Source organism: Myxocyprinus asiaticus, chromosome 23 (genome assembly GCF_019703515.2).
Source record: "Myxocyprinus asiaticus isolate MX2 ecotype Aquarium Trade chromosome 23, UBuf_Myxa_2, whole genome shotgun sequence".
In the NCBI taxonomy this organism is placed as follows: domain Eukaryota; kingdom Metazoa; phylum Chordata; class Actinopteri; order Cypriniformes; family Catostomidae; genus Myxocyprinus; species Myxocyprinus asiaticus.
Window position 1 is genome coordinate 23,067,717 of NC_059366.1, and position 254,860 is coordinate 23,322,576.

The following is a 254,860-nucleotide window of genomic DNA, read 5'->3' on the forward strand; positions in this document are numbered from 1 at the left end:
CACGTTGATATCCTATATGTAGTGTTGGAAGGATGCTCAACAAAGTGAAGAGTTCTATGGCTAGCTCAATATTCACTCACCTGCCGTCAAGCTGTGCTCAAGCTCTACTCTTCACCACAATGGTGACCTAAAAAAATCCACCATTACAATGAACGTGTAGACCTCAGCATGACAAAACATTAAACACTAACAAGTCTCCCTTTCATCTTGCACAAAAACCCATAAAATTACACTTAAAGGAATAGTTAAGCCATCATTATTTATTCACCATGCTGTCTCAAACTCGTTTGACTTTCTTTCTTCTCTGGAACACAAAAGAAGATATTTTCACAAATGTATGATGTGTTTATATACATACAATGCAAGTCAATGGGGTCCAAAAATTTCAAGTTCCAAAAAGGACATAATGGCAGCATAAAAGTTAATCCATTTGACTCCAATGGTTTGGGTGTGAACAGACCACAATGTTACTCCCTGTAAGTACCGTCGCTCCCTGTACGCATATTACACTGTCTGCTTAATGCACCAACTCCATAGGGGGCCACCATCTCTCCCCAGGGGGCACCAGAAACTCCACCTGCTGCCCTTCCTCGAACATTATATGTTATTCAAGGACCCAGCAGCAGTCAAGGACGATCGCCTAGCAGCTCACACCATGTCATATTATCGGCTCATCTCACAGGGTCCCCAAACAAGTGGATTAAGTAAACTTCTGTTTTACAAATTTTATTAGAATTCACACAATGAAATTAAGTTTTGCGTTCAAGAATTGTGTTACTTTTACATTAGGCTACTCATTAAAACGAGTAGGCATATAAAAAGTTATTTAACATAATGACAACCAATATGCATATTTTTCAGTGTACGTCACTAAAGTTCAGGTGTTTAAGAGTGGTCAGGTCTCTGGGCATCAGTACCAAAATCACAATGGGTACATTCCCACAGCAGATGAACAGTTGTCAGTTATGTTTTTTAATGCTAAATACTGTTACATTTACACAGTTCTGCTAAAAACAAGACTGACAACTGCATTCTATAACCAAATTGACTGATTTCAGGACTCAAAATCCTGAAAAAACTTAAAATTGCCAGTTTGAATGCATGATGTCCATGATGTGCATGACATTACCTTCAACTTTTCAGTCAAGTTGTTATGCTGATAAAATAATTTGTAAGGGGGGATGCACCTTTACACATTTGCACTTCCCTCTACTTACAGTAGCTATAGGGTCAGGTCACCATGGTGCCCTAATTTCATAACAACTGTCTGTCTGACTGTGTGGAAACATGAAGGTGTGGATGAGTGATCTGAGTAGGTAATAATACTTCAGCTGAGCTCTTCAGCGCAATTGACGCTCGACACTGACACAATTTTTCGCACTCTTTCAGCGCTCGCTTAGAGTGAACACGAGTGAATAGAATCTGACATCTGTACTTGATCAGATCGGGTTTGAAGGCTTTTGCTGTGCCAGCTGTCTGTCAGTGCCGCTAGCGGTGATGAGCGGCGCCGTGCGCTCTGTGAGGAAGGGCATCTCGTGCCCGACCCAAGACCCGAACTGCACGCGCATTGTGGAAAACCTCTCCTCGTGGAACAATTCCGTGATGAGCGCGTATCGGCTGGTGGACTTACCCCCCATGACTACATCCGTAAGTGAAACATTAGTTTTCTTTTGAACAGAATTATTCTCGACAGTATTCACGATACCTATAGAAATTGTCCGCTGCTGACTGTCACATTTAGGTGTGAATGAAAATATGTGGCAAAATCCCGAACATTTTTACATTTTACTAAATTGCAATGTTTAGCATGCTTTGCTCTTAAAAAATAAGCTATTCTAAATATCTATATGTGCATGTTGACATGTCTGAAATATACAAAACAACATATTGGAAATGTTTATGTTGTGGTTTTTAATGTAGCAAAAAAAAAAAAAAAAAAAAAAAGATCTCAATAGATTGCAATGTAAAATGCAACTCTAATAGTGTTTGTCTTACATTATGTGGGTACATCTTTGCAAACTGGATAAATTGTAGGCTAATTAAAATGTAAATAACATTTGATTTGATTTGATTGATTGATTTATTTATTTTTACTGAAACCCTACATTTTTCTTTAGCATATTTACTCCTCTCCAGAGTTATGGTATTCTAATAAGATAAAAAAAAAAAAAAAAAAAAAAAAACACCTGTATGACACCTGTAGCCATATTGTTTTAATTAGTTCAATATTCACTCTGTCTAGAGTCAATTCTGAATCAAAGGACTGGAGTGGGCCATTGCATTTGACATTGCTCATTCTTAAACACAGATGTCTGAAACTGTCCCTTGCTGTTAATCACACACTTTATATATGGCTTGAGTCTGTGGCTTGTGCCTGAAGATGTAAGTCCTTGGGGTTTTAACTGTTGAGATAATTATTAAACACTGAGCCATAAGAGGACTTATGAAAACATATTTGTGCCATAGAGATGTACCACTGAGTTACATTTATTTATGCTAATCAGGCTGTTTATGTATTCTTTAACATGCATCACTGTTCCTCTTTCTTTCCCTTAATTTTGTCTTACACTCAGTGCTTTCTCTTTGTTGCTAAATCAAATCAAGAGATACCTCTAAATTACAGATTTTATTTCAAGTTAGTCTACATAGACTCTTTTGCTTGAGTGATGATGGGTGTCACAGGCATTAGTTTAACCAACAAGTACTAAAATATAGCATTTTAATTTGAATCATAAAAAAAAAAAAAAAAAAAAAAAAAAAATACTAATAGATTGTTCCTGTCTGTAATGTACAGTAAGATGGACTTTTTTTTTTAATCATCAATAGATGAATTTAAAATTAGATTAGCTGTGAAAAGTCAACTCTCGTTTATTCAAATGAATGCACCAACACATGACTTCATAATGACCTTTAAACAGCCTGGACTGGGATCTGAATGATTTTATTTTACATAACTCCTCTACAAAATTAACAGGGCTCTGTTAATGACCTAATCTCTGTTCCCACACTGTTCTAACACAAAATGAACAGAGGAGGGTGCAGTATTTATATCCTGACATTGGTGAAAGGTGTAAACCTAAAAATGGGCCACAAAAGCTTTTGATGTAACAGTTCACTTCTTGACCTCTTTGAAATTGTTTTATGCAACTCTGAGCCTTGACCATCTTGTTTAGAAGGGTACATATTGGGTCACATTCATCAGGAAATGAACACAATTTGCATAAATCATACAAATATACTTGTGCTTGTGACCCATCTGTAATCAAATGTTACCCAGAAACCCAGTGATACCCAGAACTAATAGCAAAAAATGCTCTTATTCAGGCCATGGTGACACCATTTTAAGTCTGTCAATAACAGTAATGTCTGTCTGGTATTTAGCATAACCTCACATGTAAACCATCCTCACTGACCATGAAGGATTAGGTTAAAACATTTAATCATAATCCTATGATTGTGATATAATCATATCCAGGTTTTAGTTCATCTATTGACCTGTTCAATATGTTCAATATGTTCTCTTCCTCCTGATGATATAAGATACAGTGTTTAAGCAGAGAAGGATCATTGCTTGTTAAGCTGGTGTATTGTAGATGAATAAAATAAAAAAAAAAAAACTGAATGTGAGAGAGTAATATAAATAATTTCACAAATAATTTAAATTCGACCCCCCTTTTCTTTAAAAAACAAAAACAAAAAGCAAGGTTACTGTGAGGCACTTACAATGGAAATTAATGGGGCCAATTTTTGGAGGGTTTAAATGCAGAAATGTGAATCTTATAATTTAATAAAAGCACTTACATTCATTCTTACGTTAAAACGTATGTAATAGTTCAGCTGTGGAGATGTTTAAATCTGTATTTTTATGGTTAGTTTTGGGTTTTAGGGTTTACAACAGTGTTACAATGTCAGTTGTAAAACTGGATATAACCAGGGGTTAAATTGGGCCGGAACAGTCCGGAACGGTGTTCTGGCACCTTCGATTCCAAAAAGAAAGAAAACATTTTTGTTTGTCAATCCATTCCATTTCTTGTATTCTCCAGTGCGGTTTTGATCCATTAGACAAATTCCCTCTGTATTTAGCGAGTGTATTTGTTCAAAAAATATTTCAAGCTCACTATCATGCTTTGCTCTAGTCAGTTGCTGACGCTGGGAGAGGCAACATACTCGAGAGCGGCATGAGACGGGCGTCCCCGCATCTAGACGCGCATTCCGCTTCTGTATCGTGCCGTGGTCCGATCTCTGTTTCATGGATATCGCGTGATATGGAATCAACTGCTCACTCTTTTATTAGATCCACTAATATGCAGTGGCGATTTTGCTTATTTTTGCTGTATAATGTGTTTGTTTCACCAACAATGTGCATTTATTTTTAAATTGTAACATAATTAGATTTAAGTTTACCATGTTCTTTAAGATGACCCCCTAATCTAGGGCAAGAAGAAGGTAAACTTGTCCCATATAAAATGTATAAAATACATTTGATATCATTCTTAATCAAGTTTGCAACATCTCCCAATTTTAGGGTTCCCCCACCCCAAAAATGCCAATTTTAACCCCTGTATATAAAGCTACACAGAAAAGTAAGTGATTTTTTTTTATCACACTTAAATCATGTTAACACACATATTGTTTACATATTCTATACTTTTGAAACAGTATTTCAACATTTGCGAATTGACCCCATTCACTTTCATTGCAAGTGCCTCACTGTAACCCAGATTTGTGCTTTTTTGCTTTCTTTAAGAAAAGGAGGGGCTAGTCGAATTTCAGTTATGCCACAAATGCTGCTGGTTGAACCCAGAATATTCTAAAGAAAACTAAATTGGCTGATGATAAAACCTAATATCAGATGCATCAATCAAAACAGGCTTATTTGCTTGCTTTGAAAAAAGTTGCTATGTCTTTTACAATGTTTTTTTCACAGACATGCAGCATTCATTCTTATTTTAAAATAAATACAAATATGTCCCCAAGAGGACAACAGCACACACTAAAAATAAGAGCTTAAGGTAGTGTAGGGGAAAACTGTTTCAGATTATTAAATGGGAGGTACTGGCATGTGTTTGGCTGAGCTCAGGCAGCTTTACTGTCTAACTGAGCTAAGTAATCATGGTAATGCAATCAAACAAGGACCGTAGCATCTGGAGTGCAAGAGAACTTACATAGATATGCAGGACAGCTGGGAACATCCTTTGCAAATTAAAGTAAATTCATATCTCAGTTATTTGGGCCATGGAAGTAAAAAATAGACAATAAAACGCATCAAAGATGGTCATGTTCATTTTATGATTTAGAGTGATTTCAATCTCAAGGATGAAGTACAAGTATAAAAACTGACATATTGATTTTCTCATTCTAGATTAATGTGTATCTGAAGGCTCATCCTGTTAATTTAATGACATCTAAAATATCATGAAAGAAGAAGACCCAGTTGTGGTCCTCTCACTCTTTGATTTGGCTGTTTCTTCTATTTTCTAGAAATTAGAATGTTCCTTTTCAAAATATTAACACAATGTAAACCACTGTTTAGTATATGAGGAGGTTTTTTTGTGTGTGTGTAAATTATTTAATAATTTGTAATTACTGGATGTGATTTGAATAAACAGGTTAATGGGGGACAAGAAAGAAATGCTTGTGAGCTTATTGTGTTTAAGTGAGATATCAAGCTTCTCCTTGGCTGGCAAATGTTCTGACAGCAATATTACACAGTACATTATCATAACATAGAGTTTAAAGTGTAGATCATCAGCTTAGACAGCTTTAATTGTTGTTTCTAAAAGTTACATAGTGATATATATATATATATATATATATATATATATATATATATATATATATATATATATATATATATATATATATATATATATTAATATGCTTGAATATTCTATATCACATCATTTACTAAACAGTTCACTAAATATGAAACATCACTTTCGATATTTGATGCAACAACATTTGTCATTATATCCAATTTGTTAATTACTGTTAATCATAGATATGAAGCATGCTAATTCTGTTTTGATTCTAAGTCCACAATACGATTTATAGAGAGAAAAGAGCAAAGAACTCCACTGCATCATAATGAAAACCTTGTTTAGGTAACATAAGCATGCCCAGATGTGTGGTTGGTATATTCTTTTCACAGAATTTCAACTCAGTCAATGATAATCATTTCCAGTGGCATTGTGTGTGCTATTTGTTCTTGAGTCTCAAATGGTTGAGGTTCATTATGTAAAATGTTATCTTAGGGTTGTCATGTCAATAATTCTGCTAGGTGTTGTCTTTGTGGCTTTAAGGCGATATTGTTTCCAGAGTGCAAATGCTTTCATGATAAGTTATCTCCCCAATGCTAGTGATGGTCCGTAGCATGGTCCATGCATTCTTCTGTTAACCTCACTTGGAGACAAATCTACATAATTAGTGCACAGCAACGTTTCTTATTTTTACAATTATTTTGCTTTTGAAACAAGACATTTTATTGAAGAGGCTTGTTCACTTTGATACATCTTTGAAATCAATCCCACCAAAAAAGCCTTAACACAGTTACTGTAATATAACCCTGAGTGAAAAACAGATGTGGGACTCATCTGTTTCATTAGAATCTTCATTCCAGGGAAAAAAGAAAGCTTATCTCAGCCCTCAAAGTTTTTCATAGCTTAGATCTTCATTTGACCCCAAACTCAGAAATAATGAATGAAAACACATGGTAATGACTACTGATATATTTTGGAATAACTTCAGAACACATAAATGCACCAGTGCAGTTCAAGATGTGAAGTGGTTTAATAAATATTTTGATGATGGAAAATGCGCCATGTTGATTAGAATCATGGTTTGCTTGGATGTGTGGTTTGTCAATTCTAGTTTAAGATTTTGTATAAACAAACCCTGTTTCTACAACCTAAGGTTGCATTACATTGCTAGAGAGCCATGCTAATTCTTCTTTAACTATAGCTCTGATTTTGACCAGCTCCAAAGATCATTTGCCATCCCTGCCAATAAAACATTTAACAGTGTCTCAAATGCATGATTCTGTTATTGCTGACTCCGTATTATACGTAACATGACACAATACTTAAAATGGAGCTAAAAATAATAACCTGACAGCTTGTTGGTAAAAAAATGGCTCCACATCATCACTTGACATATACTAAGGCAATGACAGGATCTGCTTTGTCATATTTCTTTTGTCATGGACACATGGATGGTTACACTCATTTGCCTTGATATGACTTTTCCTGGAGTGCTTTTCTTGCATTCAACAATCTCATGGGCCCGGAGCTCTGCCAGTTAAAACTCCTTTCATTAAACCTTTTCCTTTGGAAAATACAGTAAACAAATTTCTGCCAAGTGGAATGTGTGCATGCGTAGAATTGTTAATCATAATTGCTCTGTTAATATTTGCACTTTGTGTGTTCCTCCCAACATTCCATCATGCCAAGTAAAATAAATAAAATACCATGTCTAAGAATAAGAATCTTTTCAATAGATAAAAATGGTATGACTGAATATATGTGCAGTACACACACACACACACACACACACACACACACAATATATATATATATATATATATATATATATATACATATATATATATACACTGTATATATAAATATATGAATATATATTTATTTATGTACTGATTATATATTCAGTGATACCATTTTCCATATTTATAGCATATTCAGACTTTTTATTTTCTAAGTCTTATTATTGTAACATGCCATCTGGTGCTGGAGTAAATCATGAAATAAAATGGCAGGAGCTGAGAGAGGAACTAAACAAACTGATTATTGCCATAAAAAAGGTCTCTTTTTCCAAATGTCCCTTCAAATTAATTTCAAACATTTTTACTGCTCAAAGTGACAAAAGGATTTTATTACTGGCCATTCATCAGATCTTGCTGCTCTAATTAGTCTGTCAAGAGTCAATCAACAGTCACCTGCATAAGGAGTAAATCAGACAAAAGCAAAAGGATATGAACTTATAATAGAAAGTGGATTGAAGACTTTTTTGTGTGAATAGGCCTACACAATCTGTTTTCTTCTTCTTCTTCTTCTTCTTCTTCTTCTTTTCTTCTTGTGAACAGTGGGCCTCTAACATTTAGGTTGTGTTTGCCATTTAGTTTTGCTACCAATTTATTATATTTTTACACTAAAGTCATTTTTGAACCAGAACAGTACTGTTGTTTTCAGTTTTTACTCTAGTTTTTACTTTATACCATAATTTTGATTAATTTCTTACATGCAAACATACTGTATATGTACTCTTTATTTCCAATATATTGAACAGCTTGTGCACTTGTAATTTCAGTGAACTGTAATTACTTGCTGTTGATGCACATTTCTCTTGGACATTTCTATCTGTGCAGGATTAAAATAGGACCGAATGACAGTTAGCTGACATTTTTTTAATGCTTTTCATTGCAGGTATCTGGGGTAAATTAGGAAATTTAATCGGTTCATATAAAAAACTGTCAGTTTCTTGTTTATCTGTGGTGTGTGTGTGTGTGTGTGTGTGTAAGGGACAGACTGATAGAGTGAAAGAAAAGGGTGAATTTGAAATGCTTTTCCGGTTAGCTGAAAACTTTTGTATTACATGGTGTCATAAATTCTTGAAACAAAAGAAGAAAAACAATCTGATCAAACAGTGTAACTTAAAGGGTTAGCTAACCCAAAAATGAATAAAAAAAAAAAAAAAAAATCCTGTCATAATTTACTCACCTTTATGTCATTTAAAATCTGTTTGACTTTCTTTAATTCATGGAACACAAGAGGTGAGATTTTTGGACAATGTGAAAAACTGTTTTTTTCATACAATGAAAGTGAATGGTGACATGCTCTCAGCCCCTAACATTCTGCCTTTTAAGAAAAAAAAAAAATGCAATTTAATCACTTCAGAATACAGCGTAAATTTACATTTAGAAGAAACACCTTGAAACAGTTGGATATACAGTATGTTTCTGAAGAAACTGTGGCATCTCGACAAGCTTAATCTGTGATATAAATCTGCTCAGCATAGGTTCAAATGTACAATAACATCTACTATGTCTATATTGTGCGCATATTTATGCTGTTTTGACCTTTAATGAATGAAAACCTGTTTTTCTAGTAATGTCAACTGGGTTCAGGCTCAATGGTGTTTCTTAAACATGTTGCACATTCTTTGATGCAAAGGTCATTGTGAAACAGAAACTGCTGATTTTAATTAGAGCTATTAATTAGTGTGTGCTGCTGTGTCTTCAAGGTTGCCATGATGGGAGAGTCGGTCTTCCCTTTCCCCACGGTGGATGTGCCTGATCATGCCCATTACACTATTGGCGCTGTCATCCTTGCCGTTGGCATCACTGGCATGGTGGGCAACTTCCTGGTCATCTATGCCTTCAGCAGGTGAGAATGGCTTGTTACGGAGAAGTTGAGAATTTGTCATTGTTCATATCAAAACATGAAATATCGAAATATGAGGCTACATTTTGTTAGTAACTTTTGAAATGGATACAGTTTTGCTTTTTCAGCATATTCAGAGATTATTGTGATTAATTAATGGACTTCTAAAACGTTTGGGTGGAGCATGTTCATCTAATACTGTAAATCATAACCCAAATGTATATAAACAGCTACTTACCTCAGATTTGTGACAATTCTTCTGGCCTCCCACCACCATTCCATCTTTACCTCTATTTCTATTAAATTCTATTACATAGTAACCCTGCTTAAAAAAACAAACAAAAACAGCTGACACCAGCCTTAAGTTTGAGTTTTAAATGGTTCAGCCCTTTCGTTTGTGAGTCACACTTATGTTATTCATGGGTCAAAATTGACCCAAACATACAAGTGTATTTTAAAATGTTTTTTTTTTTTTTTTTAAAGCTATGTTATAACTGTAATTTCACTTAAGTAAAACACAAAAGTTGTGCATTTTTTTGTGGGGGCTGGGGGTGGTGGGTGGGTGTTTTATGGTTTTAAGACCTTGTTTACCTCTAAATTATTAAATTACGCCATTCATTTTCATATAAAATAAGCACATTTTCTGTTATCTTCACTTCAATAAAAACCTTCATTTCAGTAAACTCTTTGTCAAAACATCAAAACATGTGATTCATCAGGTGTCTCTGGTGACATCTGTTGGAATAAAAATAACAATAACATGAAATTACAACTATGGCCAGTAGATGGCTTCAGTGCCGCATGCATTGTCTGATCTCTATAAGCCAATTTTGTAACAAACTTAATTTCTAGATAGTATCACAAGTTATGCATTAGATATATATTTAGAAATAATTAAAAATTATTTGTCAAATTGTATGATTTTTTTTAAACCACTTGTATTGAAGTGACAACTTTTGCAGTGATGCTCCAATATGCTGTCAAACCTGACCAAGCTGCCACAGTCAAATCTGATTGTACTACAAAAAAAGATTATTTTGTTACCTGTAATTTATTTATCATTAAAATTCTATCATTAAATTTGTCACACAGGTACAAGACTCAGACTTCGACCTGTTTGGTTTGTTTGGTATGTGTGGACAGGTTTGTCTACACTTGTGAGGGCCAAATATCCTCATTAGTAAACAGAAAAAAGACGCCTAAATGGGTCAGATGATGTTGATCTTCAGATCTAGTGATGTGCACATGTTTGTGTGACAGTTAGGTTTAGGGGTAGAGTTAGGAAATAGAAAATTAGCCTGATATGAAATCAATGGAAGTCTATGAGATGTCCTCACTAATATTGTCAAAAAAAACCTGTATGTGTGTGTGTGTATGTGTGTGTGTGTGTGTGTGTGTGTGTGTGTGTGTGTGTGTGTGTGGGCGGGTTTGGGTGGTTTACGAGGACTTATGTCCCCATAATTAAAATTGCTTAAAAAACATAATAAACAATGTTTTTTTGAAAATGTAATAATGCTGAATGTTTTTGTAAGGGTTTGGTTTATGGGTTAAGGTTAGGGTATATAATCTATAGTTCGTACAGTATAAAAATAATTATGTCTATGGAGAGTCCTTCTAAGATTAGCCACACCAACATGTGTGTGTGTGTGTGTGTGTGTGTGTGTGTGTGAGCATTTGTATGTGTGTGTGTGTGTGTATACAGGTTTCACTATATTTGTGTGCCACATTTTTTGAATATGTCTTCACTAATATAGTGAAACTTGTAGAAAACCCACTAGTGAGGACATTTTAGGTGGTTCTCACTTGTAAAAAAAAAAAAAAAAAAAAAAAGGCTCATAAATAAGCCAAAACATGTTTAACTTTAAATCTATGTGCACAGGTTTCTGTGAGGTTTAGGTTTAGAGGATAAAAAATATCATTATCCTGCTGTGAAATCAGTGGAAGTCTATGAGATGTCCTGACTTATATAGTGAAAAAAACCTGTGTGTGTGTGTGTGTGTGTGCATGCGTTTTTTTGCATTGTGGACATTTTATAGTAATTTATGTGTGATTGTGTTCTGCTATATGTCTGTTATTTTTTTTTTTTTTTTGACAAATAAAAAAATTGCTCTGTGTTGTATAGTCTCTACTATTTATTTCCTATGGTATTGTCGCATTTAAAAAAAAAAAAAATTTGCGAGCACTTACAGAGAGCAAGTATGGGAAAAGTCACCAAGTCTTGAACCATTCAGATGAAGGATACCATTTTTTATTAAAGAAACAAAATTAAAATGGGTCAAAAATTACCCGAACAGTACATGAGGGTTAAGCTGGTCTAGCTGGTTTCCAAGGCTTTACCATGGGTAAGTGGTGTTCTTGGCATGACACAGAGTTAAACTCATTAATATTAATAATCGGAATGAACAATTCCTCCGCCAAGTAAGATACTTCATTATCCTGACTGTTGCCTGTTTGCGTTGCCAAGCAGCATAATAACTTGACACATTAATATAAAAGTTGTGTCACAGCTGTGTGTTTAAAGTCATTTTACAAGGGCTTTGAATGCGACTCATTCAATCAAAATTTAAAGTCAGAGCTATCCATTGTATAATTATCTTTATTTTACTCAAGAATTATTAGAAAATGTGAACTTGTGAATTGAGTATTGGGTCGTATTTTAGATGTGGCCATTAACTGAGTGGTAATGCTTTTGCCATTTACTTTGTGAGGTGCTCATTAGTTTCTAAGCTGTTACTGTTATGTCTGACCAAGTGACCATTTGCGTCATGAGAAAACTTGAATGGAATGAACTCATTCAGAGTTCTTCTGAAAACTGTCAGCACTGGGATGCTGGTATTCTCATTGACATCATATAACTGTCTCACCTAGCTGAATGAAGAAGTGTATGCAGAAAGACTGTAAAGGAGTTATGGAAACATTTGCAGTGCAATTTATATACACTCCAAACAATTGTTTTGTATGTGACTGTAGGAGCCGGACACTGAGGACACCTGCCAACTTGTTTATAATAAATCTGGCCATCACAGACTTCCTCATGTGTGCCACCCAGGCGCCTATCTTTTTTACCACCAGCATGCACAAGAGATGGATCTTCGGAGAGAAAGGTACACAAACACAAACACATTTACTTAGCTATCTAAATGAGTACATGCAGAGACTTCAGTGTGACTATTATATACAATGTGACTGTAACTAAAGGATTGCTAAGTAAACAAATGCATAGCATACAGGTATCCATACATGTCATTGCACATATATTCCACATATCACTAAAAGTTACTACAAAGACAATGTCTGAAATAAAACATGCAGATCCATAATTTATTTTAACTTACTGTTCTTTATGAATCATAACGAACACATTTAAGATAATGGAAGATAAATGCAGATGAAAGTGGAGAGAGCTGATAAAAAGAATGAATCACTTCTTAAGTTAAATTAGGTTTAAATGAATGAAATGTTGTCCTTGGAGACAGCTTTGGTTTCTCTGTACTTACTGTGAGAATTAAAGCCAATCTTTTCCCTTGCTGTTGGTGCTAAGAATGATGAATGAATTTCTAACAGATTTAGGTAACCTTTTCTTGAAAAGCAACATACAAAAGTGTTTCTTTTTTTCAGTCATCAGTTCATCTTAAAATTCCTCTCAAAGCTGTGCATTGTGTGGTTTTGTTGTTGATTCAGTTCCAGACAGCACTAGCTAGTTATTTTGCTCAGTGGTAAACTGCTGCTCCTGGCATCAGGGAATGGAAAGCTTTTTTCCTTAAGGTGCTTTAAATGTCAGTTGTTATCAGGATTACATCTAAATTGCCTTCATCAGCTGGGTTTTGTTGACGGCTTCCGCTTGCTGACATTTGCTATGAGAATAAGCGTTCTGTGATTATGATGAGTGTGAAGTGATTGATGCTGATCTTTTGTGTTCAGGCAGCAGTAGCGGACTGGCCATTGGGAGAACCGGGACTTTTCCCGGTGGGCCGGCCGCGAAATGGGGCCACATCGGCCACATGCAAAACACGCCACAAAACGGCACCGCAATACACGGAAGGGGGCACTTTCCGCCCCCCCCCCCCCCCCCCACTCCCCACTCGACAACTTTTGGGCCAGTTTCTATGTAAAATCCCAGACCAAATTTTCTTGCCCCTGTCAGGCAGTCAGACTGGGTCTGTATCAATTGAAATGTTTGCGATCAGTCAGTCACCCACCATTGTTGGAGACCATAGAAATGAATAGTGCAGTAAAGGAATCCTGTTTCAAAATGTTCTTGGCTTCTCTTATAAATAACACATTTTTATAGCAGACTCCAAATAAAGCTCACCCCAAAATTAATATGACATGTCAAGCATCAATTTATGTGACAAACTGTATCCACACAAAAGCACTATATATTTAGCACATTGAGGCATCTCCTCAATTAACTTTCATTTAAACAGAACAGCCTCTAGTCTCCCTGATCGGATCCTGCCGTGTTACGCATTTTTGAACACAGTTTGAAGGCTCCCTCCTTGGGGAGGGGCACTGACGCAGTTTCATATGGATTTTTCAAAAAGGGTTAAAAGGTTGAGCTCTGATGTGACTATGATGTCACAATTATGACCACCGTTAATTTGATTGTTTAATTCATACACTTGATTCCACTGAAAGCTTTCACAATCAGTCAGATACAATTCACAAAAATGCTCTTTTCCACAATGGATTAACCTGAAAGCATCTGACAAGGTGTGAGAGAAGACATCCTGCTGAGTTGGAGGATTATCTTTTATAACAGAAGCTTTTCTTTTGTAATTAAAATACTAAAGCGCATCTAGTAAATGTGTACTGACAATAACAAGCAAAATTATCACGAATCAGGTTTATATTTAAAATCTTTGTGACATTACTCATAGACATTCTGAAAAAAACATTGATTGACCAGTAATTTGAATATTGGGGGAATGTGTTTTCATGCTTATGGTGGTTACAGGCCTGCTTGATGGAACAGATAACAGGTGGTTGTGGTTGTTGAGGATGTTTTTTAGCCAAACAATGAATGCCTTTCTTCCAGATGGGTTATCAGACTAATGCTGCCTTCACATGCTATCAGAATTATCCTTCTTCATACTTCTGAAGTTGTAATTACGAGTGTCACGTTCAGGTGCTTTGTTGATGGTGAGAATAGAAAACATGGACAACACCAGGTAAATTCTTGTATCCAGGGTTGGGAGGGTTACTTTTAAAATGTATTCCACTTCAGATTACAGAATACATGCTGTAAAATGTAATTTGTAATGTATTCCGTTAGATTACTCAAGGTCAGTAACGTATTCTAAATACTTTGGATTACTTCTTCAGCACTGGTAGATTTTTCACTTGTTTTGACTGTAAAATCTCTGCCAGTACAGTAAGACAAAATACATGTTAAAAATACATTCTCTGAAATACCTAAATATCTTATGCAGTGTTGTTTCTAAAACAAGATAAATCAAACTGATCTTGTTTTAAGGATTTTTAGATATTTCACAGGAAAACAATACAAAAATTATTATCAAGAATATGATTTTTGCCCTAATATCAAAGGTCTTCCTAGAAAAAAAGAAATTATGATCCAACGTGAATTTTCTTGATAATAAAATATGATCGTGCTGGTAACATGTGCATGTAAAATGGCTAGAAATAGCATTTTAGCTTAGCGTAAAGCTGACAATTTACACAAGGTTTATTTCTATTTCTTCTGCTCCAAACTTACTTCAAACTTACTTCTCTGTCTGCTCGTATGAATGTAACACATCATATGAAAGTGTTTCACCGCTGTTCAAATGCACTTTGGATCGCATCATTTATATGTATAAATGTTTTCCATCTGAAAAGAACTAAATATTAAATGAAACAAATGACAATAAAATGCAAAGTAATCTCTTCAGTAATCAAAATACTTTTTGAATGTAACTGTATTCTAATTATCAATGATTTAAATTGTAACTGTAGTGGAATACAGTTACTTATATTTTGTATTTTAAATACGTAATCCCGTTACATGTATTCCGTTACTCCCCAACTCTGCTTGTATCTTTCTTGGAGAACTCTTACTTTGACACATTAATACACGTTTGTCAGCTTGCTGGTGATAATGGAATTTGGTAAAATAGATGCTATTTTCTCGTTGTAAAAATGTGCAGTGTGCATAAAATGGTTACTGATATACTGTACGTGAATGTACATAATCGAAACGGCAAGTAACAAGGTAGCTGCATATAGAAAAATGAATAAAACGAACCATTTACTGCAGAAACTGTACTCTCCTCCGCCATGTTGAAAGATGGTCTCCTCCCAACTCGGACACTTGGGTCTCAAAATTATCTCTGAGTTTCCCAGTCGTAATTACATCTTGAGGGGGCCATTTATGTGCCACTCCTGAGTATTATTATTTACTTATTATTATTATTATTATTATTATTATTATTATTATTATTATTAGACACTTATTCAGAATAAATCAGAACTACTGTATGTATTTATGGTCATTGTGATAGCATGTGAAGGCATCATGAGAGTGTGTCATTCATTATGGCCAAAAGTGTACATGGCCACCCCCATCTAATTAGTAGGTTTGGCTGGGACCCTTAATTTTAATTAAGTTAGAAATCTTAACAATAAATCATACAATGATATAAAATTGTGTGCTTCCAACTTTATGTGAGCAGTTTTGGAAGGGCCCTTGTCTGCTTTATCATGACCATCTCCCTATTAATATCAATGCTTTTCAGACTAATGCTGCCTTCAAATGAAATACAGTGTGCTGTTAAGGTGTCCACATATTTTTGGCCATATGGAATAAGAGTATTCCATTCATGAAATTGTACATCATGAGGGCTAAAATGCAAAAATTGTGAATGTGTCTTGTACTTTGTTATAATACTGTACACAATTCAGTGCCACATCATTTCCTGTCTCCTCCTTGGTTATAAATTAAACTGAAATATAAACTGTATATTGAAGGTTTTTATGGCTTTCACCTAACTGATTTGTCTCCCTCTCCAGGTTGTGAGTTGTATGCATTCTGTGGGGCTTTATTCGGCATCTGCTCCATGATCACACTCATGGTCATCGCAGTGGATCGATACTTTGTGATCACGCGGCCGCTAGCCTCCATCGGAGTGTTGTCTCAGAAGAGAGCTTTTCTGATTCTTTTGGTAGCCTGGGCTTATTCACTTGGTTGGAGCCTGCCACCCTTCTTTGGTTGGAGTAAGTGATGAGCTCAGAGCCTCTACTGGACAGCAGCATTTCATAAAAAAAACAGTGTATTCATATGCCATATTAGAACATACAGTATATAAAATATACAGTCAGCCTTGTATATTTATATAATATATGATATACATATGACATACTGAACCCTTACCAAAAAAGTATTAAAACTTAAACCACACTTAAAAATGTATGAATATCATTGAGTTATCACTAAACAGAATATCAAACTAAGTGGCATTTATTTTAAAGACAGCTCATGCTCACTTTTTGAACTTAACATTCCACAAAAAGAGGATTGTTTGGCTTTAAATTATGAAACAGTTAATATACTGTTAATTAATATTAAGATAAAAAGTAGTTGGACCCTTTCTGGTTGTCAGTGTGATGAACCTCACCTGTGTGAACTTCAAACATTGAGTACCTATAAATACCTTGGTGCTAGTTGGGTAAACGTATTAGCAAAAAGTGAATTACAGTAGTTTTGAAAAAAAAAACTAGTATTATTCGTTTGCAGATTCCGTTTTGTTTTGTTTTGTAATGTAAGAAATTCATGCATTTTTAAATGTGGCTTAAATGCTCAAATACTTTTTGGCCACTGTATGTGATCCAACTAGGACTTTCGATTTAACACGTTTATTGAGTTTGATTAATAATGTAAAAAATAATGTGCAATTAATCATGCTCCCTGACCATAATAAGGAATAGAGGTCTACAACCTGACCCAGGCCCAAAGAGACTCAAAACACCATCAGGTTTCGGTCCGGGTTCGTGTTAGTTTTTCAAGTATGACTTCGTTTTCGGGTTTGTAACTAATGAAAAAATAAATAGCTCTAACGAAATTGTTTCGCGCATGTGCCGTCAAGCACGTGAAAGGACGAGTTAGGGTCTGTTCACACCAAACGTGTTCTTGCGCGCATCTGCGCTAATTTTCAATTGTTTTCCTATGGAAGCACATGCTGGTCTTTGACCGTTGCACTATGTCTCTCTCTGTTTCTTTGGCATCTCGCGCAGGACAGCTGCATTTTTTAGACACCGCATCAAATTGAAAAGAACTTCCAATTTAAAAGTGCCCCTTGAGACACCTGTGTTCTGATTTTGTTGCTTTGTCTAGATTGTTTTTAGTGCAGGTGTCAAAAAGATTTAATGTTCTGAACAAGATCAGGCTGCAAACAAGAATTCAAGTGACTGTTATACTTTTACACATGATTCCAGATTGTTCTTTACCAAGCAAAGTTTTAGTGCTTAATAAGCCAATTTTCTTCCCCTTCTGCTATAATGTGCTTAGGGGCCGATGTGCCTTGTTAAAACTATGTATGTTTACTTTACTCTTTCGAATGTTGCCTTCGATGCTTACATAAAATTACCAAGAGAGTGAGCGATTTCAAGTCCGGCTTAAAATCTGACAGTATCGGTGGGTCAGGTCACAGGGTCTTGGGTATGGGTCGGGTTCGGGCTTCATTTTAAGGAGTGCAGTCCTCTAATAAGGAATAAGCTTGAAGTATCACCTTCATGAATCTGAAGTCAGTAGGGGGAATTAAGCACAACTCCATCTGTACAGGCAACTTACAGCTGTACAGGCAACAAACCAAACTTACTGACCGCAGACAGTACAAGGTGAGGACGCATTTTTGCGTTCAAACACAGCTGGACAGAGCACAACTCTCGGCGGGTCTTGAGAGGTGTTTTCTAAGTTTCAAACTACCTTTAACTTAACAAAGCATCCTAAAAGCTGTGTTTATGACATGATGCAACCAAAGTGAGACACTTAAAGAGCACCTATTATGGTTTTTCAAATATTACCTTTCATGTAGTGTGTTATATAGCTGTTTGTGAATGTAAAAAAGTCTGCAAATTTTCAAAAATCAAAGTGCACGACAAATGGATTTATTGAGTCCCAAAAGAAAGAACCAATACTGAACACCTGAAACGAGTCGTTAGTAATTCCAGACTTACTTCCTGTACTAACCTATGTAATTTGGTAACAAAACACCCGCCTCTGGTCTTCATTGGCTGTTCGCGAACAGCTTTGACCCACCCTCAAACACTACACTAAGCGGCAGACCAATCACAACAGACTGGGACATCTGACCAATCAGAGCAGAGTAGGCTTACTGAAAGGAGAAGTTTAGAATGAATCCTTTAGAACGGATCATTGAACGGTCGTTTTTGACACTGGGAAAAAAAATGTAATGCTGCAATTTAAATTATGAGCAACTTAAAGTGTTTTTTGACCTTGTGCATGTAAATCTATTGTATGAGACATTTAAAACAAAATTAGGCACGTTTAAAAACCATAATAGGTGCTCTTTAAAAAAAAGCATCCATTTGACGCATGTGTACACAGAAGCATCCTTTAAAAAGTCCTTATAATTAGTCTACCTCGGACGGATTGACAAATTCAATAGCAAAAGGGATTGCTATTGATTGTAGGCCAATGGCTCATGTTCAGTGATACAGCAACAAACAATAAATTGCCTTCTAAAGCCACTTTATGTATTGTCTAGTCAGTGCTTTACTAGTCTGCCACAATAATGTAATGTGTAATTCTTAGAATTATACATACGTATATACATATATATAATTATTTAATCATTATATATTTAATTATTTTTATTTGGAATGTTGATATACTGTATGTGATTCAAGCGCACGTTAGAGCACCCTCAACTGAATGTGCAAGCCTAATAATACTGTACATTGGCAAAGTAGATTTCCTTGAATCCCAGCGAATACATACACAAAATCCCTGCATCAAATCTAATAAACATGTATTATTTTGCAAATAAGTGTCCTAATTGCAGCACAGTATTCTGCTCTCAATGTACACATAAGCATTTAATTGTTTGCAACCTCCGTTTGCTCTTACAGAATTCATAGCGGAATTATCTCACTCAATCCACCACCTGTTGCATCCGATTTCTGCTCCAGGATAAAGCGGCCCATAACTGCTGGTCTTGGATCAGTTTCCCAAAGCCAAATCCAAACATTATCTAAGTGAAACGTGAAAACTGACTCCAGATCAGTGGTTCGGATAACATCTTTCTTCCGACATCACTTGCTGCATTCATGCACAGAGAAAACTTTGTTATTAATGATTGTACATTAAAAAATAATAATAATAATTTTAAATGACATAAAAATAAAAACAATTCTTAAAAAAAGCAGTGTATTTTGTGTTTTAGACGCATTAAACAAAACAAGTTGTTTTGGTAGCATTAAACATGATTTAATCTAATAATAATAATAATGCATTACATCTCCACTTTATACAGACTGAGCACCCCCACTATTTTCAGAAGCACCTTCAGCGATTTTGATCTGGGACCGGGCCTGCTGACATCCCTAGTTGCAACAAATGAGGGCTTTTCCTAAAAACAAATGTCAATGTGCCATTTGATGTCTGTGCATTTGTTTGTGTTTAAGGGCAAGTGTTAATGGAGTTAAGTATTCCTTTGATGCTCACTTAAAAATCCATTTAATTGATGCAGCAGACCTTTATAAAAGCACATCCATTGGAACAGGTAAGCTAAGCATGCTAAATCATCTATGTTTGAGCACATGAGGATGTAAGTTGTTAGCCAATGGCTGGATTTGCAGTAATTGCAGTGTTGGACTGTGATCTTTGCCAAGTAATGTGGTCTCTGAGGACTGAGGCTTTTGCCTTGATGGTGATAGACTGAAAAAGCCTGGTGCTTTCTCCTCTCCAGCACTCTCTATCTCTGGTTTTCAGGCTACTTGCGTTTCACACACGAAGGGTGGCTGTCGCCTTGAATGTTTCTGACAGCTTAGATCTTCCTTGCTGATCCCCACATGAAACTCAGACCTCAGAGAGAAGATAAATAATTGCATCCCACACACATGAAAGCCAGACTGTGATTGGCGGTGATAATAAATAATATGGCTTTAGCATACCGGTACTTAAAAAATATCCTCAGCTATGTGTGCATTGGATAGTATTTCACTGCATTTGCCCAGAAGCCAGCCAGCTTTCTGAAATCCATTTTTCTTTCATAATTTGTTCTAGTCTTTACATTATTTCATTGGCCGTAAAAAGCGTAGTTGCTGGCTATCCCTCTCTTCCCCACACAAATTCTGTTATTATTTAGGTGCACTTGGTCATTCTTTCCACTGAAAAAAAAAACAACTAAAGTTTAATCCCTAAACCCCTTGAAATAAACAGTACTTTTGAAAAATATGTTTAAATGTCTCGCACATGTGGGTGAATATTCAGTCATAGAAGTGCTCTAGAAAAAAGCTTATTTGTCCAACTTGGGGTGAGTCCTCCCTCATGGTGGCCACCATCTTGAGAACACATGACATGAAAATCGGATGTGGGATATTCCTAATTGATATCACAGATCTTCGCAGTTCATTGACTGTCACCAGAGACATATTCTAACAACCAATTGCAGAGGATAAGCAATGCAAAATAATGCTAGCAATTGTTCTACAGGTGTATGATTATCAAAAGAGAGTATAATTTACTGTGTTTAACACAAGTGACTCTGCAAACGTTTGCTAAACAAGTTTTATTATCATGTAATGTAGGAACTTTGACTGATTAATGCCTTTTATTTGCTTAAAAGAAAATGTTTATCATTACCTCCCTGTGTGCCGACATGTTTGTATGAATTGCACCTATCTCTGCGAGTTGTGGATTTCCACACGAGTTTGGCATTCCAATGCACTTTTCGAAAGTAGGAAATCGGAAATTCTGCTTTTCCAAGTTGAATTGAATGCAGTATAAATTTCAATAACACTCGTTATTGGACACTTTTGGTTACAGAATTAATTAATTACACACCCACAAATACTCTTGCGAAAAGGGGTTTTCTACAATGGCATCTGTAACTGAAAACGTTTTCTGCATCCACGTCAATATGAGTAATGTCCAAGACCACTGTTGTACCACTGAAAATGGAGAGCTCCTTTAATATATATATATATATATATATATATATATATATATATATATATATATATATATATATATATATATTTTTTTTTTTATTTATTTTTTTTTATCTGTCTCTGTTCTGCAGGTGCTTATGTTCCTGAAGGGCTGTTGACGTCTTGCACCTGGGATTACATGACCTTCACACCCTCCGTGCGAGCTTACACCATGCTTCTTTTCACCTTCGTCTTCTTCATTCCACTTATTGTCATCATCTTCTGTTATTTTTTTATCTTCCGTTCCATTCGTAGCACTAATAAGTAAGTCCTTTGATACAGATCTAGCACTACAATATGAAATTATGTATAACCTCAGCCCTGTTCTAAAGCTGTTAAAATGGTTATTGAATTGTAAAGCAATATCACACAAGCAAAAGTGCTGTTGTACTGAATTCGTCCACAGGGGATCACAGCTGTGCTGATATTCAGTACAACAGTGCGATTGCAAGTGGGAAGTTAATAGCTAATAACTTGCATTTCAGGCTAAATTTGGTCAGTATATTTTCCTCTGCCAACGAAAATAGTTCCGAATAAGGCCAGAACATCAGGTTTTCTGTGTCGCCAAGAAATGCATAGACTAATGCTGTGAATACAAACTAAGCAGAGTAATACAGAGAGTGAAATGTCCCGGCGTTGATAAACAGCTCTCTTAGATGCTGTAAATAATATTTGCATGTTGTATTATCTACTGTAAATTGAAGTAGTAGTAGTTTTAGTAAAACCCTGCTGAATCATTTGTTGAATGAAACACTGAAGTTCTCCAACACTGTTACTGTATATTTTAATTAACCTTGAAGTATGACCTAGCTAAAATAGATAAGATGGAAATACAGATTTTGATAGCATTAACCTTTGATAGTGAATTAGTGTTGTCTAATTGTTGCTTTCTATTTGTCTTTGAAAGAGCTGTGGGCAAAATTAATGGAGATAACAAGAGAGACTCAATTAAAAGATTCCAAAGACTGAAAAATGAATGGAAGATGGCGAAAATCGCTCTTATTGTTATTCTCATGTATGTCATCTCTTGGTCTCCATACTCGACTGTGGCACTAACAGCCTTTGCTGGGTGAATATATCTTCCTCACACACATACTAATACTCAGCACATGTATATTCTATACTTTTTAGACCATGGTTTCAAAAACATTTTTGGTCAGTTGAATCCCTGTGACCTAAATGACTTATCTGGAGTGCCTCAGGACAGTTGTGTAATGTTTTAACATTTCAATAAATGTAATAATAGATTACATTTGTATGTAAGATCAGAGAAAGTATTATACTGTATTGTTATTGTTTTAATACACATTTTTAGTAAAGAAAATGTGTATTAACAGATCTTGAGCCCTTAGGAGTTTGCAAACCCCTCAGCTGGGACACCCTGAGCTATTAGATTTTGATTTGAATGACTGTGATAATGTGATAATTAATGTATTTACTAATTTTCCATGTATTTCTCAGGTATGCTGATATGCTCACACCGTATATGAATTCAGTACCTGCAGTGATAGCCAAAGCTTCAGCCATTCACAATCCCATCATCTACGCCATCACACACCCGAAATACAGGTACTGGAAGGAGTCACACCTGATTTTCTCTTTAACATTGTTATCAGTCCAAACTATACAGTATACTGTATGATCCACATTGACTGTGGCACTGGCATCATTGACCCAAAGTGGTAATTAAAGACTGAGATTCTAATGAAGAAACTCACAGTCGATGAATACAGAACATGTGCGATTAAATTACCTGCCCTGTCCCCATTAAGGCTAAACACCGGAGGCAAATTTTGTTGTTTCAATTTTACACTAGCTCACTGAGCTATTCAATCACAATAATTGATCACTCACTTTAGAAACAGCCATTGCTCCTAGGTTTAATATGTACATTTCCATTTTGACTGATTTACTTAACCTGAAAATCTGTTCTTGCATATGGAGTAAGTAATCCTGCACATAGCATCCTGCCAGTGCGAAAGGCCCAGAGGGGTAAAAAGACATTCTGATTTTATTTTCTCCCACATTAAATAACAAAAAAACACCATCACAGGACTGATCCATGAGGTAATTGATTGCAATGACATAAGGTTGATTTTGAGAAGTTGATCTTGTTGCAGACTTATGTACCTACTGAGAATCACTAAAATTGCCACATTTTAGCTATCCAGTCATATCACTTTAGCCCCCCTAGGGGCATTTATATTCACATACTTAATCAAAACAAACTTTTCTAATATTTTTTTCCACACATTTTTTGTTGCTTCATCCATATTTAATAATACAATTATAAACTTTGAGACCAAACAAAGACATCTTTCATTAGCGGGCCCGGTTGTACCCAATATACCACTCATGCTCAATCACATAAGCGTTTTAACCCACAGTTCTGAAGAATAGATGGTTTTCTTAGTGCTGAATTGAAAATATTTTGTATATATTTTTACCAGGCTGCACACTATACTATGCAGACTGTGGTGCATATACAGTATTTCAGATTCCAATCAATATATATCAGTAATTACTCATTAGTATTTTTCATAGTGTCTCATTGATGGTTGCTAAATATGATTATTATTTGACAGGACTGTAAGGCTTTGGGAACTGTATGCTCTTAATATATCTGTATCCAATGATTGAATCCTTGCATGCTCTTTGTGAATGTGTATCTAGAGTGGCAAAGTTGTCATAGGCCTGTATCTGATCTGTCTCTTGTCAGGCTGGCCATAGCAAAATATATTCCATGTCTTCGCGTGCTGTTGTGCGTTCCCAAGCGTGATCTCCACTCATTCCACAGTAGCTTAATATCCACACGCCGTTCCACTGTCACAAGCCAGTCCTCTGATCTGTCCGGACATTTTTGCAGAACCAGCACCGGCAAGTCAAGGCTCTCCTCCGCCTCCGACAGTGAATCTGTGAGTGTGTCAGACTGATGGATCTGAAGATTTAATGATTAGTCATCTAATGTGCAGATGTGTTTGTAATTGGCTATACATGTACACTGTTAGACCAAAAACATACTTTATGTAAGTACACATACGAAGATACAAGCACTTCACCAACGCATTGCAAATGCGCAGCCCGGTTGAACATGCTTAATGTGCGTTCTTGCGTTACTGTGGCGGTAACTGACCTCAGTACTCAAGGGGGCGTTAGAATTACCAGTACTTTCAAAATTATGTGCCTTAAACTGAATGTGTTTGTATTCAGGTAAGTTGCTATAAATATATTGACTTTACCTTACTAGCCTAGCATTATTCTCTTCAGACTGTTACCCCACCATGACAGTAGTTGACTTGAAAGAGAATATTCAATAGAAGCGGGCAGTTCATATTAGGGCTGTCACAGTTATGAAATTAATTGAGTTAATTGTCAAACAAATAATTGCAAGTATGATGATTAATTGTCTGTTTTAGAGCTGTGATGATTAATTGCCTTGTTACGGGCTTTCACGATTAATTGTCATATAAATTGTCATATTTTTTAAGGTGTGCTTTTTTTCTGCATGTGTGCTTCATACACCTTAAGAAGTCATTTTTACATATTTAACTTCAAATATATAAATCAAATAATAAAATTGGGATAAACTATGATTTCCTTTTAAGGCTTTAAAAACATATGAATGACATGAAAATAATGGTTTAAATATCAAACTATTTCTAAATACTTAAAATATGTTTCTCTTTTTGGTCAACTTTAGTTTTGATCAGTTTGAAATACACTTGTTTTTTGAACTCATATATTTTTATTTATTATATTTATATAAGCCTACATTTTAATTTTATCATGCAACAGTACAATATTTCTTTCCTAATTTCTTCACTTTCACACGTTATTTTAATGCTCTGATTAAATCCGCGACTCACGAGCTCTTATTTTTCATGAAGCAAAATCTTTGATATTTCGTTTCATCATTCAATCACTCCACAGAAACAGAGTAAGCCTGCGTCTCCTCCTCTTTTCCACTGCGTGTCATTAACACAGCTTGTATGAACCAGGAACATTTACATGATCGTTTAAAGTGAAACCGGAGCGCTTTGCGTTCAGTCACAGTTTATACTTGTTCGTTTATATTTTCGCGGGAGTTTGGCGCGAGCCTCTGCTCATAGTGCGCGTATCAGAGCACTTCACGCGCTCTTCCGGACTGGAGCTGACTGTTGTCCGCGATGCGGCTCAGTGACGCCTGGACTCGGAGTTCAAATGAATGACACAAATGCGCCGTTCATGGTATTTATATAGTGTATTCGCTTAAAATTCCCTTATTTGGGAATTAAAATGTGATTGGAATTAGAATGCCCCAAAATAACCGCGGTTAGCTCAAATAACCGCGATCAGACGGTTATTTAATAATCGCGACAGGCCAAGTTCACACTTATGTCCACTATAGCGCCCCTAGAAGCAACACTGAGAATGCAACACATACTTGCGTTATGAATTACCGTACGACACATTTAGGAACACAACAAACGCACAAAATCTAGCTTGTAGAACTTGAATGCTTCTGCGTTTGCGTACTTGCATAGAGTATATTTCAGTCTTTAGCGTACAATTTTTACATTTATGTTTGTGGATTTTGTCTTTGTGGCACACTTATCCTGTGGAATGTGGGTGATTCTTCAATTAGGCACTTCTGACTACTTGAAATCTTGAAAAATGAATAATTTCCAACCTATATTCCATCAATGCTAAAATATTTATCCCATTTCCTGCAATAAAGATCTGACGTAGCCTTGATGTAGATTCAGTACCACCGCTCACTACACGCATATTACGCAGTCTGCGTAGGGTACCAACGCACGTACATTATTCAAGGATCCGGTAGCAGTCGTGGAACACAGACGATCGCCTCACGCTCCCACTTTCACCTCGTGCTCACACTGCGCCTCACAACTTTCATACCGTATATACCCCTGGCCACCCCCTAGCTCCGCCACTGATTTTATGTGTACAGTCATTTCATTAATCATCAATCATATTAAAAGGTACAAATAAAAAATTTTAAGATACCAACTGAATGATAAAATATTAACGTGACAATCATAAACATAAACTTATGTCTTGGGGTCACCTGGTGCTGCAAAGAAACTATTTTATGGCTCAACCGCTTGCAGCCACAGTGCTCTTTGGGCTTATATTTCTGTCAGTTGGCGGGCATTAAAAAATCAGTTTTGTGTGTTTTTTTTTTTTTTTTTTTTTGCATTGTTTGAAGTTCAAAAAACTACACAACAGCTTTTCGTAATGTTTTTCTTTGTTAAAATAGCCAAATCTATCGGATATTTCCCCCGATTTCCTCATAGGAATGTGTGAGTAACTATGGTCACAGCGCTTTGCTTTCCCCCACAAGTGTGCAGGACTGTATCTATAGAGGGGAAGTTAAAGTCTAGGTAGTGGACAAGCACAAAAAGTGAAATTGTGAAATTCGGGCAAATATTTCAAAACTTTTTTAAAAAAATAATAGAAAAAAGTAATTAAAGAGACATAAATAAAAAGTTTAATTTTTCTTTATACATCATACAAGTCGACAGAAAAGTTGCCCTAATTGAAGAATCACCAATATATGTGTGTCTGTGTTGATGCTTTAATACAGTGTGACCTGCATGTATTTTATTACCTTCAGGGCTGGACAGACACTGAGGCTGATCTCTCAAGCATGGGCTCCAGGCCAGCGAGCCGCCAGGTGTCGTGTGACATTAGCAAGGACACCGCTGAGCTCCCAGACTTCAAACCATTTAACTCATCCAGCTTCAAGTCAAAGCTCAAAAGCCATGACTCTGGCATCTTTGAAAAGGTGACCTCTCAGGCCATATGTATTTCATATGTGGCAAGTATGGAAAGAATGTAATTTGTGTTACAAATTATTTTTTTAGTGATAGTTGACCTAAAAATTAGAATCCTGTCATCATCTGTTTACATTCATGTCAACGGAAACATTGATTTTTATTTATTTATTTATTTATTTATTTTTTGCTGTGGAACATTTACAATAAAAGAGATATCAAGCAGAATGGACAACAGAATACAAATCATATTATTAAAGTGATTTCTAAACTTCTAAAGTGATACAATAGCTTTTTCACTGAACATCTTGTCTTTTGCCCTAGCTCTCAAATCTTGTTCATGCTGCAGCACAGTCAAACCTGCCACACTTATGATATGGGAGAGTGGGGTAAAATGTTTCAGTAGGCAAGCCATGTCTTCCACATAGTGTAGGGAACTGTGCACAATTTTTATCATGTCTGCAACACATACAGCTGCCTGTGATTGAGAAATGGAAAAAAAAAAACAATTATAATAATAAAATAAAAATAAACTAAAAAACATAAAGTGAAAACTGATTGCCTTATGCTTCAGGGTAAACTGTGCCAGTGGCTCATTAAAAACGGATAGTACCCTTTGCATCAAAATGCAGGAAATACTATTACATATTATTACTACTGGCATAAACCATTTGTCAAATAAAGGATCCGTCAACTTGTTCCATTTAGACTTAAGAATTTATTATGTTTGTAAATACAGAAAAATTCAAAATGTTGAAGATTGTATCACTAAAATAAATATTCTGAATAAACAATTTTCTGGAAGGGTTATGGGTATCTTTATGAAAATGTGAATAGTGTACAGGAAATAAAACTTTTGAATGGAACAATGCATTATTAAATGCACTGTATAAACTATAAATCTGTTTTTTTGTACAGTATATACAACTCATTCATGATCATATTTTTAAGCTTACTTTTAAGTAATATTTCTATGCCTCTATGAGATTTATGCTTTCTTCTAAATTTCAGTCGATAGCAGACATCCAGAAAAATATTTAGGCATATTAGTTTTAGCATTGTATCCTTACTCCTTGCTAGAGGGCATCTTATGGAAGAAGTGCCACTGGTTAAATACATCCCACTCTCCACTACACATGTGAACCACCAATGGTATATGTGTGCAGAAAGATGACTTAAAATTGTGTGAAAAATAACTATATTGGTCTTTTTTTTTTGTTTGTTTTTTTTTTTGTTGACCTGTTAGGAGCTTGACCACCCTGGTTACTGTCCAATTTCGTTGTTTGAAAAAAGCATAGATTGTACATTTTGTAAGATAGCTGCATTGTGTTCCAAGTGGCATTAGGGTGAGAATTATAGAATTCATTATTTTTGGGTGAACTATCTCTTTAACATATCCTTAGCTCCTTGGAATTAATTGCAAGTCAGATCAAGACTGTAGTTGCTATGCAACTTTCATTTTCAATTCATTTATGGCCCGACAGTGAACCTAAATCTAGCGCAGCACCACTGAATCCCAATGAAATAGTTTTGCATGTTACTAGAATTGCATGTTACTCATACTAGTTGCAGCATTAACAGATTGCATTTTTTTTGTTCTTACATTAGCTGTATTGTTATCTTGGAAAGTGTATAGAAGCTCCACTGTATGTGCAAGAGCACTCAGCAGTGACCTCACTCTCTCTCTTCTGACCTAGTGCTCCTCTGATGTGGATGATGTGTCTGTGGTTGGACTCAGTCAACCTGACCGTGCGTTCCCTCTAGCTGTAAGTCCAACAGTGAATCTGATTAAATTAAATATAAACCAATATCTCAGCTGACATGCTCACCATTAAGCTTTCACAGAACCCTCTAGGAGGTATAACGTGTAAAATTAGCTGACCCTGTGAACTTTTTGTTCAGGCAGTATTTGAGGAGGAATTTATGAGGTGAATTCATGCCCCGGTAATTTCTGTGAAGAAAAATCTGCAAGCCTCTTCCAGTCTCTTGAGTGCAATTTGATGAATGCACACAGTGCACTTTTGAGAGAAAAATGTTTATTAGAGAATGAATTTTCAATGGAGACAGAAAGCATATACTAAAATTACTGTTCCATGTTGTCAATACTCTCTAAAGAAAAAATATGTGCCCTTGAAAGAATGATTCTAATAATCAGCTTTCAGAGGCCTGTCATACAGTTTATGAATGCTTATCAAGTCATGAGTCATGTGACTTTAGATTTATGCAGGAATGATTTAGTTACAGAGATCATGTGAACGTAATTGTTTAAGTGATAGCATCAGTGATATCTACTGTAAAAATCTCTACTCTTTAAATTACAGTGGCTTGACAAAGACAACATGCTGCTTTTCTACAAACTTAGTTTAGGGGTTTTTTCAAAATCAAAAATTCCTACGAATGTTCAAACAGGCTAATTAAATGCTTGTTAATTCAATTTCCTTCTGTCAAAAAAATCAAATGTAAACAAACCCACAAAAGGCATTTAATCTGCGTTAACTTGGTCTCTCTCTCTCTCTCTCTCTCTCTCTCTCTCTATCAATCTATCTAGCTATCTATCTGACAGTTTATCTGAATATCTATGTCAGTGTCTGATTATACAGCTAGCTGGCGGTGTGTCTTACTGTAATGTCTCCATATAACCATCAAACTTTCAAAACTACAGTTTAACATTTCTGACAAAGCTGAGTCAAGCCAATATCAAATTTGTCTTGAGAAACATTACACATCTAGTCAAGATTTTTTGTGCAAAATAATGTCCCTCAGTTTAGATGTAATAGGCAATCTCCCATAACTGACCAGTTGAAAAGGAACGACATCACAGCAGTAGACATCTATACAAAATTTGCTTCTGTGTTGTTTGCAGGCTGGAGACATTACAGACGTGTCTGTTTCAAGAAGTACAAGTGGTCGGATCCCCAGTATTGTCATCACGTCTGAGTCTAGCTCTTTACTGCCCTTAGTAAGGCCCAGCTATAGAAGTAGCCGCTCAAGTACGTCCAGTGGCAGTGTTGGGGCAAATCCCCTCAGAAGATACTCTCGGGGAGGGGTCCAGCAGGGGGTAGAACATCTCTCCACTGCTCCTGAAACACCAGAACTTCCTCTGTTAGAAAACCCTTGCCCGCAGTAACTCTTCTTAGTGCTTATACCACTTCACCAGCTGTCCAAATCTTATGTTCAAGCTTTGTGTCAGGGTTATGTTTTTTTCTTCTTCTGTGAGTTATCCTGTTTTGTGATGTTGAAGTTAAATGATGCAAACATAAAGTCAAGACAAAATCAGAGAGGGAGTAAACTGCTCTGTATTACAAAATGTCAGATGGATCGTTGTCTTCCTTTTACATGTAGTACCTTACATCAACTGTCACAGGATGTCCAATCTTTGTTTCAAGGGAAAGTTGAAGGGACTGTGCTTTGAATCAGGCAAAGCCACTTAAAGGGATAGTTCACCCAAAAATGAAAATTCTCTTATCATTTACCCTCATGCCATCACAGATGTGTATGACTCCAGTGGTTAAATCCATATCTTTAAAAGTGATATGATAAGTGTGGGTGATAAACAGATACATATTTAAGTCACTTTTTACTATAAATCTCTACTTTCACTTTCACATTCTTCTTTTATTTATGGCGATTTGCATTCTTTGTGCATATTGCCACCTACTGGGCAGGGAGGAGAATTTATAGCAAAAAAGGACTTAAATATTGATCTGTTTCTCACCCACACGTATCATATTACTTCTGAAGATATAGATTTAACCACTGGAGTCTTATGGATTACTTTTATGCTGCCTTTATGTTTATTTTGGAGCTTCAAAATTTGGTACCAATTCACTTGCATTGAGAGGACCTACAGAGCTGAAATTTTCTTCAAAAATCTTAATTTGTGTTCAACAGAAGAAAGAAAATCATACACATCTAGGATGGCATGAGAGTGAGTAGATGATGAGAGAATTTTTATTTTTTGGGTGAACTATTCCTCTAAGCTTATCCATGGAGTGTTGTTGGATGTTTCTCGGCTGGGAAAGGACATCTGAAAGTACTTTTAACACATGAAATGCACTCAGTTCCACTACAAAACTGCATATGCAATCAGACCTCCAATACGTTTTTTGAAATAGAGTATTTTCCCTGTTTGTCTCATCCAGTTGATTTGGAAAAGCATTTTAGATGTCTGATTTTGCACAATTGTTTTATGTGTAATTGTGTATTTGCTTGTAGTAATTTAGTATATACTTTGAATTGTAAAGGTCTTGTAACATTATTAATGGCCTCTGATAGTAACAATGTGGTGCAGTAGAACCCTGAAAACATCAGCATAAGAATGTGGAATTTCAAATTTTTATTTTTTATTTGTCATCATAGTTTGTAAATAGAGTAAAAGGAGCTTATTCTTCGGTTGTAGTCACACAATGCTATAGCTACGCAATGCTAATAGGAAGAAACACAGCGACACATTTCACCATAACGCATATTAATTACTTTAATGTTTTTTTATTTATTTATTTTGTCATAGTAACAAATGTAATATAATGTTTGAAGAGAAAAAAAAAAGTTTTATGTTGCTTTGAGTAATCTCAAAATGCACAAACCACAAATGCCTGGAGCAGGGACACATCATTATATAATATAAGTAAAACACAAAATAGTGCAGACATGAGAGAAAGCATTCAACTGATGTCATGCATGCTGTGTTTGTCACCATGAATCCATCATCAAGATAGCAACCTAATGAATATTGATCTCTGTAGGGCATGCACAACTAAATACCAGTACGACATAATGTCTTTTTTTTTTTTTTCATTTATTTAAAATAAATGTTTATTGTTGTTTGTGTTCCTAATTTTAACTGTTCACATGAACGTACACAATCAAATTATAGTCAGCTATAAATGATTCAACAATTATATTGAATTTTTACTGGATACCTCAAATATTATGGTGGCTGCTCTTCTAGATAGTTTTGAAAGAACATTTTAGCAAATAATCATGTCAAAGAATTGAAACTTTGTGGCATTCTGGGGTCTATTGTTAGTTCTTCAGTGATCTGTTTGTTATTCAGTTCTTTTTTCTTCTAGTAAAGGTAGGACAATGGCCAAAATTTAAGGAATTATTTATTTGTCCAAATAATTATTGTGAAGTGGTATATCAGATGGTATCAGAATGTATATTAATTAATGTATATCCATTAATATTAAAGACCATATCTATGTGGATGCATCAAACATGATGGGGAACATTATTGTTTATTTGTAATGTTATTATGTGCTCCTATTTATTTTTTTAAATAAATCTGCAGTATTACATATTGTTTCATTTCTGGTCATTCACCTATTCCACACAAGGCAAATAATAATAATAAAAATAAAAAAAGTTGCTGAGGAGAAAGTTCTTTCACAATAAAATTTCCAAGTACTGTTCAAATCTGTTCCTTCATAAACTGACATTTAGGTCAGTCTGAGTCTTTAATTATTTTTTTCAAGTGATTTGGTCACTGAACTTTTATAACTGGTTTATTTATAGAGAAGCTTCTCTAGCCCTCAGACATCACTGTCCTCAACAATCCAAGCTGTCAGTAGAGATTTGGACATTGATTTCCCCTCTTAGTTGTCTTAATTATAACTCTGTGTTATAACTATACTTCATTATAACTATGCCATCTCAGATGTGTATGACTCTCTTTCTTCAGCAGAACACAAACGAAGATTTTTAGAAAAATATCAATATAAAAATATAAGATAAAGTGAAGATTTAGAGTAAAAAAGGACTTGAATATTGTTCTGTTTCTTGCCCACACCTATAACTGTATACTGTTTCTGAAGATATGGATTTAAACGCTGGAGTCGTATGGATTACTTTTATAAAAGGTCTGATCACCATTCACTTGCATTGTATGGAACAACAGAGCTGTGATATTCTTCGAAAAATCTTCAATTGTGTTCTGCTGATGAAAGAAAGTCATACACATCTGGGATGGCATGAAGGTGAGTAAATTATGAGAGAATTTTTGGGTGAACTATCCCTTTAATAATATAATTCTCTCTCTGGTTCTGAAAAAAATGCCCCCTTATGGCCAGACGCTGATTTGCATAGGCTCATTTTTCTAGTTCATTCTTTCTTTCTTTTGCATTTCATGAAACTGAGATAGTTATGCCTTTCACATTGGATTAGAAAGCAATGATATGTAAGGTCACTGAATACACATAACGAACTTTTTTGCAAAGAAAATATTTCCTCTTGTTCCTCATGAATTCAGTATGCCATGTAATGCAGAGCAATGTAATACGTGACCCAGAGGAACAATAAGATGAGGACTAAGCAGTAAGATGGTGTGCTCTTTATATGGCATCATAAACTCTAACTGAAGATAATATCAAACAGAATTTTCTTAGGTAAAGCACATGAGACATGTGACAAAAATTCTATCCAAAGTCTGTAGTACAGTTAGGATTATTAAATACATCCCACTTAGTATCCATTTTGTATTGTTTTGTATGTGTATTTGTGTGTGTGTGTGTGTGTGTGTGTATGTATATATATATATATATATATATATATATATATATATATATATATATATATATATATATATATATATATATATATACACACACACATATATATATATATATATATATATATATATATATATACACACACACAAATAAGCAGCAAAAATGCACCATCAATGTACAAATCAAACCTATGTACATATCTTTAAGTTATGCAATAACTAAAATAATAATAATAATAAAAAGTTGCTTTGTATTATATTTAACAAATGCTTCTGAGAACATAAAAAATAAAAACCTTCAGCTTGTGAATCTCTGAAATCTAAAACATGCAGATCCTTAAAATGATCCCTAAGCTACTATACATCTGTTAAACATAAGCTTGTACCCATGCATAGAATCACAAACACTCTGTAGTTTATATCTGAGGGTTGAGTTTCAGAAGTACGATTAATCATTATTCTGCATAAGTAAGTTATCAAAATGGTGTTAACAGGACAAACAGGCATTAACAAACATACATTCTAGAATTCACATGGTTTAGTAAAAGGCTCTGAGATACTGCACAAGAAATTTGCCTGTGTGTGTGGGTGTACAAGGTGCGGATTCCTTGGACATATTTCAATCATGTCTTCTCTCAAAGGAACCATGAAACATTATTTACAGAGCATGCAATCATGTGTGCGAGCACTCTTATATGAGTACAAATACTCTTAACTGAGTCCTCATATTCCTTTAATTTCAAGCAATGCTATCTGCTCTTTCAGACAATGCCTTTCCATGGGCAATGCACTATTTTCCAATTTAGTGGAGACTCTTGAAAAAGCATGCATGACATTAAGCATTACAGCAAGAAATGTTTGCATTCCTCTACTCAGAATTGCTTTACATTATGTAAATGAGTTGGAAAAGTAATAGAAGTCTTTCTAAGCTGGAATCAGCACCAGGTTTTTGGGGGAGAAAAAACATCCTCAAGTTTAAAATATGGCTGAAGTTAAAAGGAATCCATTAAATGTGATGCTGCTGTAGCAGAATGTAAAGTAAAAGTATTTTGAGCATTATTTTTATTAATTTGGGATACATTAAGATATAAGAAGATGAATCAAAATTTACACCAATGTGTCAACGTGAGACTGTAACTGAGTAATAATAATAATAATAATAATAAAAGAAAACATGACAACAAAAACCTATCAAATGTTTCATATCTAATCCTACTGGCTTGTCTGCTCTATGGAGCCAGTTGCTGCATCAGCACTGAAAAACCCCTCAAGTGTGTCACTCAAAGCAGCCATTCATTCAGTCACAGTGACTGACACATCCTCTGGGGCCCGCTGTTCTCCTCAAATATCTGAGCCATGCCACCTGTACATCAGAGGCTGCTATAAACAACATGTATTCATTACATTTAGCTCTCAGTTATATTCCACTTCCACTTGTTACGACTTCAGATAAAATAAATTACATTAGGGATAATCACCTGGTCATTTTCTCAAACTAATCCCCTAATAAACTAGCAGAATGATGGTAAAAAATAAGCAGGCATATACAGGGCAAACACTACCAATTGTGCTAATCTACCAACCAGATGAAAAAGGCATGTAGAAAAATAATGTACTATACTAGTTAAACTGTCATCATAAAATCATGATGGTACACTAAACATACACTAATTTTAATTAACTTTAATTAACTTCACCCAAATATTAGGAAACTTGCCCAGCTACCTAGAAACAACTTAGTTACCTTGGCGTTGCCAAATTGACAATTGTGAGTCACCATGTTCTAAAGCCATTCCACCAGCACGGTTAAGCTGTTTGTAATCATACTGTGCCAAACCATGCTCAAGTGGAAATGCTACAGGAAACGTTCCTCACCGTGCTCAGATCTGTTTGGCCCAATGATGGAAAAGCACTTTTTCTTTCGCATGCTGAACACAAAAGGAGATGTTTTAATGAAAATTCCAGCTGTCTTTTCAATACAATGGCAGTGGATAGTACCTCACTTTAAAGCTTAAAAAAGGACCCCAACGTATCGTAAAATTCCATGTGACTCGAAATAGTCTATATTCCAAGTCCTCTGAAGCCATACAGATTTTGGTGAGAAACAACCCATAATGTAAATAATTTTTCAGTGCAAATCTTTACATCCATTAAAACATCTCCTTTTGAGTTCAGAGAAAAAGAAAGTCATACGGGTTTGAAATGACATGAGGGTGTGTAAATTATGATGGAATTTTTATTTTTGGATGAAATATTCATTTAAACTCAGTTAAATCACCTGCATTTAATTGAAACGACTCAAAAAGGTTAATACGAATAACCCAAAGGTTTATAATTAAGTTTAGTTAATTAAACAAAGAGCCCTGAAACCTTAAGGATGTCTGAGCCGTTGACAGACTGAAAAGCGTAATATATGACAGATATGGCATGCTGCACTGATTCATTTTTAAAACTCTTGGCAAGGGCCCTATAGGGATGTCTGTGACTTTAATAATTCCTCTCTAATGAAAATCCCTCACTCTCCGCCCCCTGTCCCGTGTGCGAAATTACGAATCCTACTATGCCGAACGCTCATGATTATTAATTAGGTCACGCAGGCGTTGCTTAGTAACCGCAAGACAATGTTCGTTCACAAAAAAACTAATTGCTATTCATGAGCAAAACATTCACCAAGGAACGATTCGTTAATTCGCCAGCTCATTTCCGCCCACTTCCCAACGTCTGCCTATCAGCAAATCAGCTTGCAATACTGGGTGAACTCTTCCTTCATTAACTAATATTAATGAGGTGAACCATCACCATAGTAGGACTAATAAATCCGCGTCCCTCGTGTTTACGTACACTAGGGGTTCCAGGGATCTGGCGTGCCGCGTGAGTGACTGCGCTCGCCTCCGGGGGAAACGGAACGGCTCGCAACGGCAGGTATCGCGGCTGTGTGTGTGTAAACCAACTTTTACTATGCAGTGTAGGTTGAACCAAAACTTTCAGAATTGGTTTGCCTCTGATGATTTGTTGTAAAGAAATAGGCGCAACAGGTTTATAGGCAGGACTTACACCGTGCTCTGCAGCCAAAACAGTTATGAATGTTTCTGCTTTTAGTTATCACTGCATGTCTGCTCGTCCTCCTTACCTACTGAATAATTAATTTAATTATAGCTTACTGTGAGTTTAAAATGGACTATTCTCTGGTCTATTGCTTGTCTGCTATTGTTTTGGTTATGTACCTCTTTTTGGCTTTGTCGCAGACGTTTGGCTAAATTCAATGATGCTCATGTTGTTTGACAGTGTCATGATTAATGTTGTGTGTAGTTTTTGCATAAGACATCTGTTTGCATATGTTTATAGCATGTTTGTGTCTGATCAAAGAGTCCAAATAAATTCTCAATATTTTATTTTTATATTTAACATTTTATAGCAGCTGCATGTGTGTGTAGGTAACATTGTGCAAGGTGCACGTTTAAAAAAAAAAAAAGCACTCTGACTGAGGTTGGATACAAGACATCAGGTGGAAGGAGGGCTGTTAGACATTGATACTGTAATTTATTTAATTGACTTTTATTAATGACAAGTGTGTGTGTGTGTGTGTGTGTGTGTGTGTGGGCAGGTTTGTGTGGTTTACTAGGACATTTTTTTTAGGTTACAAACTGGTAATTACAAGGGTATTATGCTATAAATGTGGTTTATGAGGACATTTCTAGTGTCCTCATAATTCAAATTGCTCAAAAAACATACTGAACGATGTTTTATGGAAAATGAAAAATGCAGAACGTTTTTTGTGAGGGTTAGGTTTAGGGGTAGGGTTAGGGTTAGGGTATTGAATCTATAGTTCGTACAGTATAAGAATCATTATGTCTATGGAGAGTCCTCATATGGATAGCCGCACCAACGTGTGTATGTGTGTGTGTGTGTGTGTGTGTGTGTGTGTGTGTGTGTGTGTGTAGCTTCATGTTGGTAGTGCAGAAACTCAACAGCCAGTTTGTGTTCTTTGATCTGCTGTGAGGTCATCTGCAGGGCCATTGCTAAAATTCACAGGGCCTGAGACAAAATTGTTATGGGTGGGTCCCCTTTCCCCTGGGCCAAATGAGTAGACTATACCATAGAGTGGGTCCCCCTCATCATCACAGGGCCCAGGACAACATTCCAAGTTACCCCCGCTTTGGCCATGGCCTTTGTCATCTGTATTTCCCTTACAAATGGAAGCCAGTGGATAATTAGGTATATGTAAAAATTGGTATACCTAATATATAACTCCCAACTTTTAACAATTCAACAAGTTATTAGCCGACTATTGACTGTTTGAAAACGGTCAATAAGAGCACAGCATATTCCCATACATCAACTGTACCTGCTTGCATGCTTTGTACAACTAACCTGAAATCAAAGGAGCAGTCGACAATGGTTCAGTTAGGTTTATTGTATTTGGAACCCCCTCTCTGAACAATTTTTGTTTTGAACAGTCAGTATCTACTATAGGCATTTCTGTAAACAGCCAGAACCTATGACATTGACAACATTATTCAAAAGAGAACCAACTACAGTGACCACTGTCAGTTGAGGAGGTTGACATTAATCTTGATATAACAGCAGTTGTACCAAAACTAAAAGTTATAACCGTACTAAACGGATTGGCCAGTAATAAACTGAAGGCTGTGGAGTCTTGTAATATTAATCAATCAATCAATCATTTATTTATAGAGCACAAATAAAAACAACACTGGTTGACCACTGTGCTGTACAACATCAGCAAAAAGAACAAAACATAAAAATTACTTAAAACAATTATTTAAGACCATCAATATAAAACACCCAAAGAAATGAGAAAGACATCCCATCACATGATACGTCGACCAAGGATAACTTTGAGATTACTTGTAAGCCAGCTCAAAAGGGTAGGTTTTTAATTTAGAAGTTTAGTAGTTTTGGACCTATAACTGCAAAAGTGCGATCACCCCTTGACTTTAGTCTTGATTTATGGTTACCATCAAGAATTTCTTGTGTGATGATCTCAGGCATCTAGGCTGTAAACTAATGTTCAGGAGATCGGAAAGATAAATTGGTGCCAATCCGTTTAAGGCTTTAAAAACGAATAACACAATTTTAAAATCAATTCTGTAACTGACTGGCTACCAGTGCAAAGAAAGTAGAACAGGGGTGATATATTAATATTTCCAAGTGCTAAGTCTAGCAGCGGGATTTTGAACCATTTGTAGTCGATTAATGTAAGATGTGTTTATTCCTGTGTAGAGTGAATTGCTGTAGTCAAGACGAGAGGAAAAGAAAGCATGTATTACTCTCTCAAACTCTTTAAATGATAAAAAAACTCTTGACTTTAGCCAAGAGCCTTAATTGAAAGAAACTTGATTTGACCACTGCATTTATCTGTTTGTCGAATTTCAGAGCTGACACCCAATATGACACACAAGTTTTTCACTGACGGTTTCACGTATGCTAACTCATCTGGAGCATGGTTTATGCTGTCTGTGCTGCCAGGGGGTCCAAACACAATAGCCTCAGTTTTGCTCTCATTTAGATTTAGAAAGTTTTTTGACATCCATGTTTTAATGTCTAACAAACAGGCGGTTAAGGACATAACACTATTTTTGTCATTTTTTTCAGGGGCAAATATATTTGAGTGTCGTCTGCGTAACAGTGAAATGACACTCTGTGCTTGTTAAAAATCGATCCCAAAGTAAGCATATATATTGAGAACAATATGGGGGCAAGAATGGAGCCTTCAGGTACCCCATAGGTCAAAGGGGATCTAGATGAAAAGAAACCATCAATACATACTGAAAATGTTCTATCATCTAGATAAGATTTGAACCAATTTAATGCTTGACCTTTAATGCCCGCACATTGTTCAACATGGGAAATAAGGATATATCAAGCATTTTATGTAAAAATGAAATAATGAAGTACACATGTCGAGTCTTAAGCTGCAACCAAGTAGTGCTAAGAAATAATAGCTTGTAATAACAAGCACAATATTGGAGCAATGCCACACACTGTCCAGAATTGGCATGGCTTGTTCTCTGAAATGCCCTCTCTGAAGGCTTGATTGTTGAACATTTATGTAGAGTATTACTTCAAATTCTTCCGTTGACAAAGAGGGCTAAACTTAGCTACTAACTAGAGTTCTCCCAAATTAGGCAGGGTCAACAGGCAAGTCCTCAGTGGTTATCTTCACTCCGATGTCTCAGTGCAGACTGTGTGATGGCAGGAGAGAGTGCTAGTGCACGAGAGGTCCTCTTATCTCTATTCTCTGAGAGCAATGAGAGCATATCAGGCCTTTCTCACTGGCACTCGCTCTTTATCTAAAGCTGGGATGTGAGGTTCTGTTCCTGAAGCTCACCAACAAAACCCCTATAGTGGACGATGCATTTGAATGTTCAGGAGACCATTATCTTGTTGTAGATACCATTCAACATTTGAGTATGCAGTTAAGAAAATGAGAACATTGCCTCTTTATTCATGGTTATTGTATTCATGGAGCTATATTAAAATTCTAATGTGTTTAGACTGGAGATAATTGATAGCCACTTAATTCAAACAGGTGGCACAGTTCCATTAGGCTATCCCAGGAAGCATTGTGTATGTATGAGATAAGCTTATTTGTGTCCATAGGGCCTGCCATTTAACTCCAACCTTTCATTAAGCAGGGTGGTAATCGCAAGGATTGCTTTGAACGATTCTGGTTCCTTGTAAGTTTCAATAAGGATTCTTTTAATACTTTTGAGGAAGACATATTTGGAAATAATAAATGCAATTAATTTGAATTTACTGCCCTTAGCAGTCTGTTACAAAATGATGAGATCTTTTTATATTTTAACAGAACAGAATCTCGCAAAAGGTGTTTACATAGACTAATTAAGATATTTTTATTCTTTCTTTATTTTGTATTTTTATAAAACACCACTAATTACAACAAAACTCATAATGTGTATCTTTAATAAATAACACCTAGTCATATCAACAACCATTTAGTAGGCCTAATTACTCTGATTTAAGTCTCACAAGCCTTAGTAAACATAACAATTCTTGGTTAATTTAGAGTCAGACAAGATTTAAAATGCATAAGCATAAGATATTCAATAAAAAGAACTGGCTGATAGGAGTCATTAGTTTGGGAGGTAGTGCTGTATGTTATGTTGTGTATATACAAAAAGAACTGACTCTTAAGTGATTCATTTGGGAATCAGGCTACACTGGTCACTTATGCTGGGTGGTAACGGATTACATGTAATCTGGATTAAATCAGATTAAAAACAGGTAGTTGTAATTAGATTACATTTTAAAATACTTGTAATCAAATAAGAGTTACTTTTTATGGATAACATGATTAGCCTAGAAAATAATCAGGCAACAGCAATACATCGTTTATAATTTATTGATCCCACTAAAGGCTAGTTTATACTTCGGTGTCGAACCTATGGCATATGCTCTTCTTAGTGGCTAACGGGCGTTGGTGTGTCTGTGTTATTCTGTGAGTACACAGCCAAATGCTAACTATATGCTTCATAAATAAACAAAAGCAATGCAAGCAATGCAGTTTCTGGATTCAAAACTATTTATTAAATTATTGTTGCATAAAAAATGAGTTCAAAGTATGTGAACATGTTGAAATGTAGGTAGGCTACATATTATTTATTGTACATGTTACCTGCTTAGATTTAATATAAGACTTTTTTTAGACTTAAATAATAATTCATAAATATTCTGGCATACTTTTGATGTTCTGTGCTGAAAAAGAAATCATCAAATTACTCACCTGAATAGCAAAAAAAAAAAAAAGTTGTTTTAAAGACTTTACAATGCATGTAGGAAATATAACCAGTTCTTACCAGGTGCTTCTTAATTTGCTGGCGAATTAGAAATGTTCAGTTTCCATAACTTATGAAATATGATTTATTTACTGTACACATACTGTCAAACATACGGTCCAATCATCGTGTTGATCGTTAAGTTCGTGAGTAGAATACAAAACATATTATTTCACTCACATATCAAATAAATATCAAGTACAGGCCCAGAGAAAAAAGCTTTTAGTGTTTTTAAGCTGTAAACAGATATCGTGGTTCACTTGTAACTTTATGAAACTCAAACAGAATAAAAAAACAGCAGATGCTCCCGATTGTGAAAATTGCTTTAATGGTCCTGAGTTCAAATACAATGTAATATAACGCATAGGGGCCTATATATTAAAATAAACTTGGAGAAAATGCGACGCTACCTCAGACACCCTTGTTATCATCCTGGGAGGCGGTCCCTGGTTAAACTGGACCAATCGTAGCTGTTGTTGTCTGCTTTGACACAACGCGCTGTTACATTTTTGAAGAGGTGCACATCAGGCTACACCACAGGCTACGCCTTAACTGCCGTAGCCATGTGTAGCCTACACTGTTCTACGCAGAAGTATAAATCGGCCTTAATTTATTTTTAAACATTATCTTAATTTTTTTTTTTATATTAAATCAGCCTAATGCTGATATATGTTTGGAAAGTCTTCCAATCTTTTTTGTTGGTAATAAAGGATGAAATACTGTATATTTTCTTCCTCTGTGTAATTTTATATCAAAATGGTGCAAGACTGTCCTACTCGAAGGCATGTGGCATCAAATAAACAAAAAGTTAGGTCAGAAGTAGAGCCCGACCGTTATGGGATTTTTGAGACTGATACCGTTTTCAGAGAGGGAAAATTCACAGATTACCGATATGGTGGCCGATATATTTAATTTTAGAGCTGGAATGAAAACAGACCATTTCTATGTGGATTTTTCACCGATTTTGCACCGATATGACTATGCAAAGGTACTCAGAATGCTGCTTTCTTAGACTATGTTCAGACTGCAGGCAAATCAGATTTTTTCTTAAATCAGATCTTTTCAGGCAGACTGTCTGCACTATTAATTGCAAGTGATCAAATCAGATTTGCGCATTCAGACATAACCAACCTATCTGCATGGGTTGCTTTGGTAACGATGTAGGCGTACCCACGTGACGATGCTTTCAAAACAGATGCGGTGAAAATGGAGGTGCATCATCTCACTCTCCAAATAAGCGCCCTGTCCAGTCGCGGTGCAGAACTCTGGAGACTGGTAAATATTGTGATGTTCCGTGCTGCAGTCACCGATTTTTAATGTCATCGCTGTGTGTTGCGTTAAGAGTGACGCAAAAGACCGCTTGAAATCTGATTTGAGCAGCCAGAGCATCCGGACTGAGACGCATCTGAATAAATCAGATTTCATTTGCATTTGAAACCACCTCCCGATGTGGTTTGAATCAGATTCTGAAAAATCTGATTTCATGTGGTTTTTTTGCTGTCCAGACTATCAAAACACATCTGGATACAATCTGGATATGCAAAAAATCAGATTTTTAGTGGCAGTCTGAACAAGGCCTTAAACAAATATTTTTATCAAAGAATATTTGACATTATTATTATACATTTTCAGAAAATTCTAGAAATGAACACTGAAATGAACACTTTACTGAAAATAAAGAATAAATAAAAATACAATACATAGCTTAATAAACATCAATACTGTATGTTTAGTATGTCAATTGCTGACCATTTAAATAAAGAATAAATAAAAATACAGTACATAGCTTAATAAACATCAGTAATGTATGTTTAGTATCAGTCAAATGCTGACCATTAAAATAAAGAATAAATAAAATAAAATAAATAGCTAAATAAAAATCAGTACTGTATGTTTAGTATCCGTCAAATGCTGACCATTAAAATAAAGAATAAATAAAAATAAAATAAATAGCTAAATAAACATCAGTATTACTGTTTAGTATCAGTCAAATGCTGACTATTTAAATAAAGAATAAATAAAAATAAAATAAATAGCTAAATAAACATCAGTACTGTTTAGTATCAGTCAAATGCTGACCATTGATGAAACTTTCAACGGTAGAAAACCAGACTTTTAAATATTACATTTTGTAAATGCTACGACTGGAATTGTTTGGTTGAAAGGGGTACCAAACTGTGAATCCTGAACAAAAGAGTTTGGTGAATACATGTTTACACATTAGCTTCCACTCAGCTGACAACAATGAAAGTAACTACGTGATTAGCTAGTTAGCTATAAGCTCGTTGTCACGGAGAGTAAAAGACGGACATTGTTTATTTTACTTTTCAGCATTGTGTCTCACTCAACAGACACAATCCACCACCACACCGTTGGACAAACTATGACACCAATTCTAAAGCATTGTTTTCTGCATTATATGTTCTGAAAAAAAGTTTTCATATCGGCGCATATCGGTAAACATATACTCCGATACCGATATATCGGTGAAAGGCTAATATCGGCCGATCAATATATCGGTCGGGCACTAGTCAGAAGTTATCCGAAAGTGATCAGATTATATTACCAAAAACATGTAATACAACATATTAAGTTACCGATTACAATTTTGGTCATGTACAGTAATTTGTAATCAGTACCAGATAACATTTCAGAAGTAATCTTTGACTGTGGCGTTGCGTCTCGCTGTTGTTTTCCAGCGTCTCGCGCAGGAGCGCCACGTTTTTGAATGCTATGTCAAGTAAAAAGAATATATGTTTTTAAAAATGCATCTCAAGACACCCGTGTTCTGTTATATTTGTTGCTCTATGTCTAGCTTTTTTAACACAAGAAAATGTTCTGTCTGAACGGCCCCTAAGGTTGCACTTGCAGGGAATTGGACTCACATACAATTGGACTCACATACATTTGGACGCTTGGAATACTGTATTACCAAAATGTATGTGATTATTAATTCAGTTATAATATGATCAGTATCCCTAGGTTGGCCTCAAAATGGTCCTTAGTGTGTAGATAAATAAGGCACCCTAGAAGAAAGGAGTCTAGAAAAAACTTGTAGTCTGAGAGGAGGCTATATTAGCCCTGTGAATCATGGGAGGCCTGGCATTCTGGGTGTCCCCTTACATGCCATATAAGCACCCCATTCTCCCCCTCCCCACAATGCCAAAGTGCTATCGCTCTCTGCAGAGGGGCAGCTATTCTTAGGCTGTCTTTCCAGCTCATCTGAGCAGGCAAGAATCCCTTTACTTTGGCTTCTATCTCTTCTCTGTTGCTCAAGTTATTTTGTGTTAGTTGCAGTTTGGGCCTTGGCCTTGTAGTGCACCTGCTTTTTTGGGGGAGTGAGTGTTGGCGTTGTTTTACACCTTTTTTCTTCTTCTTTCAGAGGCTTTTTGGCACGTGCCCTGCCCCCAAATCAATTTTCCCTGTCTGTTTGGAGAAATTCAGTTGATTAAAAAATATATAGGCTTTTGTGAACAATGAGTACTTACAACGTGGCACTCACTGGACCTTCGCCCTGGGGCTTCCGGCTGCAAGGAGGCAAGGACTTCAACATGCCCCTCACCGTCTCTAGGGTAAGACCCCAAAATCTGGGCCAAACACTCAGTGATTCATTAGATCAGCACACTTTATTCAAAATCTGACTCCCTACAGACTAGGTCTAATAGGTTTTATTGAAACTTTCATGAGTGATGATGCCTGTTCTCTTGCTGAATAAGAGGGACTCCGCTTAGGTATTACACTCCAATATTCAAAGTCTACAAAAATCAGACTTTCCAAGCAAATTCACTCTCTTTTGAGACCTATCATAAGATTCCTGACAATAATACTATCATGTGACTCGTATGTATGATGTTATGATTGATGTTGTTGCTTTGTTCATACCTTGTTGCCTTTGCCTCAGTATGATCCTGTGGATTAACATGCTGATGTATTACTGACAGTTGTTTTTATGTATGCTGTTCTTATTCCTCTTGATTTGGAAATTTGTTTTGGGCATGTGTGCTTTGTTCATTGTATAAAGGAGTGGTAGCCTTTGTGTATCTATGGATCTCCATCTGAGGGTGATTAATATTCTTTTTTAGGGGTGCCTTTCTGCACTGTTAGATTTTGTGAACCAACTTTCTTGCCTGATTTAATAAAGTCTTTCTGCAATGCTGCTTTATTGAGAAACTTCATGAGACCACAGACCATAAAACCCTGTAAATCCATATTTACAATTAAGATGTACAGAATTGATCATAATGTGTGCTTTTTAGTTCATTACACACAAGTCTGATTCATCCTTGTTCTGCATTTATTATTGAGTATGTGACATGAAGTCTGATGACTAACACTTGACCAGCTAATTCTGTGAAATTGTAGTTTGATATATACAAGAATTTCAACATGCACAAGTGCAAAAGGACACTGAGCCATTTTTGTTCCCTCTATTTTGCCAGTGTTGTGAGATTGGAAGTTCAAATATCACAGAAGGGCGAGTTCTCATTGTACTGTAAAAATTATAGCCCTGCAAACACACCTAGCAAACATTCTAGTTCCTGGACACTTAGTGGAAACAGACAAGATAATTTATTTTGACCATAAAGGTGTTTGGCCTTTAATCAGTTTGTGTGTGTTTGTGTGCGTGTGTGTGTGTGTGTGTCTATCTGTCTTCAGAGAAGAACACGGTCCATGTGCACCGTCCTATTCTCAGATGTCTAGAGAGGACAGATTGACTGCTCAAGTATGTTGCTGACATTAGAGAGCCTTGAAAAAATAGATCCTCTTGTATAAATTGTTATTCAAGCACAGATGATGATGACCACACAAAGATGATGCACTGTCATTTTGCCACCTCTGTCAACATACCATATGGTCAGGAACAATGTCTGTCCTGTCACTATCCTAGGTAGCCCACAATGTTAGTCAGACTGTGATGGAAACACCCTTGACAGAAGGGTCAGAAATTAAGAAATGATGGGTGCAAATTTGCCACAGATTGATAGAAATGCCCCTGAAATTCAAGATAAAAGTGCCCGTTATGAATATATCTGTTTCGTATGTGTAACATCTTTTGGAATTTTTTATATTCTTCTCCTGACTTATTATACTTAAATTGAGTTGATGTTGATTTAATTTTATAGGTAAGAGGTAATACATTCTCAGTGTAGTTATTAGTATGTGAAAATGAATGAATTAAATTGACATATTGAAAGGATGACACAATATATTTTTATGTGGTTAGAAATACAGTATGCCCTAAGAAAAAGAAAAATGCATCTGAAAATCAAGCCCAGGGGGGCAAATATTGTCCTTACTTGAAATTTCGGACACTGCTTGATAGTAGCGTAAGGCACAATGGAATCTTCTGACGTAGTTTTAGACCTTTTATTTGTAGCATTGACAGCCTTTTGGCCCCACTATAGCAGGTACTAAGAATATCTAAATCAAGAGGTGTGTGGCAGGTCTGTAGTGTATCTCCCTACACACCAGTGGAAAAGACCAGTAGCACAGGACCTAGTCAGTCACTGGAGTGACAGGTGGCTCCCAAAGCTCACTTTTGTTCTGGCTGCCAGGGTGGCCCAACAGGAGGCTTTTCTATAAAAATACCTCACAGATGTGAGCCCGCTGTAAATGAAGAGACAGGAAAAGCTAATTTATTCTATATTTGAATCAAAACATAGATTTACATCTGCTGTGAGTATTATATTAGGTCTGAGGAGGATATCTGTAACTTTTTAGAATATGAATATTATTCGCCAGCCACTGGAGACAGTCAGCCTGGGTGCTACTGATCAGCCTGTGAGAATTCCAGTTCAGTGCTGGAGTCTTCACTGTAAATTTTAGGTCAACATATCTGATACTGTACTGGACATGTTGCGGCTTCTGTTAAAATCGAGGAATAATGTGTGCTATACAAGTACATATATATATTAATATATATATTATGCTTAGGCATAATGTAATGTCAGTGTATGGACTGAATGCTAATTGGCAGGCACAATCTGCAGACATTTTAACTATTTGCTACACTGATTTTTGGGGGAGAAATCTGCCGAATTCTGCTTATTGGATTTCAACATGATAAAAGTTTTTAATGCAGCTGAAAGTGCACTGTTATTGATTGCTGAAAGCATATTCAAATTAGCCAAATATTTATGTATTTACTAACATGTCTGTTAAGATAAAATAAGATTTGTATTAAAAAATAATAGTTCCCAGATCCAGAAGCCAGGCATTTGTGGTAGGGCTGGGCGATATATCGAATATTAATGATATAATCACAATAATTTTGCTGACGATGCAAAATTGACAAATGTTGTGAATATCGTGATGATTTTAATTCATTCGTTTTATTTGGCCATTAAGTTTCATAAAGAGCGCATCAGTAAACTAATTTCACAATCCTTCAGGGATGCACAATGAATCAAAATAACATCAAAATGGCGAGTTTGTCAGATGTGATTATTAATCCACAAAAGGCTGCGAGGCTGCGATTTAAAGACAGATAAACATGATCTGTGTGCAATTCAGAGCAAACCGGTGACATGCTGACCTGTGTGCACGTGCATGGCTGCACTCTCAGATCAGTTCACGTGCATTGTGAAATCCAAGGAGCTCTAAAATACCGGTGAAATCAAAGTAATGCAGGTTCAAGCATTCACGCAATTCCAAACATTAGTAACCGCTACAAGATATTATACAAATTTACAAATGCGGCACAGAATAACAGAAAAGGAGGAGATTACAGTGTTTAAGGAAGTGCGGAACATTGTAAACTGTCAAATACTTTTCCGTGTCAAAATAAAAGCCCCAGATGAAGGTGAAGTATACAAGACAGAAACATATTACTTTTGTATATCGCAAATCTAATCAAAGAAATTGAATCACTGCGCTCTACTAGTTCAGGGTGCATAGATCCTTCCAATCAACCTGACGTGCCCCACAGTAATAATTTATTATTATGTAATGTTCAACTGGGTTTCAAAAATAAGTCATGAAGTAGCTTTGCACACCTTGTTCATTCACAAAAATGTATTAGTATGTGAAATATAAAAAGTGCCTATCAATTAAAATGACTATCTTTTGTTTATTTAGTGAAAAACTAATAATTTTTAAATAGATTTTCATTTAGCCTAATGTCTTTAAAATATTGAATCTACTTGGCTATAATGGCTTTTAGGACTGTCACGATTATGAAATTTGGCTGACCATTAATTGTCAAACAAATAATTGCAATTATGACGATTAATTGTCTGTTGTAGGGCTGTGATGATTAATTGTCTCATTAAGGTCTGTTACGTTCTTGTGTGTATCTATATGAGATGTGTGTGTGTGTGTCGTTCAGCGCTGTCTCTGGCTTTCCGTATTCTGTTACCTTCTAGACATCTCCCATTGGTTGTTTCCATTGGAGTTCCCTCTGACGTCATCATCTCCGCCACCAATTGCCTCCGGCTGTGTTACTGTACTCTATCCGTTCGTTGTTGCGAAGAAATCAACCCATTCGTTTTTGTTTGATATTGTACATTCCCTGTCCTGTTTCTTATCTCTTTTCGTTATTCTTTGTTATTTGGATATATAGTGTCGTCATTTTCGTTATTTTTGTTACATTGGGGAAAGTGGACAGGTAAGAAGGTCACATGACGTACACTGTGCACACATGCAGGTTTATGTAACTGTTTAGACACATTAGGTTAGGAGTGAGTGCCACCCACTGTAAGTTTTTTTTTTTAGAGTGTTTGGCTAGAAAGAGTAGTTTAGGCAGGGCGTCTCATACGCTGAAGGTCTTCTCTTTTACTTTTTGTTTTCTAATCAGTTTAGAGGGTTTATCAGTTTGTTTGGCACTGCTCATGCCCCCCCCCCCTTTTCACCTTGCACACATCACCTTGTATAATAAACCACTTGAGTATTGCACTGTATTATCCTTTGTCTGTTGTCACTCAACCAAACTGTCCCAGCTCTCCATGCCCACCCCAATCTGTCAATGGATCACCAGCTTTCTGACAGATATGCAGCTGCTAGTGAGACTGGGGAAACTCACATCCGGTACCCTCACTATTTGCACTGGTGTTCCTCAGGTATACGTTCTCTCTCCACTGCTCTACTCCCTGTACACGAATGACTGCACTGCAAAATACCCCACTGTCAAGCTCCTGAAGTTTGCAGACACCATGGTCATCTGCCTCATCTGTGATGGTGATGAGTCTACATACAGATGGGAGGTTGATCAGCTGGCTGTCTGGTGCGGTCACAACAACCTTGAGCTGAACACGCTCAAAACAGTGGAGATGAAAGTGGACTTCAGGAGAAATCCCCTCGCACCCCCCCCCTACCATCCTGAACAGCACTGTGGCAGCAGTGGAGTTATTCACGTTCCTGGGCTCTACCATTTCTCAGGACCTGAAGTGGGACATCCACATAGACTCCATTGTGCAGAAGGCTCAGCAGAAGTTGTACTTCCTTCGCCAGCTGAGGACCTGCCACAGGAGCTGCTGACACAGTTCTACTCGGCCATCATTGAGTCTGTCCTGTGTACATCTATAACTATCTAGTTTGGTTCAGCCACCAAATCAGACAGAAGGAAACTACAACGGACAGTAAGGACTGCTAAGTGGATTATTGGTGCTCACCTGCCCACCCTCCAAGACCTGTATGTCTCCAGAGTGAGGAAACGTGCAGGTAGAATCACTCTGGACCCCACACACCCTGCCCAGTCCCTCTTTGAACTGTTGCCCTCTGGCTGGTGCTACAGAGCACTGAGCACCAGGACATCCAGGCACAAGAACAGTTTTTACCCTCAGGCTATTTTCCTCATGAACAATTAAACTGCCTCAGGACTCCCCCATTGTGCAATAATGTAAATACATATCTCATGTACATATGTAAATTCACTCATATTTAATTCAGTAACTGTCCATACCACTACCTTGCACATACACTACCACTTGCACATGTTCATACGCCATTCTGTTTTATGTCCTATTATTTGTATGTCTCTTTATACTCTTACCTTGTTTTATATTCTGTGTCTCACTGTAATGTTCTGTGCACTGTTTCTCCTATCACCAAAAAATAAATAAATAAATAAATACAATTCCTGTGTCTGGCACATAAATTGTTTTTTTAATGTTTCTTCACTTTCAGAAGTTATTTTAATGCTATGATTACACCCACGAGCCCTTATTTGTCATGAAGCAAAACCTTTGAAATTTCGTTTCATCATTTCATCACTCTACAGAAGTATGCATGCGTTTCCTCCTCTGTGGCACTTCGTCTATAAACCAGGAACATTTGCCATTACATGATCGTTTAAAGTGAAACTGGAGCACTTTGCGTTCACTGTCACAGTTTATACTTGTTCATTTATATTTTTGCGGGAGTTTGGTGTGAGCCTCTGCTCACAGCGCACGTATCAGAGCCAGTGTTACCAACTTAGCGACTTTGTCACTAGATTTAGCAACTTTTCAGACCTCTTTAGCGACTTTTATTCAAAAAAGTGCCTAGCGACAAGTCTAGCGACTTTTTGGACAACCCTTAGCTACCTTCCGTAGAAGTCGCCAGTACTGCCCCGCGAGTGCGTGGTCTTGCTTTCCTGCCCGGACTCGGAGGCACACCTCTCTCTGCGTCTACTCTGTTCAGTGAGACTGACAGAGAGAGAGGTGAGCAGGCGAGAAGGTGGAGCAGCACAATCAGTTGACCGCATGGCAGCTGACATAGACGCGAATGAGCTGCGCGTGTGCAAACAGTGTTGTCAAGGATCAGTGACGAATCTGTATTGTTTGCTCCCTTTTGTTTTAAATTTAAAGAGTTTAATTTGACCATTTATTTTTATTCTTTTCATGCACTTAATCACAAGAGATTTTTAGACAGTTGTTCATTCCTGTTTCTGAACTCTCTGAATTCAGACACTTACTTGGACAACCAAATAATGCATTTTTGTAAATATGCACATAGTGGTTTGTTATGGCTGAGCGCTGTGTGAGAGAAAAGATAAGAACGTTTTTGTCGCTTCTAACTTTCTCTCTGAGTGATTGATAGATATAGGGAATTAATAGGGTATAACAGTATGTACTGTAATTACGAATATGTTAATTAGCGTATGACGTCATCTAGCAACATTTAGCAACTTTTCGAGCAGGCTTTAGCTACTTTCCATTGAAACTAGTTGGCAACACTGATCAGAGCACTTCACCCGCTCTTCCAGACTGGAACTGGTTGACGTCTGCGGTGCGGCTCAGTGACGCCTGGACTCGGAGTTCAACTGAATGACACAAATGCGCCGGTCATGGCATTTATATAGTATATTCACTTAAAATTCCCTTATTTTGGCATTAAAATGTGATTGGAATTAGAATGCTCAATCGTGGTTGTATCAAATGACCACGATCAGACGGTTATTTAATAATCGCGACAGGCCTAATGGCTTTTTGGATGAAATGATGGTTCCTCTGAAAAAAAAAAAAAAGAAAAGAAAAAACAAAACACGAGCCATTTCAGAGCAAATGCATAATTATTGAGATATACGCTACCGGTCAAAAGTTTTGAAACACTTGACTGAAATGTTTCTCATGATCTTAAAAATCTTTTGATCTGAAGGCGTATGCTTAAATGTTTGTAATTAGTTTTGTAGACAAAAATATAATTGTGCCACCATATTAATTTATTTCATTATAAAACTCAAATTTAATTTTAAAAAAAAGTTTTTGAAATTGATTACTTAATTATAATTTATAATTATACTTTATATACTTGGACCAAATAATAAAGAAAAGCTGCCAATAAGTGCCCAACATAGATGGGAACTCCTTCAATACTGTTTAAAAAGCATCCCAGGGTGATACCTCAAGAAGTTGGTTGAGAAAATGTCAAGAGTACATGTCTGCAAATTCTAGGCAAAGTTTGACTACTTTGAAGATGCTAAAATATAACACAGTTTTGATTTATTTTGGATTTTGTTTAGTCACAACATAATTCCCATAGTTCCATTTATGTTATTCCATAGTTTTGATGACTTTACTATAATTATAAAATGTGAAAAAAAAAAAATTATAATAAAGAATGTTCAATAAATGAATGTTGAATGTGTTTCAAAAGTTTTGACCGGTAGTGTATATCGAAAATCATTAATAGGCTGAAAAATATCAAGATATAATTTAAGACATATCGCCCAGCCCTAATTTGTGGTACCATTTGAAAGCTTACAATGGCAGAACTTCGTCACTTTTGCATTTATGTTACATCCCGAAAGACTCGCAAATATAGAAATGTAAGTTTGAATATACAACATGTCTATGTATGTGCTATATGACACTTGTCATATAGCACATACATAGACATGTCATATGTCAAATTAAAGCTTCCATTCTAAAGAATGTGACTATGTAGTTTATTTTATTGTCGTAACACCACAGTATGAATGTTTAGCAAAAGAATCACGAAGTGAAATATGATCTCTGAAAGACAATAAAGACAAACATCTCATGTCTGCCTTATCACTGCTCCTGTAATCCCCAAATAGCCACAAACTCTATATCAACTCCTACCTTAGGCTGTTTTCTGTAAAATGAGCCATTGTTTACTTGTCTGTGAGCTTGCTTGGGTAAATAATCCAATGTGATGTCTCAGAATTTCAGAAAATATATAGGCCTACAGTCCAGAAGAAAAAGCATGATAAACAAATCATCTGTAAAATACAGTATGTTCTCAGCTATTGATGATGAAATGGTATACATCATTGCAAAGCTGAGGAGATTGAGCTTCTAGTCCATTGAGAAGCCAAAATATTTGACAAAACAGTGAGGAAGGTCTATGTGCTCTAAAAATAGACTTGATGTCTATGGACGAGCGCATATGTGAGTGCATTTTCAGATTTTTTTTTTTGTTTGTTTGTTTGTTTTACAATTCAGAGGAAATATATCATTTTCTGGTCTGATTATTCAGTCTGTTTGTTTTCTGTTTGCTGTTTTCTCAATTTTTACAGTATTTTGTTGTGCATGAACTGTCCAAATGCTTTTGAAGAATTTTATGACATGAGTCTTTCTCAGAATCAGAATCAAAATTAGCTTTATTGCCAAGTATGCTTACACATACAAGGAATTTGTCTTGGTGACAGGAGCTTCCAGTACACAATACAAAACAGCAACAAGACTTTTAAAAAATTATTAAAAATTGAATAAGAAATAAGTAAACTGAAAAGAAAAAAGTATATATAGAATACACAATAGACAATACATACATATACATATATATACATACACATACATACACATACATATACACACATACACATATATACACTATATATATATAATATATATATACACATATATATACATACACACATATATATATATATATATATATATATATATATATATATATATATATATATATATATATATACATACACACACACATTATATGTACTGAACATACATACAAACACACATACATACATACACAGACACACACATACATACACACATACACATAGGTAGTGCAACTCTAAATACAAATCGGTTATATACAGTGCAAGGGAATGTAATGGCAGAAGAGGTTGGATATGTTGGATAATATAAAAAGACTAAGCTGTGTATTGCACATTAATTATTGCTCAATGGGGCAGTTTTAACTGTTCATGAGATGGATAGCCTGGGGGAAAAAATTGTTCCTGTGCCTGACGGTTCTGGTGCTCAGAGCTCTGAAGCGTTGGCCAGAAGGCAACAGTTCAAAAAGGTAGTGGGCAGGGTGAGTGGGGTCCAGAGTGATTTTTCCAGCCCTTTTCCTCACTCTGGAAGTGTATAGTTCTCGAAGGGAGGGCAGGGGGCAACCAATAATCCTCTCAGCAGTCCGAACTGTCCTTTGTAGTCTTCTGATATCCGATTTCATAGCTGAACCAAACCAGACATTTATAGAAGTGCAGAGGACAGACTCAGTGACTGCTGAGTTGAACTGTATCAGCAGCGCCTGTGGCAGGTTGAACTTCCTCAACTGGCGAAGGAAGTACAACCTCTGCTGGGCCTTTTTCGCAATGTGGGTCTCCCACTTCAGGTCCTGTGAGATGATAGTGCCCAGGAACCTGAATGACTTCACTGCTGCCACAGTGCTGTTTAGAATGGTGAGGGGGGACAGTGTTGGGGTGTTCCTCCTAAAGTCCACAATCATCTCCACCGTTTTGAACATGTTCAGCTCAAGGTTGTTTTGACTGCACCAGACAGCCAGCTGTTTAACCTCCCTTCTGTATGCAGACTCATCATCATCATCTCGGATGAGACCAATGACAGCGGTGTTGTTTGCAAACTTCAGGAGCTTGACAGAGGGGTCCTTGGCGATGCAGTCTTTGGTGTAGAGGGAGAAGAGTAGTGGGGAGAGCACACATCACTGGGGGGCACCAGTGCTGATTGTACAGGTGCTGGAAGTGAATTTCCCCTGTCTCACAAGCTGCTGCCTGTCTGTCAGAAAGCTGGTAATCCACTGACAGATAGACGTGGGAACAGAGAGTTGGTGTAAGTTAGTCTGGAGAATAGCTGGGATGATGGTGTTGAAAGCTGAACTGAAGTCCACAAAAAGGATCCTTGCATATGTCCCTGGTCTGTCCAGATGTTGCAGGATATGATGCAATCCCATGTTGACTGCATCATCCACAGATCTGTTTGCTCGATAAGCAAATTGAAAGGGATCTAGAAAGGGTCCAGTGATGTCCTTCAGGTGGGCCAACACCAGTCTCTCAAATGACTTCATGATCACAGACATTAGGGCAACAGGTCTGTAATCATTAAGTCCTGTGATTTTTGGTTTCTTTGGGACAGGAATGATGATTGAGCGTTTTAAGCAGCAGGGAACTTCACACTGCTCCAGTGATCTATTGAAGATATGTGTGAAGATGGGGGGTAGCTGGTTAGCACAGGATCTAAGACATACAAGTGAAACGCCATCTGGGCCCGTTGGTTTCCTTATCTTTTGTTTTCGAAAGACATGGCACACATCATCTTCACAGATCTTAAGTGCAGGTTGAGTAGCAGGAGGGGGGAGGAGGGGGTTTGCAGGAGGTGTTGGTGTTTGTGTGAAGTGAAGGTCAGAGCGGGTATGGGGTGTGAGATTGGGCCTTTCAAATCTACAGTAGAACACATGCAGTTCATCAGCCAGTTGTTGGTCCACCATAGGGTTGGGGGTAGGAGTCCTGTAATTCGTAAGTTGTTTCATGCCACTCCACACTGATGCAGGGTGGTTAGCTGAAAACTTGTTTTTCAGCTTCTCAGAGTATCTTCTTTTAGCCACTCTGATATCCTTATTCAGTGTGTTCCTGGCCTGATTGTACAAGACTTTATCCCCACCTCTGTAATCATCCTCTTTGACCTGACGAAGCTGCCTGAGTTCTGCTGTAAACCATGGTTTGTCGTTGTTAAACATTAAATAAGTCCTAGTAGGGATGCACATATCCTCACAGAAACTGATATATGATGTAACAGTATCTGTGAGCTCGTCCAGATTGGTGTCTGCAGCCTCAAAAACACTCCAATCAGTGCAGTCAAAGCAGGCTTGTAGTTCCAGCTCTGCTTCTTCCTTACTACAGGCTGAGCAGATTTTAGTTTCTGTCTGTAGTTTGGAAGAAGATGAACCAGACAGTGATCAGAGAGTCCCAAAGCTGCTCTAGCGACAGAGCGAAATGCATCCTTTATTGTTGTGTAGCAGTGATCCAGTATATTTCTGTCTCTGGTTGGGCATGTAATGTGCTGTCTGTATTTGGGCAGTTCACATGTGAGGTTTGCTTTGTTAAAATCCCCAAGAATAATAATAACTGAGTCCGGGTATTGTTGTTCCGTGTCTGTGATTTGATCAGCCAACTGTTGCAGCACGGCATTCAAACATGCGTTTGGCGCGATGTAAACACTCACCATAATAAACGAGGAAAACTCCCGTGACAAGTAGAAAGGCTTACAGTTAATAAAGAGGCTTCCAAATTAGGACAGCACATCTTCTTTAACGTTGTTACATCTGTACACCAACTTTCATTGATGTAAAAGCATGTTCCACCACCTCTCGTTTTCCCCGTTAACTCCACGATGCGATCCGCACTGAACAGCTGAAAGCCCGGCAGATGTAACGTGCTGCCCGGAATGGCTTAACTCAGCCAGGTTTCTGTGAAGCACAAGGCAGCAGAGGTTGAAAAGTCTATAGCTTAATTTAGCTAATATACAGGGCTTTCTGAATTGGATGAAATTTTGTTAGCAAATGCTACTGTGTATCACTGTGTGTACCCTGATTTAGTGCTAGGTGCTGAAATGAGGGTTTCTCTTGGCTAATAGCAGTTCAGACTGTAACAGATGGCACACAGAAAGCATGAAGTTGCAATTCAGTTAAAATTGAAAGCAGCAGATGAGGGATATAAATACCTCTGTGTGGTTTGGATGAAAATGAACTGCTAAGGGGGAAAAAAATAGTTGTATTTGGAGAATGCATTAAAATATTAAGAGTAACTAAAATATAGTAGCAAATGCCAAACATTGTTGTGGAAGTTTTAAAAGTATAGTTGTGTAAAAGTTTTCCAAATAAGTTGTAAAAGTGTTTTTTTAAAAGTCACAATCTCAATGTAAAATTTTTCAGATATCCAGGTTCATATATTTAGAAAATGTTTAGCCTGTTATTATGGAGACTACAAAATGGACAATCAACCATTTGCATTTCTCATTACTGTACAGGAGGTGTTGTTTCAGCATGATTAAATTAAAACATACAGTAGCTGTCACACTAGCATGCATAGCATAGATTATAAAAACCATCTGTGCTCTTGTACTGAGTGGGGACGGGGATTTGAAGTGGAGACCCCCTATGTAAAAGAGGAAAGTTATGGGGTTACCCACAGCAATTTATTTCCCCATACTTTGTGCTGAAGCTCTGTGACATTTGAGTGTCATTAGAAACACGTTCGGTTCTGAAAAGATGTTACAGCTAAATGTCAATGGGGATCCACTGTTTATGATCTGCCAAAATACTTTGAGAATGCCTTATCCAAGGGACATTTACAGTTGGTGCATACAAATGTCAGCACAATGTTATTATGAGTTCTCTTGTCTTACCTTAGAGTAACAACTGGTAGAATAGTATTTCACCTCTGTGAGCCTGTATTCGGGTGCTCAAATGAAAGTTTCAAATTAAGGGCCACTCCAGTTCACATGGCATTTACTGAGCAGTTAAAGCTTGTGAAAATTGAGTTTTATGGATGTACTGAATTTGATCTGCATTAATAATATGAGTATGTTGGAATAATGACACAAATGTGGTTGTCTCTTCACTTGGACAGCATTCAGTGTTGTCGTGTTTTTAGGACTAGAAATAGCACACCACCCCTGATGAGACTGTTTCCATCAGTGTTGATTTTCTTTGTGGCTTTCCAGTTCTGGACCACTTATGACATCTCTCCACATGCCTATTCTTTAATGAGTGTAGGGAAATTGTTAATTTCAGTGAATCTTCAGGATGGCTGTAAGATTGAAACTGGCAGATGAACACAAACCTACTCGATATTTAAATCTGGTTATTGCATTTTCTTTTCCAAAGTGCAAGTTGATTAAAAAAAGGGGCTACAGTGGCCTTTTCTTTCTTTCACTGTTGGGATATCCAGCAACATAAGATTTTTTTTTTTTTTTATATATATATATAATCATTATATTTTGCAATATCTGTAAATAAGTGTGCACAATAACACCACACTAGCATACATTTAGGCAAGGGTCAGCTATATAATGAAAATAGATTTGAACTGAAAAGTTGAACGATGTTCTCAGGACAAGGGTATTTTTCGGATGAAGTTGTCACATTTTAAGTTGATTTTAATAGAACCGTCTGTCCAGTCCGGTCAGTTCCTGTCTTAGATGACTTCCTTATGTAATGTTTATGCTCCATGACTAAAACATTAATAGATTAATATAACGAGGTATATGAAGTCAGAATTTAAACAAAATGCTCCCTCAGGAAGTCTCCCAGAGTGTGGGACCCTCAATTAGGTCTTTAACCATTATACTAATGTCAGTCTCTTTCAAACAATCCTCTGCTTACCAGTAGCCAGCAAGTCCCCTGTCTTGGTCTAAGCCATGAGAGCCTGTGGATGGTGCTGCTGACGGGCAGAGCTGTTTTTAGATGGCTGCTGAAGGTCAAGTCAACTATGCTGGTGTAGACTGTAAGGGCTATGGATACTAACAGCTCCTAGATCCACCAAAACTGGTTTCATTCCAACAGTACAAAATGTGGGATGTTCTCAGACAACTCATCTGTTTAACTTTGATCTGGTGTGTTGTACGCTTCTGCTCTGTTTACATGTGTTTTATTAATTCGGTGTTAGTCAGGTTTACTCAGCTCAGGTCACATTTCATTCATAAAGTGTCAGATTCTTTTTGGTCATGTTAGCATTAATGAACCCATCTGGTTAAGTACTTAGGCTTCAAACATGAGTGAGTAATGCTACTTCTGTATTATGTAACTGATCATATACGCCTTTTCATATACTGTATTTAGACACCATGACTAATATTTGAAATCATGGTTGGTGCACACTCTATTGTGCTTGCTTAAAGGGATACTCTATGTAGGAGCCAGATTTGAATTTAAAATCTTGTTTTCTTTGGGACTTTTATTTATGGTTTGGATTTATTGAACTTTGGCTTGAGACTTTTATTTTGACATTTGCCCAGGTCACCTGGGGAGTTAATATGGTGTCTTCCATATGCTTAGGTAGATTCTCTTAGTTAGACAATGGAAGATGCTGGTGACCAAACAGTTTTGTACCGCTTCTATTCTATTGCTGCTATTGCTCTTTAATTTGTTATTGGAAGGCTTACTACAGTGGAATCTTTTTTTTTTTTTTTTTTGTGGAAATTTTATCTTTTGAGCAACTTGAGCAATTTGATTTGATTCTGCTGTGTATCGCCTGCCTGATTGCCTGTTTGCCTGCCAGCCTGCCTATCACTCTGCCTGTCTGCCTGTCTGCCTGCCTGCCTGTCTGCCTGTCTGTCTGCCTGCCTGTCTGCCTGCCTGCCTGTTTGCCTGCCTGCCTGCCTGCCTGCCTGCCTGCCTGCCTGTTTGCCTGCCTGCCTGCCTGCTTGCTCCTTTCACCATTATTGAACACAGTATTTATAACAAAGAAGTGCGTTACAACTAGACAGCATCTCAACAGTGGATTTAACACTTTGACCACTACATAAGTACAAAACTGGTCTTTTGGAGTGTGCTGAAACTGGGTTCTGGAAATGCAACCTGCCTTTAACCACATTGGTGTGTTTGGATGTGTTGAATATCTGCTGAATTGTGAGCAAATGCTTTATTTTGAATTTACTATTGGAGTGTATTTTATGTTTTGGTGTGGTTTGGCTGCACTGGTTTCAAAGTAAACTGAAGTTTGTGACAAACATTTCAAACAATGGAAAGTGCTGATTCTCCCACTGAGGCTGCCGATACAGCCGCCATGATGGAGAAAAATTAAGTCGAGTTATTGCAACCTGTAGAGGGAAATTAAGTGTTTGCACACGAAGACTAAACAAGTTAAAAGAACTAATGGACAAAGGTAATGCTGTTGATGTGAACAAAGGTGTTAAAACTTTCATTTGTGAATTGAATGAAGTTGATGAATCTCAAGTGTTTGTGCAACAAATGTTAAGTGATGATGAAAGAGAACACGATCATTTTAACTGGTATGTGCCAAAAAGGAATACTTATTCATAATTTCTTAAGGAAGTGGAAATATGGAAAGCCAATCAACCTGATCCTCAAGAAATGATTACATCCTTTGACAATGTTTCAAATGTATCTAGGAAATTAAATCAAAAGGTTCTTCTAAATCTGGTGCATCTTCTGTATCCTCAGCATGCATAAAAGCTGAAGCTGAGAAAGCAGCTCTTTTGGAAAGTGATGTTGGGCTGAAAAAGAAGCATGCTTTGGAAGTGCAAAGAGTGGAACTGCAAAACAGAACAAAGTGAGCTGGAAACTGACATAGCAGCAGAAAATGCCAAGGTTCAGGTTCTTGAGAGTTATGAGAAACAACTAGCAAGCTGTGTCCCATTCAAACATAAGTAACACAGCAAATCTCTCACCAAGCAGCAGCTGCTTATACCCCAACAGCACAACCAAATCTCACAAATGCAACTAACAACTTGAGTTACATTGCAGATCTCATTGTTCAACAGCAAAGGCTGTCTGTACTTCCCAACAGGGAAATCCCTGTTTTTGATGGGGATCCTCTGAAGTTTAGACCTTTCATTCATGCATGGGATTGAAGGCAAGACCAGTAATAGCCAGGACCGATTGTATTACTTGGAGCAATACACGTCTGGCCAATCAAAAGGACTGGTCAGAAGCTGTCAACACATGGAGGCACATAAGGGATATACTGAGGCAAAAAGGCTGTTGGAGTATCATTTTGGCAATGAAATAAAGTTCATCAGTGCATATATGGAGAAGGCCTTAAACTGGAGTGACATTAAAGCTGAAGATGGAAAAGCATTATCCAGTTACGCACTCTTTCTTCGAGGATGCTGCAATCTGTCACGGAATCTGCAATACATGGAAGAGCTCAACCTACCCTCTAACCTAAGGCTTTTTGTTTCAAAGCTCCCTCACAAGTTAAGAGAGAGGTGGAGGTCTGCAGCAGTTGATATACTGGCAGCTGCATCTGATGGACCTGTTGAGCTTTCTGAAATGGAGCACGTAAAAAGGAAAGTCCTGGATGACAAGCCAATTGTTTCCAAATTCTGTCCCATTTGCAATGGGGCACATGTCATAGATTCATGTGAAGAGTTGCTATCCAAGTCTCATGAGCGTGTGGAGTTACTGAGGAAGAATGGAATTTGCTTTGGATGCATATGAGTAAAGATTGTAAAATGCGTTCATAAAGACTCCCAAGCATTCTGCACATTCAGAAGACTAACAGTGAACTTCAGAAGAAGGAACAGAAAGAAAAAGGCTGGGAGTAGTGGACTTGTATCGCTGGAAAACAAAGACCTTGGATCCAGTGACGATCATTGTACACTGGCAATCGTACCGGTACAAATTAAGTTAAGTAACTGAAACCACACTGTCCAAACGTACACATTCCTTGATCTGGGTCGTTCCGCCACATTTTGCACGGAACGGCTCAGAAGGCAGTTGAATGCAAAGGGGATACATCACAAGATTCTTCTGCACACTATTGGCCAGGAGAAACCCATCAACAGCCTGTTCGTCAGAGGTTTGGAAGTGAGCAGTCTGGAAGGAAAGAGTTATTTGGGTTGCCAGATGTTTACACTCAGAAAGAAATCCTAGTTAGCAAAGATCATATACCAAAACAGAAAGATGTGGAGAAATGACCGTGTATGAAAGATGTATGCTTACCAAGCATTGACACTGGTAATGGCGACATGCAGCAGTAGTGTGTACTGTGCAGTTTTCAACCTGTTTTAATTTGTTTTATCATTATTACTAACTTTGTTTTATCGTCATTACTAACTTATTGTTCAGCTGAGCTGCATGTGATAGAAGCAACAATGATTCACCTTAATTTGACGGGCTTCTTCCTCCTTTTGACTTTCTTATGCCACATTTGGTGTGGACTTTGTGGGCACCGGGAGCCTCTATAGTATAGCCGTGAATTCCTCCTGTTACTGTGCAGCTCCAGTGTGGGCATAATGGACCCCTTGGCAGCTCTCCCCGCGGAGATAATCCAGTTGGATCCTTCAGAGGGGAGTTGGAGCGGGGCATCCAAGCCGACTGGTGTGAGGAAAAGGTGGAGACGTGGCGGTGTGCACCAGAGGCTCAAGAGACAAGGCCATCGTTGGATACCCCTTCTCACAGTTATCCTGGCTAATGTTCAGTCACTCCATAACAAAGTTGATGAGCTTTGAACAAATGTTAAGTTCCTGACGGAGTACAACAGCGCTTGTCTTCTTGCGCTAACGGAAACATGGCTCAAAGATCAAGACTCTCAATCCGATCTGAAAAATTGGGATACCCTTAAAAATTGGCTTTGGGATACCCTTTCGCCTGGACAGAGACTCCACAGTGACCGGTAAATCACTTGTTGGAGGACTGTGTCTCTATGTCAACAAAAACTGGTGTAACACGGTGGTTGTTAGGGAGACATTATGTACACCTGACATTGAGCTCTTGTCTATATCTCTACAACCCTTTTATTTACCAAGGGAGTTTCCACAGTTATTTGTTACACTTGTGTATAGTCACCTGAAGGCTTATGTTGACATGGCAACTCGGGCTATTGTAAAAACTGTGCACCATCTTCAAGGGATTGCGCCGGATGCGCCGACATTTATTATGGGTGATTTTAATCATTGTAAGTTGGGAAAATCCTTGTGTCATTTTTACCAGTATGTGACTTGTCCCACACGACTCACAAAATACCTGGACCTTTGTTATGGATCCGTCAAAGGTGCATATAAATCCCTGAGTAGAGCTCCACTTGGCATGTCTGACCACAAAGTTGTGTATTTGGTTCCGTCCTATAAATCAGTCCTGAAGAGAAATAAGCTGGAACGACGATTAGTTCTGGTGTGGTCAGAGGAGTCTATTAAATGTCTCCAGGACTGTTGTAGTTGCACAGACTGGGACTTGTTTAAAAATGCCTGTGTCGATCTGGATGAACTTACAGAGACTGTGTCAGCATATATCACCTTTTTGCAAAGATATGATTATCCCCAGGAAATCAATTTCTATTTATCCAAATAATAAACCATGGGATTCCAAATCTGTCAAAAACACAATCATCCAGAGAAATATTAGTTTGAATCAAGGGGGTGTAATGCAGTTCAGGGAATTACAGAAACAAGTTAAAAAAGAACTTAAGATTGCTAAGTGTAACTATGAGGATAAAGTTGAGTACATGCTCAGTACTAGTAATTCACGACCAGCATGGGAGGGGGTGATGACAGTGATGGGAATGCATTCTATGAAATGTCAAATTTCCCTTGATGGCAAGCAGGATCTTGAGTCTCGCTAATGAACTGAACACTTTTTACAATTGTTTTAATGTTTATAATGTTAGTGAGGAACTGTCGGTCTTCAAAAATGCTGTTACTGGACACAACAGTGTACATGTTGATAAGGGCAAGGTCTTGAAACTTTTCCGGGGTGTAAAGGAAAGGAAAAGTCCCAGCCCAGATAAGATTGGAGGTCTCCTTCTTAAAAACTGTGCCGAACAGTTAACAGATATTCTGTTTTATCTTTGAATTGTCACTCCACCTCCATAGGGTTCCTTGTTTCTGGAAGGATTCCATCATTGTACTTGTGCCAAAAAATAATGTTTTTAAGTCACTAAATGATTACAGGCCTGTAGCGCTTACCTCTCTGGTTATGAAATCATTTGAGAAAATTGTGAAGGACACGCTTCTGAAGACAGTGCAGGCAAATCTGGACCCGTTCCAATTTGCCTACAGGTAAGGCAGGGGTGTGGATGATGTGACATGCACCCTATTAAACATGATTTTGATGCACCTTGAGGGTGCAAAGACCTTTGTTCGATTAGTTTTTATTGATTTTTTTCCTCAGCTTTTAATTGTATCCTGCCTCACATTTTAGCAGAAAGGCTAAAGAGCATACACAATGTTGATCCTGGCCTGATATGCTGGCTGGTGGATTTCTTAACCGGAAGGTCACAACGTGTGAAGGTTAACGGTGTCCTATCAGATGTTCTTTTTTCCTCCACCGGATTGTCCCAGGGGTGCATCCTTTCACCTCTTTTATTTGTGTTGTATACTAACGAGTGCCAGAGCCAATATGAGAGGCATCACATCATATAGTGTTTGCCGACGATTCAGTGATCGTGTCTCTCCTCAGCAGTGATCATCCTGAAAATGGTCTTGTAATGTCAGAATTCACTGACTGGTGTAAGTCATCCTTTTTGGACATTAATGTGTCTAAAACTAAAGAGATGACAATAGATTAGAAAGAATACTATAGTCATCTCTCCTGTAGTGATTAATGATCAGGCCGTTGAGGTTGTGCGGCAGTATAAATATCTTGGCATTGAAATTGATGACAAGCTGATCTTGAGTCTCATGTAGATGCTGTGTGCAGAAAAGCCCATCAGCGAATGTATTTTTATTGTAAGCTTCGAAGTTTTAATGTTGACAACACCTTCATGAAAAAAAAATTATTCTTGTTTTATTGAATCAGTTCTTACGTTTTCTTTTAACAGCTGGTATGGGTCACTCAATCTCAAAAATAAAAATAGATTGAAGGGCTTCGTTAAAGTTTACAGCAAAATTGCAGGCACAACCTTGCATGATTTAACTTATTTGTACAAAGTCAGGTCGGTGAAGAAGGTCCAGTCAATTCTGGCTGATTCCAGCCACCCCCTGTTTAAGGAGTTTAAGTTGGTTCCATCTGGCTGCAGATATAATCTGCCAACATGTAGGACAAATAGACATAAAAACTCTCTTGTCCCAGCTGCTATTGCTTTCTTAAATAATTCAACTTGATTCTTATGTTGTAATGAATGTTTATTGGTCTTGTAATTATTATTATTTTATTTTATTATTTTCTTTCCCTATTGTATTTATTGTCTATTTATTATTGTTCGTCTGATGGTTGTGTGTAGTTACTGCTGTCTGTACAACAAATTGCCCCTTGGGGATAATAAAGATAACCTTGAACCCGATTTCTATTGAAAATGTAAATGAGCTTCTGGTCCGGCAATTCAATCACATTTTCCCTGAGAACATCTATGATAAGACTGAGATGTCCCAGGAAAATCTTAGATTCATGCAGATAATGGACAGCTCTGCTGAGATGAAGGATGGACATTACCAGTTGCCATTGCATTCAAGAGGAATGATCCTCAGATGCCAAACAACCGTCAGGTGGCTGAACAAAGAGCAATGCCACTGAAAAGAAAGTTTAGCAAAAACAAGACTTTCCAAGAAGAATACAGAGAATTCATGGACAGCATTGTAAAGTGTGGGCATGCTGAGCTTGTACCTGAAGAGCAACTGGAATTGAAGAATAGAAAGGGGAGATACATACCTCACCACAGGGTTTATCATCCCAAGAAGGGAAGTTTGCAGGTGGTGTTTGATTGTTCTGCATCATATCAAGGAACATCTCTCAACAGTGGACTTATACAAGGTCCAAACCTTACAAATTCTTTGATTTGAGTCCTGGTATGCCTTCGCCTTGAGAACGTGGTTGTCATGGCTGATGTCAAGAAGATCTTTCATCGGAGAGTCACGTAACGCCATGCGAGGAGCGGAAGTGTGAACGGCAAGCTCTGCGCACTTTGCTAGTTTTAAATTATTTTTATGTAATAAACCGGTGAGATTTGACACATCCTGCTACATATGTTCTTTGAAGTCAACATGGCAAAGAAGTCAAATTCCTCGGGCTCTGGAGATTTTAAAAGACACTTACGTGCTCAAGCGGATACCCCAGACAGACCTGCAGACCAGGGACTCGGTTTGGATGGTGCGGTGGGAGAAATCCAGCGTCAACTGTCCAACATGTCTGTAATGCTGACGAAAGTTATTGCCGACATAGAGGATCTTGCTGTAATACGTCGATCGATTACTGCGATGGAAACGAAATTCAATACAAGAGTTGAATACAAGATTGTCGGACGTCAAGAGACAGATCGATTATCTGGAGTCATCGGAGAGGGAATTAGCTGCTAATCTGCTAGCGACAAAGATAGATTTGGAACAAGTTTTGGAAAAACTGGAGGATTTGGAGAACCGTAGTAGGCGAAATTAATGTCAGAATTGTTGGAATTCCTGAGCATGAGGAAGGCAGAGATATGGTAAAATTCTTAGAAGAGCTCTTCTGGAGTCTGCTCGACATAACAGGCCATAAGCTGGAAAGCGAGCAGCTCACAGGGTCCCGGCTCGGAGATCCGCTGAGGGAGACAGGCCCCGATCAATTCTGGCCAAATTTCTGAGATCATCCTATAAAGATCATGTGTTACGCGAGGCGAGGAGCAAAGGAAAGCTTTCTTGGAAGAATCACAACATTTTCTTGTTCCCAGACTTTGCAAATTCGACAAGAGAAACGTGATCTATTCAAGGAATGCAAGAAACTCTTACATCAACGGAAGATCTCTTTCATTCTATTTCCAGCCAAACTGAGAATAGATACTAAGGATGGCCGCAAAGTATTTACATGCCCACAGCAAGCACTGTCTTTCATAAAAAACATTGGAGTGAGTAAGCCTTTTGGTGATTTTAGTTTTGCTACCTAGTGGACCTGTCTCATTAAACATAAACTTGACTGTCCGAGCTGGGCGCCTTTTTCGTTTCTCTTTTTGCTAGTTCCGCTTAGCGGCTGGAGTTTGTGTAATATCATTTCTTCAGGACAGCTTGTGGATGAACTGCTCATTTTGGGTGCTTATGCCTCCCTCTTGGCTGGATTTGGTTTTGTGAAATATTTCTTGCAGGGCATTGGAGTGAGTTTGACTGCCTGAAGAACTGAATGGCCTGTTTTTTTTTTTATAAAAGTCTGGAGCTTGTTTTGTGGGGGAACACACCTTCGACAGTTAAGTGGATGAATCTACATGTTTTTTTGTGTGTGTTTATTCCACTTATGGGCTGGAGTTTGTTTTATAGACTATTTTTTTTACTGTGCAATTCTGTCTCACAAAATTTGTACAGAAGCTCCAGACTTGAGCAATCTGACGGCAAAGTTGTCGCGGGGGGCTCTCGTAGGTGTACGTGGACTATTTGAGTTTAGAGGGATGGACACCGCTTGGTGCTTTCGTGCGCGGGATTAATGCGCATGTTTTTCTTTTTTCTGTTTGTTTGGTTTGGGGGGAAGTTCGGTGTTTGATTGTTGCACTAATGAGGAATGTGGTTTTTATAATTTGTATTGTTTGACACACAATCTATTTTTTCTCATATGTCAAAATGTAAAATGTTAATATGAGTGGATTGTCTCTCTCCACGTGGAATATGAATAGGTTGGGGCACCCCATAAAAAGGAGGAAGGTTATTTCTTTCCTTAAACGTAAGAAATATGATATAGTGTTTCTTCAAGAAACGCACCTTTCCCTGCAGGAAGAGCAGGGGAATCATTACACTGATAAGTAAACATCTACAATTCAAATGTCTCAAACAGATTAAAGATAAATTAGGAAGAGTCATTATTGTTTTAGCAGAAATTCAGGGGCAAAGGTTGATTTTGGCTAATATTTACACACCTAACGCTGATGATCAGGGCTTTTTTTATAGATCTTGAAGGGATGTTGTAAACCGCTGGCACCCCTCATTATATAATATTGGGAGGAGACTTTAATCTTTTGATGGACTCGGTCCTTGATCATAGTGAAGCAAAAGTGTGTAAGCCCCCTAGAGCAACATTGACGCTTCACAGGATGTGTAAAAATCTTGGTCTTACAGATATTTGGTGACTTTTGAACCCATTTGTTAGGGACTATACATTTTTTCATCAGTCCATAAGATCTATTCTAGAATAGATTTCATCTGTTGTTGATTGCTCAATTGGAAACATCTTAGTCTCAGATCATGCCCTGGTGAGTTTAGAGATGTTGCCACATACGGAGAAAAATAAATCATATAGTTGTATACAGCGCGCACCCGTGGCCGCGAGAGACAGTCACAAAGAAAGACATAAGTTATTGACGCAAATGCATGCAGCCAAATGACACAAGCGCAATGCACCCACGTCAATAACAGACAGACAAGTAGTATGGATGTCCGGGTCCCGACACAGACCGGAAACAAACTAGACAGGAAGTCAGGACCCAGATACCACACTCCAGACATGAAACTTAACAGACAGAAGAGCACGCGGCAAGGAATAAAACAGAGACCGTGCACTCGCACAAAGACAGACATGGGCAGATAATACCACAGTCCCATCAGACCAAAACCCAGACTGACAAAGTGACGGGAACCGTGACATATGGGGTATTCTAGAATGGCTCCATTAAAGTTGATGACTATCCAACGTCTTGAGCTTACTGCTGCAGTTTTGGCAGTTCGTGTTGACCGGGTGCTGTTCGCGAAATTGCTGTTACAATTGGAACAGTCTATATTTTGGACAGACAGTACAACTGTTCTGAAGTACATTATAAATGTAACCAGACGGTATCACACCTTTGTTGCAAACCGTGTCAACATTATCAAGGGCACATCTGAAGTCTCGCAGTGGAAACATATTCCTGGCTAGGTGAACCCAGCTGATTATGCCTCCCGTGGACTGCATGTTGAGGAGTTCCTGACAAACAGAACCTGGATCAGTGGACCGAACTTCTTAAGTGACTTACCACAACTTTGGCCTGATCGTCCTTCCGAACTTGCAATCAGTCCAGATGACCCTGAGTTGAGAAGAAAAGCAATTACAGTCAACATCACTATTACAAGCAACTGTGATGCCACCAGCACGCTCCTGAATTATTTTTCAAGCTGGAATAAACTCAGGAATGCTGTAGCAAGGATGCTCAAGTTCAAGAACTTGCTTCTACAACTCGTCCAGAAAGGAAAAATGCCATGAAAATGCTGAGCTGTAAGGAAAGGAATAATTTGGAAAACTCAACTGCACCAGCAATACTAAAGTTTCAGAAGAAACATAATTTTATGTCACTATCAATCCAGGACATTAATGATGCAGAATTAGTCATTATAAAGTTTGGCTGACAACAAGGATTCCCATGGGAAATAGCAAGCTTACACAGTGGAAAGAATGTCAGTTGGAAGAGCTCCATTTTCAGGCTGGATCCAGTGCTCGACCATGATATCTTAAGAGTTGGTGGTCATCTCAGCAAGATGGCATTGCCAGAGGAGCAGAAACATCCTGCTATTTTGCCTAAAGAACACCATGTTTCCAAGCTTGTGCTTCGGCATATCCACCAGCAAGTTGGGCATAGTGGAAGAAACCACATGTTATCAACCCTACGGAAGTAGTACTGGATCCCTTGCGCAAATTCCCTGGCAAGGACAATTATCAATGAGTGTGTTCCATGTAGGTGGCATATGCAGGTGAACAAAAGATGGCTGACCTGCCGATTGACCGTTTGACCCCTGACCTTCCTCCCTTTACACATGTCGGAGTTTATTATTTTGGACCGATAGACGTTAAACGAGGGCAAGGCATGGTAAAGCGATATGGTGTGATTTTCACCTGTTTCACTTGTAGGGCAGTTCATATGGAAGTGGCACATTCTCTGCATACAGACTCCTGTATAAATGCATTCAGGTGTTTCATTTCTAGAAGAGGCCAAGTGAGAGAGATAATGTCAGACAATGGAACTAATTTTTACCTCTGCTGAAAAGGAGATGAGGGAAGCTTTAAAGTCTTTAAATGTGGAACAGATAGAAAGCAGTCTCCTTCAATAGGGTGTGCAATGGACATTCAATCCCCTTGCTGGTGCCCATCACGGAGGTGTTTGGGAACGGTTGATCCGAATGGTCAAAAGGTTTTTCTTGTCTGTTACAAACCAGCAACCTTTGGATGATGATGGTTTTGCCACATTGATGTGTGAGGTTGAATCCATATGAACAGCCGTCCCTTAACAGGTTCAGATGATCCCAATGACTTTGAGCCATTAACCCTCAATCACCTACTCCAACTCAAGGTCCAACCCATATTACCACCAGGATTATGTGAAAAACAGGACTTGTATGCCAGAAGATGATGGCAACAAATACAATACATCGCTGACATTTTTTGGACATGCTGGATACGAGAGTTTTTTTTTTCCCTCTCATGCAGGAATGACAAAGATGGTCTCGTGTCAAGCATAACTTCTGTCCAGGAGATATTGTTGTGGTAGCTGATGCTACAGCACCATGAGGATCATGGATAATGGCAAGAGTCATTGAAGCCATACGTGATGGCAAAGGTCTGGTCCTTAGTGTTCGACTTCAGACAAAGACAAACCAGCTATGAAGGCCCATTAACAAGATATGCCTCTTGGTAGAGGGCCAGTAACCAAAGGCCAAATAAGGCATATTTGTTTTTTTTTTTTTTTTTTTTTGGAGTGTAGTTATTTGCTCTTTCGTTGCAGATACTTTTGTTATATCATGGCTTATGTGGTTGCTATAAGGGCCCGGAGATGTAGGAGCCAGATTTGAATTTAAAACCTTGTTTTCTTTAGGACTTTTATTTATGGTTTGGATTTATTGGCCTTTGGCTTGAGACTTTTATTTTGACATTTGCCCAGGTCACCTGAGGAATTAATATGGTGTCTTCCATATGCTCTGGTAGGCTCTCTTAGTTAGACAATGGAAGATGCTGGTGACCAAACAGTTTTGTACCACTTCTATTCTATTGCTTCTGTTGCTCTTTAATTTGTTATTGGAAGGTTACTACAGTGGAACCTTTTTTCATCTCAACAGTGGATTTAACGCTTTGACCACTACACTGTAGTTCACCCAAAAATGAAAATTGTCTAATCTATTACTCACCCTCATGCCATCCCAGATGTGTATGACTTTCTTCTGCAGAACACAAACGAAGATTTTAGAAGAATAACTCAGATCTGTTGGTCCTCACAATGCAAGTGAATGGTGACCAAAACTTTGATGCTCCAAAAAACACAAAGGCAGCAAATATGTAATTCATATGACTCCAGTGGTAAAAATCCATATCTTCTGAAGCGATATGATAGGTGTGGTTGAGAAACAGATCAATATGCAAGTATTTTTTTTCCTATAAATCTCCACCTTTTACCAGCCTCGACCAGTAAGTTGCAATTTAATGTGAATCGCCAACAAAAGAAGAATGTGAAAGTGGACATTTATAGTAAAAAAGACTATATAAAAAAAACGTTTTCTCTCCCACAACTTTTATATCACTTCTAAAGACATGGATTAAACCACTGGAGTCTTATGGATTACTTTTATGATTACTTTTTTGGAGATTCAAAGTTCTGGTCACCATTCACTTGTGCTGTATGGACTGACAGAGTTGAGATATTCTGCTAAAAAAATATTTTTGTTTTTCAGAAGAAAAAGTCATACAAATCTGGGATGGCAGGAAGGTGAGTAAATGAAGAGAATTTTAATTTTTGGGTGAAATGTCCCTTTAAGGATTTGTTATGATTAAAGGAATGGTTCACCCAAAAATAAAAATTCTCTAATTGAATCACCCTTATGCCATCCCAGATGTTTATGATTATCTTTCACCTGCTGAACTCATAAGGATATTTAGAAGAATTTATCAGCTCTTTTGGTCCATACAATGCAAGTGAATGGATGCCAAAATTGTGAAGTTCCAAAAAGCACATAAATCAGCATAAAAGTATTCCATAAGACTCCAGTGGTTAAATCAATGTTCAATCAAAAGTGATATGATGGGTGAGAAACAGATCAATATTTAAGTCATTTTTTGCTATAAATTCTCCTCCATGCTCAGTCAATCTTCACTGTCACTTTCACATTCTTGTGTTTTTGGTGATTCACTTTATTCATATCGCCCCCTACTGGGCAGGGAGAAACATTTATAGCAAAAAAGGACTTAAATATTGATCTGTTTCTTACCCACACCTATCATATCACTTCTGAAGATATGGATTAAAACACTGGAGTCATGGCATAGGGGTGAGTAAACGATGAGAGAATTTTCATTTTTATGAGAACTATGCAGTATCTGTATCACCAGAGCACTAGGAACATAATTCACAACCCATTTTACTTCTGTGATATTACATACCTTTATCTCAGAGTAAAACAGGTCAGAATATAAAAAATAAAATAATAATAATATACTGTATATATATATATATATATATATATATATATATATATATATATATATATATATATATAATAAATGTAGGGCAGGACTTTTTTCCACCAGGGAATTTATTGGATCATGAAAAGTTATGACAGGTGGTTTGAAATAAATAAAGAGGTCTTGGTGATGTCAGCTGAAAAGGGAAGTAAGAGGCTGAGCAAGTTTAATGAGATATATAAAAAAAAATGTGTTCTTTGTAATGAAGTGCACCAGTAGTGTACATTAATACCAGGAATTTGTATTTAATTTAATTTTAGTTTACATTGATTATATTGTGCTTGATAAGACAATCTTTAATCAGAGTATTTGACTGAATTTGATGCACTTTAATGTCTGTCTACATCACAGATCATCCATCCATCCAGTTGTCCTGCCACCAAATCTCGCTCTCTTTCTCTCAACAGTATATCTTCCTCTCTAGTTTTCTCCCCCCCCCCCCCCGTGATCTACTTGACCCACAGAACAGCTCCTTTGTGCTGTTTTGAGTGAGCAGGAGATTTGAGCTGGCATATCAGCCACCCATTCACCCAGGCATCAATTGGAATGAGCTGAGAGTGGAGAGTTAATGCATGTTTTGTGTGCCAGGCCTGGTAATCCCACCCCACTCTCTCAAAGCCTTTGTTTTCCCATGTTCCCTTCCTTTTCCTCTTCCCATTAGTTCAGCTAAACCCGGCAAAATGCAACACTATCAGAGTGCATTGAGTAAGAACATCTAAATCTGATTTGTCTGGTCATGAGAATGTTTTTTAAACTTTGTTTTATAGATGTTTTATAAAGCAACTCTAACAAGTTGCTGGCTTAACCCTGTGTCTACACTGGACACATGCAAAGCATCTCGACAAAATTTTATCACTCCCACTACAAACAACAGAACTGTCTGCTGGAAGCACCCAGTGTGGATTTAGTTGACGGATGCTCCATTTTTATTTGTGCACAGCTGATTCAGCCTTTTATTGTCCCTGTCTGACTTGAATAATAGGGTTGTTTTTTTAATAATTTTTTATTGTTGACCTCAATTTGACCTCTGGCTCTTGATGCTGATGCTCTTGAGTACAAAGTGAAACATTGTTGAGGTGTTTATTAGAAACTCTAGACGAAACACATGACATTTCTGGGATCTGTGCCTCAGAAGAAAAAACATTTGCTCACCTTTTAACGATAAGAAAAATAATTGAGTTAAAGCAATCTCGTTTGTGATTTTGTCTTTCTTATGGGCATATCCATGATGCCAGCATTTACAGTGCATTCAGAAAGTATTCAGACCCCTTCATTTTTTCACATTTTGTTATGTTGCAGTCTTATGCTAAAATGCTTTAAATTATTATTTTTTTCACATCAATCTACACCCATAATGACAAAGCGCAAAAAAAAAAAAAAAAAATAATAATAATAATAATAACTTTGCATAACTTTTTTGATAACTTTGCAAAGAAAAAACTGATATCACATTGACATAAGTATTCAGACCCTTTGCTATGACACTTGAAATTTAGCTCAGGTGCATCCCATTTCTCTGGATCATCTTTGAGATGTTTCTACACGTTGATTGGAGTCAACCTGTGGCAAAGTCAATTAAATGGACATGATTTGGAAAGGCACACACCTGTCTATATAAGATCTCACTGCTGAAAATGCATATCAGAGCAAAAACCAAGCCATGAGGTCAAAGAAACTGCCTGCAGAGCTCAGAGACAGGATTGTGTTGAGGGACAGATCTGGGGAAGGTTACAAAAAAATTTGGCTGCATTGAAGGTTCCCAAGAGCACAGTGGCCACCAAGTTTGGGACAACCAGGACTCTTCCTAGAGCTGGCCGCCTGGCCAAACTGAGCAATCGGGGGGAAGGGCCTTGGTAAGAGAGGTGACTAAGAACCCGATAGTCACCCTGGTTGAGCTCCAGAGACAATGTTTGGAGATGGGAGAAATTTGCAGAAGGACAACCATCACTGCAACACTCCACTGATCTTGGCTTTTTGGCAGAGTGGCCAGACGGAAGACTCTCCCCAGTGCAAGACACACAAAAAAAAAAAACACCTAAACGACTCTCAGACTGTGAGAAACAAAATTCTCTGGTCTGATGAAATGAAGATTAAACTGTTTGGCCTCAATTTCAAGCTTCATGTCTGGAGGAAACCAGGCAGCACTCATCACCTGCACAATACCATCCCGACAATGAAGCATGGTGGTGGTAGCATCATGCTGAGGGGGTGTTTTTCAGCGGTAGGGACTGGGGGAAGGAAAGGGAAAGCTTTGAAGGAAAGCTGAATGCAGCAAAATACAGAGATATCCTTAATGAAAACCTGGTCCAGAACGCTCAGGACCTCAGACTGGGCCGAAGGTTCACCTTCCAACAGAACAATAACCCTAAGCACACAGCCAAGACAATGCAAGAGTGGCTTAGGGACAACTCTGTGAATGTCCTTCAGTGGCCCAGCCGGAACCCGGACCTGAACCCAATCGAACATCTCTGGAGAGACCTAAAAATGGCTGTCCGCTGACAGTCCCATCCAACCTGACAGAGCTTGAGAGGATCTGCAGAGATGGCAGAAAATCCCCAAATCCAGGTGTGCAATACTTGTCACATCATACCCAAAAAGACTTGAGGCTGTAATCACTGCCAAAGGTGCTTCAACTATGTACTGGGTCTGAATACTTGTGATATTTCATTTTTTCCCTTTTTAGTAAATTTACAAAGTTATAAAAAAAAATCAGTTTTTTTCTTTGTCATTATGAGGTATGGAGTGAAGATTGATGTGAAAAAATAATCATTTAAAGCATTTTAGCATAAGGCTGCAACGTAACAAAATGTGAAAAAAATTAAGGGGTCTGAATACTTCCTGAATGCACTGTATTTTTTTTTTTTTTTTGCTAAACCTAGCATGATTTATTCTTACAAGCCTGCACCACAATAAGCATATGAGACAGATCTCTGTTATTTATGAATTTGTGCCAGAGGACAGGAGATCTCCGGTTGGGGATGAAGTTATAGTAGGTTCATAAACAGGGGCACAGAAACTGAGCAGGGTGATTAACAGTGCCAAATCATTATCAAAATCTGTGCCATTGCATTCAAAAGAAGGGCATCCACATATGATTGGCCTTTTTGCCTATTAGTATGATTGGAATGGTGCAAAGTGCCATGATATATAGACCATCCTGGTGTCGGATTGCATAAGCTCATCCACAGTGTGTACGTGACCACAGTAGTGGAAACACAGCTGCTACATACAGATACAGTTTTAAAGATTTTGCACACAGTAGTCATTCGTTACAAGGTATTTCTTTAACAGTGGGGATGATAATTAGCAAGCTCACACTGAAACTGTTGACCTTTTCACATTTTCTGCACTGATTTTGTGGAATGGATTTAAACATGCATGAGTTTAACACATTTATTGGTTGCTAAAAGTATAATCAAATTACCGGTAACCAACAAATGTATTAAACAAACATGTGAGAGGTGGTGTGTGTGTAGAAATTTGTGAGTGATAGATGTTCCAATTCTGCGGAATTCGGTGAAGCTTTCTGTGGAGTTCTGTGGGCGCAGATTCCGTTTGGGCCTAATAATTATCAGTTCTACACTAGTAACCAAACAGACTTGATCTTGTTTAATGTTTTTTTTTTTTTTTTTTTTTAGATTATTAGCTGTAGCTCCATAATGTATTTAATTTGTTTCTTTTATCACTCATATGCAGAAGTATAATAGACATATTGAATTCTGTATACAGAATTTCTGCATATGAAACAGGAACAGATTAGTGTACAGAAAAATACTTGAGCAAACGAGACTCAGTCTAGTCTCGTATTTTAGTAAGACATGGCATTATTTCTGTGCATTTCTGCACAAGCTGAAAGTGTGAATTGGTGTGAAATAATACACTGTAACTGAGAGCTCTTCAGCGCTTCCCAAAGGAAGTTTTAGTAATTGACCCTTAGGAAGCCAAATAGAACAGAGTGTCAAAACATCCTCATCCAACAGAGATAAGAGAGAGAAAGTTGATGCACACAACTGAAATCAGCTTTATTCATTTGCATTTACGTCAGTATTCAACAAATGAGACTGTAATTAGGCTGGTACATGGTCGGCTCTGCTCTTGAGTTAAACACAATGGATGGTTGGCTGAGGAGGCGACTTCTTACCCAAAATACACAGCTGAAAAGCTCACATAACCACATTTAGAAGAAATGACAACATGGACTCCCACATGCTACATTCTGTTACATCACTGATATGTAGAAGTGCATATTTCTATGTTTGAAACAGGAATAGATTAATGTACAAGAATAATATATGAAAAAAATTACGCTAGCAAGTGAGATTCAGTCTAGTCTCGTATTTTTGTAAGACATGGCGTTATTTCTGCGCATTTCTGCACAAGCTGAAAGTGTGCATTGTTGTGAAACTACCAGCATAAAGCTGTTATTACAGCATTAGAAGTGGCTAACTGATGGTGTCATTCTCCTGACCAAGGATTAAAAAGGAAATGTTTTTCATTTCGGTTTGTTCTGAGCAGAAACTGTATTTTTTCTGCACCTTTCCAAGTGATAACCACTTCGAATGAAATAATAGAAAGGTTGAAAATTTTCTTTATAAAATTACAGTTCTCTGTGCTGAGGGTGGGTGATACACCAGTTGCAGTGTTGCCAGGTCTCGTAAGAGAAACAAGCAACCTGGACTAGAAAAACAAGCCCAAAATAAGTGACTTGCCACACTAAAATGAGCAGAAAAAAAGTGATCCAATTTTTTTCAAGTGCAGGGGATGATCAGTATAGAAATTATAACAAGCATAGTATACTGTACATTAGCCTTTATAAATAAAGATTTTTGTGTGATGTAGTGGTTTCCCTCAGAATAAATACATACTTATGTTCAACTAAAAAGAGAGAAGCCTTATTTTTTTTATCGCAACAGGAAGAGGTATAATTCTGAAAATGTACTCTGATAAACTTCTTTGGTTAAATGAAAAAATAAGTGGAATGAAATTATGTTTTTAACCAGTTACCAGCATTTAAAAATAACGTTCTTACTCCGGAACAATTGAAAGGGACTTGCTGTTTTTGTAACCCATTTGTAGTTATATTCTGAAAAAAAGTTTGTATTCTGTACATGAACCGTTTCTGTCCCTGCTCCTTATATCATGATTTATATGTGCATGTACTTGAAGTGGTTGTTTTTTTTCACAACAGTATATAAATCTGTGCATTTTTGCATTACATCAGACATTATATACTATATACTGAGGCTGCATTGTGCATAATGATGTTGTTTCACCTGCTCTGCTTCTGTCAGTGTGGTATTCCTGCTGGACCTTTTTGCTGGTTTGTCAAAGGCTCAGTCTAGGTAGCCACAGGCTTTCCAAGCATCTCTGAGATGTTTGGCCTGGTGCTATAGAGATATGATGATCCCCAACTGATCCCAAAGGCAATAATTATAGCAGACAATGAGCAACCATCCCAGACTGAAGTATGACATTAGGAGGACTGGTTCCTGATTCATGAACATTTAAGAGCTAAGGATCTTGGCAGAAATATTGCAGCTTTTAGACCAAGCAAGAATGACCCAGGAATTGGGAAATTGGTATGGTTGCACTATTAGGTGTTAGTTATTGTATACAGCTATTAGTTTTCATACTGCAAATGTGAATTGCAACAAGTCTGAGATTAAATTGGATATCTGGGATTTTTTTTAGCCTACAAGAGGAAACAAACCATTAAAACACACAATATGCTCTTATATCATAATGCAAAATAGAAGCAAATAGTAATCTCAGACTTTTGGACCACACTCTATTTCACATGCTCTTGTTATGCTTGTTAACTAGTTCTCAGGCTCTTGAAATAGGCTTTGCAAAATTGGCACCTCTGAGTCTAAAGCCTTGGCTCTGATGTGCATGCATTAATTTAAAATCAAAACAGATGGAAACACTAATAATACACTGTAACAGAGAGCTCTTCAGTACTCCAAAGGGAGTTTTAGTAATAGTCCCTTAGGAAGTCCAATATAACAGAGTGTCAAAATATCCTCAAGAGAGAAAAGAGAGAGAAAAGAGCAAGAAAGTTCATGCACACAACTGAAATCAGCTTTATTCATTTGCATTTACATAAGTATTTCAACAAATGAGACAGTTCTGAGGCTGGTAGATGGTCTGCTCTACCCTTGATTTAAACACAATTGATGGTTGGCTGGGTAGGTGACTTCTTACCCAAACCACACAGTTCACCACATTTAGAAGAAATGTCAACACAGACTTCCACATGCCACATCCTGATACAGTGGTCCCAGAAAGTTTTTGGACACTGAAGTCAATCTTAAAATGAATGAATTTCATTAGATAACAAAATTATTAAACCGGCAAAAATGCAACTTCATTGTATGGAGCTGATGCAAATATTCATTCAGTGTCTATAGACAAAGGGTCATAACTATATTCTTATCTCAGTCTTATTTTTAGCAGATAGGAGGAACACATTATCTGTTCTTGCACTAAGCATGCCACATGCCAAATGTGTGCTTGAGATCTCTTTGTGTACCCAGCTGTCATGGATTAAGAATCACAGTGTGTTTTTTATCCTCTACTAATTTTATTGAGAGGGTATCAAGGAGGCATCTGCAGATGACAAGAGTTTTCACTTTCATCCAACCTACTGTACATTATCAGTCCCATGAGGAGGCAGACCATAACAGGACCAAATTATTATTACCTTTATTTGCTGTTGAACTATTGTGTTTGGTACTGCTCTGACCTGTCAATATTTCATTCAAAAGCTTATTTTTTGTTTGTCAGATTACACCAGGAAGCAAGGCAGCCTCAAGCAACCTGAATCAGGGTGACATCATTGTGGCCATTGATGGGGTCAGCACAGAGGGGATGACACATCTGGAGGCCCAAAACAAGATCAAATCTGCCAACTTCAATCTGGCACTCACCATGCAAAGGTATGCTGCTACATTTTTGCAGTGGTGTGGTTGTGCTAAGGATGTGTGGATTTACGTGACCATAGTTCACGGTTCGCGGTTCTCTGATTGGTGAAGCTTTCTCTGCTGGACCATGGGTAATGTTGACTATTTTTAAACAATGAAGTTGAAATAATGCAGACGGATGGCTTCAATGGAATCATATATCATGGTTGAACAACCTCTACTCTAACTTACTGCAGATGGAACATTGACATCTTCTGAGCTCTCTTACTGATTATCCTTGAAGTGCAGGAATAGCACTCCCTATAAATGGTCTGAAACCTTGAAACTTAGGGCCCTTGTCCAAAGGACACATTCTGTCTGAATGATGGCCTAAAAAGAAAGACATGGCAGTAATGGAAAATTCAATATTGTGCAAGACACAAGTCACATTCAGATATTTGAGAAAGTCCTTTTTGATAGAATCCTCCATCCTGATTAAAATGACACCATAAGGTTGAGGTCAGGAATAACATCCCAGAATTACTCTTCTAGGCTTCTATTCTGGAGAAGGTAATAAAATGGTCTGCAATGTTTACTCTGTGATCCGCTCTGATATTACATCTCTCTTGGTCAGCATAAGCTCAATCTGGATCTTCACTGACAGCTCTGAGACAGCCTAGTTTTTTGCAACTCCTCTTGTGTGATCTGTCTATTTTGTAGGTACAAACAAATTATTATACTGAACACAGAAGTTAGCGGGCCTCCTGGGCGACTGTGTTTAGTGAAGGTGCTATACTCCTTCACGGCAATGTAATATAAAAGCAAGTCTGTACTATTCCCAATAGGACAATTTGGCAGTCAATCATGGTATAAACTTTAATTAACCGTAAACATGCAGAAGGTTCAATATACTGTATCACTAACAGATGTGACTGAGATTGTGTATGAGTTCAGAGGGAGATAAGGGGTGAATGCTTGTATGTGTTCAGTCAGGGAAAGGTCATGTTTATTGCCATCATATTTTCCCAGTTAGTCTAAAATGACAGAGATGATATAAAGAGTGATATGACCCATTCTTACAACACACTGGCCTTATCAGCACAGATTGGCTGCTGATTTGTTATGTATAGATCTGAAGTTTACCCTTCTTTTACTCACATGGGGGAATTTACCAAGAATGAATTGCACCGTCTGATAACGTAGTTTATTTGTGAATGCTGTCTGCATTGTTTTAACACCTAATTCGCTTAAAGGAATTATGCAAATTTGGTGCAAACACGGCCAAAAATTCAGTGCTGAACGCAATTTGCACAGTGCAACTCCTGATCTTGTGTTTCGATGTTGAGTGCTCTGTTGTGGAGGATTCAGCAGATTTCCGTGATCTGGCATACTTTGCTGGAAATTTCGCTCCACCACCTGAAGTGTTATTTTATGTATTTGAGTAAGATAAGAATAGGAGGAGATTTGTTCATGTTTAATGTTGTGTTATATTGGCATTTAAAAAATGTTTAAAGTTTTTGGAGTTACCATTTTGAAGATTGGCGATTGTTATTTGGTTGAGGATGGACTAACACTTTCAGTGATTTTGATTTGAGTGCTGCTTTGCTCTGTAAGCAGTTGCTGTTAAACTAACAGTCATTACACTTGCTCACCTGGCATATACTTATGGTTAATGAAATTAATTTAGTTGGACCAACTTAAGACAGTAAATTAGGTTTTATCTAGTTGGTCTGACAATATGAATTTAAGTTTGTACAACTAGAACTAGAACAAGTCAGTTCAAACCAATAATTTTTTGTTTGAAAATTTTAATTTAATTGCGTGGAAAAGTTTTCCTCAATTTAGTTTCCTCAAGTTTTTTTTTTTTTTTTTTAGTGTAGAGCTGACTTTTATGAAAAACAAGCAACCTATAATAAGCAGAATTTACAATTTATGCATCTAGTGCCTGGTGAAACTGGATTGTGTGTGGTTCATGAATAGGGTGTGTTTTTGTGCTGAAATGCTGCACACAAAAGAGGTGCAACTGTTTAGCGGATTCACCCCACAGACTTTCACCTTTTGCCTCTCTTTCTCTTGATCTGATGTGTCTTTTTATTTTTTTTCCTCCCCTTTTCTCCCCAATTTGGAATGCCCAATTCCCAATGCGCTCTAGGTCCTCGTAGTGGCATAGTGACTCGCCTCAATCCGGGTGGTGGTGGACGAATCTCAGTTGCCTCCGTGTCTGAGACCATCAATCCACGCATCTTATCACATGGCTTGTTGAGCGCGTTACTGCGGTGTGTGTGGAGGCTTCACACTATTCTGCGACATCCACGCATAACTCGCCACACGCCCCACCGAGAGCGAGAACCACATTATAGCGACCACGAGGAGGTTACCCCATGTGACTCTACCCTCCCTAGCAACCGGACCAATTTGGTTGCTTAGGAGACCTGGCTGGAGTCACTCAGCACACTCTCAATTCAAACTCGTGACTGGTAGTCAATACTCGCTGAACTACCCAGGCCCCCTGATGTGTGTCTTTTAAAACAAATTGCTGTTTAATGAAAAGCCCTAAAAAAAGGACAATGCATATCATACTACACTTTCAGCAGCTCTTTTCTAACTCCAGCTTCCAGAAGATTTCTTTATGGCCTCTGCCAAGTGTCCATTAATCTATCTGCAACCTCACACTCCAGTTAACCTGATAAGCTATTTTCCAGCACTGTGCTCAGACTCAAGGCTGCCCAGCATCTACATACATGTAGACATTCATATAGAAATGCACAAAAACGCACAGCTCTGAGAAGCAGCCAGAAAGACCCAGCTAAAGGAATTAATGCAGACTGTCCTTCCATAATTAGGTGTTAGGTGTTATGTGGGTCTGTTTAGTAGCATTGCTTGTTTAGATTTTGTGTCACCTTTATTCATGCTTAGCCTTCAAGTTCCAGTGGGAGAAATTTAGAGGACTACTATTTGTTTTAGGTATAGGATACAGTTTGTATTAAAGGATGAGGATTAAGTTTCTGTTGTGATTTAAATATGACTTAAATCCAACTATCAACAGAGAGAGCCAACTATATGTGAAAGAGACTCAGTTATCAGCCATTTATTCTCAGCAAATTGCAAAAATATTTATGTACTACAGATCAACAGATCTACGCCCTAGAGTCTAGAGCCTAGACCAATGTCAGATGTCTGGTTTACTTTCAGAATGGAACTTTATGTGTTGTGTATACAGTATATATGACACATACTGAGCGAGTGCCACACCAGGGTTAGCATATCTCCCACATGGACTAACCCTGCACCAGTCATCCATGTGATCTGTGAAGATGCAGTTCTGATATATCTTGAGAACATTTAAGTCAGGTTTACTAGTAGTTCACTTTATCATGAGCAGGAAAAGAAAACCCCAAAAAAGGCATGCTCACCGTCATTCCCCCTCTCTGTGCATACCTGCAGGGATTACACTTGGTCATCCTTCCTTTTAGCCCCTTTTACTTGAGCTGTCCTAATAGATCCCAGACTTCTGGAAGAATTTTTTATACAAGGTGGCCACATAGGGGGAGATGGAATGAGGGACTGAACAGGATGCATTCTTGTGTTCAAAAACTGCTATATGCAGTGCAATGTAATGGAACAAAATGAAGTCGTCTCAAGACTTCTTTTAACTTGACACGCCATCTTAAAAACTCTGAAAACCCTGAAAAAGTTGTGAGATGCATCACAACAGTCAAAGACATCAGTTTAGTGCATGTTTACGTAGACCAACAATTTAAAAATAGCATAGACTGATGCAAGATGCGTCCCTTGTGAACAGTTTTCCCTATGTGTCTTGTCTAAGCTGATACAGACATTGTTTTTTGTCTGTTATTTTGTCACCTTCATTGTGATATTTCAAGGACTTCGTGCACTTTTACAAGAGAAAACAAATTGTCTTTTTGCACAAATCATCAAACCATATGTACTGTATTGTCTTTTTTTTTTTTTTTTTTGTCTTTTGTGTGCCTTAAGGCCAGCAGTGTTTTTACTTTTATCTGCTCAAAAAGATTCAATTTGGCACAAAGTCTGTTTGAAAAAAAGCTTTCAGTTCTAATTGCTACAGCAAAAATGGCTCCCACTGTGGATGGGATTCATTGTGCTCTTATTGTGACAGTGGGGTTCATCTCAGTAAAACCAAAGGAAAAGTTGTGAGACCTGAAAAACTGTAAATATTTGGCTCAGTTGTCTGTATTGGCTGCTTCAGAATGCCCCCAACAAACACCAACATTTCAAAAATTCAAACATTCCAATTGGCTGTTGGATTTAGAATGTTCATAATTTTCATGTTTGGTGTTTTGGGGCAGTGAACTAGCCTTGTGCTTGAATTATATATCCAGTACTATGCATGTTTATAATAGAATACTGGGCATTGTCATTTTTTCATAAATTATTTAATCAATTTCTGGCTATAGTCTAAGGTGCGAACTTGGCAGTCTTTGAGTTCACAGAACTTATATATATATAAAAATTCTTATTTACTCTGTTTTATTACAGATCAAAGCGGCCCACCCCAGTTCCCATGACAACACCATGGATCGACTCCCCTATGCCTTTGATCCCCCATCAGAAGGTCTGTTTTGCATTACATCTCCCATTCTGCAAACATCTGCATACAGTATATTCATGCATTCAGATATTTTAAACAACATAGACTTCCATTCCAAATTTTCTAATTCTGATCTTTCACAGACTTATGAAGACTACAGTCCTTAGAGTAGAAAGCCCTATAAAGAGGCATGTAAAGGGGATTATTTGGCAGGCATATGTTGGGGGCCATTTTAGAGGCTACAATAATAGATTCTGGGTTTTGGCTTCCTTTCAACTCGGGAGGACTTCCATATAAGTTTTCTGCTACCTGTATAAAGTGGCATTATGCCCCTAGTGGCATTCACTCCACATATGCAAAAAGTTAACTTGGTACATTTTGAAATTGTGTTGAGTATATCACTCACACACATGATAATTATAAGATGACAGATTATTTTATTTTAAGTTTTAAATAAGTAAGTACTGATCAGCAGTATTCCAATTCATTTGTAAAGTTGTTCAATCAATATTGGACCTCCTCTGACCAGCTCCCTCTGTTCTTTCCTTTCCAACACTGTCTACATACACATATGCCTCCCTTTAAGGATCAGCCTGTGCAAATTAATGGGGGTCTCTCAACTTCTACTGAAACAAACTCCAGCTACTCAAGCAAGCACACCAACCAGACTTATAGCATGGTGGTGAGCAGTAGTGGAGAGGCTTCTTTGCCTTCTCAAAGGCAGTTATGTGCTCCCAGGGAAAAATCCACCTCCATGCAAAAAAGCCAGCAGTATAACTGCCCCATTGGTCTGTACTCTGCCGAGACAATGAGAGAGATGAGCATGCTACTGGAGAGGACTAAGAGCTTGGGGTCAGGCATTACTAGTGGGTATGTAATCATGCAAAGGACTAGATTTGATGCTAGCCAGGTGTGGTAAACCTTAACTAGACCTATTCAAAAAGATTGAGTAAAGACCTCACACCAATAAAATAATAAAGATAAAAAATAAGTATTTTTGTCTTGTTTTCCAGTAAAAATAAGTACACGAGAAGCAAAATTGTGATATACAGTAATAAGACTTTTTTTCATAGAATATATCTTGAATTCATCTTACCCCATTTGCAAATGTTTAAGTATAAACCTCAAGAAAAAAAAAAATTGTCAATAGGGTAAAAAATAAAATAATCTCTGAAAACAAGTCTTAATATTTTTAAGTTAGTGTGCTTCTCAAGTAAATTCATGCAACAAACAAATATATTTTTATAATATATTTTTATTTAAGAAGTGGAAAACAAGTCAAAAATACTTGAAGAAAATTATTTACACAGTGCATTTATGAAAAAGCTGAACAAATAACTTTCCAAATATTTACACAAGAAATTTGTTTTGCTTGTGTTTCATTAATTAGGCCTAAAGTGCTTTTAAACCCTAAAGGCTTAAGTTTTCATTAGATTATGACTGTTTGAGAACTAGTGGAATGTGCATTTTCAATCAGACATTCTCATGAATTTCAAAAAGATGTTTTAGCTTTCAGACTAAATTCGGCTAGGGAAAACCGAATGTATATAGGAGACATGGTTCAGCCGCATCTGGTTGCTAACTTCCCTCTTTGACGGAGGAATGACAGCAGCTATGAATCATTCAGAAAAGAGAGGTTACATCTGTTAACACTGACCCCATTCCACATTGGCATTAGTAGAGCAGAGGCAGATCTGGTTAAGGCTTCTGAAGGAATGTGCAAGACGGCAAATTTGATCTGAGGTTTCAGTTGTTCCCATGGCGGCCCTCCTTCAGGTACTGTGATCAGGTTATAATGATGCATTCACCAGAGGGTTCAATTTGTCTTGCCAGACAAAATACATGCCTGTAATATTACTTAGGTACAACAACAACAACAAAAAATAGATGGAAAAATTATGCATAAAATATTGTTCAGATAACAATTGAGACCCCTGCTAAAAAAAATAAAATAAAAATAAAAATTCTTAAACCACCCCTAGCTGGTTTGCTGCTCTTAGCTGGTCTTTAGCCTGGCCAAGCTAGTATTCAGCTGGTGTAACTGGTCGGCCGGCTGGTCTCCCAGCCTGACCAGCTCACAAAAGCCAAAAAACGTTATAAAATCAGCAAACTAGACCTGATTATACTAGTAAGGCAGACCCTTAGGCTGGTTTCATATTCTATGTTTGCCGGGACATTAAAAGCACTATATTGCTTTCTTTCTGTTTGTCAACAGTTTCTGCTGCGTTCTGCCATATCATCTCAAAGCAATGTCCTTTGGCAGTACTGTGGTGGATTAGGAAATGGATGACAGTGTACCCTCTCAATTTCACCTTTTCTACCATGTTCTTACCATGTGCTACAGCATAGGGAAAATCTCAGGCCATCGACTGATACATTTACACAGTCACCATAGAGTCGGGGTGAGAGAACACCTGTTGCAGTTCTCTCTATAAAAGGTCATGGAATGTCAGGGTTCAGTTTCCTAACTACGCTGCTACACTGATGCATCCCCCTCACTCCCTCCTATTACATCTTTACAAGTAGGCACTGAAATGAAGGGATATTTCTCTTCCTTCGTATGTGGCCAATGAAGCAGTTCCATTTAATATGGCCACTTATGTGCAGTTATTTATTCATTTGCCTCTTTGACAGGTGACCCACTGCTGTGTGTTCACAAACACGTTATATTTCATTCACCTCAACCACACACACACATGCACACTCACAAACACTCAAACACACTAACATTTTTCCTTTTCCTTAAAGGTGAAGTTTGTAATTTCCACTTGTGGCTCCAAATGGAATGGCAATCTGTTTGTTGAGTGCCACGACAAAGATAGACATAACAACATTGGCTAAACCAATGATGGAAAATTTGGGGGTAAGGCTACCAGGCTGTCAGGATAGAGAAAAACCATGTAAAAAATGGCAGACCTGTTTGGGAGTGTTTGGGAACTTATGTTATCTTGCACTTATGTTTGGTTCCACTTGTGGTGCAGAAATGACATATTTCACCTTTAAAATCAGGGAAGTTCCACATATAGAACTTTCATTGGCACAGCCCCTCCATGTAAAATGTTAAATAAGTTTCTAACCAATGCCCTTCTTTCTTTTTCCTTCTGTCATTGTAGGTTATTACCAACACTCCTGCCAAGTTAGTAACAGCCTCCTGGCATAACGTTTTAGTGCTCTGTTTGGTATACATGCATGGAAATGTTTGGAACGACTGTTTTGGTGTGTTATCAACAATAAAGTGTGGTTAGTGAGATTTGTCTTTCCGTGCAATCATAGCTTGCTTTAATGGTGTACTTAATGCTTAATGTAAACCAATACAACACAGAAAAATTTATTAGAATTAAGCTGACTTACTCTTTGAGTGCTGGATTGAAATATACGCTTTTTCCACCATTGGGCTATATGGTGCTGAGCACTTTGAGTAATGGATCCAGGTAGCATTTCCACTTGAGCACAGTTTGGTATGGTATGATTACACACTGTTCCAGGCCGGGAACTCACAGCAAGGTTAGCTCACCATACTCAACAGTGCTGGTGGAAAGCCTTTAGTACGTGGCGAGCTGGCAACTCATGATTAGTTACTTGCCCAGTCAGTCCATTCTATTCCTTTGCACCATGATGGAAAAGGAAACTGGAAATGTGCCAATGAGCCCGGAACGGTATGGAACGGCACGGTTCCGTAACGAGAATCATTCTGACTGATGGTGGAAAAGCGGTTATATATCCATAAGCAGGCCCACACGGAATCTGCACTAATAGATCTCCACAGAAGGCAAAGCACATTTCCACAGAATTGGAATGTTTCACAAAGCTCTACGTAACACTGGCCCCTGCCGTATTTGTGTATTAAATATTTTGGTGAATTTCATTATGCTCTCAGCTCCATTTAGCACATTTGACCATGTTGGGATCTGTTCAGCAGAATTCCACAGATTAACCCCCACATTCCATTTTGGCCTGTCCATAAGTAATCCCAGCTATTACAGTGGTGTAGTGTGTTTAGGGTGGCGATAGGTTTGCTTTGGCTCAAAGAACTCATGATTTAGCTATAATTATGTAGATACAGAAATTATTTGGGCAATTCTCTGTTAGTATAAACACAGTGGGCCTTATTCATGAAACACGAGCATAACCAATTTATGTGTAAAACATTAGTTAAAGGATTCAAACATAAATTGTCCCATTCAATTCAATGGGACGATTTCCATAAGAATACATTTACACACAAATTTGTTTGCTTATGTTTCATGAATAAGGCCCAATGTGATAAGTTCCACAGCATGCTGTAGTTATGTGTCATGTTTTGTGTGTAAGTAATCTTTTGCTGTGTAAAACATGTGGTTGATGTGTTTCATAAGAGTTGTGTTGATTGCCTTTAAAATACATTTAGCCTTTTATTTAGCCTGTTTTTGTCTACTTGGTTATTATTATACTATAATTAACTTAGTTTGTCTAACCTACAACACATGTCTTACCTTTTACTCCCAAATAACCTTTCACACTCCCTTTATCTCTTTTTCTTCCACTCTTTTCCTCTCTCTCTTTTCCCATTGATCTCTCTATCCCTCTCTTAATCTCTCTTTAATTCTCTGTTGTCCCAATACTTATACCTTACCACCACTCCCTCACTGGCACAGCAATGAGTACCTGTCCAGCTTCAACCCCATAGCTCTGAAAGACACTGCTCTCTCCACCAACAAGCCCATTGAGGTGAAGGGGCCTGGAGGCAAGGCCACCATCATTCATGCCCAGTACAATACTCCTATCAGCATGTACTCCCAGGATGCTATCATGGATGCCATTGCTGGTCAGTCCCAGGCCAGGGGTAGCGAGCTGTCGGGGTAAGACCTCCTGCACCTAACCGTGTCTTCTCCCTGCTCACATGGCCTGCATGAAACGTCTTTGCATAATGCCAAATAGCCATGCTTGACTAGGCCAGCGCTACCTGCTAAATGCTGCAGAGGCTGAAGACTTCCCAAGGATGTCTGATCATACTCTGGATATTGTCTCTCACATTACTGTTTCAGTGATCCAGTATTGACGTAAAATGGTCTATGATGTGTACGTGTTCTTTGAATGCGCACAGAGGACAAAGAAAGGCAGTTAGTAAACTTTTCAAAGCCCTCAAAATTAGTAAATGTTGCATTTAGTTTCTGCAGAGCCAGCTAGTCTTTTTTGGGTGCTTTTGAAATGGTTAGAATGATGGGAATTCTCAGTTAGTGGTCATGGTTTATTGGCATGCTGTCTGTTTTAATAGCAGATCTTAATAATCTTTACCAGTGTGGGATGTGTGCACTCTATTTATGCAAATTTTTGTTCACTGAGATTGAATTTTAGCTGTGATCTTTTGATGTGTGTTGTTATGAACAGTGATTCTCATAGTCTCTGGTCTTTGGATGGTTTATATTGAAAATGAAAGGGGCCACTATGCTCTATGCTTATTTCAGTGTCATGTCAGATGCCACTCTATAGTGCATAACATGGAAGCTTTATCTATTTATTGCTCTCTCACTCCATTCCATTCATCCATCTATCCATCACTTCATCTGTCCATCATACTGTACATCACATACCCTGTCCCGTCCATGCCTTGCCCAATCCCAATGACCTTGCCTGGCAGCAGTGAAGTGCTTTCTGGCTCTCCCCTATCGTAAGTAGCCTGATCCATGTGTTTGATATGAGGTTTTTTTTTTTTATCTCTGTCGCTTTTGTTCTGTATTTTCCTCTGTCACACTCCGCAACCCTTTCTGCAGAAAGAGTTCTGCAATACAACTGACATTTGTTGTGCATGAGTAGAGACTGTTCTACACTTCAGCAATATTTGAAGTACAGTGGCCCCAAAAAGCAGGGCTGTCGCTAATATTCGTGAGGCCATAGAGGATCTTTGTGAGCCCATCAGGGCCTGCAGCAATGTTCCCAGTTGTCCTCCCTGATGATGGCCCTGCCAAAAAGTATTTGGAAGCATAAATCACACTTGAAAATGAATGAATGTGTTGGATGATAAAATATTAAACCAAGTGGCATTAATTTTTCATGTCATACAGCAAAAACACACTTTTCAAGCAAAACAAGAAGAATGATATATTGTTTAAAAGAAAGACACAAAGTATTTGGACATATTCTTGTTGTTAATAGTTAATGTGATGAACTGCACCTGTGGTTGCTCTGCTAGGACACCTATAAGGGGAACTGACTTCATACATCCACTAAAAATGAACTTGACATCAGCTTGTTAAAAGTATTTGAAACAAAATGGCTAAAAAAAAGTCAAGCTAGTTCTGAGGAAAGGTCTAGCATCATTTGTTTGCAGGTGCCACTGTTGATATTTTGTACCTAATGCAATGCAATACAGTAACTGTATATTTAAGATTGGGGCATGGAATATAGTAGTTTACATTGTAAAACCCATATCAGTAGACCACTAATCTGTATATTCGGGGGGACATGTCCTTCTCAATGTCTATGGTAGTTATGGCCCTGAAGCTGTAAAAGTGTGGCTTAAGTGTCCTAAAGTGTCCAAATACTTTTTGTGGCCACTGTAGCTGGATATTGCTTTTTTTTATTTAGCCAGATGCAATGATGACATCAAATTCTACTCCAAAATATCAAAGTTACACACTGTACCACTCCTTTTGCCTTGTTCCCATCCCTTCATATGCCCCTCCAACATGACAGCGACTTCATACTTGATCGTGCTGCTAGGTAAATTTGACAGTCTTTCACATAAATTGTATAGTTTGGTGGAAAAATGTTTAAAATGGTGAGGTTTACAGAAGGAGGGTCTGATAATGTGGAAACTGAAAACCCATGATTATCAGTGATTCAGTTGTAAATGTCAACAAACAGATCTTTGAATACTATATACTATGTCGTCATTCTTCTGGGTAAGACATATAGACTATGTGTCCAAAATATGCTTTGTTCTAGATACTGCATTTTGAAGTGATAAGCACGCTTCTGTCCTTAAAAATGCCAATGCTTCTTTGTTGCCGTTTATAAGCATATGTATGAAGTATACTGCATATCCTTATATATTTGCCTAATTAAATCAGTGTTAACAGATGTGTTATGCTATACATGATGACGTATGTAGCATAGTAGTAATGGCAGTAAATTAGTCAGAATGGGGCAAATTGCATCACCGATCATAACCTATACAGTATTAATCTAAAAATTATTAACCAAAATAATGAAATACATTATGGCGTTACACATCAACAAAAGTTCCTGGTCATGCTGATAAGGAACTATGTGTTTCACAAGTATGGCTCTTTCTTTGGTTGCAGTAATCTGCCAGTTAAAGATCATGTTATAGACAGTGCTTCCCCAGTGTATCAGGCTGTCAACTCCAGTGAGACCAATGAAATGGAGCCCTCTGATTGGGCCCACAGAGCCGCCCAGCTGCAGTCCAAGTCCTTTCACATCCTCGCCCATATTACTGGAACTGAATACAGTGAGTGTGCCTGCTACAGTTAAAGTCAGAAGTTTACATACACTTAGGTTTAAGTAATTAATACTCATTTTTTAACCACTCCACAGATTTCATATTAGTAAACTATAGTTTTGACAAATTGTTTAGGATATCTACTTTGTTTTATCCAACAATTGTTTATAGACCGATTGTTTCACTTTTAACTGACAATATCACAATTCCAGTGGGTCAGACATTTACATACACTAAGTTAACTGTACCTTTAAGCAGCTTTAAAAATTCCAGAAAATGATGTCAAGCCTTTAGGCAGTTAGCCAATTAGCTTCTGATAGGCTAATTTACTAATTGGAGGTGTACCTGTGGATGTATTTTATTGCCTACCTTCAAACTCAGTGCCTCTTTGCTTGACATCGTGGGAAAATCAAAAGAAATCAGCCAAGACCTCCTTCATCCTTGGGAGCAATTTCCAAACGCCTGAAGGTACCACGTTCATCTGTACAAACAATGGTACACAAGTATAAACATCATGGGACCACGCAGCCATTATACCACTCAGGATGGAGATGCATTCTGTCTTTTAGAGATGAACGTAAAGGCCGAAGAACACCATCCCAACCGTGAAGCATGGGGTGGCAGCATCATGTTGTGGGGGTGCTTTGCTGCAGGAGGTACTGGTGCACTTCACAAAATAGATGGCATCATGAGGAAGGAAAATTATGTGGATATATTGAAGCAACATTTCAAGACATCAGCCAGGAAGTTAAAGCTCGGTCGCAAATGGGTCTTCCAAATGGACAATGACCCAAAGCATACCTCCAAAGTTGTGGCAAAATGGCTAAAGGACAACAAACTCAAGGTATTGGAGTGGCCATCACAAAGCCTTGACTTCAGTCCAATAGAAAATTTGTGGGCAGAACTGAAAAAGCGTGTGCGAGCAAGGAGGCCTACAAACCTGACTCAGTTACACCAGTTCTGTCTGGAGAAATGGCCCACAGTTCCAGCAACTTATTGTGAGAAGCTTGTGGAAGGCTACCCAAAGTGTTTGACCCAAGTTAAACAATTTAAAGGCAATGCTACTAAATACTAACAAAGTGTATGTAAACTTCTGACCCACTGGGAATGTGATGAAAGTAATAAAAGCTGAAATAAGTCATACTCTTTACTATTATTCTGACATTTTACATTCTTAAAATAGTGATTCTAATTGACCTAAGACAGGGAATGTTTTCTACCATTAAATGTCAGGAATTGTGAAATCTGAGTTTAAATGTATTTGGCTAAGGTGTATGTAAACTTCTGACTTCAACTGTATATACACTACACAGATTAAGGTTCATCATAAACACTGTGCATTATTTATTATCTTAACAAGATGCATGGATACATCTGGTTTGCTTTTGTCAATTTCCTTTGTTTTAATAGAGATCAAGTTGATTCTGTAAAAAAGCTATATCTATCCTCTGACATTTTCTCTTCTCTCTTTTCTTCTCCTCTGCAGTGCAAGACCCTGATGAGGAAGCTCTAAGAAGATCAAGGTAGGCATCTAGCAGCAGCATCTGGTGGCCACATTTCTGATCTGTGCTGAAAACCAGCCCAAAAGGCTGATCAATAAACCAGACATTTGATCAAACCCCATTGTTTCACACTACTCTCTGTGCTGAACTTGACCGACACACAAGCTATTACCAAGTTTAGACATTTATTTACAGTACTGCAGCACTCCATTCACAATAGTTTGGAGCATGGGTGTAAAAAGTACAGAGAAATTGTGCTTAATTTAAGGTTTGGGTACAAAACAGGTTTAGGTCAGAGTTTCCACGATTAATTGTATTTAAAAGTAAAAAGTAAACATTCTGTAGCTTAAGTAATACATAATGACATCAAGAGATGGGTGATTTTCTCACTAAAGTAACTTTGATGCACAAACTTTGTCAGCCAACCTATTTGATAACAATTTTGCATAATAATGATGAAGTACAATTACTTACTTTACACCCCTGGTCTGTTGTACTTGCATCAAGTTTCTTTTTTCCTTTCTAGCTCTCATTTAATTTCACACTCTGACACACTGCAATGTAAAGTGTGATCTCAAAATGCAAAGTATGACTATACTTGGATTATTATACTTTCATTATTTGATTACTTTGTGATTAAACTAGCATTTAGTGCTGTGCAGATTACTTGTTAATTGTAATCGGGTACTGATTACAAATTACATGACAAAAAAATGCAATCAGTAACGTAATCTCGTAGTTTACATTTTTGAGGTAATCTAATTAAATTACTTTTGGATTACTTTCAACCTAATTGTATTTTATTTTGTCACATACATTTGAGTAGGATAATCATTTTAGCATAAAAATACAAATAGGAAGAAAATGTGTTCCATTCTTTATTATTAACAAAAAGAGCCTCACAAAAAGAGCTCCTCATGACATTGTTAAAAAGTTAATTAAACATTACATGAATAAAATAACGTTAAATCTAAGAGCAATGCCAGTGCATGGCCAAAGTTTATAATTCAGAACACTGAGGCATCAAGTTCATTTAAGTGCATAAAACTATAGCAACATTATGAACATTAATGACCATAAAATCAACAGCAACGTTGCTAGGTCAAAGCTTTCATCTAAAAACACTGAAACACTTTTGACCTTTACTGATAGTCCATCACCTATCCCAAAGCTGAGGTGTAAGATATTATCTTTTGAACAGCAAGAATATTATTTAAAAAAAAAAGGCAGAATATTTTAAGACGGCAGAGTTCCACCGAGTCACACAAGGAACAATTGTGTCAAGTTTTATGTCAAGTTTCATGCAGTGGACTCCACTGCATCAGCAGCAACAGTAGAGCTATGGGCTTTGTTCCTTATTGCTGCACATTTTGCAGTTGAACTATTGTGTACCCTGCGAGCAGGACCCTTAGAGATGGCATCCACTAGATCCTTTGAAGCAATTAAATTCAGTGTGTGAGCTGCATACCATTGGTGTAATTTCATTCTTAAAAATGAAATTATCTCTATAGATCTAGTGATTAAATGCTGAGGTAGACCGCTCCATCTTCACCTGGCTGGCTAGTAACTTGTATCAGTTCTGAGTGCAACAACACTCAAAGACTTACCAAACATTTATCAGTGGTGTGCTTATTTAGAATGAAAAATGTAAAAGATTGAAAAAAAGACAATGATTAAGATGATCAATAAATTAACAATTTACTGCCATTCCCTTGTTAATATGTAATCATGTAATCTATAAAAAAGGAACTGTAGTACAATTACAAGTATTTTAAAATATAATTTTATCCAATTACAAATACTTGATTTTTGTAATCTGATTACATAATCCAGATTACATGTAATCTGTTACTACCCAGCACTGCTAGCATTGGATTTAATCAGAAGCTACATGTAAATTTTGGCACACAGTCAAAAAGCCAACAACAGGAATACACTTACACATCTTGGGCAGGGGAGTGAAGGCCATATTCCCTAATCCATTTCTCCACCCTCTCTTTTCTCTCTCATTGCTTGCTTCCTTTTTCCTGTATAACTCTCTTGATGTCGCAGGGAAAAGTTTGAATCTGAAGCCAAAAGCCCTCGTTTTGCTAGACTGAAAAACTGGCACCATGGCCTGTCGGCGCAAATTCTTAATGTGCTGCAATAAGCAGCTCAAGACAGAGAATTAGACAGGTAGCATTGACAGGCTATACAAATAGTACCGGAGTTTCAAGAAAGTCAAAGCATGTAAGAGAGAAAGGCAGAAAGGGTGTAGATGAATGTCAGTTAGAGTTGAGTGGCTTTTTCTGTGTCACCACTATAAAAGATTTACAGTTTCATGCTACTGTAGTTGCTCACTTTATGGTATAGTTTTATGTTCGAGGTAATGTCGCCACCATTTAAGTTGTCTCTCTTGTATCGCATCGTTGGCTTACATATTGATGCTTGTTAGGAACATCATAGCATCTGTGCGCAAGTCTTTCAAATCCATTAAATAAAAGAAATGCCTGTGTGAAATTCGTTTTTGTGTGAAAGTATACCTGGATTTGAGAGATTAGGAAAATTAATTTAAAACAGTGGTTCTCAAATGGTTTTGTTTCAGGACCCAGATTTTACTGTACATTTGACATCAAGTGGTGACCCAACACAGTACCAGAATTGTGTATCATACAAAATGTTCTCAATTAAACATTGGAATTTATTAATATTACAATGAACTACATAGTCCCAACAATATGCAACATTAACATCACATTGGCTGAATAGGAAAATTAACATTAGTTAATGCACGATGAATTAACATTGAACAATTTTATTTTTATTAACTAACATTAAGATTAATAAATGCTGTAAAAAAATATTTTGTTAATAGATTGTCATTGATACCTAATGCATTAACTAATGTTAACAAATGGAACCTTATTGTAAAGTGTTACCATTGCATTTTATAATTTGCATTTAGTATTGTTTTTTCACTGCTGCCCATGACCCAAACAGAACAGACCTGCAATCCATTTTGAGTACTGACCCACCAGTTGAGAACCACTGCTTTGAATTTTACATTAACTTAAAATAATTATAACAGGATTTATCTGCTCAATCAGCCACCTCTGAGACACTAAGATTAAGTGATTTTTTTTTCCACTTCTGTTAGCACATCAAGGCTAGAAGCATCTGTACACTATCAAAACCATCTAAAAAAAGGGAAAGTGTAAACATTCCCTTTTTCATTCTTGGCCACAAGGTCACAAGTGTTTAGCTGCTCTGCAATGTAGATGAGATCATTTGTCATGTGCCCTTCTTCTCTAAAGCTTTGATACTGTGATAGCTTTTCAATGATTAACTAAGGCCAAGCAAATGTTGAAATTGTTTGCACATGCAGTCTGCGATTGTAGGTATTTGTATTCGAGGAGACATGAGTCATTGCTTATCTGCTTAAAAGACAGTTCTACATAAAATAAAAGCTTTAGCTTTAAACATCAACTTTGAATTAAAAAACTATTATTTATTTATTATTTCCATTGATGTTATGAAACTGATGTTTCGTATATAAAGAAATCATTGAAGTAAAAATGGGAGTTTATGGCTTTTAGTCTATTAGCTTTGAAGCCATTTATATGCTAGTGTACTTCTAAACTTGACTAAATTAACATTTAGCAGATAGGTATTCAATATGTACACTTTTCCTACAGTCTTGATGACTCATACTTCTACACTGATTTTTGTACAATCAATCAGTGATCAGGGATTTGATTATTTGTCTAACTATAATAACTATAACTATTATTTGTATAACTATAAGGCTAAGGCTAGATTTGTATTTGTTCACTGGATGGCTCTGATCTAAGACAGAATAGAGGAGAGGTTATGCCTTTGAGACTGGAAAAACCTCATAACTTTTTTCTCGGACAAATTCAAATCCAATGGTTTCACTTTATCAGGACATTAGACTTTTAGTAAGATATGAACATATGTGAGTTCATTTGGTTAGGATTAGTAATAACCTTTAGGTGGTTGAGTCATGACTGAAGGGTCAAATTCTGTGTCTGGAGGATGGGCGAAGGCACACAGAGTCATCAGAACTCCAAGTTGTTGTCCTCCTGTCTGTCCTCCTCCAGAAGAGAAATAAGAGAGGCAAGATGAAAGTCAATGTCTCTGAGTAGAGAGTCGGTAAACCAGGTAATTCTGGTTGTCACATAGGGAAATGGTGTTTGCTCTGCTGTGGGCCTGCATGCACTAGATTGTTACTGGAATAAATGTATGAATTTGCTAACCATGTCCTCATACCATCTCATTTCATCTCACCCTTTGTTTCTTCTGAGCCTTCCACTTACATGCAGTGCATGCTGGGCAAGCGTGTGACTGAACTGGAGTGCTTGTTACTAGCTTGCTTACAATATTTTCTGCTATGCTGAAATTTCATCTGTCTGTTGTGTTTCTGTAATAGTGTGTTGTGTGTAAATGTATGTATGTTGTGTGATGTAATGAACATTATTTCATTAGTATTTAACCATCTTGTTAGAAAGTCTCTTCTTGTACCCATCTAGGGCTAACTTTTAAGAATTTGTTTGTTGTTTTAACCTAAACCCTTTTAAAACAGTTGTTTCCTATCAAGTCTAATTGTGGTAAGCATGTCTTTGGTTGAATGCAGTCAAACGGGCATTCATTCAAAGCTTTCAAAACCCCCAATTAGTTTTTCAATATTGTGAAACTCACAACACAGTTATATGTCTTCCTGTATTTTATGTTCATTAACTGGACTCAAGATGGCGCCGAGTATGGCTGCTGCGTTTCGAGCTCTGACACAACATTGTAGTTTTTTGTTTGTTTTGTTTACAGTTCTTATGTTTTTTGTCTTGGATGTTGTCTGCCTTATTGTCTATGACAGACAAACACTTTTGGACATTGGTTCTGCAATTACACACCGTAAACCGGACTTCAAATTCCTCGATGCCGACCCGCTGTTTACAAACACGCCGGAGCCCTTTGTCTGGGCAGCCTGGCTGCGGAAACGCAAAAGGAAAAGGGGAAACAGAGCCGGCGTTCTCATCAGAGTAAGACGTCGTGCAATCGACCCCCGCTACCCAGTATTCTACTGGCAAATGTTCAGTCTCTGGACAACAAGCTCTGCGAGCTGAGAGCACGGATCTCTTTCCAACGAGAGACGAGGGACTGCTGCATTATCTGCCTAACATAAACTTGGATGTCTGCGGAGATTCCAGACTCAGTCATTGAACCCACGGGGTTCTCCGTGCACCGAGCGGACAGAGCGAAAGACCTCTCAGGTAAAAGCAGAGGTGGTGGTGTATGTTTTATGATCAACAAATCATGGTGTGATCAGAGGAATGTACATTCTATCAAGTCTTTCTGCTCTCCTGATCTGGAATTTCTCATGCTTCTGTGTCCGTGGGGACCGGGTTTTGGACCATTGCTACTCTCCCTTCCGGGATGGCTACAAATCCCTCCCCCGCCCACCATTTGGCAAATCGGACCACTCTTCCATTCTGCTTCTGCCCACTTACAGGCAGAAACTGAAACAGGAAGCACCCACCCTCAGAACGATCCAGTGCTGGTCGGACCAATCAGACTCTACGCTACAAGACTGTTTTGATCACGCAGACTGGTAGATGTTTCCGGTCCGCCTCTGATGACGACATCGAGCTTTGCGCTTATAGCGTAACATGTTTCATCAGAAAGTGTGTAGAGGACGTTGTTCCGACCAAAACAATACAGATCTACCCGAACCAGAAACCTTGGATTAATAGCGATGTTCGCGTGGCACTTGATGTGCGGACCTCCGCTTTTAATTCCGGGAATGCGGAGGAGCATAAACAAGCCAGTTATGCCCTCCGAAAAACCAGAAGAGCAAAACGTCAGTACAGGAACAAGACTGAAGGACAGTTCAACACCATCAACTCTAGAAGCATGTGGCAGGGAATTAACATCATCATGAACTTTAAAGGGAATAAAAACTCCGCCGTGAACACCGCAGCCTCTCTCCCGGATGAGCTAAACACTTTTTATGCACATTTCGAGGGAAATAACACTGCCCTCGCGGAGAGAGCTCTCACGGCCGAAGCTACAGAGGTTAGTTCACTCTCCGTCTCTGTAGCGGATGTAACCCGATCCTTCCGACAGGTGAATATCCGCAAAGCCGCGGGTCCAGACGGCATTCCGGGCTGCGTCATCAGAGCATGTGCGAACCAACTGGCTGGTGTTTTTATGGACATTTTCAACCTTTCCCTCTCCTTGTCTGTGGTCCCCACATGCTTTAAAACGTCCACCATTGTGCCTGTTCCAAAGCAATCCAAAATCACTTGCTTAAATGACTGGCGTCCTGTTGCTCTGACCCCCATCATCAGCAAATGCTTTGAGAGACTAATCAGAGATTACATCTGCTCTGTGCTGCCTCCATCACTGGACCCATTGCAGTTTGCTTACCGCAACAACCGCTCCACTGAAGATGCCATTGCATCTACAATACACACTGCTCTCTCCCACCTGGAAAAAATGAACACTTATGTGAGAATGCTGTTTGTAGACTACAGCTCAGCATTCAACACCATAGTGCCCTCCAAGCTTTATGTGAAACTCCGGGCTCTGGGCTTAAACAGCTCACTATGCAGCTGGATCCTGGACTTCCTGTCAAGCAGATGCCAGGTGGTTAGAATGGGCAGCAACATCTCCTCATCACTGACCCTCAACACTGGAGCCCCGCAGGGCTGTGTTCTCAGCCCACTCCTGTATTCTCTGTACACACATGACTGTGTGGCAACACATAGCTCCAATGCCATCATTAAGTTTGCTGATGATACGACGGTGGTAGGTCTGAACCCTGACAATGATGAAACAGCCTACAGAGAGGAGATGCACACTCTGACACACTGGTGTCAGGAGCACAACCTCTCCCTCAACGTCAGTAAGACAAAGGAGCTTGTGGTGGACTTCAGGAGAAGAGAAAGAGAACACAGCCCCATCACCATCAATGGAGCACCAGTGGAGAGAGTCAGCAGCTTCAAGTTCTTGGGTGTCCACATCACTGAGGAACTCACATGGTCGGTCCACACTGAGGCCGTTGTGAAGAAGGCTCATCAGCACCTCTTCTTCATGAGACAGCTGAGGAAGTTTGGAATGAACCACCATATCCTCACACGGTTCTACACCTGCACTGTAGAGAGCATCCTGACTGGCTGCATCTCCGCCTGGTACGGCAATAGCACTGCCCACAACCGCAAAGCCCTGCAAAGGGTGGTGCGAACTGCCAGACACATCATCGGAGGTGAGCTTCCCTCCCTCCAGGACATATATACCAGGCGGTGTGTGAAAAAACCTCGGAGGATCATCAGAGACTTCAGCCACCCGAACCATGGGCTGTTCTCACTGCTACCATCAGGCAGGCGGTATCACAGCATCAGGACCCACACCAGCCGACTACATGCAAGCTTCTTCCCCCAAGCAATCAGACTTTTGAACTCTTGATCTCTCACGATCAAATACATCAGCACTGCACTTTATTACTCTTATTATCTCACACCGACTGTCATAAATTATATTCTCTCTTAACAACACACTGGCAACTTAATCAACTGACAGCCTGAATGTCAATACAGTACAATACAACCTACTGTATATTTTATATATACTATATATACTATTTTTATTGTATAATGTGTATTCTATATTGTGTGTATTGTATACTGTACATTGTATGTTATTATTTGTATATTGTGTTGTGTGTAATTATGTGTATATTAGATTTTAAATTGTGTTGTGTAAATCTGATGTTTATTGTAAATTGGTATATGTCTCATCACTATCACGACTACTATGTTGCTCGGAACTGCACCCAAGAATTTCACACACTATTGCACTTGTGTATATGGTTGTGTGACAATAAAAGTGATTTGATTTGATTTTGATTTTGAACATGTTGTCAGTTACAGCATTATCAAAGTTAATTTTTTTTGCAAGTGTTATTTTGGAGTAAATTGATTACCCGTTTTATTGCATTTAGTCTGTGAAAGGCTGAAAAAGGAAGGTATTTTCCTCAAATCACTTAAGCATGAATGGAAACAACTGTTTAGTACTTAAAATGTAAGTGTGGGTTTAAAAACAGAACCTGTCATTTAAGTCTAATTTCTTCATTCAAAGCTTTAAAGTACCTCCCATGTCTCCTGTGTGTGATTACTGTTATCGCATGAATATTGTCCTGGTTACTTTCGTAACCTCTGTTCCCTGATGGAGGGAACGAGACATTGTGTCGATGTAGTGACACTAGGGGTCACTCTTGGGAGCCTCAAACACCTCTGCTTTTTTGAAAAAAGGCCAATGAGAATTGGCAAGTGGAATTTGCATGCCACTCCCCTGGACATACGGGTATAAAAGGAGCTGGTATGCAACCACTCATTCAGGTTTTGTGCTGAGGAGCCGAGACCAGGTCCCGGCCATTTCAGCGGGTGGTTCAGCATTGTGGCAAGAGGGACACAAAGTCTCATTCCCGCCATCAGGGAACAGAGGTTACGAAAGTAACCAGGACATTCCCTATCTGTCACTCACTCGACATTGTGTCAATGTGGTGACACTAGGGGTCCCTATACAAAACGCCACAACTAGCTGAACTGTGTTGGGTGAACTGGCAGTGTGTGACGGCAGACTGCTGTGTGCCTCATAGCCAGTGCACCAGGCCGTCACATAACTTCCCCCAACGCTCTTATGAGCTCCGAATGGTCCATCAGGAACAAGTTGACTGCCCAACTATAGGGACAGGCTAGACCAGCCGAGGCCTCTTTTCCCTCTCTTTTCTCCCCAAAAAGAGTGGAATTTGTTAACTGACTGGGAGCCATAAGTGTCTGCGTCGGGGGGTGTAAAGGGTGGGGGGGGGGGGGTATTTTGAGTGGAATACGTCACATGGTCTTACCGAGTCTTGTCGGAAGTATGTCATGTGGAGAGGTCCCATGGTAGGTCCTACCCGAAGGGGGAGGAGTTTCTACAGAGCATGGCGACCGGGGGCAGAGGGGCCTCTGCCCAAGAAAGACGCAGTTTGCTGTCAGGGAAACAATTTTGCGGAAGATATCACATGGGGTCGCCTTCAGGGAACCAGCACATGTGGAGCACCTACCGCAGTACAAGGGCTCACTAGCGCATGTACTAGGCCGGTCAGTGAGTTTATCCGCAAACTCAGCTGCCAGAGGGCTAAGGAGGAAAGTCATCCAGGGATCACAGTCTGTGAACACGACTGGGGGTCAAGAGCATACGTCTTCACCTCAAGGGAAGGGAAAGGCGCTATGCGCAAGCAGTACACCCGGCCAGTTGTCCCGGAACTTACCTGCTCGTGCCTGCCAATACATGGGGCAAGACCGGCTCAACCCGGAGATTGTAGAACCTTGCAAAGGTGTTGGGTGTTGCCCAGCCCGCTGCTCTCCAGATGTCTGCCAAAGAGGCTGACATCTGGCCAGGGCCCAGGAGGCTGCAAAACTCCTGGTGGAATGGTCTCGTAACCTTGCAGGGGGTGGCACATCCTGAGCCTGATATGCCATCGTGATGGCGTCGATGACCTAGTGGGCGATCCTCTGTTTGGAGACAGCTGTCCACCAAAGCAAACAAAGAGCTGCTCGGAGCTTCTAAGGCTCTTCTTGCGATCCAAATAGATGAGTAAAGCTTGCAACGGACACAGCAATGCCAAGGCTGGGTCTGTCTCCTCCTGGGGCAGTGCTTACAGGTTCACCACCTGATCCCTAAAAGGAGTCGTGGGAACCTTGGGCACATAACCCGGTCGGGGTCTCAGGATCACGTGAGAGTAACCTGGACCAAACTCCAGGCACGATTTGTTGACAGAGAATGCCTGCAGGTCCCCTACTCTTTTGATGGAAGTGAGCGCAGTCAGGAGGACAGTCTTCAAAGAGAGTGCCTTAAGCTCAGCTGACTCCAAGGGCTCAAAGGGAGCTCCCTGTAGACCCTGAAGGACTACGGAGAGGTCCCATGAGGGGACGAGGCGAGGTCTGAAGGGATTCAACCTCCTAGCGCCTCTCAGGAACCTGATGATCAAGTCGTGCTTCCCCAAATACTTACCATCTACTGTATCATGATGCGCCGATATAGCGGCTACAGACACCTTCAGGGTGGAGGGGGACAGCCGCCCCTCCAGCCTCTCCTGCAGGAAGGAAAACACTGATCCGACTGTGCATCTTTGGGGGTCTTCGCGTTGGGAAGAACACCACTTAGCGAACAGACGCCACTTCAAGGCATACAGGCACCTCGTAGAGGGAGCCCTAGCCTGAGTGATCATGACTACCACCACGGGTGGTAGACCACTTAGGTCTTCCACGTCCCGTCCAGGGGCCAGACGTGGAGATTCCAGAGGTCTGGTCGCGGGTGCCAGATGGTGCCCTGTCCCTGAGAAAGAAGGTCCTTCCTCAAGGGAATTCACCGGGGGGCTGTCGTGAGGAGCGTGAGATCTGAGAACCATGTCTGGGTGGGCCAGTAGAGTGCTACTAGGGTGATCTGTTGGGGGAAACGCGTATTTGCATAGTCCAGGGGGCAAGCTGTGTGCCAGTGCATCTATACCGAAGGGTGCCTCGGTCAGGGCGTACCAAAGCGGGCAGTGGGAGGATTCCCGGGAAGCAAACAGGTCTACCTGTGCTCGACCAAATCGACTCCAAATCAGCTGGACCACCTGAGGGTGGAGTCTCCACTCTCCCCTGAGGGTAACCTGACATGACAGTGCATCCGCTGTGGTGTTGAGGTCGCACGGGATGTGAGTGGCTTATAGCGACTTCAGGTGCTGCTGACTCCAGAGGAGGAGATGGTGGGCTAGTAGTGACATGCAATGGGAGCGTAGACCACCTTGGTGGTTGATGTACGCTACCGATGCTGTGTTGTCCGTCCGGACCAACACGTACTTGCCCTGGATCAATGGCCGAAACCTCCGCAGGGCGAGCAGTACTGCCAACAACTCTAGGCAGTTGATATGCCAACGCAGCCACGGGCCAGTCCAGGAGCCAGCAGCTGTGTGCCCGTTGCATACGGTGCCCCAGCCCATCTTGGAGGCATCTGTTGTAACCACGACGCATCTGGAGACCTGCTCTAGGGGAATTCCTGCCCATAGAAATGCAAGGTCGGTCCAAAGGCTGAAGAGGCGGCGACAGATCGGCGTGATGGCCACGCAATGCGTCCCGCGGCACCATGCCCATCTCGGGACTTGAGTCTGAAGCCAGTGCTGAAGCGGTCTCATATGCATCAACCCGAGCGGTGTGTCCGCCACTGAGGATGCCATATGCCGCAGAAGCCTCTGAAAAAGTTTCAGTGGAACCGCTGTTCTCCGTCTGAATGCCTTCAGACAGTTCAGCACCGACTGTGCGTGCTCGTTTGTGAGGCGCTGTCATCGAGTCCATGTCTGAGTCCAACTCCAGACCAAGAAAAGAGATGCTCTGAACCGGGGAGAGCTTGCTTTCTTTCCAGTTGACCCGAAGCCCCAGTCGGCTGAGGTGCCGGAGCACGAGGTCCCTGTGTGCGCACAGCAACCCTCGAGAGTGAGCTAGGATTAGCCAGTCGTTGAAATAGTTAAGGATGTGGACGCCCACTTCCCTTAGCGGGGTAAGGGCAGCCTCTGCGACCTTTGTGAAGATGCAAGGGGACAGGGACAGGCCGAAGGGGAGGACCTTGTACTGGTACGCCTGGCCTTCGAAGGCAAACCATAAGAAGGGTCTGTGTCGAGGTAAGACTGAGATGTGAAAGTACGCATCCTTCAGGTCTACCGCCGCGAACCAATCTTGATGTCGGACGCTCGCTAGAATGCATTTTTGCAAAAGCCCGGTTCAGTACTCGCAGGTCCAGGATTGGTCACAACCAACCGCCTTTCTTCGGTACAATGAAGTAAGGACTTTAGAACCCTTTCTTCATCTTGGCTGGAGGGACAGGCTCTATCGCGCCCTTGTGCAGAAGGGTAGCGATCTCCGCACGCAAGGTAGCGGCATTCTCGCCCTTCACCGAGGTGAAGCGGATGCCAGTGAACCTGGCCGGGCGCCTGGCGAACTGAATCGCATAGCCGATTCGGACGGTCCGGACCAGCCATCGCGACCATCGATGCCATCGAGGGTAGCGAGAGCGGGGAAGCTGAAAGGGGGTGGGGCGGGGGTGGGGCGTGGCCGTGGGCGGCGCTCCTAGCCCAGGAACAAATCGTCGAGCCACAAGGGTTCAGGGGAGAGCGGAGGGTTCCACTGTAGCCTGACGCTCGCGGCCGCCCGGGAAATCATGTCCGTCATTTCCGTGTCGGCCTGGGACTGGGCGACCACTCCCGAAGGAGGAAGCCCAGTCGAAGCCTCTGCGTCTGATTGGATGAGCCCACTCTCCGATGCTGCGCTCAATAACTCATCTTCTTCCCGGGCTCCGAACAAGATGTCGAACTCGCTCTGAGACGAGCCGGCGATCTCGTCCAAGCGCCCGACCTGAGCAAGCGAGCGTGCTGGGGAATGGGAGGTCCGTGGGGGGATACCCGGCGGAGGTGGTCCCATTGAGGTCCCCAAATTGCCCCCAGTGCTAACCGGCACAGCCTCATACACGTAGGTAGAAGGACCGAGGCGGGGAGCCGCTGGGGTGGCTTGCTTTCTTACGAATGCAAGCCGCGACCGCAACGTTGCCATGGTCATGTTCTCGCAGTGAGGACAAGACCCATCCACGAACAGTGTCTCCACGTGGGCAGCTCCCAGACACGTAAGACAGTGAGTGTGGCCGTCAGAAGTGGAGAGATATCGACCACAACTAGTAATAACACACAGACGGAAAGGCATCTTTAAAAAGACGTTCCATGTGTGCTGCTCTTTTAGAAAGAAAATATACTCTTTTTTTTTTTTTTAGAATATGCTCTTAGTTGTTTCTGCCGAAGCGCCCAGGGGCGTTCTCTGCACTCCATGGGTGCAGAGGGGGAGAAGTCGTTGGGGACAGGGACCTTAGCACCTTAGAATCCAGCAGATGAGGTGAATGAACTTTGCGGATGAATTCAGCTTCAATTAATAGAACCGCTCGGCTCCGAAGAGAAAATCTGAATGAGTGGTTGCATACCAGCTCCTTTTATATCCGTATGTCCGGGGGAGTGGCATGCAAATTCCACTCGCCAATTCTCATTGGCCTTTTTTCAAAAAAGCAGAGGTGTTTGGGGCTCCCAAGAGTGGCCCCTAGTGTCACTACATCGACACAATGTTGAGTGAGTGACAGATAGGGAACTATATCTACCTTATACTATGTAAACTTTGTTTCCTAATTTGCATGCCTGGATGTACATTAAAGATAGGAACAGTGAGTCTAAATGTTAGGCAGCTTTTCATGTGAAGGTGTTGCACTAACCCCTTTGCTTTAGAACAAGAACACACTTTCCCTATGTCCAAACCATGTGTCAAGCTTAAAATTCCAGCAGGTGGCACTGCAGTATCTTGTCTGAAATGACCCCTCTGACTGTCTTGACTCTCTTAGCTCTCTGCTCCTTGTCCACGAATTACTCAGTTTGCGAGTAGTTTAGTACACTTTTCAATAACAACCCCTCTTTCTGAAGGTATTGTGCACTTTTGTGATCTGTATTTTAAACTATTTTTGCCTATTGTTGTAACCTTAGAGATTCAAGATTTTGCTCATTTAATTACAAAGTGCCACAATTTAAAAGAATAGTCAGCTTAACAATACAATGTTAGGACAAAATGACTCACCACTGTTTGTGTTGGTGTGTGCAAGACTAAAGAGAGACAGCAGTGGTGAGCTGTTCTTGTATACCTGTTGCAATGTAATGGATTTTAGTACTTGACTGGCTTGTGATGACATTTTGATGACATTTTTAAGTTATACTATTTCTTTGCTTATGGATAGTTCAAATCTTTTTAGAGTTTTCCAGTCTTTTTTCTAATTTCAGTCTCTCACAGCTTGCTATAAATGCTAATATGTGTCTGCTTTCTACCACCATGCACCTTCCCCAAAGCCCCTGCAACAATACACACATGTACATGCTCTGCTCACATGTTACACACTACATACAATGGTGAGGGATTCAGAATACACACAAGTTCACCACAGAAAGTGATTAAAGCTTCTTGATGGCTTCATAAATGTCTGCAACCAACAGTTCCAGATGCTCTCTCTCTCTCTGTTCTATCACAACACTCTTACCTCACCTCTCCCTTGTGGGCTGTTTCAACATAAAAATGAGACTGAAATGTAGAGAGATGGTCAGGAACGATGGTTGCGGAGAGTGAGAAGGGGGTCAGCCATCGGTCCACCACCAGGCCTGCTGCTGCTAGATGCCTGCCTTTTATCTTCTCTCTTCTGCCTGGGCGGCTCCAACATCAATATGTTTTTATCATTTATTTGAATGTGTTTGATTATGTAAAAGGGAAACCGAATTACCAAAAAAAGTAGACCCATCAGCAGTGATAATCTGTTTTTGTGACAATGCACATTTTTGGCTTGGATCACAGGGGGGTAATATTTAACATTAATCTACTGCTACCCTTAACCATTGAATAAAATATATTGTGTTTTATGGACATACTAAGAGGGTTTACATGACCTATACCCTGTGTCTTTCTATTGTGGTGAGGTCATTCCAACAGCAGTTCATTGTCCCTGATCGAGCACATGACTGTAGTAGCCCTCGTGTCTGGATTCATTTAATTAGTCCTAGAATAGTACTTAAACTAGTTTTAGCTGTTAAGACAAGACCTCGTTCAGAGTAAAATACAGCCGTCCTCATTCACAGGCATTACAGCTCAAACAGTGACTCATGCTGAATCAATAGTTTATAGTCTTTTACGTTACAGTTTTTGCAGTCCTCACATTGCAAAATTAGGAAACGTGATAGTTAACCCAAAAGTGACAATTTTGTTACTACTGTATTTGCTCACCCACAACTCATATTCAGCCTCGGTCGCGCACTTTCATCGTATCTTTTTTCCATGCAAAGAAAGTGAATAGTGACTGAGGTTGTCAGTTGCTAACATTCTGCCAAGCATCTTTTGTGCTCCACGGAAAAAGACAGTCATATGGGCTGTTTCGGTGAGATCTAGGGCTGATGTATTCAGAAGAATCCAACAGGTTGGGTCTTTTAACATTTCCTGCCCCCTTGATGGACATCCTTGCATTGGGCTCAGAAACTTTGAGGCTTTCTGCATGCATGAGAATGAGGCAGCTGCCTTGAGTGCCTATAACAAAATGTGACTTGCAATTTAAGGCATATATACATACACAGCACAAAACACGGCTGCCGTCTGTATCTAGTAATCTAGTAATCCTGCCAAGCATGCTCCAGTTTCCACCAGCCTTGCACCTATTTGTCCGCCTGCTATCGCTGCTTCGCCCAATGAGCTCCTGTCGGATCCACAGATAGCCAATCAGGCAACTGAGCAAACTCCGGTAGACAGGTAAAGTCGCATGCTTGTGAATTGTATTTTTCATGTTTTTGTTTTTGTTTTTGTTTTCACTTTGTTTAGTTATTGTATTCTCCCTTGGCATGAAGATGTGCATCCATTTGTATTCTATTACTTTGAATTGATATTTAAGGTTTGCTCTGTTTTCATTGTTATTGCTGTTGGTATATTGGGGGTTATTCATCTATGTTATTCATCTGGTTTAGAAGTAGATACAGGTTATTGGTTTGGCTGTGTGTATCACATAATATTAGACAAGTTATTTAAATGTTAATAAACCTCTGTTAGTGGAGGCATGTTAAAAATTTAACTATTATGGTGCAATTAGATTCTAACATTTTGAGAGATTGTAGGGCATTTCAAATTAATGTGTTAGAACGGAGAGCTTCCATTGATCACTGAAGTCTAACCTAATCTATTCATCAAGTCCTAATAATGTTATAACCAATAGTATGATATAACATGATAATATTACTTAAATCCTCTAATTGGTCAGCTTGGACTTGTCTGCTACTCACTACTACAAATGCTCTTTCCCAAAAAAGATGTAACCTATATCATGATGGTCAGATTAACTATTTGTTTTGAAGTTCTGCTTTTTAATAAGGAGTTTCTTTCAGTCACCCCTTTTAGCATCAGAACTTTATTCAATTGACTTCCATGGACTTATTTTGTTTGCCAAATGAATTCTTAAGAATCACAGTAAGATAGGTATTTATGAAAACAGAGATAGTTACTTTTATAAATCAACTTAAAATGTTACCTTTTGGGTTGAGCAATATTTTGCCCGGCTTGGTTTTCTCTTTTGAAGAGGTTTTGATTTCAGATTTTATTTCTTATGAATTGCTTTAAATTCATACACACATATTTTGTACATATTTATCAAGTACACATGAAATTCACAGTCACAAGTTAAAAGAAAGCAATGATACATGCATACATTGATGAATTAGCCGTATTAACAAATGGCCCACTATTGAGACTATGGAGAGTCTGTTGCCATACAGCTTGATTCACTGTGATGTTAATTTTCACTGAGAGCAATCCATGCTAACCAATGCTCATGTCTGATTAATTTAAGCAAACTTGTTCTCAGACATGGCAGAAACTGCACTCTCTTTGGATGTACTGTAACTATGACATTATCTCATCCATTGCATATGCTGACCCTGCAGTCTATTAAGAATTTTGCATACAGACTGGAGTCAACTTCATGTTTTCAAGATATCTATACATTGACTTATAATTACATAAGTGTCCAATAATGTAGTTTCAGAATTAGAGGCCATAGCCATATATATATATATATATATATTATATTTAATTCAGATTAGGATGACAAACTATTATTTGTCTTCTACTACAGGAGATAATTCAGTCTTACAACTGGCATAAAAACTATAAATGTTCAGGTCCCCCTAATGGATCTGTCAGCCCGAGTCCAGAAATATATGGATCCTGTGTTAAACTGGGCCTCATATTACTACAGGCCTCTGGGAAAACTGTAATTGTTGGTACAGGTCTTTGCCTTGAACTCATGTTTCTTTACGTACTGTTTTATGTGTGTCCGCATGTCTTTATTTTGGTAATATATAACAACATTTGATTTATGCATTTATTGGTGCTTGGTCTATTTTTTTTATTATTATACATTTTTTTTTGTTCATTCATACTGTACATCTGTGGACTGATCTACAGCCAACTTCAGTCTCCACCAACTTCAGGCAAAACAAGAACAGAGGACACATCTTACTCGTTCTATAAAGGGTTACTGCATATTCACACTGATTTCAAAAGTCCAAGTATCTGATTATGTATTTATTTTCTTATAGACAGATGAGAAATTAAAAATAATTAAAAAACAACCCAAACATTGTGAATTAACAGTAAAACCCCAGACAGATTTTTATTTGTTTTTAATGTAAATAGATGACGTTGAGTTGTTTGGGTGGCCTTGTTCATTATAACTGTGAATCACAATATTTAGATATGACTGCAGTCTGGCAGTGATACAGATATGAGAGTGCCAGGCTTCTCTGCTGCTCAATCTAGGTATGATAAGTTTGACTGTCAACATTTTGTGTCTTTGTTATAGCTTCAACTTGCAGACTTCAATTGGTTACACTTCCCAGTATAAAACCTCCATCTCCAGGTACTGCTGTTGCAGATCTGTATTCAGTCAGCAAGTGTGCTTTCTACCTTACAGTGTCAGTATGCCATACAGTTTTTGAAATAACATATTTTCTTCATTTCTGTCCTTTTTAGCCAACTGACCCCAAAGGATAATACTTATGCTTTGGTGATTTATTTTTAACCTTTTATAACCATATTTGAAAATGTATCTATGCGTGTAACCTGGTAATTTCATTTAAATCTGTTGCAATGGTGGCTCTCTCTTCTAACACTGTTTTTGGTGCTAGATTATTTCTCTCTCACTCTTTTTGTGGGTTTCTGCTCTGTTAAAACAACACTAACTTTTGCATTAAAATTGTGATGAAAGGAACAAATATAGGTAAGACACTGTCAAACTGGACCATGCATACTGTATGTAATGGAGTATGTGATCAGACAACCTTGGGGAATATTAGCAGTAAAGTCTCAGATAACTGCATTCAAACTAATTTAGTTAGTACAATAGTCAGTAAATCTTGTAAAATCTCCAGTAGCCCCAATAATACATATTTTATATTGGTAACTAAAAACGGTAAGGAGGAATAGTTTCTATGCTCTGTTAGTCATGCATTTGAACTGAAATGTTACACAGTTTTTGTCTGTCCTTCTGCAGTCCTTACGCCCAGCCTCCACCTATGCAGCAGCCACCACCCATGCAGCGGCCTCCACCTATGCAACAGCCACCCATGCAACACAGCTCCATCCAGATCCCTATAGGTCCACCTCCTCCTAAAGTGGTCAGCACTGCCACCATTGTGCCTACAGCCTACCCGGCTGCCCCAGGTAGCCGTTGCAAAAATGACTGTTTGTGCACTATTTTTACAATTTAATATGTGTCCATTTCTGGTTGCAACCATATGAATGTACATGCTATTAATTGATGTGCATCTTTCAGCACCAGATCCAACAATGTTTCATGCACCTGCTCCTGCCCCAGCTCCAGCTCCTTCCTCCAGCAGGCCTCCTTGGGTTACTGATGATAATTTTGCCCAGAAATTTGACAAAAGCAAATCTACCACCACAAGTATCAAAGTACAGGCTCTGCCCCAGGCTGCCCCACCACCACCAGCCTACATCCCCAACCCCATTCTTGCTCCAGCACCTGCTCCTGCTGCCCCAAGTCCTGCTTTCAACCCTGCCTCTTCTCCATTTAGCCCTGCGCCATTCCCACCCGTGGCTCGTGGTGTTGCTCAAAGGGCTGAGCGGTTTGCAGCCAGCAGCAGGACACCTCTGTGTGCATCCTGCAACAACATCATCAGGTATGATTACACTTGTACATCTGTGCAATATTCATCCTTCTAATTGTAAACTCTTGTGATATATTTGTGATTTCACAGAGTAACAAATCATTGTTTCCCACTGCCTTCGCTCTTTGAGAGAAGTGTGCAATTTCTGCCCAACTAGCGGCACCAAAGAATTGCAAGAATGGGCAAATTCACTAAACAGTTGCACCACTTTAGCATGTGGTATTTCGGTCCCAAAATCACCCGCAATCTTATTGACTAATCACCCGCAATCTAGTTTAAACAGGTGCAAACGACACTGAAATTGCACTGCATCTTTAGTATTCAAATTCAGTCATTGTCATTCCTTTCCATGGAAACTCGACACCTTTCTATGTAAATTAGACTTATTGTAGATTGCACCTCATTCACAAAACTCTTTTTTTTTTCTAAAAGAAATGTTTGTGCTGGTTTAGTGCCTGATTTACTAAAAGAACTAGGCTGCTCTGGTAACGGTGCAAACGCACCCACAAAATCTGTGCTGAACGCAATTTGCACGGTCATGCAGACTGGTTCTGAGTGCTACAGTACGTGATTTCACTGGGCGCAATTTATTCTTAGTGAATTCCCCCCTGACTGTTTCAAGCAGCCCCTCCCGTCTTGTATTCTTTAGCCAAACGGCTAGTCCTGTTGCAAACTCACACGATTAGTTGAACCAATGTCGTTATCCCGTGCCACTAAAGGCCACTAAACAAACCGATTGCAGTTCCGCTGGTGTTGCAGAAATACACATTTTCCAAAAACATGATTTTTAAATTAGTCTTTTCATATTCATAAAAATGTTTTTGTGCCACATTGTATTCTGACCCTCCAGGGGACCATTCCTGGTGGCATTGGGTCGTTCCTGGCATCCCGAGGAGTTCAACTGCCATTACTGCCACACGTCTCTGGCTGATGTCAGCTTTGTGGAGGAGCAGAATAATGTTTACTGTGAGAACTGCTATGGAGAATTCTTTGCACCTACCTGTGCCCGATGCAGCACCAAGATCATGGGAGTACGTTGAAAAACCTACTAACATCTACTAACATGTTGATTTGTACACAGACACAAAATTGTAGACACATTTCACCAGTACTGACAGTTATTCCTCTCTACAGGAAGTGATGCATGCACTGCGGCAGACCTGGCATACTACTTGCTTTGTGTGTGCAGCTTGTGGAAAGCCATTTGGAAACAGCCTCTTCCATATGGAGGATGGGGAGCCCTATTGTGAGAAAGGTAAAGGAACCACCAGCTATGTTCAGTTCATTTTTAAATCTCGCTGAATGCATTTTATAGGTCTACCGTATTTTCATTGACTGTTTCTCTGTCACCAGATTACATTGCTCTCTTCAGCACAAAATGCCATGGCTGTGACTTCCCAGTTGAGGCAGGAGACAAATTTATCGAAGCTCTAGGCCATACATGGCATGATACTTGCTTTGTTTGTGCGGTAGGTACAAAATCAATGTTTTTAATTGCACTTTCCCAAAGATGGTTTTGAAATGATTTAGTTACAAGGAATTATTAATCTTCTGTCTTGACATACAGGTGTGCCATGTGAACTTGGAAGGACAACCTTTCTACTCCAAGAAGGACAAGCCCTTATGCAAGAAGCATGCACATGCCATCAATGTGTAGATCCCTTAACAGTACAACAGAAGCTGTCGGTGAAACAACTAAATGCAGTTTATAAAACATTTGCATTAGAGGTTCTATAGCAAGGCATCAGTGCCAATCCAAATGAATAGAAAATCTTACATAAAATGACACATAAAAATAATAATAATAATAATAATAAAAATAATAATAATATATATATAATTTTTAAATTAAACATATAGGTGTTTTAACAAATGCACATTTTTAAATCCAAATTAAAACCCAGTGTGCACATAGAGGATGAGTTATTTAGTTAGTTATCTTTATTATAATAAATGTATTTTTTATTACAATAAATGTGCACTTGTTTGCCTGATATACATTAATTTAAATGAGATAACATCACTTTCACTTTTGGTGAATTTATACAACATGACATTTTTATGATGTTAGTGACTGAAACATTGATTTGAACTTCTTTGTTAGAATTTGGTTAGATTTTTAACCAAGTAACTAATTATTTAGTTAGAATTGAATAGGTTACACTGTACATGGATGATGTTGTGTGTTTGCTGAATATTGTCTAGAGATGTATTTACTCATGGCCAGGCATAGTCTTGAGTTGATGTCACGTCTCAGATCATTTAAAAATCAAAAACAGAGCCTGAACAAAAATCTATGCATTTTATTACGCCTTAACCCCGAAAGGAATCTTAATCGTATTTCTTTTAATTGCATTACAAGTTGTTTTCACAAAATATAACGAGGCCTATTGCTCTTTTACTTCACACTGAAACAGGATACCGGTGTAGTCTTTTTAATGCTGAATGAATCATTTATATGTGATACAAATCTTGTTCATGTGTGAAAGGAAGCAATTAATGCATTTGTGATGTTAACATTTTTCCATTTGTCGATTTAAAAACAATTTAAGCAGGGCACCTGGTAACATTGAATTTGAATAGTGAATCAGTTCTTGCCCTCACAATGTACAGTTTGCAAGACATAACTAGCTGTTTAATTTCCAGCCTGCAAAGCTGAACAGAGTACCTTAAACTGTTTCTCTTGGTCATCGATGTTAGCTGTTTTTTGTTCTGTTATTTATTGTGTCCAAAAACGTAATATTTAGGCTTTCTTTGCAAATTGCACAGTGTTATAATTTGCACAGATAATTTACTTGTTTACTTTTCCAAGAATGAGGGACTGACATTTTAATTTAATTAATAATTGAATCAACAAAATAAGGTCAATTTAACCACATACACAGAAAAGAGAAATTGGATTCTTAATGTTATCCTAAAAATTATAACAAATGTGGTAACCTAGACTTTGTTCTTTGTATTCTCAGTTGGTAGATGCTACCTAGCTGTGAGATGCAACTTTAAGCTTACAGTTAAAGTTTTCCACAGACGTTTAACACCAGTTTTTTCAAAGTTTTTCAAAATTTTAGCACAATTATACACACTTGTGTTTCCTTCAGGCTGTTTAACATAAAGTATTTTTGTTCTTGTTCTTTTGAACAAAATTACTCCTGTTTGATTGAGACATGTTTTATGAATGTGTCACTGACGTGTCAACGTTAGTCATTATATATTCATTGCCATATTTTGAATTGTATCTAACCTTGAACCTACCAGTTGAGAAGTGTTTTTAGGATTAAAGTTTTCAGGTTGATACAATAGGTTTATTAGTTAAAAATATGATTGAAATAAACAACAGTTTGGCATGTGAAATGCCTCTCTTACTGTAAATTGAATAAATAATATTTATGGTACATGAGTAAGTTACAGTATGTGAGCATTTATAGCAGCTTTGGGTTCAGGTGTATGGAATTACAGTATCATTTTAATATACTGGTGTATGTATTTAATATACATCTATAACTATGTATTTTCATTGTGTGATTGTGAAATGTAACGCTATTGAATGTCAAGCAGTCACTTTTCACAAAATGTAAAATCATCCACCATTTTCACTTGTGAATTTAAAGTGAAAGCATTCAAGCATCCAGTTACAGAGGCATAAACTTTTTCTTGAATTTGCAGATTATTTGTGTTGAAGTAAGAAAAAACACCATTAAAGGAATATTTCACCCAAAAATGAAAATTATCTTATCATTTACTCACCCTCATGCCATCCCAGGTATGTATTATTTTCTTCTGCTAAACACAATTTTTTTTAGAAGACTATTTCAGCTCTGTAGGTCCTCATAATGCAAGTGAATGGTGACCATTAAGCATAAAAGTAATCCATAAGACTCCAGTGGTTAAATCTATATCTTCAGAAGCGATATGATAGCTGTGGGTGAGAAACAGATCAATAATAAAGTCCGTTTTACTATCAATTTCCACTTTCAAATTTCTTCTTTTGTTTTTGGTGATTCACATTCTTTGTGCATATCGCCACCTACTGGGCAGGGAGGAGATTTTATAGTTAAAAAAAAAGCACTAAGAAAAAAGTAATATTGATCTGTTTCTCACCCACACCTATCATATCGCTTCTGAAGATATCGATTTAACCACTGGAGTTTTTTGGATTACTTTTATTCTGCCTTTTCACTTGCGTTTTGGAGGACCTATAAAGCTGAGATATCCTTCTAAAAATCTTTGTCTGTGTTCAGCAGAAGACAAAGTCATACACATCTGGGATGGCATGAGGGTAAGTAAATGATGAGAGAATTTTGCTTTTTGGGTGAACTATCCCTTTAAGAATCATGTGAACACATGGGTGCAGAGTTATCACATAGCACACATTTATAAAGTTTTTGTTGTTGTTGTTTTTACTTAAAGTGTCTTTAATGCAATTTTCTTCTGTTGAATACTGCAGATTCTTTCTTTTGGTATTTTATGAAGGGGAGTAAAAAATGGTTAAAACTGAGATGTGGTGTGGATACTTCAATGTCCAAATAATAACTTGTATTTGTATTTGAACATGACAAGTATAAAATATGAAGTTGCTTTATACAAACTGTTAAAACAATTGCTCATAACTTAAATATTTTGTGATTAAATGTTATATCACTTTACACTGGACAGCGCCATTACTAATTCACGCTTATAATATTTTAATCACATTATTTAAATCTAAATCATGTTTAACTTAATAATACATCAAACTGTTTGAAAGGAATTTATGCAATGTACAGATTCGGCAAATGCCATACAACATGAGCACACGAAGAATGCAACTGAGTGTATTTCTAATTTATATCATTAACTTATGAATTAAAAATGAAATAAAAGACTAATATGTAAAGAGTTGTATATCATTTTCTCTCAAATATTGCATTCCAGTCGTTAAATGCACTCAGTACAAATGAGCAGCCAAAGGAAGTTCGGTAATACACAGACGTCTGATTCGCACTTCAGTCGCCAGGGGGAGCTGTACCGTCAGGTAAACCGGCGCGATCGCTGTTTGTCGTGTACGTACTAGTGTATCGTCAGAGAGCGCATCGCTGTATGGTGCTGGTCAGTGCTAGACCCTTTGCGGACATCGGTAAGAGTCGACCACAAACACAACCCCTCTGGATTGTCACAGTGTCGATAGCTTATTTAACTGACGGATTAAAAGGATATACGCTTTATTGAAGAGTCTTTTCGGTAAGTGAAGTGGGATGTGTTAGCTCGGCTAAGCTAACGCTGTCTGACGAAAGTTTGTTGCGCTGAATTTTGCGTTTTTCCTCGTATTGTTTTGACCGACTTGCTAAGCTGTATTATCGACTGCCGTGGCCTGTTTCTTTTTTACTTCGCGGTAAACACATTTACAAGGCTTAAAAGATCTAATGTAAGGCGTTTTCGAGTTTATTTGGTGATTTTCTCTCATTTGTTTGTCAGGTTTCCTCAAAGTGAGTTGCTGTCTGAAGTGAGTTGAATGATAGCTAGTGTGCTATCGCTACTAGCTAGGCGAAATAAACTGAAGTTTACTTAACAATAACGACTATATTTCTTCTTTATAAAACTTTATAACTATTATACTACATGTCAAATGTTTTAAATGCCGCTATTATTGCCCGAAGAAAAATGGTCACTGTCTGTAAAAGTCCGACTGAAAGTTTGTAGTTTTTAACGCGGCAGACACATAACGCTAACAACAACTTTCCTTAAAATCTGACAGTACTCTCTTACTTTCAACGCTTTTATTTATTCGTTTTGGGAAAATGTAATGAGTTTAGTGTATATTCCTTTACACCGTACAATATTGTATTTTGCTGAATTTTGGCGTAATTGTTTTTTTCTTGGACTGTTTTTGCTCAATGTATTTAATGAGCTGTTTATAGAAAACGCACTACATTTAAATGTATGCTCATTTTCACTGTACATCGTGTTCCCTTTTATGTTGGGTTATATGTGTGTATTGCGATCCTAAATTTTGTCTTTTTTTTGTCCATGCCTCTCCCCCTCAAAATTCAAAAGCTGTTTTTAATTTATTGGTTCTTTGGGGGGGAAGGGGATCTATTCAGCTCCTTTCGTTACCTTCTCAAGGCTCGGAGGTCTGGTACTCATGGAGGTCAAAAACCAGATGGTAACACTGCCTGTGTCTACTTCCAGAGGCCTGGAGGAGAAAGGTTGAGCCTGGGAAAAGTGGATTTGTTTTAGACAATGAAAGCGAAAGGCTTGCAGTGTATACATGCCAGACAGCTGTACATTCCACAGCTTGCTTCACCCTCTCCATTGCAAAAACTAAATACAAATAACAATATCAGGGATCACTGTGCTGGTGAGAACGGAAGTATGGTGTATTAATAAATGCAAAAGACTGTGTGCTGGTCGTACACTGTGACTTACATAGACTGTGACCATGTATCTGTATACAGGAGCTACTAGAGTTGATATGTGTCTTGCTTTGGACATTCATTAAAGAGCTATTGTTATGCAAATGCAAGGCTCATGTGCTTAAAAGTCCAAAATGAGGTGACAAAGACTAAAGTAATGCAGCCTATATGTTTTCATTGGCACAAATCTTTCCGGCATATAAATAACATCCAAAATGTATAGCTTAAAATGCTGCGGTATTGAACAACAATAAACACAGATGTTTTTTCCACTGCCTGTGTGTGTGTGTGTGTGTGTGTGTGTGTGTATCTATGTATGTGTATATATATACATACACACACACACACATATATACATATATACAGTACTGTGCAAAAGTCTTAGACACATAAGATGTTTCACAAACGCATTTGTCTTAAGATGGTTATTTATTTCTTCAGCTTTAGTGTGTCTGTAGGAAGTAGAAATGTTAGACTCCCAAACATTACTTTTGCAAATAGTAAAGATTAGAATAGAAGAACAGGGAGCCCTGCAACAGATGTCTTGGCCCCCACAAACCCCCACTGAACATCGTGTCAGTCTGAGATTACATAATGAGACAGAAGCTATTGAGACAGCCTAAATAGATTGAAGAACTGTGGCAAATTCTCCAAGAAGCTTGGAACATCCTATCTGCCAACAACCAAGAAAAACTGTGTCCAGGTGTACCTAGGAGAATTGGTGCTGTTTTAAATGCAAAGGTGGTCACACCGAATATTGATTTAGCTTTCTTTTTTTTTTATGTTTACTGGACTTAGTATGACATTAAGTGATAAATGAAAACGATTTGTCATTATTTTAAACGACATCCTCACTATGCAACATTTTTCACAAGTGCCTAAACTTTTGCACAGTACTGTATATACACATATATACATACACACACACTGGCAGCCAAAAGTTTGGAATAATGTACAGATTTTGCTGTTTCGGAAGGAAATTGGTACTTTAATTCACTAAAGTGCCATTCAGCTGATCACAAAGTATAGTCAGGACATTACTGATGTAAAAAACAGCACCATCACTATTTGAAAAAAGTCATTTTTGATCAAATCTAGACAGGCCCCTTTTCCAGCAGCCATCACCTTTTCCTTGAGTAATCATGCTAATTTGGTACTAGAAAATCACTTGCCATTATATCAAACACAGTTGAAAGCTATTTGGTTCATTAAATAAAGTCTAACATTGTCTTTGTGTTTGTTTTTGAGTTGCCACAGTATGCAATAGACTGGCATGTCTTACGGTCAATATTAGGTCAAAAATGGCAAAAAAGAAACAGCTTTCTCTAGAAACTCGTCAGTCAATCATTGTTTTGATGAAGGATATGCAATGCTTGAAATTGCCAAAAAACTGAAGATTTCATACAAAGGTGTATACTACAGTCTCATACAAAGGACAACTGGCTCTAACAAGGACAGAAAGAGATGTGGAAGGCCAGATGTACAACTAAACAAGAAGATAAGTACTTCAGAATCTCTAGTTTGAGAGATAGACACCTCACATGTCCTCAGCTGACAGCTTCATTGATTTCAACCCGCTCAACACCAGGTTCATGTACAACAGTAAAGAGAAGACTTATGGGAGGAATTGCAGGCCTTATGGGAAGAATTGCAAAGAAAAAGCCACTTTTGAAACAGAAAAACTAAAAGAAAAGGTTAGAGTGGGCAAAGAAACAGACATTGGACAACAGATAATTGGAAAAGAGTGTTGTGGATCTTAACCCCATTTTTGATGAGAACTGTTTTTTTTTTTTTTTTTCAAATTGTAATAGTAATTTGTCACATTGTTAATGTACTGACAATACATTGTGATCAGTTGAATGCCACTTTGGTGAATAAAAAGACCAGTTTCTTTCCATAAGAGCAAAATATGTACATTATTTCGAACTTTTGGCTGCTAGTATATCTGCCAGTCCCAGGTTGTGTTGCCCAGGACGCTTCTAGTAGTGTGTTTCAATCGCAGCCACTGTGAAAGGGATCGGATTGCAGTGGGAGTCTGTGGCAAGGTGACAGCAGGGAGGTTGTAGGGAGGGGGGTTAAGAGGCAATATAGATCAGGTTTCATATCCATGCCTGCGTTCCTCTGGCTGCTGCGCCATCTAGTCAGCTCCCCACCCCTCCTCTCTGACTAGCTTTGGAGACATAATGGCTAAGCAAGAGAGAAAATCATACACACACTACCTCAGACCTGGCCCTGAATGTTTCTACCATCTCATCACAAAGGTGCTGATGCATCAGTACCAACCCACCCCCAATGCAAACGCAAGCCATTTAGTCATATCTTTCTGATCTAAAAGTTGGAAAACTAATCCTAGATGAGCACAGCCATTTGATACTCACTACCCAAGAGCCCGTATTGAACATTTCTACTGTAGACTGTGTAGGCATCTGCATTTGTATATCCCATTGCTCACTGGAAGATGGTAGGAAAGTGAATGAGAGCAACTGATTTCTTTTAACTCTTTCTACACCACTGTTGGTTAGCATGATGGCAGATCAGATAAAGATAGATGGGATAAACCAATGCAGTGGGAGGTTGATGTAGTACTGAGCCCTTGCCATGAAGAGAGTGTTCTCTGTTTATTCAGTATGCCCCAGCTGTCCTTTAATGGTATTGATTTGCTTTAAATACACTTGGCTATTGGAGTAAATTATTTAGAGTGGCACCGGATAGGGTGAGTTCAAAGATGGGTTGGGAAAAAGCAAAGGCAACCAAAAAGATTTCTTGTAATTGTGTTGTTTTTGTTTGTTTTTTAAAGAAATGCCAGGTTAGGGAAAGGCTGTTTTGCAACAGCTGAATGACAATTTTCTAATAGACCTTGTTTATATACCAAGACTTTTGTCTTTGTAAAGCCTCTAGGATAATTCCACTCAGTGGCAGACTTTTGATATTTAGTTAACTTAAGTAATTGCCTATGAAAACCTAAATGGAGTTATTCATCTTTTCTATGAAGCTATATAGCCAGTTACTAACCTGTAATTTGTCCTAACCTGGAGCAGCATGACACATTTTCAGCAACAAGTAATTTTTCTGTTCACTATGAAAGTGAAATGCAGCACAAAGTGAAAGACAGAGTATATTAGATGTGTAATTTAGCAGTGGAGATAAATTTTTTGAACCAGTTCGATTTTATTGTGGATGGGACTACCAGTACTATGTGTCAGAAATAAAAACTAAGCTACCAACAAAATGTCTTGTCACTTGTCTTTACACTTGTTTGTTGCTCTGAAGTTTAAGTTTGCTTCAAAGCAGCTATAGGTAGCACAGCAACACATCTTCTGTTGCTATATTTTAGACTCGCTGGATAATAAAAATAGAGTTGGTGGTTTGGTGCCAATTATTAGCTGTACCCTCAAGTAGGCCTGCAACGATACAATAAATTAACGGTTCGGTAGGTACCTCGGATTTGGGTAGGGCTGCCCCTGACCAAAGATTTTCTTAGTCGACTAGTTGTCGCACATTTGATATTAATTTAATTACATAATTAAATATATTTTGGGGGGCATCAGAAAATGGTTTGAGTTCCAGTCTGATAAAGAATGTTATAACATTACTAACACTGTTCTACACTACAGAGAAATACTAAACCATAATAATGAGCCTTTGAAATATATTTTTTACAAGCACACACGAAGTGAGCCACAGCGACAACAGCAAAAGCAGTAATGTTTGTGTCAGAAAAACCAGCAAGGAGACTGTCTGAACATTTTGTTAATTTATAGAGAGAATTGCACATTAGGGTTGTGCCGACAGACGACGATCTCGGGGATCGACGATGGTCAGAGTGATCGCCAATAGCTGATGCCTTTGATGTCAAGACGATATTTGGCTTGTTTTCCCATTAATGTATTAAATTATTATTAGGCTATTATTATTATCAAATTAATATTACAAATACATTTCCCATAGAGACACAGACAAGCACTTGAAGAAACACTTTATTATATTATTAAGAACAGATGACAGAAAAGCTGCTATGCACATGTATGATGCACTGTTTGTACGGAGGTGTGCAGTCTCGTGGAACATGCATATGTAAAGGGTTCTCACTCTTTCTTTGTTTCTGTCTAATGAATTTTTTTGTTGTTGTTGTTGTTGTTGTTGCAAGAACAGTATCATCTATGAGTGCTGCAAATGACCTCAGACATCTCAGCTCAGGAGCTGCTCTGAGTTCAGTTTGCTTTATTTCCACAGAGCAGTTTATTTTGTCCACAACTCTGCAGCCTATATATCTGTGATTAAAACATAAAATAATACAAAAACACATTCACCTCGAACCATGATTTATATTTCAGTGATTATTATCGTCATCATAATTATTATTTGTACATTTATATATTTTTTTTATGTCTTCATTTGTGTAAGTAATTTTCCGCCTGCATGTTTAGACGGATACTTGCTTGACAGTAAATGGAAAGGTGGTTACTTGTATATAGGCTACATATTATTGATCACTTCATTATTTTAATTGCTTCTTCATTTGGAGTGCAATTTGAATTTAGAAACGTAGTCTATTTGATTTAAAAGCACTTATGTTTTTTTAAACGTGCCTAATTTTGTTTTAAAGGTCACATACAATAGATTTACATGCATCCAAGGTCAAAAACACTTGAATTTGCTCATAATTTAAATTGCAGCATTACCTTTTTTTCCCAGTGTCAAAAACGACTCGTTCAATGATCCGTTCTAAAGGATTCATTCTAAACTCCTTTCAGTAAGCCTACTCTGCTCTGATTGGTCAGATGTCCCAGTCTGTTGTGATTGGTCTACCGCTTAGTGTTTGAGGGTGGGTCAAAGCTGTTCGCGAGCAGCCAATGAAGACCAGAGGCGGGTTTTGTTACCAAATTATGTAGGTTAGTACAGCAAGTAAGTCTGGAATTACTAACGACTTGTTTCAGGTGTTCAGAATATGTTATTTCATTTGGGAGACAATAACTCTATTTGTCGTGCACTTTGATTTTTGAAACTTTGCAGACTTTTTTACATTCACAAACAGCTATATAACACACTACATGAAAGGTAATATTTGAAAAACTATAATAGGTGCTCTTTTAGTTTTTCGTTTTTTAAATAATTTAATTTAAAAATGCAAAATCACCAAAGCGAGAATATTCACCGATCCCTCAGCCTGGGGGTTGCCGATGTAATTGGATTTTGTAATATATATAAATAATTTATTCACACATTATGTATTTTCCCGGACAACGAAATATCAGTTGAGAATGTACAGATGAAGTAGGTTCTTTGCCAGAGAGATGATGTCCTTCACAACTGTTGTAAAGCCATCTTTCAAAACGTTGAACACCATGTATTTTAATTGCACTTATTTTTTTCCCAGTTTCATTTGAATTTTTAGTTAAAAAATAAAGTTCAAAGTTTGAAATCAAGGTGGCTTGCTTTATTCTGGAGGTTTAACCCTAACCCTGCTTAATGAAAATTATCCCATAGTACCACCTAGCATCCAACCAGCAGTCATACCGGTGTTCGTCAGTTTCCTGTGGAGGTTTCTTCTTTTTTTTACCAACTGACCAATCAAAACTTGGTTGACCAAGACTCTTCTCATTGACCAACGTTTTGTCAACTATTAGGGGGCAGCCCTAGTTTTGGGGCCAGGGTTCGGTACGGTTTTGGTACAGCAGGGAAAACAAAGAATCTTTATTTATTTTGAAAACAGTGGCTGATGGGCAACAGTTCTCATTGTGAAGGCCCATTTATACATGACTGCACTATTTCTTCAACTAATTTACAATACAAAACTTAAGAGCCTCTTATATGCACATTGTATAAAAACATAAATAATAAAAGTAAAAAAATGCAATTGTAACAAAATTAAGACATTAGCAGTGCAGATTTCTGTCTTTTGCCTTTCAGTTCACCACTTGTACTTATCACTTAATTACAAGTACTCCTTGGCTTGAGGGGGGTGGGTTGGGGGTGGGCTGCTGTGTTTGTGGGGGGGGGGGGCACAGAAAGGCTGTTCCATATTGTATATCACATCTAAGCGCATTCAGCAGGAGACTCGGCTATAAACGCGGAGACCGCAAGCAAAAGTGAAAGCCATTCATTTTAGTTCTGTGCAGTTTGTGCTGTTCGTTATGTTGTTTTAATATTGGTTTTATGCATGCTAAGATACAGTTGAAGTCAGAAGTTTCATACACTTAGGTTGAAGTCATTAAAACTAATTTTTTAACTACACAGATTTAATATTAGCAAACTACAGTTTTTGCAAGTCGTTTAGGACATCTACTTTGTGCATGACACGAGTAATTTTTCCAAATATTATTTACAGACAGATTGTTTCACATTTAATTGACTATCTCAATTCTATTGTAGAAGTTTATATACACTAAGTTAACTGTGGCTTTAAGCAGCTTGGAGAATTCCAGAAAATGATGTCAAGCCTTTAGGCAATTAGCTTCTGATAGGCTAATTGACTAATTGGAATCAATTGGAGGTGTACCTGTGGATGTATTTTAAGGCCTGCCATCAAACTCAGTGCTTCTTTGCTTGACATCATGGGAAAATAAAAAAAAAATCAGCCAAGACCTCAGAAAAAAAATTGTGAACCTCCACAAGTCTGGTTCATCCTTGGGAGCACTTTCCAAATGCCTTAAGGTACCACGTTAATCTACACAAACAATAGTATGCAAGTATAAACACCATGGGACCACGCAGCCATCATACCGCTCAGGAAGGAGATGCATTCTGTCTCCTAGAGATGAACGTAGTTTGGTGTGAAATGTGCAAATCAATCCCAGAACAACAGCAAAGGACCTTGTGAAGATGCTGGAGGAAACAGGAAGACAAATATTTATATCCACAGTAAAACGAGTCCTATATCGACATAACCTGAAAAGCTGATCAGCAAGGAAGAAGCCACTGCTCCAAAACCGCCATAAAGCCAGACTACAGTTTGCAAGTGCACATGGGGACAAAGATCTTACTTTTTGGAGAAATGTCCTCTGGTCTAATGGAATAAAAATTTAACTGTTTGGCCATAATGGCCATCATTATGTTTCGAGGAAAAAGGGTGAGGTTTGCAAGTCAAAGAACACCATCCCAACTGTGAAGCATGGGGGTGGCAGCATCATGTTGTGGGGGTGCTTTGCTGCAGGAGGGACTGGTGCACTTCACAAAATAGATGGCATCATGAGGAAGTAAAATTATGTGTATATATTGAAGCAACATCTCAAGACATCAGCCAGGAAGTTAAAGCTAATTCGCAAATGGATCTTCCAAATGGACAGTGACCCCAAGCATACATCCAAAGTTGTGGAAAAATGGCAAGGTATTGGAGTGGCCATCACAAAGCCCTGACCTCAATCTGATAGAAAATTTGTGGGCTGAACTGAAATAGTGTGTGTGAGCAAGGAGGCCTACAAACCTGACTCAGTTACACCAGTTCTGTCTGGAGGAATGGGCCAAAATTCCAGCAACTGTTTTGTGAGAAGCTTGTGGAAGGCTACCCAAAAGGTTTCACCCAAGTTAAACAATTTAAAGGCAATGCTACCAAATACTAACAAAGTTTATGTAAACCTCTGACCCACTGGGAATGTGATGAAAGAAGTAAAAGCTGAAATGAATCATTCTCTTTACAATTATTCTGACATTTCACATTCTTATAGTAGTGATCCTAACTGACCTAAGACGGAATGTTTTCTATGATTAAATGTCAGGAATTGTGAAAAACGGAGTTTAAATGTATTTGGCTAAGGTGTATGTAAACTTCTGACTTCATCTATGTAATCATTCGTGTGACTGCTTGTACTGTATCGGTTCGGGACGGATACATGTAACGTTGCAGCCCTACCCTTAAGTTACCTTGGTTTGAAGAATCAGCCTGGAAACATAATTTATAGACAAATAATTTATTATTCAGAAATATCCTTGCATTTCTTGCAGAAGTTCAAGCTTGATAGCAAATTTGCAATATGGTCAGTTGTACTGTATTGTGTTACATGTGCTATGTTTAGTAATTAAAGGGTTTTGTCTCCCTTGTGTTACAGGCTTTTGTGGTACTATGTCAGAACCCAAATGCAATTTGGACGTTCAACCACCTGGATCCGAATGACACCTGCAACCAGCCTCCATGCTTACAAAACGCTATGCCAACATGCTTCACAGAAATGGATCTTTTTGTATGGTAGGAAAACCTCTGCAAAAGGTTGACACCATAGATGATTCTGTTCTTGACATTTCTTTTAGGCTGAAATCTGTTGCAGTACAAGTAAGAAGTTTCTTTTTAAAAGCATTAAATGTGGTGATCATGACCTTAGTTAAGAGATAGGAATGCTCCCTCCATCAGAGATGGACAGACCGAAACAGATGGTTTCCACATGTTTGGATCTGGGAATTCATTTTAGAAAAATAACATTTACAGGTCTGAATTTCATCTAGGCTATGTGTGTGTGGTTTCTACGGTAACAGCCCCACCCAGGTTTGCTCACACCTGTGGTGCAGACTTATAGTTAGCAGATGTAATGCTGTGACAAATCAGGAAAAGGGGAATTTCCCTTTAGAAACATCATGTGAACAATGGTCATGCAGAGCTGTAAATGGTTCAAATTGTTAATCGTAGAGACAATAGTAGTCATTAGGTCCAGATGCATGAAACAATGTGCTTCCTGAAGTAAAGGGAATCCCAATGCAGCATCATTTGAAGTCCAGAGATTGTTTGAAATTAACTTTAGATAACAGGGTATTGTATGTCTATTAAACCTTGCTCTCATGAAATCCTGCACCTCCTCTCACTCAGGCCCTTTAGTGGAATGTTAGCGGCAGGTAATGGAAAATAAACTCGTGAAAAAATAAAAACTACTGCTCCAATAATTCCAGGAGATTTGTGGAGGAATTTTCCATCTCCTGATGTGTTCCTATGTAAATTCATAGAGATGAAAAACAAAATGATTTGTATTGGGTGAAAAGCAGAGAAGTATAATACAATTTAGGCTGAACTTTGGGAGAAACGCTCCAAGCAGCAAATAAGTACCTCACCTGTCATACACAGCACCACTTAAGGCTTTAATAAGAGGTGTAAATAATTAGTAAAACAAGCAAATAAGAGCTTTGTTCTATAACAATAGCCAAACATAAATAACAGGTATAGGGTGAGTAACTAAAAACCATTAATTGTAAAAGTAATTGGAAATCAAGCACCTTGCGATTTGAAATCATTTTGTGATAAATGGTTAGTTTATTAACCATTTCAATGACTGTTTATCGTTTTAAGGAAGTGACGTATTTGTTCCTGAACATTTCCTGCTAGTTGACAAACTCATGCATGAGTGTTGTTTTCGTGCAGTCTCAACGCACAGAGAAAAGCAACGGTCAGTCAACAGTTTCACTAAATGCTACATTAGATTTTGATTTGTTTCTCACCAAACCTTATCGCATGCTTTCAGAACAAGCATGAGTCTCGTGTAATAATTTATTAGACTTCTGAATTATAATTTTGCATCCTTTTAAAGCTTGAGGAGGTGGTCACCATAAACTGCCCTTGAATGAGGCACAACATTTTTTCACAAAGAAAGTCATTTGCGGTTGTAACAACAAAGAGGTTAGTAAACATTGACTGAATTTTCATTTTTGGGTGAACTATCCCCTTTAATGTTTAAATTTATTTCAAAACAAAAAAAAATATTTGCAAAAGTTTATCTATAGCTACACTTTGTCATATGAACATTGAACAACACCAATTTAGTTCATTTAGGGGCCGTTTACACAACGTTTTCAATTAAAAACGGAAAACTTTTTGTGCGTTTTGGCTGTTCGTTTACACGACAACAGGGTTTTGGGGCCTGAAAACGGGTTTCAAAGTTAAAGTTTTTGAAAACTATGCCATTATCGTCTTCGTGTAAACATACAAAAACACGAATTTGTGAAAACGATGACGTCATGCGCACGCGTATTAAGTGTTATATAAAGAATGATGGATTGATAGGCATCAATTTGAGATGTATAATTATCAATATGAATACTGGTGTCTGTGCAAATAACAATAATCAACAATTTATTAATTTGGAGTGTTTTGTATGGAGTGTGAACATTGTGCAGTAGGCAGAACCTGCCATTTGAAAATCTTGAAATGTATGGATTCAGATGGGTAAATGTTATTTATTTACTTAATTTTATTTGATGTACCTTTACCCTGCAATTCATTCACCCACCGCTTATGTATATAGCCTGTAAATACAGATGTGATGCCATGTACAGTATTCAATGATATGCTTAGAATAATAAAACATGAGGCACTGAAAATGCATGTTAGATCCAGTGTACACAAGACCTCTCTCTCCGTCAGAAGATATCCATATATCAGAGTTCTGTCTGATATCCAAAACCAGTCAACATCAACAGCTTATGTTAACTTACTCGCCTACCAGCCCAGCAGGGTAATACAGAAGAAAGCAGGAGACGAAGTGATTGTAAAAATGAGCAGAGTTTATTAAATAATCTTGAGAGTTCAGTCTATAGGCATGCACGCGAGACTCAAAACTACAATGGCGGAATACAGGACTGTGTTTGTGCTGCTCAAGATTTTGAGTTTATTGACGCTTCTCCAGCAAAGTGTAGATTTACTGCATCACTACTACGAACAGCGATCTCCATCTTCATTGTTTGTATTCACCGCTCTGTGGAAGAATGCTTATGTGCGCAGGCGTGTAGTGTTTCTTTACAAAGTGACATCGGCAACTACTGGCCTGGCATGCATAATACAGTGTTTTTAGTCCTTTTCGTGTATCCGTGTGTACTGGGATCGTTTTGACAGCGTTGTCGTCTGTACGTAAAACTTTTCAAAAACGCAAAGGAAAAACGTTTCCGTTTTTAGTACATTGTTGTCGTGTAAACGTACCCTTAGTCAAGGATTCATTTGACTGTGCACTGAATAATATATTATTGTAATATAATACTGAATAATAATATTATTAATAATAATCATAATACTGAATAATAATCACAATGGTTATTATTACTACATTAAGAATTGACAAATATTACATTTGTATATTAAATAATAACTATATTAATATTATTATACAAGTAATATTTCTTTAGTAATTTCTTAACTTACGTGGCATTGAAATGATATATGGTTAAAAATAGCAGGAACTTTCTGTTTGAAGTCACAGAGTGATCCGCAACGCAGACATCCAAAGTATACTTTGGCATTTATTCTGTGCACAAGATGAAATTCATAGAGCACAGAACCCGCCACACGTGTGCTCAGAAGTTACAGAACTGCGCACAAGCAGTGCGTGGCACATGCAAACTGTTTGATTAAATCACAGCCCTTTGCGGATTAATATTCACATGAGGTCATGTCTTGATTTCGATTTTATGTCGATAGATTGTTCAGTCCTACAAAATGCAATAGAAAGATGTGTTGTTTGCGTGTTATTTCACGACACATGCTCTTTATCTCATCTTATTCAATTCAGACTGCAAGCTCACAACTTGGGTATCATTCTTTTGCCGTGGCGCTGGAGATTCAGTAGTGGCGGTGCGCTGCTGAGATGCGGTGCAGGAAACACTGGTAAATAGTCATTTTTGTGGTGCAAATTATGTGATGTACAAAAGAAGAACTGGTCAGAGGACAGTAGTTAAGTGTCAGTGCAAAACTGATTTTTTTTTATTTATTTTTTTTGTATATACAAAAACAGTCACTTCACACAGAGATCCCTGGATGAATCCCGGAAAAGTCATTTTGGCAACTGTTCTGACACTGTGAGATTTTATTTATTCACACTGCCTGAGATCTCCCGTATTTCTCGCATTCATACACATCCTGCAAAAAAATCCAGGAAAGACAAAAGTGCAAACTGAAACTAATGTACAGTGTCTTGAATTTACTGATAACTGTGTCTTTTCTCTCAAAGCCCGCTCCATCCTATTGTAAACAAATACAGTTGAAGTCAGAAGTTTACATTTAGGTTGAAGTCATTAAAACTCATTTTTTTAACCACTCCACAGATTTAATATTAGCAAACTATTGTTTTGGCAAGTCATTTAGACTTAATTTAGACTCTAAATTACAATTGTTTACAGACAGATTGTTTAACTTTTAATTGACTATCACAATTCCAGTGGGTCAGAAGTTTACGTACACTAACTGTGCCTTTAAGCAGCTTGGAAAATTCCATAGAATGATGTCAAACCTTTGCCAGTTAGCTTCTGATAGGAGGTGTAATGAATAGGAGGTGTACCTGTGAATGTATTTTAAGGCCTACCTTCAAACTCAGTGCCTCTTTGCTTGATATCATGGGAAAATCAAAAGAAGTCAGCTAAGACCTCAGAAAAAAAAATGTGGACCTCCACAAGTCTCCTTGGGAGCAATTTTCAAATGCCTGAAGGTACCACATTCATCTGTACAAACAATAATACGCAAGTATAAACACCATGGGACCACACAGCCATCATACCGTTCAGGAAGGAGATGCTTTTTTTTTCTCCTAGAAATGAACGTAGTTTGGTGTGAAAAGTGCAAATCAATCCCAGAACAACAGCAAAGGACCTTGTGAAGATGCTGGAAGAAACAGGTAGACAAGTATCTATATCCACAGTAAAATGAGTCCTATATCGACATAACCTGATAACCATAAAAAGCCAGACTACAGTTTGCAAGTGCACATGGGGCAAAGATCTTACTTTTTGGAGAAATGTCCTCTGGTCTAATGAAACAAAAATTTAACTGTTTGGGCATAATGACCATTGTTATGTTTGGAGGATAAAGGGTGAGGCTTGCAAGCTGAAGATCACCATCCCAGCTGTGAAGCATGGGGTGGCAGCATCATGTTGGGGGTGTGCTTTGCTGCAGGAGGGACTGGTGCACTTCACAAAATAGATGGCATCATAAGGAAGGAAAATTGTGTGTATATATTGATGCAACATCTCAAGACATCAGCCAGGAAGTTAAAGTTTGGTCGCAAATGGGTCTTCCAAATGGACAGTGACCCCAAGCATACCTCAAGTTGTGGCAAAATGGCTTAAGGTCAACGAAGTCAAGGTATTGGAGTGGCCATCACAAAGCCCTGACCAAAATCTGATAGAAAATGTGTGGGCAGAACTGAAAAGGCGTGTGCGAGTATGGAGGCCTACAAACCTGACTCTACAAACAAGACCAGTTTTGCCTGGAGGAATGGGCCCAACTTATTGTGAGAAGCTTGTGGAAGGCTACCCAAAATGTTTGACCCAAGTTAAACAATTTAAAGGCAATGCTACCAAATACTAACAGTGTATGTAAACTTCTGTCCCACTGGGAATGTGATGAAAGAAATAAAAGCTGAAATAAATCATTCTCTCTGCTATTATTCTGACATTTCACATTCTTTTTTTCTTTTTTTTTCTCCCCAATTTGGAATGCCCAATTCCCAATGCGCTCTAGGTCATCGTGGTGGCGTAGTGACTCTGGGTGGCGGAGGATGAATCTCAGTTGCCTCCGCATCTGAGACCATCAATCCACGCATCCTATCACATGGATTTTTGAGCGCGTTACCGCGGAGACATAGCACGTGTGGAGTCTTCGCTATTCTCCGCTGCGTCCATGTACAACTCGCCATGTGCCCCACCAAGAGCGAGAACCACATTATGGTGACCACGAGGAGGTTACCCCAACGTGACTCTACCCACCCTAGCAACCGGGCCAAAATATATTTGCTATATTGAAAGCACTACAACTACATATTATATGATGTTTTACCCTGTGAATTTCATTTTTTATTTTATTTGTTTTTTATTTATGTACATGTAACAATTCAAAGATGACAAAGGAGGAAGCTGGGACTGGCTTGACAGACACACAGACATTTAATAAACACTTTTCAGTGTGTAACATAACAAAAACATGCACTGCTTTTCAGCCAGCTATGTATGAACATAAAGAGACGTACACACACAGACAGGCTTCGTGCATCTCCCTCTCATCTGCCGCTGTCTCCTCTCCTTAAATGCTCCCGCCGCCCCTCACTGGAACGTGAGACCGGTGTGGCACACAGGTGGAAGTCATTCACCACTTATCTTCCCGGCTTCGCTCTGCCCAGATGCCGCTCGGCCCTGCCCTGCTCACCACAGTACAGTAATTTAATAAGATGGTTGCAACACGCTCAAAAAAAAAAAAAGTTGTGACGGTTGAGTGTTTACCACTGTGAAACATCATTTCTTCTAATAACACTTAAGCATTTGGGCACTGATGACACAAGTTTAAGTTTAGAAAGTGGAGTTTTCCCCCATTCATCCATTATGTAGGTCTTTAGCTGCACAATTGTATAAGGTCTTTGTTGCCATCTAATGTGCTTAATGCACCAGACATTCTCAAGTGGAGACAGGTCAGGACTGCAGGCAGGCCAATCTAGCACCCACACTCTTTGCTTACACAGCCATGCACTTGAAATCCAGGCAGTATATGGTTTGAAGTTGTCCTGCTGGAAAATGCATGTATGTCCCTGGAAAAGACTGTACTGGATGGCAGTATATGTTGCTCCAAAATGTTTACATATCTGTCTACATTCATGGTGTTCTCACAGATGTGTGCGTTACCCATGCCATGGGCACTGACACACCCCTGGCCCATACAGACACTGGCTTTTGGACCTGAAGCTAATAACAGCTTGGATGGTCCTTTCCCTCTTTGTCCCGGATTACACGACAGCTGTGTTTTCAAAAACCTTTTGAAATGTGGACCCTTCGGACCAAAAAACACGGTTCCACTGTTCTACTTTCCATCTAAGATTAGACCGAGACCAGAGAAGTCGGCAGCGCTTCTGGTCAGTGTTGATGTTGGGCTTCTGCTTTGCATAGTAAAGTCTTAACTTGCATCTGTGGATACAGTGACGAGTGGTGTTGACTAACAAAGGTTTACTAAAATATCCCAAGCCCATGTTCATGATATCCATTACAGATGAATGATGTTTTTTTAAGACGGTGACATCTTTGGGATCAGAGATCACGGGCATTCAGAAGTGGTTTTCATCTTGCCCTTTACGCAGTGAGATTTGATCAGATTCCTCGAACCTTTGAACTATATTGTGCACTGTAGAGGGTGAAGTGCCCAAAATCCTTCCAATTTGTCTTTGGAGAACATTGTTCTCAAAGTGCTGGATTATTTGCTGAAGCATCTGTTGGCAAATTGACAAGTCTTGAACGATCCTTGCTCTTGAAGGACTAGGCTGTTTTTGGAGGCTCCTTATAAAGTATACAGTACTATGACAGTTGTCTCACCTGTTTAACATCTCCTGTTTCACATTGCCTTATTTAAACTCGTCAAATTGTTATTAATCTTAAATTGCCCCTGTCTCGACTTTTTTGGAGTGTGTTGCAATCATCTGATTTGAAATTATTGTACATTTAAAAAAAAAAAAAAAAAGAATCTTAGTGTCAAACTAAAGACAAACTGATAACCCATAGGAGCAATTAAACTTAATGTGACTATTTTGGTTATTGATTCATTGTCATTATTTCATTTAATTATTATACTTATTTCTATTTTATTTTTGCATTTTATTTAATACATTAGGCTATTATGGTATCTTAATATTGAATAAAGAATTATATTTATAAATTCCTTCCCTGCCTTTTCATTTAGTTGGATGATTGTATTAATAGTTCATTTTTCACTTGTTGCTGCTTGAACTGTAATGAGGGGAATGCGCTCTCTCATGAGTGCAAAAGATAAAAGGAAAGTGGAGTGCATGTTTCTGGACACTACAGGTGCTACTAATGTTAATGCCATTTAATTGGGAGATATTTAATAAAGATGTTTGAATTACACCACATCTTGTAACTCGCGTTATTCCTGAGATGCCTATGCCCGGTGGAGTCTGAGACTGCCTCCATGAATGACAGTAAGGGCCGTTTCACAGCTCACGCTGTTTTCCCTTTGCCTTGTTGCGTGTGAAACGCCACATTAACAGTACAGTACACAAACATTTCATATTCACCATACCTCTCCCTCTGCATCATTCTTAACTGCTGAATCAAATTTTTTGTCTTACAACACTATGCCAGTATTCCCCACACTCCGTAATGCCATGACAGTGCTGCTGAAGTCTTAAAGGAGCTGCGTGTCCTTTGCAACATGAGCGATCAGTTTATGCGATCAACCAAATTACCGATCAAGTCATAGGACGTGAATATCGGCCAAATTACAGATCACCGATCGAGTCATTGGACGTGAATTTCGGCCAATACTGATCGGTGGCCGATCGATCGGAGCATCCCTATATAATATCACATTTATTGACTGAATACATGGATTTGTTCTTTTTTTTTTTATGCTAAAATGTGACCAAAATGATGAAAAACTAATCAAATATAATTAGTGAATTAATATTTTAGTTATGTACCTAGTTAGAAGGTCCCCTGTGTAATTAACAGCATTAGCTGGGAGAGAATTTCTTTATGTCAGCAAAAGGGACATTTTAACTGAAATGTGCCCATATGAATCGATATTGAATCAAAATTGGAATTGAATTAAGAGCTTGTGAATCATAGTCGAATCAGGAAATCTGTATCTGTAATCCTAGGGCTGGGCGTTATGATTACAAAAATTATAACTCAGTATTTTTCAGCCTATTGATGATATTCGATATCTCTATGTATTTGCTTTGGAATGGCTTTAAAGTTTTTTATTTATTAGTGGAACCATCATTTTATCCAAACACCCATTGATTTAATGCAAGAAGAATCTAGTTACATATAAGAAAGGCATAGTTTTCCAGTTTTTTATAAATGAAAACAAGGAAAAATAAAATTTAATCCTTTTTATTTATATGCACTCATACTCAATGATACAAAGCAGTCTAATACAAAAACATTATTTTCCTACAAATATTTCTAAAAAAAACATTTGACTGGACAGGGTGTGCAAAATCTACAACTTTGCTCCTAGTTGAGTATTATATAATACTGAATAATGTTTGTGGGACCCAGTCAAGTTGATTTTTATAAAATGATTAGGATATAAATAAGATTTTATTTGTTTTATACAAAATATATTGACACTGAATGTGACCGTTTACAGTGTTCCTCACTACAAATCTGGTGAAATGCTTTTCTGTGATCCTGTGTTGTGTTTTCAGATTTGTGTAATAACTTGTAGCAGTTACAAATGTTTGGAATCCCTTGAATATATGAACCTACAGTTCTTGTTTTGACAATGCATGTGTACCGCTCAGAGAATGCTAAAACGCTGTCAGGAGCCCTGCACATGCACACAGAACAGCATGTCATCTGTTTACTCTGCAGCGCAGAAAGACCATGTATTTAATTAAATCGCAGCTTTTTGCAGTTTAATCATCACATATAGCCATATCGCAATTCTGATGTTTTTTGATTAACTGTGCAGCCCTAATGGATGGTGAAATTAGTCTTATAATGTGCTCTTTGGGAAACATATTGACCAAATAAAAGTGCATTAAATGCAGTGCAATATTTACGATATTGCTTAATTTTATATTGCCTGCCAAATCATCACGATTATATCATGAAATTTCGATATATTGCCCAGCCCTACTACCAAACAATTCAGACTTTAAAAGTAATGGCAAATCAAGTACCCAGCATTTTGAAATCATTCTGTGGTAAATAGTTAATTTATACGCACAAAGATCAAATCAGATTGTTTACTTTAGAGATTCACAGATAGGCTTTTCCAATCGAAATCTGTTGAGCTGAGTTTCTTGAGATCCAGCCAAAATGTAATCAAGTTTTGGAGTCTTTGTTCTTAAAATGGTGTCTCATCCCATTACCCTTCCAGAGAAATCTGGCTGAAGGAGCTCATATTGCACCCAAGTGCTCCACAGATTAACTTTTGTTCTTTGACTGCGGTCCACTGCTGTGTCAGGAAAGAATCTGGATACTTGTGCTACATGGAAAGTCTGCTTGACTAACTGTCCACAAGGCAGCTGCTTGACAGTGATTTGATGCTGTCTCAGGGTGAGATGCTGGACTTGGCGTAGGAGAAGGAATAGGAAGAAGAGAAGATGACTGGAAAGAGAGTTGGTACGGGGGACACATCTCAATGTGCCTAAGTGTTCTTATGCTAATCCTTTCCTAGGATGTGGCGCAAATCAACCAAGCAAACAATGGCAGTGGAGCCAGAAAGTCTGCCCTTCAGTCTAGCAAGCCTTGAAAGGCATGTCGGGCATAGCGCCGACACTGAGGAAAGGCAGCCTCCAGTACTGGGAGCCCTGCTGTAAGGAGGGGCCCCAGGAGGAACCAGAGATCCGGGCCAAAGCAGGCAGAGAGAGCGAGGGTGGGGGGGGGGGTCATCATTACATGCTGTAGAGAACTGATATTATAGGCAACGTGAGCTATATTTCACAGATAGTTGTCTGCAGTGGAATGTATTACTCAGTCTTACCTCCAATTATGTAGCTGATTTTTTTTTTTTTTCTCTGCACCATTGTGTAGATTGTATCACACATTGGAAATAGGGCTGCAACTAACGATTATTTTGATAATCGCTTAATGTAATGATTATTCGACTATTCGGCGATTATTGCAACAATTAATCATTAGCTCTTAACCAATTATTCAGCATATGCCCCGACTTAAAGGGGTTGTGTTAAACGTGCTTACAATAAAGAGGACAAAATCATCTTTTAAAAATACATCTAAATGACATTCGATGAATGAATGAAAGGGAAAAAATACTTAAGTTTAATTCAGTAAAGAAATTCACTGCAAAAAAATCCTGTTGTTATCAACCAACAATCATCCCATGGTCCTGATTTTATGCACTGCACTGCTGCCACATGATTGGCTGATTAGATAATCGCATGGATGATTGTTTGTGCCAGACAGGCTGGTATGAGTATTTCTGTAACTGCTGATCTCCTGGGATTTTCACACACAACAGTCTCTAGAATTTACTCAGAATGGTGCCAAAAACCAAAAACATCCAGTGAGTGGCAGTTCTTTGGATGGAAATGCCTTGTTGATGAGAGAGATCAACAGAGAATGGCCAGACTGGTTCGAACTGACAAAGTCTACGGTAACTCTGATAACTGCTCTGTACAGTTGTGGTGAGAAGTATAACATCTCCGAATGCTATTCTGAGAAGCGGGTTGGCGCTGTTTTGGCAGCACGAGGGGGACCTACACAATATTAGGCAGGTTGTTTTAATGTTGTGGCTGATCGGTGTATGTGTGTGTGTGTGTGTATATATATATATATATATATATATATATATATATACACACTACCATTAAAAAGTTTAGTGTCACTTACTCGTTTATTGTTTTCACATTTTAGAATAATAGTAAAGTCATCACAACTATGGAATAATATAAATGGAAATATGGGAATTATGTTGTGACTAAAAAAATCCAAAATAAATCAAAACTATGTTATATTTTAGCATCTTCAAAGTGGCCACACTTTGCCTAGATTTTGAAGAAATGTACTCTTGGCATTTTCTCAACCAACTTCTTGAGGTATCACCCTGGGATGCTTTTTAAACAGTATTGAAGGAGTTCCCATCTATATGCTGGGCACTTAGTGGCTGCTTTTCTTAATTATTCAGTCCAAGTCATCCATTTCAAAAACCAATTAGCTTCTGATAGGCTAATTGACTAATTGGAGTCAATTGGAGGTGTACCTATGGATGTATTTTTAGGCCTACCTTCAAACTCAGTGCCGCTTTGCTTGACAACTTGGGAAAATCAAAAGAAATCAGGCAATTTTCAAACACCTGAAGGTGTTTCAAACACCATGTTCATCTGTACAAACAATAGTACGCAAGTATAAACACCGTGGGACCACGCAGCCATCATACCGCTCAGGAAGGAGGTGCATTCTGTCTCCTAGAGATGAACTTTTCGTTTTGTGCCATCAATCCCAGAACAACAGCAAAGAATCTTGAGAAGATGCTGGAGGAAACAGGTAGACAAGTATCTATATCCACAGTAAAACGAGTCCTATATTGACATAACCTGAAAGGCTGCTCAGCAAGGAAGAAGACACTGCTCCAAAACCGCCATAAAAAAGCCAGACTACAGTTTGCAAGTACACATGGGGACAAAGATCTTACTTTTTGGAGAAATGTCCTCTGGTCTGATGAAACAAAAATTGAACTGTTTAGCCATAATGACCATCTTTATGTTTGGAGGAAAAAGGGTGAGGCTTGCAAGCCGAAGAACACCATCCCAACCATCAAGCATGGGGGTGGCAGCATCATGTTTGGGGGGGGGGGGGGGGGTGCTTTGCTGCAGAAGGGACTGGTGCACTTCACAAAATAGATGGCATCATGGGGAAGGAAAACTATGTGAATATATTGAAGCAACATCTCAAGACATCAGCCAGGAAGTTTGGTTGCAAGTGGGTCTTCCAAATGGACAATGACCCCAAGCATACCTCAGGTTGTGGAAAAATGGCTTAAGGACAACAAAGTCAAGGTATTAGAGAGGCTATCACAAAGCCCTGACCTCAATCCGATAGAAAATGTTTGGGCAGAACTGAAATAGTGTGTGCGAGCAAGGAGGCCTAGAAACCTGACTCCAGTTACAACAGTTCTGCCTGAAGGAATGGTCCAAAATTCCAGCAACTTTTTGTGAGAAGCTTGTGGAAGGCTACCCAAAACATTTGACCCAAGTTAAACAATTTAAAGGCAATGCTACCAAATACTAACAAAGTGTATGTAAACTTCTGACTCTCTGGGAATGTGATGAAATAATTAAAAGCGGAAATAAATAATTCTCTCTACTATTATTCTGACATTTCACATTCTTAAAATATAGTGATCCTAACTGACCTAAGACAGGGAATGTTTTTTACGATTAAGTGTCAGGAATTGTGAAAAATGGAGTTTAAATGTATTTGACTAAGGTGTATGTAAACTTCTGATTTCAACTGTATGTATATTCCATAAACATCATATCTGATTTAACAGCAAGGTCCCCTCTTTCAGGATTCCACCTGTTAATTTTCAGTGCATTTTGTCACCTTTAATCAGGTGAGCATTGACTTACAAAATAAAATTCTGTCAGAACTTACCTAATGTTTTGCAAACCTGTATGGCTTTCTTTCATCAATTAATATTAAAGAACTTTATTTTGATGATAAATTATAATGAGCATTTTGCTCAATTAACAATAAACAATTTTCTGTAATATTTTGTCATTTAAGTGTTATTTTATCGAATTGAGATTATATCGAATTGTGAACCTCATATTGTATATCAAACCGAATCATGAGCTAACCATATTGTCCCATCCCTAGTATTTGCCAATAACTATAATATAAATGTATAGGCCCTATTATACTTCCAGAGAAGTTCTTCATTGTTCTTCATTCAGGGGTAAAAAGAAGTTAGAAACAGCCGAGCAGCGGTATACTGTTTTCTAACATTCAGACACCTTCAGACACTGCCCACACCCCTGGGGGCGGTGTTTTGGAGGGGCACATAAATATGTGACGTGCGTTATCTTGACAACATCAACAACACACAACAATAAGCAAGGTCTCCTTTACATGCAATCACATTGCTTTCTGTTTACACATACATATGTTGAAAACATGAGGGAAGCTAGCTCTAACTTGTTCCAGCTGACTAGCTAGCCAAAGTTATATCACAGATTGGATAACGTTAGTTTACCTTTTCAAAAAATTGCATGTTGGACACAGTTTGTCAATGCCAAACAAAAGGTTTGAACCAGTACATCACCAAGAACAGCCTGGGTACATTGATGCATAATTCCGGGTCATCAACATCAAGCTTCATTGCAATTTCTTTCCAGGAGTTACAGGCCATCTTTGAAACTTTTAAATCTCTGCTCGAATGATCGTAAAGATATGGGTATGTTTGCACAAGCTCAGCAACTCGACACTCCAAAGTGTTCATGTTGATGTTGTAACCTATTACCTGTTACCTGTGTATGACTTTGATAGACTGGAGTGATGAAATTAACCGGAAAAATGTTTGCATCAAAGTAGGTGGTGTCCCCGGTCACACCCATCTATCACATCATCGTCTTGGACCAATGGCAGTGAGAAGGTGTTTAGCCGCCGGTTCAAAGTTTTCCTCAAAGTTCGCCCAAGCGAGCTGTTACTAACCACCGAAACAAACTCAAAAAACCTTTGTTTTGGCCAGATTTGTTTCGAAATGGCGTCACACCTGTTCATTCTTCGATTTTGTATGAAGTATATTAAGGACTTAAGTCGACATGATTGAATTATGTCTAGCTGGGGAAATGAGTATCTGGATGAGAATATTGCTTCTGAAGTAATTATATTTACACCACAAATGTCTTTTTTCTCTACGGGCAAATAACATTTTTTTGCTTGGACAAGTGAATGGCCAATTTACTTTTCTGAAGGACAAGCACATGACAGTGCTTAATGTCGAGCTCTGTGGCTGTTTATAAAACAGTCAAATGTCCGATAATGATGTTTGGCCAATTAATTGGTGCATATCTACTCTAAACATCCTCCTGTAGTCTTGCATTGACTTTTTACCCATGCTTTCAATCTTGGAGCTTGGGTGTTACGGTTTTCGCTCCATAATTCCTGATCAACAGAAAAACTGTTCTATTACACAACTTTAAAATGTGACTTTATATACTTGACCAGTACAGTATCTGCACTAAATCTGCATGCACATGGTTGTTTACACATCTTTATCCCCTTGTTTACTAAAGAGGTTTTGGTTGTGAGGGCTTCCTGGTAAGCTGTAGGGCATCTTATCTTTCTCCTCTACAGCAGCCCTCAAGTTTCCTTGGATGTACTTCATCCTGCTGCTTGTGTACCTTTTAACCTAGTAGACACACTCAGCCATTGCCTCTAGTCTCTGTGTAGGTGCCTGCACAGCTATCTTATCCCACTGCCTTACGGAGGCTAGCTTTGTTCCCTTGTTATCCAGTCAGGGATGTGTTAAAGTGGGGCACAGGTCGGGGCTCTTTGTCCCCCTTGGGCAAATCAGAAGTGACAGACACCGGCCAACTCTGCCACTAATTTGCCCCCCCTTTTGCTCAGGTCCACTAATTGCAGAGAGATGCACAGACCCACAAGTGAACAGACACATCGCGTTATTAACGCTGGAAAAGTCCAACGTAATTGCTGGAACATCCTTCATCAATTTATTTGGGCATGTTTCAGCATTGAACAGTAGTGCCGGCCTGATGGGTTGAGGGGTCAAGCCCAGAAAAAACTTGGGGGCGGTGATGTTTGGTGCTGCAAAAAAAGATTTACAGTATTGATGAGTCAATTACAGAGTCTGTGCATTTTTCTGTATTAGGAGATCTTTCCTATAGATCTACCGTATTTTCCGGAATATAAGAATTTATGCATAACTGATCTCGTCCAGTCAAACACGCTGCACAATAAAACACATAAGCTTACACACAAACAGATGAAAACATCGATAATAGAGATGGTTGTATAGCATGTTAAAGTTCCCTATTCAGAGTATTTTGCCTTTACAAATATTTTATGCAGCCAGTTGAAATATTCTGTCCCATCATGACATTATTGTTCTAACAAAGCCCGCACTGTCAAGAGCAACTCCTCACATGCCCACAAAATGATGTTTCTTCACACTCGTAGTAAAAACATCAAGTCAGTGAGCAGGATAATTAATGCGTAGCAAACAGGTTTTCAGATATTTGAAATGTTCACAGATAGACAGTCGCTAAAGTTAATAAATGAATACAATACAACAGGCATATTGTTTTACTCACAGACTAAAAGCTGTTTATTTTTGCATAGTATAATTACAACAGATTTGTCTTATTTGTCGCATTTTTTTCTTCTTCATGAAACAAACATTATATGAAAAAACTGTTATAGATGATTACTTAAAGCAGATTCTCTTGATTTAAAAACCCTGAAACCACTGTGATATACAGCGTAAATCCTGAGGGAATCTCCATGGAATGTGTCTGACATGCTGCTGAATTGAGGTCGGGTGGCTGCTCCCGGGTCTTAGTGCCAACCATTTGCAACCTCTGTTAGTGCGACTTATATACAGATGTGACTTATCTGTGTTTGTTTCTCTCAACAACGTGGTTTTGACCAGGTGCGACTTGTGTTCAGGTGCGACTTTATTTCCGGAAAATACTTTATTCTCTTGTGCTGAATCTTTGTTGTAAAAGACAACCTCTGCTTTTTTCCTTTCCCCTTAAATCATATTAGTTCAATGTGGCATATTATATATTATCAGTTATCTCTCATAAACAAATGCAAGAATTCAATAAGAATGAATTGCTGCCGGCAAAAGCCCTGTTTATTTGCATGAGCATATGTCTGCACTGTTTATGTCTGTACTGGTTTAGCATCAGTTCATTAAAAAACATCTACGGATCAGGCAATGGTGCAAACACTTTCACAAAATATGTGCTAAACGTAATTTGCCTGATGCAGTTGCGGCATGTGGAAATTCCGCTTGAATACAATATGTCTGGATATACTCCGTTCAGCCACAACGTTAAAACCACCTGCCTAATATCATGCAGGTCCCCCTCGTGCCGCCAAAACAGCTCTGACCTGTTGAGGCATGGACTCCAAGACCTCTGAAGGTGTCCTGTGGTATCAGGCAGCAAGCCGTTAGCAGCAGATCCTTTAAGTTCTGTAAGTTGCGAGGTGGGGCCTCCATGAATCAGACATGTTGGTCCAGCACATCCCATAGATGCTTAATCGGATTGAGATCTGGGGAATTTGGAGGCCAAGTCAACACCTTGAACTCTGTCATGTTCCTCAAACCGTTCCTGAACAATTTTTGCAGTGTGGCAGGGCACATGGCAGAAAATGTGATTCATCAGACCAGGCCACCTTCTTCCAATGCTCCATGGTCCAGTTTTGACGTTCACGTGCCCATTGTAGGCGCTTTCGGCGGTGGACAGGGGTCAGCATGGGCACTCTGACCGGTCTGCGGCTGCGCAGCCCCATACGCAGCAAGCTGCGGTGCACTGTGTTTTCTGACACCTTTCTGTCATGGCTAGCATTACGTTTTTCAGCAATTTGTGCTACAGTAGCTCTTCTGTGGGATCAGACCAAAAGGGCTAGCCTTCACTCCCCATGCGCATTAGTTAGATTTGGGCACCCATGACCCTGTCGCTGGTTGTCCTTCCTTGGACCACTTTTGGTAGATACTAACCACTGCATACCGGAAACACCCCTCAAGACCTGCCGTTTTGGAGATGCTCTGATCCAGTCATCTAGCCATCACAATTTGGTCCTTGTCAAGGTCACTCAGATCCTTACGCTTTCCCATTTTTCCTGCTTCCAACACATGAAATTCAAGAACTGACTGTTCACTTGCTGCCTAATATATCTCACCCCATGACAGGTGCCATTGTAACGATATAATCAATGTTATTCACTTCACCTGTCAGTCGTTTTAATGTTGTGGCTGATTGGTGTATGCCAGGTTATAACGCTCTTCTCTATAATTTGAGTATCTGATGAATTACTGCTGCCATCAGGTTTGTAGTAATTGTGACATATTTTTACATTTGCCTTCAGGTTCTCTTGTATGTGCAGTTCTATCATCCACCATTTTTATACTCATAACAAAAGGTCATGGAAATAGATCATATGAATTCACTTAATACACAAATAGGCTACATTATTGTGAGACCAAGATGAATCTATTTTGAAGTTGTCAACATTCAAGTGAACTTCTATTGTAACTTTAAGCAAAGCAAGTTGAGTAATTGTTGGTCTGGATATTTCTTAAACTTATCTTAAAAGATGCATTGAGACATGGTATGGTCTGCTTATCACATGGTGGTTTCTTTTCTTTTATTGTAGTGCCATGGACCCCGTGAAAAGGACTCTCTGAGTTTGTAGTACCATCATCCTCCTACCTCACCCTCTCCATTCCCCTAATTCTGGTCATCTCTGCAGCCCCTTGAGCCATCATTTTGATTGCTGCTCCTGTGCGTTAGTGGTCACCGGAATTTTAGGAGCAGAAACAGCCTTATCTTCACCCCCAAAGGTTGACTGACAATGGCAAGGCTTTTGTCTTTCTCTGCGGTTTTGGCTGGAGTCTGCATTCTTCTAAGGCTGTGTGTTGGAGGTAAGGGTGTTTTCTGGATCTTTTATTTTCTTGATCCAGTAGCTCCAGAAGCAGAGCAGAGTAACTGTAGGATGTGAGGTCACCTCAGGCTAGGGCTGCTCAAAGATGGCTAAAAATCGTATCCAAGATTATTTTGGTCAATATTGAGATCACGATTATTTAACACGATTACTCATTGACTTTGGAAACATCATGCATTTATTGAACTTATTAAAAAAAAAAAACGTGTCTCTTTATCAGTGGATTTCCTTGAACCTCAAATGTAAACTGCACTGGGTAGGGGAGGAGGCTATTGTCATTTGATAATTATTTTGTTATGTATGGTAGTCAAATAAAGGAGCCTCCCTCACCATCATTTACAGCAGGGGTGCTCATAGTTCTATGGAAAGAGGTATACTTTTTCATCATGTTATTGCAGCAAGATCTATCAGGTACAGTAAAAGCATTATCTCAATACCAAAATTTAAGTAGTCTGTAGTGAAATTTGACTATTCTCAATACCAGCTTCAATACCACAACAAATAATAATACTAACTAAAATGTTTATTATGGAAGAATGGTGTTAAGTTCTTAATTATTCAAGACTAGTAAACAGTCAGTAATAAAATAACAATAAAAAACAGTAAAGAATAGAAATAGGTTAAAAATAATAGAACAAAAAATACAAATTAAGAAACTTCTGTGCTTTTTTAAAAAAGCTTTTAACAGCAGATTCAAGGATACATTCAGAATGAAATGCAACATAAAACTACTACTGGTCTTCACTGGATGATTATAAAACATGAATACTTTTTAAGGCTACTAAAGTTACTCAGTCAAGAGCAGTGAGTGTTTTTTCATTTTCTTGTTATGGTTGTTTGATTATTTTAATAATGACACACTAGATGGCAACAGGTCTTTTAGCTTACATTTACACTTACAAGTCTGACATTTTTATACAAATCCGCTTTTTTCTTCACTGTTTACGTTCACTTTAGACATCACTCTCTGTGTTTACATGAATACCTCACCAAGACGTGCATTTTGGTGGAATTTGAAATGTATTTTACCGTTCAGGTGCGCATTAGCGCATGCATATTCGGAACACGTTCATGTTCAACACACACACATACACCGCCTGTCAATCAAACAGGGCGCAGCTGTCAATCAAACAGGGCGCAACTAGATTGCTAGCAAATTATAAAATTACGTGCTCTGGATTACTTTCAACTGCAGAATATGAACTTGACACAGGCCTAGGCCATCACAAATATAGCCGGTAATTTTTTCGTTATTGACGTTTTAATCCCTCTGCTTGTCTGGTCGGGCAAGTAAAATTCTCTTTCCCTTGCCCCTTCAAAAATCCACTTGTTGCGAACAAGCATTGATGTCGAGCCCTGATTAAATATTATATTCAACATTCTCCGTTAACAAATGTTCTACTGCAGTATAGCTCCTAAAGTAAATGTTCGTTGTTTTAAATTTTATCTTGATTATCTTGTTTTCATAATTGTTGGAAACAAATCGTAATTGAAAATAACATTTGATTAATCGCCCAGCCCTGCCCAGGCAGGCAAATAGCAAAGGCTTTAGTTGTTCTAGCCAGCACTTGGCTTCATAATTTTCTTGAATGTAACAAGGTTACGGCTAAAGCTAAGGTATGCTTTTTGTTTTGAGCCCTGCATTCTTTTTTATACCCTAAATGCGGCTTTCTTTGATGTGATAGGAATCATGCTTAATGTGATGTTTACTGATGTCAAAGCAAATTTGTACCTTTTCTTTAAAAAAAAAAAAAAGGCTTCCAGAATGGTTGCTTGTGACAGAAAAACCTGCTTTGTGAGGGCGAAGCTGACCTACAGTTTCATATTTTAGCGCACGTTTATGTTGGCATACTTTAATTCCGAGCTTTTGTCTTTGTTGACACCACTTTGTGCTGATGGTTTCACTAGATACTGTATCTCTGTGTGTTTACTCATGCCAGGGAGTTCAAAAGACATCTTTCCCATAGTCACTCAGTCTCGAACCATGAGCTTCTCTTGGGCCCCCTACTACAGGAAGCTGTTGAAGTGATTGTTGCCGCTCTCTCTTCCTTTTTAGCACATTAACCATTTCCTATTTGGCATTGCCACAGTTGCTAGAGAGTATGAGATATTCCAAACACTGTGTTGTTCAGAAATACTAGGACTCTTTTGTGCTGTTGATTTTCAGATTTAAATCCCTAATCAAGTGTGGACAGATTGCTGTCCCACACTGACCAAAGTGTTTGTGCAGTTTTTAGTATAATATAATATAATATATATATAAATTATTATTATTTTTTTTTTTTTATTCATCTACCTTATTTGGACTAACAGATGAAAAAGAAAACTTATGCATGTTTATTTGCCTGTTTTTTTTTTTTTTTCTTTGAGAACAAAAAAGGTTAAGCAAATAATGAGGATGGGTAAATCTTTGGGTAAACTAGGCCTATCCCTTACAAGATTCAACTCATACCACTTTGGGTTAACACTAACTGTATTAAAGGCTTTTTCAGTACTGTATTTTACTTGATTCTGAAAAAATATATCACTCATGCTTCTTCAAACGTGCGTCTTTGTGTCAAATTTCTTGTCATATATCACTCCGAGACATCTTACAGGTCACCCTCCACAGTGGCTTGTACATCAGCAAAATTACCCGCCACTGTGCGTGAAAAATCAGCATTTGGCAGGTGATAATTTCACACCTTGTTCACCAGGAGTAGGCTGTACAACAAATTCAGGAGAAAGGAAATCAAAACAGTGTCATTGACTTCAAGCTTTGCAATCACACCCACACTTTCTGCAGGAAAAAGTTTCTAGGAAGTTTTTCAACGATCTTGTGTTGGTGAATGGTGAGACACCTGGCGAGCCACTTAATTTTTTAACAAAGAGCCACCTTTGGCTCACGAGCCATAGGTTTCTGACCCCTGGTTTAGAGAAAGAGAGGAAGTCTTGTTGCATGTCCAGTAGTCAGATTTTTGAACTGCTCCGTTTTCCTTTAGAGTTCATATTATATCAAACATCAGTCTAACGTCCTTGTCGATGTCTTTTTGTACAGTTGCAGCAGAAAAGTAGGAGATGGTTGAAACCAGAGATGTGGCATGAAAGAGAGGGCTTTTGACTTCTCAATGCACTGTTGTTTTTCCCAGTGTTACAGTTGTGTAACAGCTAGTTAAATAGCTCTATAGTACATCTTTTTTACCTTGCTCATCAGATGCAGCCATGAGATGTAATTTCAGGCAGGTGTCTGCACCGCTGAAATTAAATCTTAAAGAACGAAAGAGGTGACATTGGCAACTGAAAGCCTGCAGTTGCCTCCACACTGCAAAGTGCTTGTTTTTTGCAATTGTAGACGTCTACCTGATTTAATAGTGAATGGGGTAAGCACTCCTCCTAGGGGAGAAGAAAGTGCGTGTCCTTTCCCACACTTTCTCTGAGGTACATGAATGTATGTAAAAGCATGAAAATTTACATTAAAAATGGCACAATCATCTTTATTTTTTTCCAATATCATGACTTTATTCTGTTTTACCTGATGTTAGTCCTCATTGCTTCCAAGGGAGGAAAGTTATTACCGACTACCATTTAAAGTGACATGTATGGTGATTGAGCGTTACAAGTGCTTAAAAGGTTACTTCACCCAAAAATTAACATTCTGTCGTCATTTGCTAAGAATAATGTCATATAAAAACCTGTATGACTTTCTTCTGTGGAACACATGAGGGAAATTTTGAAGAATATTTACGCAGTTTTTTTACATCAGTGAAGGTGCATGGGGAGTAGTGAGGCTGTCAGTCCCTAACATTCTGCCTAACATTATACAGATTTTCATTTTTTAGGTAAATTTAGGGCTCTATTTTCGTGAACGCACTACGCGCAACGACCGTGCGCAACATCTTATCAGATTTTCGTGAGAGTGCTAATTCTAATTGCAATTTTTGTGCCAGTGCAAATTGCAAGTGGGTGTAGGTAGAAGTTTGTGCTATTGTGGGCGTATCATATGTAAATAAAGTGGCGCAAAATGCTATTTTCCTGAGAAATAGGTTGTTGTGCTAAGACATTTGAAAACCACTCAACTCGGCACAAAGATTAAACTCAGTTCCTGAATTTGCAGTTTGGAGATTCCACCAGCAGGTTGTAATAAAGTTCACGTCCAAACACTGAAAATATAGTGGAATATTAAATTATGTCCTTGACTTTGAGAGTTGTAGCCATCTTATATAAAACAAAATTTTATGAGATTTGTGTTATCTATAGGTCAAATTTTATTTTTCAATTTTCAATTGAATGTATGATCTAATTTGTAGGCCTAATGGTATTTTCCACCTGTCGTCGTAGAGTGATTTTTAAGTCACTACAAAATGGGCAGATGGAAGAAGTTGGAGATAGTAAAATGTTTTGAATTGGTATGATTTTTTTTTTACCACTTTATTCCGATTAGTTATTTTGATTCTATTTTTGTTTTGTTTGAAGTGTAATTTCATTTTAGAAATATGTTTGGTTGAATTTTTTTCGTGTTTCAGTAAATGTATTTAATTTTTCAAAATCGACTGGTAGAAGTGAAGTGCATGCCGATACAATCACTGTTAATACTAGCCGTGATTTGTGTGTCAGTAGATGAAACTGATTAATAATACTTACATTCTCTGTAATTTAATGGAGCCTACATCCAAATTCTGACACACATTTTCCTTCCGTATAAAAGGAGCGTGTCACTGTCATGGAAATATGCCCGACAATAATCAAGTTTATTTTAAATTTAATTAACTTTTGTGCATTAAATTTAATGCACAAAAGAATGTAATTTTACATTCGAATTCATTGCATACAGTCCATTTACCAATTTCTTATGAATGTGCTGTCTTGGTTTATATTGCTGGTGCTTGAGGAATTGGACTATATATAAAGATGCAGGTGGAATAATAACTGGAGAAAACCTCAGAATTAAATTGCATTTAATCCAGCCCATTTGTGCATTGCGCATACGATTTCGTCAAACCTACTTGCACCTAGACTTAGCGCATGCTTGCACGAAAATACCAAAATTTCATGGCCATGCCCATTGACTTTGCGCTTATGACCTATGGCATACCACTGTGTTTAATGCTAGCACTTTTAAAATAGGGCCCTTAGTCTTTTCAATAAAACAATAAATTGCTGTAAAGGAAAATATTTCCTTTCACTTTCTGTCTCTCTATTTCTGTTAAGCAGAATCTCATTGCATATTGCAGTGTATTTCTTTAAGAGAACAACAGTGTGTATGTGTGTGTGCGTATTAGAGAGATTCATTATGGGGGGATGCTCTGCCAGACCTCAGACTCCACTGTAACTGGCGGCAGAGTTAGTAAGCACATGTGATTATTGAGGCTCTAATGGGCTTCTGTGACACATCATTCATCACCCACAGTCAGTCACAGGCAAAGATATCCTTTAGATGGTCGATACAACTGCTTTTTATTTTGAAGAGCATCAGAGTTTCAAGATGCCAACATGGTAAAAATGCAGTGTGTACTTTCTGTAACTCCCATGGATGGAACAATTTTTCTGCAGTTGCAGTGAAATTGGGGTCTTTCAAATAAATCCAAAGATAATTTTCCTCCAATCTTACAGCCATCACTGAAGCACTGGCCCTGTATGGAGAGAATAAAACAAGCCTGGGTTCCTATTTGAGGCTTTGCCATTTGGTCCTGGTCCAGCCTCCTTATGTGAAATTGCCTCGCTGGCCCTGTGCAGCAGAGTCTGTCGTCATCAAAGGGGACTGTCTCCCTTAGCCAGGGCACAAGGCCACACAACCTTTTACATTTGCTATGCGAGTAGCTCAATTACTGAAATTACTTCATTGAAATCCCCTGCGAGCAGTTGAATGAGATTAAGTCTAGACAGTATAATTCTTTTAAAGAGTTGTCTTTTATATTTTAGTAAAAGTAATATGAGACTGTGTTTGATCCACTTAGTAAGTAAGATATGGAGTCTGTCCTCACCCCGAATGAGAGCACTTGAGAAGCTAAGTGCGTCATTTAGTTTGCGGTCTAGAATTGTTCTAATAGATGGAGCGTATCAACGGCAGGGTCTTGCAGCTTCACAAGCTAACTGAGTTTTATCTGGCCTTTAACTGCCTCACCTCCATCAGCTCTAATTTTCTTAGGGTGTTTCCCCAGTACCCTTGCTTGTGTGCTGATCAACAGTTTTACTAATGTATCCTGTCACGCATTCTGCCTCTGGCTCTTGACTTCCACAATAAAAATTGATCTGTTAGAGACCACCACAGTGTCTATCTCTTCCATCCATTCAAATGCTGCAAGATTAAGCCTTCCTGGACAGAAATTACATGAGATAAACTAGGAAAGTTGTTTTCTTAAACTAAAAATGGTTGTCATTTGCCTTTTAGTTTAGGTTACTTAAACGGCTAAACAGTTCATCCTACATCCCCCCCATACGTAACTACATGCTAAACAAAACCATGCTATTTTGTAACAAATTTGGATGTTTCAATGTTTATTGATTAAAACTCTCTGAATGTGTAAATTTAACTTTGCCTACTGTTATTATATGAACCTGTCAGTAATTTTACCGGTGTAAGTCTTGCAAACCTTATTTCATAACATTGTTCATACATGGTTAAGTACAAATACCACAGTAATGGTTATATGATCAAGACATGAATGAAAGTTATGATGACTACCAGTTCAGTAAGTGAGAATTTAAGTTGGCAACTGCTCTGATCGATTCTGTAAATTAATTTGTTTGCATGATTCAAAAGCGATTTGTAAGTCTTTTTGATCGGTTCATTAAAAGCCCCGGCTCAAGAGTAATTTGTTCATGAATCAGTGAATTTGTTCCTTTTGTGTTTTTTTTTATGTTGCAGCCATTATGGTTACAGTAGTTTTATTTTGTGCAAAAAAATCATATATTGATATATTGGGATACTTTTTTCTCACAATATTGTATCAATACTTTCAGATCCCTTTATCAGTATTTTTATTAATCTATTTGTGTATTCATATCATGTCCAACAGTTCAATAATAAAGAAGCAGTTTGTCTTAAAGCAAACTCTGAGAACAGCATTTATCATAACGTTTACCTGACACTCATGAGAGGCGTGAGAGAGATTGAAACTGTAAGCAGCATAATTAAACCTTTCTCTTGCAGATATGGTGGGTCTCTGTCATGCATTAGGCATAGTTTCAGTCACGGTCCGATTATATATTAATGAATTGCAATTATATTGAATCGTAATATATAGTTCAGTGCATACGTTTACACACCCCTTTCGGAATTTATACAAATATAAGATATAAAAGATTATTTTTGTACTGCTACTTTTTAGTATTGCCCTTTAGAAGCTACATAACAGATATTTACCACAAGACAAAATAATACCAAATCATTACAAAGGACACAGTCATTGATCATCGAGGAAGCAACACATCATATTAACAACCAAGAGGATGTAAACTTTTGAACAGGATAATTTGTCAGTTCAGTTATTATTTTGTCCTTTGGTAATATGTAAACATCTGTCTCATCAGGGCAGTACTAAAGACAATGCTATTTTTATGATCTGTCTCTCTTTTATTAAATGATAAACATCTTGCAGATTCTGCAAAGGGGATGCAAACTAATGCATTCAATTGTATGCATTGTAATGCATAGGCTATCCCCAACAGTTCTGCATTGAACTCATTACATTCAGTTTAAACTGCAAGCTCAGTACTCCGGTAAAATATGATGACTTTTGCTGTGGTGCTGAAGATTCATATCACTAGTGTGATGTGCTTAAACCTGCTGGGAACTGCTGTGTTCAGCATGACCTATTTCTATATATTTTGCCTTCAGGCCACCTATTTTTGTTAGAACTTTAGTGTACTTATTGAGTTGAATGTACCTATTTTATACATTATTAGTGTGTGTGTATATAGTCGCCCATCTGTTGAATTATGAAGTGAATTGAAGAGCTACAAAAAGCTCCTCTATCTTGCCCATTTTTCTGTTTAATCAAGGAATCCTAATAGAATTAGTCCAGGAGGAGAGTCCAGTCTAATTGTGAGATCGGCAGCACAATAAGAGGCTGAGTAAGACAGACTGGTAATGGGATCTGAGGATGGAATGTAGTAATGTAGCTGATAAAGAGAGTGCAGTGTTGCCCTGCCACCCAATCTCTCAAACTGCTGCTTTGTGAGCTGTTTTACCAACAAGTCTGGACTGGAAAGTCTGCAGTGGAGTCATGCTCAAGCATCTCCAGCAATACACACAGAGTGTGGCCTGGAGTGAAGACACTGAGATCAGTGATGACAACTCAAGAGGGGCCATTATTTAAACTGAAATGCAAATAAAGGGGGAAACAATGTCTACTGGGTGTGAAACAAAAAGGGGCATGGTGCACATGTTGTGCAGGGGTAGTTGGGTCAGACTTGTTTGGATGACAATGATTGGGGGGCTGGGGCAATTATGTGAATGGGGGCGGGTTTTCTGTCACAAACACACAGGACACACCATGACATGCAGGGTAGAAAAGGAAGGAAAACCATTTAAACAGTTTAGGAAATGGATGGATTTAGGACCTTATTGTCTTATTTTCTTAAGTGCTTTTTATACATCATGGATGTATGAGTTTCTAACCACAGACTTGGTTTAACACATGCTGGTCATTTTATGTTTCAGTGCAATGTATCTTAACAAAGAAAGCACATAGCATGTTATTGATTGTTGGTGTCTTGTCATTTATAGCAGGTCAGAATCCTGACCACGTGCTGCAGGGCACTGGAGTGAGGCCTGGCTCAGACTTCAGAAGGCCTGGGGATGACTCTACTGTGGCACCAGAAGATGCTGCTCGCTTTCTCAGCTGCCACTGTTCAGGACACTGCCCTGACGACGCCAAGAATAACACCTGCGAGTAAGTGTCAGAGACCAAGCCTTTTGTTGTAAATATATTTTATGTATTCAAGGACTTTGAAATTGATGGCTTGTCTTTGCACCACAACAGGACAAATGGGCAGTGCTTTGCTATCACTGAAGAAGATGAAAACGGAGATGTGATCCTAAGCTCAGGCTGTATGAAATATGAGGGCTCTCACTTTCAGTGCAAGGTATAAAAACTGTTTGTTTTATAAATTACTATTTCAATTTCACTACTAATATCACAAAAAATTAGATTTTGTAAGTTTTACTCACTTGCTAAGACGAACTGATGTTTTACAGGATTCACAGTTTGCACAGACACGTCGAACCATTGAATGCTGCCAGTTTGATTTTTGTAATCGAGACCTAAAGCCAGAGTTACCACCTCGAGACTTGGGTGAGCTTCAGCATTTTCTGCCTGGGAGTTGTAAAGCATGACATTTAGTAGTTTTGGAGAAGGACAGGCATGCTGCAAGTGTAACATACAGATTATTTTATTTGTTTTTTTTTATTTGTTTTTCTCTTCTTGTGTCAAAACAGAACCACCAGACTCTCATTGGCTGGCCTTCCTCATTTCAGTAACTGTGTGCTGCTGCACCCTCATCTGTGTCACTGTCATCTGTTATTACAGGTGAGATCATCACCGCACTGAAGCGCTTTAATAGCTGCTTTTGTCACTCACGACTTTATCGCATTTTTCCAACTGTAACTGTACCACTGTTTTTGCACACCACCTTTGAGAATGCATGCCACCCACATTATTGCCCGATTTTGTTGTCAAAAGAGAAACACTTGTCTCTGTTAATGCAAGTAGAGGCAAGACTTCATGCAGATATTAAGCATCAATACACACCTGTGGAAAAGTGAATTTTCTTTTAAAGGTGCAGTCAGTAACCACCATTGTATATATACACCTAAACCCCTAGAAACTGCTCTTGAAAAATGTTTAAAATGTGCTCTCACATGAGATTAAATCTCCATTCAAATCGCTGGCCTGTACAAAGCTGTTTTCTCCCCCTTCACAACTGTCATTAGGGTATTTCTACAATGGTTTCAGTTACTAAAAACTTTTCATGATGCTCCATCCATCCGGATATGTGTCTGTATAAAGTCCAAGACCACTGTCATATCTGTGAGGGCACCATAAATGTAGCATCTCGTTTGAAAAAAAGGGTTCCAGGCTAAAGCATTTGAGGTCAGGCATAGCTGGAAAGATTTTGTTCTTTTTTTCTTGACTGTGTCCCGTTCTCAGGTATAAGTGGCAGACAGAGAGGCAGCGCTACCATAGAGACCTGAAGCAGGACGAGGCCTTTATCCCAGTAGGAGAATCTCTAAAAGATCTCATCAACCAATCTCAAACATCAGGCAGTGGCTCCGGGCTCCCTCTGCTGGTGAGAAATGAGAATTGCAGGCAATTGGATCTTGAAGCATCAACCCCCCTCCACTGCTTATGAACTGTGTTCACATTCAAATCTTACAGGTCCAGCGCACCATTGCAAAGCAGATCCAGACAGTGCGTCTTATTGGTAAAGGGCGATATGGAGAGGTGTGGCTGGGTCGGTGGAGGGGGGAGAAGGTAGCAGTGAAAGTGTTCTTTACTCGAGAGGAGGCCAGCTGGTTTCGAGAGACAGAGATCTACCAAACCGTGCTCATGAGACATGAGAATATACTAGGTATGCTTTACTTAATGTATGATACTGTTGTTAGATCAGTAAAATCTTAGGGTATATACGTTTCTGAAAGTAAAGCTAATGTTACGCTATGTGGCAAATTATGTGGACCAGCTCCCTATTAGTACTGTGGTGTATTCAATGAATAGATCTCAAAAGTTTACAATAGATCAACTCTCTTTTGTTTCATGTTTTCATGGCTGCTTTTTTCTCTCTCTCCACAATTTCTTCTTTTGAAGGCTTCATTGCTGCTGACATAAATGGCAGTGGAGCCTCTACGCAACTCTACCTGATCACTGACTACCATGAGAATGGCTCTCTTTATGACTATTTGAAGTTCACCATTCTGGATACACATGCCCTGCTTAGACTGGCCTACTCTGCTGCCTGTGGCCTGTGTCACCTGCACACAGAGATCTACGGCACACAAGGAAAACCTGCTATAGCTCATAGAGACCTGAAGAGCAAGAACATCCTCGTTAAGAAAAATGCCACCTGTTGCATCGCTGACCTGGGCTTTGCTGTCAAATTTAATAGGTGCTTTATCATTTTACATTAGTTTTTAAAGCTCATTTTAAAATTGCTTTGATATCAGTCCTACTAGTGTGTCTGGATCGCTTCTGTTTGTTTGATCATTTTAAGGAATATTTTGTTTGTCTCAGTGACACAAATGAAGTGGACATCCCACTGAGTACACGTATGGGGACCAGACGTTATATGGCTCCAGAAGTCCTGGACGAGACTCTGAATAAGAACCACTTCCAAGCTTACATCATGGCCGACATCTACAGCTATGGACTGGTTATTTGGGAAATGGCCAGACGCTGTGTTACTGGAGGTATTCATGAGAGACATCCCAGTCACAATTTTGAAATATCAAAGTATATTTTTAAAAATGTTGCTATATACATCAGTTAAAAGTCTGGCTTGAATTTTTCACAAGATTTCCTTTTATGTATGTTAAAGGTGCACTCAGTGATTTTTCCACATAAGGAAGTGAATAGTACTTTTCAAAAAATTTTGAAATGATGTACACTCACATGAGATGAAAACTGGGCTGAATTATGGTGGCCGCCATAGTGAGATCACATGATCAGCTGAATACCACTCATTTTGTCTTGGTAACCCCCCTGTTATCAGACCCTTTCACCCATGTAGTACATTTATCTTGACTGGCTGCAAATAGTGCATTTCTACAGTGGCATTGGTAGCTGAAAGCTTTTGTTTTTGTGTGATGCTACACCCATACCACTAGGTGTCAGTATAAGTCCCCATGTCTGCCAGTGCAAAAAAATTACTGGGTGCACCGTTAACCGAACTTACTGTGCTGTGAAAATCAATCTCCTGATTTCCTCTATTTTTGTGTATTTTTCATACTAAATTATTTTAGATCTTCAAATGAGATATAAAATGAAACAAAGGCAACCTGAGTAAACAAAATACAGTTTTCAAATATATATATCTTTGTCTTGAAGCAAAAAATTTATCCAACACCTATATCACCCATGTGAAAAACTATCTGTGCCCTTAAAATTAATAGCTGGTTTTGCCAACTTTAGCAGCAACAACTGCAACCAAATGCTTCCAATAACTGGAGATCAGTCTTTCACAATGCTGTGGTGGAATTTTGGCTCACTCTTTGCAGAACTGCTTTAGTTCAGCCACATTGGAGGGTTTTCGAACATGAACTGCCCGTTTTAGGTCCTGCCACAGCATCTCAATCGTGTTCAGGTCAGGACTTTGACTAGGCCACTCCAAAACTTTAATTTAGTTTCTTTTGAGCCATTCAGAGGTGGACTTTTATGCTTTGCATCATTGTCTTGCTGCATAATCCAGTTACGCTTTAGCTTCAACCTGCGGACAGATGACCGGATGTTCTCATTTTGGATTTTCTGGTAGAGAGCAGAATTCATGTTTCCCTCAATTATTGCAAGTCGCCCTGGCCCTGAAGCAGCAAAGCATCCCCACACCATCACACTACCACCACCATGCTTGACTGTAGGTATGATGTTCTTTTTGCTTAAATCTGTGTTTGATTTACTCCAGATGTAACAGGACCCCTGTCTTCCAAACAGTTCCAGTTTCGCCTCAGTCCACAGAACATTCTTCTTAAAGTTTTGAGGGTCATCAAGGTGTGTTTTGGCAAAATTCAGATGAACCTTAATGTTGTTCTGGGTTAGCAGTGGTTTTTGCCTTGCCACTCTTCCACGGATGGCATTTTTGGCCAGTGTCTTTCTGATAGTGGAGTCATGAACAGTGACCTTTATTGATGCGAGAGATGCCTGCAGTTCCTTGGATGTTGTTCTTGGTTTTTTTGTGACTTCTGGATGAGTTTTCGCTGTGCTCTTGGAGGAATTTTGGAACGTCGGCCACTTCTGGGAAGATTCACTACTGTGCCAAGCTTTTTTTCCATTTGGAGATAATGGCCCTCACTGTGGTTCTTTGGAGTCCCAGATCATTTGAAATAGCTTTGTAACCCTTCCCAGACTGATGTATTTCAATCATCTTTTTCCTCATAATTTCTGGAATTTCTTTTGACCTTGGCATAGTGTGCTACTGGGTGAGACCTTTTAGCTTTAACTTCATGTTGCTGAAAAAGTTATTTTTAGGTCTTGATTCAATTGAACAGGGCTGGCAGTAATCAGGCCTGGGTGTGTCTAGTCCAGCTGAACCCCATTATGAATGCAGTTTCATAGATTTGGGGATTTAGGAACTAAGGGAACAAATACTTTTTGACACAGGCCCAGTTGGTATTCGATAACTTTTTTGTTTCAGTAAATAAAATTATCGTTTAAAAACTGTATTTTGTGTTTACTTAGATTGCCTTTGTTTTATGTTAGATTTTGTTTGAATTTTTGAAACAATTTAGTATGAGATACACACAAAAACAGAAGAAAGATACTTTCACAGCACTGTAAAAAGCTAAGCAATTATTCAGGTATTCACATTTTTCAGGTATCGTGGAGGAATATCAGCTACCATATTATGAGATGGTTCCATCAGACCCATCTTATGAGGATATGCTAGAGGTAGTGTGTGTCAAAGGACTGCGGCCAACTGTATCTAACAGATGGAACAGTGATGAGGTGAGTGACAACATGCAAAATCTCCATCTGGCACTATAAAGTTCTTTTTTTTTCTTTTTTTTTTTAGCTTTGCATACAATCTTCAGTTCATAAAGATATATTTGTTGAATTGCATAGAGATCTGATAAACTTTGTCTCCCTAGTGCCTGAGGGCCATGTTGAAGCTGATGTCAGAATGCTGGGCCCACAATCCTGCGTCACGCCTGACCATCCTACGAATCAAGAAGACTTTAGCGAAAATGGTGGAATCTCAAGACATTAAAATCTGATTCATCTTTTTACCTCAGCACATTTGCAAGAACATACAACAGAGTGGTTTTATTTCATCTTTGACATCACTGTCCCCTTTACTGAAGAGAATTATGAGAGTCGGTAATGGTGACATCTAACAGCTGTAAAACCTTTTCCTCTCCTGCACAAGCTGTTGTGGATCAGACATTGTGCCTTTGCTGCTTTCTGTGAAAGCTATGTCATTGCAAACTTGGATCATTACTGCAATAGACAAATATGATAGAGTGGGATTTTTTTTTAGGTTTTGGGAAAATCTGCCTTCGACAGAAATACACACCCACCAGTTATTTTGGCCAGTTGTGCATTTAAGTTTCTTTAGATTCTGGGATAAACCTCCTGCCATATGTATAAAATACTGTTATCTTTTCATGGAATCTGTATAGTATGACTTGTAAATGTATTATAGTAAAGATGAAGAACAGCAAAATAATATTCTATCAATATAATCTCGTCCATTTAACAACAGCTTTGTACAAGTTGTAGACTCTTCAGAGGATTATTGAATGTGCCTGTAGCTCCCTGATGTGTGTGGCATTTAAAGATCTTATAACCATACTACCATAAATAGCCAACCATAAATAGCTTTTCCCTCGCCATGAACTCTTGAGAAAAATATATAATTTTGGAATTCCAAATCCACCCCCTACCTTTACCTTTTAAAAAAGGTAAAGAAACATGCATGCTTTTGTTAGGTGCAGTGTTGTTTTTTCCACACAAGTGATTTTGATAATGATTTTGTTGCATGAACCATAAATTGTTTGAGATGCTTGCTTCAAAGCATGCAATTTTTGTCTCAGAATAGACAAACATTTCCAGTTTTTTTTACATTAGCCTCATACCATACATTTTCAAAACATTAACCAACTGTTAAGGGGTGTACACACTCCCAGTGATATCCAATGACAAATATATATATATATTTTTCAAAGACCAAGATTAATTTTCAATGACAGTTTGAGGCAAAATAAGTGACAAAACCATTCGTGATGAAACAAAGTAATGAGTTCAACTTTACACAAATGAACAATGTGGCGACTTTCAATGGGAATGCAAAAATAGCACAGCTCGCATGGTCCACCACCTGATCCATTTGGGTACAGCAGTCGAGTAGGAAGGTCTGCTTGCAACCATCTGTACAGTGATTTGGCGACCTACATCGATTGAATCGCTCTCAGTGTGAACACCCCTTTAAAGTTGCCAGACTTAATTTTGTGTTTGTGGGAGAGCTTGTGGTTTTTCATAGGTGTAATCAGATTGGTGTGATCTAGTTGAAATGCTGATCATATGTCTTTGCAGTATTATTAATCATGTATTTGAATTGTGTACGTGTTTGTGAGGTGCCTGAAGGCAAAAGGTACAGCTGTAATTAAATGACATCTGTTAGGCATCAGTGCTTAATATTTCAGTTGGGGCTGCCAAAATAGTTTCCTGGTAACTGGTACAATCCAAAATACACATTTTTGTTAGAAAATGTTACATAACTTGTTTACAGAACTCCCATGTGGATTTCTTTTTATTCACAAAATGCAAGGTTGTGTCCTAGCATACTTATTTTTTATTATTCTCAGTGCCATTGAAAAGACCAATGTGATTTTGAACTGTAAAAACAAACAAAAAAACAATAGTTCTTCATACCACTGAACCCTAACAGGAAGTGTGACTGAAAAATGCTATGATAATATCAATGCCAGACTAAGGTTCTTTGTCAAATACTGCTAGCACAGTATGCTTAGAAATGCCAAAAGCGCATCTTGATTAACAAAGAATGCAAAGGTTACTGTCATGCTTACAAAACAACCTAAATATTTAAGTTCTGAGTAAAGATCATAAGAAAATAAATAATAGTCAATCTCACCTCAACATGGTGAAGGAAGTTAACTTCAGTGAACAGCACAATAGGGGTAGAGCAAAACCAAAATATACTTTCTATATACAGTAGTGGCCAAAAATATTGGCACCCTTGGTAAATATGTGCAAAGAAGGCTGTGAAAAACAATCTGAATTGTTTAGCCTTTTGATCTTTCATTCAAAAAATTAACAAAAATCGAACCTTTAATTGAAGTAAAACAATTGAAACGGGAAATATCTCATTATTAAATAAATATTTTTCTCCAAAACACATTGGCCATAATTATTGGCACCCTTTTATTCAATACTTTTTGCAACCTCCCTTTGTCAAGATGACAGTTCTGAATCTTCTCTTATAATGCTTAATGAGGTTGGAGAACACTCTGGCAAGGGATCTGAGACCATTCGTCCATACAGAATCTCTACAGATCCTTCAAATTCAGAGGTCCATGTTGGTGGACTCTCCTCTTCAGTTCACCCCACAAACTTTCTATGGGGTTCAGGTTTATCAGTTGGTATTTGATAGAGTCCATAATGCCATTTATCCGAACAAGATGTGCAGGACCTCTGGCAGAAAAACAGTCCCACAACATTCAAGATGCTGCACCACATTTAACCGTGGGCATTGGGTACTTCATCTCTGTGTACGCCAAACCCATCTCTGGTGTTTGCATCCAAAAAGCTATATTTTTGTTTCATCTGACCATAGAACCCGGTCACATTTGAAGTTCCAGTAGTGTCTGGCAAACTGAAGATGCTTGAGTTTGTTGTTGGATGAGAGCAGAGGCTTTTTTTCTTGAAACCCTAACCAAACAACTTGTGCTGATGTAGGTGATGTCTGATTTTGACTTTCTGACCCCAAGACACAACTAATTTCTGCAATTCTCCAGCTGTGTTCCTTGGAGATTCTTTGGTCACTTGAACTATCCTCCTCACTGTGTGTGGAGACAATATAGACACACGTCTTTTTCCAGGCCGATTCTTAAGACCTCCAGTTGATTGTAACTTGTAAATTTTGCCCTGATGGTGGAAATGGGTATTTTCAATGCTTTGGCTATTTTCTTTCAGCCACTTACCATTTTGTGAAGCTCAACAACCTTTTGCCGCACATCAGATCTATATTCTTTAATCTAACCCACTGTGATTTATGTTTAAGGGAATTTGGCCTGTGTTAACTCATATTTATACCTCTGTGAAACAGCAAGTCATGGCTGAACAATTTCATGTTCCTAGTCACCCAGGTGCACTAAAAAGTGTGAAATATGAATGGGAACATACTTCAGATATATTTTACTCATAAGAATTTCTAGGGGTGCCAATAATTATGGCCAACGTGTTTTGGAGAAAAATATATATTTAATAATGAGATATTTCCCGTTTCAATTGTTTTACTTCAATTAAAGGTTAGATTTTTGTGATTATTTATTTTTTTAATGAAAGATCAAAAGGCTAAACAATGCAGATTTTTTCTCATATTTACGAAGGGTGCCGATATTTTTGGCCACTACTGTAAATACACTGGTAAATTCTACCATATAAGCCATCTAAAATTTCAATCCATGAAGCAGATTGTTTACAGCAATGCTTTTCTGTCTGAAAAGGGAACTTCAAGTTAGCATTTGATTGTATCAACAAAAAAAAAAAGAGGAATCATCTCTCTTTTTAACTATTGCAATGTTTTTGAAGACAGTTTTCCTGTTGAACATCCTCTTGGCCAGTGCAGCAATTTTGTCAAAAATTGCCTAAATACCTAATCTATAGATTTGCATCTAACCTTTGACTTTTTTCTTCTTTGTAATTCTCAAGAAAACTGAGAATGCACCCTCTAATAATTAGTTATAAAGTTTATTTGTTGGGAAAGTCTTTTGTGTGTGTGTGTGTGTGTGTGTGTGTGTGTTGATGGGGCATGCATTTTACCATACTGTAGATATTTAAATGTGCTTTACCATAGAGCACACAGCCCTCTGTGTATTATATTAAACATAACCCCTAGTATGTAATTGGTAAACCTCATGTTGAAAGGGTGCCTTGTGACTAAGCCTCATACTCTGTATAATATGTGTCCATGTAACCGTTTTTTAAAAATATACTTTTAGTACACAAAGCTGTTTTGTGTGTTAAGTCTTTCTTTTTCTTGGTGCAAACTTGAGGATACTGGTAGTACAAATATTTTCTTTCCTTGAAAGCTTGGTTTATAGGCACAGTGTATGTAAGCCATAGGAATATAATATAGTTGTGTATTATTGATGCCAAATGTAAGACTTCTATTCCAGACTCCTCTTTTCATGCTGGCATTCCACCAAACAGAGCCACATGAGCTAAATTTAGTTCTTTGTAAACAGTGCAGTCTCATAATTACTACCAGCATGCTGTTTTAGTCTCTGCGATCCTGAAAGAGAAATTTAAGTGGTGTGCAGTGCAAAAAAAGGAGGATTTTTTACTCTCTTCCACACAGTCATTTTGCATCCTTGGAGTGTATCTCGCCCTCAGGTGGTCTGAAGCATTAGCAGACCAGCAAACGTGTTATCTTGTGGGTTGCGCTCTAGCGTTCCCTGCATCAATTCTAGTTGGAGTTCCTCTCCTGGATCCAGCTGCAGGATGCAGACACGTGTAGCAGGTGCACTCAACTTTCTCTGGGTCTGCCGCAAGGTGGCAGCTACATCTCCACCTTTCTTTAATTGGACCAGAGATGGGCCCGGTCCGAAGTCCAGTGTCACCACAAAGAGGTACACACCAGAAGTTGGAGCACGAAATGTGCCTGTTTTGGGCAAGTATGTTTGTCCATGATTCAGAATCACACTATCGAAAATGACAGCACCAGATACATTAGCACCATCTGTACTGCTGGCCAAGAACATGACTGGACTATCTGGGAGTTGACGAAGCACTGTTTGGAATCAAATGACAATGGTTGACAAAAGTCAAATGACAAAGCCTAATCAAAACAAAAATGCTGACAGAAAGGAAAAAATGGGCCATGAGAGTGCAGTTACAGATGCTGTTCACTGGGGTGCTCTTGCCATAAAAATAAAACCTTTAATATGTAAGCTTTGTGAACATTTCTTATTTACTCAGTACCGATATAGTAATGTTTAATTTGTTGATTAAGCAAATTATTATTTCTTAAAATATTTTTAAAAACCAAACATAATTTGTATTATTATTTTGAAATTATGATTTTTATATTCTTTTTTTAATAGATTAAATTAAATAATTCAAAATTAGAGACTAATTGTTTTCTCTTTGGGATATTTTTTGGGTAACTGTGTGAACATAAACACAAAACAGGAACTTAATGCTTATGCAAACAGTACAAAAAAACAAAACAAAAAAAAGCAATTATTTAAAATTAAATTATTTTAAATTATTTTAAAATTCAATGTTAAAATACATTTTAATTGATTTTAAATTAAAAAAAAAATTACAGAACAAAATACAGGGTTTGTAATTCAGTAAAATCTGAGAATCAATTTAGGGTGTGAATACTTTCGCAAAATACGAATGTTGTAAATAGTTACTACAATTTAATTCTTACCTGCTGACTCAAGTGATGCATCCCTCTTCCTGCGGAAATGATCTTGTTCAACTGGCGGAATTCCTCTTTTGTTTGGTCTCTTTTTTTGTTGCTTTTTTTGTTGCTTTACTTCCTTTTTCTTTATTAAAGCTGACAATTTATCCAAGTCTACGGAAGCCTCGGTGCCAGCAAGTTCTTCTATGTTACTGAAAATATTGTTAAAAACAACTAGATGGGCCTCAAGGTTTTTACGCAAAGTAGCAACCTCAGTCTCCAATTTGACTGCTATACCACCAGCTGTAGCAGTTTTAGAGGAGTTGCTGCAAGAACGACAACGATGTTCCTCAAGCCGTCGGATGTGAGTTCCAAGCTCTTCTACTTTTTTCTCTAAAGTCCAGAAGTCATTGTCCGAGTATTCCAGCAGTTCCTCAGACGGGTAAAATCTGTGATCCCCACGTCTCCTTTTGATGCCCACCGAGTCCCAGTCTGCAAGCACCGAGGGCTCATCTGCTGCAATCACCTGAGGGGCAGCCGAGTTCAACATTGAGATCAAGCTGAGGCTGTGTCCACTGACCTTCTCTTGCACATCCCTGATGCTTTCCCTCAATGCTGGTATAGAGTAATGTCTCTGGTCTTCCTGAGACCACTCCATGAATTCCAGAACCTCTTCTTCAAGCAAAATCTCCAGTACCTCTGAGTGACGAATGGCATCCTGCAGCAAAGTGTTGAAAATGCTACCTAGGTGCTGGATCTTTTCAACCTTGGCCCTGTCCTGTTCCTGGAGGGTTTCAATGTCCTGCTGGCTGCTCAAGAGAGAGGCCTGGAGCTGGGTCAAATTGTGCTGCAACATTCTGCTCTTTTCCTGTTCAAAGGCCAGGGACATCTTCACATTGAGTAGCCCTTGTTTCAGATCTTCCACAGATGAAATCCAAGCACCATTGTCCCGATTGCCTAACATCTCCTCTGCCTCACCCTCTTGGGATAATCTGTTTTCATTCACTATCACATTAGATACAGTTTGTTCCAACAGTGCCACAGATGTTCTGAGAGCCACACAGTCACAGTCCCCACCTGTTGAACTTATATTCTTGTAATACTGTGTAAAAAGATAGTCAACATCTGTCTCCATTTCCTGCAGATCCTCCTTGAGCTCACTGATGTTGCTGCTCAGCTCATTAATACGGTCAAGCACTACTACTTTGGCTGCCTCCACTTCCAAACCGGTCTCCATAAACTGAACCTGGCTGTTGTGGCCAGTCTGGATTATTTTTGCTTCCAGATCCCTCCATCTACTCTGGAGGTCCTTGATGTTGTCAGTCACTTGTTCTTGGCCTTCAGTCAAAGCACTGAGTCTCACTGTGTTGTTGATGACTTTGTTGTCCAGACGGGTGATGGCCTCCCAGGCAGCTGTGCTCTCGTGAGGCTGACTTTGTGTTAGACTAATTTTCTTTTCAGGCCAGATCCTCTGGAGCTCCTCATCCAGCCTCTCTTGCTCCTGCTTCACTTCAGACATTGATGAGTTCAGAGAGTGGAGATTTACCTAAATAAGATACAAACATTTATTTAAACCTAATTTACAACAACAAAATTGTTATGCATGTGGGTTATTGACAAATAAAATTGTCAGTGGTAAGAAAATGCATTAAATATTTTTCAAAAATATATGAAAAACCCCATGCCCATGTTGGTTTTCTTTCATATATTTTTGAAAAAACTTTATTGCATTTTCTACAAAATAATAATGATAATAATAATCATCATTTTAATGACTTCAAAAATGTCAAGTGGTGTAACCGTCAAGAACAAGGAGTTACTGTAAATACTTTCCTTACACACTGAATACACAAGTATGCACAGCTTAATAATTAATTTAAAAAAGTTTTCATATGTATTGTTCAAGGGGAAATATATATATATCTATATATATATATTTGTGAGTCACAAATATCAAGAAGTCTTCTTACTCCATTTGACCTGAACAAAATGTGCCTTTTCATAAAAATGTCAAAATGTTGAGATTTTTTTTTCTTAAGGGGGTCTTAAAGGGTCAACTGTTTTATAAAATAAATATTTACAAAACAAATAACAACATGGTTTTAATATATATATATATATATATTTTTTATTTTTTTTTTATTGAATTTAAGCTTTGAAATATACTTTTATTTACTGTCTCTGGAAGGTTACACTACTAAGAATCTTTTTTACTTAAAGCCCCAGAAAAAAAAATAAAAGAAAAAAAAAAAAAAAATATATATATATATATATATATATATATATATATATATATATATATATATACACTATATTGCCAAAAGTATTCGCTCATCTGCCTTTAGATGCTTATGAACTTAAGTGACATCCCATTCTTAATCCATAGGGTTTAATATGACGTCGGCCCACCCTTTGCAGCTATAACAGCTTCAACTCTTCTGGGAAGGCTTTCCACAAGGTTTAGGAGTGTGTTTATGGGAATTTTTGACCATTCTTCCAGAAGCGCATTTGTGAGGTCAGACACTGATGTTGGACGAGAAGGCCTGGCTCGCAGTTTTCGCTCTAATTCATCCCAAAGGTGCTCTGTCGGGTTGAGGTCAGGACTCTGTGCAGGCCAGTCAAGTTCTTCCACACCAAACTCGCTCATCCATGTCTTTATCGGCCTTGCTTTGTGCACTGGTGCGCAGTCATGTTGGAACAGGAAGGGGCCATCCCCAAACTATTCCCACAAAGTTGGGAGCATGGAATTGTCCAAAATCTCTTGGTATGCTGAAGCATTCAGAGTTCCTTTCACTGGAACTAAGGGGCCAAGCCCAGCTCCTGAAAAACAACCCCACACCATAATCCCCCTTCACCAAACTTCACAGTTGGCACAATGCAGTCAGACAAGTACCGTTCTCCTGGCAACCGCCAAACCCAGACTTGTCCATCAGATTGCCAGATGGAGAAGCGTGATTCGTCACTCCAGAGAACGTGTCTCCACTGCTCTAGAGTCCAGTGGCGGCGTGCTTTACACCACTGCATCCGACGCTTTACATTGCACTTGATGACGTATGGCTTGGATGCAGCTGCTCGGCCATGGAAACCCATTCCATGAAGCTCTCTACGCACTGTTCTTGAGCTAATCTGAAGGCCACATGAACTTTGGAGGTCTGTAGCGATTGACTCTGCAGAAAGTCGGCGACCTCTGCACACTATGCGCCTCAGCATCCGCTGACCCCGCTCTGTCATTTTACGTGGCCTACCACTTCGTGGCTGAGTTGCTGTCATTCCCAATCGCTTCCACTTTGTTATAATACCACTGACAGTTGACTGTGGAATATTTAGTAGCGAGGAAATTTCACGACTGGACTTGTTGCACAGGTGGCATCCTATCACAGTACCACGCTGGAATTCACTGAGCTCCTGAGAGCAGCCCATTCTTTCACAAATGTTTGTAGAAGCAGTCTGCATGCCTAGGTGCTTCATTTTATACACCTGTGGCCATGGAAGTGATTGGAACACCTGAATTCAATTATTTGGATGGGTGAGCGAATACTTTTGGCAATATAGTGTATATATATATATCAAAATGAATTTGAACTCAAATTGAAAAACAAGAATTTGGACCAAAAAAATTTGCATCACGTGATTGACCCACATTCTTTTGATCTAACTTACTAAAACAAGGATTGTTATGCATTTACAAAAATAATCATTTTGAGGTTGGTTAAGGAAGTAAAAATTCAGACCTGTAGCATCTTTTGGTTATGTTTGATTTTGAGGTCCATTTCAGTCTTGAAGTTTGTCAGATTGTAAAGCAGCATGCTTTTCTGTGCATTGAGCCTCCCTTCTATCTCATTGCGGTAGTTGTGAAACTGAGCTTTCACCTCCTCCAGCTTCTGTAAGCTCTCCCTCAACTCTTCCTCAACGGCCTCCTGATGACTGTGCTCCTCGCTGCCAACCTCCAGAGGTTCACTGACTCTCCCCTGACTTTGATTATGTTGGAGTTGAACCATGTCTCGCTGCAAGCCCTGCACGTCCTGAAAGAGGCGTTCCAGGGTTAGATTTAAATTCTCCAGCACAGGTTGCAGCTGAGACATCACAGCCTCTTTCAAGATTGGCAGGAGCCCGTGGTTAAGGTAAGATGTCTCAGGAAGAAGGACGCCTTCATTTACAGCATAGGGTTCTGCAACAAAGATGGACATTAAAAAACGATGCATGCTAGAGGCCTTAACAGAGAACCTTCACCTATACTTTGGAAACAAACAGAATATTTCTATGAATTGCTTTGTGGCATAGGAATGTTGAAATGTGCCAGTTTTTTGTTTGTTTGTTTGTTTGTTTGTTTGTTTGTTTGTTCCTTATTAGTCTAAATTCTGGCAATAACATTGGTTTTTGTTGGGATAAATGCTGTATTGCCAAAAATACTAATTTGATTCAATTGTCATTCTTGGATCAAATATTACCCATGGTGCTGTTTTCCTGTTTTACTTACTGTGCAGCTCATGAGGAAACAGCAATATTATGTCGGAAACATTTATATCTCCATTTCCAGTTCAGGTCAGGCCATTCATCTGACCTTTGACCCTTCTAACTGACCCGTTAACAGCCTAGGGTCTTTCACATCCTCTACAAGTGTGTGTGGTCCACTTATAAAAATCTATTTAGCATTTTTCTAAATTAATTCCCCATTTTTTAAACTACAATTTATATTATCAGACTTAACACTTGAAAATGTAAAATTAACATTCCATTTTCAGAATTTCTCAGTACTTGGTATGTGCCCCTTTTCCTTTAAATTAGATTTTCAATGTGAACTCAGACTTTTGGATATGAGCTGCCCTGCTAAGAATCTAACAATGTAGAGGTCATGTGCTTTCAAAATGGTGTCTGAAAAAGCTTCAGAATATACGGTCACGCTGTTTTTTCTCATGTTCTAAAGTGTGGTATAGATAACTGAGTAGTGTTTTATCACACTGACAACATTGTTTTTACTAGTTTAACAACATTTCACAAAAGATCTGCTTTCACTTTGAACAACAGGGTGAGAAAAGTGGAAATTTCTCAAGGGTAATAGTGTAAAACATTAGACAAAACCTTCAAACCTTCAAAGTTCTTTATGGTAGTTTTTGTATTACTTCTGCGTTGTCTTTTTAGAATCCTCAAAACCAGAGTAAACTTTTAAAAGGGGCTATAACGATAGCATGAACTAGGATTTGAGGTTATAGATTAAGATTACATTACTTACATTAAGATTAGGATTCTGTCTATATCTGAACTTCCCGTATCGTGTCATTCCCATAGACCATTACATCATGCTAATGAATATACAATGTATAGAGGGACTTTTTTTCTTTTTTCCCACAGAAAGAGAGGATATCCTGAGTAGGAAATTGTAATGGGACAGTGAGCAGGAGTTGTCACTGCAGAGGAATGGAAGTTTTCCCCCACTTTTCAGCATTATTTACTGCTGTCTAAATCCGGCATTCTCTGGCTAGAAGGATGTAAGTGAGACCGGCTATAAACAAGACCGGCAGAATAATACCCCCATAATATCTCAACCAATGGAAGTGTCTGTGGTAAGCAAGTTTCTGGGTGGAAGACAAATTCATAATATATGAGATGATTTGATTTCATTACTGTTTGTTTATACAAAAGTAGAAAAAAACAGAATATTTTTAGAAAAAATTACAGAAGCAAAACCTTTTAGAGGATATCATAGATGGAAAAGGCATTTTCCAAGCAGTATATCATTATTTATCTCTATTATGCCAACGTAGCCTAACAAACAAGCTAATAAATTCACCAATAAAATGACATTGTGTGTGAAAAACAGGCACTCATTTGTAAGGTTAAGGTAGCCATGCAAAAATGACTCTAATTGCTGTGTCAAATGGCTCTCGTTGTTTTTACGAGTCTGCAAAGAATATTGCACACAAAAACAAAAGGCACTGTAGATTCTGAATTTAACGTACCTCTCCTGTCAAAGTCTTGATTGTGACGGTGGTCATGGCCAGCATTAGGGCTGTGCTGCTCATAGTCATTGCTGGGCTCCATTGCAGTTTGATTCTCTACATCGGGTTGATGAGCCTCATACAGTGGACTGCCAAACATTTGGAAGTCATTCTGCTCTCTGTTCAGATTCTCTAGCTGCCGAGTCAGTTTGTTATATCCTGGAGAGAGGACACATGACACTGATTTGAAGTCAAAATAAAGAAAAGCACAACAGCAGAGCTGGGACTTATGACTCTTACTATTTCTGCACTATATAGATAAAAATATTATATAAAAATAGTAAGATTAGTATGGTAATATGACATTTTCGCCAATATATCAATTGATAGTAGTTCCGCCATCAGATAGTTCTCTTTGTTCGCTGCATGAATGTTTCTTTGACCTGTGCATTTGAATCTCAGGAAGGTCATTAAGGTGTGGTGAATGTCATAGTGGAATAATCAGCAGCATGGGAATTTTCAGGTTTGTCTCCATAGCCTTTGTTTGTGTCCCAACAACAAGCCCAAAGGATTGTTTTTGGAGCTGTGGATTGCATTGCCTCCTCTGGAACGTGCTATTATTCTAGTGTGCTCCAGTGCATGTGTGCATTTACCAAAGACCATTTTTGTTTTGACCATGCTTGGACTGAAGTTTGGTCACACACGTTCACACCCTGTGTGGGCTTGCCCCATGTCTTTACAAAGCACATGCATCCTTTTCCGTCCACCAATGTGGGGCAATAGCATTCCCATAGCTATTCAATATTTGCACATACACACTTTGTCATTTCCTTAGTTTGTTTTACGCAGGGGTTTCAGTGGTCCAGGCCAAGTGCCATGGGATGTCAGCCTGTCGCTGGTAAGCAAATGGCCAAGATTTAGATTAAATGGGCCACCACATAAAAGATGTCAGATCAGTCCATATTCCTGGTGCTGCATGTGCCTCTGAGTAAAGAAAAGGAGTAGTTCCTAGAACGTTCACTTTGTCTGATATAAATGTAAGAAATAAGGTAGTATTGACTACTACATTGTGAATATATTGTGAAATTTGCTCTATTGAACAACAACATTTAGCCATTACTATATTAACAATCTAGAATGGTTTTGAGTGACTTATTGCTTTTATTAAACAGTTAATACATAATAAAAATATTAAGGATGCAAATTTAAAAAACTTTTTCTTAAAGCAAATTAATTAGGTGCAAGCATTCCACTAGAAGTTATAGTCCCTGACATGTAAACTTGCGTTAATGTTAATAGTTGGACACATTAGCTAGGTGAACAGGTATTTCTAGTCATAGCTATTACTATATCGCAAATTTTAGCATGGCTAGAACGTTGTATTGACGAATCAGCATCTTGACCCAGAACTGTTCGTTTTATAATAGAGAGATTGGAATAACAGGTTATAAAAAATGATCAATTGATAAATAGAGACAAAAAACATTTATTTATTGATTTTTATAACACATACCTCTGATAGTGGCTTCATGCTCTCCTGTATGAGGTCTGCCTGCCATGGTGGAGTCTTCAGAGTCAGAGACATGGCCATCTGGGACTGACACAGTGTATAGAAAATGTGAATTTTATTGGTTTAGTAGCCCCATTTTCACCACCCCAAAGCTAAAGTGTCTCTCTGGACATCAAAAACATTTTACACACATCTGTTCCAATTAAGTCACTCAAAGTGGACTAAAACCTTTAATGATGCTTCTAGTATAGAAAGATAAGTCAGTGTCAAATTAAAGTGTCAAAAACTTCAGACTTCACAGAAACTGTGAAGAATCCTGGTGCAAAAGTAAACCACTTTACCCTAACATTACAAACACCTCGTGTTCTCGGTTCCAATTTAAACTCTGTTGTATAAGATTATTGTATAAGCTCATCAATACCTGTCTCCTCACAGTTTTTCCCACTGTGCCCAGGGCAGCATCGCCATAGAAGTGCAGTAAAGATTTTCTGCTTTTCTCGGTACACTGGGCGAGTGGATAGCTTGTACCTGCATTCAGAAACACAAAGAGAAACTTTTCTTGTTTGTACACTTGTTTGTAAAGAAGGCAACACAGTTCACAGATTGTTTAGGTGTGAGGTATATGGCAGTTAAAGGAGATGTGTGTCATATTATTTACGTATGTTAAAATACTATTCTATCAGAACCAAGTAAGCCATTTGTACGCTGACCATACTCGACCAGCCCGATAGAGCAGCATTGGTTCAACCATTGGTGTGAATTTGGGGTGGGACTATCTGTTTGTTCGGCCAATGGCAGATTTGGGGAATGTTTGGGAGACCTTTTTAAAAAAAAAAAAAAGTCATTATTTTTGCAATTCCATTTGGTGATGCTAGTGGTGCAAAAATTACATACTTCATCTTTAAGGTATGATGTATTTGTTTCACTCACATGAGCAGCTGGCAGTCTGGAGTGCCATTAGGACAGGGACTCTGGGACTTGATAATGTACTTTTCCATTCCACAGGATACTGCCACAGTAACAGCACGCTTGTGAACAAATGCACACCAATTCCTGGAAGGGACAGTGAAAGTATGTCAGCCACACAACCTAATAAGTGTATTCTACAGTTAAAAAACATAGGAATTATCCAGTTAGGTCAAGGCTAGAGGTTCATTGCACTAATATACTTAGCAGTAATTCAGATATTTTCGTATGCTTGTGTTGATCACAATCTTTTCTGCAAGTTCTCAGGGTTGAGACTCAAGATATTTCATTGTCCAGAGGGAAATATCAACCCATCAATGACACATTAAGCCCTGTAATGTATTTTTTGGGATGTATCCATGCTTATCTAAATTAGTTTGATGAATCAGTGGCCGGATGTTTTCCTCAAAGTTCTTGGAATAAAAGTCATTTACTATTAAATTCAGAGTAAATATACTTAGATGCTTGCAGCAGTGCTATACATCAGTTAGGCATTTCACAATTTAAATTGTTAACCCGGGCTGATTTTAGTTTCCTCAAGACTCTGAAACTTAACTTAGCATGTGAAAGTTTCTTCAACTATACAAAGCACATGAATATTTATTGAGGCAAGCATTGATGCAGTTTATTATCAGTTTTCTGTTGCTAAACAACTTGCTAACATAGCATTGATTCACACTGTATATCTTTAGCATTGCAATTCAGGGTTACTTTCACAGTCACATAAATATAATGAACATGTTTCTGAGGTTGCATCTTCCATCTAATTACATTAATACTCCACTGACGGTTACGTTTACGGTTTGGGGGTTTAGTTCTTCATTGTATCACACAATTTACAACTAGTAATGTTGCATAATTTATAACTTACAACAACTCAAGGCACCCCCTGTGGACATTTCACCCATAAACTGAAGCTCACACGTGCCCATACATTCAAAAACACTTCCCACTTTGACCACTGGGGAACATACATTTTCGGTCAATACAGACTGATTTTAGCTGAAGAAATTTTGACCTACTGTCACCAAATTCACAGTGCCAACATTGGGAAGGTTTCATGACCCTCCTCATTGAAAACCACAAAACTATGCAAGGTAAAAGAAAATATGACCAAGACTACATTAAATACAGGTTATGGGTTTGGTATTGTACTGGGTTGCCACATGATGCCCAATGTAAAATCTGGATCCTGAAGCAAAACTTTTTGAAAACCACTGCCATGAACAAGCCCCCTTACTCTCCCCTTTTGAACTGGACAAGCCAAAACCGCTGGTTCCTGCACCAGCTTGTTTCAAACACATATCCTATCACCCAATTAGGAGATAAAAAATTTGAAAGGTCACTAAAACCACAAAGGTGAGAAGAGGTACCATAAGATACATACACTAAAAGAGACTAAGCAGACAGAGCACTAACATTTCATTGCATCCAGCTGTGAGGTCATTTTCCTGGGACCACGACAGAATTGATGATGATGGTGGGCTTCAGTCAATTTGACATCATTAGGTTTGATCGAGGATCAACCTTTGACACAAGTCTTTGTTACTGATTATGAGTTAAACGTTTACACTGACCTGAGATCAGAAGTTTGTTGGAGTTTAAGGGTGGACAGATGTATTTGGAGAAGGGGTTTTTAGGAACATAAGCCTGCAATTGGTTGTTTTTACTTGCCCAACCCTCTTGATGTATGACTCATCATCCATGAGTAAAACAAGTCAAAACCTCTCGCCATCACCCTCTGCCAAATCATTCACATATACTGCCAAGTCTTAAATTGTTTTAGGTGTAATTGTTCAGTCTTAGGTCAAGGGTTACTGCATTCTGTATGAGAAACTCTGTATTTGTCTCTCCATTAATCAAACATGAATGTAGGCAAGATAAGGTCAATTTGCCTGGTACTTTTAAAAAAAGCTTTAATGACTAAATGATTGGGGACACACCAGGTTGATGTTTTGACTCTGGTTTGACTCAAAACTCATGACACATCTACAGCAGATCCATTTGGCTGACTATAGTTGTGCATCAGTTATAAGCCAAATCAAAATAAAAACAAAAATACATACTTGTTATAACACGGTTGGTCATTGACTGGAAAACATGGAGAAATGTGTGCACATAACAGCGCTATTTTAGGTCGATTAGTAATACCTGATGCATTTCAGATCTTTAAACAAGGAAACCTGAAGCATGACTTGTTCTGCAGTGAACTGTGTGAACTGAGGATATTTGTAAGGTATGAAGAGAGTTTCCAGGGTTCCTAATTAAACACAAGAGTATGACACAAAAAAAATTGGATATAGTACACAGTTCCTCTTAGATAAACAGTTTTATCAACCACAGTGCTTCTGTCCAAAGAGAATTTACAATGTGACAAAAAGCAACTCTAACACATTTTCGATATACAAAGTGCCTCAAGACAAGGTAAATCATTCAAGTGACCATAACAGGCCATGAACAACATTTCTTGTGCAACACAACGAGACTCCCAGTAATGGACACACAGCAAAAACGGACTGAAATTGTAATGTATATCTAAACGCATTTGTCTTTTTGCCTGGAGTTAATAAAAGCTGTATTTGAGGCATTACGTGGCTGCTCCCCTGATAATACATTTGCCTTGCTCACTAAGTTGACTGTAATGTGCCTGCTGATTAATAGGATCTGATGGTAAAGGGATTAAAGATCTCAAGACACATTGGAATATATATGCGGATAAAGCATGTGAATCATTATAGTTTACAAGCCTGTGATTTTGCTTCATTCTGGGGCAGACTGGGATTAAAGGATTAAAGGATGCCGTACAACTGTCTTCCTTCTTGTTGCCTCCTTCTCTGGCATATGGTATCATCTGTAACCCCTGGTGTACACCAGCTCCCTTCCCCCAATCTCCAGACTCAAAACTTGCTTTATGTCACTTCCTGTCATCAAGTTCTATGGATGGACATCTCTGTAAATATAGTGATTCTCTGCAGATTAGTCTGCTCCTGCCTTGACTCCTCATAGGAAGGAAGTGTCTGACATTTCTCCCTCGCACAAACTTCCCTCATCCTAGGATCCTTACCCAAGAAAAATACCCACGGACTTACACAGATGCAGACTAACATGACATCTAACCATTTGTGTCATCTGACACATCTAACCATTTGTGTCATCGTGTCACTGATCCAGTGTCATTTTCCAGAGAGTGTCGTCCGTAAATTCTACTGTCTAATTGAAACTAAGTAAAAGGCATAACATTTTATGGGGGAAACATGTTCAGTCTGGTCCAAAGGTTTGAGACCACATTCAAAATCTGGGATTCAAAATTTAATTTAAACCTGGAAATAAACAGAATGCTTTAGTATGTTGAAAACTGTAAATAATGATAAATGTTATGACTTGAAATGAATGTAAGAGTTTTACAATTCTACACTATTTGTACAGTAGGTCACTGATAATATGAGCAAATTTGTGACATTGCCCATATAAAGTCCTTTGTACAGAACAAAAGGTCAGATTTTCTTGCTTTCATTGAAGCACACAAGATGCTCTTTGGAGCATTCTCAAATCATGCTGGATAACATGGGTCATCTGGTTTGCACAAACGTTTGGAGTCAATGCTGTAATGAAAAAGCAAAATAAGGACATACCAAATACTAAGAATTGTAAATTTTTTGATTCAACTTTTCAAATAAAAAATGGACTCTTTTACATTTCTGGGTTTGGAATGCGGAAGTAAACTATAAAGGGGTAAACTTAGGAGGTATATGGGAGACCATGGCAGTTATTTTTGCGTTCTTATTTGCTCCAACAGCAAAAGAAAATATCCACTATTACGTTTCCATGACTTTCCAAAAGACGGGAAAATAATTAGAGAGATAACAGTGAGAAGAGAGAAAGGTGCTAAATTTATGGTCACTCCCTCAGCAGCTGTATTTGAAACTCCATTGCAGTAGGGTTGACTATTTTTTAAGAATAAAGCTTAATTTACACCCTGAATGACGAAAACGAAGAAAATATTTTAATTTAATTAATCTTTAATAAACTGAAATAAAAACTAAATATTTAATTTTGCAAGCATTACACAGTTCAGTTAAATGGAATTTTGATATGAAATTAAAATGCTTCAATATTAAAAATAGGCTTAAATGTTTTTTCATGCATTCAATTATATATAAAAAATATTAATTTATTGAATATATATATATATATATATATTAAAATCTAGATATAAGCTGCTAAAATAAGCCAGAAATGTGTCTGTGAAATGGGTCCATTAGAAAAATACACAACAGAAGCATTTCACTTGAGTTCTCAGACTTTTGGGACCCCCTGTATACTGTCCTGTTACAAATCAAATAGTTTTGAAAATACTACTTTGAGGTTTTTATCGGTGAAACCGTATCCTACTGTCTGACATAAGGCTGAATATTAATAGAGGATTTTGTTTTTCTTTGGTTCTTGTACAGGCTTCTCCTCTCACTTTAATACAACAGCTGCAATAGATAAATCCATGTCATGTTTTTGATTAGTCCAAGAAATAAAACACATTGTATAAGCTAGTGTAAGTAAGTGTGGGTTTATAAAGAATTGAGCACAAAAGGAAAGGCTTTCTGAGTTTGTGGTTGGTTGAGACCCAGAAAATAAATTGTATGCAAAATGTAAAAATTCTTTAAAGCCTGCAAGCTAGAGCTATATCCTCCTGAAGCACAGCCAGAATGAAAGCAGATTAACTGAAACTAAAGCAGAGTCTATGAGATAGGATTTGAAACATGGCAACAGTGTACATAGGTATGGAGAAAAGTCCACCACTGGAATGTCAGGTCAGGACATGTGTTGGATGACTGAAAGGATGTGTGTCTTGACAATTTGGCTTTTGCAAAACAAGGCTTAATTTCATGAGTATGCGGAATTTGTTTTTACTTTGGATTTGTTTTGATATTCTCACAGCTGTTTTTGCTCAGACAAGACAGTTTGACATGTCCCTTAAAGCTACACTATGTAACTTTTGGCCCTCTAGCAGTTAAAAAACAAAACTGCATGCATCTTGCAGAAGCACATTGTTTTGGTTGTGTTTCAGCTCTGCTCTGCACTGGTGTACACATGAATACAGGACATCTTATCAGAGCGAATGGACAAATAAATAACGAAAGAAAGGAAAAGATGGATATCTGAAACCATGTCATCTGAGCAAGTAAGTGCCATATCTTATGCTGCTGTTTTGACTTATTGGAAACATTGATGTTTTAAAATAAATGACGTTACAAACGTTAGGCAGCGTTCATTAACATTAGACATAATGATTGATAGTCTGATAAGGACAAACATGTTAAAATTTTTATAACTGCAGGATATTCTGGCCAAATAGACCGCAGTAGTAACTAATTTATAGATTGTCATTGTTACCAACCAGCAGGGTTGGGAGAGTTACTTTTAAAATGTATTCCACTACAGATTACAGAATACATGCTGTAAAATGTAATTTGTAATGTATTCCGTTAGATTACTCAAGGTCAGTAACGTATTCTAAATACTTTGGATTACTTCTTCAGCAATGGTAGATTTTTCACTTGTTTTGACTGTAAAATCTCTGCCAGTGCAGTAAGACAAAATACACATGTTAAAAATACATTCTCTGAAACACCTAAATATCTTATGCAGTGTTGTTTCTAAAACAAGATAAATCAAACTGATCTTGTTTTAAGGATTTGTAGATATTTTTACAGGAAAACAAAACAAAAATTATCATCAAGAAAATGATTTTTGCCCTAATATCAAAGGTCTTACTAGAAAAAAAGAAATTATGATCCAACGTGAATTTTCTTAATAAAAAATATGATCGTGCCTGGTAACGTGCATGTAAAATGACTAGAAATAGCATTTTAGCTTAGCGTAAAGCTGACAATTTACACCAGGTTTATTTCTATTTCTTCTGCTCCAAATGTACTTCAAACTTACTTCTCTGTCTGCTCGTATGAATGTGACACATCATAAGAAAGTGTTTCACCGTTGTTCAAATGCACTTTGGATCGCATCATTTATATGTATAAATGTTTTCCATCTGAAAGGACTAAATATTAAATGAAACAAATGACAATAAAATGCAAAGTAATCTCTTCAGTAATCAAAATACTTTTTGAATGTAACTGTATTCTAAATACCAATGATTTAAATTGTAACTGTAGTGGAATACAGTTACTTATATTTTGTATTTTAAATACGTAATCCTGTTACATGTATTCCGTCACTCCCCAACCCTGCCAACCAGTGATCAACATCATTTCATGACTCACGTGTCCTTGGCAAGCCTAGGGCTAAAGGATTTTTTTATATAAATTATTGCCATTATAAAGAAAAATACACACGTGTGCTAGCAAGTGAAATGTTCTGCACCGAATACAGTATAATTATTGTACACACAGACGTGTGTGTGATTACACAACTATACATAAACCATATCAATAAAATGTCTTACCTGTTGAGTAAGAAAAAAGCCATCTCTGGGTCTCTTTTAAATCCTTTCAGTTGACACCACCTCTGAAAAGCCAAGCCAATGTTGATTCAGGTTTTATTACGGACTCTGTTGCATTCCCTTTTTGCTTGTAGACTCTGCTCTGTTTGGGGTTTCTTTGTTTTAACAACCGGTGATTCCAAGGAGGTTTGCCGTTTTTAATGATCCATGGTAAATTTTGCTCCTTCGTTGTGACAACAAGCTTTCAGCTTCATGCTACTCCCACACCACACACACGCTACAGTAGCCGGAGCTTATTTTCTCTGTGTACGGATATGACGTCAACATGCACAGGTGAATAACGTATGTATGCAATTTCACATGAAATCCGTCCCGACAGCTCTAAAATATAAATTTGGATTATTTAGTTATTATAGGTCTATCAAAGTGTATTTGGGTAAAGACATGGCTTGGAAGGGGGATTTTTGTTGCACTTTCTCATTAATAACCTTTTGTTATTTTTTAACAAAAAAAATTACATAGTGTAGCTTTAATTAAAATGTATATTAAAAAATATTTTAAACCCTTGTTATTTATTTTCCAGAATGGTACAAAAAAGTCCCTTCATTACACTGATTAATTAAATTTTCCTCCAAAATCTGTGGAACTATGCCCCATCCACGGGTATTCCAGCTCAGTTTACTTGATGTCTCCAGTTTTCTGCACCTGGGCATCAAAATCTATTTTGTCGTCCCTTCTTTCTTTCAAGCCTTTCAGAGTTGCCCATGCATGCCAAGACATCACATAACTAAAAAGGATCTTTTCTCTCATTCACAGACTGAGATCTCCCCTAAAGTCCACCTGTTACTAAAAAAAAAGTAACAAAAAAAGAAGAAATAGAAAAAAAAAGAAAAGAAAATTCTGTTGTCATTTTCTCACCATCACTTTGTTCCTGATCCTGACCCATCACATTCAGTGCCTAACTCTCCCCATTTAGTGGACTTAATCAAGCCTCAACCAGATGTTCTTCCTTAATCAGGATGACAACAGTTTAAAATAATAACACTTTAATAATAACCTTTCTGTAAGGAGCTAATCTCTAGGGAAGGTTTTTATCAAAGATTCAAGCCTGCTGCTGAGCAATTTGGGGTGTAGTGTATGTATCTGGGTTGAGGTAATGAGTGACCCAGTCACCTGGCTCTTATGCATTGATTAAACTGAAGCTGATCTCAAAGTGCAGGAAACATTCAGCTCCTATGTGTTCCATGTAATTAGGGTGAATTACTATGGATTAGCCAGAGCTAAGAGAAAACATATGGGCACTCCTGACACTTTGAGGAGATGTGGGGTCAGAGGAGTACACAATTTCTTCAACAACATGGGTACTTCTAAATGTTTGCTAAAACTCTTTTCCCATATTTAGTTTCCACATCAACTAAACAGTGATTTCAAAAGAGATGGAGGAGATAAGAAACTTGAGGAGGTCAGACAAGAGGGGTTTGAGCTGATGGAGAGGAACCCTGCTTGACTTTGTTTTCATAGCTATTGCTTCACAAGCTGCTACTCTGCTTCAACCTGAGTGGCTTCCCAACACAAACAATGAGCTCCAAAATCATTTAAATTAAGTTTTTTTATCACATACATATAATAAGGCAGCTCATGAGTGATCCTTTATGTTTCCTACCCTAAGCATTATGTACAGATCCCCTCAGCTAAAACCTCAGCAAAATATTGTATTTTTCCACAATGGAATCATATTTGTATGTGTGAATCAAATGAAGCAAGGATGATGAATGAATCCCAGACTCACTTGTAAAACTTAAAAGTTCAGTTAACCTAAAAATTATAATTCCATCCAACCTGTATGACTTTCTTTCTTCCATGGATTGGAATACAAAAGGAGATGTAGGCTGAATGTTAGCATCAGTTCACTTTTACTGTATGGAAAAAAGACAAGGAATAAAAGTGAACTAAGGCTGTCAGTCTCTAACATTTTTCCTTTTGTGTTCAACAGATGCAAGAAAGTCATTCTGGTTTGGAACAACATAGTAAGTAGTAAATGACGACAGACTTTTCATTTTTGGGTGAACTATCCCTTTAACTGAATTCAGTCATTTTAGAGCATGAGGAATGGCAACCCTCACCCAGTGCGTAGTAAAGAGCCCTTGGTGTCAGTTTCAGCTGATGGATCCACTGCTCCCTCTGGCACATCTGAAGGGGGATGTCCATGGCTCATATCTTGATGTCCATTACCGAGGGAATAATGAGGAGCTCCATAGACTTCAGGGCTCTGCTGTGCTCCAAACCCTACCAAGGGAACTCCATGCGCCCATCCACCACCGTGCGACATGTCGTTCAGTTCTTCTTCATCCTCTACCTCCGGGTCCCTGGCTCTGACCTCACAGCGTGCTGCAAGAAGCAGCCCCTGGAGTAGTACTGCCAACCTCAGCACCACCATGTCTGTAAACACAAAGGAACTGCCACAAAACACAAGGCCAACACGGGATTACAAGTTGTTTTAAAGCTGTTGCTCTGTGTTGCCGTTTAGAAACTCTCCGCCCCCCATCTCGCAAATGATCCTCTCCCTCCCTCCTCCTGTCAGTCAGTCCACTCCCTTCGTTTCCCCGTGTTCCCCTCTCCCCTCCTTCCTCTTGATGGTTTCAAAGACCTCCAACAATCCTCGGAAATGAAGCCCCCCACCCACATCCAGCTTACTCCCCATGGAAAGGTCATATAACCTGGAACAATGAGCCTGGTCAGCTCTCAGGCTTACAAGCTCAAAGGTGCTGGACATTCTCTTTGAACACACAGAACACACACACACACTTGTCTGCACAGCCAGTGAGGAAGTGGTAAATTTTTCTTGGCTGGTCACTAGGATTTTTATGCTCTTATCTCCTCTCACTGCTCCTGTCTCCACTCTGGACTAAGAAGTTCAGGAAAAGGATGTTAAAGCTGAATGTGTCAGTTTTAAAAGTGTATTACAACAAGATAAAAGGGCAATGGTTTTTATGAAAATATGGACATTCTGTAAGGCAAATGCCTCTGAATCATCTCAGTCCTTGATCTTTTTCTATTTCTCTCCCACGTAGTCTGGGAAGCTCTTCATTGGCAGTAGTATGTGGGAAAATGTGGACTGAAGACATTTCCTGTTCAGTCAAAGGAACAACATGGTTTCCATGCTGACCATACTTAAAGTAGTTATAGAAACACGTTTTAGTGGTTTTGTATAAACATATTAGATCTAGGTTTCTATCTAGAGCTCAATACACAATAGTTAAGTGAGTTACTGTAAATTTTACAAAACCTCCATATTTTGGGACATCCTCATTTGGAAAAACGATCCATACATAATTGCTTTTATTATTATTTATTATTATTTTTATGGTATATTCCCATTTAGATAGCCAAGTAAACAGACCATGATATTGTTAGAGATGCCATGGGACTTTGGAGATGCGCAAGGATGTTACTCAGGTGTTACTCAGAGTTACCATTAGATGGCAGCAGTATGACATAAAGTGAGAGCATGTACACATCCATAGATACCACTGAAATATTGCTTAACTTCCTAATAGGAATGCATATGCTCTGGGTAAACAAATATTTGTAGATTTAAGATTACCATAAGTTTTTCAGTCATATTATAATGGATTGAAAACAATCACATATTTTTCACGTATATAGGCTACCCAAAACTCAAATCCTCTAACTTGCGGCCTTGTAAAGAGGTTAAGGTGCCTATCGACTGCGTCCACAACCGAGGCAGCTGCCTTGCTACTAGGGCTGGGTATTGATCCAGATTTCCAGATTCGATAAGGTTTCGATTCACACAGGTATATTTCAGTTATAATGTCCATTTTGCTTACATATGAAAAATATTATCTTGTAGTTAATGATGTGAATAATACAGGGGACATCCTAACTAAGTACATTACAAAAACAGTCATTTTAAATTTATAGAAATTTTGTTTTATTATTAGTTTTTCATTATTTTGGTCACATTTTTGCTTTTTTTTTTTTAAATGTACAAATCCATTTATTCCATGAATTTATATGATTTCTTGAAATGGCATAATTATATTGCATACATATATTTTGTTACATATTTATGGTTTACATGCATGATTTGTGCTATTTTGTAGAATAAGCGCTAAAATGGTAATGTCTCTATAAGAATAGCAACAGTTCAGTTAGGAACTGACAGTTTCAGTTGAGCGCATATTAACGAATGGCTTCTTCACCACATAGGCCACAAATGTTATCAACAACTGACTGAAAAGAACAGAAAGGGTATTAAAAGAGACATTAATGCCAAATGGATTGATTGGATCTTTTATTTGGACACTTTACACAAAACGAGTCAATCCAAACTTTTACTCCCAACTTCTTCACCACTATACTACTCAATCACTTGTGAGTGAGAGCCAAAAATTTACCAGCCAGTAGCTTATCACATTTTTAGTCTCATGAAGCAACATTTTTTTTGCATTTACTTGCATTGTAGAGGGTTGCCGCAAAGAGTGAAAGATTGTTCTTGGTATTTAAGAATTGATATCAAGATTTTTCAAAAGAAGATTGTGACGCATCTGAAAATCAATATTTTTACCCAGTCCTACTTGCTACCCACTCAGTCAGTAAGTGATTTAATATGAAGGCACCTTAAAGTAACCGGTTTCAGATTGCCTTCTTAAGTTCCTCCCATCACGTTTGATGATCTAAAACAAATTCAAGTGAACTGTAGTGATAACCAAGTGAACATTTAATGACTGCAATGCCTATTTCTTAATATAAATATAATCATAAGCAGAAAAACGAAAAATATATATTTATTAACTAATTTACTGCTTTCAACTGCTCCATCAGAAGCCATTTTCATTCATTCAGCCAACCGTCAAACTGCTTGCACAGGATTGTAGGATATCACAGGTAGTGAAGGACACACCTTTGCCTTCAAATATTGGCCAGATGGAGGCATCTTAATAGACAGGATGTTACGAAAACACTGGATTCAAACATGCCTTGATGGCTTCTTACCTTCATGCATCATTTTCATGTTTTAGATACAGCCAAAGACATGTACAGCAGCAATAGCTATTGTGCATGGAAATTTTTAAAGGTGATAGCACACTTGGAGACAAGGTGTGGAACTGAACAACGGCATCCTTGAAATCTCTTAGGATTTAATGTTTTCTTCCCTCACTAAGCTGACGACAAGTTAAATGTCATGGGAATGCTTCCAAACTCAGCGAGTCTTTGTAACAAGCTTCTTTTGTTCCAGCTCACACCAGTTATGAGACACTGAACCTCTGATCCAGCAGAACTCAAACACACCTCTGGCTCTTCTCCCTGCTGGAGAGAGTAGGAGTGATCAGTTGTGGCCTACCTCTATGAAAATCTTTACTTTTGGAATTTCAAAGTTTATGCAAATAGGAAGTTATTGATTTGCTTTTCAGAATATGCCAAATAAACACCAAAATCATCCTTTGCTTTTTGACCTTCTTGTTTCTTTTCTAATTGCTTCAGATTCAAAGGCCAAATTCACTGCATCCTAGCAGCATTTCACATGTTGTATTGTACTACTGTTATTCTCTCAGAGGAAGTGCACTAAATTGCCAGTGCTTTTGATTTAGGGAATAATAACACCGTCCTCGCACGCCTCGCAATTAAAGAGAAGGCTTTATTGCACAGGCCTGACTGCAGATTGAAAAACTATTAATCCTGCTGATATGGCTACTTACCAAATAGATAAATGAATAAACATAAAATATTGGTTTGAGTGGAAATCATTTTTTTATCAAACTTGTAGATTAGCTTAAAGCCAAAAATAGTCCATTACAACCAGTGTTGGGTGTAATTTGATTATGAAATAATCAGTTAACATATTTTAAAATTTTGTAATCAGATTACAGTTACTGACTTTAAGGTAATTATTTTTGATTTGGGTTACATATATTTCTAAAAAAAAATATTTAGAATACATTTAAAATATGAATTCATATGTACATCTGTTTACATTTCTGTGACAGCTGAAGGATGAGTGAAAATGAATGAGGAAATATAAACATTATTTTTTATATGTTAGGCAGAAAACAAAAAATTTCTGTGAAAATTGTTCTAGAAAGTAACATGTAGATGTAAAGTAATTAGTAATGTGATTACTTTTCACATACATATTGTGAATTGGAAGGCAAGTAATTAACCAGTACCAGTCCATTAGCTCCAATGCGATCAGGAGAAACACTGATGGCACACACTAAGGAGACATTGAAGCTGTTGTTGGAACAGTTGCCAATAACATTGACAGGTAACTGAGCATGGCTTGTGACTGTCTCCACCTTCTGTGTCATTTAGCACCATTGTGCAAATTGGTTCCCTACATTTCAGTGAACAATCAGAAAGCTTTTAAGTTAGCTAATGCATTTTGATGTAAAAAAAAAAAAAAAATGAGAATTTCAGGTGGTGAACTACCTTTCATTCAAAGTTTTTAAAGCAAGAGCTGCATACTTCTGAAGTGCATAGAGAACTGAAATGCATAAAAAAAGTGTTTTCTCACAGTTAAGTTCTCACCTTTGAACAAATTCCTTAGACCCACATTCTATGCAAAAAAAAAAAAAAAAACATTTTCAATGCAGACAATGCAAGCAATGGCTTCCCAAAGTCACTAACAGGCTCTGTTTAGGAAGTGTGTATGAGCTGCCAAGTTTTTAGCTGCCAAGTTTTTAAAGAGAGGTTTGAAAAAAGATCTTGCTTGAAAATGCAGCAATTCAGCCATAACAATGAATATGTACTATACACACACCATAATAAAAGTTAAAAGTTCCAAAACAGTGCTTTGGCAGTACCATGGTACAGTAATGGCTTCAGATGGTAATACTAATGTACATTGATATACACTGGCAGCCTAAAGTTTGGAATAATGTACAGATTTTGCTGTTTCGTAAGGAAATTGGTACTTCAATTCACCAAAGTGGCATTCAACTGATCACAAAGTATAGTCAGGACATTACTGATGTAAAAAACAGCACCATCACTATTTGAAAAAAGTCATTTTGATCAAATCTAGACAGGCCCCATTTCCAGCAGCCATGACTCCAACACCTTATCCTTGAGTAATCATGCTAAATTGCTAATTTGGTACTAGAAAATCACTTGCCATTATATCAAACACAGCTGAAAGCTATTTGGTTCGTTAAATGAAGCTTAACATTGTCTTTGTGTTTGTTTTTGAGTTGCCACAGTATGCAATAGACTGACATGTCTTAAGGTCAATATTATGTTAAAAGTAGCAAAAAACAAACAGCTTTCTCTAGAAACTCGTCAGTCAATCAATGTTTTGAGGAATGAAGGCTATACAGTGCTTGAAATTGCCAAAAAAAAAAAAAACTGAAGATTTCATAAAAAGGTGTACACTACAGTCTTCAAAGACAAAGCACAACTGGCTCTAACAAGGACAGAAAGAGATGTGGAAGGCCAGATGTACAACTAAACAAGAGTAAGTACATTAGTCTCTAGTTTGAGAAATAGACGCCTCACATGTCCTCAGCTGACAGCTTCATTGAATTCTACCTGCTCAACACCAGTTTCATGTACAACAGTAAAGACTCAGGGGTGCAGGTCTTATTGGAAGAACTGCAAAGAAAAAGCCACTTTTGAAACAGAAAAACAAAAAGAAAAGGTTAGAGTGAGCAAAGAAATACAGACATTGGACAACAGATAATTGGAAAAGAGTGTTATGGATCTTAACCCCATTGAGCTTTTGTGGGATCAGCTAGACTGTAAGGTGTGTAAGAAGTGCCCGACAAGACAGCCACATCTATGGCAAGTGCTACAGGAAGTGTGGGGTGAAATGTCACCTGAGTATCTCGACAAACTGACAGCTAGAATGCCAAGGATCTGCAAAGCTGTCATTGCTGCACGTGGAGGATTTTTTGATGAGAACTCTCTGAAGTAGTTTAAATTTTTTTCAAATTGTAATAGTAATTTTTCACATTATTAATGTCCTGACTATACATTGTGATCAGTTGAATGCCACTTGAATAAAAGTACCAATTTCTTTCCATAAGAGCAATATCTGTACATTATTCCAAACTTTTGGCTGCCAGTTTTTACCAAGGTACTTGGTGTTACTACACTCACATACCATTATATTTACATGGTACTCTAATGTGCTCCAAAGTACATCATGATATCAGTTTCACAAAAGCATGGTAATACCATGGTACTTTTTGTGCAACCTGGTCTCATAGAATTCTGTTACTATCGCTTCATTTTATTATTTGCATTACAACGGCAACTATATTTACAAACTTCTTTGAGCTTGATGAAATTATGCGGTAGCTCATTGAACTTGCGATGCAAAGGGGTAAGAGTACTGAAGAGCATGTGACATATTAGCCGAAAGTGTCATATAAGCACCACAAAATTATGTGGCTGCTGCGGCAATTGCATTTTCTATCTCACATTTTCCGTTTATGACACTAACTGTTAGGTTTAGATGTAAGATTTAGGGTAGGAAGCCTTAAAACCTCATTTGTTTGAGAGAAAATTTTACTCACTTTTAGTGCAACACAGGAGACATTCCACCTCAGTACTGCTGCATGAGTAATTTTGCAAAAATTATTGACACTTGTAAATACCTGTTCATATTGTTTAATTTGTAACGTTTTTAAATATACTTGATGAAAATGTTTTTGAAAGCAACTCAGCTTAACTAATGCAATTCTTATGTCTAAAGTATTAGCTTTTATAGGCTAATATGAAAGCTCTATGTGTGACAACATGTGAATGTCACCATCGAGAATTTTTAGAGAAAATTGTCACTATTTTAATGTGTTATCAAAGGCCCGCAAGATCCAAAATTTTACTTTTGGTACAAGCCAAACACTGTCTCTTTAGTGACCACAGGGAAGTGGAATGTCATATGAAAGGATGGCAATTTTCCCTGATTCCCAATCTCAAAGCAGATCTAAAGCACATGGTTGCCCTGAACCTGATGACATTAGGGCTGGTTGCTTCATCACACTGTTACAATAACCAAAATCAGCTGATCAGTTTTATAAGCCACAATGACTCCTGTTGCAAGAGAGCGAGAGAGAGAGAGAGAGAGAGAGAGAGAGAGAGCACGAGAGAGCGAAGTCAGAGAATGCAGAGACAGGACCCAGGCACAGAGTTGAAGAAATAAAAGGGAAAAACTCATCCAACCAAAACTCCCACAAGGGGGAAAACAAACATAAACAACCCCGTAGGGGAAAAAGGTAATCCAGGGCTGGGGCAGAACGCAGTGGGGAACAGGACCGACTGGACCAGGTAGGGATGAACAGGGACGAATTTACAAAAATAGGACCAACCGACTGGAACGCACACAAGACTGGAAACAAGATGAACTGCCACTGGACAGCAAACACAAGGAAACTAAAATAGGTAGAGAAATCAAATGGGTTAACAGGGAACAGGTGAAGCAAATGAACTAATAATAAGCAAACAAGGAGGTGGGGTATGACCTAAGACAGAGAGAAATGTGGTGATACAGAAACACAACAAAGCCACGTGCTCTCACAAGAGAAAACACCCGAATGGCATGAGCGCACATCGCCAAGACAATAAGGCATGACAACAAACAGAGCAATGCCAAACAAAGCCATGCCATGCATTTTCACACTAAACGAAACCTGAGCGTACATTGCGAGGCAAATGTCACACGATGCATGCAACAGGCGACAAAAACAAGACTGGACACCTGTGCGAGAGTTCGGCCACACACAAACCGATTTCTCAGACTGCAGTGACCGAACCTCAGCACAACTTGAAGACAGCTCGTAACCCGGGCGCACAACGCAAGTGCGACATGAGGCACACCCGTGTTCACCAGAGACAGACATAAAATATTGATGCGAGTGCATGCTGCCAAGATGACACAAGCGCGATACACCCACGTCAATAACAGACAGACATGGAGCATGAGTGTCCGGATCCCGACACAGACCAAAATCGAACCAGACAGGAAGTCAGGACACAGACACTATACTCCAGACTTGAAACAAGACAGACCGAAGAGCGCACGGCAGGGAATGCTACTGAAACCATGCGCTCACACAAAGACAGACAACGAAACACAAGACAGACATGGGATGATGATGCCAGATAACTAAAAAAACATCAGCAGAAAACGCGCTACATTTACTCCATTACATTTACTTGAGTAACTTTTTGGGAAAAAATTTACTTTTTTTACTTTTACTTCTTTACAATGGGTGGCGTTACTATTGTTACATTACTGGGTTTAATTTTAATTAATGTGCAATTTATTGAGAGATTATTGAATGGGTTTTTTACCAGAGCGGAAGTTCACACAGCTGCAGGCGCTGAGCTGCTGTCACAGACTGTCACTCAATCAGTGCTGCAGCATCAAACTCTTCAAAGTGAAACACTTTCTTCACTCCACACAGTGAAAAAAATAATAGTTTCATCATGCAATGCCTTCATTTAACACCAAGACAAGCGGATATTTCAAGATTAAAATCACAACTCCAATTTAAGGCAGCATGCTGAGGTTTTGGCTCTAATGCTAACATGGGCTTTTCTGTGTAATGTTACATTTTCAGGGTGATAATGTAAGTGGGCTCTTATGACATCAGTTTTTAAGTGTTCATTTTTAAATCAGTGCAGCAATATATCAGTGCACTTTGTCCCGCGTCCCACATGTAATAAGCAGTATTTATGCATTTACTCCACGCCCTCGCGGGGGTACTGGAAACTATCGCAGCTACTTCAGGCGGATTAACTGTATAAATCCATGTAAACATCCAAGTTAAGTGTAAATCACTGCCATTCGCGTGATCGACAACTGGAGCGCGAACAGACAGCATTTCTGCGCGTGCACAGCGAGGTGCGTGGGGCGTGTTAGTGTGAGATGTGCGGGCGCGAGGCGATCGTATGGCGAAGAGAGTGGCTGTGTCCGAAATCGTTCACTCATTCACTTTCCTATATAGTGAATGGCAGTGAGTGCACTATATCTCAGCAGCGAGTGAACGAAATGAGTGAGTGAATTCGGACGCTGACGTATACACAAAGGGTCGGATCTCTGGGGCTGTCACAGAAACAACATCACATATGAACTTTTAAAATACTTGGGCCTTACTTGTTATTCTTATTTAATAATATATTAATACAATAAATCTTCATTCTGTTTGTCATTTTTTATATAAACTGTGTGTTAATATAAAGAGTAAACACATTTGATCAAATAAAGAGTACATTTTAAAATGTATCTGTATGTTTTGTCTCTCTATATGTTATTTTATTTTAATCAAGTAATGATTCATCAAAAAGTAATTTAATACATTCAGCATGAAATAAAACATTGCAGAAGTGAAGGAAGCAGTAAACTCCCAGCTTGTATGTCTTCCCCGTGGTGGATTGTGGGCAATTAACCATTGTTGAGTGTACATCAAATGTACACTTGAAATTAGAGTGCATTGTGGGTAATAATGAAAGTAAGGAACGAGTGGCTCACTCAGAATTCAGACACTCCTATAAAATGGCGGACACTCGAAATAATGCACTATATAGTGGATAGGGGGCAGTGTCAGACACAGCGAGTGTTCCGTGACCGGAGTTGGTGCCCTACGTAGGCTGCATACTCTGCGTTTAGAGAGCGGTACTGCTGTACAGAACTAATAATCTAAATACTTATGACACTGAAAACTGTAACTACACTGAAATAAGAATCCGCACAGGACTTTAAAAGCTATGAAATAGCTAAAGAAGGCATTAATAAAGCATGATCTTGCTTTGGTTTATATTTCAGCATTATATATAATGTCCTTGTGGGACCATACATACAATCCAAACATCTCTTCTTATTGACAAATTCATCCAGATCTGACAAGAGCCCTTAAAGGGATAGGTCACCCAAAAATTACAATTCTCATTATTTACTCACCCTTTTGCCACCCCAGATGTGTATGACTTTCATCTGCTGGACTCAAATGAAGATTTTTAGAAGAATTTCTCAGCTCTGTAGGTCCATACAATGCAAGTGAATGGGTGGCAACATTTTAAAGCTAAACAAACAAACATAAGTCAGCATAAAAGTAATCCATAAGACTCCAGTGGTTAAACCAGTATCTTCAGAAGTGATGTGATAGGTGTGGATGAGAAACAGAGAAACAGATCACTTTCACATTCTTCTTCTTGTGTTTTTGGTGATTCACATTCTTCTCTGCATATCGCCCCCTGCTGTCTAGCAAAAAATGACAAATATTGATCTGTTTCACAACCACACCTATCATATTACTTCTGAATACATGGATTTAACCACTGGAGTCTTATGAATTACATTTATGCTGCCTTTATGTGCTTTTTGGAGCATCAAAATTTTGGCCTACAGAGCTAAAATATTCTTTTAAAAAGCTGAATTTGTGTTCTGCAGAAGAAAGGAAGTCATACACATCTGGGATGGCATGAGGGTGAGTAAATGATGAGAGAATTTTCATTTTTTGGTAAACTATCTCTTTAAAGTGATAGCTCAGCCATAATTTAATATTCTGTCATCATTTCCCCACCCTCATGTTGTTCCAAATCAGTGTGACGCTTTGTATTCTGTGGAACACAAAATATGTTAGACAGAATGTTAGGGACTGACAGTCTCAGTCACCATTCACTTTCAAAATTAAGAGAAAAAAAAAAAACACATTCACTGAAAGTAAATGGTGACCAAGGCTAACATTCTGTCTAATATCTTCTTATTGTGTTGCATGGAAGAAAGAAAGTCATACGGGTTTGGAACAACATGACGGTGAATGATGACAGAATTTCCATTAATAATAATTCTGTAGTACATGTTAAATGTATATTATGTAATGGAATATAGGGGAGTTAACGTCTATTATGTCATTTGTGAAAGTAACGAGTTACTCACTACTTGAGTACTCTTTTAATTGGATACTTTCTTACTCTTACTCAAGTAATTATTTATGTTAGTACTTTTACTTCTACTTGAGTAATTATTTTTTTGAAGTAACTGTACTTATACTTGAGTACAGTTTTTGGCTACTCTACCCACCTCTGCCTTCATGTATATCAACCCGATAGCGCTGAGTTCCAAGCAGCCAGTATTAGATTACATTTTTTCATTGTTGTGAGAAATGCAAGAAATGCAGTATGTCTATATTTAGACATACTGTGGAGATCATCTAATTAACTTAGACAGGACGTCATCATAGAGGTGGATAACGTGATTATTGGTGACCAGATGTTATTTCTGCTGAGCGAGTTCTGTCAGCAACTGAGCAGCATAACAGGAGGTATTGTTAGCAGTCTTTATGGTATAACCAAGAAGGTTAGTTTCTGCTTTTATGCCTGCATTAATGATGACTTACAACTATTGCATTAATACTGTCATGAATCAGTATATGTTATCCGTGTTAACTTTTTTCTCGTGCTTAAAATCACTGGATGCTAATTCATAGGGCCCATTTGAGCACTCCTATTTGAACTTATCTGTCAATATAAAGGCATTAATAAACAGATGAATCTGTTGAACCCCCAATACCACCATCATATGAAAAAAAGTTTTGTAAAGTAAACTAAAAATTTGCTCCATAAGGTAACATCTAAATAAACTGGTGTAATTCAAGACAAAAATATTATTTAATATCAAGGGATCAAGGTTTTTCAGGTCAGAAAGGTCCAATCAGACAGAAAAAAAGTATCTTTCTCCATTGAAAAGTAGTTGTAAATTCTGCAAGCAACATATAAAATATTGCAAAATATTGCAGTGTACTTAGATTTAAAGTTCCTGCATTTAATTACATCTGTAGTTACACTATTAACCTTGCCCCTAACCCTAACCCTACCCCAGCCCTTACCCTAAACCCTAACCCTATCCGTACCTCAACCTCAGTAGCAGCAAATGTGAATCTTATGAGAATATGTATTTACACAATAAATACATTGTACTGCATGTATTTTAATGTTGGTACATAGTAGTTAAAGACACCTAATATAAAGTGGGACCTTAATTTTAATATAGAAAATATTTTTCCAGTGAACATTTTTGGAGGGCTCTTAAAAGTGTTAAATGGACTTATTTTTCCTTGTCTACACACTTTTTATGTCTCAGCTCATAATAATCGCTAGTGAAGGGCTTGGAACTTGTTGTGTGTGTTCTTGTGGTTCCATCAGCCAATAAGTGCAGTCAGCATGTTAGGAGATAATTTTCCTGCGGCTCCAGAGTGACTATTAGTCACATGGCATTTATGGCTCTGCTGAAAAGGTTCCTATATCCGGAAATGAATTCCCATGAGTAAATATGGCAGCATACAGAACACATGCTTCAGCTGAGCAACTAGCATTGAGAATGGAATGCAAACAACTTTTTCCAGGTATACAGAACCAACCTGACTACATTATATAGGTTAGACCAACATATAATGTGTCATTTTTGAGGTGCAGATTAGGTAGAAATAGCTCCTTAACAGCTTTATGCTTTCACTTTTTACAGTGTACAATAAATGTTGCAAAGTGGTGGCAGGATCTTGTAACCTTATAATGCAGGACATCAGAATATAATATGCCTGAATCTTACAATTCAGAGAGGAGCAGTGGCTCAGCAGCTCACAGAGGGATTTAACCTAATGCTTATATAAGAACTATACATCAGTGTTCGTTTTTAATTAGTCAACATGATGTACATCTATGATGAAAAATTTATTCAATGGATTGTATGGGATGGAAAGAGAGCGTTTATTTATTGGAGTTTGTCAAATCAAATCAAATCAAATCAAATCACTTTATTCAAAGTGAAAGTTTGTCTTTCATATACTGTGTGCCATGCACCATAACTTGATCTAATTAAGGCTATGAGGCTTTTTCTTAATTTCACTACTGTATATATTACAGTCCATGGCCTGGCTTTTCATCAGATTTAAAGGTATGGTGTACATTGAAGAGCATCCATATTAGATTACAGCAAAGACATGTATTAATACACTCATATCAGATGATTGAAATTCTTACTTGATGAATATGACAGGCTCTGGGACCTTCAGTTTGATAGGGCAGATATTAAAGGGAAGTTGCGAATAGTTATTTCTTGTTTTAAGCATAAACTTCACTAAATTTGCTAGAGCTTATATAATTTTACTTCAAATAAATGTATCTTGTTTTCAAGAAATAGTTCACCTAAAACTTAAAATTACATCATCTTTTACTTACCCTCATTTTGTTCCAAACCCATTTGACTTTCTCTCTTATGTGAAACACAAATAGAGACATTAGGCAGAATTTTAGTGACAGATTAGAGGATGTCATTTTTGGATGAACTAACTCCATCCAATTCTTAAAATTCACAAGCATATGTTTGGGAAGGATTAAGGGAAGAGGTTGGTTAATAGTTTTATGAAGCCGTGCGATTTAATCTAGCACTATGTGAATCTCATTTATTATGGGTGGCTGCAGAAAACAGGGCAAAGTGAACATGCTTTCTTTTTGTGGATTCCATTTCTCGGCATTCCTTTCACCCACTTGTTATTATACCCCCTATCTCTCTCTCTTTATTCTCATTTTTTCTTGCCCATCCGCTTGACTACTCCTCTTGTTAAAGGTGTCCCAATCTGTCTGAGCACTGAGTGCCCATCCCACTCTCAAAGGAGCTGCACACACACCAACAGCCAACACACACTCTGGCAGAAGCACTTACCACACTGGCAGGCGCAGAGCTACGCACACACAGCTTCATCCACCAGCTATAAGACAATAGGCAGTTCCAGCTGAAGGACATAAAGCCAAGCTTAGAGCTCCAGCATGGATGTACTGAAGAAGGGATTCTCCATCGCTAAGGAGGGAGTGGTGGCCGCTGCTGAGAAAACCAAGGCCGGGGTGGAGGAGGCAGCTGCCAAAACCAAGGAGGGGGTCATGTATGTGGGTAAGTACAGATCCAACTTAGGGGAGAAAAGTGAGACAGATTCGGAACAACAGTCATGATATTAATACAATAATTCTCTATTCAAATTCTCAAAGTCTCAAAAATGATTTTATTTTTCAGGTAATTTTGCGTAATATAAATGTAAAGTATTGAGAAAGGAAGTTATCAAGAAGCAATATTTAGACTTGAAGACTTTTTAAAAAGATACATAAATACAATATGCATCATACTAAGCAGTAAATGTTGTTTTTGCTTATGATATGTAATGGAAAGAAAACTAAACATCAGTTTTGGATCTTAGCTAACAGAATTATTTGTCACTGATGATTACAGTCCTGAAAAGGGAATGAAAACCAGGGCAATAAGGATAAATGTGGGGCATGAGCCCCTTATTACATGTGACTACTGTGTTCAGTCATCTTGTCACAGTAAGTGAACAACACTGAGCATTCAAAGGCATACTAGCACTGTCCACTTACCTGTCTCCTCTTATTTTTGTAGATCACAAACTTACCTGCCTGAACTGAGTCGCAAGCAATGAACAAAACTAACCCAGAGTTAACATACAGTACACACACACAGACATAGATAAGAATAGATAGAAAAGAGCCCCTTGCATGGTTCCTTGAGTCTTCATCTTGGCATTCCTACTGTGGTTTTCTGTGTTTTTACTGTCAGGAATGAGTGGGGAAGAAAGAGATGAAGATAAAGAGATAAAGACGGAAGTCAAGGACAGGAGGAAGGATGCACTTTCTGTAAGGGCAATAATCATTCAGGAAGCAATAAATCTGAATTGACCAGATGCTTTCAACAAGACAAAAATAGAAAAGCCCAACCTGTTTATTTTACATCCATAAAACTCAATTTGATTATCATGTTACCAACTTGTTCAAAGGATCTTTTAACTATAGCCTGTGGGACACTGTATATATACGTCAAAATGTATGTTAGTGTTTCTGCTACAATCTGATTACATACTGTATGTACAGTAATCTACAGTATCATATTACATGCAATTTGGATTATGTAATTGGATTATTTTAAAAAGTACTTGTAATTAGATTGCATTACATTTTAAAATATGTGTAATCATATTAATTCCATTTTTAATGATTACATTACATAGATATGCTTTGAGTGTAATTTACTTATTATGCTTCTCAATTTTAAAAGAGCAGTCTAAACCAGAGGCCTAGTTAGGCTACATACATACAGTACATACATTAAATTAAAAATTCATGCAAGTTATCAGCTTTTGGTCTAAGCATTATTTGTAAAGTGGTGGCAGCTAAACTGTTTTTGATAACACATATTTTCTCCTTCGTTTTGCTTTTTAAGACTATGATCATTGTGGCACACACCACTGTATTGCCATTCCCTTCCAGTCCACTTCACATCTACTCCACAGATACCAGGGTCTGCCCGGGTCAATACACAATCTTTTATGATTCGTAATGGCTCTCAGTGTGTGTACACACCAGTGAAATGCGCCTGCCAGTATGGCATGGGGGAAAAAAAAAAAAGAAAAAAAAAACCTCTGCTTTCAGACTGCTTAAGAGCTTGATGTAAACCTCCACATCAGAGGACGGAGAGACTGCTTAGTGCCAGTTTTAGCAAGAAACAAAACTGTCAAATCCCCGGAACATGCTGCAAGAGCCATGGAAGATGCCAGAAATGTGTGTCTACTGTATGTGTTGGAGTGTCAGTGCTATAACATGCTGTTTTATTGATGCTGTTTGTTCTTGGACAGGACAAAAGCATGTTGTGGTGGTGCACATCATCATGAGAAAGTCACAGCTGCAAAGCCTACAGTGTGTGTATGTGTATGTGTATGTCTGTGCTTGAGTTTGAGCCTATAGGTGTGAATGCTCACAAATAGACATTCAGCTTAATTTGAAAAACAGATGACTTGGGGTGGTGAGTCTGTATTGAAGCTGGAGGTTAAAAGGTTTTTTTTTTTTTTTTTTTTTGGCAGGTAACCTAAAAATGTCCTTTGTGTGGAAACATCTAAATCAATTGCTTTTTTTTTTCTTCTTCTTCTTTTTTTTTTTTTTTTAAGTCAAACATATGACTAAATTAACCTAACTACTTTACTTTACTTTACTGTAATCTATTAAAATGTCTCTAAACTGTACTTCTCATAGAACACTGTTATATACGAATAATTCACATGTCTGGCTGCATATGCATTTTCATAATATATTGAAGATTCTCAAACCTCTCAAGTCTTTAATTTTAAATTATCTTCACATATAGATCACACTGAGCTCACACAGAACTGCCACTTTACTTTATATAACACCAATTTCATCACAAAACTGTGTGAGGATGGTCCAGATTAATTATAGTTTGCAATGAATTAATTAGGATTGGAGCACATGGGAGATGATGTAATCCACACAGTTATACAGAATATAAATTAAGGTATCATGGTGAAATCTAGATCTTGATGAAAACATGCTGTGCCATCTTTGTGGAATACTTTCATATCAACCAGGCTAAGGTTTCTCTATAATCTATGCGCAACTATATTTAGTACATCACTGTCTCTTCCTTTTAATCTTAGCAGAGCTGCAGCCATAGAGACGTTTTATGCATTTTCACACAATCTGTGTTTTGGAAGTAACATCATATTGCAGCAGTGGTTGGGTGGTGGTAATATTTTCCATCTTTATTGATTATGACATCAATAACGTAAGATTCCAGGCTTTTGTATTTGTTTTGCAAGCAGAGGCCAGGCCCTCAAGAATGTGTATGTTTGATAGTAAATCAGCTCTTTGTCCAGAACAACAAGGACAATGTCATGCCTCTCTTGAGGGGTGCATTTGTTTGTCTCTGTGTGTCTCTCTAAATGTGTGTATGTTGGAGGGGGCACTTTTACAAACACATTGCTGTGGGTTTAAAGATTCTGGGAAGGAACAGAGCTCAGGCTTGTTCTGTGAACCACTCGTGTGACAGAGATTCAGTACTGAATATGCCAGGGCTTTTCAGAGGCCAAAGTGGGTTTTTTTTCCCACTGTTAGCAGAGTTAACATTCAAGAAGCATCTCTGAGTAGAATAGATGTTTCCTAATCTGTATCATGCTTAATAGCACTTAATGGTGCCAATCTATGCAGCCTGTAGCCTGAATGAAGATCAGAGGCATTTTACTGGCTACAATTTGCTAGAGGCTCTTGGGTATTAGAGAAGGTTGGACCTTGCACTGCCAGAAAAGTATTTGTGCAGCAGAGTATGTGTATGGATCTTAGGACAGAACAGGAAGGACTGGAGCCAGACTTGAGAGCATCAATTGAGTAGCAGACATCTGTCTAAAAATAAGATGAAATTGAGGAAAATTGTTTCAATGAGCTCCATTAGAATAAAAAAGTTTGCAGAAAAAAGCATTTGTTTACAGGAGGGCCTGACTGGGAGCTTAACATAATTTCATCCTCCATAACTTTGCAATACACTTTTCCTTTTATTTTTGACAGGCACAAAGACAAAGGAAGGTGTTGTGACAAGTGTGAACACAGGTAAAAAAAAAAAAAAAAAAAAGCAAGTAGAAACTGATCTACTTACTGAAATTTATTTCTCCTAAAATACCCTAATCTAAGAAGAGTCCCAAATCAAACTATAAGAGCACTTTTTTATATGTTCTAGTTGCCCAGAAAACAACTGATCAGGCGAATCTTGTGGGTGAGGCTGCTGTGGCTGGAGCCAATCAGGTGTCAGAGAAGACAGTGGAGGGGCTGGAGAGTGTGGTCGCATCCACTGGCCTGGTCAAACCGGTGAGGACAAAAATAATCATATGTATTTTTTGGAAGCGAATAATTTGTTAAACCTTTACATCTACACAATTTGAACTTGCATCGATGTCTTGAGGTGCATAATATCATTATTATTTGTAGGCCTATATTCATTCGATACATATGCAGACATAAGATTTGAATTGCTTATTGCACTGTTACTGTCATGGATTTGGATTTTTTATTTTATAGAGATGTTCATGCTTTAAAGTGCTTTTGCTTCTTACCCAATCATGGACAGGATGAGCTGGAGAGCACACAGTTGCTTTCAAAACTTAATAAATGCATGCATGCAATAAAAGCATGTTGAACGCTCTCATCCATAAAAACTCAAACCCATCATCATTAAAAACTAAAACCTTTCCATTGGAACAGATCAACAAAATAAACAGTTTAACAAAAATATCTAAAACATTTTCATCTGATATGCTCTTGCTATTTAGGAGCAAGAAAGGCCTGCATTCTTGAAATGTCTCCTCAGTGAACCCAAAAAATTTGACACACTGCCTAACAGAGTGATATTCTTCATAAATAACTATTTTCTGAAACTTTCCAATTGTTGCTCTGCATTTTTATGTATTCTTAAGCACATTTCCAGTTCCATTCATTATGATTATAGAATCATTCCTATTCATTAAAATGAAAAAGCCCACGGAGAAACAAGCCTCGGCCATGCAACCGTTATCAGCAGCTTCTTGATCATTGGCAACATTGTACAGCAATCAGACCACCAAGACTGAACAACCCCATTCATGAACATGAGTGAAATATCCCAAAAAGCATAGCAACAAAATAGATGGAAATGAAGAATTGATACATGAATTCACAATTTCATAACTCAAACGGCCTTGTAGTGTTATAGTTCTTAGGCTTTGCAGTGGCGAATTTAGGCATGCGCGACATGGGCAGCGGCATGGAGGCACCCACACAGACAAGTGTGCGCCCTGAACTCCACCAGCCATCTAATTTACAATCACGCCCCCCAGTCAACAACTTTGGGGGCATGCTGAAGCAGGTTTCGCCCAGGGCACCATACAAGCGAGAACCGCTACTGATGCTTTGTAAAAACCTGTAGGGTTGAAGATGTGACAAACAGTGTGAACTCTTTTCCTTAACTGAGTGGTGTTACTGTCTTTCTGCCTCCAGGTGGAGTTCTCGAAGCAAGAGGGAGCTGCAGAACAGCCTGCAGATGCAGGACAGTAGGTAAGAGATCTGATAACCTCTGCATTTTTACAATAGATATCTATGGTTTTTAACATAGAAGAGAGAGCGTACGGTCAACTAGCGTGTTACTACAATAAATCACCGTTTGCGGATACCATACAAATGAATGGGGAGAGCCGCAAACTGACACCTACCTGTCGCAAAATTGTCCTTGTCTTCTTGTATTAAACAGCAATTGTATCACAGGACACTAAACACATAGTTGACTTCAAAATGATTGTTTAGTGTAAAACATTTTGAAGATTATCGGAGAGCCGGTCAGTTCATTAAGTGATGAGCTGTTTATTCAGTCTCGTTTCCACGGCAGTGTACCGCCCATTGAATGTCTATGGAACTGCCGCGTTATGCATTTTTACTAAACTTGTAGGCTCCCCTTGACAGAGGGGCTCTGACAAAATGGCATGAGGTGTAGGGAGGGAGACCATTCAAAGAGAAGTTGGGGACAAAGTTTAAAAAAAGCTGAACATGCTTCAAAAAGTAGAGAATAGGATGCTCAAGCAATACCACATAATAGCACTCATATGATAATACCTTTTTTGCTTGTTGGACTGTTGTATATAGGCCTAAACATACAACAGTACAATCATACAAAAGAAGTTCCTATCAAGTAACTAATATGTAAGACACAATATCGTCAGTAATTGGTATATTCCTGTTCTGCTACCGAAAATACTTACAAACAGAGCTAAAGCCAAGCAACGCACAGAGTGAAGTGCCGCGGCGCGAACACAAGTGGAGTGATACACCCTGGCTACGTTCACACAGTAAGTGTTTGGGATTGACACAGGGGTGGACTTAGCACTAGGCAAATGTGGCCAACCGCCTAGGGCCCCCAAAAGCTGAGGGCCCCCTAAAAATACAAATTATATTTTTATTATTATTAATGCTGAAACTTGAAATATCGCTGTTATAACACCAATATGATTAATATTGCTGTTAATTTCAGCACCGTCAATGCAAGCATCCCGCTCAGATCAGGCCTTAATGGAATATCCCAAGGTAGTACACAACTACGCAAGTTCGTGGAGGTAACAGGCAGGGAAATCTCAGGTGCTCCAACTTTAGCGCATGGATATGGATGCACTTTCAGGGTTAAGGTAATGTAACCTCTGCACTGCGCACTGGTCACACGGCCGTGCTCTAGATCCACGAACCACAATTTTATGTATTGCACGTAAAAAAGAGCGGCAGAAACTGAGAGGTGATCACTTAAAATGTGAGGTATTATTCTTTTTGCCCTCAAAGTCTGTGAATGTCTAGATGCTTTACTTATAGAGGATGAGTTTTCGTAGTGGTGAGCTTGTGACTGGGAAACACTGGATTCAGCATGTTTCTGAGATTAAGAGAAACACCACAGTGGGATGAGTTCCTCTAATGGCCTATTCAGATTAGTGGTCTATATATAAAGTACCACAGTGTATATGTTAATAAATGTATTTATTTAAAATCAAATTATTCGTGTTTTTTTATTATTACAAACCAGGAATAAGAAACTAGGCCTACATATTCTGTGGTGTTTTGGAGTTTTAGAATTTAACATGAAAATTAATAGTTATAAAATATGTTATTATATCAAAATTTGTTATGGATAAGGGTTTAGTTAAAATGTGATTATTTGTTATGCTCTCCCATAAAAGTTGGCAGAAAATCCATTCTAATTGGCTGGCTGCTATAGGCAACTCTTGTGAGAGGCTGCTACAATGAGCACCTCTGAGAAAGAACTAGTCTAAAACTTTTTTATTAGATTTGTCAAAGCTTGCAAAATGTATGGCATTGAAAGAAATTAAAGATTGTCATGATTATTTGAATGAACTATCACTTTTATGGCATACCACAGTAAATAATAAAATAATAATAATAATAATACAGAAAATAATAACAATGAAGAGGGCCCCATTCCTGTACTTTGTCTAGGTCCCCCAAATCACTAAATCCACCCTGGATTGACAACTGTATTTACTTACAGGTGTGAGTCTTGAAATATAAGTATACTTCACCTGTACACGTTGGACTGTGTACAGTCCGCGTGACGTAATTTTCATCATCAGCAGTGTCCGCGGACGTCCGCGCAAAGTGTCCACGTGCAGCCAGATTTTTCTGTACGCGCGGACAAACGCACATGCTCAAGGTTGACTGTTGTGACAGAAGAGTCCATTAGGTGGCAATATGCACAGTTGGGTGGTACTGTCAAGCAGTAGTCATAGAACATATCCTCCTCCATCGTTTTGTTGTTGTTGTTCTTGCTTCATCTAATGGTGGATCCTCTGTTTTTCTTCTTCTTTATCCTTCAGAGCGGATGTCCTGTAAATGACATGACTTGGTGCTGCCCTCTAACGTCTGATAGAGTATAACAAAGCAATTGTACTGCGCATGTGTCGAACGCGTCCATTCGCGCTCATCCGAGTGATGTATACTTTCACAGCTGTAAGCACACAACTGTGTGTGAGATGGAATGGAATGCGCAAAGTGAATTATACCTGGGCAATAGTGCTTCTTTAGCTCAGATCAAGGTATAAAAAAAACCTCAATTTTTCCGGCTAGTTCCGCTAATGCGCATGCGCGTTCACGAGATGACCGACAGACGTCTGTATCTAAAAAGTGATTGGCTCTTTACCTGAAAGGCGGGACTTTTCTACATACGTTGGTCATTCCAATTTCTCCCATTCATTTTAATAGCAATGGTCTGTCTCTGCTAAACAGTCTCTGATTGACATTTAAAAGGCTGTGCTCTTTATTTTGTTTCCCATTAAAGGTATTGTTCACCCAAAAATGAAAATTCTATGTATGACTGTCTTTCTTCAGCAGAACACAAATAAAGATTTTTAGAAGAAGATAGAGCTCTGTCAGTTCCTTATAATGCAAGTAAACAGGTGCCAGCACTTTGACGGTGCAAAAGTCACATTTAGGCAGCAATAAAGTAATCCATGCGACTCCAGTCGATCAATGAATGTCTTCTGAAGCAAATCGATACATTTGTATAAAAAATAAATCGATAATTAAAACGTTATTAACATTTAAAAAGCGCTTTCTGCCAGCAGTTGATGCACAGGTTTGGAAGGGTTACTTTTGAAATGTATTCCACTAAAGATTACAGAATACATGCTGTAAAATGTAATTTGTAACGTATTCTGTTAGATTACTCAAGGTCAGTAACGTATTCTAAATACTTTGGATTACTTCTTCAGCACTTGCAGATTTTTTCACTTGTTTTGACTATAAAAACTCTGCCAGTACAGTAAGACAAAATACACATGTTAAAAATACATTCTCTGAAAAACCTAAATATCTTATGCAGTGTTGTTTCTAAAACAAGATAAATCAAATTGATCTTGTTTTGAGGATTTTTAGATATTTCTACAGGAAAACAATACAACAGTTATTATCAAGAATATGATTTTTGCCCTAATATCAAAGGTATTACTAGAAAAAATTATCCAAAGTGAATTTTTTGATAAAAAAATATGATCATGCCTGGTAACATGTAAAATGGCTAGAAATAGCATTTTAGCTTAGCGTAAAGCTGACAATTTACACAAGGTTTATTTCTTTTTCTTCTGCTCCAAACTTATTTCAAACTTCTCTGTCTACTCGTATGAATGTAACACATCATAAGAAAGTGTTTCACCGCTGTTCAAATGCACTTTGGATCGTATCATTATATATGTATAAATGTTTTCCATCTGAAAGGATTAAATACAGTTGTGCTCAAAAGTTTACATACCCTGGCAGAAATTGTGAAATTTTGGCAGTGATTTTGAAAATATTAATGATCATGCAAAAACTATATTTTATTTAAGGACAGTGCTCATATGAAGCCATTTATTATCACATAGTTGTTTGGCTCCTTTTTAAATCATAATGATAACAGAAATCACCCAAATGGCCCTGATCAAAAGTTTACATACCCTTGAATGTTTGGCCTTGTTACAGACACACAAGGTTACACACACAGGTTTAAATGGCAAATAAAGGTTAATTTCCCACACCTGTGGCTTTTTAAATTGCAGTTAGTGTCTGTGTATATATAGTCAATGAGTTTGTTAGCTCTCACATGGATGCACTGAGCAGGCTAGATACTGAGCCATGGGGAGCAGAAAATAACTGTCAAAAGACCTGCGTAACAAGGTAATGGAACTTTATAAAGATGGAAAAGGATATAAAAAGATATCCAAAGCCTTGAAAATGCCAGTCAGTACTGTTCAATTACTTATTAAGGGATCTCTTGATGCCAAGCCAAGGTCAGGTAGGCCACGAAAGATTTCAGCCACAACTGCCAGAAAAATTGTTTGGGATACAAAGACAAACCCACAGGTAACCTCAGGAGAAATACAGGCTGCTCTGGAAAAAGACGGTGTGGTTGTTTCAAGGAGCACAATACAACGATACTTGAACAAATGAGCTGCAAGGTCGAGTTGCCAGAAAGAAGCCTTTACTGCGCCAATGTCACAAAAAAATCCCAGTTATAATATACCCGACAACACCTTTACACGCCTCACTGCTTCTGGCACACTGTAATTTGGAGTGACGAGACCAAAATAGAGCTTTATGGTCACAACCATAAGCGCTATGTTTGGAGAGGGGTCAACAAGGCCTATAGTGAAAAGAATACCATCCCCAATGTGAAGCATGGTGGTGGCTCACTGATGTTTTGGGGGTGTGTGAGCTCTAAAGGCACGGGGAATCTTGTGAAAATTGATGGACAGATGAATGCAGCATGTTATCAGAAAATACTGGCAGACAATTTGCATTCTTCTGCACGAAAGCTGCACTTGGACTTTCCAGTACGACAATGGCCCTAAGCACAAGGCCAAGTTGACCCTCCAGTGGTTACAGCAGAAAAAGGTGAAGGTTCTGGAGTGGCCATCACAGTCTCCTGACCTTAATTTCATCGAGCCACTCTGGGGAGATCTCAAACATGCAGTTCATGCAAGATGACCAAAGACTTTGCATGACCTGGAGGCATTTTGCCAAGACGAATGGGCAGCTATACCACCTGCAAGAATTTGGTGCCTCATAGACAACTATTACAAAAGACTGCACGCTGTCATTGATGCTAAAGGGGGCAATACACAGTATTAAGAACTAAGGGTATGCAGACTTTTGAACAGGGGTCATTTCATTTTTTTCTTTGTTGCCATGTTTTGTTTTATGATTGTGCCATTCTGTTATAACCTACAGTTGAATATGAATCCCATAAGAAATAAAAGAAATGTGTTTTGCCTGCTCACTCATATTTTCTTTAAAAATGGTACATATATTACCAATTCTCCAAAGGTATGCAAACTTTTGAGCACAACTGTATTAAATGAAACAAATGACAATAAAATGCAAAGTAATCTCTTCAGTAATGAAAATACTTTTTGAATGTAACTGTATTCGAATTACCAATGATTTAAATTGTAACTGTAGTGGAATTCAGTCACTTATATTTTGTATTTTAAATACGTAATCCTGCTACATGTATTCCGTTACTCCCCAACCCTGTTGATGCATCATGTAGCTGTCGCATGACATACACGAGAATTCGGAAGCTGCGCTTATAGACCTTATTCACGCTAGTGCCATCTTTGATTTTTTAATGGGAATGACAACGAGGCTGTGAGGGATAGACTTAAATCTCTTCAATGGCAGGCACGGTATAAAGCTGTACAATGCTCCTAGATCACATCTGATTTTCCACAACTCATGTTGTCTGGAGTTCTTTTTACAGTATACTGAATGTTCTTGGACAAATATTTTATCAATGTTTTGTCTGCGGAATGATCCAAAAGCACTTTAAACTGCAGTACAGCTCTCACAGCCTCGTTGTCCTTCCCATTAAAAATCAAAGGTGGTGCTAGCATGAATAAGGTCTATTTAAAACAAAAGAATGAACGTCATGCGAGAGTTTGGCCATTTCAAACAGCATCAGAGCTCTGGACAGAAGTGCCAACTTAAAGTTAAAAACTTTTAATTATCGACTATTTCTTACATAAACCTATCGATTCGCTTCAGAAGACATTCACTGATTGACTGGAGTCGTGTGGATTACTTTTATGCTGCCTAAATGTGACTTTTGGAACATCAATGTGCTGGCACCCGTTTACTTGCATTATAAGGACCTGACAGAGCTCTATCTTCTTCTAAAAATCTTCATTTGTGTTCTGCTGAAGAAAGACACATCTGGGATGGCATCAGGGTAAGTGAATAACAAGAGAATTTTCATTTTTGGGTGAACTATTACTTTAAGAGTAATAGTATGTGTTGTGATGCCTCATGCCTATCAAATCTATGTGATGCCTATCAGATCTAAACAAATCCTTTGGAATGTGACTTAGACTTCAGGGACAACATGTCTAGACAATGGCAAACAATGCTGGCAGAAGTTTGGCCAACTGTTTTTTTTTTTTTTTTTTTCAAAGACTGAACAAAAACATTACTGTTTATAATTATCTTAGAGTGTAGCTACTGTTTTTATCTAGGACAGTCATATGAAGGCAAGACTGTGAGACCTTGCCACTTTCACCAGTTAATTGAATATACAGTCTTACCAGACAGGTTTTATGTTCGCAGCACACTACATCATAGCAATGTGTACTTAGGCTCAGAAATAGTTATAATGCCAACAAGAAAAAGGAAACAAAAAACAGGTCTGGTATAAAATGTACCTCTGTGTTTTAAATGCAGCAGTTTTGCCACTTCAATTCAAAAATATTTTACCACACCCTGAAGAGTAAACAATAGTATGTCTTGCCTACCTATGTACTGTAATCGTACTTCTTGATTTCAGGGTGATGTTGTGATGAACGCCCGTTGATGACGCCTGCCGTGATGCTCTGCTTCTTTGCTGAAGAGGAGAGAGCTAATTAGCTGCTGGCCATGCTTGAATATTATCATTGCTAAACCCCTGATGGACACAAAATAATATCCTACTTCACAGAAAACAAATAAACCATGTTTTTCTCTTTCTCTTCACAAACAACCTCGACTTACCTCAAGTTTACCTCCTTCCTTCACACAGACATATAACATATACAGAGTTACTCATGTAAAATCTGTTTATTATTTAGCTATGTGATATTTACCTATAGTGTGCAATGCACCTAATTACCACATTTGTGACAATATTACATGCATGTGCTTGTGTTTTGGAAATTCTTATAAAAACAAAGCCTGTCTTTCTTGCCTGCCTTTAAAACAGGTGTCTACCAGTTTTCCTCCATCCAGTACAATGAGGTTACTTGGATTAGATGGATTATAATTATTTCAGATACAAAAACATTTGAGTCTATGCACACTGTCAATCTATTGTCAACTGTTGTTGCTTATTACATCGTAGACAATGTTTGAGACCAGGACCAGAAGACAGATCGTGAAGCTATAGTTTAAGGAATATTCAGAGTTCAATATAAGTTAAGCTCAAATGACAGCATTTGTGGAATAATATTGATTACCACAAAAAATTATTTTGACTTGCCCCTCCTTTCTTTAAAAAACACAAAAATCTGGGTTACAGTGAGGCTCTTACAATGGAAGTGAATGGAGGCCAATATATAAATGTTAAAATGCCCACTGTTTCAAAAGATTAGCCACAAGACATAAACAATATGCGTTAACATGATTTTAGTGTGATAAAATCAGTTACTAACCTTTTCTGTGTAAAGTTACAGCCAATTTTACAACATTGTTGCCATGACGATGTAATGTCAACAAACCATAAAACAACAACTTTATAGCTTAAATAATACATGCGTTTTGATAGAATTAATGTAAGTGCTTTTATAAAATTATGAGCTTCATATTTCTGCTTTTAAACCCTCCAAAAATTGGCCCCCATTCACTTCCATTGTAAATGTCTCAATGTAACCTCAGTTTTTGCTTTTTTTAATTTATTTGTTTAAGAAAAGGAAGGATGTTTAAAAATATTTTGTTTTGCTAATTTCCATTTTGTCACAAATGCTGTCGACTAGCTCAACTTGTATTGAACCCAGAATATTCCTTTAAGTCTGTTTAGGTATTCTTAAGTATTATCTTTATTAATCAGTATTAATTTAGTGATCAGTATTGTATTAAGGCTTTGATCATGTTCTTTTATGTACAGTTGTTTGCTAATCAAAATATGCAGGTTGCTAGGTTTCAGATTCGTTGATGTCTGTGGAAACCATGCATGCTGCCACATGATTACATTAATTTTAACAAGCTCATAAAATTCATGTACTTGACTCATTTCTCTTAAAGTCTGAAAAGACAGCTGATTTATTTTTAAATACTCTATCTGTAATATATTCAGTTTTTTGAAAAATAAAATAAAAGTATTATTCTCATTTTATTCTTTTCTCTTTTTTTCATTTAATTTTTAACCACTAATCCAGTACAGCGACTCAGAAATAAATATCAGCCTGGTTATTGCTATGCAAAAATAATGTCGAAGGAGAATCACCAAATCCAATATCACAGCAAAGTGTTTGTACATGAAATTTTTTAGTTTTTTTCCCAATCAATAACAAATATGTTCTTTACAAAAGAGGCAGGGCGAGCTCCACCTCAAATACTGTAAAGCTAAGAATTATTGTTTAAGAATACCAACAAACATCAAGGTACGTCATGCACACCCTTCCCAAACCAGAACACCTCTCCCTCTCTTCACCTCCCCATCTCAACATATCTGCAAACGATATTAAAAATGCATCCAACCAACAAACAAACAGTTCATGGTGTAAACTAAAAAATATAATATGGCCATTGTAATTCACTGAAAAGCATTGTTCCTCTAGCAAAATGTCAAACTTTATACAATTTCCATGCTGTCCATGTGTTATCCAGGCTTTTAAAATTACAGTCATTCAGCATTTTCCACATTCCAGTTGTGGGAGGAGACAGAGATATCTGTCACTGCCCATAATTTTCCACTTGCTCAGAGGGATACCGTGTACGCCAAAACATAAACAATGTATTGATATCGGGGATACTAACAACATTTCTGTATCTAAGTGGCCAAGCTCTGCTTGACTGAGCATTTCATTGGATTTCATTTCAATTTGGCCATGAATCAATATTATTGTTGTCAGAATAACAAAACTATTCCCCAACAATCATTCTTACTTGCTCCAAACCCTTAAAGAAAAAAATGGTTAGAAATGTACATGCTAGAATGCAAATATAACATGCTAAAATGAATTCATCATTATCAAGTGACTCTGTCCTCAAATTTTAACAACAGATGGGTTGTATTGAAACCCTCACTAATCCTTGGACATGAAACAAGGTGAACCAGTCAAGCAAGATTACAGTATGTCTGATGAGGACATTTTTCTACTCCACCCAAGTTCAAGAAGCCAATAGGCACACATATCTCTGACGTGCTTTCACAGAGCACCAGCCTTAAAATAAAAACTGCCCACTTCTGCCCAAAACATAGATACATTTACAAACACTTGCAAACACAAACAGCTGGGGACTCCACAAATATGTCTTTCCTTTCAGGCTTTTTGGGTAATAAAGCAGCGGACTCATTTGTAGACCAGGCTGTGGACAAAGCAGGTGAGTCCCACATGCGTGATCTTAAAGAAACCTTAAAACTATTTTTGTATTGAAAATTCTCTCTGTTTTTGTATGTTTCTTTCTTGGCTTTGTGTACCAAGACACTTTATGTCCTCATTTAACCAGCCAAGTTTTGGGTTTTACTGTACTTTTCAAACTGAAAGGAGACATAACCACAAATGTGGACATTTCCAACATTTTTGCTGAGCAAGTGTAAGGACAAAAGTGACAGTTAATTGGTCACTTAATTGTAAACATTTATTTTGTTTATACGTTTTAGCTGAAAATAGACTCAAGTTTGTCGAGATTCTTTCAAGAATCAATAGATGAAAACCTAAAACAAACTTTTTTGGTCACACCTTATTTTACAGTGTTTATGTTATTGTGTATTTACATAGGCAGTTACTGAGTAAGTAAAACTAATTAACTACATGTATTTACGGCGTGATTATTTTCTAGAGCTGCTTGTACTTACATATTGTTATTACTAATTAATAATAGTAATGTCTTACACAGACACCTTAAAATAAAGTATTTCCACTTTTTTTCTTTTATTGCTAATTAGCTAACCTGATATTCTTTTCAGTAATTTGCAAATATTTATTATTCAATAATAATAGTAAGATATATTACCACATGAAATAAACTTTCCTGTAGGCAAGTTCCATTCTTTTCAGCTATTCAAATTTTTTAGCAGTATTTCACCTACAGTACTTCATAATTGTTTTCTGTTTTTCATCTTATTTAATATGACTGCAATGTTTGTTCTCTAAAAAGGCACTACTTGAAATATTGCTTGAGAATGCAGTCAGTCCTGTAGCCATGCCAATCTAAGGCCTTAAAAGGTATCTTTAGACATCTAAAAAAAATTAGACCCTTTTTTGGGCAGGAAAAAGGCACAATCTGATCTCCCCTGACACTTGATTACAAACAATATCATGCATCTAAAGTGCCTTGTAATAATGTTCCTGTTTAATTCTCATAGCTACTGTGGCCAAAAGGAAGGTGAAGGAAACAATTACTGGAAAGAAACAAGATAAGCCAGATAAGACAGGGGGCATGGGAGGCCTTTTCCCATCTGAGGAGGACAAGAAACCAAAGGAAAAGACAGGGGGTGGACTGTTTGGTGGCCTCCTTAATGCAGAACCAGGAAAAGAGGAGAAGAGCAGTGGAGGCGACAGTAGTGAGTTTACTTAATCTACCTTTGCCAATAATGAAAAATTACATATTTATGACTCCATATATGTCTGTTTATATTTGTTCAAACTTCTAGAGATATAAAAGATGGTCAAGCACTATGTCAAAAAGTCAAAGCCTGATGAATCTCTTCATATCTTATAAGAACAACTAGAATATGCACAAATAGAATAACTCATTTCTATGTTTATGTTTGATTAGGTTTCAATGATGCACTGGATGACCTTGCTACTGAGTTTGCAGATAAATGATGATCTGTCAATTGGGGAAAATCTCTTTGCATGAGTTCTGTACACAGTTCTCCAGCCAGGATACTCTACCTAACATCAGCAGGGTTTTCAGGAACTAAAACAACATAAGAATATATTATTTTTTTTCTTTTGTAAATAATTTTTGGTGAATTTTGAACAGATGTCCATCTTCAGCTGGATCACTACTATAAATTACTAGAAAACTACATTTCTTTTAGCTATTATGTTCAAATAACTTATTGCATGTTTTTTTTTTCAATATCATATGAGATTAAGATGTGTTTACTGAATAAAAAAATCTAATTTTAGCCACCTACTCATTGCATTTTTATTATATTAGTTTGCAAATCGAAGATTTTCCAGGTTTATTTGTCAAACTACAGTGCATTCATAAAGTATTCAGACCCCTTCATTTTTTTTTTCACATTTTGTTAAGTTGCATCCTTATGCTAAAATGCTTTAAATTATTTATTTTTTCACATCAATCTACACTCTATAATGACAAAGCAAAAACATCTCTCCAGAGATGTTCGATTGGGTTCAAGTCCAGGCTCTGGCTGGGCCACTCAAGGACTCAAGGAGAGTTGTCCCTAAGCCACTCTTGCATTGTCTTGGCTTTGTGCTTAGGGTCATTGTCCTGTTGGAAGGTGAACCTTTGGCCCAGTCTTTGGTTCTGAGCACTCTGGACCAGGATTTCATTAAGGATATCTCTGTATTTTGCTGCATTCAGCTTTCCTTCAAAGCTTTCCTTTTCCTTCCCCCAGTCCCTGCCACTGAAAAACACATGCTTCGTTGTTGGGATGGTATTGTGCAGGTGATGCTCAGTTTGGCCGGGCGGCCAGCTCTAGGAAGAGTCCTGGTTGTTCCAAACTGCTTCTATTTAAGAATTATGGAGGCCACTGTGCTATTGGGAACCTTCAATGCAGCCGATTTTTTTTTGTTGTTTTTTTTTTTTGTAGCCTTCCCCAGATCTGTTCCTTGACACAATCCTGTCTCTGAGCTCTGCAGGCAGTTCCTTTGACCTCATGGCTTGGTTTTTGCTCTGATATGCATTTTCAGCTGTGAGACCTTATATAGACAGGTGTGTGCCTTTCCAAATCATGTCCAATCAATTGAATTTGCCACAGGTTGACTCCAATCAAAGTGTAGAAACATCTCAAAGATGATCCAGAGAAATGGGATGCACCTGAGCTAAATTTCAAGTTTCATAACAAAGGGTCTGAATACTTATGTCAATGTGATATTTTAGTTTTCCTTTTTAATACATTTCAGGTAAAAATCAGGTTTTTGCTTTGTCATTATGGGGTATGGAGTGTAGATTGATGTGAAATAAAATTATTTAAAGCATTTTAGCATAAGGCTGTGACATAACAAAATGTGAAAAAAATGAAGGGGTCTGAATACTTTATGAATGTACTGTATATTCTTCAAAACATTTCAAAGGAAACAACAGTGCAAACTAGAAAGTTCTGGAAAGGTATTCCTTAGTAAATCATCTGACACGCTGCACGTTTTCATTTACATTTGATACGTTTTACAATAAAAGGCAAAACAGAGGTTAATTCCCTTTCGAGAAATGCGAAGTGTGTTTCATATTAAAGGCCAATATGTTCAAGGAAATAAACATTTGTTCCCAATTATATGCCCAATCATTTGCATATGAAGGTCTGGGCCACAATAAAAAGGAAGCTTTTAATGGAAAATTATTCCAAAGGAGCAGTAAAACGTCATGGTTACTTGTGTAACCTCCGTTCCCTGAGGGAGGGAACGATACGTTGTGTCAATGTAGTGACACTAGGGGTCACTCTTGGGAGCCCGAGACACCTCTGGTCTTTGATAAAAGGCCAATGAAAATTGGCGAGTGGTATTTGCATGCCACTCCCCCTGACATACGGGTATAAAAGGAGCTAATATGCAACCACTCATTCAGGTTTTATGCTGAGGAGCCAAGACAAGGTCCGGCCATTTCAGCGGGTAGTTCAGCGTTGTGGCAGGAGGGACACAATGTCTCGTTCCCTCCATCAAGGAACGGAGGTTACGCAAGTAACCATGATGTTCCCTATCTGTCACTCACTCGACGTTGTGTCGATTTAGTGACACTAGGGGTCCCTATACGAAACACCACAACTGGCTGAACTGTGTTGCGTGAACTGGCGGTGTGTGACGGGCAGACCACTGTGTGCCTCGTAGCCAGCACACCAGGTCGACACGTAAAATCCCCCAACATATTTATGAGTGTCGAACGGCCCTTTGGGGACAAGTCGACTACCCAAAAGATAGAGACAGGCTAACCCAGTCGTGGCCTCTTTTCCCTTTCTTTTTTTCCACTCCCTAAAAAAGAAGGGGGATTATCTGACTGGGCCGCCAGGTCTAGTCGGGGGGTGTCCCTCCCAAGGGGAGGACACCACGGAGACCACACCTCACCCAAAGAGTGGGGGGAAAATTTAAGTGGAAAAAATACGTCACGTGGTCTTGCCGACCATGTGGATAGTCTTCAAGGTAGATCCTACCCAGCGGGGGAGGAGTTACTACAAACATGGAGACTGGGGCAGAGGGGCTCTGCCCAAGGAAGATGCAGTTTGCCAACAGGGAAACAAATTAGCGGAAGATATACATCGCATGGTGTTTGCCTTAAAGGGAACCGCCACATGCGGAGCACCTACCCCAGAACAGGACACTTAGTTAGCATGTGTACTGGGCCGGCAGCGAGTCTCTCCGAAAACTCGACTGCCACAGGGCTCGGAGGAAGTGAACCAGGGAACAAAGTTTGTGAACACTACTGGGAATTAATGGTGCACGTCTTCAGCTCAAAAGAGGTGGAAGGCGCAATGTGCAAGTGATGCACCTGGCCGGCTATCCCGGGCTTATCCGCTTGTATTGCGTGCCACTACCTGGGATGAAACCGGTTCCACCTGGCGGTTGTAGAACCTTACAAAGGTGTTGGGTGTAGCCCAGCCTGCTGCTCTGCAAATGCACCCCTGGCCAGGGCCCAGCAGGCCGATACACCCCTGGTAGAATGGGCTCGTAGCCCTACCGGGGGCGGCATGTCCTGGGCATGATATGCCATAGCTATGGCGTCAATGAGCCAGTGGGCGATCCTCTGCTTGGAGACAGTGCTTCCTTTCCACTGTGCACCAAAGCAGACAAAGAGCTGCTCAGAGATCCTAAAGCTCTGCGTGCGATCCAAATAGATGTGTAAAGCGCGCACTGGACACAGCAACGACAGGGCTGGGTCTGCCTCCTCCTGAGGCAGCGCTTGCAGGTTCACCACCTGGTCCCTAAAAGGGGTCGTGGGAACCTTGGGCACATAGCCCGGTCGGGGTCTCAGGATCACGTGAGAGTAGCCCGGACCGAACTCCAGGCACGTTTCGCTAACAGAGAACGTTTGCAGTTCTCCTACCCTATTGATGGAAGTGAGCGCAGTCAGGAGGGCAGTCTTCAAGGAGAGTGCCTTAAGCTCAGCTGACTGCAAAAGCTCAAAGGGGGCTCTCTGTAGACCCTGAAGAACTACAGAGAGGTCCCATGAGGGAACGAGGCGTGGTCTGGAGGGATTCAGCCTCCTGGCGCCTCTCAGGAACCTGATGATCAGGTCGTGCTTCCCTAAGGACTTACCGTCGACTGCTTCATGGTGTACTGCTATGGCGGCAACGTACACCTTTAAGGTGGAAGGGGACAGCCGCCCTTCCAACCTCTCCTGCAGGAAGGAAAGCACTGATCTGACTGCGCATCTCTGGGGGTCTTCCCATCGGGAAGAACACCACTTAGCGAACAGACGCCACTTAAAGGCATACAGGCGCCTCGTAGAGGGGGTCCTAGCCTGAGTGATCGTGTCTACCACCGCGGGTGGTCGACCACTTAGGTTTTCCGTGTCCCGTCCGGGAGCCAGACATGGAGATTCCAGAGGTCTGGTCACGGGTGTCCCGTCCCTGAGAAAGATGGTCCTTCCTCAGGGGAATTCGCCGGGGGAGGGGCTGTCGCGAGGAGAGTGAAGTCCAAGAACCACGTCTGGGTGGGCCAGTAGGGTGCTACCATGTCAACCTGCTCTTCGTCCTCCCTGACCTTGGCTCACCTCCCAAGTAGGCTCACTGGGGGAAACGCATATTTGCGCAGGCCAGGGGGCCAGCTGTGTGCCAGCACGTCTATGCCGAGGGGGGCCTCGGTCAGGGCGTACCAGAGCGGGCAGTGGGAGGATTCTTGGGAGGCAAACAGGTGCACCTGTGCCTGTCCGAATTGACTCCAAATCAGCTGGACCACCTGAGGGTGGAGTCTCCACTCTCCCCTGGGGGTAACCTGCCGTGACAGCGTGTCCAGTGTAGTGTTGAGGTTGCCCGCGATGTGAGTGGCTCACAGCGACTTGAAGTGCTGCCGACTCCAGGGGAGGAGACGGCGGGCGAGTTGTGACATACAACGAGAGTGCAGACCACCTTGGCAGTTGACATATGCTACCGTTGCCGTATTGTCTGTCCGAACTAACACGTGCTTGCCCTGGATCAATGGCAAAACCTCCGCAGGGCGAACAGAATTGCCATCAACTCGAGACAGTTGACATGCCAATGCAGTCGCGGGCCCGTCCACAGGCCGGCAGCTGCATGCCCATTGCAAACAGCTCCCCAGCCCATTTTGCAGGCATCTGTCGTGACCACGACGCGCCTGGAGACCAGTTCTATGGGAACACCTGCCTGTAGAAATGAGAGGTCGGTCCAAGGGCTGAAAAGACAGTGACAGACCAGCATGATGAACACGCGATGTTTCCTCGGTGCCATGCCCATCTCGGGACTTGAGTGCTGAAGCGGTCTCATATGATCAACCCGAGCGGGGTGGCTACCGCTGAGGATGTCATATGCCCCAGGAGCCTCTGAAAAAGTTTCAGTTTAACCACTGTTTTCTGTTTGAACGCCTTCAAACAGGCCAGCAACGACTGGGCGTGCTTGTTCATGAGGCGCGCTGTCAAAGAGACTGAGTCCAACTCCAAACCAAGGAAAGAGATGCTCTGAACCGGGAGGAGCTTGCTCTTTTCCCTGTTGACCCGAAGCCCTAGTTGGCTGAGGTGTATGCACACAACATGTCCTGAGAGTGAGCTAGGATTAGCCAGTCGTCTAGATAGTTGAGAATGCGAATGCCCACTTCCCTTAACGGGGCAAGGGCTGCCTCTGCGACCTCCATGAAGACGCGAGGAAACAAGGACAGGCCGAAAGGGAGGACCTTGTACTGATACGCCTGACCCTCGAATGCAAACTGCAGGAAGGGTCTGTGTCGAGGTAGAATCGAGACGTGGAAATACGCGTCCTTCAGGTCTACCGCTTCGAACCAATCTTGATGCCGGATGCTCGCCAGAATGCATTTTTGCATCAGCATCTTGAACGGGAGTCTGTGTAGGGCCCGGTTCAGTACTCACAGGTTCAAGATTGGCCGCAGCCCACTGCCTTTTTTTGGTACGATGAAGTAGGGGCTGTAAAACCCCTTCTTCATCTTGGCTGGAGGGACAGGCTCTATTGCACCCTTCCGTAGGAGGGTGGCGATCTCCGCGCGCAAGGTAGCAGTGTTTTCGTCCTTCACCAAGGTGAAGTGGATACCGCTGAACCTGGGCAGACACCTGGCAAACTGAATCGCTTAGCCGAGTCAGACGGTCCGGACCAGCCATCGCGACAGATTGGAAAGCGCAAGCCACGCATCCAAGCTCCTCGCGAGGGGAACCAAAGGGACAATCTCGTCGGACATACCGGTGGGTGGGGCCTCGTGGTGGGGCGGAGCTCGAGGTGTCACCCCATGTCGTGGCCGTGCTGAGTTCAGTGACATTGAAGTACTTACCTGGCTCTTTGTGACCACCCCCGGAACAGCCTGGGACGGGGGAGGAAGAGGCCTGTCCTCGTGACCCGTGGAGACTGTCACATTGGGGGCGGATTTGTGCCACAGCTGGGCGCTCAGGGGCGGAAGACCGCCGCTGGAGTGCCAAACCTGCCAAATAGAGTGGTGGACGGTGGTCGTGATAACGGCTGTGCACACCGGATACGTGACCCAGGGAACAAGGAAACCGCTCTTGCTGAACTCTTGGGTACTGCAGCCACTTGGGCATGCAGCGCAATTAAATTCAAAGGTAACAAAAAGATTCTCCTCCCGGCCCTTGACCGGGGGATGGAGTGGTCTGCTTACCAGCTCCAGAGCAGCGGGTTTCGTCGTCCCTGGGTCGGCTGTCTCAGGGGCACTTTGAAGCCTTTCACGGGTTCTTGGCAGCCACGAGACAGGTGGCGTCTGCTTCCTGCCAGGGCCGGGCCGAAGGGGCGGGCTGCGGTGGAGCCGGTGCAGTCACCACAGGGGGACGCCCTTGGAGACGAGCAGACGAGGCGTGGGATCTTGAGCCGTGCCGGGGCAGGATATGCCGGATAGCCTCCATCTGCTGCTCCACCGTCGAGAGCTGCTGGGCAAAGTCCTTGATGGTGTCGCCGAATAGGCCAGCCTGGGAGATGGGTAGTGAAGGCGGGGAAGCTGAAAAGATCGGGACCGGGCAGTAAATAAGTGCCTCCCACGACCTTGGCAGCTCTTCAAGCACTTCCGGGAAGAAAGGAACGGGGGTGGGGTGTGGCTATGAGCGGCGCCACGAGCCCAGGTACCAATCATTGAGCCGCGAGGGTTCAGGGAAGAGCAGAGGGTTCCACTATTGCCGACGCTTGCGGCTGCCCGGGAAAGCATGTCGTCATCTCCGTGTCAGCCTGTGACTGGGCAATCGTCCCCGAAGGGAGGAGCCCAGCTGAGGCTTCCGTGTCCGAGTGGACGAGCCCGCTCTCCGATGCTGCGCTCGAGTGCTCATCACTTTCGCGGGCTCCGAATAAGAGGTCGAACTCGCCGTGAGACGAGCCGGCGGACACTCATCTGGAAGCCCGATCGGGGCAGACGAGCGTTAAAAGATGATGAACTAGATGAGATTGGAAGCTTCTAAAATAAGTATGGCAAAACAGATGCATATATTAGTAACCACATGCATAAATTATATGATTCTATATTTTGACAAAATGTAAACGTGAATAGCTTAGGAGTTAAGTGATATATCTCACATCTGTGTAGAAGAACAGACTTCATAAGTACAGAGAAATATAGTGAATAATACATCTGTCTATGTCAAAGTAAGGCCAGCCTTGTGGTACACTTTGAAGACTTTTTCAATGGCGCTGACGTAAGCTGCTGTCTTCAGGTCCAGCCCTAGTTTATACATGTTGGCAGTATGCAGGATTTGCTAAAAAAGGAAAGATGAATATGAGCAGCCTCTGATAATTTCTGAAGTAATATTTTACGCCATTGGCACTTCATAAATAAAAACCAGCCTTCACAGGAAGTGAGGGGCATCGAAAAACACTGCACCAGGGTCAAAAATTAACATTTTCCAAGAGCCAAATGAGAGTAAAAACAGGCTTTACTGAGTAACTTATTTTTTTTTTTTACCCTCATGCCATCCCAGATGTGTATGACTTTCTTTCATCTGCAGTACAAGACAAAGATCTTTAGAAAAATATCTCAGCTCTGTAGGTCCATACAATGCAAGTGAATGGTGATCAGACCTTTTGGAAAAAAATCATATAAATGCAGCATATAAGTAATCCACATGACTTCAGTGGTTTAATCCATGTTTTCTAAAGCGATCTGGGAGAGAACAGACCAAAATGTAACTCCTTTTTTACTGTACACCTGGCCATTGCAGTTTCTAGGCATGATGATCATTTGATGAGCTCGATTACACTTCCTAGTGCTTGACACATGCACAGAACGCTAGATGGCATTAGGAAGTGTAATCAAGTTTAAAATCATAATGGTCAAGGAGACTGCTAATGTCCAGATTTATTGTGGAAAAAGGAGTTACATTTTGGTCTGTTCTCATCCAAAACTCATTGGATCGATTCAGAATTCATGGATTAAACCACTGGAATCAAATGGATTACTTTTATGCTGCCTTTCTTTGCTTTTTGGAGCTTCAAAATTTTGCTCACCATGCATTTGCATTGTGTGGACCTATAGAGCTGAGATATTCTTCTTCTATAAAATTTTGTTTGTGTTTTGCAGAAGAAAGAAAGTCACACATCTGGGATGGCATGAGGGTGAGTAAATTAGTAAATGTGGGTGAACTATTCCTTTAAGTAACTTCAACATGCTTTAAAACGAACTGAAAAAGTGTTGGTCTGACCCTTGCTGATGTAAGTGCAATGAGTGAATAAAATTGAAGAGATAAAAATGTCTAAAATTTTCTTTCTCCAGAACTCCATGTGGCGACTCATTAGTGGAATATTTCTTGCATTAAAGATGCACTCAGTAATTTTTTCCCCATTATAAAAGTTTTACTCCTAAAGAAATGAATTGTAATTTTGAAACATATCTATAAAATCATGAGCACTCACATGAGATGAAGACTCCAGTCATATCAGTAACCTTAAAATAGCTGTTTTATTCTACATGGGGCAGGGGCGTCCTCAAGGGGCTGTCATTTTAGAATCACATGACCATCTGAATACTACTCGCTTCATCTCGGTAACCGTCTTGCTATTGGACACTTTCATTCATGGATTAAATTAATCATGGCTATATGATATGTGAATAGTGAATTTCTGCAATGGCATCTGTAACTGAAAACTACTGATTTTTAATTATGCTGCACCCACATCACAAGATGTCACTGAAAGTCCAAGATGACACAAGGAAAAAGTTACTGAGTGCACCTTTAAGCCACCAAAATGAATATGAGGGGGAAAAAATCGGGTTCAGTTTCACAGAGTGCAGTTTAACAGAGAGACAGAGATTGACAGTTTGATGTCACTAACAGCTCAATATTCATCATTATGGAAAATATTAATAAAAAACAAATACGAAAAACTGTTACATGGCCGATAAGAAATATTAATGGACCGTAAATGTTCTCAATTCACTTGCCATTAAAATATATATTTTAGACCCAGCATTGAGTACATGCTTTAATCACAACACATCTCTTGGGTGTGGATAATGATTTGGAATTATGTAACATTAAATGGTTTTCCTCGTGATCTCATTTCCAGTTCGGAACAAATGATTGGAAACAACAATAGCACATGAATAAACAGATGCTGTTCTCTGGTTACCAGGTCCCTGTCTTACACAAAAGCAGTAGTTGGGTGTGTAACAGATAAGAGTGTCTGTTTGTGTCTATGGTTGGATGATAGAAAGGAGTGTGCTGTAGGGGACAATGATAGGAAATTAGTTTAATTTCAATATGACAGTGAAATAAACCCCTTCAGGGTGATACAAGACCTCTCCGCTTCGTGATGGGGTCCTGATCAACCTGTCGTGGTTTATTTTGATATAACAGCTATCTGACTGTACTTTATCCCTTACTTGTCACACAGCTCTCTAGAATACTAAATTCTGACTGGTAAATCGTGCAATCTAGCAGACTGATATCATCTACTTACTCTGGCAGACCGCTCTATTGTGTAAGCCAATCCAGAATGCACAATGTCCTTTTCAGAAGTTCCCTACCAGTAAAACAATATGAGCCCATGAAGGTCTGGTGGTCTAATTTATACTAATTAAAGCAATAACGATTACGAGAGAAGACAAGAGCTTGTGCGCATGTTTGTATATGTTTGTGTATTTGTACTCACAGCAATCCTGGCCTGAAACTCAGAAGTGGGAATGACAGGTATGGCTCCGCCATGTTTTCCATACTTTCTTTCTAGACTCTCCTGGACAGATACTGCCAAAGAATACATTAGACCCTCATTAGGAGATGGTGTAGGAGAGTAATGATCAATGCAATTTTTTCCACTACAAACTGCTTCGCTTCGATTCTGTGTGTGATTTTGTTACATGTTCTACAATATAAGGGTGCAAGAAAATGTTTAACCTTCTTCTAACAACTCTAATATTTAAAGATTGTGTCCCTTTCATGGTCATTATAGATGAAAGTCATTACAAATATATTACCTCTTTTAAAGAGAAAATAAGGCTTTGACTTCATAATTTTACACTTGTGTCCACTTCTAACAACTTGAAAGACTTTAGAAGATGATTCCGATAAGGGAACATAGTGAGCAACGATGCTCCCTTGTCAGAGGTGAGTAGAGTAGCCAAAACTTTACTCAAGTAAAAGTACAATTACCTTAAAAAAAGAATTACTCAAGTAGAAGTAAAAGTAATAATGTTAAAAATTACTCGAGTAAGAGTAAGAAAGTATCCAATAAAAATAATACTCAAGTAGTAACTAGTTACTTTCACATTTACTGTAATGGATGTTTACTCTCCTATATTCCAGTACATGATACACATTTATCATGCAATACATAATGATTAATAATACTATTAATATTATTGTAAAGAATTTAAATTGTCATCATTCACCACCTCTGTCCCTTGTTTTTACGGTGCATTTTGGGAATTTGTAGGAAGCAAAAGTTTCAGTGCACTGGGACGATTTTGCTATTTAGACAGCCCTAGAAATGGCCGACTCTCTAACCAGTGCCTCGACTACTGAACTAGGGAGCTGATTGAGATGCACCCCTTGTGTTTTATGTTACTGCGATTTTGCTAAGATTTCTATTTCACAACAATTAGTATGAACTAGAGCATAAACAAAACTTCATGAGACACTTATACAGTACATACAGTACGGAAACAGTTCATTTTGAATAGTTTGCTAGTTTTTATTTCGTTTTATATTTTGATTTTCGATTTTAGTTTCATTTTAGTTTGTCTTAAATGTTCGTTAATAGTTAAGTTGTTTCACATTTGTATCTTTAGAAAATGACAAATTTTTGTTTGGGTGGTTCTTTTTGATGAAAGACATCAATAGCCTAAAGTCAGGCTTTGGAGAGGAGATTAATTAAATCAGAGCATCCAACATTGACTGAAAATACAAACACTTATTCTTTTTCATTTTATTGAGTTTTGTTCATATTTTAGAGCACATTTAAAGTGTCAGTTTAGTTTTTGTTCTTTACCAAACTCACATTTATATTTTTATTTTAGTTAACGAAATTAATCCATTTTCACCGTTAATTTTCATCTTTGTGATAGATAACATGATTACAACCTTATTTTACACAGAAACTACATGAGAAAATGGAGGAGTTATAGACAGGTGGTATTGACAGGATCCATCAATGTCTGTCTCTTACTGTCTGTGATTTCTGTCTGTGTGTTCCCCTCCTGGAACATTTGTACCATGTGACTGGCAATTATGTAAGGTCATTCCAGGCCAGACAGAAAGATGGGATAGAGCAAACGTTTGTGTATGTGCATGTGCGTGCATGCGTAAGCATGGCCAAAAGCTCTCAGGGGTGCACCAATCCCAGTCTTTGCTTGTGGGAGCAGAATAAACAAAGTGAACAAAATGACCACATAACCAATTATCCCAGCCTGCCTGTACCACTGACAGTGTAGAGCAACTAGAAGATACTGTTTAGCACAGGAAAACAGGCCCTTGCAGATAACAAAAACAAATGATCTTTTATCCGCAAGGCCGGTATCCAATTCATAAACAATCATACCGTTTTTACTAGGGATGTCCAAAACTACCAATTTTCATAATCGACTAGTCGGTCGGTTGTTGGAATGACTAGTCGTGTGTTAAGGATAATAATGTCTAATTAGGCTCCATTATGTTCACATAACCCCGATCAGACACGTTTCAGAGGGATAAACAGACGGTAAGTATGGCATTACAACATGGTAACTAACAGATATTCAACCAAAATATAGGCTAAATAACTATGACATTTCAATGTAACCAGAGCACTTGAGAGACTGTGATCTTCGCTGCGCATTCAAAAGTGCAGAACTGCACGATAATGATGCGGATACACATTTAGTTGAACCCTTTTTTTACTGCAACTATTTAAGCAGTGTCAGACAGAATCAGCAAAAGAGTTTAATCTCTCCAAAGCACCTCACAAACACAGGAACCTCATTGCAGAGATTTTAACTTCTGACACTGCTTGTCTTGTAATGTATTGTTGATGCGCAGCTTTGATGGCTGAAACAGTAGTGGTGCATAAATGGACAAAACTTAAAGCATTACAGAGACGAAACTTCTTGCAGAAGGTTTTACTGTGCTGACTATTATTCACTTTTAAGCACAGCAAGGTATAATCATGCAAAAACACTCTCCAAAAATTTACGTCTCTCAATTCATTTGAAAATTGCATCTCCCATTAAAACCACGACCACTAAAATATCAATGTTAGTAGTCGACCTCACTAATTGACTAGTCAGTTGTTAGTCGACCACTGTGGCACATCCCTGGTTTTAACTAAGGAAATATCTAATAGCAAACACATGGTATATTACTTATGTAGCATTGCTGTTTTATTGCATGGAGGTGAGTCACATTTACTGTGGAATGTATTTTTGATGGACTTACTGAGGAGGTGGTAGTTTGAGTCCTTTTCATATTTGAAGGTCTGTCTGCCATAACTGACATGGTTAAGGTTCTTCAGCCACTCAAAGTAGGAGACCGTCAAACCTCCAGCATTCAGATACATGTTCTATATGTATGTACATTACCGGTCAAAAGTTTTGAAACACTTGATTGAAATGTTTCTCATGATCTTAAAAATCTTTTGATCTGAAGGCGTATGCTTAAATGTTTGAAATTAGTTTTGTAGACAAAAATATAATTGTGCCACCATATTAATTTATTTCATAATAAAACTCAAATTTAATAAAAAAAAAAAAAAAAAAAAGCATCCCAGGGTGATACCTAAAATAAAAATTCTTAAGCAATCTCTTCTCCATATGCATAGCACATAATCAATAATTAATGTATTAAAAAGCATGATTGATTTTAAATGTAATAATTGGTTTGATAATTGGCTCTTTTGACCTTGGCCTTGATTTTGTGGGTATTTTTCCTTGTAAGCTGCTTTCACTTGCAGCAGGGATCAGGATATCACAGTCAGCCTCCAAGATGCTGCCTTCATAAGCAGTGGCCTTAGGGAAGCCGACGATAGTGCTATTGGCCTGAAGAGCGAGTATTTGATCTGTTAAAGTAGTGAGACAATGCTGTTACACTTAGAAGTAAAACTGCTCACAGCAAAATGAATAACACTGCACTGAAGTTATTTAACCAGGGGCGGACTGGGAAGAGAAATCGGCCTGGGCTTTCTACATAGAAACTGGCCCAAAAGATGTTGAGGGGGGGTGGGTGGTTTGGGGAGGGTAATCTGGCCCAAAAGTTGTTGAGCGGGGGTGACATGTACAGCACTTAACAGTACACACATAGCAATAACATGGGTTACAGTGTGACATGTGTGCAGTGTATTTACAGCGGAGTATATGTTTGTGATTTAGTTGTTTGTAGTAATGGTTCAGGGTTCTATTAAAATGTAATAAGTGAATGCAATGAGTATTGTAAAGTAAATTAGTGATTCACACTCACCAGCTTATAGTCTTCCAGCTCTTTTGGATCAATGCCGTTAGGGTTCCAGATACTTCCGTCCAGCTCTCCTACACCTACACATTTTGCTCTGAAACAGTGCAGATAATGCATGGAATGCAGGCCCACATTACCAAAGCCCTACCAAAGAAATATGGCATTAGACAGGATTAAATATTAGGCCTTTTCATACAGGCAGTGGCATGGAAGGCAATATGTCCATACTGATGAATTTGGAAGACATGAGAAGCCACATTTTTATTTGGACTGAGTATGGTAAAAAAGTTAAACCATGTTCATGTTGTCCGATGAGGAACATAATGCTTGGGGTTCAACTTTGAAACTTTTGATACCATTTAACTATTAGCCCTTTGCACCACCTTGTCATAAACCTTAGCATAATAGCCTGATATCAGTAAGAGAAAGAGCTTGAATTGCCAAATAAGTCTAATATTTCCCAATGTTTACTTATATCTCATAAAATTATCAAATTGTGTCCTTATAACCTGTAAAAAAAATATATATATATATATATATTTGTTTTGATATTTTTTTCACTGCCATTTAAGAAAATTGTCCCAATATGTGTAAACTTTTAAAAATAAAAAAGTTTCCTATCAGTCTTCAGCATGTGCTGAATATTTAAAGTCCTTAGGTAAGCAATCTCAGAATGATGCATGTCAGCATATGAGTGCTGGACATCAGCCATCAGCTAATGCAGGGGTTTTAAAAACTGGGATCCAAGGACCTCCAGGGGGCCCCAGAGGGGTGCTATGAGGTCATCAGAAAATTTCAGAGAGAGAAAAAAAAAGTAAACGTCACCAAATTTGACATTGGAACAATTTCATTCATTGATTTCTGAAGACTACAAATATAATCCAATAGAACTGAAAATTGAAAAAAACTTCTTTAAGTTATACATTTACCATTGCTCTTAAAGTTGGTAGAAAAAAACATGCTGTCAACTTAAGTAAAAAGGAAATATTTTCCAGCTAATATTTTAAGAATTTCTTTTGACTTCAGTACAATGACAATATAAAATGCATAAATGTTGTCTTTATAATATTATGCTTACTATTTTTGGTAATGGGCCTTTTGCATTGTTTAGTATAGTTTTCTTTTCATATTTAAGAAGGTAGTCCCTCGCAAGGGGTCATCATATTTGGGGGTCATTGTCATCAAAAAGTTTGAATCCCCAACGTGCCTGTAAGCAGCACCATGAAAGTAGGTGAATACAGTCTGCACAGCTCTTATTAAAGGGATAGTTCACCCCAAAATGAAAATTCTCTCATCATTTACTCACCCTCATGTGTGACTTTTTTCTTCTGCAGAACACAAATGAAGATATTTAGAAGAATATCTCAGTTCTGTAGGTCCATACAATGCAAGTGAATGGTGACCAAAACTTTGAAGCTCCAAAAAGCACATAAAGGCAGCATAAAACTAATCCATACAACTCCACTGGTTTAATCTATGTCTTCAGAAGTGATATAATAGGTGTGGTTGAGAAACAAATCAATATTTAAGTAATTTTTTTACTATCAATCTCTACTTTCACTTTCACATTCTTCTTTTGTTTTTGGCAATTTACAATCTTATTAGGACTTATATCTTTTTTATAAGGATATCTGTTCTCACCCACAGCTATTATATCACTTTATTTAACCACTGGAGTCTTATGGATTACTTTTATGCAAGGTTATCATAGATTTGGGCTTTAAATTTAGTTTTAATTTTTATTTTGTTTTCAATTTCACATTTTTATTTAATATAGTTAAAGTTATTTTACCAACTGTGCTTGTTAGTTTTAGTTAAGTTTTTCAATTAATTTCGTTTTTGTTTTTATTTTAGTGTATCAATATATTTGAGTTTTTATTTTTATTTCTATTTCAGTTAACACAGATGAGCAAATGACTTGGCAGGGTACAACTTTGTGTAATGTTCTTTAAATTAAACTATTCCCTGTCCAGTCCAAATCGCATATATTTCTATATAACTAGGCTGACATACAAAATGGTAAAAAAAAATAAAAAATACAAGGACTTACAAATGCAGAGATATGTAAAACTTTATTTTCTGAACAGCAATGGATGATGTGATTAAACAAACTAATCCATTTATCTTGAAACATTGAGCACATAACCGAATGAGGGCACATACACACATGCGATACAAATTCTATGCCTATTAAGTCACAAATATCAAATAAAACAACTAAGTTGTAGACCAGAATGACCACTCAACAGATTTTGTGTTTATTACATGTGTCTACTGTATGGATGGTGAAAAGCCATTAACCTGTTGAAGCTCATTTACCCCACCCACAAGCCTGACTTCACTTTGCTTAAATGAGTTCATATAGTCTACTGTCCAAATATTGTTAATAATGTTGACAAATTATACATCTGTATAATTAATGACATATTTATAGTATTAGTAATACAAGAAATATAGAACAAATTTGCAACAATTACTAATAGCCACTGAACCAGGTGATGTTTACAACTCAGCCTCTCAATAGATCAAAAAAGTGTGTGGGTGCTTTGTCTGTGTGTTTTCTATGTAAGAAACAGCTGGATGTAAAAACAGAATTTTCTTGTTGATTTTGAGGAACACTCTTTGTTCCAGTGATTGTTCCATATAGCCCTGTTCCTCACCCGGAATGATAACTGGCCACACACTGAAAAAATATATTCGATAAAGGCTTGGGAAGCAGGGGCACACATTAAGTCTAGTGCCATAGGTGAAGATGTTAAAAGAAACAAAAACGATTTTGCAACATGCACAAGTCAAAGTATTAAAAACTAAAACTGAAAATATTTTAAGATCATTTCTAATTCATTTAAGTTAGTTTTGAAGCAATGCATGATAGTTTCAGTTTGTTTGAGTTTTTTTATTTTTTTATTTTAGTTTTAATTTAGTTTTTCTGGGTTATTTTTTGGGAAAAAAATTAAGTTTTAGTTTCAGTTAACAATAATAACCTTGCTTTTATGCTGCCTTTATGTTCTTTTCGGAGCTTAAAAAATGTTGGTCACCATTCACTTGCATTGTGAGGACCTATAGAGCTGAAATATTCTTCTAAAAATCCATTTGTGTTCAGCAGAAGAAAGTCATACACATCTGGGATGGCATGAGGGTCAGTAAATGATGAGATCATTTTCATTTTTGGGTGAAGGTTCCCTTTAATTAACAAACTAAATTATATTTACAAACCATAGGTTTTTGCATTTGGATCAGTGAAAACACACTTCATCCAACAGATCTGATAGGACTGCAAGATCTTAATTTGACCAAAAATTTAATTTCAATCTGAAAAGGCAGAATCAAAGAGGAATTAGCATAAACCAGGGTTTGCCAATTGGGAAACTGTACACCCTAGGGGTTTAAAATAGAACTGCAAGGGGTTTGTGAGATTTTGACAGAAACCCCCAAGAACAATAATGTAAAATTATAATAATAATAATAAAAATGCCAAATATAAAAATTTAATAAAAAAATTATAAAATAAAACAAGTACACTTCTATGATAGTATAAATTAATTAAATATCAGTCATTCAATATCAATTATTTTAAATAACAACAATTTTGATAATAACATGTGAAGATGTGAAATTCCTTACGTTATTTATTTAAAGGTTAACACTGTTTCATATTTTATAATCTCGGGTGGTACTTAATTTATGTCATAGTGGTTTGGCTGACAAAAAAACGTTGGAAACCCCTGACACAAACAATTACTTGGTCTTGGATTGTGGTTGTGCCCAAAACTGAATAACAAATGTCTTATCCCCAAAGCCAGGGGTCAGGCCCAGTTGGCTCATGTAAGCAGCCTCATTGACAAAGTTTTCAATGCCATGGAAGACACCACTGCCAGTGGCAGATATGTGACCATGGATCCCATCCTGGCTGATGGGCTTACCAGTCACACAGGCATGAGCATTGATATCCTAAGAAAGAAATCAAGAAAGAAGAATATATATATATTTTTTTTTTACAAATTATAATATGTTTTCTGAGAATTAATTTTTTTTTTGTTTTCGTTCAAGTGGAATGACCTAAACTTTGACAATTATTAACAACAGAAGTATGAGGTACAAAGCCAACCACACAAACAATGCAGTAAGGTCTCTGTGGCAGCTTGTCATGAAAGATGTGAGTATATAACATCATCAAGGTGTTATATACTCATATCTCTCATTTCCTTTAATTTATCTCACTACAGGGCAGCTTACGAATAGAACAGAACATCACAGTTACCCAGACAAAGCAACTGACTGCCATGGGAGGACAGACGGTATTGAAAGAGTCTGTCAGGAGAGGGTGGGAAAATACAGGCGTTCTTTGTTTTCCTGTTCTCATAAACACTGAGTTCTTTGTCAGTGATGGTGAAGGCTCTGGGCACCGAGTCACCAACACAGCCACAATATGTTTGATAGTTGCCTTACAACTCAGTACACTTGACATTGCGTTTATTAATGCATATGAGGAGTGCCTTCTTACACGACCTAGTTGAAACCTCTCTACAATAATGCCAATATTCTAACATTGGCTATGGTGTTTGAGCCCCACCTGATTTGACGTTAAACTGTCCGCTATAAAAACAAGTGCACAAACACCATTTTCACAGAATTTCTTCCTTCAAAACAGCGATCATCTCTTGTCTAGAAGCCCTCTACCCTTCGCCATCGATATACATGAGTCAGCGGGCGGAATCTTCATGGCAACGAGAAGACTCTTCGCTCCCCTGCAGTGCTCCAGTGAACATCACTCAGCCTTGCCGCTTGACGCTTCGCTGGTGAACAGGCCTCAGCATCCTGATTCCCCGCAGCGCTAGTGTATCCTTACAAAGCAATTGTATATTGTGTATTGTGTATTGTATATTGCGTGATATAAATATAAATATATATTTATTTATATATTTATATATCTAAAGGAGTCACTAACGTGTTCGCGTCTTTTTAAAGATGTCGTTCTGTAAGTGTTCCTTGTGCGAGAGGCACATCCCGCCATCAGATCTGCATGAGAGCTGCGTTTAATGTCTGGGCAACGCCCATGCAGAGTCAGCTCTCATGGAGACTGTCCTCACTGCAAGGGCATGAGTCTCAAGATGCTTCGCTTGCAAATTGCCCTCGTTCTGAGGGACGATTAAGCCTCACGCGCCCTCCCACCCACCTCTTCTGTGATACCCAAGAATTCACACAAGGAGGCATTTTTTTTATGTGAATTTGAGGTGGTCCTCATGCCGGCTCACGCCCCGCAAGCCCCTCAATCTCCATGAAGCGTATGTTTTCTGATACACTATGTACGAGACGAGCTCCGGCCCTCTGAAAGAGCGCACGGCCTAGTCTTGTTCAGCGGTTCTAGGAATAATAATGATGATGTCATGTCTCTCGCTGCACCAGGCAAGTGGTCAGTGGATGTTGCTGCCGCCCCACCCCCCTGCGAGGGTGAGGAGTGTGCACGTGCCACTGACAGGGAGATGCTCCACATCCTTACAAGGGCGGTTTAAGAGCTTAACCTTGAACAGTCTCGCACTGATGAATGGTTCCTTCAGTCCGGACGTCGTCAATCGGCCACATTCAGCAAATCTTCCCCATTCTTCCCCGAAGTTCATAACGAACTGTCTAAGTACTGGCGCACACCCTTCTCAGCAAGCTCGCGCAGTGACGCAATCCTCTTTAATGTGGATCACAGGGAAGAAAATGGTTATGCCCAACTACCCCCTGTGAAGGTGGTGGTAGCGGCACACCTCTGCCCAGCGAGTAACAGGGCATGGAAATCACGCTCCATACATCCTTCCAAGCCGTATCGACAAATGTCCACACTGGCTGGAAAAGCTTACTCAGCGGCAGGACAAGCTGGATCAGTACTCCACGCAATGGCGGTGCTCCAGGTATTTCAAGCCAAGCTCCTCAAGCAAATGGACAAGCAAGGCTTTGATCCAGAGACATTCAAAGAGCTCCGCATCACTACAGAATTAGCGCTGTGTGCCACGAAAGTTCAAGCTCATGGGCAACCTGGCAGTTCTGGATCGACATGTATGGCTGACCCACAAAGAAATGAGTGATAGGGCCACTCTGTTGGATGCTCCAGTGTCTCCAGCCGGCTTCTTTGGTGGCTCTGTGAATAAGTTTGCTGAGCGTTACGTTGTGACTCAGCCACAGCCGGTTCGCCCTCGCTCTGTTTCGAGCCAGCACCCGACTAAAAGCCCCATACCTGCTGCCTCAGCGCTGGCACTTGCCGCAGTATCAGCGCCCGCCTCGCGCCGGCAGAACCCCCCCCCCCCCCATGCATTAACAGAAAATTCAACTGTAATATCTATAATGTCTTAAGAGTCATCATTGTGTAGTTTGATAAAATACGATTGTGAATTGTGTTTAAAAATAAGTAATTAATTGTATTTGGAACCCCAGTGAGCAAGCCAAAGGCAACTGTGGCAAGGAACACAAAACTCCATTAGATGTTGGTTAATGGAGAAAAAATAACCTTGGGAGAAACCAGTCTCACTGTGGGGACCAGTTACCCTCTGGCTAACATCATGAATATAATGTCAATATTACTTATGTATAGTGCAAGTCATGATTTAAAATGATTAAACTAAGTAAGTGTTAAGGGTCAGTGTTTAAACAAAGATTTTGTATGAACTGTAAGACTAATGACCAATGTCTAGAGCCCACGGTTCCTTCCAGGTCTGCTCCAAATAAGGCTTGATTGGAGACACAAAACGCTGTTCCCCATCTCCCCACAACTTTTTGTCAGGAAAGGAATATTGTTGTTCTCAATATTGTTCAGAATGTTGTTTCTGTGTCTTGCACTCAAATAAATGCAATAAAAAATGCAATGAATGCAAAAAAGAATACAGCATTTGTTGCAAATGCATGAGATGCTCACACATTCTCAATAAAGAGCCCTTTTCCTCTTCAAAGCACACACATTATGCGCAACCACTTCCCTGTGGTGAGCGACGCATTATATCATACGTTGAGCAAACCAAATTGCCCTCTGTCCCGTTACGCAGACACATGGTGAGCACTAACAGTTATTTCAGAATAGGTGCAAAAAATTATCAAACATGGTTATACAATCCAATTTGCACGCTGGCCACCCCGTTTCAACAACATTCTGTCTTCCACGGTTTCATCCGAAGACACACCAGTGTTACGAGTCGAAATACACAATCTCCTCGTGAAAAACGTAACAGAGGTTGTGCCAAATTGTCAAGCTCAAAAAGGATTTTACAGACGTTATTTTCTTGTCCCAAAGAAAGACGGCGGGCTTCGGACAATATGGTGTGCCAGATTCACTCTGTCATATGCAAAGTCATAGAGGACAAGGAAATGATTCTATTGGTTGCGCCGAAATGGCCCAACCAGACATGGTTTCCAGAAATGCTAGAGATGCTGATGCTCGCCATGGGAAATACAGCTGAGGAGGGATCTCCTCTCTCAGGCGCAAGGCACAATCTGGCATCCCTAGTCCAAGCTGTATAACCTGCATGTGTGGCCCCAGAACGGAGCGTGCTAAACGCGCCAGAACTGACACATTCATTCATGAACATCATTTTACAGGCCAGAGCGCCGTCCACGAGACACCCCTACGCTCTAAAATGGAATGAGTTCACTGATGGTGTCTCTCACATGGCAAAGACCCAGTAAACTGCCCCATACATAAAATTCTCATATTTCTTCAAGAGCGATTACACGCAGGACTCAATCCATCAATGCTCAAAGTGTATGTGGTGATTATAACTGCATGTCATGCACATGAAGCCGGCACCATTATAGGCAAGCATGATTTATTCATAAAGTTCTTAAAGGAGCAAGACGATTAAACCAACCTCGGCTGGCTACAGTCCCAATTTGGGACTTAACTTTAGTCCTAAAAGCTCTCGCAGGGTCCCCCTTTGAGCTTTTGGACTCTGCTGATTTGCACATGCTCTCTGTTAAGACCGCACTACTGCTGTTTCTGGGCTCAGTAAAATGTGTCAGTGACCTGCATGCACTATCAATCGACAATTCATTTCTGGAGTTTGGCCCTGGTCTTTCAAAATCCACTGTCAAACCCAGAAAAGGCTATGTGCCTAAGGTCCAAACCATGCCCTTCAGAGTGCAGGTGGTTCACCATCAGGCCTTCTTCCCTCCTCCATTTAATTTGGATGAGGAACAATCATAGCATTTGTTATGCCCTGTGCAGGCACTACACACATACGTTGAGCATACATGCCAGTTCAGACTGTCTGATCAGCTCTTTGTATGCTATGGAGGACGCACTAATGGCTTGTCCGTCTCCAAGCAAAGACTTTCAAACTGGATTGTTGATGCAATTGCCCTGGCTTGTGAGTCGCAGGGTAAGACTTGCACAATTGGTGTTAAAGCACACTCAACTAGTGGCATGGCCTCCTCATGGGCATGGACGAATGGTGTGTCCTTACAAGACATATGTTTTGAAGCAGGATGGTCTTCTCAAAACACATTTACAAGGTTTTACAACCTAGACGTAATATCTCTCTCTTCACAAGTCCTCTCTGTTTAGAGTGCTTGCTATTCATTGGCCAAATATATATACTTATGCTCCTCCCTTTAAGGACGAACTCCCCATCTTTTTACACAACTTCCTGTATTCAGGCCATTGTAATTTACCATAATCACAATCACTTACATTATAAATAAACTCCCTTCCCAACTGGGCTCGTGAAGGAGTTAATTCATACTATATGACTCATGTCAGTCGCCGTCCCACGAGACTGCAGCGTCATGCTTCCTTTCTGGGATGTTATGTTGTGTAGTGTGATGGGATTCTGTTCCCCATATGCATTAATAAATGCAATGTCATGTGTACTGAGTTGTAAGGGAACGTCTCGGTTACATACATAACCTCGGTTCCCTGAGATGAAGGGAAAGAGACATTGCGAATGCTAGCTGCACTGCAAGACTCAGAGTTCTTGAGGCACGAGCAATGCGCTCCTTGTTCTCAGTCAGAAATTTTGAGGAAATGGTGTTTGTGCACCTGTTTTTATAGCAGACAGTTTCGCGGCAAAACAGACGGGGCTCAAACACCATAGCCAATATTTTTATTGTAGAGAGGTTTCAACAAGTTAGTGTAAGAAGGCACTCCCCATATGCGTTAATAAACGCAATGTCTCATTCCCTTCATCTCAGGGAACCGAGGTTATGTACATAACCGAGACGTTCTTCTTGGAGAGAAAGTTTTCAGCATATGTACAATGTACATCAAGGATGTAATCACATATTCAGGAATGGGGGAGTGGGGGATTCGTGAAATCACAATCTGTATTTTGTCTAGTTAGAAAATCTAAACAATCTAGATTTAACATGGCACTGATATGTGTGTTGAAATCACAAGGGAAAACAAAGTGTAAAAGGCTGAAATTTTTAATGCACTTTACCCACTACCATGACAACACAGTTCAATAGTGGTTCACAGGATAATTGCGGTCAGGGAGTTCACAAGAATTTAAATCAAAGGAACAATAGTGAGAGAAAAAAAAGAAAAGAAAAAAACATGCCAAGAATTAAAAAAAAAAAAAAAAATGCTATATTTAAAAAAAGATTTTTCTTGAGAAAGAGTTGTCATAATAAGCTAACACAAACCTATGGTTAGCACAAATGTAGACAGTGCTACTATGGCTGGGTCTTGATACAGATTTTTCAATTCATGCATAATTTGTACTTTTTGCTAAATCTTAGTATCTGGAACCCTTTCAATTCGACACTGAATTTTTACTTTAAGATGCTATGCAACAAAATGTAATCAACACCTTATCTCTATAGGACTAGTTATTATATTCTGACTGTACCCCTGAGTAGAGCACTTTACTGAGTTTACTGAGCACTGAGTGCTAGTAAAAATATGTGTTTCCCACTCCATAACAAATTTTGTTTTTCTTTCATCAGGCTTCTTATGATTTAGGCAAAATCATTACTGTTAGGTCAATCTAAATAGTCTTTTTTTAACACCTGACACATTTGTAATTTTAACATTTTTTAAAACTATAACATTTCTGTCACAATACCACAGTTATGGTTACTACTGTAAAATCATGATAAATGTAAGCAATTTAAGGGTGTAAATTGAAAAAAACCTTAATTCTGGTGAATGCAGAGCATTGTCTTTTTTCCTCGTCAGTGCTTAATTGAATGTCAGGGTTGTCCAGCTGTTTGAGAGGTCTGACTTCATCAATAGCATTATACATTTTCAGAATTCATAAGGGTCTTAAGTTTTGAAGTCTGCGCCACGATATCAAGGTCTTGTGATCATCAAGGGAAGCTGCAGCGATATCAAATCATCTCTGGAGCGCTGATAGCGAGGGAAGCCCAGTTGAAGCATGCACTCCAAAAGTGCCACACTCACAAAATCAGGCTTGAACTGTACCGCACAAATGGGTTTAGCATTTCAAGCGCCGGACGCCAGCTTCGACTGACCGATAGCGCAAATTTTATTCACATGTGCTTTACTTGAATCGGTCTAGGATTTAAGAATCTATATCGAGATCGCTCAAATAAGGATCGCGATGCATCAGAAAATCGATATATATACCCACCCCTAAATGCTACTACATTGGAAAGATAAATTCAAGCTTTGTACATTTTGCTATATTGCAGTGTCTACATTCTCGTCCTGCTGATATGGGGTGAGTCAAAAGTGTGGTGAACTCAAAATAACATAATAGAACCTTAACCTGGGCCGGATTATCCAATGGGCATTATGAGTACAGGCCCAAGGGCCCATGCGCACTTGGGGCCCAAGCGAGGGGAAGGGCTTTATTTTCCATTTAATAATTTTAATAAATATAGTCATTTACACTATGTTATTATTGCTTATACTGCATTTATTACTTTATTACTGCATCCTGTTAATGTACAACAATACTGAGGTGCAAATAGTATTTGCCACTATTTATAAGTATAAATAGCATCTAACAACTATTTGCACTTATTGCAAAGAACTGCTACTTTTATATAGTGTAAATAGAATATATCGCTATTTATTTTCACTTAGTGTAAATAGCACATCGCTAAGAAAATGCTGCTACAGTCAGTCTGTCACTTAGTGTAAACAGAATATATCACTATTTTCACTTAGTGCAAATAGCCGCTGCCTTCAGATAATGACACCTAACCAATAAAAAGCACGCTGATATTTTTAAAATCTAAACAGAATGATATAATTGGTCAAGCGCAAGTGTGGAAATCCCGCGCTGTCTTCAAATAACCCAGAGCTGGATCGAGCGGACTGTTGGAGTAGTCCTCGTAAAGAGTTCAAAATGAGTGAGAGAAGTGGTTGTAGTGAATGCAAAAAGAGAAAAACATGACCGGGAGGCGTCTTTATTAAGACATGTGCCATCTATTCACACGTTCTTCAAATGGAGCCAGGAGGAGAATCAGGGTGAAGAATTTGTGGAAGATGACAAGCAAGCTAACCAGGGACCGGAGGAGGCTGAGGCTAGTGTTAGCAGCGCAGCACAACCTGAGGCCGAGGCTAGCTGTAGTAGCAGCAGCAGCAACAGCAGCAGCGCACAGTGGATTTATCAGGTGTCTGACCCGTCGTTGTGGGGGGCAATCAACGAAGATGTTCGCGCTGTCCTTATCGATCGTGGACCTGCTGCCTTTCATAACAAGACAATGTGCCCAGGATCCTCTGGAATCTTAATCCGGCCTGATCTTAACAATGCTTGCTATTTTAAACAAAATATGTAATAATGACATAATCAGAGGTGCTGTGTGTAATCTTCTGGTGTTAAAATTAGAGATCGATGGATGATCGGATTTTCCTATATTTTTTTCCGATATTCAAGCATTTTTCTTTAATCAGATATCGTTTTTTGTAATATCGGATCCATCGATAACTGGCGCCATCTAGCTGGGGTTTCTGAAATTGCACGCAAGACGTCCATTACTGCAGTGCATGTTAGAGGAAACATTATTGTACACAGGCAAAGTAACTTGCATTTAAAGTAAATGTATTGCTTGAATTAATAAATTTTATTAAGCATAACAGCCATTCATGCTCTAGTGAGATGTGTTACATAAATGCTTGATGTGTAGTTTAAGCGCTAAGAAACAGAGACAATCTCACGTAAACTGTGGCGCCTCCAATGAGGGTCCAGGGGAGCCGTGGCCCCCCTGAAAAACACTGGCCACCTCACTGGACCACCCATCCACCATGATCATTATAATAGTTTATATTTAGCAGGATAATATTCTATTTATATACTATTCAGAACTATGTCTATATATCATCAGACATTAAATAGTTAACATTAAAAAAAATGATTCAACAGCAAAGAGCAGCATTTGTTTATTTAGAAATGGCCTCTTAAACTCCACCCCCACTTTTCTCGAGTATGCGTGTTATAGTGTGCCACTTGAACCATCAGCAGTCTAGAGTCACTCAGCACACCCTGGATTTGAACTTGTGAATCCAGGTGTGGTAGTCAATGTCTTTACTTGCTGAGCTATCCAGGCTCCCTTAGCCTATTATTATTATTCTAGCAAGTAAAGACGCTGAATACCACACCTGGAGTCGCAAGTTCGAATCCAGGGCGTGCTGAGTGACTCCAGTCAGGCTTCCTAAGCAACCAATTGGCCCGGTTGCTAGGGTGGGTATAGTCACGTTGGGTCAACCTCCCCGTGGTGGCTATAAATGTGGTTTTCGCTCTCAGTGGGGCACGTGGTGAGTTGTGCGTGGATGCCACGGAGAATAGCGTGAGCCTCCACACGCGCTAGTTCAACATGTCACGTGATAAGATGCGCAGATTGACGGTCTCAGATATGGAGGCAGCTGAGATTCATCTTCCGCCCATCACGAGGACTTAGAGTGCATTGGGTATGCCAAATTGGGGAGAAAAGGGGAGAAAATAAAAATTCTAGCAAGTTTCCTCAACTAACAATTTTTGGTTTCCAGAACGTTCCCAGAACAGAACATTAAGGTACGTTTTTTGGTGTTCCAGGAAAGTTTTCTTTATGGAAATAATTGAACGTTTGTTTTAGGTTGTACACAATAGTTCCCCAACGTTCCCTTAACCTCTTAACTTCTAGATCCTTTCTGCAACCATGCTGCAACCTCAATAAACAGACAAGCCATTGATAAATTCATGATTTATTATAATGAATTATAATTATTATATAATCATTCAAATCAGCCACAACACATTTTGGAAAACTGATATATCCTTTCTGCAACCCTTGTGTGCTTCAACACTGAAAACTGTGCCTTGTTTTTCTATTTCCTAAACTTCCTCAGCACCATTAATATGCAGATTTTAAAGGAAATTATTACAAATACCAATTTCTATCCATAAGAGCAAAATCTTTACATTATTCCAAACTTTTGGCCACCAATGTATGTGCTTTATTTGATTCAGGGTGGCTTTTCGGGGTGGTTTTAAAAAGGCCCTATAATACTCTTTGGGATTTTACCTTTTAGTGTGTAATATAGCTGTTTATGCATGTAAAAGTTCTGCAAAGTTACAAAGCACAAACTCCTCACTAAAGTGAGTTATTCTCTCCCACAGTCAACACTGCTCAAGAACCACAAGAAACAGCTGATTTTTAGTCCAGCCATTTCTTCCATGAAGTATCTATGTCACTATGTAACACATTTGAATAATGCCTGCCTAGGGGCCACTTTGGCCCGCCATCAAACAAACGTAGTTATAGCAGAGGCCAGGATGAGTTGGGTTAGTGTTGTCGCCATGTCGAGAAGACGGTGTTTTCTTCGCTGCAAAAGCAAAACCTCTTTGTTTGGTCTTCCAAAGGCAGACTAATTGAAGAATCAGTGGTTAAAACGTATTTTAATTCTTTAGCAGTACAACCACAACCAATGCTGCATTTTCAAGATGGTTACTCCTGAAAGATGGTGCAGTTCCCATTTAGTTGGTACAATCTGGCGTTTCAGGATCACATTCTGCAAGTATGCTTGATTATTTGTGGATTTATCTGCTACTGAGAGTTCAAATGTGGAGTTTTGTGTTGTAGCTACGGTGTAGACCCAGTGCACAGCTGTAGGCCTCTGCTAACCTGCTAGCTAATGTTATTGTGTTAAAATAGTTTTGCTAATCAGCTGCGGGTCCACTTTTACCTACAATTGTGTAGAATTATACAGATTGTTTGTCATTCTTACTATCAAGAATAGTGATCAAGTGTGGAGATGGATTTTATTTTTACAAACGTAATTTTACGTCTGCAATCCACAGTAGTGCTCAGCTAACTTGCTATGTAATGTTATTGTTTTGGTAAGGGTTTACTATTCAGCTGTGGGCCAGCTTTTACCTAAAACTGTAACAAAATGGTCGATCTCAAGAGTCTTATATAATTATATAATTACAATCTGTAATGTTATGGCATTTTCCATGGTAGTCCATGGCTAACTTGCTCACTAACTCTCTAATACACCTGGTAATGTCCAACCGGGAGTAAGCCTCTGTTCTCCGTTCATATCTCTGATGAAAAAAGTTCGGCTACACCCATTCCAGTAAAGATGACTAACTTAGATGCACTACATGTCTTTTACTTGAAGCTTTGTTAGGTTCACAATAATCAACAGTGTACTTGTAAGAAAGCTACTAAATTAAACTTACCACTGTGAAACTTCCTGCTCAAGTTGTGCTTGCGAAGGTGGTTCGGAACGATCAGCTTGTTCTTCCAAACTTTCATTATCGACTCGGATTCAAACAGGTATGGCAAAAACCAACGCCATTGTTACCACAGTTACAATAGTGTTTACAGCTGTTAAGGAAGCCTGAAACTCAGTTATGGTAAGGGGCGTTACATTTCCGACAAACGCTCTACGCGGTTGACCAATCACAACAGACAAGGCCAGCTGACCAATCAGAGCAGACTGGGCTTTTCGGAAAGGGGGACTTTAAAGAGACAAGACCTAAATAAGAGCGTTTGAGCCAGAGGATGAAAATAGGTTTAGCAGAAATGTACAATATGAGAAAAATAATGTGTTTTTTTTTTTTGTGTGTGTGTGTGTTTTACATTAAAGCATGTAAACTTATTCTAGTAGACCCCTAAAATAAAATCATGAACCTGTAAATTAGCATAATGTGGGCTCTTTAAGCCTTTGAACAAAAAAAGAAAAAAAGAATTGAATTGAATAATAAATACTCAATATTTACCCACTAAAAATATGGCCTTGTCTATCAGTTATAATAGTATTTATCAGTTTAAGGCAATGTGATATTTGGAGAAGGAGGTCTGGAAACAATTATGCATTCAAGATTGATTACACTTCTTAGTGCTTGACGCACGCGCAGAGCTAGATGGCGCTAAGAAATGTAATCGAGCTTGAAATAATAATCGCCAAGGAGACTGCAGATATCAATATTTATAGTGAAAAAGAAGTTACATTTTGATCTATTTGCATATAAATTGATTGGGTCGCTTCAGAAGACATGGATTATACCACTGCAGTTTTTGCTGCCTTTCTGTGCTTTTTGGAGCTTCAAAGTTTTAGTCACCATTCACTTGCATTGTGTTGACCGACAGAGCTGAAATATTCTTCTAAAATTCTTTAGTTGTGTTCTACAGAAGAAAGAATGTCATACACATCTGGGATGGCATGAGGGTGAGTAAATGATGAGAGAATTTTTATTTAACTATCCCTTTAATTCAGCCTAATGACTGTGCAGTTCAGATCACTTATAATGGGGGTCAAGAGGAAATGGGATGTAAAATGAAGACTGGACAAAATGCACTGACAAGTAAGGTCAAAATATCTCAGCTAAAAAAATAAAAAATAAAATAAAATAAAAACCTGTTTGAAAGTTTAAAAAAATTTTTTTTTTAAAAATGCTGATTGGACGGGGCTTCCACTCAAGGGAACTGCTGATAGACTGAACTACTCCAGAGGCTTCCACCTCGCTTCCTCAATAAAGCTTTGCACAGTCAGTCCTGACAAAGCAAAATTGAATTGAGTAGGCTATGGCTTATAAGCCAAACCTGATAAAACAACTCTTACACAAGCACATTCCACTGATGATGCATGGTTTCTCATGAGAACTTCCAGAAAGTGAGCAAATATCTCTGCAAAAATAAAGCTGTAGTTTGTATGAAAAAATGCAGAGCACAGAAAGTAAACCTACCCACTTAAATAAACACACAAGAACCGGACTGGCAGCATTCCTGTGCCAATACTTATAATGACATTTACAAATCTATTAAAATTTAGAAGTAATGCAGAACAGATGTTTCCATGCACAAGTCACAAGTCATTCAAACCAGCATGTTGCTGTTGTGATTCTTTACCAACAACTAGATTAAGTTTAAAAGCAGCCTGAGAATAAAAGATCCATGTCTGTCGTCTAGTATTTATTTATGTATTTATTTATAATAATTTAAAAAAGTTATCTGGATGTATTGCTTTAAATATGATCCATTTATTACAAGTTACATTGCATAAAGATTCCTATTTTGGGGGCCTGGGTAGCTCAGCAAGTAAAGACACTGATTACCACCCCTGGAGTTCGCTAGCTCGAATCCCAGGGTGTGCTGAGTGACTCCAGCCAGGTCCCCTAAGCAACCAAATTGGCCCGGTTGCTAGGGAGGGTAGAGTCGCATGGGGTTACCTCCTTGTGGTCGCCATAATGTGGTTCGCTCTCGGTGGGGCGCGGAGTGAATTCTGCGTGGATGCCGCGGTGGATGGCGTGAAGCCTCCACACGCGCTAAACATGCCACGTGATAAGATGAAGTGATGGGCATTCCGGCTCTTTTCAGTGAGCCGGCTCGTTCGGCTCAGCTCGCCAAAAAGAGCCGGCTCTTTTGGCTCCCAAACGGTTCTTTAAAAAAAAAAATATTTTGTATTTTTTCCAAGTCAAACAGTTTGCGATAGTTTGACTATGATTGGTGTTAAAACAATTCTAATTAAATTATTAAATGAAATCATACTCTACCTTTACCACAATGTATTTAAAAATGCATTGGTTTGCTTTTGCATTTAAAGTATAACTTTTTAATGTATATAAACAAAGTGCATATAAATCTAACCATTCAAAACTGAATCTGAACAGCATAATAGAATATTGCACCATATCAAAGAAAAATAACAATTTGCAAAACTGCTGCATCCCACAAATTGAAATAAATGTAAAAAAGAAGGATGCTATTACACATGTGCATTTAAAGTATAACTTTTTTAACGTATATAAACAAAGTGCATATAAATGTAACAATTCAAAACGAATACAGTCTGAACAACGTAATTAATTGGCTCCGCCCTCCCTCACGCATCTTTGGTTCATCGGTTGACACTGCGTGTCTGATTGACAGGAACAACAGGTGAGACTGTTAGTCTGAGCAGACAGTCAGAACAAATGTGTGTGTGCTTGAGCATTTAGGCCTATATTATTTTATTTCGTTTTTCGTTTTTTGAAATTGTTAATTCTATTCATTTAAATCTTTTGATTATTCATATCTTATTTATTTTTTTATATATATTTTTATATAAATATAATTTTTTTATAAATAGATTCGGCTCTTCTGATTTGCGAGCCGGCTCCCAACGTTCACCTACAAGAGCCGGCTCTTAGAGCCGACTCATTCGCAAACGACCCATCACTAGAGGCAACTGAGATTTGTCCTCAGCCACCCGGATTAGAGTGCATTGTGAATTGGGCATTCCAAAAAGGGGAGGAAAAAAAAAAAAGGTTCCTATTTTGGATCCTTAAAAATTCAGGTAAATTTAAAGGTGCAATCTTTAACTTTTTGCTTGTGTCATGTCATCTTGGACTTACAGTGACACCTAGAGGTGTGGATGCATCATCATTTAAAATCAATTGTTTTCAGTTACAGATACCATTGGAGAAATTCACTATTCACAATCTGCCATGATTAATTTAATCCAAGAGTGAAAGTGTCCAATAACAACACAGTCAATGAGATTATGTGAGAAAGCCTTGCACAAGAGTAATCACAGTGTGTCGCTGCTGCGCAGGATTCGTGCCAACTTCATGGCACTCAAGGCATATCATATATCGCCAGCTGTCAAACTACAAAAGCGTGTAAATGAATGTGTTTGGAGATATTCAGACTTGTTACATCTCGAAGTGTTAACTTTGAAAGATGCTTTGACAGGTAAGAACAGATATTGTGTGTCCGCGTGGCTCAGTTTGCATGCCTTGTGTCTCCAGCACGACTTCTTACTGAAACCTGGTGTTAATCATGCATAAACTCCAGGCTGAGAAAGTGGCATACCTCCTTTACATGGGCTGCTGTGCTGGCTGTGTTGAGCTCTATGAACCTCAATCATCTCCCAGTCCCCGTTGTCTCTCTTGTTGGGGAACGACACGGAGAGGACATGGTTGCAGGGCTTGATGATCTTGAGGATTCCCCGGACTCTGTGTCTCTTCTGCTCTGGAGTTTCTTGCATCTTGAGGTCGTGCACGAGTTTGTCCTCCACAATGGAAGCTTCGCGGTCAAAGAAACCTTCGACCAAGAAGTTAGGGTCATCTTCTTACTCTCCTAAGGCCTTACTGTAATGGCGGACCTGCATGAGAGCTGCGGAAGCCTCGATGCATGCCGAGGCCAGAGCACTGCTGACGGCTCCACAAGTGACAAGCTCTCCCAGATACTTGTACATGATTTTGACCTATTATTATAGTACTAATATCTACAATGAAAAGAAACTTAAGACAGTCAGTGTTAAAGGGTGGCTCGGGGTGAATAAACAGACTCCACGGCTCCTCCTTTTTCTGCTTGACTCACTTAAGTAACAGTATGAAACTTTTTTGAGTTTTTAAGCAGCAGACAGGCGTGCTGTGGGTCCCCACCTCAAGCTGGGAGGGCACTCAGGGAGCATAAGCAAGCAATGCTCTCCGATTTTAAGAAGTTTTTGCAAGTTGTGCTGTTAGGAAATAGAATAGAAAAATATGTAAAAATGTTAAAGCTGCTGCTGTGCATTAAAATAATGTATTGGCTGAACCTAAAAGTACCATAGCATTACCATCTGATGCTGTCACTGCAGTAGGGTACATGGGGCTAAAAGCACACCTTAAGGAACATTAGCTTTTTTTTTTTTTTTTATTGAATATTGATGGAGCAACATAATTTGTGTGAAAATTAATAACAACAGAAGGATGTTTTGAATATAAAAAAAAAAAGTGGCAAGGGGGCTTTCTACCCCACACCTGAGCTTTCATTTATGATCGCCAATTATACCGCTGTCAAGATGTACAGTGAAAAAGGAGTTACATTCTGTTCTCACCCAAAACCAACTGGATCACTTCAGATTACATTGATTAACCAACCAGAGTAATATGGATTACTTTCATGCTGCCTTTATCTGCTTTTTGGAGCTTCAAAGTTCTGGCCACCATTTACATGCATTGTATGGACCTACAGAGCTGAAATATTCTTCTAAAAATATTCCTTTGGGTTCTGCAGAAGAAAGAAAATCATACACATCTGGGATGGCATGAGGGTGAGTAAATGAAAATGTTTGGGTGAACTATCCCTTTAAGCACCACATATGTCTTAAGAAAATATCTGTATATATTTTTAAACAATTATACTACATTAGCAATGACTGCTAATAGATAAAAAAAAAAAATGAGTATTCAAAAATGTATTCCCATGTACACTGTCTATAAACTGTACACACAACAAATAATAATAAATAAATTTATAGCATTTAAATGACTAACATATTAATTTGCAACTACATACATGCTGTGTTTAACTGTATCCTCAAAGTTATTTAGAATTAAAACAGAGGTCCTCGGAAAATTCGTCAGTAGAGCACACACAGTCCACATCTGGTTGACCGTACCACATAGTGAAAGGGGTAGGACACCATAAAAAATGTGATACTCTTTGATCCATCTGATTGGATTGCCCTCTCCATGTGTATCCTCAAGCGAGCAATCTCTTGTGTGTGTGCAATTTCATCTTCACTGAATTACCCTCTTGGCCCTGTGAATGTTGGGGTTACAAGACTGACATGGATGTCAGCAAGGAGGTCTCTGATAAGAAAGACACACTCAACGTTGTGTCGATGTAGTGACACTAGGGATCCCTTTACAAAACGCCGCAACTGGCTGAACTGTGTTACGTGAACTGGCAGTGTGTGACGGGCAGACCACTGTGTGCCTCATAGCGAGCGCAACAGGCCGACATGTAACCTCCCCAAACATAGTTATGAGTGTCGAATGGCCCTTTGGGGACAAGTCGACTACCCAAAAGATAGAGACAGGCTAACACAGTTGTGGCCTCTTTCCCCTTCTTTTTTTCCACTCCCTAAAAAAGAAGGGGGATTATCCGACTGGGCCGCCAGGTCTAGTCAGGGGGTGTCCCTCCCAAGGGGAGGACATCGCGGAGATCACACCTCGCCCAAAGAGAGGGGGGGATATTTAAGTGGAAAATATGTCACATGGTCTTGCCAACCATATGGAGAGTACTGGGCCAGCAGTGTACTGGGCCAGCAGTGAGTGTCTCCGAAAACTCGACTGCCACAGGGCTCGGAGGAAGTCAACCAGGCAACATAGTTTGTGAACACTACTGGGAATTAATGGTGCACGTCTTCAGCTCAGAGGAGGTGAAAGGCACTATGTGCACGCGATACACCCAGCCAGCTATCCCAGGCTTATCCACTTGTATTGCGTGCCACTACCTGGGACGAAACCGGTTCCACCCAGAGGTTGTAGAACCTTGCAAAGTTGTTGGGTGTTGCCCAGCCTGCTGCTCTGCAAATGTCTGTTAGAGAGGCACCCCTGGCCAGGGCCCAGGAGGCCGCTACACCCCTGGTAGAATGGGCTCGTAGCCCTACCAGGGGCGGCACGTCCTGGGCGTGATATGCCATAGCTATGGTGTCAATGAGCCAGTGGGCGATCCTCTGCTCGGAGACAGCGCTTCCTTTCCGCTGTGCACCAAAGCAGACAAAGAGCTGCTCAGAGATCCTAAAGCTCTGCGTGCGATCCAAATAGATGCATAAAGCGCACACCGGACACAGCAACGACAGGGCTGGGTCTGCCTCCTCCTGGGGCAGCTCTCACAGGTTCACCACCTGGTCCCTAAAAGGGGTCGTGGGAACCTTTGGCACATAGCCCGGTCGGGGTCTCAGGATCACATTAGAGTAGCCCGGACTGAACTCCAGCCACATTTCGCTGACAGAGAACGCTTGCAGGTCTACTACCCTATTGATGGAAGTGAGCGCAGTCAGTAGGGCAGTCTTCAAGGAGAGTGCCTTAAGCTCAGCTGACTGCAAAGGCTCAAAGGGGGCTCTCTGTAGACCCTGAAGGACTACAGAGGCTCACTGGGGGAAACGCGTATTTGTGTAGGCCAGGAGTATTTCTTGCAGGACATTGGAGAGATTAGGTCATTTGATGTACTCAAGTAACAGTCAAATGGGCCGGCTCACTGAACATTCGTTTGACTGCCCGAGGAAACTGAACAGCCTTTTTCTATTCTTTTTTTTTTTTTTTGTGCTCATTCCACCTAGCGGCTGAAGCTTGTTTTGTGGAGGAACACACCTTCGGGACAGTTATGTGGATGAATCTACATGTTCTTTGTGTTTATCCCGCCTGTTGGCTGGAGTTTGTTTTATAGGTTATCTTTTATTGTGTAATTCTCTCTAACAAAATTTGTATAAACACGCCGGACTTGTGCAATCTGACAGCAAAGTTGTCACGGTGGCTCTCTTAGGCATACTTGGACTGTTTGAGTTTAGAAGGCTGGACGCCAGTTGGCGCTGTCCTGCACTGGGTTAATGCGCACGTTTTTCTTTTTTCTATTTGTTTGGTTTTGGGGGAAGCTCGGGGTTTTATTGTTGCACTAATGTTGGAATGTTGTCTTTATCATTTTGCTTTTGACACACAATCTATTTTTTCTAATATGTCAAAATGTCAGATTTTAGTATGAGTGGATTGTCTCTCTCCACGTGGAATGTGAATGGGTTGGGGCACCTCATAAAAAGGAGGAAGGTTATTTCTTTTCTTAAACATTAGAAATATGATATAGTGTTTCTTCAAGAACCGCATCTTTTCCCGCAGGAAGCTGAAAAATTTGGGAAGATATGGGGGGGCATGTTTTCTTTAGTGCTGGCTCAAGTAAGAGCAGGGGAGTCATTATATTGATAAGTAAACATCTACAATTCAAATGTCTCAAACAGATTAAAGATAAATTAGGAAGAGTCATTATTGTTTTAGCAGAAATTCAGAGGCAAAGGCTGATTTTGGCTAATATTTACGCACCTAACGCTGATGATCAGTGCTTTTTTCATCAGGCATAGATCTTGAAGGGATGTTGCAAGTCGCTGGCACCCCTCATGACATAATATTGGGAGGAGACATTAATCTATTGATGGACTCCAAAAGTACGTAAGCCCTCTGGAACAACATTGACACTTCACAGGATGTGTAAAAATCTTGGTCTTACAGATATTTGGAGACTTTTGAACCCATCTGGTAGGGACTATAGATTCTTTTCATCAGTCCACTAGGTTTATTCTAGAATAGATTTTCTTTTTAAGTCCCTCATTTCATCTGTTTTTGATTGTTCAATTGGAAACATCTTAGTCTCAGATCACATCCTAGTGAGTTTAGAGGTGTTGCCTCATATGGAGAAAAAGAAATCATATAGTTGCCACTTTAATGTATACCTTTTGCAAAATCCTGAATTCCAACAAATGTTAAAGGCTGAAATCAGTGTTTATATGGAGACCAACTGGTGCTCAGTATCCTCTGTGGGCATGGCTTGGGAGGCACTTAAGGTAGTTCTTAGGGATCAGATCATACAGTATGCCTCATTCACCAAAAAATCCAAAGCATGAGAACTCATGGAGTTGGAAGGGAATATTAAAAGTGCAGAAGCAGAGCTGAAGTGCCGAATGTCATCTGATGACCTCAGAGAATTGACTCGATTGAAATACAGCTATAATACTATTTTGTCACGGAAGATGGAGTTTCGGCTATTCAGGGCAAGACAGTCATACTTTGAGTCGAGGGACAAAGCAGGGAAGCTTTTGGCTAGAAATATAAAGCAGAGAGAGTCTTTTTCTTCCATTCCCTCAGTGAAATCTGCTGGTGGTAAAATATTTACCTCAGCCATTGATATTAATAATGCTTTTAAAGAATTCTATCTTTATATCTATAGTTCCATGTCTTCGTCTATTGATGAAGATATTAAAAACTTTGTGGAACCATTAGAACTCCCTAGATTGACGAATAAGCAAAAAAATTATTTTGATTCTGAGATAACCTTGGAGGAGCTTGACGAGGTAATTAAGGCCTTTCTGGAGGGTTCTCAGGCAGGGGCAGTGGAGGGAGATTTGTAGTTTTAACTGTATGATTTAATTTTTTTTTATTCTTAAGTGTTTCCTCTTGTCTGTTTTTAATGTGTGAATACTTTCATTTTGTATTGGACCACTGGATGTTTGTAGTGTGAGGGGGGAAAGGTGGGTGGGGGGGGTTCAGAGGGAGGGATATATAATTTGACATACGTAACTTGATTCTGTGTGTGTATGTTATGTTCCTTCAATACTGTGTTTTTTTATCAGTAAAATGTTAATATCAAACTTTTCCATTAAGGGTCAATATTTGCACCCTGGATTTGAATTTCAAAGGCTTTTTAAATTTTTTATGAGGGCATGTGTTTTCTAATCATATTGTCAATCTTTTATGTAAAACACATAATAAGGCACAAATGATCAATCTGAATAATTAGATCTTATATTTTATGCAATATATATACCTAGGCCTAGAATAGAATAACAAAATATACAAGATGTTGCAAACAAAACGCATTTTTTGCCCTCCCATTTTGAATTTTGGGGGCATTTTTGTTATTTTTGTTGCCATTTTTGCCCCTAGCTTCCATTAATTTCTGACCCTGCTACTACTTGTCAGATATCACTGGAATGTGGGTATCCTGAGAGACCATACCTCTCTCTGTGACAGCCCTAGTCTCTCTAAATGGCAAAAAAAAAAAACTGAACACAGTACACCATTATTTAGCCAATGAGAGGACTTTGAGGTGCTCCGCCTGTTTTCCAGCACATTATGGACTAGCTTCATATCCCCAGTATAACTGAGGCTTGTGCGTCTCCATCCCATGTCAAGTCTTTTTTTTTTGGGCACTCTGTAGAATGGAAACACAAACGCTTTTGGAATGTTGTTTAGCCTCTAGTTTCTCTAGTTTCTGGGTCCTAAAGCTCCTCTACTACAAAGTGACAAAACCAGAATTGCTCAGTTCAATTACAGCATTTCACCTGGGGTTACACAGATGTGTGGAGTTATGGCTTATCTATTGTTTGTATCTACTGTAATCCGCCCCAGCCTGAAATACATCGTACCATGGAGATTAGTTCTTGCAGCACTTCTTGGCATTTGCCAGGGATCCACCCTCCCAGGAAATGTCTCATATTTGTAATGTGCACATGCTCCATTTCCTTGGAGGATGATAGGTGGTGTGCAGTAGCAGTTGGATATGATTGCTACTGGTGGATGACTTTGCTGAACTTTTTTTTAGCATTGATAAATAGATCTACTATTTTAACAGAAAATACACTCACTGTGCACTTTATTAGGAACACCTGTACACCTACTTATTCATGCAATTATCTGATCAGCCAATCATGTGGCAGCAGTGCAGTACATAAAATCATGCAGATACGGGTCAGGAGCTTCAGTTAATATTCATATCAAGCATCAGAATAGGTAAAAAATTTGATCTCAGTGATTTTGACCATGGTATTATTGTTGGTGCCAGACGGGCTGGTTTGAGTATTTCTGTAACTGCTGATCTCCTAGGATTTTCACGCACAACACTCTAGAATTTACTCAGAATGGTGCCAAAAAACATACAGTGTGTGGCAGTTCTGCGGACAGAAACTCCTTGTTGATGAGAGATCAGCGGAGAATGGCCAGACTGGTTTGAGCTGACAGAAAGAATGTGATTACTCAGATAACCACTCTGTACAATTATAGTGAGCAGAATAGCATTTCAGAATGCACAACACGTCGAACCTTGAGGCGGATGGGCTAAAACAGTAGAAAACCACTTTGGGCACTTTATTAGGACCATAGTGTTCTTAATAAAGTGCTTGGTGAGTTCATACTACATTTAAACAAGATACTATGATCTCTATAGATAGGCTTTGCAGATATATTGGTGCCGATAGTTGCTTTTTGGAACTATCTGTTATCTGCAAAAATCAATGATTAGCACTAGCTGCAGATCATTTTATTATTATTCTTCCGTTTCTGATGCTGGAGGGTTCTACAGTCTAACAGTGGCCTCTTGATGCGAAATATAAAAAATCACTGACTCTGAGTAGAGTTTGTTGTGCTGCATGACTACTACTATTGATGAATGGTGACCTACTGTTGATGAATTACTGATCATACAGTATTTATTAGACTATGACCATGTTTATATTGTAATAAATTGAGTGCATGTTTTGTTTCCCTTATGTGTTTGTGTGAGCTGGAAGCACAGATATTTCAAAATTAGAGTCCCTGGTGTATCGCGAGCTTAGAATTAAAAAAAAAAAAAAATGTTTTACATTATTTTTAAAAACTATCGGCTGATTAAGTGGTTGTCTGCCTTTTCCACCAGCTTAGTTATATGCATCGGCATAATCCACAATCAGTCGAACTTTACTCTATTAAGATGTAACTCTTTGCACCACAGCTACTTTATTTAATTAGCAGAACCAAGAAAATCTATCTGTTCTTTTTCTTTTTTCAGTACAACTCTCCACACCTTCTGTCTGCGCCATACTGTAAATTACTCTGTACTTTCAAAGAATTCTGAACTGCTCGGTTATTGGCTTACATGCTGCCCACACCCATCATCTGGTTGGTAAAGCTCTGGAGAGTTACTCATTAAACTGCTGTTTTTCTTTCTCTCCTAAGTGAAAACAACTGGAATGTGTGCTTACACAGGCACATTACAATGTCCTCAGTTATTTGTGCCAGCTGTGGGGTTTTATATTGTATTCATGCTTTTCCACAGTAAGCTCTTTCAGAATTCTCTCTTGGGTTCTTGAGTAAAATCTTTTTTTGGAATTTAGCTTTTTGGAAATCTCAAAAAGGCATTTCACCTTTGAGTTTGATGATAAAATAAAATATGATATATACAAGTATACAATATGTATCATATTATATGTAAGTATTTGTAATATGACATGATCTTAATATATATGGGGCATTTGTAAAACATTATATATTTTAACTTGCAGTATGCTTTTACATTTTCCACTTTAATCAACCTGCAATATGAGAGAAGACTTGGCAAAGTAATTTGTATGACTGGGCAAATAGCAGTGTAACCCAAGGACAGCAATATGGCAAATAAGCCAAAGGTCCATGTGTTTTTGTGTGCTCCATGTCCTCAAGCCCTCACTTTAGAGGTTCAAGAGAAAGGGCTCCCTCACTGGAACACAGTGGACCTCATTTGGAGTCAAGGCAGGTTGATACCCAAGAGCGAAGTTAGAGAGGATGAGGAAGTTGGTAGACTGCACTCTGCTGTTACCTCTAAAAGAGTACCTGTTCTAGAGACCAGTAAGGACCAAAAGGAAACATCTCCGGATGACAGCACTCCAACAAACTGCTAGTGCTTTAAATCAAAAGTAGAATCCACTGAAGAAGAATTGATTCCTGTATCAGTGACAGAATATCTAGATAGCTGCTTCTCCTGCCCACAGACTAATTTAGTTCCTGGACAGAGCAAAGATGGAAGGCCTGGATCCCCTTTGTCCATAGAGACTGATTATTTGAGTACTTGGATAAAATCCCAAGTCTTGCTTCTTCAAGGTAGAGTGGCCTGTTCTCCTACATTGGGCTTCCATGGAGAATCTGGTTCTCCACACACCCCTCCCAGTCAAACGCCATCAGCTTCCACAAGTTACCCAGAATCGTACAGCTCTGTGACCAGCCCTGAAGAGAGGAACTTGGGGGGAACCTGGCAAAACTCTGTGGAGTGGCATAACAAAAGACTAAGTCAAAGACAGCAAGAAAGTGAGGTGATTCTGGAAATCACATCCAACAGTATCCTTTGTTCTCAAGGCAATGCTATAGTTCACAATGAAAAACCTGCAAGCAATGATGAGATTGAACTTAATATTGACCCTTCAACTACAAGTACACAGACTTTACCAAGTCCCAGTACTTCTAAAAGGATCAAGTTATTTCAGGCTCCAGATAAAACTAAAGAAGTAACATAACAGAGGGCAAGAACCAATGCAGTTTTTCCACTAAATTGTCCTGCAACCCTGCTGGCAAGGTGCAAGACCCCTGGTGTACGATACGCTATCTTGGTTGCTGTGGTGCAACCATGCCACTTAAAAGAGATCAAAGTGAAAACTGGAGCTAGCAACTAGCAACTGTTATTGTCACTGACCAATCAGACATGGAGATGAAGGTTTTGCTATGGCGGGCAGAAGCTTTCTGGGCTCTGACTGTATATCCAGGGGATATTTTGCTAATTACTGGTGAAACTATTGAGATCTCATTTGATCCACCTACTATCACTTTTTAAATTTGTGTGAATATATCTGTCTTAGAAGTGTCAAATGTTCAGAAAAGTAATGGAATAGAAAGCAACAGTGCCCGCCCACTTTTTCAGCTGCCCGGGTTCTGGAAGTATTTTTCCCATTCATTTCTTTCATAGACTTTTCGTGAAATCCTTCATAAAAGAGTTGTGAGCCATGAACAAACCAACTAGCTATGAGATGAATCACAACATTACAAACTTTGTTTTGAAGCAAAAAATATTTGAAAATCAGACAAAAAGACAAAGGAACAAGACTGTGTACCTACCATCTTTCACGAGGGCTCCAACTACAATCTCTTGAAGCATTGCGAATGAAGTAATCATATATATAATTATGGCAATATATAAAACTATTGATTTTCACAGTACATCATGGGAGTGGGTGGTCGCTTCCGGGCTTGTTTGACAGGCTTTCTTGGATGCAGTTCTCTGATATGTACTTCATCTGCTGGACCATGGGTAGTGTAATTGTTTGCCAGCTACTAAGGTAATATTAAGCATGATTTTTAAACAATGAAGTTGAAATAACACAGACTGATGGCTTCAACATTAGCATATACCACCGATGAACAACCTCGGCACTTTTGATTGGTCTATCTTTAAAGGTTTGCAAGTTAATTGATCAGTAAAAGTCAATTTTTCTATGGAAAAAATTAATGGGATTTTTACTTCCAGAACCAGACTGTTGTGCTCTAATACAAGGAATTTGAATTTTTTCTCTAAAGGACACAGTAATTATGCCATATCAATTAGCCTACTCATGATTTTACATTACACGCAAGATGCAATATATACACATAATGATATACAAATAAATGATACAAAGAATGTAAAAAAATAAATAATACAATACAGGACAAAAACAAATATTATATACAATAGATTTGCATTTAGGAGATGCTTTTATCCATACATATGTTGTGTGTGTATACAGTATACTATATCCACAAACAATATACATAGAATACACATGCGGACATGTAATGATGTGGGTAAAGAGTGCTAAATGTAGTGATATATATATATATATATATATATATATATATATATATATATATATATATATATATACACACACACACACATATATATATATATATATATATATATATATATATATGTGTGTGTGTGTGTGTGTGTATATATATATATATATATACACACACACACACACACACATATATATATATATATATATATATATATATATATATATGTGTGTGTGTGTATATATATATATATATATATATATATATATATATATATATACACACACACACACACATATATATATATATATATATATATATATATATACACATACAGTACATACACTACCGGTCAAAAGTTTTGAAACACTCATTCTTTATTATAATTTTGTTTACTTCATATTTTAGAATAATAGTAAATTCATCAAAACTATGGAATAACATAAATGGAACAATGGGAATTATGTTGTGACTAAACAAAATCCAAAATAAATCAAAACTGTGTTATATTTTAGCATCTTCAAAGTAGTCACACTTTGCCTAGATTTTGCAGAAATGTACTCTTGACATTTTCTCAACCAACTTCTTGAGGTATCACCCTGGGATGCTTTTTAAACAGTATTGAAGGAGTTCCTATCTATGTTGGGCACTTATTGGCTGCTTTTCTTTATTATTTGGTCCAAGTCATCAATTTCAAAAACTTTTTTATTTTAAATTAAATGTTAGTTTTATAATGAAATAAATTAATATGTTGGCACAACATATTTTTGTCTACAAAACTAATTTCAAACATTTAAGCATACGCCTTCAGATCAAAAGATTTTTAAGATCATGAGAAACATTTCAGTCAAGTGTTTCAAAACTTTTGACCGGTAGTGTGTATATATTACAAATTACATGACAGAAAAAATGCAATCAGTAACATAATCTTGTAGATTAAATTTTGAGGGTAATCTAATCCGATTACTTTTATATTACTTTTGGACTTTACTTTCAACCTAATTCTATTTTATTTTATGTCATATGCATTTGAATAGGATAATCATTTTAAGATAAAAGTTCAAAGAGGAAGAAAATGTATTCCATTCTTTATTACTAACAAAAAGAGCCTCATAAAAAGAGCTCCTTATGACATTTTTAAAAAGTGCATGTTGAAATGAATGAAATAAACATTCATTCTAACAGCTGTGACAGTGTGTGTCCAAAGTTTATAATTCAAAATACTGAGACATCAAGTTCATTTTGAGTTAATAAAAAAATAGCAACATTAAGAACATTAATGACCATAAAATCAACTGCAATGACGTTGCTTGGTCAAAGCTTTCATCTAAAAACACTGAAACACTTTTAACTCTTACTGCTTACTGTTTACTCACCTATTCCAAAACTGAGGAGCAAGAAATTATCTTTTGAACAGCAAGAATATTCTAAAAAAAAGCAGAAAATTTTAAGACGGCGGAGTTCCACCGAGTCACACAAGGAACAATTGTGTCAAGTTTTATGTCAAGTTTCATGCAGTGGACTCCACTGCATCAGCAGCAACAGTAGAGCTATGGGCTTTGTTCCTTATTGCTGCACATTTTGCAGTTGAACTATTGTGTACCCTGCGAGCAGGACCCTTACAGATGGCATCCACTAGATCCTTTAAAGCAGTTAAGTGCAATGTGTGAGCTGCATACCATTGGTGTAATTTCATTCTTAAAAAATTGACAAGTATTTTAAAATGTATTTTAATCCAATTACAAGTACTTGGTTTTTGTAATCTAGTTAAGTAATCCATATTACCCAGCACTGTATGTATACATATAGAGAGAGAGAGAGAGAGAGAGAGAGAGAGGGAGAGACAGGGAGAGAGAGAGAGAGAGAGAGAGCAATTATATAAAATACATTGAGCTCTTGAGACTCAAGACTACAGTATTTGAATGTGTATCTGAGTATATGCATTTAGATTATATGTCTTGCAAGGGTCTGCTGGTCATACAGTTGTCTTGATGTGTTGGTTTGGCAGATGTGACAGTACACATAGATAAGTGGATGACTGAGACCATACTGCAGTCATCCTTTACTAGTAAACTGCTAAATCTGGGCCAGGTCACAGGGTGTATTCCACAATGTAATTGTACAAGGTACAAATTTGATTTTACAACTACTGAGGTTTAACATTTGCACATAAGCATTTTAGTCCGATTACAAGTAAAATGTGGGATGCCATGACTATTTACATTTTCTCAGATTCTACTGTATTATGTAATTCACGTGTAATTTAGATCTTGCCTAGCCCCTCCAAATTTGAACTGTCACACATTCAGCACACTGTGTACACATCTGTTTGAGAAGCGCCCCCTGTTGGTGTCTCTGCCTCCTCACAAGCCTCAGAATTTGCACTCCGTCCCCTTTGTTCACCTTGGAGTATTACCCCCAGACACATTGGTGCATGCTCTGCTTCAGGGGCGGACTGGGAAGAGAAATCGGCCGGGATTTTACATAGAAACTGGCCCCCTTAGGCATATCGCGGTGCCGTTTTGTGGCCCGTTCTGCATAACGCGGCGGCCCATTTCACCTTATCGCGGCCCATTCGGCCCCATTTCGCGGCCGGCCATACGGGAAAAGTCCCGGTTCTCCCGATGGCCAGTCCGCCACTGCTGTTTAGAGTAAAACAATTTATTTATTCACAGGTATGAAACAGCATTATAATCCAATGTGTTTGAGATTAAATTGTATGTACTCTGGCCCCTAAAAGTATTTATATATACACTTAAGTCACATTTCAAATGTATGAATGTCATTGCATTAGAATGCTAAATATCAAACCAAGTGTCCTTTATTTGAAAGAAACTTTCAAGAACACTTTTCAAGCAAAACATTACACAAAAGTAATTTTTTTCTATAAGAAATTTT

General features: G+C 38.6%; 5 protein-coding genes across 16 annotated transcripts; 4 read left to right on the top strand and 1 right to left on the bottom strand.

The window, feature by feature from the left end:
* Positions 1-1,433: 1,433 nt before the first annotated feature.
* On the top strand, positions 1,434-30,755 carry LOC127414017 (melanopsin-A). Its single transcript, XM_051651659.1, has 11 exons — positions 1,434-1,647; positions 9,256-9,398; positions 12,366-12,499; positions 16,407-16,610; positions 21,659-21,830; positions 22,474-22,635; positions 23,028-23,135; positions 24,286-24,481; positions 27,184-27,354; positions 29,041-29,109; positions 30,207-30,755. Exons 1-11 carry the CDS (start codon positions 1,498-1,500, stop codon positions 30,468-30,470), a joined length of 1,773 nt encoding a protein of 590 aa, XP_051507619.1. The 5' UTR covers positions 1,434-1,497; the 3' UTR covers positions 30,471-30,755.
* Positions 30,756-44,917: 14,162 nt separating this feature from the next.
* LOC127413720 (LIM domain-binding protein 3-like) lies at positions 44,918-116,230 on the top strand. 7 transcript variants are annotated; one of them, XM_051651086.1, is made up of 15 exons: positions 44,929-45,243; positions 79,154-79,305; positions 83,788-83,863; positions 86,953-86,975; positions 88,474-88,677; positions 91,123-91,289; positions 92,767-92,803; positions 108,028-108,162; positions 110,264-110,320; positions 110,954-111,123; positions 111,236-111,599; positions 112,438-112,618; positions 112,722-112,842; positions 112,941-113,056; positions 113,155-116,230. In XM_051651086.1, the coding sequence occupies exons 1-15, from the start codon at positions 45,148-45,150 to the stop codon at positions 113,242-113,244; spliced, it is 1,989 nt and encodes a 662-aa protein (XP_051507046.1). In that variant the 5' UTR covers positions 44,929-45,147; the 3' UTR covers positions 113,245-116,230. The 7 variants fall into 7 exon arrangements, with proteins under 7 accessions (XP_051507052.1, XP_051507046.1, XP_051507047.1 ...); XM_051651087.1 differs by lacking the exons at positions 86,953-86,975; positions 88,474-88,677; positions 110,264-110,320 and adding an exon at positions 84,426-84,709 and having other exon boundaries at positions 44,930-45,243; XM_051651088.1 differs by lacking the exons at positions 86,953-86,975; positions 88,474-88,677; positions 108,028-108,162 and adding an exon at positions 84,426-84,709 and having other exon boundaries at positions 44,931-45,243.
* A 356-nt stretch (positions 116,231-116,586) lies between these two features.
* On the top strand, positions 116,587-158,749 carry LOC127413722 (bone morphogenetic protein receptor type-1A-like). Of its 5 annotated transcripts, none has more exons than XM_051651097.1 (13): positions 116,587-116,804; positions 126,022-126,158; positions 143,756-144,023; positions 152,751-152,916; positions 153,007-153,109; positions 153,222-153,318; positions 153,462-153,552; positions 154,174-154,312; positions 154,402-154,594; positions 154,831-155,128; positions 155,254-155,429; positions 157,547-157,677; positions 157,821-158,749. In XM_051651097.1, the coding sequence occupies exons 3-13, from the start codon at positions 143,954-143,956 to the stop codon at positions 157,944-157,946; spliced, it is 1,590 nt and encodes a 529-aa protein (XP_051507057.1). In that variant the 5' UTR covers positions 116,587-116,804; positions 126,022-126,158; positions 143,756-143,953; the 3' UTR covers positions 157,947-158,749. The 5 variants fall into 5 exon arrangements, with proteins under 5 accessions (XP_051507057.1, XP_051507058.1, XP_051507053.1 ...); XM_051651098.1 differs by having other exon boundaries at positions 152,754-152,916; XM_051651093.1 differs by lacking the exon at positions 143,756-144,023.
* A 138-nt stretch (positions 158,750-158,887) lies between these two features.
* LOC127413719 (multimerin-2-like) lies at positions 158,888-180,715 on the bottom strand. Of its 2 annotated transcripts, none has more exons than XM_051651084.1 (8): positions 180,314-180,715; positions 171,701-171,823; positions 171,192-171,298; positions 170,774-170,857; positions 169,282-169,479; positions 167,056-167,492; positions 163,352-164,870; positions 158,888-162,703 (listed from the first exon to the last, which is right to left on the bottom strand). In XM_051651084.1, exons 1-8 carry the CDS (start codon positions 180,625-180,627, stop codon positions 162,303-162,305), a joined length of 3,183 nt encoding a protein of 1,060 aa, XP_051507044.1. In that variant the 5' UTR covers positions 180,628-180,715; the 3' UTR covers positions 158,888-162,302. The 2 variants fall into 2 exon arrangements, with proteins under 2 accessions (XP_051507044.1, XP_051507045.1); XM_051651085.1 differs by lacking the exon at positions 180,314-180,715 and adding an exon at positions 178,194-179,499.
* A 13,112-nt stretch (positions 180,716-193,827) lies between these two features.
* LOC127413770 (synuclein-like) lies at positions 193,828-207,403 on the top strand. The gene is made up of 5 exons (XM_051651203.1): positions 193,828-194,097; positions 197,568-197,609; positions 197,737-197,864; positions 199,029-199,085; positions 205,876-207,403. The coding sequence occupies exons 1-4, from the start codon at positions 193,977-193,979 to the stop codon at positions 199,083-199,085; spliced, it is 348 nt and encodes a 115-aa protein (XP_051507163.1). The 5' UTR covers positions 193,828-193,976; the 3' UTR covers positions 205,876-207,403.
* Positions 207,404-254,860: the final 47,457 nt, after the last annotated feature.

Coding starts and splice junctions, on each gene's coding strand:
- LOC127413722 (XM_051651093.1), top strand. CDS start 126,050: ATGCAATTTGGACGTTCAACCACCTGGATCCGAATGACACCTGCAACC. Junction 126,159..152,750: donor GAAATGGATCTTTTTGTATG/GTAGGAAAACCT, acceptor TGTCATTTATAG/CAGGTCAGAATCCTGACCAC. Junction 153,553..154,173: donor ACTGTCATCTGTTATTACAG/GTGAGATCATCA, acceptor TCCCGTTCTCAG/GTATAAGTGGCAGACAGAGA.
- LOC127414017 (XM_051651659.1), top strand. CDS start 1,498: ATGAGCGGCGCCGTGCGCTCTGTGAGGAAGGGCATCTCGTGCCCGACC. Junction 16,611..21,658: donor GCCACCCTTCTTTGGTTGGA/GTAAGTGATGAG, acceptor TCTGTTCTGCAG/GTGCTTATGTTCCTGAAGGG. Junction 23,136..24,285: donor ATCACACACCCGAAATACAG/GTACTGGAAGGA, acceptor GTCTCTTGTCAG/GCTGGCCATAGCAAAATATA.
- LOC127413770 (XM_051651203.1), top strand. CDS start 193,977: ATGGATGTACTGAAGAAGGGATTCTCCATCGCTAAGGAGGGAGTGGTG. Junction 194,098..197,567: donor GGAGGGGGTCATGTATGTGG/GTAAGTACAGAT, acceptor TATTTTTGACAG/GCACAAAGACAAAGGAAGGT. Junction 197,865..199,028: donor CCACTGGCCTGGTCAAACCG/GTGAGGACAAAA, acceptor TTCTGCCTCCAG/GTGGAGTTCTCGAAGCAAGA.
- LOC127413719 (XM_051651084.1), bottom strand. CDS start 180,627: ATGGTGGTGCTGAGGTTGGCAGTACTACTCCAGGGGCTGCTTCTTGCA. Junction 171,824..180,313: donor GGCTCTTTACTACGCACTGG/GTGAGGGTTGCC, acceptor TGTCCCTTCCAG/GAATTGGTGTGCATTTGTTC. Junction 162,704..163,351: donor TGCATCACTTGAGTCAGCAG/GTAAGAATTAAA, acceptor GATTCCAAACAG/TGCTTCGTCAACTCCCAGAT.
- LOC127413720 (XM_051651086.1), top strand. CDS start 45,148: ATGAGTACTTACAACGTGGCACTCACTGGACCTTCGCCCTGGGGCTTC. Junction 79,306..83,787: donor CTGGCACTCACCATGCAAAG/GTATGCTGCTAC, acceptor GTTTTATTACAG/ATCAAAGCGGCCCACCCCAG. Junction 88,678..91,122: donor AGGGGTAGCGAGCTGTCGGG/GTAAGACCTCCT, acceptor CTTTGGTTGCAG/TAATCTGCCAGTTAAAGATC.